This window comes from Xiphophorus hellerii, chromosome 3 (assembly GCF_003331165.1).
Source record: "Xiphophorus hellerii strain 12219 chromosome 3, Xiphophorus_hellerii-4.1, whole genome shotgun sequence".
NCBI classification, from domain to species: domain Eukaryota; kingdom Metazoa; phylum Chordata; class Actinopteri; order Cyprinodontiformes; family Poeciliidae; genus Xiphophorus; species Xiphophorus hellerii.
The window spans coordinates 3,529,356-3,780,068 of record NC_045674.1 but is presented as its reverse complement, the minus strand read 5'-3'; the positions used below and the strand labels follow the sequence as shown (position 1 = coordinate 3,780,068).

General features: G+C 39.9%; 9 protein-coding genes across 22 annotated transcripts; 3 read left to right on the top strand and 6 right to left on the bottom strand.

Annotated features, from left to right (window-relative positions):
- Window positions 1–7,257: 7,257 nt before the first annotated feature.
- Window positions 7,258–20,776, bottom strand: rhbg (Rh family B glycoprotein). The gene is made up of 10 exons (XM_032559361.1): window positions 20,376–20,776; window positions 15,309–15,498; window positions 14,728–14,878; window positions 14,466–14,613; window positions 13,392–13,558; window positions 10,853–10,990; window positions 10,560–10,693; window positions 10,285–10,406; window positions 9,560–9,633; window positions 7,258–8,015 (listed from the first exon to the last, which is right to left on the bottom strand). The coding sequence occupies exons 1-10, from the start codon at window positions 20,608–20,610 to the stop codon at window positions 7,941–7,943; spliced, it is 1,434 nt and encodes a 477-aa protein (XP_032415252.1). The 5' UTR covers window positions 20,611–20,776; the 3' UTR covers window positions 7,258–7,940.
- An 8,488-nt stretch (window positions 20,777–29,264) lies between these two features.
- Window positions 29,265–33,280, top strand: hapln2 (hyaluronan and proteoglycan link protein 2). Of its 2 annotated transcripts, none has more exons than XM_032559051.1 (6): window positions 29,265–29,554; window positions 29,711–29,835; window positions 30,500–30,865; window positions 31,065–31,181; window positions 31,273–31,455; window positions 31,979–33,280. In XM_032559051.1, the coding sequence occupies exons 2-6, from the start codon at window positions 29,742–29,744 to the stop codon at window positions 32,254–32,256; spliced, it is 1,038 nt and encodes a 345-aa protein (XP_032414942.1). In that variant the 5' UTR covers window positions 29,265–29,554; window positions 29,711–29,741; the 3' UTR covers window positions 32,257–33,280. The 2 variants fall into 2 exon arrangements, with proteins under 2 accessions (XP_032414942.1, XP_032414941.1); XM_032559050.1 differs by having other exon boundaries at window positions 29,266–29,554; window positions 29,730–29,835.
- Window positions 33,281–33,295: 15 nt separating this feature from the next.
- bcan (brevican) lies at window positions 33,296–52,568 on the bottom strand. Of its 2 annotated transcripts, none has more exons than XM_032559048.1 (15): window positions 52,372–52,568; window positions 46,349–46,431; window positions 45,094–45,486; window positions 44,005–44,179; window positions 43,471–43,598; window positions 42,940–43,233; window positions 42,003–42,851; window positions 40,817–41,500; window positions 40,049–40,285; window positions 38,788–38,892; window positions 38,526–38,684; window positions 36,789–36,871; window positions 36,470–36,614; window positions 36,208–36,390; window positions 33,296–35,810 (listed from the first exon to the last, which is right to left on the bottom strand). In XM_032559048.1, exons 1-15 carry the CDS (start codon window positions 52,374–52,376, stop codon window positions 35,695–35,697), a joined length of 3,639 nt encoding a protein of 1,212 aa, XP_032414939.1. In that variant the 5' UTR covers window positions 52,377–52,568; the 3' UTR covers window positions 33,296–35,694. The 2 variants fall into 2 exon arrangements, with proteins under 2 accessions (XP_032414939.1, XP_032414940.1); XM_032559049.1 differs by having other exon boundaries at window positions 40,049–40,282.
- A 720-nt stretch (window positions 52,569–53,288) lies between these two features.
- On the bottom strand, window positions 53,289–58,124 carry isg20l2 (interferon stimulated exonuclease gene 20-like 2). Of its 2 annotated transcripts, XM_032558713.1 has the most exons (5): window positions 58,017–58,124; window positions 56,810–56,877; window positions 56,059–56,697; window positions 55,463–55,663; window positions 53,289–54,918 (listed from the first exon to the last, which is right to left on the bottom strand). In XM_032558713.1, the coding sequence occupies exons 3-5, from the start codon at window positions 56,635–56,637 to the stop codon at window positions 54,814–54,816; spliced, it is 885 nt and encodes a 294-aa protein (XP_032414604.1). In that variant the 5' UTR covers window positions 56,638–56,697; window positions 56,810–56,877; window positions 58,017–58,124; the 3' UTR covers window positions 53,289–54,813. The 2 variants fall into 2 exon arrangements, with proteins under 2 accessions (XP_032414604.1, XP_032414603.1); XM_032558712.1 differs by having other exon boundaries at window positions 56,059–56,877.
- Window positions 58,125–58,380: 256 nt separating this feature from the next.
- Window positions 58,381–66,212, top strand: mettl25b (methyltransferase like 25B). The gene is made up of 8 exons (XM_032558711.1): window positions 58,381–58,728; window positions 58,839–58,957; window positions 60,522–60,738; window positions 60,825–60,887; window positions 61,091–61,228; window positions 63,361–64,124; window positions 65,396–65,580; window positions 65,673–66,212. Exons 1-8 carry the CDS (start codon window positions 58,588–58,590, stop codon window positions 65,780–65,782), a joined length of 1,737 nt encoding a protein of 578 aa, XP_032414602.1. The 5' UTR covers window positions 58,381–58,587; the 3' UTR covers window positions 65,783–66,212.
- Window positions 66,213–70,488: 4,276 nt separating this feature from the next.
- On the top strand, window positions 70,489–80,837 carry LOC116715842 (uncharacterized). 2 transcript variants are annotated; one of them, XM_032556549.1, is made up of 14 exons: window positions 70,489–70,928; window positions 72,095–72,460; window positions 73,449–73,547; window positions 73,766–74,107; window positions 75,959–76,324; window positions 76,509–76,856; window positions 77,082–77,435; window positions 77,528–77,545; window positions 78,316–78,379; window positions 78,464–78,507; window positions 79,498–79,648; window positions 79,953–80,066; window positions 80,251–80,318; window positions 80,739–80,837. In XM_032556549.1, the coding sequence occupies exons 1-14, from the start codon at window positions 70,536–70,538 to the stop codon at window positions 80,760–80,762; spliced, it is 2,751 nt and encodes a 916-aa protein (XP_032412440.1). In that variant the 5' UTR covers window positions 70,489–70,535; the 3' UTR covers window positions 80,763–80,837. The 2 variants fall into 2 exon arrangements, with proteins under 2 accessions (XP_032412440.1, XP_032412429.1); XM_032556538.1 differs by having other exon boundaries at window positions 73,763–74,107.
- A 354-nt stretch (window positions 80,838–81,191) lies between these two features.
- On the bottom strand, window positions 81,192–124,785 carry LOC116715810 (NLR family CARD domain-containing protein 3-like). Of its 7 annotated transcripts, XM_032556477.1 has the most exons (20): window positions 124,775–124,785; window positions 117,971–118,213; window positions 117,516–117,615; window positions 117,240–117,344; window positions 115,809–115,913; window positions 114,378–114,482; window positions 112,947–113,051; window positions 111,890–111,994; window positions 111,493–111,597; window positions 111,089–111,193; window positions 110,094–110,157; window positions 109,081–109,309; window positions 108,221–108,311; window positions 107,777–107,837; window positions 106,870–107,086; window positions 104,315–106,106; window positions 104,055–104,228; window positions 102,839–103,012; window positions 102,600–102,646; window positions 98,950–101,150 (listed from the first exon to the last, which is right to left on the bottom strand). In XM_032556477.1, exons 3-20 carry the CDS (start codon window positions 117,602–117,604, stop codon window positions 100,636–100,638), a joined length of 4,188 nt encoding a protein of 1,395 aa, XP_032412368.1. In that variant the 5' UTR covers window positions 117,605–117,615; window positions 117,971–118,213; window positions 124,775–124,785; the 3' UTR covers window positions 98,950–100,635. The 7 variants fall into 7 exon arrangements, with proteins under 7 accessions (XP_032412394.1, XP_032412386.1, XP_032412377.1 ...); XM_032556503.1 differs by lacking the exons at window positions 98,950–101,150; window positions 102,600–102,646; window positions 102,839–103,012; ... (15 more) ...; window positions 117,971–118,213; window positions 124,775–124,785 and adding exons at window positions 81,192–83,037; window positions 85,594–85,640; window positions 85,843–86,016; ... (14 more) ...; window positions 97,085–97,325; window positions 124,082–124,176; XM_032556495.1 differs by lacking the exons at window positions 98,950–101,150; window positions 102,600–102,646; window positions 102,839–103,012; ... (15 more) ...; window positions 117,971–118,213; window positions 124,775–124,785 and adding exons at window positions 81,192–83,037; window positions 85,594–85,640; window positions 85,843–86,016; ... (14 more) ...; window positions 97,085–97,325; window positions 97,900–98,141.
- A 19,182-nt stretch (window positions 124,786–143,967) lies between these two features.
- Window positions 143,968–159,717, bottom strand: LOC116717523 (NACHT, LRR and PYD domains-containing protein 3-like). 4 transcript variants are annotated; one of them, XM_032558973.1, is made up of 22 exons: window positions 159,583–159,717; window positions 158,645–158,744; window positions 158,400–158,450; window positions 157,970–158,053; window positions 157,784–157,888; window positions 157,349–157,409; window positions 156,816–157,020; window positions 156,311–156,410; window positions 155,857–155,946; window positions 155,587–155,676; window positions 155,174–155,263; window positions 154,904–154,993; window positions 154,491–154,580; window positions 154,075–154,164; window positions 151,152–151,208; window positions 150,806–150,854; window positions 150,078–150,294; window positions 147,760–149,557; window positions 147,502–147,675; window positions 146,903–147,076; window positions 146,775–146,821; window positions 143,968–146,555 (listed from the first exon to the last, which is right to left on the bottom strand). In XM_032558973.1, the coding sequence occupies exons 2-22, from the start codon at window positions 158,731–158,733 to the stop codon at window positions 146,053–146,055; spliced, it is 4,254 nt and encodes a 1,417-aa protein (XP_032414864.1). In that variant the 5' UTR covers window positions 158,734–158,744; window positions 159,583–159,717; the 3' UTR covers window positions 143,968–146,052. The 4 variants fall into 4 exon arrangements, with proteins under 4 accessions (XP_032414864.1, XP_032414867.1, XP_032414866.1 ...); XM_032558976.1 differs by lacking the exon at window positions 154,075–154,164; XM_032558975.1 differs by lacking the exon at window positions 155,174–155,263.
- Window positions 159,718–163,099: 3,382 nt separating this feature from the next.
- sri (sorcin) lies at window positions 163,100–177,045 on the bottom strand. Its single transcript, XM_032559029.1, has 8 exons — window positions 176,766–177,045; window positions 175,516–175,569; window positions 175,119–175,188; window positions 174,775–174,818; window positions 165,498–165,645; window positions 165,194–165,307; window positions 163,966–164,024; window positions 163,100–163,434 (listed from the first exon to the last, which is right to left on the bottom strand). Exons 1-8 carry the CDS (start codon window positions 176,811–176,813, stop codon window positions 163,408–163,410), a joined length of 564 nt encoding a protein of 187 aa, XP_032414920.1. The 5' UTR covers window positions 176,814–177,045; the 3' UTR covers window positions 163,100–163,407.
- Between the last annotated feature and the right edge of the window lie 73,668 nt (window positions 177,046–250,713).

The following is a 250,713-nucleotide window of genomic DNA, read 5'->3' as shown; positions in this document are numbered from 1 at the left end:
CTTCCTGCCTCTAATGGCTGTCTCTGTGTGCCATCTCGGGAAGCCTGACATCCCCTCCAGAGGCAGAGGGCCCGGCGTTAATGGAAGCCATTGATGGGCAAAGAAAGCCTCCTTTGTGGCGCCGGGGGCAGGCGTGGGCACCCGTTTGCTCAAACACAGCTTCCCCTCCGCACACACTGGGTCGGGCGCTCAGAACTGAGTGCCAACAGCGGAGATCGAAAGACAGGAGCAGCAAAGTGCCCCCTTACTGGGGAAATGGCAAAGAGGGATGGGTAGAGCTGAGGGCGAGAGAAGAGGAGGGCTGATGAGAATGAGAAAGAGACGGTGACGAGTTGGCAAAGGAGCGGAAAGCGAAAAGGAAGCGATAGGTGGGGATAGGCCCCAGCAAAAACAAAGGCTGAGAAAGAGCATTAGAGATTAACCAAATAAGACTAATTCAATTGGTGCAAAGAAGAAATGAAAGGAAAAAAAGGGGACGTGACGGAAATGGGGTAAAAACTTTGCAACAGGACTCAAAAGGCCAGAGAAAGGAAACCTGGAGAAAAGGGAAACTGAGCAGCAAAAAACAAAGAACCGGAGGTTGGGTTTGGCCTGGTCAATGAAGCTGGGTGGCCAGCAGGGATAAAAAACGGTGTCATGGTTCTGGAGGTCCTTTTCTGGCACTGTACTTTCTGTCAGCCTCTCATTGGCTTGCTCCTGTTTTGGTGATTTATGCCACCTGAATTGTTCTTGCTAACAGAATTGTGAATTGAGGAAAAAGAGGGGTGCCACCAGAGTGTCAAACCATGGTTATTGACACCCAAACAGATGTGTCCAGTTCAGAAATTACATCTGACTCCAAGTCTGGGTTAACTGATTTTTATTGGCAGTGAAATGCTGGATATGCAATCCAGTGGTGCTGTATCATCCAGATTAGGTCACTTCTTCACTTCTTCACCTTTAAAGAAATCGTAACCAACAAATCACAATGAAACCATTCTGATATCATCCTTTAAAATGGACATTTTATCGCTTTCGAGACAAACGTTTTGATAAAACTCTAAGCTTGTTTGACTCAAGATCGCCACCTAATGGTGTAGCATTCCCAATGTCAACCTTCTCTTGTCTCCCTGCTGTGCAGCACACAGCCTCCTGCATTGTTCCCTCTCCTAATTCATCGCAATAGCTCCTGCTGCTAATTTCCATCCGCTGGCAGCATGCCACCACCGGAAGTGGCAGCATGCATCGCTTGTATCCATGCGCCACCGTGGGAGAGCAGAGAGAAAATAGTGCCATATTTGTCCCACTCTGTCATCTGTTTAACACGCCTGAGTGGATTTCACACCGTAACCTCCTAATTAATATGCAGATGTCCCCCGACCCCCACCGCCCCGCCTCCTCCTCCATGCCTAAGACAAAAGTGTTTTGTATGAGCAGCTTCTGTTTTAATTGCGTTCAAAAAGGAGCCGCGTGAGGTGTGTGTGTTTATGTTTATGCTTTCTTTATAAATGCATGTGGAAGCTCGAAAGTATGTGCACCGGGGGAGTCGTAAAACATACATTTTCATCATCATGTCCTCCTACACGTATGCACCTGTGTGTGTCCTGAATGAAGAAGGATCAAAATCCCATCGGCAGGGGAGTTGCTGCTCTCCTATCCCACAGGAGGAGGGAAAAAAGTTGTTGCTTTTATGCAAATTGGCATTCGATGAAGGTTTTTTAGGGGAGGCACAAAGAGGGTTTGTGGTCGCAGTGCTGAGGAGAATGGGAGAGGTTAGGAGGGGTTATGGGGAAAAGACAGGGACAAAATTCCCATCGCTACACCCGGACCCGTCATGTTGCATCCTTTCTCTGTTTGTTCCTTTTCCTCTCCCCTTTTTCTGTCCTTCTCTTCCTCACATCCATGACCCGGTTATTAATGTGGTTGAGATCAGTGGCTCGTTAATTAACGAATGCCCTCCTTTCTTTGTTCTTAAACTCTTTTCCTCTTTTGATTGTATCAGATTCCGGATTTTTTCCAACTTCATCTTTTATCAGTAGCATTTTTCTTCTGGGATTTTTGCTGATGAGAATGAGGCAATATGCAGAACAAGGGAGTGAAATAAGAGGAAATGGTGGGTTCCCCAATAAGAGCGTAGGCTTATCTTTAAATTTAATGGTCTTAACAGAATAAATTGTGATTATATGCCATGTGCAAAGTCGAGATATGGATTTTGCACTTATGTAACAACAAGTACTGCTGAACTGCTGGATGTTAAGGCTCCTGAGCTGCTCCTTAGCTGATACCTTGTCTTGAGAAGACAATGTATCACTTCCAAAAATCAAAGATGTATGATGCAAACAGGATATGATACTACAGATAGTAAGTGATGCTAAGTCTGCTAAGTGAACTTAAATGACCATATGTATCAAAATAAAGAGTATAAGATTAAACATTTGAATGTTTTTGTTACTGTGAAATGTTAGGAGGTTTTCAGCAATAATTTCTGGACTTGAGACGGTTTTATTTGAAATGTCAAGTTAATCATTCTATGTACTTTACAAAGCTCCCTGGGTCCTTTGGAATAGAAACTGGCCCACAGCATCATACTTTCTTCACCATGCTGAACAGGGATAGGAGCTGCTAAAATGTCTTTGTCATGTAGTTTATTTTTCTCCTGAAATTTTAGCAACATCTGACCAAAGCAAACGGTTTTAGTCAAAGTTACTACAATGATTATCAAATTCCAAGTGATGGTGGGACAGAAAAGGCTTTTTCTTTGCTTAAACTAAGCTAATTTTAACTATAACATAGTATCTGGGATGTTAGTAACCCAAAACTGTTTGCTGCAAATCTCCAACTATAAGCATTGGGATTTTTTCCTCACTCAGTGAGAAAGATGTTGAGGGCATTAAAAAGTGAGATGGGTGTTAAAAATCTGTTTCCTGTACCTGCTGCACACCATTTCTTCTTCTCTTCCATTAAGCTTGTGATTTCCAACTCCCACCTGCTTAGAATAGTTTTTGAACCATAACAAATGGGACACTGATCATCATATTTTATGTTATAGTTGTTCATAATATGATGTTTTTCTTTTTTCATGATGTAAAGCACTTTGAAATGCCTTGTTGCTGAAATGTGCTGTACAAATAAACTTGATTGGACTTGATGGATTCAGTAGGAATATGTATGCAGGGTGTTTTTGGTGAATTTGTGGTGAACATACTGTGACTTCATGACTGCTTCCCTTCTTTCACAGCATTGACTCAATCCCTTATAGGGCCCCCCTGGTGAGGCCCCATGGTTTCTCAATCAGTGCCTCAATTAACAGGGCACAAAGCCCCGGACCTCTCCCAACCTCTGCAGCCCCCTCTACAAGGCCTGCAGCTCAGAGACATGCGTGTGTTGGAAGCAGGGGCAGTTGGGGTGACGGGGGACGCATGAAGGTGGTGGCGGTAGGGTCGTCAGCGCTCTTTGTTCCCCCAGTGTCCAGCTTGGCCCCGTGGCCCCTGATGTCTTTCATAAGGAGTGTGTAATAACTGCCTTTGTTGGTTTTCCCTCTTGTAATGAGTCCAGTGGGAGTCCTTGTTAGTGTGCGGGGTGCTCCGCCAGGGGACCTCGCAGGAACTCTGGGATTAGAGGCCGCCCTATTCTGCCCTAAATGTGATCCTTCCATGTCACAATGGTCCTTCTACCAGTGGATGAATTTGATGCTTTTGATCTTCCAAATTGTGAATGCTGCTTTGTTCTATCTAAGGATGTTAAATTTAGGCTTGCTTAGTCATCTAAAGTTAAATTAAAGGTCTGATGTTTCTGTTGTGTCAGAAAGAATGAGGGAAAGTGTGTTATAGCGGTGATATAATGGCCTCAAGAAAGAAAGTGGCAAAAGATTTTTTTTGTGATAAAGCTGAAATTTATCTTGAATCTATGAGGTTACATTTAGATACTTCAGTCTTGTTTGGAAACTTTTCTTAAGTGTTTTTTGTTAGCATTTTTTTCATGCATAATAAAAGAAGAGGATTAGGGCCACCAGAAAAAAAATAGTCTGACTTTATGCGGAAAATTCTAATTCTGTGTCAATCTGTGTCAAAAGCCAATAACCAAACATTCTGTCAATTATATTGTTAGTATATGAAAAAAAATCACCTAGCCGTTTTGTCCTAGTATGATATGTAAACCTGCACTTTATCCACACTGAAAGCATGTCCCATATTTATTTGGTAAATATGGGATTTTCCTGGTGGTGCATAAACAATTTAAACAATTCTGATTCTGAGAAAAAAGTCAGATTTCTTTTTTTCCTAATTCTCTACTGTGGGCTGCAGGAACACCTCCATAAAAATTGCAATATAACTTGTAAAAATGCACAGCATCACTGAAATTTGCTGTCTAAGAAAAACAAAATGTTGCCATGTCTAAAATGATCATTTCCAACTCAAGCCTGCTTTGACTACATGATGCTGTGGCCTCAGAAAATTGCGATTTATGGAAGATTTTCTTTCTGGTCAGTCTTCACATTTGCAATCATCTCTGTTCATGATTCCAGTCATGGCGAGCTCCGCTTTCACACGCAGGATTTGTTGACCACAGATGAGCTGTGAAAGAATTGAAGAGTTGTGGGGCCTGAAATGCACACAGCCTCCGCCTTTGTTGATTTGGCATTCACAGGGCTAGCCATTTTACAGGAGGAGGAAATTCAAGTGAAGCACTCCCATGTACTCCTGGAGCACTGGAGGCAATTTCCCCTCAGTCAAGTGGCAGAAATCCTCTTCAGCTGAACAACTTCCTGCATTTAGTGAGCACTCCCACTGACACCCCTGCTCCATCACCCCCCCTTCTTAGCTGGCATCAGTCACAACCTCTCAGCACGTCTCTGCTCCCTTCAGAAACGTGACAACAACAACTTTGTGTGGGGATATAATCTGGAACTAAATGAAAACCACACACCAAAATGTACTTTTTGTCTTACCTCTATTTTTCCCTCAAACGGTACCATACATGATGTTTTTATGTTGTTGTTTTTTTTCCCAGAGATTAATATTTAGAGCTCACAAGCGTTGATTGGAGAGTTGATGGGGCTGTTCAAAAATAATAACAAGACTTAAATTAACTCTGAGTGTGAATTCCCAGATGCTCACACAAAGTGCTGATGTTTCTACTTTGAGTGTAATTAATGGTGAGAATCTTCCTGCAAAGGAGTAGTTATGCAATCACAGAATAGCTGATAGATTTACATGTACCAAGCTATGAGGTCTGGATGCAAAGACACAACAACAGACATCTAACAACAGTCTGGTATGTTCTGGAAATAAGATCTCAGCAATTTCAATGTTTTAGTGTTGGCCTATTACGGCTTCTGCAGGGTTGCAAGCGGGCAGAGGGGTTCCCACAGGAGACCCGGTCGTCCTGCGGGAGCCTATTAATCTATTATGTTCACCTCCAGAACAGCATTAAGAACAACAATCGCACACAAGCCGGAGGCTGAGCCACAGGAGGCTACAGCTGCTTAGGACGGACCCCGTGTAGCTGCAGGGGCCGATCAGCACCGTTCCCACGTGCCCCGCTCACAGCCCACAGCTCACACACAGAGAAATACAGTGATGGGGTCAAGGCTAATACTGTCTTATTTAAAGGTAATGAGGAAAACTGAAAAGTGATCTTATGACAGCACGCTTGGTTAGGTTAGAAGCTTGAGCCTCGCCCTTTTTTTTCCTCAAAGAAAGGGTGAGATTTTGCCTAAAACTCTGCTCATAGAATATTCCAAGCCTTTCATATTTTTTCTGTTTTGTTTAACATAATATATATTGGGGCAGTTTTTATGTTTAACTTGAAGAAAACCTTTAATTTAATGTCATGGTATTGTCTCAGCTTACGGAAACAACAGCATTTAATACTTTTGCTCCTAACAGAAGTGAATTATTTTTTTCTGCAGGTATGATGCCAGGCAAGCTCATCTCCTGAAGACATATTGGACACTAGAAATAATTACCATAATCATGATTATTTTTCTTTGCATTTTAATTAGCCCTATGAAGCTCAATTAAGCTCTTCAGTATGAGCGCCTATTCAGTAAACAGCTGTCCACCTGTCTTTTAGTTCCTGGGAAAAGGCTGCAGTGCCTGTTCACGCCGTGGCGCCATCACCATGCTGGGTGGGGGGTCAGGCGAGGCTCCTGCAGCCTGCAAGGGGCCCTCTATTAAACTAAAAAGGGAGGAATAATTCTGCAGGGCGCAAGCAGCTCATCAGGATATGCAAATGGCTTGATTAACAGGACTGGAAGCACAAGGAGATAAATTGTTAATGACAAACAACAGCAAATGCATCCAAGTCACCAGAATGTAACATTTTAAACAGGACTTTTCTTTTTCTTTTTTTTTTTTAGGAGAATATTCCCTCTGTCAATCCCTATTTTCTGTAATTTCATTCCCAGTGTTAATTGCCATTAAATGTTCATGTAAATTGCTTCTCCAAAAGCTTCACAATGAGGTATGACTGTTAGTTTTTCTACCAGCACCACCTAGTGGTCTCTGGAACACATTTACACCAGCAGCCAAACAGGAGGTGAGCTGTCCGTTTTGTGGCGGCATACAGTAAGTCAGGATAGATGGATATGGGCAACAAAGCATCAAGCCTCACCATTCATGCCATGGCTTCTCCCCTAAGATTTACTGAATCCCCCATCTGCTTGCTTCTTTTTCATGTCGTCCTGCAGGAGGTCTGGTTGAGATATGAACTTTAAAAAAAAATAATAATAATAATTTTAATGAACCCTTTTGAAGCTGAATATTCTCCACAAAAATTGAGTTCTTATTGCAAAAACTAGTCAATTGTCTGGTGACAAATAGGACAGGACATTATAAATAACAAAAAACAATAAATTAAAACTTCTGCCTTTTCTTAATTATTATACTATACTTATACTATATTAGAGGAAAAGTTCAACTTCTCAGAGAGTTGTTGCATTATAATAACTGGGGGAAAAATATTGTAATTGTTCAGTATCTGCAGATGGAAAATATTTTTTGTGACACGGCTGAACGTAAACAGTGGAAACAGTCCAGATTTTATTTCATTTTTTCAAAAATTGTAGTTTGTAAATCACTGATGGGTTTAAACCAGGTGTCCACTGAAAGCTGATCTTCAATTCAAAAGAAGGACAAAATTCAAAGTTCTTTCTGTGAGTCTTATAGTTGGTTACATTATTGTTAAGTTGCAATAATTCTTAATGGGTAAAATTCCTGAACTTCCAATGTTTTCTGATATATTCCTGCTAGATTATAAATACCACATGACACAAAACACTCCTTGAAAACTTTATTTTTAGCCCAAAACTATTCAAAACTGTACTTAAAAGTCTGTCTGCTCTTATAAATACAGTGAATGTAACAAACATCAATTTTCCTGTAGGTTTAAGTCAATTTGGAAATCAATTAGAAGATTACCATAGAAATATGAAAGTGTACATAAGTAACAATGAGACTGGCATGTTTTAATATGAGGCAAAACTGTATACAATTCTAAAGTTAATGGGATCAAATGTACTGTACAGTAAAACATCTTTACCTCACAGCATGAAATCTTTTCTGTAATTAAAAGAACATATAGTTACTTTAAAATAAATCCTGTTAAAATGATCTAATCTTGACTAAAGGAATTCAGCTAAATGAATTTATCTGGTTTTAGCCGTCTCTTTGGTTTAATCTTACTGTAAAAATATGTAATTATTTCACATTTGTGTTTGAAGGACAACAACAAAGCAGTTTTTAATAAATGGAAACATCCTTTATCAGTGCAGCGTATTCACAGACACAGCTCTAGATTGACCTCTAGTGGTTTTACTCATTCATTTCTGTTCTATTGGCTTGAAAAACAGATAACGTTTCAAATGTATAAACTGTTTGGCAGCTGGCATGAATATAAAGAGTATTTTGTAGCCTGTAGGCTTTCAAGTGCTGTTCAAACCTCAGATTGGTTCTGTGTGTCTAACTGTTGATATGCTCAGTTTCTTCAGTCCTCACAGCATTCAGCTCTTCCTCATGATGTTCTTCACCTGGTACCTGAGAATAAAAAAATTATAAAACTTTAGAATTACTGAAAATTTAACATTAGTAGCTCTCTCACCTTGCTTTATAATAATGTGCATCATCTATTTTATGAAAATCTGCAAGTATTCCAGACTTAAGTGCTGAAAATAGATTTTTCTCATCTTGTTGCACTTTGACATTAATTTCTTTTCATTTTTTACATTGACAATGTTTTACTACACAATATGAATAGACACATATAAAACTAACAACAAAACATAAAATGTTAACTGATAGATAAAATCATAGAACAGATTTAAATAGCTACTTCTAGAAAATACTGATTTATATTTATTTATTTATAAATCTGCATCCAGGAAATAAAAAGACATAAAATTATAGTAAAACAAAGCAACACATGTCTCATAATTCAGCAAGAATTCTGAACTTCTGCTGTGGTGAATTTGCTCCCCCTGGTGGCCAAATATCATACATAATTGAACCCAAAACATCTAAAACATGTTCCTCAGAGTTTGTAACACTAAAAACAAAAACTTTACAAAAAAATAATGATTGCACTGAAAATCAGTCTTGAATGCTGATTCAAGGCATTCAAGGCTTGAATCCATTCAAGCCTTGCATTCAAGGCTTTGTGTAATTTTGTGTAGAATTACACAGAGATCACTTTTTGTGTAATTCTAATGGAACAAAATAATAACTGAACTTTTTTTTTTTTTTTTTTTACATTTTTCTCACATCAAATATCTCCATCTTATAAATCAGTGTTAGATTTCATTGAATTATTTGATATTTTAGCTTGGTAAACAACAATGTGATTAAAAATGTCTTTCTGACTGACGCTGTCCATACTTGGCAGAATAATTGCTGAATATCAGGGATGGGAAGTTATTGTATCATTTATCGTTACTGTGTTGAAAGAAAATCACATTTATCAGGACAAAGATTAACTTTATTGAAGATGTTATTAAAACTCCAAAACTGAAACCATGGCTGGGGTTGTTACTTTCATATGCAGGTTTTATAAAATAATCAAATCAATATATTTGAAAATATGACAATGTAGTTAAATTGTACGGCTAGCAGTGCAATCGCACCACTATATGTAACTGGTGACCAGTAGCCTATTTGAAAAGTTTTACTGTTAAAGCAATATTTTTGTTTGTTAGACTTTGGCCATATGGAGCGACAGATATGTTGACAAAAGATAAAATATAAAGATATCTTTTTAGAAAAAAAATTAACACCACTTTATCATTATCGCAATGAATGTCAGCAATTTCACAATAGTATCTTTAATCCATATTAATATTTAATATGGATCATCATGCAGTAGGAATTACGGCATAATATGCCGTAATTTCTACTGCATAACATCATGATTAAAGTTTTTCTGAAAATAAAAATTTAATTTAGAATCAGCCAAGAATTAAAGGGTATTTATTTAAATAAACAAAAGTCATGTAAATACTTCTTCACAAGTTTGCCAATGGATATTCCTCTATATATTGTATATTTTACACAGTTCGACTCCAACTGTCTTGTTTTATCAAACTGACCTCCCAGTAGACGCTGTCCTCATAGCAGGCATTGTCACGAGGAGCTCCAAGCACCGGCAGCTTCAAAATGAAACCTGAGAGGAAGGGAAAGATATGTTACTTCAGTTCTGGGCAGGTGTTAATATTCATCACAATATGTTTTGATGTATGATAATATTTTTTTTAAAAAAAGTTAGCTATCAAGTTCCAAACAAAGTTTGTATTCCAGGTGATGAAATCCTGAGATTTATTTTTAAAAGTCACATATGCAGACTTGCACTTTCATTTGTTCCCCATAATACATATATTAGTTGACAACAAGTTTCTTTCTGCACATTAATTTCACATTAAATATGTTGAATTTGGGCATGCTGTGGTGGCGTAGGGGATAGCGCGACCCACGTTTGGAGGCCGTGAGTCCTCAACGCGGCCATCGCGGGTTCGATTCCCGGACCCGGCGACATTTGCCACATGTCTTCCCCCCCTCACCATCCCCCTTTCCTGTCAGCCTACTTTCATATAAGGGACACTAGATCTCACAAAAAGACCCCCTGGAGGGGAAAGAAAAAATTTTGAATTTTTTAAGACTTAAAACGTAAAATCAACAAAATAAGATTCAGAAAGAGCTTGTTCCCCTCTTGAAGCACCTTCTTAAAATTATCAAATAATTTGGGTTCTTTTAAGTTTTCTTTATTACTGGATGTCCTTGTACTGGTTTAGTAGCCACTGGTTTTGCATCTACTTACCAACAATGAGTCCTCCAAAAATGGCAATAGCCAGAGTGATTGCAAGAGAAATGGCTTGCATGCCGGCCTGATCAGATGTCTCTCTTTCTCCACTCGCCACATCAGGAAAAACCTTTTCCAAACTGACAACCACAGAGAAACAAAAACATGTTAGCGGATTGTTCAAATAAAGAAATAGAGCCAAAGAGAAATTTAATCTAGCACTGATTGAATAAAAAAAAGTATAAATATTGAATTTAGTGTTGCATCAGGGAAAGCAAAGAATAATTGTTTACCCATTTCCATATACTTCCTTCGGGACGACGGCAGCAGTGACAGCCCCAACAATGGCCCCCAGGATGCCGGGCATGCCGTGCAGATTGTGAACCCCACAGGTGTCCTGGATCTTTAGCTTCGCCTCCAGGATGGGCTGATGGGAAGTAAAAGACATTTGTAGAATGAACCTTGTAAAAATTGAAGCAACGTGAAATTTAAATGAAGTTTATTCAAAACTTTGACAGAAGGTCCTTCACATATGTCTTGGAAATAAGAATTGGTTTATAAACATAACATCATAATTTATTCTTACCGAGAGGTACTTAAAGCCAAGGACAGAGATGATTCCTGCCAAAAACCCAACGATCATGGAGCCAAAAGGTGTGAGCATCATTTCACCAGCTGTTCCTGCTGCGACTCCTCCGGCCAGGGCGGCATTTTGAATGTGCACCTAAACATGGAGACCAAACACATGCTGAGGTCAAAGAAAAAAAATAGATATACCAGAGCTGAGTAGCAAAGTACTGAGTTGGCACCAGCAAAGATCAAAAAACATTTTGATTGTCTCCATATTTTTAACAAAGAATCTTGTTTTCAATCCAGAAAGCCTGGAAGTACTGGGAAACTAATAGAATGCTTGTCTTTCTATTTTCCAAAGTAGATTTGTAATTTTAACACCTTTTTGATACAAAACAAGCTTCCCAAAAAGCAAAGTGAACTACCAGATTTGGATGATGATGCATTGTCTGAAAACTATGGTGCATGGTGCCTATTGTAGCAAATATACATTGTTTTCTTGATTATAAAAGGGCCTTTTCTAACTGACCTATGTCAAAAATGCCAGACTTGACACAACCAAAAAAAAAAAAGATTAAAGTTTGAGGCCAAAAGTAAACAAGGTGCATAAGAAGAGCTTTCCAACAACTGATGATGTCATTCAGGACATGTTAATGTCATCTCGGTCTCTAGATACTGAACTGTCGCTAACAGCCTTCAGTCAGAGGCTCCTCCAGATTCATTGCAAGACTGACTGTTACTGGAGACCCTTTCTGCCCACAGTATTGTTTTCCATAACAACTCTGAAGACAAATTATTGGATATGATGAATGGACCTTACCAAGCTCCGCCCACAACCGACCCACGTGACCGCGAGTCTCACAAACAAAGCCTCGCAGCGCCTTGTTTCTATGTGAACATGACTCGATTAGTGCATCATTTCTACCGGATTTTCACAATATATCAGCTGCTACAATGGACAGAGGAACTAACAGGTTCATGTCATCATCTGGGAGGAGGTTACTGGTTTCTCAGTCACAATCTGGTTGCAAACCTGAGGCCAGCAGGTGTCAGTCAGTTATGGTAGATCTGAAATTTGGTTTGATGACGTCAATATGAGAAGCTACAGACTGACAGGAGGAACCAAAGAGCTCTGTAAAGGTAAAGGCAAATCTTCTGAAGCTGGGATATAATTAATTTAATTTCACATAATTACCACGGTAGAAGCCATTTGTTGTGTATGAAATATATTTGTTCTATTTGATGTTTGTTGTGAATGACGTAAACTCACAAACGAACGAGGTAATTAGTCCAACGTTTAGAAAGTACAGCGGCTGTAATGAGCCACAGCAAAGGTAAACAAAGGTAAAATAACCCGAACAGGTGATCAAATCAAAACCACTCCTACCTTTTTACTCTCTCTCTTTGTAGCTTAAGCACACCTGTTACCGTGGCAACCGCCTGTTCCCCTCAAGACGAGCAAAGATTACGTTAAAAACATAACATTCAGTCCGTTACGATATCAAGTTTCCAGGCTTGATATTTATTTCTCGATTATTAATCAGCGCTTCCCTGAACACAGCGATGGTTGATTGACTAGCTGTACTTGGTGCTAACGTGGCTAACACGAGTAACAGTTTAGTCCAAAGCCTTTTCTGCTAAAATAAAATCTTAGTGTAGTGTAGAAGTTGTGTCAGTTCTGCCGTTATGCTGTACTTAGCTAACGGGAAGCTACGTGTGTTTGTGACACGGCCACGCACGTGACCACGTAGAATTGGCTTCAGCCAATGAAACGCGGCCCCTCTGGTAAGGTCCATTAAGAATACATTTAATTTCCTTGTTTTTAAATCATGGTTAAAAACCCACTTAGTAGAGTTGCTTTAGAGTCACAATAACTGGAACATGATGGATATATTTGATGTATATTTGCTTGATGATGGTGTTTATCTATGCAAAGCACTTTGAACTGCCTTGCTGCTGAAATGTGCTTTACAGATAAAATTGACTTGATTTGTTTTCAACAACCAAGTGACGGAGACATGTTAGAAACAAGCTGCCTATCTAATTAATTTCATCTCATACTTGATAACCATCATTGTAGAGAATTGATCTTGTGATGAGTTACAACCTCATCTTGGACCTCATCCTGGATATCTGATCAAGATACTTGATCAGATATCCAGGTACTTGATCAGATATCCAGCTGCCAAATGGCTGGAAGGTGGATATCTGATCAGCCATTTGGCTGAGACCCAATCAACATTTTTTGAGGAGGTGTGCACCTGCAGTCCATTCATTCATTGGCTCTCAGGTATTGAGTAACAGTCATGTGTTCTAAACTCTGATAAGCGCCAGAAGAACAAGTTACGATAGAACATCTTTCTTCTGTTTCCTTTTGTCTCAGTGCTTTTATGGCACTATTTTATTTGCTTTATTACTTTTTTAGTTAGAAAACTCTTCTGCAAATACAGTATGGATGAATGAGAGACAACATTCTCATCAAGACTTTCATCTGATTTTCTGTTTTTTTAGTAAACAAAGAGTTGAAAATAAAAATGGTAATCATGCATTATTACCATGTCCAACTTTCCATCGTGAGCTGTGAGGGAAGACATGGCGTACGTTGACAGAGTGCAGGCTGCCAGAGAGTAGTAAGTGTTCATGGCTGTGCGGTGCTGGGGGTCTCCATGTGCCGTGACAGCAGAGTTGAAGCTGGGCCAGAACATCCACAGATAGATGGTACCTGTATTTACATTGAAGGTAAAGATAGACTTTAAATGTAGCAGCAGTGCAAGGAAATTGAAAACTAGACTTTAAAATGTCTCTGTGGCTTACCAAAGTATAACCCATGAACTTCTCTACATTATATATTCTAGCCAGTGCACAGTTGTGAAATGAAAGATTTAAAAAATTTTAACAAGCTGAAAATAAGCACTGGTACTGCAGATACAGCTTAGTGTATAACGTGCCTGTTTATATGTGCATTTAGTTCCATGTAAACCTTTAATGGATGCAAAAGCAAGAACTCCCCACTTGATGACTTTGTGTTTCTGTGTTTGATATGATGTAAAGCACTTTGAAATGCCTTGCTGCTGAAATGTGCTATACAAATAAAATTTGATTGATTGATTGCATCTTCAAATTAATATTCTAAATAATACTTCAGATTGGTCATTGAATATATAGGTCTTAGCTTCTTCTGGGCAATCCAAGCACATCAATAAGCCATTATGTAAACCATTCGATTACATTTTCTGGGTGTTTATAGTTCCCACCCTGAAATAAGATGGATTTTATTTCTTATTTTGAAGGTAAAGGGGGTTGAAAACAAATTCCTGCCACACTTTTTTATTTTGAAAAAAATTCAACACCTAATTTTCCTTTTGCTTCAGAGGATCCAAGGGATACAAATACTTTTGAAAGATACTAAAAGTCACAGAACAGTTACCTGTTGCAACACACAAAGTAACTTCTTGTTCTTTGTAATTCATGAAAAAAAGGCGGGGAAACCACAAGGTGTATTTACTCTGACTAAATCATTGGTGTCTCACACAGCTCGTATTCATAAACCATGTTGCAACATTATGGGTCTGGGTGTAGTTTACTACGAAAACAGTTCCTGTAGAAGTTTGTTCTTTCACAGAAATTACCTATCATCGCGAACAAGTCAGAGTGGTAGACAGACGAGTTCTTGTGTTTGCTCTGCTCCAGATTGGGGCGGTACAAGATTCGCGTCACCATCAAGCCAAAGTACGCTCCGAAGGTGTGGATGGTCATGGAGCCTCCAGCATCTCTAGTCTGAAACATGGTTCACAGGATGGTTCAAAGCTTCAAGTGTGTCAGCGGAGAAAATAGAAGCTGTTCATAAGTCATTAATACAAGTCTTCAGTAGTTTGATTTATGGTGACTCACTCCTAAAATGCTGAGCAAGATGAATTCATTGACGGCAAACAGTGTGACCTCGAAAACTGCCATAATCAACAGCTGGAGGGGGCTGGTTTTTCCCAAAACTGCTCCGAACGAGATCAGCACAGAGCCGGTGCAGAAGTCAGCGTTGATCATACTGCAAACAGAAAAAAAGAGGTTAACAGCTTGGTATGGAAACAGGACTAAAGTCAGAAACAGCCTTGATTTTTTTTTTCAAAGCTAATAAATAACTAATTTTTAAATTCTGCAGCTTTTATGGGGTGTGACAATATCTGTTCTGTGCTAAACTCTCAAAATGACCAGATTCTGGTAATTAAGAGGTGTACTTAAAAACATGAAAATGTAATGTTAAAGCACTATTGTCACTATTCACAATGAGACAATGTTAGGGTTAAGAAAATGCATTTTTCATTATTATGTACTTTAGAGGAACAAGTACAGTTAGTGTCAATTGAATAGAAGGTGATGCTCTCTAATGTAAGAATGAAGGAAGAATATTGTAAAAAAGGATATAAGAGAAGTAATTTTAAATAATGATGGTATTCATACTGTATTTCATTTTGCACCTTTCCACTCCAATGTGAATTTTCCCATCCTCATGCAATCCATGGAAGAAGCCCTGCATGAGAGTGGCCCACTGCAGGGACAGGGCTGCGATGAGGAAGTTGAAGCCCACACTGCTGAAGCCGTAGCGCTGAAGGAAGGTCATGAGGAAACCAAAGCCGATGAAAATCATTACATGCACGTCCTGGAAACCTGCAGAAAACAGAAAACAGCAAATGGTCAAGGAGGTCATGTGCAGCAGCTGCTTTGTTAGATATACGTTATGATAGATGTTAATTTGTTTCTTTTGAAAACGTGGTCCTGTATGCTCTGCTGAAGGTGTGACTATGACTTCATGCAGGCTTAATTTATCAATGCTGTCAAGCAATGTGTTGTCTCCTAGATGAACTCATTCAACAAGCACTAACAGTCTCTTTCCACAAACAAACCAATTATTCCAGGAGCTTTAAAGCCATATTGATGAAAGGAGTTGTTCTGAGAACAACTTCTTAGTTGTTCTGAGAACAACTTCTTAGTTGTTCTTAGTTGTTCTTAGAACCCTCCAGGGAGGTCTCCTTCAGAAACCTCCCTGGAAAATCAGGTTTAGTTGTAACTTGCAAGCAGTTACATGACTCACAGCAGGTTGTAATTCATTTTATTTATATATAATGCCTATATATGATTTCGTATAACTTATTATGCAAAACCATGAAGAAAATAAATGCACTTATGGGTCTGAGAAATGGTTGGTGACCCGTTTTCTAAATGAACCCTATCAACTTGTTAAGTGACATTGTTTCCTGTCCTGATTCACACAGTTTGTGAACATCGCTCATTAACTGCCATTCATAACATTGCTCTGTGCTGTAAGTGCTGTCGTTATGGTAACTGTTAATTGGCTTGACCAAGCAGAGCTCTTTCCAGCATCCCTGTTGGTATTTTGGCCTAGATTCACACAGTTCCCTGAGGCCCAGATGGAAACCTTCATATCAACGCAATAAGGAGCGTTGATATAAAGGTCAGAACACAGAACTGCTCTACGCCGCCAACTGATATGAATTTTAAACATCGAGATTTGCTTTCCTTCTCACTGTTTTGCTTTGATCATGTCTGTTGAATAAGAGAAAATCTCAACTTAAATACCTAACATAGAAAATACAAATTAAGAATCAGAAGTACTTATGTAGCTGAATGCTAAGTGTTATTGGCAAGTTTTCATGTAACCATGTGCATGCAACTGGTTAAATAAAAAAGCATCTCGACTAATTGTTGTATCTATTTGTAAGTGGTAAGCAGCTTGAAACAGCTTGTCTTCTTGTTTGGGTGAAACTACTGATATCAACAATATCTTTCATAACTGTACAGCTGCTATCAGGTGAACTGTTCCAGCAGAGAGAGAAATGTTTGTGATGTTTTTCACTATACCAAATCTTTGATCCTAAAAGAAACTTAGAGAACATACAGTTATACATACCTTATGCAAAAACACATATAATGTGCATGTTTGGGTGGTCTTAACCGATACAGACAACATTGTAAAAACACACGATATAATGTTTGCTAAAATAAATTTATTTCCCCTCATTCAATTTTTTTCTCTATTATTAAACATTGAGACGTTGCAAACACAAACCTCAGCTGTCTATTCCACTAATGCCAGTTGATTCATATTCTACACATACCATGTGAACATTGAAGAACTTTGAAAGACTAGAAAACTTAACTTACAAAGTTGATCACAAGTTTCTAAACAGTTTCAGTGTTTGTGCAGATAGGTGTATTTGTCTCTAGGTTTGGGCCCTTCATTAATGCACTGTGAGAAAATGTGTTTTTAATTCAGTTCTTCTCTTAATCACCTCTTTAGAGCTGTGGGTCCCACACAAGCTCTCATTTGCTTCACTTTGCTGCCTGGACTGTGAGTAGTAGAGGCTCAGTTAATCTCATCTTGACTTTAGTACTCATGTCTTAGACTGATCAAATGGCTAAATTATAAACACGTTATCAACAATTTTATATGCAAGTTCAGCTCTTTATAGAAGTATGAAAACAACCATTGTAACTCAAAGTACAGGTATTATGGGATAATAATTCACCCAAGAGTTTGGTTTTTTTTTGCTTTGGTCGATGTAAGCTGGACGTTAAACTGGTTCTTATGAAATATTTACTTTCCAGACAGTATAGGGGTTCCACACTGCAGAGCATGAAAAGTCTGAACCTGTTTCTGTTTACTGTACATCATCGTTTTTCTTTTCTCCCTGCATATGATACGGATAGCGGATGGAGCCTCTGTACAAACATCCCTGAGCCGTGACGGTGATCTTCATTTCCAACTTCTGTGAGATAAAGGTGTCTGGTTAGACACCGTAAAGTGGGTTGGACCTGACTGTCCGCCTTATTTTTTAACCTTCTGTTGTGACACAGCAATTCATAAAACTGTTTATGTTCCTTTAAGTCTTTGAACTGTGTTGTGTGTGTCCTAATATTGTGTTAGTGCTGCAAAAAGTAAAGAGAAATTCATACAGAATTTGTTTGATGGACACATGTTGCGTAAAGCTAACAGCATTTGTTTGTTTTGTTTTATATTTAGGATGAAATACTTGTCAGTTATGTTAACTGACTGACTTCTATGCAGAACTGACTGACTTCTGCATAGAAGTGAGTGAGAGAAAACTAAGTGTTTTCTGTCAGGCCTGTTCAAATAAAATTTTAGCACAAAGGGAATTTGAACAGAATGTGCATTAATGTGATAACAGATATTGAATGCAAAGGAAATCTTTTTTTAAGGAATGTAATCTGTATTTGTCTTTTTGGTGCTAAGTGGGAGTCAAAGTGATTTAAGGCAGAATCACTCCTGAATACATCCAAAAATGAGAGAAATAATCTTTTTTCACTTCCTTTCATTCACTTTGTTTTGAGCTTAACTCTCTGACTGACCTTCTTCTGTTGTTTAGAGATAAACTTTAGACAATGATACTGCTATGTCGGGGTTAGCAAAACAGCAATGTTTGCCATCAAATACAACACATCTTTCATTATGTGCTACACAATGCAATGGAAATTTCCCAGCAGCTGTTGACGCTACTGCTGCAAAGCAAACTTTATAAAACAAAAATAGAGGTACTTCCTCTTTGATAAGTTTGGATTCATCAAACAAAGGTGTGGTATTCCTAGACTGTCACAACTGACGTGTTGCTTCAAAACGACTTCAAACTTCCATATTACAGTGACTGAAAGGGAGAAGTCAGAGGAGATTTTATAGCAACCTGCTTCTGGGAAAATATGTTAAAGGTTATTACTATAAAAATTCCCATCATTCTTTGCTCTAGCTTGAAGCTCCGCCCTCATGAATGAGAGAGATGCCTAAAGGTATTGTCCCAGACTCGGACATGTCAGTGTGTGCTCAACAGTAATAAATCATTTTAAAGTCAAGCTTTGGGAATGAAATACTGATTATGTTCTTTTGCATTAGTACATAAAAAAGAGGATCAAACTTTTGCATTTGGAGAAATTCATAACAGCATGACTGGAAATAGGAATATTTCTTTAGGTGAAATAAAACACTTTTACATGATATTCTGACAATATTTCCTGCCAAAAAAAAAAAAAAACAGCTAAAAAGCTGAAAAATATTATTGAATAGATACATTACAAAGTCAAACAAATTTATCGCAATGGATCATTGTCTGTTTTACTATTTTCTGTTTGCTGTGTAAGTAGGTTAAATTAATCATGGATGAATTTACAAAAAACACTCCTTTTTTAGACTATCTTACTATATATTTCAAGAACTGGAAAACAAAAGAGCTTGATCCCTATTGTTTAGTCTTGGGATGCTATTAGAAAGGAAATTTGCGCTATTTCCTCCCACATGGTCAAGAACTACCACAACTTGAAAAATGTTAGCTGAGTAAGAACACCTGAGATTCACTTTTCCAGTCCAAACAAGATAGACTGAAAATGTCTTACAAAAGTTTTTGGTTGATATTTCCATTATTGGCTGAAAGTCACACACCTGGCTAAATATAGTGTAAACAGACATGAGTTACTATAGCCGTCACAAAAGAGTACCCTCATACTCCCCACTTTGCATATCCCATATGTTTATATTTACTTTTCATTTTTCATTTTCGATAGTTTTACCACAAATAAAAAAAAAATAGTGCACTGGTGTATCAAATGTTATTGCTTGTAATTATTAGTAAGAATTTTAAAATATAAGTTGTTATATTCCATCGTTTACCCCAGTTCTTTGTATAAGGTTGGAATTTTGAAGGACAATATTAGCATTTTGTGGAATAGATGAAATGACTGATTATTTCAAGATGTGGCCTAAGACCAGACAGCCCAGTTAAGACCCTAAGCAGTCCTTTTAGAATGATAATCAGACTACAACATGTTGGCTAAGCAGCACAAAGTGGTTCCAGCAGTGAAATGTAACACTTTGCCCCACCCAGTGTCCTAAATTTGTTTTGGGAATTTCAAACAATGTATGAAAGGAAAACTAAATCCACAGGGTTTCAAAGTATGTGTGAAAACTGGCATATCTGGCTGATGTGATGAATTTGTGCAGATCAGAGGCAATCAATGAAGCATTCAGTAGTTTTCATTGAGATGCAAATATTCCTTCCATGTTATTCTAATAATTACTGTCAATAGCCTATGGGAAATTCTGCCATCCAATTTACCCAATATTGTTTCCATAAAACCTGACAAAAACAAACAAAAAAATAATAAAATATCATATTTTTATATCCAAAATATTCCAGCAAAAGCACCTGGATGGTTTTCTGTCTAGGTCTTTCAGGGATAAGCAGCTAAACTTCCCCCCTTCATTTAATAGATTTTTTGATTTTGCTTTTAGTCTTATCTAAAAAAAATAAAATAAAATACTATTTTGTATTTGAGGTTTGTTGGAAAAAGTAAACAACCCCACCATTAAAACAAACAAAAAAATAACAACCCTGAGAAGATTTTAAATATTCAAGCATTTTTTCAAAATTTGCATGAATTTTTTCCTCCACTAATTCTGAAGTGGATTGCTGGAACATCCAGCGGCACACCCTTTGACACCTGATCTACAGAAAACTTACTTGGATAGCGGTAGTAGAAATCATTCCTATAGTCAGTATCATCAGATGTTCCAGAACCATGTCCGCTGTGCCCACCAGCTGTGGAGTTATTAATTTTCATATTCTTATTAAACAGCTTTGCGTCTGTGTCGTGGTCGTACACCACCAGAACACCAAAGAGGATGATGAGAATGATTTCCAGGATGAAGCAGGTAATTGGCAGCTTCAGCCGCATGTTGGTAGATGAGTTTGTCATGTTTTCTTGCAAGTCAGATGCAGAGCAGAGGCTTGGAGAGGCTTGTTCTTTTCCAAAGATCCAGGACAGAAAGTTGGGGGTGGGGTGTCCACAGCGCAGACACCAAAAGGTTGGGGAGTTTGTGTGTGTGAGGATGGAAGAAGAAGCTCACAGACAAACACAAGAGCTTCACGTGATTTTGTTCAGCTGGGTCACACCTACCAGGCCAAGTTAGGTGGAGACAAAGTTAGTCCTGCCCCCTCTGGCAAGGTGTATAAACACACCTTTAGTTTGTTAATTACCCTTTTGATGGAAGAAGTTTAGGAGTGATGACCACATTTCATCTAGCAGTTCAAGATTCACAAACTTCCTTTAAGGATTAAGTGAGTTGATTAAATATTACTTAAATATTATATTAGCAGGAAGTTATCAGACTTATTTTAGTCTGTTCAGAAGTCATAATGTATCATATTTCATCAAATTTGACTTCATCATGAGGTAATAAGAACCATAGACAATGGGAACAGGTTATAGTATGAAGTCTTAAGAAAATAATATGCAATAAATTTGAATATATGTGAGACTTGAGCATTTCTCTCCCTAATTCAGCAAAAAGGAGGTTTGTAGAAGGAAAGAAACTGAAGCAGAAAGGTACAGAATGTTATACAGAATGGTGATGGGTTGGGGTACACCCATCACCAGGTCAGCCATTTTAGTATTGCTTCCATTTGAACAGTCGCTGTCACTACAATTAACACACCCAAATCTCAGATTTTCTCCTCATGCTTTTTGTTCAAACTTGCAAAACGTGACCTAAGCACTTCAAAAACTTAAGCGCTTCCATTATATACTCTCTAACTGGGTTGTAGTATGTAATTTGGGATGTTCTATGTTTGTTTAGATACATAGTTCATCATCTTTAGTTGAAATAAGCTCTATTGTAGCATATTATTTAATGAATTAGTACAAATGTGTCTTTTATCCCCCTGAAGAAATTATTCTCATCAACATTAAAACTGCTCTTTACTCTTCAGTGAGTATCAGTACATGCTTTGGAAAATCATCATCCTAATGTTGTGTTCTCCGTAATTTAGTCACTTTACTGGCAGAATCAGATTGAAGTCACAACAGCACAGACCATTTACCGTGCAGGTCACTTTGTAGCACGGTGTGGGCGGACACTTTGATCAGCACACACAAAGACAAACCAGGGACACATTTATTTTAGCAGCTCAGCATCTACTGGCAAAGTCATTGGTTGAGTTGGTTTGAGATATGCTTTATTATGTCTCCTCTTTCTCTTCCTCCTCCTCCTTCTGTCTAAAGTAACCTAAGATATGTCACTCACACCTCTATCTGCTTTTTTTTTAATGACAGAGAATGAGACGGACTATTGTTATAATTTTGAGGAATTTAAACGATTACTCTATGACGATCACACGATTTAAAGAAATGTGATTGATAGGTTTATTTTAGTTCCTAAACAGTGATGAATTTAGGTGGAACAAAGAGTCCCTTTTTCAGGCCTCCTGTTTGCTTAACTTTCTGTCAAGAAGTCAGTTTCTGAGCTAACTGACAGCCTGGTGCTTTACAAACTGCTTCACTGTGTATTAAACCAACATCTACTGTATATCCTAACCTGTACATGCAAATCCTTTTAATTTAATACCAAAGCTCCCTTTTAATGGGGAGAGTTGAGTTGGTTTCCAGTTGCCCCAGTCAATGTATGAAAGGAAAGGGCGCAGTTAATTCTGTATTTATTCACGGAAATCTAGTCCATTCAGGAGTGATCATGTCGCTGCATGAAATTGCCTAACATGCCTCATCTTGACTTTTCTGCTAATTTTTCCTCTATGGCAGTTATTGTAATGGGTTACACCTGCATCAACAATATTCAAGCATGAAATCACCCTCCCCCTGCCTTAATGGCTCATAATGAAGCTTGTGAATATTGAACAGAGGTGCATAAAATCTCCCAGTGACCAGTTACAATCTATAAATGATCAATTCTGCAAATTAATTTAAATATGGCAATATTCTCTTCAAGTACATCAGATCAGCATACCATTTAATTTAGGCAAAACAACCCAAATTCATGTTTTATTATTGATTTAAAGTCAGTTTGTGAAATGTTTTTCTACCAAAGAAAAGCCGCTGAGGTCTCTGAAAAAAAGAAATACTTAAAAAAAAAGATCTATACATTTGCATTATGTATTTTGGAAAAAAAGAAAACTTTCTCATTTGGTGCAATAATATAAATACAAAACCCAAGTATTGCAAGGGCATAATCTTTGCTTTACTTTCCCTCCTTATATAAAACACAACCTAAGCAATCCTTTGACTCTATAACTGACAGTCTCAGGTGTTGAAGATTTTTTTCTTTCAAAAGACAAATGGATGCCAAAAGTTCCTGTCATTCCAAAACCGACTCACATGACTGAACTCATGGTCGACACCTGATGTCTCTTGGGAGTCTCGTGTTCGTAGAAATGCAGGATGTCCTGTCATTGTTGCATTCAAGATATATGATAATTGCTAATTCCTGTAATGTTTTGGATTCCCTGATAATGTCTCAATACTTTGGTCTTTGAATGATAAGTTAATGCTCACGTCTTTCAGACTATGGTAACGATTCTTTGAATGTTCAGGTAAAATTGCTGTCATCAGAAAACAGTTTAAAGGTTTGTATTCTCTTATAAAGTCTCTGACAATCATTAAATGTTATAGATTTTTCTATAAATTCAGCTAGATAAGCAATGCATTAGCCATGTATTACCTCAAATGTTTAGACAATACATTAAAAACACTTTGAACTTTAACTTAAGCAGAAATAAATCCTTATATCTCGTCCCTGACTCAAAACAAGAGGATAATCTACAGCTTAACCACCTTCACAGTTTACTTTTCACTGGATTAACTCACTATCAGATTCAAATGAGCACCTGTCTGAAACAACGTCTGATTGTAAACATGATTACAGGAGGAGGATGTTAGAGTTAGCAAAGTAATCTAAAATGTAATGATAGATGGATTTTACTTATATAAAATCTAGAATAACTGAAGAATTACAGGCATACTGCTTAACCTTTCCACCAGCTCCGTAAGGTACAGTTTACTCAAAGCTATATTTCAGCTTTTCCCAAATAAAATTGTCTTTAGTCTCATTTCTGCTACTCAGGATCTCTAAACTTTGCAAAAGTGCAATCCTGCTGCAGCACATAAATAAAGTTATGAGAGAATTTTTTTAAAGTAAACGTTGCTATATCTAACATGTTTAGAACTTAATGTATAGATAATGTATGTCTGATATGTTGTCTGATACTAGTAATCAAATAATGTAACAACAATAAAAATGTAAGGAATAATAAAATTAAAAAATAATTCATCTGTCATCTTTCTTGTATATGACTGTAAGAACGGTTTGTATATATTTCTACTGCCACTTCTGATAGGCAACATGACAGTTGACAATTTAATTTAAATCAAAAGAAGCTGTTACTATAAATCATTGTTGCATTAAAAGGGCATGAAAGACAAGAAACTCATTTGTCTTTGGCGCATAAAGACATGTTGGCTGTGATCCACACGTTTCAAAAAGCTCCAAGTGTGGATTCCACGGATAGTTTAACAGTAGTTGGTGTTTCTTGTCACTCCATCAGTGCAGCTGGCTGGCTCCAGGGCCCTGTGATAACACAACCACAATCTGCTAATCAGAAGCAGGACGACATGTATGGTAACAACACCGGGACCACAAGAAACGCGGCACCAGATAAGAAGATACATAGGCGAGACTAAACCTGTATGTTATGCAACAGTGTGATAGAAAAACATAATGAACACAGAAAGTTCATTAAACAGGGAGCCAAAAATGACAGCAACACAGGCATAAAGGAAACATTTAGCTGCTGTCGTACATTTCCTGACAACATTTTTCTAAATGTTAAGCAGAAAAAACATTCTACGGAAATGGGAATAATGTCGCAAACACATCAAAATCAGAGCTTTACTCTGTACTTTTTATTAAGGATTTGATTTTAGCTTTATAATTTTCTACCTTTATTTTACCAGGCAGGACAGATTACTGTGACATGGCAAAGGCAGGGCATCTTGCAAAAAAGAAATAAAAACACTCAGTTCTAAAAAGATACAAAAGAATTGTATATATATAATTTTATTTTATTTTTTTCGATTTTTTCTGGCACTGATGCTGTTTATTTGCAGCAGATCAGACAGGAAATGGGTAAAGAGAGAAGGGGAGAAGAGATGCAGTAAAGACTCTCGGGAATCACATCCCAAACATCTGCCTCACATGGGGTAATCACTTTACCTCTACCCCACACACTGCCCCACCCTGCTATATTTTGCATCTGGCTGCTGCTTGATGTCCAACAATAGACAAAAAATGAACCTCATTTTGCTTATTTCTGCTCCGTTTATGGTACTTAAATAATGACTTGGTGGGATATACAAAGACAGCGTCAATTTGAGAAACTGCTTAGGCTCCGGAAATTGTTTAAAAACTAACACATAAAACCCAAAAGAAATGGAATAGTTAGGTTGTTACTGGAGGTTGTTATGGCACCCTGAAAGTTTATTGTTAATGTTCAGTTACTTAAACTGTCACAGTTCTGCTACTCTAGTGTGTTGAGGCCTTCACTGGAGACGAAGCATTGTAGAAGCTCTACAGCCCTAACAGGGCAAAACAGGAATGAGGACATGAAGATATCGTTCTCCCGTATCTGCACTTAGATCGCTATCAACCCGTGTGACTTTCATCCAGGTGTTACACAACTAAGCCAGCAGCAAAGTGGTGGGCTGAGGAACAACAGGCCCGTTAGTAAATCATTCTATGTAGAGGACAATAGGTCAAACATGAGTTGTTTTTTCAGGCTCTAATTCGTGCTTTGGTTTGCTCATAGATTTAAACAATTTCTTTATATCCAAAAATGTTACAATCAGTACAGATTAGCTAAAAAAAAGAACAGTGGTGAGCTCCTTAACAATGTGAACACTTTTCCTTGATGGGGTGTTTCACAACACCTGGAAAAGAAGGAAGACAAACCTGGGAAGAGTCACATTTCATGTCTATGCAATCATCAGTAAACTGTACCACATAAAACTTTTTAAAAAAAACACAAAGGGAGTCTTTGAAACTAATCTTACCTATAAAAAATACACAAAATGACCACACTGAGTGACAGAAACAAGCAAATCTTTATTTAAGAACAATAATTAATTTTACCAATTAGTATTTTGAGTCCATAGCTTCTACTTAGCATCTCACTCCTTATTTATTTAAAGTATGCATACTCAGAATGTTCACACAATAAGTCCTAAAAAGTCATGGAATTGATGGATGTAAACAGCTACATGAGATATATCATCTATAAGCCATCAGAGATGCTGAGGACTTATTCAGACCTGAACAAGCATCTATTGCACTGTTTTGGGAAAATTAAGGTCAGCGATTTTATAGAAGAGCTATCGATTCATAACATCAAATGACACACAACTTTTTATGAACTGTCCGATGCTGTGAGAGCTCTGCTGCACATTGTCCAAAAAAAACCCCAAAACAAACACAAACTGTATACCTCCTTTTACTTCCTGTCTTCTTCTTAGTAATTTCCCCCAGTGGTAACATCCTGTTGATCAAATGACTTGTGAACTTAGTGGCAGCTACGCCTGGCTACTGTTTTCCAAACAATATAGCAACATGCTCACTTAAGGATGTTGTATTGAGGCACAAACATCTTAACTTTAAATGTTTTTTAAACAATTTATTACTGTATTTAGCTAAATGTTTTAAACTGATGACAGCCATATTGGATTTTGAGGTCAGGGGTTATGGAAAGATCTCCAGCTTTACCACGTGAAATTCTGGCTTCTGAAGACAATTCTCAAATAATTGTTTAACTAGGAACTTTCAGCTTGAGTTTAAAAATGCTAGGCATATGAAAACTGTGTTTAATGTCAAAAGATAAAAATGTAATTTTCAACAAGAAGGTGCTGAAGGACCAATTTCTTGGAACTCCACATCCTCTTATGATTATTAAATGCAAGGCAGTGATATAAATGTTAGTATTTATATCACAGATTTCATTTATAACAATTGAAAACAATTTCTTTGGTTCAATTGATCATTAAAAACTTTTCTAAATAAAGAGATAAATTTGCAAAATTAAATGTTATTGCAGTTACTGTAATATTTACACTGGTGTTTAATCTGATCATCGATAAACTACATAAAAAAGTAAAAGAAACTTATGTTTGAAAGAGTTATAAAGTTCTTTTCTTGCTGAATAAGAAGGTCACCCTACACAAGCTGTCAGAATACGCTTGAATGAAAGGTAAATCTGTCTCTGCCTAAAACACCTTTGGTGAAATCCTCAGGAGCATTTGTTGGAACGTTAAAAAGATTTTAGAGGTTTCATGTTTCCACAAGAGGAGGACGGGTCATTCAGAGTTGTCAAGACGTTCTTTCTTCAAGTCATGTGGTGAGTTTATGACCCCACCACTTGTCACTGGGTTTTGTCAACACAGTCACGCACTGATACAACACCACTGTAGAGGCTGATACTGCATCAGGGCTGAAGGCGGGCCAACCGGCTCTCATATCAGCATCAGTCATCTACTTGAAAATGGGACGTTCAGTCAGTCAGCGATTACAGTTAGGATGGATTGATGTATCACAGCACCTTTAATCTATTCCACACAAAGTGGGGACACGTCCAGCAAACTCTGAATTTGTAACCATAATTGGAGAGTAAGGGAAGCATGATTCTAGTCTCACAGGCGTTTTGATGAAGCACCTACATCAACAGTGACTTTCAGAAAAACAACATAGTCATCAATCACACTGAAATGAAATGTCACAAAGTCAGAGGGAGCATTTGCCTGCAGGCTGAAATACATCACTGAGAACCATATGCACCTGCAGAGAGCTGACGTAAATGAAACCAACTGCACAAGTAATGGATTCAACTAAAATGAATTCAGAAATCAGTCAGTTTTTCTTCTTATATAAAAATATATGTATTTCAAATCAATCTTACATGTACATTTTTAACTGGAAATGACATAAGTTAATCAGAGACTTTAAAAATTGGCATAAAATATAAAAAAAATTACACAGGCTTTTCTGTTCACCAGAAGGTGAACAGTAGAGGGCAATGTTTCTGCTGCCTGTCCATGAAAAAAACATGTTTTAAACAAATAAGGTAGCAATAAAATCTTGAGAACGTATTAATAAACATCAAACCAGGAGCTCTATTATTATTCTGCAGTCTAATAGTTTGAAACAACACAAGTATTGTACTACACCATATTTTCCCTTTATGTCAAACACAATTTTTGACAGCGTGAAAATGATCAAGAAACAAACTGTTTGCTGTTTCTTTTTTTTTTTTTCATGAAAAACTAAAACTGTACAGTGCATCAGAGTTTAAAAAGATGGGGGTTTGAATTCATATTTATTAAACCTGTTTTTTTTTATCTCTTGGTTGTGTTACAAACACTTTACTGTATTTTATGGAATCTAATTACAGCTGCTGAGGTTATGAAAAAAAATTATTAATTAAATCCTGCAACTCCAGACCAGTCATGCCATTCAGGATAATTAGGGTTAGTCCTCTGAAGAAAATTGTGATTGAAAAGTAAAAGGTTGGATTTATCTCAGAGTACTTCTTGGAGCAGTTGGCCACTGTCACCAAGAGGTGTTTGTCTGAATACTAATTGGAGGACAAGAAAGAGTCCCATTGATGATGAGGCACAATGGAGAAGCAAGAGCAGCAAAAACAGTGGAATCCTATTATTGCATCTTTTTTTTTTTTTTTGCATGTTCACCGCCTGCTGTTCCTGCACTGAAAGGGTGATTCTCACAATGGCGCCTTTGTGTCTGGAGGGAATAGAGGCAGAGGAAACCAGATCCGACACAGCATCTTCTCCAGCTATGCCTCAGACTAATGAGGACAAAAATAAACATGGCTAAATGCACATTGCAGTAGTGTTTTCCTTGGTAATTTATCCTTCACTTTCTGCCTAGTTTCTTCTCTACTGCTAAAGAATTAACTATTGCACATATGAATGTTATAGTGTTACAGCACTGTGGATGTAAAATGTTCTTCTGTGTGATTTTAGTCATTGGGATCTGTGTTCCAACACACATCTGTATGAATCTGTCATAAAAGATGTCAGATGGAGTGAGGAGTTAACACACCACCAATGATTTCATGTCTGACAAGTATTGAAAACGGGACTTATAGAGCATTTCTGGTCAAATTATCTAACTCACTGAAAAGAAAGGCAGTGCTTTGCCTTTTACAATGTTTTGCTATTCTATCAAACTGGCTACTCTCAGAACATCAACATTGATTTGCTTTTATGCATTTGAATACTAAAATACTTATTTCTCAAAAAGCTGGTTATGTGTAGCATATTCGCTGTTTCAAAAGAATAAAAAAATTGGCAGTTCAACCACTTTCCCCTCATGGATAAGTCAATTAAAAATTCTGTTTTAGCTTTAGTAGTTTTACTGAATCATTTCCTGCAATTTTCCCACAGATTGTCATAGATTTGGGGCCTGTTTTGTCTTCCATTAGTTAGCCTGTTTTCTCTTGTCTTTTTTGTAGACAACAAGACACAGAAAAAAGCTTGTGAATGTCAGACCTTCATTTGGTCATTAACATCTGGAGCAGAGAGGACAACAGTCCTGTTTACACATTGTTAATCACAGAGAGGAGCTTATGACCAGTGAAAGGAAAGAGGGGGACGGAAGTGAGAGTTAAAGACAGATGAACATTCATCATTTGAACTATGCAGAGAGCTGAAATAAGGAATGGACTGAATGGAATAGGTTAAGAATATTCCAAATTTTTTTTTGAACTGGACACGTTGCAGTCATCACTGTCATGTCGGACAGCACCGGGGGCTGACTGGGCAATTGGACACCAAATCAAGAATACAGGTTTGTATCATTTTCTTTATAACTTAAAGAAAATTAGTTCATAGAATTATTAAGTGTTAAAAATTAGAAATGTCTAAATTTAATCAGTCTCGATTGAATGGTTTTTCAACCACTTAATAGAAATGATGTGTAATTAAATTTCAATCTATTTAACAGGCTTTCTTGTGCACTGCAGGAGCTGAGTGAAATGACACCCATAAAAGGGAATTTTGCTGGGATTCTTGTAATAACATTAAGCTTTTTTATCCAGTCTTCATCTTCATATAACCCCCACAGAGCAGGTACAGATGTTCATTTATTTCATCAACACTCTTACTTCAGATTGTGTCCAATTATGCCAGATTCAATGCTGTGATGTAACAGAACGTGATGCATTATCAGTGATTATACTAATAGTAGATGTCTGAGTTTAACTGAGCTTTGATATATTATCAAATGTCTTCTCTTGTGCAGTATGATGGCTTTTTTCATTTGAAATGTGAATTGAACCTGCAAGACATTTATATCAACCGTTACTTTGGGTAAATTAGACGACAAACACTTTAACAAGTATAACTGAGGGAAACAAAATTTTAAGAAGACTTAAAGTCAGAGTTTAATTCATTTAGTGATTGGTTTCTTAAAATTTTTGTCACAAAATTGCACAGTAGACAAAAATTAATTTTGCCTTACCTTATAACATGGAGTGCATAGAAAAAAATAAGAATTGTGTGAAGTTACAATAAAAGTTGTACAAAACTGAGTTAACAGTTAAATGATAAAAGGAATAACGGAATAACATCTGAAGACAAGTTGCATCTTTGGCTATACAGCTAACAAAATTTGGTGTCTACCAATGATCATAGATCATGTCCTAAATGTTTTTCATTGGCTAAATACACAAAATAAATAGTTTTTGAACCTAATTAATTGCCTATATTTAGGACTGTGTTATTTTCTCCACAGAACCATCATCATCAAAGAAGCTTCAGTATCTCCTCCAGCCTCCTGTGCAGGTAGAGGTGGCTGGCCGAAGGGGAGATAACGTTACGCTGCCATGCATCCTCCGAATCAAACCAAAACATTACAAGATAAAATGGACAAAGCTGGACCCTGAGCATTTAGGGCAACAGAATATAATAATGATATCAAATGCAAATGCTTTTAAGCCATATGGGCCTGTTGGACGGAGGGCTTCTCTGCTGAGGGCTCACACCATGGACGCCTCCCTGCTGCTCAGCCATCTTGAGCTGGGAGATGATGGCAGGTATCAGTGTGAGCTGATAAATGGCATTGAGGATGAGAACATTGTGGTCACTTTGAGGATTGAAGGTAATTAAACACTACTACCAGTATTTGTTGATAATGTTAGTTTTTCTTTCAGGCGTATGACGATACAATTTTACCTTTGGTGCAATGTGATTCGAATTTCCTAACTTGAAATGCACTTTCTACCTGGATTGCACTAAAACCTGCATGGAGGGAGTGTTTTTATCAGGGCTCAGGAAATATACAGGGGTTTTGTTTCTAGGTGTGGTTTTCCCATATCAAAGTAAGCGTGGGCGCTACAAATTCAACTTCCATGAAGCCAAGCTGGCTTGTGCTGAGCAAGATGGCACGCTAGCATCCTACAACCAGCTTTACAGAGGTATTACCATTATCCCAAAACATTTCTTACCCTCATGTAAGAGGTATTTGTGCTGTTTGGTTTTGTCATAATAACCCACTTCTTCTGGCAGCTTGGACGGAGGGGTTGGACTGGTGCAATGCAGGTTGGATTCATGATGGAACAGTTCATTATCCAATCGTTCATCCTCGACCCGTCTGTGGAGGAAACTTGCCAGCAGGCATTCGCAGTTATGGGCCAAAAAATAAGAACCATGATGGGTTTGATGCTTTCTGCTTCACATCCCAGATACCTGGTGAGCAAACTTTTGCCCTGACCACCCTAATATCTTCAAGGGGAGATAATCTAGCAGTTGATCTAATAATAATTGTGAGATAAAACAAATTCAGTGTTAATGTCCAAATTAACATTTGAACAATTACCAACATAACCTATTCTTCCTTACAGATGTGACAAACATGGTGGGTTTTGAAAGATTTGTTGTTACTTCAAATCTGAGCTCAAAAATAAAAAGTCAAATTCTGCAAGCTATTGCAAACCAATTAAATGATGGCTTGTCTTGTGTTGTTGTCAGTCACAATAAGTTTATTTTTATAGTACCGTTGAGACCTTTAGATTATTTTTAACTGAAAAATGTATCCAATCCTATCTTTAGCTGAACGTTTAACAAGCAGCAAATAAATGAGGGGAAATTTTCACTAACTGAAAACAATGAGCATGAAATAATGAAAGTCAAAATAAAAGTTTTAATATTCACTTTTTTTTAATTTTTGAGCAGAATTTAATCTGTGATTTTGTGTCTGTTTTTTTGCCGACAGGCTCTGTATTCTACATAACCGGATCTTTCTCCTATGATCAGGCAGTTTACGCCTGCAAACGTCAGGGATCAGAGTTGGCTTTGGTCGGCCAGCTTTATGCCGCCTGGCGTTTCCAGAAATATGACCAGTGCAATGGTGGCTGGCTGAAAGATGGCAGCGTACGCTTTCCCATCGTCAGCCCAAGGAAACGCTGTGGAGGCGTCCCAGAAGCAGGGGTCCGCACATTTGGATTCCCCAGCAAAACAAGTCACCTTTATGGAGCATATTGTTACAGATAACCCATGTTATTAAAGACAAAATCAGTGTAAGAAGAACTTGGCATCCAAGCTTGAAAATGGTGGCAACAATGAAGTTAACTTTAAAGGTGATAGTAGCTGTTGAGATCAGTGGTGTAATAAGAAAAGTAGGAAATGAAACATTTAACAGTACAGATGAACAATCAACTCAGCTTATAACAACTTCTTGTCTGATGGGGAAACCAGCTGGTGATTCCATGTAACGTTTCTGTCTTCCTTCCTGTGAGCTTATTAAAGGCTCGATAAACTTACAGCATACAACAACAACTGTTAATCAGTTAGCCTTAGAATTACTTCTAATTAAGGTCACAAGCTTTTTGGTGTTGGTCACAAAAAATATGTTTGAATTATTTCAATATTTAACAGGATTTTGTACAACTCTCTAAGTAAAAAAATTGGATTACATTCAGGATAACATTCAACATATTTATCTGACTTGGTGTGAACCCTTGCATTAGTTTTGGCAGGTTCATGCATTTGTGTATGATTTTTTCAAGTAATACGAAAAACGGTTTAACTTGATCAGGGTGTCATTTCGTGCACCAAAGTTCTCAGTCAAGACAAGATAAAGTTCACAGTATGTCACAAATGGCTGACTGGCATCATCTGGTGGTAACATTCTTCACTGTAATTGGATCAAACTATGTAACTGTCAAATTCACATTCATCCAGGTGCAAAGAGCAGGAACTAAACTCTGACTTGACTAACATGTCTTGGGAACTCTTCTAAATGCTGCAGATTAATTATGAACATTTATAGTAATTTGTTAAGCAGAAATTCACATTACTTTAGAGAGAGAAAAAAAGTTTCACTTGCAAAACCAGTTGGTTTCAAATGAGATTAAACACAGTTTCAATGTAATCCCTCTGTTGTTTCTGCATTCAAATGTGACAGTAATGTATGATTTGTGACATCTAAAGACTTCTTCATTAATCCATTCAAGAAAAACAATTTTATCTCATTCTATATTAATAGACAATAAAGTCTTTGTTGCTTGGTGATAAATGGGGACCACATGTTTATTTCTTCACAGCAATTTTAATCATTTTCATTTTCATAGAGTTAAAATCAATCGACAACGATTAACAGTATAAATTCCAGTTATGTTGCAAAATTATTGCCTTTTCATTGCTTTTAGGTAGACTTCATTGTCCCTTCATTAATTAAACAAACATTCAACATGATCTTTATTATTGTTGTATTACAGCATTTCTCTAATATTAAGAAAATAATTATGTGAGCAATACTTGCATCTGATACAGAATATGTGCTTTTTCGAAATGAGGAAAAGTTGTCCCATTATAGTCAGAACCTCAACCCTAAAGAAACTTAACAGGTATTACATCACTGCAAGTGAATAAAGAACACAAAGGCTGATGGCTAAAAAAAATCCTCCATATTAGTGAGATAAAAGGTTTAAAGTAGACACTATAAAGTCTGAAGGAAAACAGAATTTAAAAAAGCACCAAAAGACAAGAAGAGTCAAAGTTCGCAAGAACAATCACATGGTTCACTACTGTCTGCTCTGTGTACTGTTGGTACTTTTATCTAAACAAAGTTTGAATTGCATTTTAAAAATCAATGATTTATTGAATCATCTAGCTTTGTCATTATGCCCATTATTCCCTGCAGCAGAAGAAAAGTTGTGCTGCCAGATCTGGAGTTTATTCTAGCAGCCATAGTTTCCTTCAGGTGTGATAACCAGCATGAGTTTGACATTGTGAATTTAATCTGGTACTGGCGGACCAGATTTCTGGATCAGGTAACCATGTTAGCAAGTTCAAACACAAAGCAAACATTAGTCAGAATACAGTCTGTTATCCAGACAAAGAGATAACTCCTACTGGCCTGATATGCATCAGTTCTTCAGAACTCCAGCGTGAAAATAAACACATGTGTTTCATTCCTACGAGAAAAAAAACATAAGCATAAACATCTAAACATAAACATCTAAGAATGCTAGAAGAGATGTGAGTCATTTAGCATTTGGCCTGCTAAGAAACTCCATGCATTACACAAATTCTGGTAGTTCAGACTGTTAGGTTACACAGAACAAGTGACATTTCTGTAATATTGTACTGCTAAACTGAGTTTTGACCACATTCAACTGTTTTCAAAGGTCCTGTTCTACCAAAGTACACTGATTTACTCAGCTTTAACTTGAAACACAATGCTTCAACAAAAACATGTAGCAGATAATAAATGAGTTAACCATAAATTAGATTTTAAAATAACCTTACTAACATGAAAGTCAAAGTTATTACAATAAATGGTAACATTTGCATCAGGCAGCAAATCAACATGAAGTACAGTATTTCATTGGGATTCTTAGAACAACATAAAGAAATGCTTAAATGTGTAGCTGAAGAAAAACAGCTGGTTTTAAATTAATTTTCACAAATTAAAAATGTGAAAAGTGTGGTGTGCATTAGTTTTCAGCCTTGAATAATTTGATACCTCTCAATGCAATTGAGGGCAACTAGGTGCCTGCAGAAGTCACTTAAGAAGGAAAGAGAGTTCACTTGTTTGCTGTTTTGCAGAGATTTGCTGGATGCATTTATTGAACAAAAAGTTTCAAACTCCAAAGAACAAACCAAACAACTCCATTTTTTAATGGATGTCAGAGTTGTTGATTCTGGGAGTAAGTTCACAATGTGCAAAATAAAAAACACGACAGCAAACAAATCCAAATTTGAGAAAATATGTTTTTCTAAGAAATGCATAAAAATGAAGTGCACATGATCATGATGGCAAATGAGTAAATTAAATCTTTTAGTCTTAATTTAGCATTTCCAGATTTATCCAAAACACAACATTCAGCAACAGTATTCCTGATGATGTAAACCAATAATATTGATCATTAAATTTCTATTGGAATGAAAAGATTAACTTATTTTTTGTTATTTGTAAATTCCAAATACATTTGTTGTGTTTGAGTCACAATGGTTTACACAACAGACTCAATTTTATTTACTGCATTTCTGATTATTAATCATTTAATATTGGATTTTTTTCCCCTATGGATATATGGGGGGGAAAAAAGAAGAATTTCTACATGAAAAATAAACATTCTGCTGTAATTCTAATTGGATCCATTATTATGTATTATTATTACATTTATAATTTTCTCATGGTTTGCAATGTCCATCAATTTTCTTCATTTCTAATTCTTTGACAAAAAATTTACTGTAGCTGTCTAGTTTATTAGCATATGTAGGTCATTTTGCACTAACTTTTTTTTTTTAAAACAAACTTCATTCTTTGCAGCACAGTAAGACAAATATTTGGATCAAAATACTTTCAGCTGGGTTGTTTTCTTTTACACAGACGACCATAATGTGGCAATTCAGTAGGAGAGTCTTTAAGACATAGATCAGGGGAAATCTGTGTTTTTAATTTCTTTATAGGACAAAATGGCATTAAGAATTCCACTTTATATCCCAGTAAAGTGGTGCTGCTTTCTCTGCAGCTGCAACCATGACGTCCTCATGCTGGTCAGGCTGGGAAGGTGAGGAATCCCCCTCCACTGTACGAGCTAAAGATGGAAAAACAGAAGCATTTTTTCAGTTACTGTTAAAATTTATGAAACTTTAGTACTTCAAAATCTAAATGTGGTGAAATTGAAAGGCTGAAATTTAAAATGAGCAAAAAGAGCATAAACTCAAATCAAATCAATCAAATCAAAAACGAGATGACTGTGTGTTCTACAAATAAATATATTTTTCTAAGCGATGCTGTTATTTGGTCAAAGCTCAAATATTCATGGACGAGTTTAATGTTCAATATTTCACACAATAATTTTCTACATTGATATGCGGAAAAGAGGTTTGGTAAAGATAATATAATGTATGGTAGAAACATATGACGCAAAATAGGCTTGTGATTTATTGGTAGTTATAGCTAATAAAAGGCAGGACATTTACTGAACTCACTTGGCACGCAGGTAATCTGAGGCGCTTCCCAGTGGCCTCCAGGCAGACATCTAATAACAGGGTTGAGCTTCTGTATAAAACCCTCTTCACAGTAGTACCGAATCCTGCTGTTGGTCTCATAACGCGACCGCTTTTTCCCAAACACCAGAGCATGGTGGACCCGAGGGGGCTCTCCACAGGACGCTGTTGGAACCAGCTTTAGTTAGAATCTTAGAACGGGAATCCAAAAAGGAAAGGTCTTTCTTAAACATAGAAAACTCACAGACACCCTTCTTGCAGGTGTAGGACAGGTGGTAGTTACATGGCACATCGCTCCAGTGACCGCCATCGTGCCAAGCCATCACCGCGCAGTCCTCTCCAGACAGGAAGTAGCTGTCTGGCTGGTTTTTGTACCAGTTCTCATAGAGCTGAAAGCAGGAAGATGCTAAATCAAATCAAAGCTTTTTGATGTTTTTCAGCATAATTCAGCAGAAAAGATGGTGGAAACTAAAACTAAATTGACATGAACAAATGAAAAAAGTGTAAAAAGTCAAAATTCTGGTAAAAGATAAAACAGTTTGAGAAGTCCTGGAAAAACTCACCAGAGGGTTTCCATCAGACCAGCGGAAGTCTCCCTCAATGGTTCTGTCATTTAGTCCAATCCACTGATATTCTCTGTATTTATCTAAATAAAAAAATATCATTTATCTTGTCAAGATATGTAAGTATTATATAGAAAGAATTAACTGTTCATTTATATTTCACCTACTCAAACCTGTAACCTAAAATTGAAAATCCTTTCTGTTGTCAGGTTTAGAGACATAAAACTGAACTGTGAATCTGGATCCTCTTTGACTATTTGAAGGAAAGTTTGATTTATTCTCAGGACAACATTTCATAAAATATGCAGCAAAACATCATAGAACGTAAAGAGTATAAATCTGTTTTTGAATTTCTTACACATTTTATGATATAATGTTGACTTTTGTTAAACTGACTCCTTTAGAGATGTACAGGTAAAATGAGCCGTGGATGAAAGAGGAGCCAGTGGAATGTCAGATAACTATCTCATCGCCCCCCACCAGACAAAATATCGACACGAACTTTACAACCGGGAAGCATTCTGAGAAAAACGCAGATTCCATAAGTTGAAAGACATGAAACCCCTTTTCTGTCATGTCAGGACACATTTTTAGCACTTGAGATCTTTCAAGTGTCTGAAAATGAGGAATGTTGGGGAGGAAGATCCCTGGGCTGATATCTGTTTCAGGTGGTTAATGGAGTGGTGCTCCGAAGTGTTTTTCAGTTGAAGTAAAAAAACTATTTTACCATGTCGTCCTCAACAACTGCACTTCTTACACATATGGTGAATTGCTCTCTGGCCCTTCCACACTGACTCTTAATAACTTTGGCAAAACTACTACTGAACCAACTATTACTTATATAATAACAAATGCAGGTTTGAGGATTTTCTCAGATTTTTGATGGAACAATTGCAATAAAATCAAACAAAAAAATGACTCTAAAATAATCAGTAATTTTTTGGGGGATATTTTTTAATCATTAGGTTGGAAGCTGTGTGCTTTTTCAGAATCAGTTATATATAGGATAAAATTGTGTTGCCAAACAAAAACATTGACTCCTAGCATACAGACACTAAGTATATAAAATAAACTATTAAGGAAATAAGTAATTTTTACAGCATTTTCTATGAATATCAGCATCCTAGAAGAAAATTTATTCATCCACTTTATTACAAATATGTTGTCTTTCTTTATTTTAAAATCTAAAAACCTAAATAAAATGGTGATTTTTAAAACACCATTTTCAAAATTCACACTTTTTAGCTAGACTGGGGCCAAACTGATTATTTTGATTATAAAAGGGGCAGAATCCACGCTGGATCTCATGGGTAAGTGGGTGACTTTCTACAGTGGCCAATGGCCAAAAGGTGGGAAACACCAAGAAACATCTATCACAAGGCAACAACCATGAACAAACCCACCCACTATTAAGGGCAATTTAGAGTCTGCCATGTTTTTGGACTGCTGACGGCTATCGGACAAACTCCACGTAGAAAAACTCTTGACCAGCAGTAGAGTTACTAACTGTGCAACCCTAATTTACAACTAAGTGTATTTTAAAGGAAGGAATTAAACATTTTAAGTTCAACACTTGATTTTTAATCACTGAAACTGAAACACTTAACAGATTTACTCACTTTTTCAAACATTTGCTCAGACTGAGAGTAGAAACATCTTTGCTATTTACAGCTGACTACTTTGCAGATATTACCAAATGCTTTGCTAAGTCCCTGCATCTCTTCGGCGAGGTTTTACCGTTGATGTGATGTTGCTCCTCAGGAGTCATGACAGAAAGCAGATGTCCACCACACAACCGACAGTGCTGCTCTGCTGCTTCCCAGCTTTGCCGTTTGCTGAAGTGACGATAACAAAAGCCCTGAAACTTCTCCCAACCTGGCTCACACTCCTCCACATCTGAGTCCGGATAAACAGCAAAACACATTAGTGGGAAGATTCTGCAGACTATTTCTTGCATTACAGGAAATGTGTTTTTTTTTTGTTGTTGTTGTTACTACACCTCTTTGACACAAGGCTCCTCCATAACCAGGCAAGCAAATGCACCTTAGTGGATCACCATCAACACAAGTTCCCCCATTCAGACAAGGATTCTCCAGGCAGGAGTCTGCAACCACAGTAAAGAAAAAGATGATATTAAAAAATTGTGCATTCATTGATCTCTTCCTTACAACATTAGTGCTGCAGATAGTCAGCATTTAATTCACTTAGGAGTTGTTATATTTACAACTTGGTTTCCCAGCTGGTCCCGCAGTCGGCATGAAGAGTTGTATGATACATGTCATTTGGCCTCATTGGATGTTAAAGCTAGCCTTTTGGATGTCAGAAGATTTTTATCCGCTATCTGTAGTGTTGCATTTTGAGTGGAAAACACAAACTGAGAGGGAATATATTCAAATTAAGACAAAAGGTCCTGCAGATAATTATCATATCCTTCCAATACACAGTTTTAGGAGACAGATAGTGAGAATCAAAGATATAAGATAGCTTTGGTGTCTGTACTGAGGCAAGAAGTAAAAGCAAAACCATGCAGTAACTATAACCTGTTCATAATGCTATAGCAGTTGTTGCCTGACTGTAAAATTCTGTTTATTCATACTTTTTAACTCTAAGGTTTGTTTTTTGTCTTTTGGGTTCATAGAAGAACGAATGTCTGTAACACTATTTTGAAATCCCATTTTTTTTATAATCTGAAAAAAGTAGATATCATGTTCTTTTGAAGTCTGAGGAGCAACCACCAGGTGGCGCTGTTAGATCAAGTTTAGTCCCTGCAAGCTGGCCACAGTACTGGAAATTTCAAATTTATGTTGAAAGTCTTGAAAAACTTTCTACATCCTGTTTCTAAGATTAATGTACCTCAAGGTTTTTTACTGGTGCATTTCCAGTAATAAACAAAAGATTGATTTTGATCTTGAAAATTGTTTAATTAAAATGCTTTTAAACAAATTAGAAAACTTAATTTTAGTTTTGTATATTTATTTGGCATTCTCAGTTAGAGATGTCACTGATAACAATATTTATCCTATCCATTTCTTTTTTTACATCGTTTCATGATGCAGGCAGCTAGTTTGTCAGTTCTTTCAGCACATGGTGACACAACCCTGTTCATGTTTTGGGTAAGTCATGCAATAAATTATTACAATATGAACGCTAATCAATCTGTTCTTTAAAGGCAGAAGATGCAAAAATGGTAGTAAATATCTTACAGACGCAACATTTTTTTTCTTTTTAATGTATCCAGGAAACACAAAAGTATGACAAACCTCCTTGTGTTGCAGCAGGAACTTTGGCTGCAGGAAGAGCAGCCCCCAAGGCTGTGCGCTCCCTTTCATTGACTTTAAAAACTTCTCGATCTGAATGGGGAGCAGAAATAGTCACATCCACATCAGCAGTGGGCACCGCAGGGGAACTGTCCTCTTCTTCAGGATGCCATGTGCAGATGTGGACTGGGGGCTCATCTGTGGTGGGCTCTCCTGCACTTCCCTCTGATCCTTGCACTGCTAACCAAAATTCATCAGTGTGAATTTTTGCAGTATATATAGAAACACATATAAATACATTTGAAATGGACATGTGCACTCCATTAATCTGGTGTAATGGAAAAAAGGCAAGAGGAAAGTAGTTGTTCAAAGAAGGCCGTAAAAAGTCAGTTACAGTAAGGGTTTGCCAAAAAGAGGGCAGGGCAGATGTGGAAAATGTGCTCTGGTCATGTGATGCCAAAAATAAACTTTTTGGCCTACATACAAAGCACAGAGTTGAACACATGGTGGAGGAAGTATTGTTCTGTGGGGATGCTTCACATCAGAAGCTGAACGAAAGCTGTTCAGACTTGGTGGGAAGATGGATTGAACTAATTACAGAGTGAAATGGGGTAAAGGGGCTCTTTGAATTACATACCCAATTTATTACTAGTCCATGCATCTGCCAGAAAAGAACTACAACTATTATAAAATCAACTATTATAAAATCAGATTTTATACCACTATTATAAAATCAAATTAGCAAAATCCAGAGATAACATTATTATTTACCATGAGTTCTGCTCCGTGTTCTAGGAAATTCTTGCTCTTTAGAGATCTCATTAGATTTGTCATTGACAGGAGGCTCTGCACTGTATTCCCGATCAGAGCGAGACTCCTGTGCTGTTGGGGTTGAAGGCACCGGCTCCCACCTGGGTGTGAGGCTCAGATCAGGAATCCGTGTAATTTTTATCTCGGTCAGAGGAGGAGCATCACTGCCATCAATGGTGTGGTCAGCTGAGAGAGTCGGATTTGTCGCATTGAGTTCAGGATTAATCTGTGAATTTTCTCCTGAGGATTCATCCCACGCCTCATTTAAATCATCCTCTGTGGGATTTGGGACAGTGTTGAGGAAGACCTCTTGGTTTTCTTCTAACGGGTCTTGATTCTCCTCCAACGGTTCAACCTCAGAAGGAGAGGGACTTTCTGGATAGAATGTTCTATCATCGGATCTGACTTCCACTTTTACAGAAAGAGGAACTTGTGTTACAGAGTCCGTAGATACAAGGAATGTCTCATCTGTGACTAGGGGAACTTCTACGTTTGGTAACTCTGCTGGATGGATGTGTCCACTCTGCTCTGTTAAATCATCAGCTTCTGTAGTGTTTGAAGAGCTGTTTATATCCTCATCATGAATGTTCAATTGGAGAGCTGATTCTGTTGGTACATCAGAGTGCTCCGGTGTGAGGGTATAACCTGTCAAAAGCACAAAGTCAGAAGGATTTATTCTTCAGACTCCACAACTACTAGTTGCTTTTTTTGAGAGACTATCCCTCCTGAGAAGTAGAAGATAACCATATTTTGGTAGGTTAATTTTTTCCATTTACAGATAATGGATTTATCTCCATGAGATGTTCAAACCTAGTGATATTGTTTTGTACACACAGCTGGACTCTTGTCTGTAATAAGGTGGCTTCTGAAGACTTTTGTTTCCACTGAATTTTATTAAAGAGTATCAGAGCAAGATAGCTGAAAACAAAGATATTTCATAATTTTTAAATATTTATTTGAAATATATTTTTTTAGTCCAAATGATGGGAGAATGGTGTGTCATTTTCCCTCGACTTTACAATTGTGCACTTTATTGGCATGGTGAAGTTTGAAGGTTTGAAGTTTGTGATTTTAACATTCACAAAATATTGTAAATGGTACAAAACGTTCTTTTTCAGTGAAATCACAAATTTTAGAGCTTACATACCTGAGTCAGAAGTGGGGACCATGACAGAAGTGGACAAAATGTCAATTCCCATAAAATTAGGAGTCACAGAGTCCTTTGTTTCCTCTTCCTGAGCTAAACTAGTCCCCTCTCCGGAAATTTCTTCTGTCAAACTCTCAGCAAGAGCTGGGAACATGGAGGTGGAAGGAACATCAATGTCTTCATTTTGGGGTGAAGTTGTTTCAGCTGAAATTTGTACAACAGTATGAGTGGCGTTTTCCTCTGGTGCTACTGAAACAGCAGATTCAGTTACAGAGAAAGGTTCAGAAGAGACATCTGTTGTGTAGTCCTCTTGTGAAACTGGAAGGTCGTTCTCCTCATGATGAATTTCCTCCACATCACCTTCAGACGTGACATTAACAGACAACCAATCCAAGCTCACAGTCTCTGGGGTGTGACCCTCTGTGGGCATCACAGTTTCTGATGCTGTGATATAAGTTACAGGTGTAGTGTTCTCATTGGTTCCGGCATCAAAGTTTGGAGAAGATGTCAGAAATACAAGAGACTCTTGGTGATCTTTGTTTGGGGTTTCTTTAGGTGCTGGCTGATAAGAATCAGGGTAACTTTCCTTCTTTATCAGCTCCCAGTTCTCACTAGTGGAGAATGTCTCTTCATGATCAGACAGGGGAGTTGAAGTCTGTGAAGGAATTTCAGGGTGCTGGTTTACTGGATTTGCCGTTTGGGGATGTTGCATCTCCTCCCTCCCTTCTGGAGCAACTTCACTCAGGCTGGCATCGTCCTGAGTGGCCTGGAAAGCAATGTCTTGGCCAATGTCCTCTGGCTCAGTGGCAAGAGCATCTTGAGGGGATTCAGTATAAGGGCCATTATCACCTGGATGGATAAACACAACAATAAAAAAGCAAAACAAACTAAATTTGGGGTGGCTCCACTCCACAAGAACAAAATAGATCGCTCTTACTTTTAAAACAATAGACATCGTGCTGAGAGAGAATATCAGGGAAGCCTGTTTGATTGCTGTATTGATAGATGGTTTTCACTCCAGGTTCCCCTCCTCCACAGCGCTCTCTAGGGGTGACAATGGGGTACCGCACGCTCCCATCCGCCAGCCATCCAGGGCTGCAGTGGTTCAGTCCATCGTTCCAGGCTGCATAAAGCTGAGCCGTGGTGGCCAGCTCCGCACCGTGACTCACACAGTAGGCCTTAGCCTCCCAGAAGGTGAAGCGCTGGGGGGCGGAGCCATGGAACACCTCACCTTTGACACGGGGAACACATCATAACTTAACCTTTCTTCTTCAAAGACATTGGGCGTCACAAGCTGTAAGATCATTGGATAAAAGATGCATCCTGGAACTATTACTTGGTTGCTTTATCTCTTCATTGGCTTTGTATGGAAATGTTTTGATATTAAATAGTCTAAATCTACATCAGGTCAGGAAATTTAATTTGTTTCTGACATCATCTTGCCCGAACCCCATCTTAAATGTTTTACCTTGAATATTCTCCACATAGCAGTAGACGTCATAGAGCTCATCATGGTCCAACAGTCCATAGTTCCGTACTCCCGGCATGCCATCCATGTCTCCAAAGCATCCCTCTCTTGGCATCTGAATGGGATATCTGTTGGCAGAAAGTCACCCATCATTAAAGCCTCAGCTGCCTCTTCATCTGTAATGACAATGCTGGTTAGGGTGCTTGTCAACACAGTGAAGTGCCCAGAAGTGTTTGGTTAGAGATGTAACAAGAGCCTCTCAGCTCTGGGATGATCATTGTTTCCTGATGTGTCAATGCAGAGAGCACATCAAATGGAGGATGGGTAAGTGGAGAACTTTAACCCCCATCTACTAGATTCTGCTTGATGCATCCCATGCTGCTCTTATCGACATGTCAGATCAGGTTTGCTACTCATACAGTGCAGCAGGAAAGATTTGGAGGGTTTTCAAACTCATTAAAAAGCTGCAGGGCTTTATCACTCAAAACACAGAATTTGCAAGTCCAGAAGGACCACTTCATCTCAGACCCTGACCTGACAGACTGGTCTGACAGCCATCCTGCATCACACTGCTCGTATCCACTGTGATAGGCCGCGAGGAGCTGCTCTGGGGAGGCAATTTCAGCCCCAATCTCCTCACAGGCCACTGTGGCGCGCTCAAAGGTAAAGGCGTACCGACTGGATGCATCGCGATAATGAAACACCACACCTGTCAAACACAGAGGGAGAGGGTTTTTTTAGGTCAGACATCCTCGTTTGTTCTATTATGCTGCAAATCATGCAGACATGAGCAAAACCTTCTCTGATTGTGAACCTTTATGTTCACAATCATAAGGATTGTGAATCATAAGGATTGTGAACATAAACATTGTTTATTAGAAGAGAAACTATTAAAAACAATTAGTTTCTCAAATGGTCTGCTTTCAGGAAAATCACTAGAATTGCATTGATTTTTCTTTAAGTATTAACAAACTGCTAAACTGGGTAACACTTTATTTGACTGGTTGTGAATAAGACTGTCATAAACATGACATAACCTGTCATGAACATGAGTAAGTCTTCATGAATGATTCAGTAAATCATGACACTTTTAATACAAAGTTGACATTATTCAAAATGTCTTCGTTATGACAACTTAACATTAACCAAGAAATCATGTTGTCACATAAATTTGTTATAAAAGTATTACTGATTAAACTTTAGCTTTAATAACATAAAGCTACATAATTTTTAAAGTTTAATCAGTAACACTTTTATAACAAATTTATGTCAGATCATGACTTCTTGGTAAATATCAAGTTATCATAACAAAGACATTTTTGTCCAGGTTAATGTCAAGTTGTCATAACAAAGACATTTTGAATAATGTCACCTTATTATTAAAAGCGTCATGATTTACCAAATGACACTTTATGACAACAGTCATAAATATTCATGAAGACTTACTCATATTCATGATGGGTGTTATGTCATGTTTATGACGGTGTCATGACAGTCTTATTCACAACCCGTCAAATAAAGTGTTACCCTAAACTGTGATATTACTATTCATTTTTTCTCTAATCCATTTGTATCTCATCATTTGAAAACTAACAATGCATACTTATTCTTGATGCTTCTCACCCTTGACCTTGACCAGCACCACATCATCAGCGTCCTCCAGCCCCTGCTGCACCTCGCAGCGATAGAAGCCAGTGTCGTTCTGCCTCAGGCTCTCCAGCCGCAGGGTGAGGTCTGCGGGGGAGAAGGCGTAGTTCAGCAGCGAGGCTCTGTCCTTATAGACCTCGTTGACTCTCACCCTGTCGCCACGGGCCACCAAGATCTCCGTCTCTTGACCATGCCTAAGGACGCTCCATTTGACTCGGGGCACAGACAACACAGCGTGGCGCCCATTAGTGGGAGGGGACGGCGGTGGGTGGGTGAGCGACACCAGGCAGGGCAAAGTCAGTGAACCCCCCAGCATGGCAAGCACAGGCACAGTGGTAGGGATGGTTACCTGGAGAAGCTTGAAATCATCTGAGTGAAAAGGGATTAATTAAAGTCATTTTGAGTGATATTTTAAAATGTTTTCATTTTATGTTCTAACAAATGTATACAGTAGACCGCCACCTGTTTCAAGTTTAGTATTTGCTGATTTTTTTCTGTGAAATGTATCTCCAAATTATTTGCAGAAAATTTGCCTATTTGCAGATTTTTTCCTAGAACACATCTTGAATATTACAAAGAAAATGAAGCTAAAATGCCTGGGTGCAATGTTACTTGACATGCTATTGACATTACATTTGCAAAGCAGCCATTCCAGGAGCGAGATCTTTTTTGAAGCTGACTGGCTGTACTAAAAATAGCCAAAATAAGGAAGATCATGAATGTTTGCTTCTGTGGAAGTGCCAAGTTGGTTGCCACTGTGCATATTGATGCACATTGAGGTATATTTATTGTTTGGTTTGAACTATTAAAACAGCCAGTTGTGGTCTGAAGATCGTTGGTCCACTGTATATATAGGAAGCCGGATCAGTACATTGTTCACCAATGCTGTAGTGTATTTAGGGAAGAAACTGAGAAAGTATAAAAACTAATCCTAGATTTTACTAACCCAATCCACCACAGACTTGCTCATTAGAATAGATTTTACTTTATCGAAACAATCTCTGGTGCTACTTTTACTACAAAACTTTACAGCTACCAACAACTAGATCTTTATACATTGGGGCCTGTTAAAACTTATTTTTTCTATTCAGCAAACCTTAAAGACATCTTTCTCGGTACACATAGCCAAAAACACCCAGCCATTCCAAAAATGTTAAGCTTAGTAAAATCACAGATGTTGGTGGTAGATAGAAGAAGTTAAGCTGATACGGAGCAGTGAAGAAGTGGGTACCTGGTTCTTGGTGGGGAGTCGGGGACGACGGTAGAACAAGGAGGTAGAGGGTAAACAGCAGGAGGTGTGGAGACATGTCCAGTCTACAAAATAAAAGGAGAAATAGGAGGATTTTTAGAAGAAAATTGCACATAATTCTCAGCTTCACAGTCTGAACCAGACACCTAAAAATATATATATTTGAACAAGCAGTCTAATTTAAATTTCACTTATGAGGTTGAAAAGCAACTACTTTTACTGACAATATTCCCTTTGACTTTGTTGGTTCACTCCTGCCTACTGATGAGAGTTGCAAGTGCAACCTCTATACACCGGTAAATTGAGAGTTTAGCACTTGAACTACTACTCTTACTGCGGCCATGCATGTCGGTCTCCATTCTCCCATCATTTGAGAACAGGACACCAAAATGCTTGGACTCCTTTGCCTCAAACTGAAACTCACTGATGGGTGAAAAGGAGAGATCAACTTGAGTACCTTAACATCAGATCTTGTGAGAACATTCAGTCTTAAAAATAAATACTATGTTTAACTATAGACATACTTTTATAATAGTTTCTAGTTTTAGTAGCTGGAAAATGTGATCCCGAATGCTTGTACATAAATAAAGCTAACAGATCAAATCTGTCTTGCCTTTTTAAGATTTACTGCAGGTTTAAGAAAAAGTTAGTTTGGTTGTTCATTAGTTTAGGCCAGAGAAGTCATTGAGTTGGAATGGTTAGGTTTCTGGGGCGAGGGTATGCCTCATATCTAAAGTAGCCCCATGGGAAAACGTGTGCGTGTTTACTGAAACAGACCTTTGGACTGCGACAAGCCAAAGGACTGCCTGTGTGTCCCTGGAGCTTTCTAGCTGCTGTGAGTCAGATTTCAGGAGCTGCAGAGTGTGAGTTGAATTCTGATCTCCTAAAAACTTCCAGGAAGGTCAGATAGAAACTCAGCTGCCATTTGTACTTTGTTTATATCATTATCTCCCCACAAATAATGAAGAAAGTTTTCATTTTCATTTTTTTTCTTTTTATTTTTCTTGTTCTCCTATTAAGGCCTAGAAGAATCTTAGCTTTAGTGACAATCACAGTTATAAAAGTGATCATTTCAATTTCTTAAAAAACCTGTAAGAATACCTGCTACATGTATAATTAGATTTTCAAGTGCAAATCTTATTTCAGAGCACTATAAAAAAAAATCTCTTGATGTCCAAGCTAGAGATAAAAATAAAATAGAATCCTGTAGTATGAGGATAAATAAATATATGCCAGCAGTTAAAAGAACAAATTAGAAACAGAGAAGAAAGCCTATCAGTGAGCGTTTGGAGACCTCAGAGTCCTGCAGTGCAACATTTCCTTCAGGCTGAGAGGAGTATTAAACATGCAGTGATGAAGGGAATTAAAACTGTTTTGTGGGTTTCTTTGTAGGGCAGACACCTAATCAAAACAGGATTAATGCATAATCACTCAAAGTTTTTCTAATACCTAAACTTAACTTTGACATTGTAAGAAGAAAGCTTTGAAGACTGAGAGGCCACATGGGAGCTGAAAGCTGAAAATAAATTCCTGGAAAGAGCTTTTGATGGCTAAATATTCATATATAGAAGATATTAATAGGAAAAGAAACAGCATGTTTTTTCATATTTCACAAAATGTTAAAAAAATCCATCCATCCATCCACAGTGTGTGACCAATTTCAAGGTAAATGTGCTAAGGATGTGATTTTAATATGTCAGTGTAGCAGTTATCTGATGAAAACAGGAACCAGAGTTAAAAAGTTTAACAGGATTGCAAAGTGAAGGATGATATCATACTGCTGCTTGTAGATATTTGCTTTTCTGTACAAGCTACTGGATTGGCATAACAAAGATAAATACATTGAAAGACCACAAAAAAGTCAAAAGAATATCAGTATTTTTAAGCTTTGGGGTACAATGATCGTCACAGACTGATCCCACTTACCATCACTACATTTCCATAAAGCTTGGAGGCTATGTAGCCAGAGACAATGGGGAGAGAAAAACAAATAGAACTGGTTTTCCCCTGGCAAAGGATGAATCCCAGGCAACATCTCAAAGACAAAGCCAGGCATCACAAAGTGACTGAATAGTCAATGGCTTCACCTTGAGGTAAACGAGGTTAAGGCCAAGAGACAATGTTTGACTACTCAGTCTGTCAAACAAGGTCATTTCAGGCTGCAAAGAGGTGAAGGGAAAGGAAGGATGTGCTACATTTTAAAGGACTGCACCAGCTGTGTGAAAAGGTTTGCCAGTTTACCATTTTAACAAGTTAGATGATAAGGCTGGTGCTTTAGCAAATAGTTTTGTGCAAAGTTGACAATATTGTTACATCCAGCATATCGCCTGGTCTACGTGTTAAATATTTGAACCACCTGCCTCATCTCTGCATTTGCGTCCTTCACCCTTGACAACATCAGTCTTCACATTGACTAAAAGGTTGTAACATGAGTTTCTCACATCTATTTCTCTGACTGAATTTAACAAATACATATTGATACAACAAGCAATCAGTTTTCTAAAGTTATATTTAGTCTCTAGGGCTGGGCAATATTTATCCTAATATTTTGTTGAACTATTCTGATGATAAAGATTATGATAAAAAAATATTTATTATCTATTTTTTAGGTAATTTTATGGTTGTGACTGCGTGGCACACTGTTCTTGCATCACAAACAGAAATGTTGTTCTTGAACAATATTCCCAATTACAATAGGTTTCTTCTTACTTACAAAGTGTGATTTATAGCACTAAACCACACTGCATGCTGAATTTTCAAATCTTCAAATGATATTTATTGATGCGCTCATGGAACAGTAGAAAAAACAAAATAAAAACATTTTCGTTCATACTGTCTGTCCTGTTTTTTTATTTACCATCAACAACTGAAATGTGTCATAACAATGATAAATCAAAATTCTTGATACATTTTTTATGATAAATAATTAACAATGACCACCACTATTTTAATCAATTTAATAATCTTTTGTATTTAATAATCTTTCTGTGAATAAAAATAAGATTTATGGATAAATAAATATTCATATGAACCAGCTTTTTATTATCCTTTCCAGTTAGTTCCTCCAGCTGCTCCTACTATTGTGAACTTTGTTCCAAAAATAACTTGCCTTTGTCAAATGAATATGCAGATATGAAACTATTGGTTGGCCTTTTGTTCAAAATTGTCCTATTTTTGCAAAATAAGCAACAATAAAGTGTTTATAAATAGACACCCTTTATGACTTCTGAGTATTTACAGTAGTCCAGAACTCTAAATTGCTGAAAGCGAATGAACTCACTGACCCTGGATGTCTTTCAGACACACAACCAAAGCGACAAATGCTGCTTTCAACTTCACTGTCATTCAGATTGGAAAATGGGTGCAAAACCACTTGCTGTGGCCCTGTTGGTCCAACTTGACCTCCCCCTCACTCCTGCGCCTTCTCATGGCAAGGACCACCACCGTTTCACTGTTCTGCCCCTCTGCAGCTCCTCTCCACTCTGGCCCACCAGCCCGACATCACACCACCTCAAAGGAAGCCCATCTCCAGGGGCAACCTGAACACCCCCCTCTTCTGACGAGCACAATCTGACAGGAAGCAAGAAGCAGCCGGGGAGGGCTGGAAGCAAGGGAGATCTCAAAGTGAAAAGAGGTAGTGGCGAGAAAGAAAAGAGGCTTCGAACAGCATGACTGAGTGCTGAGAGAGATGTTAAGTTCACAGGAATGATTTGGAACAGCTCACCAGTCAGCCTCAAGCAGCAACCAGCTCTTATTAGATGGTAGCTGCTGACTCGCTGTGCAGCAAGACAAATACTTTAAAACTCTGACAAAAGCTCAATGAGGAAAGACTCATCTTGCTGGTTTGAGAATCATCCCAATTTGAGTGCAACAAGTCGACCAAGTTGTGACTTTTTGGAGGCTGATGACTCAAATACAGTGAGGAAAACAACAGCCATCGCAGAACTCATATTGTAAAAATTCTATTGCTCGAGCGTTATGGAAGTGACAGTGAAGATGTGGCACTTCCACGGGTTACACAACCATCCAGTAACCAGATACAGAACACAATTTTAATGGGATGACAGAAAAAAATGGTCAAAAGTTAAAGCATTTAACCTTAAATGCGTGAAAGTGTTGTGGGAAAAAATATTGTGGTTTTTCTAAGCCCAGAGTGAAGCAAACTGGATTTGGCAACCAGCTGCTGCTTTGAGGATGATTCATTCCTGCAAACGTTATTCCAGTGGATTGAAGATCAGCAGATTAGATGGAGTGGTAGAGAACATCTCTTTACCTAAAAGCAAAGACTTTGGCAAGACAGAAAACAGCTACAAACTAATGTTAAATGGAACTAGCTGCTAAAATAGCACTGAAATACAAAACAGCTACAGTAAAGAAATGTCCTGTGACTGTTATATTTTCAAATATTATTTGGTTTCATGAAAACAGATTACCTAATAATTTTGCTGCACAATGCCTGCGTAATGACAGTTATGATTACAATGATTTTTATCTTATGTTTACTAATTGTAAGAAAAAGACACTGGAACTTTCTAAAATTTAAATGTCACTACTGCACAGATTTATATTTTTAAAAAGAATAACTAAATCCACTAAACAATTTGTAGTCTGTAAATTTTTTTGCCAAATATGAACATTTCAGAGAATTCTGAATAATCAAAGTTCAGTTTTGGTGATTATTTCTTTGGACAAGTAAATATGTAGCTGCATCAACAGAAACTGTAATATAATCAAAAACTGTTTATTTCAGCAATTAAATTAAAAAAGACCTCATATTTATTCATATCTTTGAAATTTTTATTTTTAGATTAGGGGTTACAGCCATCAAAAATTCAATCCAATAAAACAATTATTTTTAACAGAAAGGTGGACCAATTGAAACGTATGTCCATGTACCATGCAGCATTTGTACTCAGTACTTGTTTGGGTCTCCCTTTGTATGGATTACTGCATAAATGCAGCATCGCATGGAGGCGATCAAGCTGCGGTACTGCTAGGAATTTCTGTGGCCTTTAGGTCAGGCTAGTTTGCTAGTCAACCCAGTACAGTGATACAACGATCATTAAAGCAAGTACTGGTTCTTTTGTCAATGTGACAAGTTGCCAAGTACAGCTGGAAATTGAAATTAGCATCTTCAAAAGCTTGTCAGCAGAAGGAAGAATGAAGAACTCTTATGGACAGCTGCACTGGACTTTGGACTTTGGACCCTCACTAACAGACTACATGGACCTCTAAATGGAAACTTCACCCTGGACTTCAAGCGGCTTGGATTCTGTGCCAGTCCACTCTTCATCTTGGGACATTGATTTCCAAGTGAAATGAAAAATTTACTTTCATCTGAATCTCCAAGAAGTAGTCCAGTATATCGGTCCCCTTAGCCCATGGTAAGACGTTTAAAATGTGGTCTCTGAGTCAGGAGTGGCCTAGCACAAGAAATGGGTCAGTTGCAGCCCAAGCCTTGGATATGTCTGCATGCACTGGCTCCTGAAAAACCGACTCCAGCTGCAATCAAGGTCTTGTTTTGACTTGCTTCACAATCCTGTCAAGGTCTTAGATGTTCCTGTGGCTTCTACAGCATTTAAATTTTCTGATGAACTAAATTTATGGTTTTAAAATATAGTTTTAAGCAAAAATCATCAAAAGTAACAGAAGAATATCTCTCAGTATATTTTAATAATTTACTTTCATTATTTGGATTGAAAGACCCAATTGAAAGAAAAAAAATCTTTCGACGATAAATTTGTGAAGATATACCTGACCTTCAGTCTGTTTCGCTTAAATATACACATGCAAACATACACCGGTGGGTCATATATATCAATACATCTTGCAATTCAAGTTAAATTATCTCCATAAATTATCTATTGCTCTCAGGACAATGCAAAGACAATTCAGCATTTGTTAAATTGAAGCTCATTATTTACAAAAAGAAACTAAACAAAGTGAAAAAAAAACCGACCAAGGATATTATTTATTCTTAAATGCATACAATTAAAATGACTTACTTCATCTTCTAGCGGCTAAACTTTGTTGTCCTTTAAGCGGCTGTGCAGTCCTCCGTCAGGAACCTCCAGGCAGGTGCAGCAGCCTTATTGTCTGCGTTAGGATCTCCAGCAGCGCTGAAGAAGCCGAGGCGGTCCTCCGCCAAGACGAGAAAAGAGAGGAGGGAAGAAATGTGGATGGGAACTGTTCAAAGATCCAGGACCCCCCTGCATGCACCCCTTCAACCCCCCTTTCTAAAACCTTAAAACATGACGGGAGGTGAACTTAAATAACGAACCGTATTTCTTACTTTTTAAGTTTTCTAAATAGTTCAAAGTAAAGCGGCTTCTTAAACGAAAAAACAGTTAGACTGAACTACCCAATTTTCTTCTGATATAATTAATTGTGGCCACTAGGGAGCAGTACAATCCAATTTCTTACTTTAATATAATAGATATATCTTTTAGTACCACTCAAAAAGACACCAGATTTTTCCCGAAGGCTTAGATACCTCTTGCAAGCAACTTCTATATTTCTCCTTCAGCTATCAGCCAGGTAGTTTTTCAGCAAATTACTTCATGTTATTGCATTTTCAAAAATGCCTTAGTCATCTTCAAACGAATCCTAACTACATGTGGAGTTCAATTAAAAATCTGCAAACCCAACAAATTCCTCATAGCTTGGCGGTGTGTTGAATTATGAGCATAGAGGCACCGCTGGGCCATGACTAATATGTGCATTGTATGAAAGGTGTATGGAAAGGTATACACAATTAAAAGGAAAGGGGTAACTATGGCAATATGACCCAGTGGGCAACAAATTCCTTAAAATCAATAATATAGCATTACACAGTGAGAGAAGAAATGCTTTCATGTGTTTCCAGCTCTTAATATTACAGGTAATCACTTAATCTCCTTCCACTTCGAAAGACAAAACAGTCTTTAAAAACAGAGTAAAAGAATTTTATTAACAAAAGTATATATTTTTCCATTCAAACCTCAAATGGAAAGACAAGAACAGTTCTGCATAAATATTATTCAATGAAGTTTATCCCACCACAAAGAAAAACCTTTATTTGTTTTAAAAGCACTCCCTGAGGTAATAAAAACAAACTAGTGATTCCATTTGCCCTTAAAATGAGAACAAAACAAATAAACAATATAACAAAGAAAATTATTATATTTCTTTTCCATAACATTATTTACAAGCAAAAGTAGGTGAATTATTTTTGGGAAATGGTAAAAGACAATGTAACAATTGAGATACATCTGCCTTAAACGCAACAACCTGTGCAACATAAGCTATTACAAAACATAAAGATGAAAAAAACAATTTTGGATTACCATGTTAAAGTTCAGCTCTTTAAAAGTTAGTCTACTGTTGAATCATCATTGAATAGTGAGAACAGAGGTAAGTCTGTTCTTTCGATTCTGTTTTAACTCTATTTCACAGCTGTTAATACATATCGCCATCGTATGAGATGATTTTTCCGACTTTAAACCGATATTAAGCAGGAAATAAAAAAAGATGTAGGATAAAAAAGATAAAAGGCAAATTAAAAGTCAACAGATATAAAATGAAATACAGTGAAGGCAGTTATCCTCGAGCACAATGGGGCACAAGAGTGATGTCAGAGAATTGTTTATTGCCCCAAGAACTGGGGAGCAGCCATGAAGAAAAAAGGAGGCTAACAAGAGGCCCCCAGCAACAGTAAAGGAGTTGTATGCAGGACAACTTCTGTACTCTTAACATGCCTCGACTATGTGGTGTTGTCCCAGAAAACCAAAATGTTTAAACTTCTTAGACAAAATTCCAAAGTTTCATACCACCAGTGGAGTATGACAGTAGCACCAATATGCTTTCAAACTTCTGAATTATAGAACATGGCATCAATCTTCTTTGTTTTTAGGACCATACATATGGAGTTGATGTGATCCTTTTCATCACAAAATGTGATGAAAAGGATATTTCTGACCTAAAAGTGGAAGGAAAACCATTTAAACTCAGTTTCACCCTGAGAAAGAATGTTACAGCTACTCACAGTAAGTCGGTTATCTGCTCACATCCATGAAAAGTTCTGTGATAAGAATGTAAAAATTGTGGCTGCTCCTTTGCTGTAAAACTATATTTGAAACTACTCTTCCAGGTAGTTCATGAACATTTAAACATGCGCATGATTAATACGTGTGAAAAAATATATTACAAAAATATCTAATTAACTTACTAATATCTAACACTGGGCCTGTGTGCACAAAATAGCTACAAATGTTTTAACACTTGTAAAAATGCCACTACTAAACATGTTTTATCTTTTAGTTACACAACAGCTTTAACCAATAAAGCTAACAAGAACTGTACCTTATTTTTTTTTCATGGATGACTTGAATTTCACTGTAAAACATCTTTAAATTTAAAGGTGATTGAGCTGAGTTTATTTTGCACTTTCAAATATAGAAGTACGTGGGTCAAGATGTGGAGGCGAGAGTCCTCTCCCATTCCTCTTCTACCACCTTGTAAAGCTCCATGGTAGCTTTAGCATCTTCCACAGAAGAGTGGCCCTTTCTTCCAGTCTGAGGACAAAAGAGACAGCTTTGATTAAAAAATATTTTAACCTTCTGACAGCTTTAAACTCAAGGTTACAAAGATAATAATGAATGTAAGAAGCTTGTTACAGCATTAAGATCATTACATATTATCACTAAATAATCTAAAATCTGGGAGAGGATTAACCAGATTATTCTCATGACATATGAACATCACCTGACATCCCGACGTGTTTTAGGCAAAAGAAAAAGCTAAACATGAACAAATAGGGGTTTTAATTAAATAATTGCATACATATGCAAAGACTATATTATTATTAACACTGGAAAAAATACATTTCAAAAAAGAAAAACAACAATCCCAAAAATATATTTAGCATTTCTTGTAAGATAATTCATAATTCGCATCACAATCATTTATTTTGTCTGAAAAGATAAATACTAAACTCCCAAGCACAACCCTTTTTTAGAGCTAAAATGGGTGAGGAGGTGAATGGACAAAAGACAACTTGATGTGGGCTTAACTTAAATCAAAGAACCAATTACTACAAATCAACATAACTTCACAAACCTGGATATCACGGTTGAAGATGGCTTTGGTGAGTCTCTTCAGTGAGGCGCATTCTTTCTCCCCAAAACCAGCCTTCAGGTTGAGAAGAGGGATTTTCGACGTGTCCCTCGTCAAGGCAGCAGGATGCGTGTAACTGAGGGCCTTGAAGTCGTTATGTACGGCGTGGCCGATAACAATCTTGCCCATGAGCAGTCTTAGGATCTACAGAGTCACAGCACATTTATGTCATTCTGCAAAATATATCCATGCAATTCAGTAGGAAAAATTTAATCTAAATTCAGAATGTGTATTTTAATGTTTCAGTTTTCAAAGTTTTGAAATTTGGCAACATTCTCTATTACATATACTGTAAGTCACTTTGCTGTTGGGTTTCTTAACCTGGCGTTAGTACTTTTGACACTTTGTGTACAATCACTGTGTAAAGAAATAGACAGGATCTGGTCTACTTCTGAATTATTACCTAGGTAAACATAAAGGAACTTCTCTATGAAATGATAACGACATGCAAGTATAAATACTGAGTGCCAAAATCATAGTGAGAACAAGAAAAAACAAACAACTTGGCGTTATTGTGCTACAAATGATTTTTGCATCACCTCCTTCCTGGCCTGTGCAAATGGTATGGCTTTGAAGAGATCTCTGGGACGAATACCGCTCCATCTTGTGCGGAAGTCTGTTACGTACATGGAGGGCTTGATGAACTTGTCGTAGATCACATCCCCGTCGTAAGAGACGATGCTACAGCGAGCCAGCTGACTGATGCTGCCTTTGGGTCCTGCGCCCACCATCTCACAGTCAATGGCGAGGTACTTTGTGGGGTTCCCTGCGGGGGTAGAGAGCTTATGAGCGCTGGATTTTGAGGCGCTGGACAACGTTGCTGTTGTTTTGGTGTTGACCGGTTGGTTTGGCTTTGTATGGCTATTTTCATTTGTCACAGTGAAAGTAGCTGATAGAGGGTTAAAAGAGGAGGTTGAAGGCCCAGAGCTATGGTCAACGCTAGGGTCAACGCCACTGGAAGACGGGTTAGATTGAGGTGAACTTTGGCGTTTTGTTGTCATGGAAGATGATGCAGGTCTGGTGAAAGGTCCATTCTGTTTTGAAGCCTTATTGTGTTCATGGTTTCTCCTTTGATGAGAGTTATCTTTTAAACACCCTTTCCCCTTCAGGTATTTCATTTTTTTTAAAAACTGCTTCTTCTTCCTGTTGCTCTTCTGCTTCTTTGTGGGAATAATTCCCTGTGGGGTATCAACAGAGGGGGAAACATGGATCATAGTATCAGACATGTTCAAATCTTAAATTCTCTACTCGTTGTACAACGAATAGATCCAAGATTTTGCTAATGCTCACGGCCTCAAAAAGTCTCTTTTCTTTGAAGTCCAAATTGCATCAGATGAAAACAGTTTAAATGCACCACCCTGTAAGACAAAAATACATTATCAAACAATGTCTTGGCATAGTCCTCTGAAAATGCCAAAGAACAGGTTTAAAGGGGGATTCCAAGAAACTGAACACTAACCAGGAAAATAACATTACAATTACTCAGCTGCCTTTTCCATCGTTACATGCCAACAAAAAGAATTGACCACGATTTATTTATTAAATGACTACACTTTTTTTAAAGCCCCTTAATGAGAATCGCCAACATCTGTAGATGCACACTGTCAGTAAGCTGGTTGAAAAAAGATTTCTAAACTTTTCCCTTTGTCTTGTTGGGTTACAAAAAAGGCAAATTTGTTTGAATTATTTTTTGATGTAAAACTCAGAGGGTGACGCCGTAGAAATGAAAGAAGTATAATCTATCCTGCTCAAATCAGATAATACTTTTTCAAAACTACAGTTTTGAAATTAGCAGCCAGTTAATTAACTAGATAAAGCTTTTTATACTATTGTAATTTAAAGATCAGAGCTGTCAGAGGGTATACTATTCTGCCCACTAAGCAATGTTACTAATTGCTTATTCTCTGTATTTTAGAATAAGATATTTTTTTTCTTGAGAGTAGAGATTCAGATATTATTGGAAATATATAAGTCATTACAATGATAATAAATATTGTTTTTCAGTTTTTACACCAAAACTATACAACACAGTTTTTAAAAATGGTTTATGTGTATATACAGTGAAATCTTATTATATTAATTACAAATCACAACAGAACAGCATAAACCAACCACCAGCTCTGTCTCTGGACTCACTAGCAGAACGCACTGGGCATAATAAATACAGAGCTGTTGAATTCACGTTTATATATATTCTATAGAAGAGGAGCACAGAATTTAAATTCATGTTGCTCTTTAAACTGTTTTACAAGTAAACAAAACAAAATGACATCCTTGATACAAGTAAATTTTGACACAAAAAAAATGTTAAACAAGCCTATAAAATAATACAACGCTACTCTACGTTGTTAAAGCTTCGTTAATAACGTTTTATCACGGCTAACGTTAGCTCACAAAGGCTAACAGTAATTATAACTAATGAAAATAAAGATAACCGAACGTAAAAAAAACATGTTTCAGTTTGTTTCTAGTTTTTTATGATTTGACCAATACATACCCTAAAAGGAGACTTAGAAACATAGCGATAAAGACATGTTAAAACATCAGCAGCCAGCCCGGACCACACGAGGATTCCTACTCCGTGACAACGACTGATCAACATCCGGGGCGTGCTGCCTTCAAGTTAGTAAAACAATGTCCGCGTACCACTTGTGCCTCAACTTCCCCATTACTGGAAAGATTGAAGTATTTAAGACATTAAGGAAATAATAAAAAGAAAACAATAATTAAGGTGTGATTTTCGTAATATTTTTTTAAACTACAGGTATCAATGAGGAACTGGTTGATTACATGTATGCAATGACTGCATGGCAAAACAGCTTGTAAATCAGTGAAGCCAGAAATTACGAGGAGCTCATGAACGCATCGCCAATATACGCTGGAAAGTTCAGCAACAGTATCTAGCTAATTTTTAAAATCAGTCAGTATTTCTTGTATTAAACGATATCTTGTGCCGTTTCTATAGCTAGATCTGAAGACGAATTGCTAGTCTTCCTGGTATTTAAAGTAGTTTTAATTTAAACTGCTTTGAGACGCTAACGCATGTTAGCATTAGCTTACGGAGACTCATGTCAGAACAGCTGTCAGTGTCAGCAGCACAAGATGCGGAGTTCAGAGCCAGCTTCACTGCACAACAACAAAGAGACCTGGCGAGGAGACTCACCACTTTTCTGTCTCAGTACAGTCATTTGACCGACTCTTTTATTATTGTGTGTATATATGTATTTAAACATAGCAGTCGAACACAATATTGCACATTCATCACTTTGTTTTCATTGAGGAAAGAATCCCAGTTGTTAACTGATTGATTGATTCGCAGGAGTTCTTCACTGAAAATCTGTGGCAGACATTACCCAGCACCTGGCAGGCTGTGCTGCAGGATATTTCATATCCACAAACTGCAGAACTACTGCTGGATGATTCTCATGAAGACAGGAGGTACTGATCATAATGTTGCATTTTTAGAAAGGCTCAACCTGTGGTGTTCAATATATAAAAATTGTAGTCTTAGTAATAGTCTTCTCAGTACTTGCATGATCTAAAAAAATAATTTAAAAAAATTGCAGAAACTATAGACTCTTGTTCAGAGCTGACAAGACTCCCCTGTAGCTTTCCTATAAAGGTTATTGATTGTTCTACATAACATAAAGGCTTGAAATATTTAACTCCATGTTTAATGAATGTATACAAAAATTTCACTTTCTGACATGAGTGACAAAATATTGAACTTTTTAGGCTGTTTTAATTTGAGCTGTACATATCATAAAATAAACCCTGATATTTTTCCAAATAGAATAAACATAATCATTTATAAACATGTATTTGTAAAGTCCAGCCCAAACATTGCAAAGTTGTCTCTTGAAATAGAAAATACTTTTTTTTTTTAGATTACAGGCAATATTCAGTCTTGAGAAAACCCACACATGATGTCAAATACATGTTCCAACCTCTCAATGTGAGAAAAACAGAAAGTACAGTCAACACTTCCCAAATTATATTAACTTGTGGGTAAAACTAACAAAATTTTTTATTTCATCTCATTCATTTTATGGGGGAATGGCATAGAAATATAACAATCCAAATTCTTAGACTATATTCTTTTACTACCTGTTACAACCCCCCCTCACAAGACCAATAAGGGTAAAGTCTGGCACTGGGTGTAACACAAAAAGAAGGTAACTTAAACAGTTGGTGTCAGTACCAAAAATATAGTTTAATTTACAGTTCAAGTAAAATGTCACTCACAGTAGACAACAAGCACAGGGAAACTTTAAACTTCAGGGTCTCCAAGGCCAAAACAACAAACATAACAGCCCACTCTTAATTGTAAAATAGAAACACTTTCTAGAAGAGAACTGAAAAAGAAAGTACAATACCTGAACTCCCTGACTAACCAAAAAACAGGAAAAAACAGTTAAACAAAATGGCAGAGAACCCCTACCAGCTTCCACTGTGAAGAGAAACAAAACTTTAGTTATACACTTGATGCTTCACAAGAATGCTCACAGCAAAACCATCCAAAGGCTCCACAAACAATCAGCGCACTGACAAGATCACATCAGATCAAGGCCCAAGGAAAAAGGGATCTGACATCTCGGGTTGAAGCTCTTTATGGGGTGGCTGACGAGCTCCAACACATTGCACCTGTGGCAGCCAGGTAAAGCTGAAACACAAAGGAAGAGCTCTCTCATGAAGAGAGCCCCTAGAGGTCAGTGACCGTAACACTACCAAATGTTTATTAGTCTAAACTATTGCCTTTTCGATAGTTTGATACTCTGATAAATTTGGTTGGTTTGATAAATCTTGTAGTCTGTGATCAGTCAGCATTTGTTATGTGGGTGATACTCAGTCTTTTATTCATGAGGCAAGTTTGACTTTAACTCAACTATATTTTCATGTTTTTATGTTTTAAACACTTGTTTTTTGTGAAAGTGGCAACTAAAACGCAGCATTCAGACATAAAGTTTGAGGTAAATAACAAGTAAAGACTTTGTGATTCCAGATATCCTTCGGTGTGGCCCCTGTCCCTCCTGGCTTTCCGTGCCACTGCTCATGCCCTGGCATTTCCCAGAGAGTGCAGGCCTGACCGAGGCAAGGTGGCTGCGTCGGTGAAGCCTGATGAGTTCCTGGAAAACCAGAGTCAGAGTTCTTTACTGGGCCACATTTTCAGGAAGCATGTCAAACCCAAGAAACAGCATGAGATCCGAAAGCTTGGCATGGTACAGGGATTTCTGTTGACTGTAGCTTTACAACACGTTGCAGTTTCTATCTGAGATGTTGTTGGGTTTTCCTTCTTTCTTCACAGCTTGTTAAACAACTGTGTGACCACACAGGCTGCAGGAGAGTGGTGGATGTGGGATCTGGCCAGGTATGATTAGCGCGCATTGACTGTCTTTTGGCTGCATTTTAATGTTTTCTATAAAATTCTGCAGTCTTTATTTTTGCACCAGTATAGGGACTAGCTTTAACATGAAGCTTTTGCATTTCTCTCTTTTATGAAACACAGAAAGTTTAGTTGGGATACAAATTATCGCAAATTGAACTCTGTGTATTTTCCAACATTTAATAAAGGGTCACCTCACCCGTTTCCTGTCCTTTGGGCTTGGACTGTCTGTGACTGCTATTGAGGCTGATCACACCTTGGCTGCTATGGCTTCCAGGTACGATGGGGAGTTACTGTGGGCCCTGGAGAAAGAAAAACGGAAAAAGGTTGGTATTTTGCCATACATATACAGTCCAATTAAAAAAAAAGTGAATATATGTTCTGATAAGGCTTGTTTGTCAGATTAAAAGTACCTTTTGCAAAAATTACCTTTAAGCATCTCATTTTTATTCTGCTCACAAAGTTTAATATTTAATATTGATTCTAGGACAGTTATTTGGTAGTAAACAAGATTAAGTTCAAGCATTTTATGGTACTACTTAAAATGTCAGTCTCCTATTGTTATATTTATAATGTTTACCTATGTGTATTTTCATTGTCCCACTTACCTTAACTTGCTGCTGTGACACCTGAATTCCCCCACTGTGGGGGGAAGGATATTTCTTCTCTATTCTTCTGTTCAACTGAACTTGCAGTTGCTGTTTCTGGCCACTTGGGGGAGGCAAGCTTTATTTTAAAACATCGACATGTTCCAGCCCATAGGTCAGGGGTGTCCAAACTTTTTGTCAGATGGACCGAAATTGTCAAGTCAAATGAACTTGAAGGCCAAAAAAATTCTTCTTATCTACACAAAGATAAACTAAGCATGCCAAACTTTAATTTAATAAATAAAATAGTAATGTTTCTTGTTGTAAAGGCATGTGTGAACTGTTATAGATCCAAAACTTAAAAAGAATTTTGCAGGTTTGCCTTATAAAAGAAATGTTGCAAATTTTATAGGTATCAATTAGAAAACTGGAACAAAAATGAGTCAATTTGGGGCCAATAAATCAAAATTCAAAAAATTGAAAAAAAATTCAAAATCAAAAAGTTTGTCTCTTTCTTTTGAACCACGAAAGAAAGTGATCATTCAGAAAGTCCATATACTTTGCTGAGGTCATTTTCACACCTTCAGGGACTCTGAAGGGGCCGACCAGCTCTCTCTCTCCCCCCATGATTTCGGCCCAAAAATGACTCCACCATCTCCTTGCTGATGTCACAGCCGTGTTGGGATGTGGTGGCCATCCACCACCAATCCACTACTGCGTCCATCTGGACCATCCAGGGTTTCACAGCAGTCATCAGTGAACAAGTCTGTTTGAAAATGAATCTTCATGTACAGTTGGGCCCACTGCAACCATTTCTGCTTGTGAGCTCTGGTTAGGGGTGGCTGAATAGTAGGTTCATGCACCGCAAGCCTCTGGAGGATTCTCCAGAGGCACCAGCAGCTTCAAATAACTGTTTGCTGCTTTGTAAGGGCCTTTTAACAGCTGCTCTCTTAATCCGATGAATTTGTCTAACAGAAACCTTCCTCATTCTGCCTTTATCTGCACAAACCATCTTTGTTCTGAATCAGCCACAAATCTCTTCACAGTACAATAACGCTTCAGTTTTTGTTAAATATCTAATGTTTTCATATCTTGTCATACGGCACTACACTATCTGATGATTTTTGTCAGCAGAGAGATCCTTTCTCTTTCACATATTGCTTGAAACCTGTGGCCTGCTTAATAATGTGGAACATCCTTCTTAAGTAGATTTCCTTTAATTGAGTTCACCAGACAAACTAATCAACCAGCTCTTTGAAATTAATTATAGTGATTCAAAGAGCCCTGACACACAATAACACCTATAAATTTAATAGCACAACAAAAAATTTAATCTTTATGACACTTAAATCCAATTTGCATAATAATTTGGAACACTGTGTATTTTATCTATTTGCTCTAATTTAAAATAAAAAGTCTTCATCTACATCAAACACCTCAAATTGGTGTCATTCTTATGCTGAAGTCAGGGGCTTCACTTTGGACGCTCCTGATATAAGGCACTTGCTAATGTAATTAATGAAATAGGATTTTTATGTGGTCATTGTAAAAGTTAGTCCTGTTTGGAAATATTTCTCTCTATATTTCAACTATATACATGAGATAATTTTCTATGATTTCCTAAAGTTCTAAACATTTAAATGTTTAGATAGATAGATAGATAGATAGATAGATAGATAGATAGATAGATAGATAGATAGATAGATAGATAGATAGATAGATAGATAGATAGATAGATAGATAGATAGATAGATAGATAGATAGATAGATAGATAGATAGATAGATAGATAGATAGATAGATAGATAGATAGATAGATAGATAGATAGATAGATATTGCATTAAACGGACTAATAAAAATCTTTGTCTCAGAGTTGCTCCTTTCAACTTCCTGAAGCGCACTCCATTCCCCGGCACATGGCTGGTTGGGTCAACCCCAGGGCATCATGGGAAGGTTTTATCAAGCAGCTGAAAGATGCGCATCATGTCATTGAAGTATCCCAAGCTGCATCTGCACCCATGAAAAAGAGACGTTCAGATCTAAGTCAGACATCACATCCTGAAGGTCCTTCATACGATTCAAACAGTGGGGGTGAACAGATGTTTTTTGAGGGAAGCTGCTGCTCAGACATCCAGGCTGCCTCTGAAGCCAGTATAAACCCAGAGGAAAGCCGAAAGCAGGACTATCCGGACTTTGTCTTGACTGGTCTGCATGCATGTGGAGACCTCAGCGCCACTCTCCTCCGCCACTTTGTCTGCTGCCCTCAAGTTCGGGGCATCACCTCTGTGGCGTGTTGCTACATGAAGATCACTACCAAAGAAAATCCCACCCCTCCAGGACTGATCTCACCTCCCACTCCACCCACACCTAGCACCGAGTCATTTCACTTTGAGTTTGGCTACCCAATGAGCTGCTGGGTGAAAGAGTTGCCTGGGCACCAGCTCTCCTACAAAGCACGAGAGGGGGCATGTCATGCTGTGGAGGACTATGTGCGGCGGCTTGGGGAGGAGAGCGAGCAGCTCAGGACACATTGTTACCGAGCGATACTGGAGACGTTCATCAGAGACATGAGACCGGATCTCCGCAGGGCAGGAATCCAGACCATAAAGAAAGCCCACTTGTTGCCTTTTACTGAGTGAGTGAACGCTGCAGCCTCCAATCAGATAAAGGTTTCATTTGTTGCAGATTCATTGTTAAATTTTAATGATACAGTAGAATACATTTCCTTAAATGTCTTATTCATCAGTAAAAACAATACTAATTGTCATTCCACAGCCTGAAGAGCATTATCAGTCTTTAATTTAAATGAAGAAAATTAGTTAATATTTTTGCAAGTTATTTATTATACAGTGCAATTTATAAATACAAGTAGCACCAAGTCATAACTATGTTAAACTGACAGCACATTGCAAATAGAAATGTAAGAAAATCGTTGGGACTAGAGATGCAGCGACAAATCTTCTGGTGATTGTAATCGACGAATATTTCAACTGATCAGCCAGGTGTCAAACTCCAGTCCTGAAGGGCCACTGCCCTGCAACTTTTAGATGTAACTTTGCTGTACCACACCTGAACAGAATAATTAGGTCATTAGCAAGGCTCCTTCATAAGAAGGAGGTAATTAAGCCATTTCATTCCAGCGTTTTGTACCTGTGGCACATCTAAAAACTGCAGGACACCAGGCCTTGAGGACTGGAGTTTGACACCCCTGATAGACTGTTGGCCTGTTATTCAAAACTCCCAAAATTTATTTATTTTTTTCTCAATCAGTAAACACACCAAAAGTAACCAAGACATGTTGCAATAACTTTTAACACCCTCCACTGTGGATCCTGTAACTGAGTGATGTAGACTGCTTGTTAGCTATTTTTAGTATCAGTGAGGTGAAATGTCTTCCTTATTTCCACTCTTGGAGGCATATCCAATCAGCTCCAAGGAAAATAAATGGCACTCCTGGATTGACTGCTTTGCAAATGCTGCCCAATAGCCTGTTAAGTAGCAATGCACCCATGTGTTTCAGCTTTCCAAGCAGAATTTTCTTTCAAATATCTTCTAAGTATCTTCTAATCTAAATAATTGGAGTTAAGTTATACAGAAGAATCTATGAATACCGACCCACGAATAGATGGGGGTCAACCGGAACAGTAAAACTCTGTTTTACGCTCGCCCTGCTCTTTCACACAGACACAGTGCTTCTGTTCCTAATGTAAATAATTAATGACTGGTCAATGGCAGGAAGACCAGATAAATATGTAGATTTCTGTTCTCATATCTTTTTAGGTACTAGTTCTTACAGAGGAATTAGAAGTTTTTGTCCTGACATGTTTGTAGACAAATTGAGTTGTTGAATTTTGAAAGCGTTTCCTAGTTTATGACCTGTTTATTGACTTAAATTGTTTCTGGTAGATATGCCCGACTGGGCCTGCCTCGGGTCGGCCTTCCTGCTGATTTACCCCTGGACCAGGAGCGGGTGGAGGCCATGTTGAAACAACAGAACAAGGTGGTGGTGTACTTCACTTTGAGCCTGTTGCTAGCTCCTGTGGTGGAGACCTTAGTGCTGCTTGATAGGATGATCTATCTGGAGGAAAATGGTGAGCTGCTAGATAGTCTGGAAGGACTATTTCTCTTATAGTTTTGTGTAACTGAACCCCCTGACTGAATATAACATTTATTATCTCTACAGGTGTGGACAGTCAACTTATTCCTCTCTTTAATCCAAACTTTTCTCCAAGAAACTTTGTCCTTGTTGCTGTGAAGCCATCCAGATGGTGCAAACAAACAGAATCCATCTAATTGTTTCATGAATTGTTGTTTGTAGCAATATCAAGTCAGGAAGATAAGGAATTGTTTCAGGAGATGGATTGAGAGTCTTGTATTCATTAGGGATTGCAGTAAACTTCATATGGGACATATTCATGTGTGCCATATGAAGTTTAGAACAACAAGTTGATATACTGTAGATTGTTGTGTAAAGCTCTCTAAGCAAAACTAGTAAGGGAGAGCAGTTTGTTATTTAAATGAAGTCTTTCTACCATTTAGTGAAGATGTGTTTGACATGTGGTCTTCCAAAGTTTTTCTCAGGGTTTGGTTTCAGTTTACAGAAATGATTGTTGTGACATCACTTGTTTTGTTTTCAGGGTTTTTTTCATGAATGCTTTCTTTGTTTCTGCTTTGTGTCTTAACCTGAGAGCAGAAATAAAACTTTGCTTTAAGTGGAACCAGACGAACCTTGTTTTATGTGTCTCATTAATCTTGTTTACAGAGTGTAGATTTCACAACTTTATGCTGAAAGGTTTGTGTGGAGCAGTTTTCTTAAATGCCAGGCAAATGTGCAGCTGCATTTCAAGAACTTTAAGCAAAGCAAATAATAAATAAAAAATCCAATTTTCTGAGAAGAAATGTGTGGATTCTTATGGACTTAATCACCATTCCGAGAATAATTAATTTATTTCCATCTTGTAGGTTTTTGATTTCACTCTTTTAAAGATGAGTCAGCATGTCATCATAGTAACAAAGAATGAGACTCATTTTCTCAGTTGAAGGCATTAATGTTGATTAAGAGCAGCTGCAACTTATATGTGGTGTGTGCAATGTACTGTATGTCCTCTGGCTTTCACAAAATTCATTCTAGTAAATTACATAAAGTCTTAGGAAACAGACTTTACAACCATTCTTAAAAATCTGAATGTGATTTATGGTGCAAATTAGATTTTCTTTTTCTTTTTTATTCTGTTTTCTATTTTTTATTTTAGTTAGGAACAGTGCATATTAATGAATACATAAAAACAGTATTTTTAAGTATGCTAAATGGTCTATCCCATATTTTCTATCACGGCAGATTGATAATAAAATACACGTGAGATGCTAGAAGTGTGACAAAAGTCCCTCTAAAAGACACACAAGAGATGTAAAACAATAAAACACAAAGGGAAATACAGCTGACACAGAGCATGACCGGATACGTAATTTATTTCGGAGAACTTTTAAGAAGCCACACATTTCTGGCATTTTTTTCTTGTAAAATAAAAGCACAATATCTAAACACCTTGCATTCTTAACAAAGGGTTTCAACACTTTGTGGACTACTGGAAACCACAGTATGTTATCTATCTGAACTGTTTCACATCTTACATGCACATCTGCCATGGAAAGAAAAAAAAACAGCTTTTAGTTCATCTTTGCTGCCTCTTCACTGAGTGCAAGCACATGTGCAGAAATTGCTTACTGCCCGTAGCAGATTAAAATAATCTTCTTCCAACGAAGCTTAGACACAAAGTTTCCATTTAATTTCCTGCAACCCATTTGGAAAGATATTTGCTTCACAATTACATAATAAATTGATTATGTGAAATTTGCAGAATTGAAAAAAGCTGTGGAAAATACCAGGTTTTATTTGGACTGAAGTTAAAAAAAGGTTCAAATCTTGAACCAAATATGTGTTGTTGTTTTTTTGTTTTTTTTCATTCACACCTTTTCAGTTATGGTTTATCAAGATAATAGAGGAAATTAAGCACATGTGTCCCAGACTTAGTCACTCTAAAAAACATTATGAATGCGGAGCAGCAGAAAATGTATTAAAAAGCACAGAATGATAGACACTTTAATAGCTAGACTTTTCGTTTAGAGTATGTTTGGTTCAGCAGTGTATAAACTCTTTGCAATGAAGGCACAAATCAAGTTAAAGGCGCTCACGGGCCACAAAAATACATTTTTGAAAGTAATGGAAAAATACATTTCAATGGACAGTTTTTATTTTTATCTACCAAACAACTTACTGAACATGTGTGATTTTGCATCTAAGTAGTACTTTTTCTTAGAAAAGGATTTGTAAATCATGTTGACCCAACAAGTAAAAGCTATTGCATGCAATGTCCTTATTAAAAGAAAGGCAGCTAATTTCCACTTCTTGTGAGCCCTGTTCTTATTGCATATTGCAAACAGAACATTTAATACACCTTTGGTGTATTAAAAAAAAAAGAAGGTTAATAAAACTGTCAATACTTTCTGTTGTACTATTGCATTTTCATGAAGGTTTAATTTGTCTGTAGAAATCTCAAAGTGTTAGTCTGCATCAACTGCCTGTGCTTGAAGGACGGAGTTGCTCTGTTCTTGAATTGTGGGCGGAGGCCAAACAAAATCTTTCAGAAGACCGCAAATGGCCTTAGACCACATTGTGGACCCCCTTGTTTTAAGTACTTGCTCCTTGGCGACACTAAGGCATTTAGTGGTATGTGCATGTGCGCATTTCCTCAGAGCTTTGTCGTCAAACATAATTTCCAGTTTTCTGTAATTGTTTGATTCATTCATTCACCAGTAAATATTTTGGGGTCTTTTGCAATCTGTAAATCTGCCTTCTTTCATCAAGTAACTCCACCACCCAACCATCTTCTCACAGGCACATCTTGTTTAACAAAGAACTGAATTTATGATCAGACAAGAGGGATTCACATAAAATGATACAATTTGTTTACTTACTTGGACTACAAACAGTTGGCAATCTCTCTGTTGCTTTGTCAATGTTCCGCCTTGAATTTTGATTTATTGTGCCAACTTTCTGCAACCCATTTTTACCCCACAGCTCTCACACACAACAAAAGGTTTAATCACAACCAACTGTTGCCTGCTGACATCTGGACGCTCTGAACTTAAAGCTAAGCATACACAAAAAAGGAGCCTCTGAGCTATAATAACATACATAGAAAAGTTTGTGAAACAATTTTAAATCTAGTTTTTAAAACTGTTGTTTAACAGATGTATATTTGAATAATTTAGGAATCAGTAATTAGAACGTACAGTTATAAATTCATAATGCTTTTCCCTTTCTTCTTAAATAACACATAAAACCACATACTTACAAAAAGAGATCAATCACACATATTAGTTTAGTGAGAAACACCTAAAGCTTTTCTTGGTTTCAGTTGAGAGAGTTTTTGGAAATTTTAAAGACACAACAATTCTTCCTGTTGCGTAAGAGGTGGGCACCAACAAACCACAACTGCAATTTAATGTCTTGAATACTGAAAGCTTTTATAGTCCTCATTCCAATAAAACAAATGAAAACAATTATATGTATTCCATAAAAGTAACTTATGTAAGAGTGAAATTGATATAAAAAGTCTACACAGCCTTGTTAAAAATGCTTTCATGACCTAAAACAGAGAAATTATTTCAAAACTTTCTGCCTTTATTTGCAATTGTTTGTTAAAAATATACAATTCTCTTCAAGAGAATCAGGGAAAAAAATAAAAACTTCAAGAACCTGCAAAAGTGTCAACAATCTTAAATGAATACTTTGTTGAATAACCTTCTGAATTAATCTCAGGCTTTTTTGAACCCTGGTTAGGCCCGAACTTTAATAATGTAGTGCAGCCATTGTTTTAGTGACTTTGATGTATGATTGGACTCACAGTAACGTGCAAAATAGAATATGTCTTCATCATCAACCTTGGGGCTCAAACCTGAAGGTTTAGGCTTGAATCTGGTAAAATCATGTCAATGATTTCATTCTATTTTACAAAAAGTTTTCCACCTTCTGAAAAATGCAGCTCCATAGCATGATGGCGCCACCACTGTATGTTAGTGTAGGTGTATGGTGTTCTTCTGGTGATACTGGTGTACTTGACCATTTGGCCTAAAGTTAGAACATAACTCATTCTTCCATTAGGTTTTGAGAAATTTTTCCAGGCCATAGTGTTTTCTTATGAATAAAAGGCTTCTGTCATTTTGCCCTACTTCATACTCCAAAATGGAAAATAGTCTAGACTGTTTTTTTTATTAGTTGAATAATATGACATATATCACATTAAAGGTAGAAGAAAGTAATTTTTTTATCCATTTCAAAAACCTGGCATTTTAACATGACTGTGTAAATGTTTCATGCACATTCTGAACTGAGAAGTCTTGGTACTCTAAATGGTAAAAGGACTTTATGTGGAGACAACCAGTTTTCACTTCTGCATCTCTCATACTTACTTAACTATAACCACATGACAAAGATGTGCTTAGCTTCAAAACACATTCTCCAAACATTGCATTTTCATCATTAACATTCTATATTATTCAGGCCTTCTGATTTTATTTTATTAATAATGATTAAAGGGTCTTTGAGAGAAAGAAGACTACATTTGGTTTCCATTAGTTAAAACTGCCCCCCATCTCATGTACACAATGCTCTTGCTGCTCCTGAGCAAAAAGTTAATTTTCATAACACCAAAGCTTCCTTATTTTTCTGCTGAAATACTGATTTATGGAACAAATGTTTTACCCCTTTCTTCATCCACAAAGCATATTATTGCAAGCAGATGTGCTACATGCCACAACTCTCTCGAGCATTTGGACTGAATATTTCAGAGGCCAGCATGACTGCTATTTTATTTTTTAGGATCATTTTGATGTGCATTATACTAGTGTCCCTAAATCATTGCTCATATTGTAAAAGAAAAAAAAAAACATTACTGAATTTGTACTCCACCTCCTAAAAAGCAAGGACATGCCAGTACAACCCACCCAAAAGCTTTAAAACAGTCCAAGACTTTGTTTGAGAACCATGAGACATTTCTTTTTGGTGTCTTCCTGTTTGCTGCTGTTTCTGCAGCAGGCGAAATCCAGGACAGATGACAGGACAACCTGCAAGCCAGTAACAGCCAGCTTCTGTCAAGGTTTGGGATATACTTCTACTCCTTACCCAAGCGGGGCCCAAGGGTTCAGCCTGTACCAAGTTGGTAAGATGGTGGAGACCGCCTGCTCACCACATATCGCCACTGTCATGTGTCGCGTTGTTGTACCTGAATGCGGTTCAGAAAATGAGAGCCAGAAGAAGCCATGCCGAGCACTCTGCGACAAGGTCAAGAGGGATTGTGAGTCCACTCTAAGAGCAAAGTGGTTGTTCTGGCCGTCGAGGCTCCGGTGTGACTCTTTACCAGTGTCTAACTGTGTTCAGGTTAGTTGATCAAGTTTTCACTTTAAGTTCATAAGAGGCACAAACGGAGTTTTCAAAATTAGTATCTTCTTTACCTTTTTTAACTTTGTGGTTCATGAAATGTGAGACATCACCTTATGCCAGGGGTCTTCAGCTCCATTCCTCAGGAGTTGCTGTCCTGGCAACTTTTAGATGCATCACTGTTCCACATCTGAATTTGATTGATTATCGTCAGGGCTCTTCAGAACATGATGATATAATTCAGCCATTTGACTCAGATGTGTTGAAAGGGGAACAAAGGCATCATTCAACACAGCTTTGATAAGTCTTCATAAAAATTATGGCAAATTATTCTTTAGGTGGAGACAAGTGTTGTGGGTGGTATTGTCATTGCATGACTGATTTGATTAAATCAATCAGAATTTATCACCTGGAAATGTAAAGTTATTAGAATAGTGAGGTCATTAATAGTATAAACCTTGCAACACTCAGTGCAAAAAAGAACAGATGACCTTTCCTCTTGAAGGCTGCAGCAGCTGCAGACAGATGTCTAACCAGATACCTCCATAGGATAGCCATAGGCCAGAAAGGTGAATTGAGAGATGCAGGGCATTAAATCTTCCAGTTCAGCAATGCACCCACACTTCCAGTGCAGACCAAACCTAGAACCCAATCATCCTGCTGGCCAGACATCCACCTAATGTGCCAGAGCAAGATTATCCAACCTGTTATCAACGTGTTGGTCAGGCATCAGCCTCCACCATGTCTGGAACTCAGAGGGACCAAAGGTGGGAGGGCATACTATTCTCCCACCTGGTGGAGTTGTCCCTGCAGTCCACAACTGGTCCAGCATATCCATGAGAAGCATAGAGGTCAACAGTCAAGGGTGTTGAAGATTTCATCGCTTGCTTCTTGGCCCTAATCTGAAGGCCATAATTTTTATAACTAAAAATGTTTGCAAAAGATGGGGCCAAGAAAAGCAGTTAAGGAGTATTCCTTGAACCTATACACCCCACCCAGCAAAGTCCATCATCCCACACACCAATACCCATTCCAACCTCCTCAACTTGTTCCTAACTCCCCTTTGTCTAGAGTTTATTTTAGATCTAATCCAAAAATGGATATTTTTTAATCACAACTAACACTGTAATGCATTTTAAGATGACCATATTTTTTTGTTCTAACAGGGTGAAGACAATTCTGTGACTGAAGCTCCCCCAGCAACATGTGAGGCAATCACTGTCCCTTTCTGCTCTGGCCTGCCTTACAACGAGACCATTCTGCCAAATAGACTAGGTCACGAAACCCAAGCTGAAGTAGGCCTGGAAATACACCAGTTTACGCCCCTTGTGAAAGTGCAATGCTCTCCTCACCTGAAGCCATTCCTCTGTTCAATCTACACACCAAAATGTGTCTCAGCAAAACCCCAGCTGCCCTGCAGAACACTTTGTGAACAGGCACGGTCTGAATGTGCTCCATTGATGAATACATATAACTTCCAGTGGCCCAATTCCTTAAGGTGTGAATCTTTTACCACAGAGTCTTGTAAAGAGGTGAGCTTGTTGCATTAATCATAACTAAAATATAGTTCAAAATTTAGTTGAAATTTTGATTGTTTGAACTTTCAATTATTCAATTCTTATTCTTTTTTTTTTTGGTTGGACTTTCATTTATCAAATTATGTTATATGCTTCAAGTCAAACAAGTCAGCTTTTATTGTTAAAGATGTTTTCAATTGTATCCTCCCACCTTACAGAAATCATGTCAACCTTAGATCATTGTTTTAAGAAAGGTTTCTATACAGTCTTGAAAAGTTTGCAAAAGTTTATAATTTTATCTTTTTACATTCTGGAAAAAAGAGAGAATCAAAAAATGTTTGGTTTTACATAATTTATTTGTTATTCTGATATATTCATGCACAAAACATGTAAATTCAGATCTATTATCTTTAAATTGATTTGTCTTGACTATTGATCAGATGGATTTTAGGGGGATCCATGAAATTATTGGTGATTCTTAGACTGGCGTTTATGATAATCTGGATGTTGCTTTAAAAACTCGACAAAGAATTAAAACGTGTTTGTTCTCAAACCTTTACAATCACAATAAAAGATATCAAAATTTACAATCTGTTCTTTAAATCAGCTGTAGGTAGTGGAGGATTGTTTTGTTCAGATTTTACAAACCTAATGGTTGTTGATTTTAAAGTAGAGCTGGTTTTACTTGCCAGGACAGAATTAAAAAAAGCAAGTTCCCTTTACCAAAATGTTGAATTGGAGGCCAAAGTCAGCATCATGTTGTTTCATGATTTGTAGAAAATACAGATAATTAAATCCAATTAGGAGATTTAGGTTTATGTTTGAAATTTGAACCTGAAAAAGGCATTTTGGGAAGACAATTGTGTAGAAACCTAGCTGAAGCGTCTTACTGGAAATAGATGATGTAATTTATTCTCTGTAAAAATTCAGTAAGTAACTTCTTCAGCTTTCTTGTGCCAGCTTTTAGCAGCCAGGCTCTAACCACCCATTTTTATTTCTGCAGAGTGGTGACTCAGAAGCATCTCAATCACAACCAGATGTTGAGCATTCTTCACGGATTTTGGTCAGTCGGGTTGAAGTTTCCCAGAACCGACCACCTGCTGTGAGACAGCTTTGTTTTTATTGCATGTTGAGCATCGTTTTGTTTCGTGACCTGTGGTCTTAAACAAGCACCTTGTTTGTAAAACCTCCATTGGTAGACTCTTTCTCCACCTCCCAATAAAAGCAGCAGACTGAGTTGAAGTTTTGGGATACGGGCTGTGGTCGAGAATCATGAAGCTTTTATTCTTAGTGGTTCTGTGCATGCATGTTTTTCAGCAGGTGCACTCTGGAAAAGATGACAGTTTAAGCTGCAAGCCACTAACAACCAACTTTTGTCAAAGTGTGGGATACAAAACGACCCGTTATCCAAATGGAGTCCAGGGCTTCAGCGTGCATCAGATTGGACAGATTGTGCAGACGGGCTGTTCCCCACATGTCAATATCCTAATGTGTCGTGTCGTCGTGCCTGAATGTGGCCCAGGGGATGAAAGTCGAATGAAACCATGCCGGGCTCTTTGTGAAAAGGTCAAGAAGGATTGTGAGCCCGTCTTAAGAACTAAACGACTCTCTTGGCCAACAACGCTTCGGTGTGAAAGTCTCCCACTGACTGACTGTGTTCAGGTAAATATCAGAGATTTCTAAATAGTTCTATCTCTGTAGAGGATTTTCCTCAGTTACAAAACTAAACAATTGTGTAGGCTCTTTAATTTCTTTAGTGAGTTAGTTTAATAAATTAGGGAATTTTGTTTTAGTTTGCAGATAAAATTTAAAAGCACATTAAACTTTATAATTGTACTCTAATGTCTAAAAACCCTGGCTGTAGAAACCATAAAGATGCCTGTAGTTTTGCAAATTATAAATTAGTGACTATAGTACTACTGCCAAATGTATTCATGCACCTTAAACCTAAACAAGCATCAATGTATTTTATAGTTTTTTTTTATGAGATAGACTAACACAAAGAAGCACATCATTGTGAAATTGAAAGAACACATTTTATTTTTTAACAACAACAAAAAATAGGAAAGTGTGGTTTACATTTATATTTGCCTGGCTGAATCAGAACGTTTTTTTCAAGTCTTTGTCTACCAGCTTTGGACTCCTATAGGCTACAATTATTGTCCATTCTTCTTTGCACAATTTCAAAGCTTTGACTCTTAAACCCTTTTAGATGAATACTTTGACTGGGCCATTATAACACATGAATATGCATGGAAGATCATTGCACTTCAGTCTTTCCTATTTGTACTGTGGTGCTGTCCTGCTGGGTTGTGACGCTTTGGCCCAGTTCCAAAGGATGGCAGGTCATTGTTGTAAAACTATTTAAACTTTTAGATGATGGACTGAACAGAGCTCTGTGAGATGTTCAAAGTGTAGAAATTTATTTTATAGTCTAACTTACACTAATGATCTGTACACGCTCTCTGAGCCAATGTACCAATAGCTGGCTTCAAACCAGCCCCATCTGGCCGGCCTCAGTGGGACCAGAGCTCTCAGCGTTCAAGGAAGTGAAGTGGGACTGGGCTGAAAGTGTGATTGAAAAAGAACTGGACCTAAGTTTGAAGGCAAGCCAGGCAGCCAGGCATAACTCATCTCTCAGATTGCATGCAAGTCACACAGATTGACCCCCCCTTTTTCAAACCTCTTTTCACATGAAATCTGGCATGTATTTATCTCTTGAGCTGCAATATGTAGTTTGTAAACTTGTGAAGTTGGATAAATCAAAATGGAACGTTTGGAATAATGCTCTAAACACTACTTTTGATAAGAAACTCAGCAAATCACCCAGAAAATACAATTCTCCATTAGAACCTGCAAAAAGACAGTAGAGGGGGCAACATCATCCAACAGGAAAGTTACCCAACGATACAGTCAGAGCTACAATGGAATGATTTAGCTCAATTCTTAATTGTAGAAAAGGTTAAGGTCCTTACCTAAATTGAATTTAGAAGTTGTGGCATCCTTTCATTGATAATCACAACCTGAACAATTTTGCAAATAGGAGTAGGCAAACATTTCAGCTTTTAGATGTGTACAGCTGGCAGAGACATACCACCAACAACTAGCAGTTGTAATTACAATAAAGAAGCATTTCACAAAATATGACTAAGACATGCATGCTTTTAAGATGTTTACTTGTAAAAAACAACAAGGCATAATTATCCTTCCAAATCACAAGTATGTGCTACTTTGTATGGTCCTATCACAAAAACTCCCAATAAAATAGACTGACATATGCTCGAATGAAAAAGTTATAATCATGAACAGTCAGTTCAAAATTAGGACCCTATTTATAAATAAGAAGCAATCTAAACCTGTTTTCTGCTACAAAAATGAGAAAATGCAAAAACTGAGCAAAAGAAAAAATGCAAAGATGTGACACTAATGACATTCACCAAGGATGGAGATGAGGGACTTGGAGGAATGGATGGATAGATGATTTATGATTTCCTCTTTATTTTTTGCTTGCAGGGTCCACCTGCCCCTGTTACACAAGCCCCACCAGGAACATGTCAGCCAATCACAGTCCCTATTTGTGAAGATGTGTCTTACACAAACACTATTCTGCCCAATATTCTAGGCCACAAATCCCAACAAGAGGCAGGCCTGGCCATTCATCAGTTTCTCCCACTTATAAAGGTTGAATGCTCTTCTCACCTTAAGCCCTTCTTGTGCTCAGTCTACACACCTAAATGTGTGTTAGGAAGACCCCAGGCTCCCTGCAGGACCCTGTGTGAAAAGGCACGCTCAGGCTGTGGGAGACTGATGAGCAGTTTTGGTTTGCCATGGCCTGAATCCTTAAAGTGTGAGGCCTTTACCACAGAGTCATGCGAAGAGGTAAGGTTCCCATTTCACTGTCATTACGATTTAAAGACATCTTTAGATTGGAAGATTTGTTATTATGGAAATGATTTCATAAATGGGAAATTTATTCCTTTGCTTCTGAATCTACAAAAAAGCATTGCTTACAATGAAATAATGAAAATGATCTTGATGTTGACATATTTATTTATTTTTCCAGACTTCTGTCGTTCTTGGAACATGTCAGACCATGACTTCTCCTTTCTGCAAAGACATGTCTTATACAGAAGTATTTCTGCCCAACATGCTTGTCCACAAAACTCAGGACGAGGCAAATCTGGCGCTAGATCACTTTATGCCTCTTGTGCAGCTTGAATGCTCTGCTCATCTGAAGCCTTTCCTATGCTCTGTCTACCTTCCCAAATGTGTGTCTGGGAAGGACCTGACTCCCTGCAGGACGCTCTGTGAGAAGGCTCGATCCGGCTGTGAGCCACTGATGAACAGGTTTGGCTTAAACTGGCCTGAAAACCTGAAATGTGAACAGTTTACCACAGAGTCATGTGAACAGGTATGTCTGCTGGTTTTCTACAAAATTTCAAATAGCCCATCCAAGATGGCCTATTTGAACTCTCTAAACTAAACACTATACACTAAACTAAATACATACTGGTATTATTACAAGGCAGAGCCAGAAGTGAACACGAATTTATTTATCTAATATAAATGAAAAATGTTGCAGCTTATTGAAGCAGAAGTGCATGCAAAAAAACTCAATTTGTATTTTTATGTGCAGTATGGAATGAGAAGCAGTGACAGGATGTGTGAGCCCATCACCATACCCATGTGCCAGGGCCTGTCCTACAACCAGACCATCGTCCCTAATCTTCTAGGCCACACAAGTCAACGGGAGGCCGTCATGAAGATGTCTTTCTTCAGCTCTATTGTGCAGACTGTCTGCTCAGCGGACATACAGCTGTTTCTGTGCAGGGTGTATGCCCCGGAGTGTGTGGAGGGCCGAGTCCTGCGTCCCTGCAGGTCATTCTGTGAAAAGGCCAGAAGGAACTGTGAGGGTTTCATGAACAGTTTTGGTGTCTCCTGGCCAAATGAGCTGCAATGTCATGCATTCCCCGAGGAATCATGCATATCTGTAAGGAATAAATACTATATATTAAAAACGTTGACTTAAAAGATGGATTTTTATATTTTGTATGTAATTTTTTTTCTCTCTTTCTTCCTCAGGAAGAAAAAACAAAGGAGGTAAGACTGCCTTAATAGTTTTTAAAAATCCTCTATGTTACTTTTTTGGATGTAAACTGTAAAAAAAAAAAAAGCCATTATAAATGTGGATTAAGAACACAGTTGTTTTGCTGTATGGACATTAACTTCTTAAGAGAAATAATGTGTGTATTTTAGATCAATGTCCTTATAAATGTAATTTGAACCATTTTTTCTGTGAAGAAACAAAAATACAGCATCTCTGGACGTTAATCTCTTCTTACCTGAGCTTGAGATTAAGTGTATTTATAAAAGGCAATATTTAGGAATATAATTTGTAGAGCTTTAAAAAAAATAAATAAATGAATACACAGCTTGTATCTGGCAACATTTTTACAAATACATCTCACCGTTTGAGCTTGAATTTATACCAAAAAAAGTTAAATTAAGTATCTGTAGTTGCCAACCTAAGCATAGTGAATGTTTAAGCTAAAACACAAATAGCACAGAAGAATGTTTGACAGCCTTCGTTTCTGTTCGCTATGAGGATACAATTAATAAAAACATGACATTTAAAATGAAAATATTATATCAGACCATTAATAAACATTTTAATGCAGAAATGTTGGCTTAGTGAAGTCTATTTAATACAAGCTTTTAGGATGTTATTTTTAATAGGTACTTTTAATCTAACCAATGAGCCTCATCAGACACATATTCTAATTGATTGAACATCTAAAGAAACTCTTTATTTCTTTATTTTTTTATTATGACAGTGTGTATTACTGTGTTCATTGTTTGTTTTCCTTCAGATGCTGAGAGACAAAGAGGTTCTTGCTAAGCTGAATACTGGTGGCTACACAGTTCGCGGCGAATGTAAGTTTATATTTACAGTTTAACAATATTGCATAAATAGAATAGGAATATGTTACTAATGTTTCTCCCCATTGTTTAAAACAGCTCTTACTCTCAAGACTGCACACCTGCTGTTGGTACTGATGGATGTATCCTCTTGAAATGAATATTCTGGAGTTTTGTTGTTTTGTTGGTTTTTTTTTTTGCATAAATTTTGATTTTCTTTTGGTATTATTGGAGTCATACATCAAACTGGTTGACAATGGTTAGAAGGATTGAGAGTTGTCATTGCTTTGTTCTTTCATTCTTCCATATGGTGGCTGTATTCCGCCTTATGAAAAAAGTAAGGAGCGCCATCATGTGGGGGAGCTTAGAACTGCTGCTCCTCTTCATCGAAAGGATTCAGCTGGGTTGGATTTTTTCTGATCAGCTGAATGCTGATCAGCTGAATGCCGCCCTTTGGTTGGTTTTTTATTCCAGTTAGAGCAGATCCAGAACTCACTACAGGGATAATATCTCCCGTCTGGCCTTGGTGCGCTTTAGGATGTTCCAAAATGTGCTGAGTAGTGAATCTGTTGATAGGGATGTCAGGATTTCTGTCTAGACCTCTTACTTGCAACCAATATTGGAGAAATGGCAGTAGGATAGGTGGGTAATATCACAGATTAAATTCAGTCATCTAGCAAAAAAGATACTTCTTCACACAGTATCATTCTAGGTTTATTGGAAACTTGTGAGTGTTTTAAGCTACTATATTCAAATCCACTATAGTTTAGCTGTGATAGTTTCTTGAAGAGGGCAATAGCTGAGGTAATGCTGCCAACAGTTAAATGTGACTTTCTCCTGCTATTCACCTTTTACTTTTTATTACTATAGAAAGTACTCCTGCATCAGTTCTTCTGTCTTTTTTGTGTATCTGCTCTGTCTTCTCAAATCTCCAGTCTTTCATAGCAGATGGCCACTTCAGAACAGATTCTGTTTCTGCTGAAGGTTGTGTTAAATCATTTTGTGCTTTTGTACTGACTAGATAAGCTATGGTGACATAACTGGGAGAAAATCCATGTAAGATCCTCACCAAATGATGCTCATCACAGTCTTGAACATGACAAGTTTTTCTGTTCTTTAACTGGCACTTTCAGGCAGATAAAACTGGAGACCTGGATGTGGTAGAGTTTTTCAAACTGGAGCACTATGTGGCTGCAATCAGGAGAGAATATGTGGGAAACTATGAGAGCAGGGGTCCATCTGCTGTCACACAAACCCAAATGAAAAAGGTGGTTGCTTCCCATGGTATGTTATGTGTTTATTATTAACATGTGCAAAATTTGCATAAAAAAACAACAACAAATAAATAAATTCCTGATATTGGTGCACACAGATATCAGGAATGGAAATATATTTCTAGCTGTGCTGTTAAACCTCCAGTGTCAAATGTAGCAATTTAATGTAATTTAATTTAATCTAACTGACATTTGTAATAGGTGTTACCTACACAAAACAGGATTTTTTTCCACAACAAACATCCACATTTTTTGCATATTTTTTAAATTTGCAGTTGTTTTTATTTTACTAATTCCTGCTCTCTACCTTGCAGATTTCAATTTAGATGAGGCAACCTTCAGAGCACTTTGGCTTGAATACAGCTCCAATGGTGGAGTTAACTATGACAGTTATGTTGCAGCCCTGACAAAACTTAAAATCCTTAAAGGTACTTTCATAAAAACTTTTAAAATCTTCTTTGTTGCAACAGTTGGTATTGTTTATGTTTTGGCTTTTGTATGCATGAAGGTGCTTCTGATGTTTGTCTAAGCAACAGTAGGGTACATGTCATTAACAATCAGTTTACACAGTGAAGATTATGAATGATTTTTGATTGTTGCTTCTTTTCTCAGATCGTTTCCAGGCTCATCTGCTGAATCTCTCATGTGACTGCAGGGTTGCAAGCTTCTCATTCAACCAGGTGAGTAGAGTCTTTTGTTTGTTTTTTTTTTTGGAAAATCAGTTGTATCTCTGGTAGATTTTACCAACTAATATTTACAATCTTACAGATTTCAAATATGATGATTGGAGATCAGTCATTCCTTCATCAAAGTTATTTTTGATGAAGGATATTGATGAAGGAATCGATATCCTAATTTAATTGGCTTAAATTAGCTTTTAAGTTAATTTAAGAAATTTGACTGTGTTAAATCCTTAAACAAAGGATTTAAAATTGTGACATCTGCTGTTCTTTGCTGGGTATTACATTAATGTCAACTAAGGGCCAAAAAAAGAAGAAATTTAATAAAGTTGTATTTTGCCTCCATATTGCTATTTTACAGAAACTCTCCATATAATTATTCAGTTTGACATTTGTGAATTTATTTTGTTTCTCTTCCAGTTCATGAAAGCTGCCATAATCTGAGGATCAGCAGAACTCATCAAACTCCATAGCACCTCAGTAGATTTGAAATAAAGCATGTAAAATATTGTATCGTAATTCCTGAAGTTGGCTAATAATTTATTAATGCTTCTATGGTCAGAACTCACATGTATGGGTTTACTGATCTAATATTGAAAATAATTTATTTCTTTAAACCTGAAAAAATATTAGTACCTAACAAAAACATCCTGTGGAACAATAATTTGAGGAAGAAGTCTTCACTACTACACAGACATTTTGATTATCAATATGAAAAGATTAAACGTACAAAGAAGAAACATCTGATTGCAGCAAACATTCTGTTAGTATGCCTGCAGAAAATATAAACTGGCATAGCTAAATAATAAAATACAATGATCTAAATGTTTTATGGTTGGACACTGGAAGAATTTTTAATCAGAAGAGAAAATATTGGATGGATATGTGGAAGTGTTTATTTCTTAAATCGAAAGTATTTACATTTTTTCATACATACAGTAAGTCTTGGGATCATTTTTAATCACTTGATTTGTTCTCTGTTTATTGAAAATCAAGTCATCGTTATTAGTCTCAAATCAACAGATTAACTTAACACTAAGCTGTTGTATTTAATCAAACAAAACAGTCCATCTGTAAAAGGTACATCACAAAGACAAATCTTTTGTTCTGAACATGATCAGTTTTGTTTGTGTGACTTTCTTACTAGCGACTTGAAACCAAAACACAAAGACAAAAATCTAAATATTTACAATCTTGTTGAAAGGTACAGAAATGTAAAAAAGACAGAATCCCCCCTCCCCCAAAAAGTTTTTGTTTTAATTTTTTTACAGCAACTTTAGGTTAAGAGAAAAATTTCCTTGTGCAAGAATTTTGAAATAAAATATCAGCGAATTAAGATAGAACTGGTATATTTAGTATTTTATGTTGTATGAATTTTTTTGCTTAATATTATTTCTACAAAACATTAAACGTTTACCTTTGGTTTGCATAAATGGGCAAGAGAACACACACACACATATATATATACGTATATATAAACAGAAATGTTTAAATTTACTTACTAGCTTACTAGGAAAATATTTATTTTTTTCTTTTTGAACATGATAGAAGTATAAAATCACACACATGAACAAGCAATGCAAAAAAACTCATATTTTTTGTGCTACAATAATATAAATACTGTATATACATCCATACACACAGTATCCTCTTAAAAATCACACATGAAGTGAGTAAGTCATTAAAAACAAGTGATTAACGGCCATATTAAACTGATGAGAATAACGTTTTCAGCATGTTTATTTACTTAATGGAATACTTAAAAGATGCACCAGATGGCAGCATTGTAGCCTCTCCCTTAACATTTATTATACACTCCCTCTTAATTTTGACAGTGGCATAAAGATACAAAATAATGTTTAAATAATAAACTTAACTCAAAAACTTACAAGACTAACTTATCAGTGATTTTCCTTTCTTGCTTATTATTGTACTGCTATTAAGGAGAAACATATCATCCATGTTACAATGCTACAACATGGCAGAACATTATATCACATATTTACATTAGAAAAATAAAAGACTATCTCTCCTAAGATAATCAGACTTCTGTCTTGCAAGAGGCTTTGTTGAGATATTCTGCCTTCATGTCATCTGTTGGACAGAAGTGCAACTTAACTTCACGATTCTCCATGAACTCAGGAATGTAATCATACATATTTATATCATTAGTTAGTAGGACAGTTTCTGGCCATTCTAGTAGTTACAGCATAGTGGCCATTCTAATTTTTTATGGGTTCAGGCTCTATTCTCAAAACAGGATACACAGGTTCAGTGAATTTGGTATTGTAGGTGTGAAGGAAGGTCATTTTGTCAGGGAAAACCCCAAAGAAAGACACAGTGCCACCAGGCCAGTCCACATACACCCCTACTTTGTTTGATGGATCTACATAGATTTTAGTTATTTTGTTGTTGTGCAGAACAGAGAATCCTTCCTTTGAGCACAACAAAGCCCATGACTGATCATTCATTCCAAGACCACAGCGATTACTTTCCCCTCTCCTTCTGATTTTTTTGTACGTCACTCCAATGGAAGCTTTTCCTCTCCACTCTGCCTCCCAGTAACAGCGACCAGTGAGATCATGTTTACCCAGCAGCTCCTCCTCAGCATCAAACCAAGAGAGCTTCTCTCCTTGTCCCACTGTCATTATTCTGTTAAATTCAGATAGTGTGAGGTTTCTGTGTGTGGTGGTGGAGTCCAGGATGAGTTCAACAGCATCTGATGGAGAGACAGCAGCATTTCATTAAGTGATCAATTATCTGGATTGTGTGCATTGATGTTAACTTCTGTTCTAAAACAGATTTTACAAAAAATTTGGTAATGTTGTTTTTATTCTTTTATTTCTATAAGATGTATTAAAAATGGGTTCTATGGATAACTGCTCTATGTGCACTGTCACATGCTCCGTGTAGAGCCGGCCAGAAGCAACATAAAGTCTCCCTCACTGAATTTGAAATATACCTCGACAGTCATTATTAATGCCAATTTCAAATATGTGATCCTTGTGTCTGAGCCCTTCCCTCCGACAAATAATTAGATTAGGTTGAGCATTTTATTTCAAAAAGTGAAAAAATAACAAAAATAGATAAAAAATTAAAAATAATTGTTGCTTTTCACTCAAAATGAGAGCTACATGTAAACTTATTTATGGTATCCTTATGAGGGGATCATTCAAGAACTCCATTCAATAGCCAGTCAGTCATTGGTGAATAACAATGAACTTTGATGTGCATCAGCATGAACTTGTCTGTTAAAGAGAGATTTTCCTCAAACACACTTCATCTTTACTAAAGATCTTTGGACTGGTTCTTTTCCCAGCTACCTCCCTCAATCTGACTACACGCCCATTTGCATTCAATGTGGCTTATGAAAATTATACTACATTTTATGAAATACAATAAGTACTATAAAATATTTTTGTTCCTTAATGCTCAAGCCTCTCTTTGCATTACTTTCAAAATCAAGAACTTATCAGGATTAAATCTGTCCTTCTTAACAACAAACACAGCCACCGTTTCTTACAAAAAGGAAAATAGCAAGAGTACGCATGCAGAGCTCCACAAAATCCCTGATGCGTAACAACCCAAAATTTCATCCCTGTGGTAAATGGCTTGTACTTGTATAGAACTTTAGTAAGTCCAGATGACCCCAAAGTGTTTACATTCAGCCATTCATTGACACTTTAACACAATGATAGCAATAAGCTACTAGATTGTAGCCATGGTCCACACACTGACAGTGGCAAGATTTAAATGCACTTCTGCAGCTGGGCCTGCTGACCAGAACCAGTATGCAAGGCGGGTGAAGTGCCATTTAGCCATTCATCCACACTGAACACAATGATGGTGATAAGCTACTATAGTAAGGGGACAGTGGTGGAGCGTGTGGACACCTTTAAGTTCCTGGGAGTCCACATCTCCGAGGACCTGACTTGGACGACCAGCTGCTCCAAACTCATTAAGAAGGCGCATCAGCGCCTCTTCTTCATGAGGACCCTGAGGAAGAACCACTTGTCCTCAGAGATCCTCACGAACTTCTACCGCTGCACCATTGAGAGCATCCTCACCAACTGTATTACAGCTTGGTACGGGAACTGCTCTGTCTCCGACCGGCAGGCGCTGCAGAGGGTGGTGAAAACTGCCCAGTATATCGCCGGGGCACCGCTCTCTGCCATCAAGGACATCTACAGGAAGCGGTGTTTGAAAAGGGCCGGGAAAATCACAAAGGACTCCACTCACCCAGCACACACATTCTTTTCCCTCCTGCCCTCTGGGAGGCGTTACAGAAGCCTACGGACCAGAACCACCAGGCACCGGAACAGCTTCTTTCCCACAGCTGTCACGCTTTTGAACGCCTCCTGACATAAAACATAAACTATAAGGACTGTACTCCCCTATCCTCTCATACAACAATAGCACATGGACTATCCTCACACACACACACACACACACATCACGGACTGTTTTCTTCACACACATACAACCTGTAAATTTTATCTGCCATTATTTATCTTGTATTATATTATATACATACTGTATATAATCCATCCCCTAACATTCTTGCATAATCTGTATAATCTGTGCATACAACTCCCATATTTATATTTATACACAATATCTACAGTATATCTCTTGCTATAACCCCTTATAGTCCATACATACATAGTCTTGTACATCTGTAAATAAATATCTATATCTCGTAGAGCACTTCTGGATAGATGCAAACTACATCTTGTTGCTTGTACTTGTGACAGTGCAATGACAATAAAGTTGAATTCTATTCTATTCTATATTGTAGTAGCTGACCACAACCAGCACGCAAGGCGGGTGAAGTGTCTTGCCCAAGGACACCTTGACAGAGGTAGAGGGAATCAAACCGGCAATCCACCAATTGAGGGACGAATTCAGTCCCACTACAGTTCAGTCAAACCTCTCTCCCTTTGTCAGGAAACAATCACAAGCAGTGACAACCTGCTGTCACAAGATCTACTGACTGGAACAACATGCAAAAAAACCAGAAAGAATCAGTTCTCAGCTAGATCAGACTTGATAAACTCATTTGACTCTGTATTTTTGTTCTCATGTTGTAACAGTTTAATAAATATGATATTTCTTCTCATCCAGACAAGTAAGTATTTTTTTCTATACTTAGTGTTAGCCTACACAGCTTGTGTGTAGGCTAACACACAAGCTGGCTTTACTGAAATATCAGCTTTGACGTCAATATTAGTTTTTCATGAGCTGTCACTTATTTCTTAAAAATAACCATACTTACACTTGCTCAGACCGGGTTTTAAAAACTGTAATCCACTCGGCTCCACCCTGGAATAGCATCAAACTCAAGTTAGCAGTGATGGAGAAATTGTGATTACACTATTTGGTTTAGTATGAAAGATTAATTTATTCTCACATTCTGACATTTATTGTATTTTAACTATTTGGTTTGTTTGAAAAGATATTTTTTTCTTTTACAAGTAGACCTAATAACAAGTAAACTTTGTCTAATGCACATGCTTATCATTACCTAAGAGTTGTTAATGCCCAGTTTGGGTTTTCCAGTCCAGCAGAGAGGAGTGCTACTCCATGTTCTTCTGGGTAATTGTAACTCAGGTCCAGTTCTTTGAGGTGAGATGGGTTAGAAACCAGAGCTGATGCCAGAACTTCACAACCTTCTCTTGTGATTAAACAACCTGACAACCTATACAAACACAAATATATACAATTAATGTTATTACTTCTTGTCTCACATTCAGGTTTTGTGGTTCAGTCATCATTGTGTCCTATATGCATTCTTCCTTTCCTCATTTATATATTTTGCAGTTTGTATATAAAAAGGGATATAGAGGATATGCAGCTTAAAAAGGGATATAACGTGGCTTTACATTAAACATCAGATTAAGCAAATATTAAATTCAGAACCAATGTGTGTAGAAGACAAGCCTGACCCTCAGAGGGTTGCTGGTTCCCTGTCCTCAATGTGTTGGAGAGCCATTGGACAAAACACTAGCAATGGAAATTTTGAGTGAACTTTTAAAACATCTCAAAAGAAGAAAACCAAAAGTGCAAACATCATCAGATGTTGATGCTAATCATGCTGTAAAAAATATGTAGCAGTTGCAAAAGCATGCATCACACATCTCAGAAAAATAAAGAAAGTCCTCCACTCCATTTTTTGGCGCTTCAATGATTGATTTAGTTATTTCCGTTGTAATTTGTGGGCAAAATTAAAACTGCCTGAGAGCCTGCACCAAGTGGTCAGGTGTGTGAATCTTAAATTCTCAAAATGATAATTACCTTTAAGAAAAACTAATCAAAGACTGACAATTTCACATTAATGCAATCCCTGGTTCCACCACTTCCATCCTGAGATGGTGAGCCTCTCACTGGCCACCTCAGACATGGGTTTTGTGCTTTTAGTAACATACAGACCCACCAGTTTGCAGGAAAGCTTGTTAAAACAGAATTTATTCAGGAAATGTGTTTTATATACTCTTTTGTGAATTAACTCTTTTGTGGAAAAGCCAAAAACCATCTCAAGTGTTATTGAAAGCATTTGTTGTGAAATTGAATGTTATTTCGAATTTTGCCTTTTCCATTAACCATTTCTAATGCAATACTATAAAATGTGCATGAAAAAAAACATTGATGAAAAACCAGCTACTGAATCCGAAGTTGTCTGTTGTAACACTGCACTGTTGAGTGAATGTGGGAACATTGTGGAGGTGGACAGAGCTGTACAGGGACCAAAAAATTACAATGTAAAAAAACATTTAAGACATTTATTTATCAAACAGATAAGAACTTACCTTAAAGATTCAAGTTTACAGACTGGTTTGGAAAGTATTTCACACAGCAGCTTCAGTCCTGAATCTTTCATGTCGTTGTTACTCAGGTCCAAATCTTTCAATAAACAGCACGGATCACTGAGAATATTTCCCATATGTGTATAGCTTTCCACATTCAGGAAACAGCAACTGAGTCTAAATACAAACATGAAGTTAATAAATAAACAAAATGTTCATCTAATTTATTTCAGTACAAGCAATGTGTGGTTGCTTTTTTACTTACACAGCTTTAGTTGAGCTTAATAAGAGTGGTGTAAAACTCTGTTGAGCCTGGTTTGAAATATAATATTTTCTCACATCAAAGTTTTTCTCATAATCGTCTGAAGACATCAGAATGTGGATCACTGCTGCCCACTGAACTGTAGAGAAATTTTCTGTCTCCAGTTTTCCTGATTTCAAGATTTGTTCAATCTCTGTCACTAAAGAAAGCTCCTTCAGTTCATTTAGACAGTGAAATAAATTGGCTTTATCAAATGGACACTGAATCTTTTCAATCGTCTTGTTGATGTACAGAGCTATGTTTTTCAATGAACTACTTGATATTTTTCTTTCTGTCACAAAGCCTTGGAGGAGCCTCTGATTGGTTTTCAGAGAAAGACCCAGAAGGAATCTTAGAAACAGATCCAGTTTGCCATTTGGACTGTCTATAGCTTTATCTACAGCTTTCTTGTAGAAGTGCTCAAATTGTTCTTGAGACATCTTTGACCCAGGTGAGATTGATTCCTCTTCAGCCAGCAGATTGACACCAGTGTTGATGAATGTCAGATGGACGTGAAGAGCAGCCAAAAACTCCTGAATGCTCAAGTGGACAAAGCAGAACATGTTCTGATGGAAAAACCCTTTCTCCTCCTGAAAGATCTCTGTGAAAACCCCTGAATACACTGAGGCTGCTCTGACATCAATGCCACACTGTGTCAGGTCAGATTCATAGAAGAACAGGTTACCTTTCATTAACTGCTCAAAGGCCAGTTTTCCCAAGGATTTAATCATTTCCCTGGTCTCTGGAGTCCAGAAGGCATTTTTGTCAGCCTTTTCGTCATACTTGACATTCTTCACCTTGGACAAAACCACCAGGTAGAGGACATACATCTCTGTCAGGGAGTTGGGTAGGTCTGTTTCTTCTCTGGCTTTAATGATATTCTCTAGAACAGTAGCAATGATCCAGCAGAAGACAGGGATGTGACACATAATGTAGAGACTTCTTGATGATTTGATATGAGACACGACCATTTTGCTTTCCTCTTCCTCTGTGAATCTCTTTCTGAAGTACTCCTCCTTCTGAGGATCATTGAATCCTCTCACTTCAGTCATCAGGTCAACAATCTCAGGAGGGATCTGATGGGCTGCTGCAGGCCGAGTTGTGATCCAGACTAGAGCTGAAGGAAGTAACCTCCCCTTGATAAGATTTGCCAGCAGTACCTCTAATGATGTGGACTGTGTAACATTGGTCAGAATCTCTTTGGTTTTCAGATCCAGAGGAAATCGACACTCATCCAGACCATCAAAGATGAACAAAACTCTGAAGTGTTCAAAAGAGCAGATTCCATCTTCTTTCATTTCAGGAAAGAAGAGATGAATAAGTTCAACTAAACTGAACCTTTTCTCCTTCACCATGTTCAGTCCTCTAAAAGAAAATGGAAATGTGAACTGGATGTCTTGGTTATTTTTTCCTTCAGCCCAGTCCAGTGCAAACTTCTGTGTCAAGACTGTTTTTCCAATGCCAGCTACTCCCTCTGTCATCACTGTTCTGACTGGTTTATCTCTTCCAGTAATGGGTTTGAAGAGTTCATCACGTCTGATTGTTAGTGGTTTAACTATTTTCCTGAGAGCTTTTTCAAAATGTTTCACTTCATGGTCACGGATGGCCTCTTCACGTCCTTCAGTTATGTAGAGGTCAGTGTAGATCTTATTAAGAAGGGTTGGATGACCTTCTTTGGCAATTCCTTCAAGCACATATGCTAGCCTCATCTTCAGGTTGGATTTGAGTTTACATTGGCATTTAGACATAACACTTTCTGTAAATGTGTAAAATGAGAAAACAAAGCATTAGACAAATTTTACATTTCCTCTTTTTTAAAATAGAAGAGCTTTCTCACTAATGAAGACAGATATATCAGATCATTATTGACATTTCTACAGATTTAATAAACTTTTTGAAATGAAAGATAATTAATTTCTTCCAGTGACAACAAAGCACCACATTAGACAGCATAAAGAAAGACTCTAATCAGAAATTAATTTAGGGAACATGCAGACCACAAACTCACAACAAAACATTTAATAGTTTACATACTCAGACACTCAAAAACATTTTATTGTGGTGTGTATCTATATTGAAGTTAATACTAAATTACAAACTACATAGGGTCTTTGATTACTACATAGAAATTAAATTAATTTATTGAAGGTTTTCATTAAGCTGTTCACAAATTTGATGTACATTCTGTGTACTTTAACGAGATTATTGTAGGAAAAATATTATTCATGCGTTCTGTCTTTGGATAAAACCCTCAATACTTTGTCTTGAACAAAGCAACTGGATCTAAACATCCATAAAAAGTTGACAGAAAATGTTCAATTCTATATTTTAATCTTTGTATTGTGGTATAGTCATCTTACTGTTTAGTAGAGCAAAGGCCAACTCTTCTTGCTTCATTCTTCTCAAATACTCCAAGATCATGTTCAGAAAAGCTTCTTTGGTCATTTTCTTCTGCTCTTCCTCCTCCCAATTTAAAACCTCTTCATCCTCATCTTGGCTTTGAACAGTTTCTCTGTTTAAGAGCTTATGGAAATTTCTCAGCTCATTCTCAACAAAGACAACAATGTTCCCCTCAAGATTCTGTAATAAAACAAAATTGCAACTGAATTTTTGGAGGGAGAAAATTACAAATTTATCTTGTCCCTGACAAATATTATGAAAGTAAACATGTTAAAGTAATCTAAAATACATTTCCCAATTGAGCTGAATCAGCTCTGTTTAATGTTAATAGGGATAATGCTAACTGTAAATTCTTGTCACAAACCAGAAATGCAAAACAGTGCTGAGAAAAAAAAACCCACATATGCTATTTTAGTCATTTTTTATTTTTATAAAAAAATAAAAACATGCTTTTTAGTCACACTTAAATGTTTAAGTTAATCAAACACATTAGAGCAGACAAAGACCTGAGCATATGTAGCATGTCATTTCCAAATATTATGTATATAAAACAACATAAAATATTGATTGCAAGTTATTACAAACATTTAATAGCAGTTGTTGCTTAAATCATCATCAGTTTAAATTCTCTGTATTTTGCACTTATACAGGTTATCTTTGATGTAAAAATTGCTTAATGACATGAAATATTTATCTGGGACAGAAAAATAAAATCAGAAGAAACCTGAAAGGAGGCAAATAGTTTCATAGGTATTTGTTCATAGATATCTATGAACAAATTTAAAGATATCTAAATTTGTTCAATTATAGTTACTGACCTTAAATATTGTGTCCATGTCTGCCTTTGGGGGGATTCTGAGTTGAGATTGAAACAAATCAAAGAAATTTCCACATAAGCAACAATTTATCTAGTTAAATTTGCACTTAAAAGAAACATAATCGAGACTGCATTATAAAGCAACCTGCAAAAGTATTTACATCCCCAGAACTATGGTCATGTTGCACCCAAAACTTCAATGCAAGACCTTCTATTTGCTGGGTGAACACTAAGTGCATATTTGTGAAGTGAACAAAGGGAGAAATCTTAACGCAGGGCCAGGTTATAAAACATTTAAAACAAGAGCTTTGAACATCTCAAATACACATTTAAAATCAATCTAAGATGAAAAATAAAATTACTGATTACATTCTATATTTGACAAGGACATGTTCTGTAAAATTCAAAATGAATCACTTTGTTGCAAATTGCGATGTTTTCTGTTTCAGATCCTGAAGCAATAATGAGAGTTATGGTAGAAGTACAAACTGATACAAAAATGGATTAAACCTCATGAAGTGTATAAAATGTTGACATTATTACAAGCAGATTATCATTACAAGCATCTTAGGTTAACAGATATCATTCAGCATTTTTACCTCTCAGATTTGAGTTGCTGGTCATCAAGTTCAGAGAGTTTGGTCACATGTGACTCATCTTTGTCCTTAGATGGGCTTCTGACAGAGTGACCTTTACAAAAGAAAATCAACACGCAGGATCAAATTATTACACTCCAAAGATGCTTGATCAGTCTACTTAACACCGTCTAACCTCAGATTTTGTATATTGTTGTTCATCTGCCTACTCATCCTGTGAAAGTATCACCTTTAAAGATTTTAACTTGTCCAGGCCATATTCAAAGATATGTCTGCACACTGAGTCTTTTGGTTTTCTGCATGTGATTTACCTTTAGCTATTCTATAGGCTGCTGTGAAATACAACAGTGGTGTGTTCAAAATCACTGTTGTACAACGCATTGTTTTACCTTTCAGCAGGCTGTAGGTAAAGCCTGCTGTAGTAGGTTTTTGTTTTATTATTATTACATAATAAAAGTCCTTGGCAGCTCTGTGTGATGGAAGACCTAGGCTGAGATGCTACATGTAAAACATTAAGGGCTGCCAAATTTGTTGTAATTCTAAGTACTCTTAATATAGACTGGGCAAAGTAATTAAAAAATGTCCTGTTGATGTGTGTGTGAAAAAACATTGTTGTACAAACAAAGGAAAAATGTTCTCCTACTGGACGATAGAGCATCAGCAAAGTCTCCATGCTTCATCATCCTCAAAAATTCCCTCAGGAAGTTGATAACCTCCACTTCTTCTCCTGTAAGGATCTTTTCTCTTTCCTCACAATGAAACTCGTCTCTGATCACATCATCTGTCCAAAGGCGTTTCAGGCAATTGGGAGTCAACAGCTGATGCAACTTCTTCAGCTCGTTCCTTACAAGAATGACAGTTTCTCTCTCAAGTCTCTGTAAGCAAACATGTTATCATTAGTTTTTGAATCACTTATACAATTTGTTTAAGTATTATTTTCTGATCTATTTAGTATGCATGGTTTGGAAGAAACATGTTTAACAAAATCAATACACAAAGTGTAAACAAAGTATATAATCTTTCCATGTGATTATGTAACTGTTGTATCAATAACAAATTTCTTTACATGTAGCTTTCAAACTGTTTCTTAACTCACAGCATTCCTCTGTTCATTTATGGCAAATTGGTTTTGTATAATCTCTCAATTCTGACATTAATGCCTTACTGTGTGTTTCACCCTAATCCTGAAGTAAAATACATAAAATAAAGTTTTCAGCTTTATTTTCATATAAACTATGCCAAAGCAAACAAATGAAAGAGGTTTTTTTGCTCCAGGTAGGATAATTTTGTCTGGATCCTGGGTTGATTTAGTTTTCTCCTGGGTTTACATTTAGATCACTTGTTATTTTTGTTCATTCTTATTAGTTATTTGTTTTTGGTTTCTCTCAGTCTTTACGTAGATGTTTATTTATATGTTTAGAGTTAACAGTGCAACTTCATTCTCTGTGTTCAATTATTTTTTATTTCTGTAAATTTATGTTTTGCCAGCTCCCCAGTTATTGTTTTCTCTTCCTTTTCTCCTCCAGATCAATTACTTTCTCTCCCTCAGCCTGCCTGTCTAGTCTCCTCTCTCAGCTGCATCCTGTCCTCTTTTTTGTGGAAAAAATAATCCATAAAATATTGGACAAAAAGATGTCACTGAGGCTCACTCACAGGTTTTAAGCAATAAACAAATGTTTATGTTCAACTGTTACATAATTTTTAGTGTACATATAATGATAAGAAAAGACTAGCACACCACTAACTATTAAAAACTAAATAGACATAGTTTATGCTTCACAGTCTGTTTAATTTTAATTGTTACCTGAAAAACTTTGTGATGGTCTCCATGAAAACTGCTGGTCTCCTCTAGTATTTTGTGTTCAGATCTGAGGAGAGTCATTATTCATAAGTGTGTAATTTTCTTTAACATGAAACACAAATAAGTGAATAAATATATTGTATGAATGCCTGCATGTACATACAAGAAGACTAAAAACCCAACGCAATGAAAACCCTAACGCCTGAATTTATTTTAAAAAATCATGCCAAAGCTCTTTAAATGGCCAAAAAGATTCTTGAACATAACAATGCAGTTGACTAACAATGAAAATGAAGAACGTTTAAAATTAGTAGGGTAATTTATTGAGTTCTCGCTCTTTACGAACACAAAGCTCGGTGTGGAAGAGTTTCCCATTTTCTGCCCAAAACTGTTAAAAAAGTAGCATTGGAAAAATTAATAACAAGAATAACTACATTTAATTTAAAAAAAAAAAAAAGAAAAACAAGCAAACTGAATTTGTAGAAATGTTACCAATTGAAACCAGGTAAGCAGATAATCCAAGGAGTTATTATTTATCATTGGAAAACAATAATTATACTTTTCAGAAGGTTTTCCAATGTCAGAAAATACATTAAATGAGTAAAATGAGCAATTTGAAGTTTATTGAAAAAAATATGTTATTTTTTGTTGATGGAAATGAGTTCTAATGTTGAAATTTGTTACTAAGAAAATGCAACTGAAAAGCATAGAAACCAGATGTGTTGTAATGAGATTCTCCATTGACTTTAGCCTCTATGATACGTCCAATAAAACTCAAAGATTAAAAGCTGCGTTGACTCACCCTGAAGATGAAGAACCTTTAAAATTAGAAGGGTAATCCATCGAGTCGTTGCTCTTTAGGGACATAACGCTCGGTGTAGAGGAGTTTCCTGTTTTATGCCCAAAACTGTAAAAAAAAAAAAAAATAGCTTTAGCAAAATGAAAGACTTGAACAAAGATGTTTGATCAAAACAGAACAAAACATACTGAATGTGAAGAAATTTTATTGTTTATAAATAAGTGAATAATCCAAGGATTTATTATTCATCATAGGAAAACAGATTTTGAAAAACTTATTCAACTTCATCTGTTCAGTTCTGACATAATCAAAGATTGGTAAAATTCAAGGAACAACAGAGTGAACAAAATTAATTATATCATAACTTCCTGCAGGAGTGAATATCCAAACATATAAATTCTATATCAAAAGCAAAAACAAAAAGTACACAAAGAATGTTGTGATCATAACTATTCTCAGGTCTGTAGTCACCAATACATAACAGATGTAATAATTGGATCTGTCCGTTTCCTGCTACCAAGACAAGAGTCTCCAAGAAGTGATGAACTACACACAGAAAACCTCTACAGGTGAGAAACCTTCATAGGACCATCTTAACCTTCAGCTTACAATACACATTCTTAAAAGCAACATAATCTGCAGATATTATTTCATTTTTGTGCTTCAATATTGAAACATTCAGTAACATCACAAGTCTATTATTTATTGAATCATGGTGCTGAAAATGCTGCTCTTTGCACAGTTTTTCTTCAGTAGCCCTAAAAAGAAATATTCAACACTGAGACAATCATACACCTGTGAAAACATGGTGTTGAGAAAGTCTATCAACTTTCTCATGTTTGTTGTTCCAAACATGTAGATTTGTCTTCATAAAAAAGTTGTCATTTGTAAGTATACTCTGTGTATTAATATGAACTCTGATAGAAATTGTAAAAACTGAACATATTTTAATGAGTTTCTGCCCTGACTTTAGGTTGTTTGACATGTTTGATAAAATTCATATATTAAAAGTAGTGTATACTCACCCTGAAGATGAAGAACCTTTAAAATTAGCAGGGTAATCCATCGAGTCGTTGCTCTTTAGGGACACAACACTCGGTGTTGAAGAGTTTCCCGTTTTCTGCCCAAAACTGTTGCAAAAGTAGTATTGGCAAATAAATGACTAGAACAAAGATGCTTCATTATAAAATTAGTAAAACAAACCAAATGTGAAACCTATGACAGGTGCATGTTATAGTCTGCAGAGGAAAAGTACATTTATAATTGTGTTTATGAAAAGAAGTTGTCAAATGGAAATATATCATTAAGTTTATTATTAATAACACTGGTAGAAAATGCAAATCAAAAACTACATATAGTGTAAAGAGTGGCTGTTTGATAACTCTGATAACATTTAAATGTAAAAGCAGAGTTGACTCACCCTGACGATGATGAACCTTTAAAATTAGCGGGGTAATCCATCGAGTCGTTGCTCTTTAGAGACACAACGCTCGGTGTGGAAGAGTTTCCTGTTTTATGTCTGAAACTGTAAAAAAAAAAAAAAAGTAGCATTGGAAAAATTAATGACCAGGACAAAGATGTTTGACTACAAGATTTGTAAAATAAACTGAATTAGCAGAAATGTACTGTTTGAAACCAAGTGGATAATTAAAGAATTTACTATTTTTCATAGGAAGAGATTTTGGAGGACTTGTTGAACTTTCTTTAATCAGTTCCAAAATAATTCAAGACAGCTAGAATTCAAGCAACAAAAAAGTAAATAAAAAAAGAAACAAGAATACAAAATATCATTCAGAATCGTGATGAGGAGAAACATAAGTAAATATGTTGTTGTGAGTTTCTGCAATGACCTTAGGCCATTTGATATATCTGATAAAATAAAAAAAATTAAAAGCAGATTTCACTCACCCTGAAAATGAAGAACGTTTAAAATTAACAGGGTAATTCATTGAGTCGTTGCTCTTCAGGGACACAACACTTGGTGTAGGAGAGTTTACTGTTCTCCGCATCAAACTGTTAAAAGTATTATTAGAAAAATAAAGGACTTCAATTGAAGATGTTTTATCAAAAGAGAATTAAACCAACTGTATTTATAGATTTCTTACTGTTTGAAACCAATTGGATAAACCAAGGGTTTGTTCGTTTTCATGGGGAACTTCGTCTTCTCTGCCCTAAAATAATTCAAGATAAAAATCAAGCAATGAGCAAAAAAGATATTATGAAATCATAAAAAGAAGAGCTATTACAATATCTGAAGGTTAAGTTGATCAGAAAGCAGAAAAAGAAACAGGGATATAAAAGGTCACTCAGAATAATGAATTCTGAGGTTGGTAATAAACTATGGATGATAAATGGGATAACTAGAAGTTATTTTTATTGCTTCCTCATTATGGCGATAATGGTGATATTAATCCTAATTAAGAGGTAAATACAGAAAAGACCAGAGAACCATAAAGCCAAAGTAAACCCAAAAAGACAAACAAAACTTCTACAAAATGCAAAAAGCAGGACAAAATATTTAAAGTTTACTGAAACAAGAAAAATTTAAAATTAACAAAATGTGTTTATAAAAATCTAAAGGTTATATAAAAAATTAAAAATAATGATTAATTTACATTAAAACTCCATCTTCCTTCTGGAAAGTATCAGGATGATCCATGGATTTCTGATTTTTCAGGGAAGGACTCTGTGAATCAGATGTGGAGCTTTTCTCCTCGTTCCTGAAACAAATCAAGCATTTTCAGATTTCAAGTCAAGGCCAATGCAATTTGTTGCAACTTAGTAGCCTAAACTATATTCAAATATTGTTTCACATAATGTTTAGCACATTAGAGTCTTAAATCAATCCTCTTACCTTTGAGGTCCGACCTGTGTGCCGTTTTCATAGGACAGGGCACACATGGGCACAGACGCCTCCTTGCTTTCCTCAGACTGACTCATTGTAAAGTTTCCTTTAGAAAGACAAAACACTGTATTAGTTACAGTCTTTCATTAATGTCATATCAATGTCTCGCAGACCTGGGTCTAACTCAACTATGTCTGAGGTTTACAACTCAAAAGGTGAATGCATGTAAATCTGGAGGAAATGGCACAATTTCACTAAATACATTAAACCAATAAGGCTCCTCATGCTTCTGTCTTGATATTTTATCCCCCAGCCACTTTTTAAATTTATTTTTATATGCATTGATTGTCACCTTGGGGATTTGGGTTTTGTTTTCATTTGTGCATTTGTGTAACAGGTCTTACCACATTTAGCTCATTAATTGCTGTATGTTCATCCCTCTCTGTGTAGTTTCCTGGTTTATCCTATTGTTCTGTTTCTTTTTTATTACTTGTTGGGCTTTTTCCTTTTGGTTCCCCAGTCTGGTCAGTAATCACACTCCCCAGTTTTTGAGCTCCAGAATTTTTTACATTTATTCCTGGATTCTTCTGTTATCCAGTCAATTTCTTTAGACCTGTTTTCATGCAATTCCCCCTGTACGTTGCCCTTGATATTCCACATGAAAAAACAAGTACAGTCAGTTTTGCACTTGGGTTTCATTATCAATACAAATGTGACACTGACATTAATCAAATAAACCCTGGCTCAGAAACATAATTATCTGCTTATGAGTAAAATAAAAACTGTCCGTATTTTTGTTTTTTCACTTCCTAGAAAAAAACCGTCAAAATAAATCACTTAGAAAAATAGCTCTTCTCATGCCGGGTTATTTATTTTCTCTTTCTCGTTGCATTTATTATTTCAGATGAAAAATTTTATGTGAGCTTCCTTGACACATCAGCCTTTATACAACAGGTCTTTCTTTCTTACCTCAGGACAGAAAAAAAAAAGTTCTCAAACATTTATAACTCAATACATTTTCTATTTGACCACATTAGATAGAAAATGAAAGACAAATAACACATTGAAATATATCTGACAGTATTTTTGCTGATTTCCGTCAAATTGACAATGTTTCCTTATGAGAGCTATTTTCTGAAAATGTATAATTAGTTGTCATTTATGTAATGAGACACAGATATATAAATCATAAAAACAAAATAAACCCAATGTTATTTACCGTATATGTGTCCATGAGAGCATCCACACTAAGAGGTAAATGAAAAATACTTTTGTTTCCTTGTTCTCTTCCTTGTACAATAACTCAGCAAACAGGTCCTTCAGGTTTGGACTTCAATCTGATGTGGGAGGGTTACCTGAGATTTCATTCTGTCCTGCAATGAACAGAAGTGGGACACAGCAGAAAATAGTAAAACTCAAATAAAAATTGTTAGAAGCCTAAAACTGAAATGTAAAAATCCAAAAGTGCATATGGCAAACTGTTACATGCAGTGGTGGCTGCATGTTGGATTCCCCCCCCCCATTTCAATATACCAAGCTAAATGTAGCATAAGTGTCCACTGACACATGCAGAAAACCACAGGATCAACATTTTTGCTTTGGTACAGAGATTACTGCTGGAGCTGTTCACTTGCTGTTTGAATAGTGGAAGGGAGTTACCATGCTTTCACAAACTGACAAAATACAACAGCAACTTTCATCAGATTAAATAAGTTTTTTGTTGTTTTTTACTGCAGGCAAAATATATAAATACCATTTACATGTCTAAGTTCTTTTCTCAGATACATTTACAGGATATAAATCAGAAAAACCCAATTCTCAGAAATTCTGTGGAATATTTTTTATTTGATTCGCAATGGATGTACATTTTTCTAAGAATTATAGATGTTTTGACTGGAAAGTCTCAACTTTTTTTCCATGACACAACAAAGGAGTCTTAGATACAAAAGAAATTCATGAGAATAAACACACTGCGGCTGCTTGTTTGCTTTCTGTCCCTGGAATGTTCTGGGAGCTGCTTTTAGCACCACAGGAATGCTGTTCATCCAGAACTGAAGGTATTTACAGAAAGATAGCCAAACATTTAAGATGATATTTATGGTACACCAACACGTCTGTCCTACAAGCACCAAAAATGGTTTTAACTTTCAAGTATAATATATTTTACATCCAATTAGAGAAGGAGCCTTGTATCTTTTTTTTAGCTTGGTCTCCCTCACATGGCTGCATAATTATCAGAGATGAAGCTGCAGTGACAAATGGCTTCTTATTTTGCTTTACGCGTGTTTTATTGTTAAAATAGGATTTTTGGGGTACAGGGAGGAATCTGTTAAAATGTTGAAACTTAAAAAAAATGTTAAGAGCATTTCTTGCCATTATTTATAAAATAATAAATCACCACAAGATGGCGGTCTAATATAATCCCTGAGATTGGCAATCTGGTAATAAAGACCTCTTCATAAATTATTTTTTTTTGCACAAAGCTTACCAGGAAAATATTTATTTATTTTATTTATTTTTGAACATGATAGAAGTACAAAATCACACACATGAACAAGCAATGCAAAAAAACTCATATTTTTGTGCTACAATAATCTTAACATGCTCAAAAAGGAGTAGGAGGATGTAAGAAACTTATGAACTCCTATCCCATAAAATCATACACTATTTTCAGATGGACTCTCATTATTAAATAAAACAAAAATAATAAAAAAATAAACATTGGTTAATTAAGTTTCCATTTTATCTGGGTTTACATTTGTCTAAATATATACATCCATACACACAGTATCCTCTCACAAATCACACATGAAGTGAGTAAGTCATTAAAAACAAGTGATTAACGGCCATATTAAACTGATGAGAATAACGTTTTCAGCATGTTTATTTACTTAATGGAATACTTAAGAGATGCACCAGATGGCAGCATTGTAGCCTCTCCCTTAACATTTATTATACACTCTTAATTTTGACGTAGCATAAAGATACAAAATAATGTTTAAATAATAAACTTAACTCAAAAACTTACAAGACTAACTTATCAGTGATTTTCCTTTCTTGCTTATTATTGTACTGCTATTCAGGAGAAACATATCGTCCATGTTACAATGCAACAACATGGCAGAACATTATATCACATATTTACATTAGAAAAATAAAAGACTATCTCTCCTAAGATACTCAGACTTCTGTCTTGCAAGAGGCTTTGTTGAGATATTCTGCCTTCATGTCATCTGTTGGACAGAAGTGCAACTTAACTTTACGATTCTCCATGAACTCAGGAATGTAATCATGTATATGCTTGGTTCCCAAACCAGTTCACTCAGTGATCTTCTCAGGCAGCTGGCCTCTGGCTGCTTGACTGAGAGAAACATTGTCACCTTCTGATGCTGAAAGTGAAACCGTTGGTTGTACTTTCAGTTCAGTTCAGTTTTCTTCCACGCAGAAGAAAAATATTGTCTGTAGCTGAACGGAGGACATCTTGATCTCCTTCTGACAAGCCAGTCAGCGTCAGCAAAACCAATCAAAGTTTTCATTACTGAACAGTCATACTTGACATCAAGGTTCACTCTGCCTTTTAAGTATCACAGCGGTCAGATGTGGAGAATTTGGATTTGCATTGGACAGTACTCACTGCTTCTGCTATTTTCTTGTTGGATTGGTAAGTATTTGGATTTACAGGATTACTCTCACCAGCTATTACTATTTCCAGCTTGACACTTTGGTCAGCAGGTGTTGCAACAGGATGTTTCAGATGACAAAATAAAGATGCAGTTTTCTGCTTGGTCTTGAACAACTGAGATGCCCAGGATGTTTGGCAGGTCACCCATGAGATGCTGCGTTAACTACAAAACCTGACAGCTACACTGGATGTCACAAAGGGATGTGTGGGAGTTGTGTTGAGCAAAGAGAGGTGCTCTGCACTGGCTTCAAGTTGAAAATAATTGACAAAATTTTACAGCATAGTGGCCATTCTAATTTTAACGGGTTCAGGCTCTATTCTCAAAACAGGATACACAGGTTCAGTGAATTTGGTATTGTAGGTGTGAAGGTAGGTCATTTTGTCAGGGAAAACCCCAAAGAAAGACACAGTGCCACCAGGCCAGTCCACATACACCCCTACTTTGTTTGATGGATCTACATAGATTTTAGTTATTTTGTTGTTGTGCAGAACAGAGAATCCTTCCTTTGAGCACAACAAAGCCCATGACTGATCATTCATTCCAAGACCACAGCGATTACTTTCCCCTCTCCTTCTGATTTTTTTGTACGTCACTCCAATGGAAGCTTTTCCTCTCCACTCTGCCTCCCAGTAACAGCGACCAGTGAGATCATGTTTACCCAGCAGCTCCTCCTCAGCATCAAACCAAGAGAGCTTCTCTCCTTGTCCCACTGTCATTATTCTGTTAAATTCAGATAGTGTGAGGTTTCTGTGTGTGGTGGTGGAGTCCAGGATGAGTTCAACAGCATCTGATGGAGAGACAGCAGCATTTCATTAAGTGATCAATTATCTGGATTGTGTGCATTGATGTTAACTTCTGTTCTAAAACAGATTTTACAAAACATTGGTAATGTTGTTTTTATTCTTTTATTTCTATAAGATGTATTAAAAATGGGTTCTATGGATAACTGCTCTATGTGCACTGTCACATGCTCCGTGTAGAGCCGGCCAGAAGCAACATAAAGTCTCCCTCACTGAATTTGAAATATAACTCGACAGTCATTATTAATGCCAATTTCAAATATGTGCTCCTTGTGTCTGAGCCCTTCCCTCTGACAAATAATTACATTAGGCTGAGCATTTTATTTTAAAAATTAAACAAAATACCAAAAATAATAAAAAATTAAAAATAATTGTTGCTTTTCACTCAAAATGAAAGCTACATGTAGACTTATTTACGGTATCATAAGGGGATCATTCAAGAACTTCATTCAATAACCAGTCAGTCATTGGTGAATAACAATGAACTTTGATGTGCATCAGCATGAATTTGTCTGTTAAAGAGAGATTTTCCTCAAACAAACTTTATCTTTACTAAAGATCTTTGGACTGGTTCTTTTCCCAGCTACCTCCCTCAATCTGACTACACGCCCATTTGCATTCAATGAGGCTTATGAAAATTACACTACATTTTATGAGATACAATAAATACTATAAAATATTTTTGTTCCTTAATGCTCAAGCCTCTCTTTGCATTACTTTCAAAATCAAGAACTTATCAGGATTAAATCTGTCCTTCTTAACAACAAACACAGCCACCGTTTCTTACAAAAAGGAAAATAGCAAGAGTACGCATGCAGAGCTCCACAAAATTCCTGATGCATAACAACCCAAAACTTCACCCCTGTGGTAAATGTCTTGTACTTGTATAGAACTTTAGTAAGTCCAGATGACCCCAAAGTATTTACATTCAGCCATTCATTGACACTTTAACACAATGATAGCAATAAGCTACTAGATTGTAGCCATGGTCCACACACTGACAGTGGCGAGATTTACATGCGCTGGTGCAGCTGGGCCCGCTGACAACAACCAACATGCAAGGCGGGCACCAATTGAGGGACGAATTCAGTCCCACTACAGTTCAGTCAAACCTCTCTCCCTTTGTCAGGAAACAATCACAAGCAGTGACAACCTGCTGTCACAAGATCTACTGACTGGAACAACATAAAAAGAAGACAGAAAGAATCAGTTCTCAGCTAGAGCAGACTTGATAAACTCATTTGACTCTGTTTTTTGTTCTCATGTTGTAACAGTTTAATAAATATGCTACTTCTTCTCATCCAGACAATTAAGTATTTTTTTCTATGACACTGCGTAGGCTAACACACAAGCTGGCTTTACTGAAATATCAGCTTTGACGTCAATATTAGTTTTTCATGAGCTGTCACTTATTTCTTAAAAATAACCATACTTACACTTGGCCAGACCGGGTTTTAAAAACTGTAATCCACTCGGCTCCACCCTGGAATAGCATCAAACTCAGGTTAGCAGTGATGGAGAAATTGTGATTACACTATTTGGTTTAGTATGAAAGATTAATTTATTCTCACATTCTGACATTAACGTATTTTAACTATTTAGTTTGTTTGAAAAGATCATAGATCGTAGACTTAATAACAAGTAAACTTTGTCTAATGCACATGCTTATCAGTACCTAAGAGTTGTTAATGCCCAGTTTGGGTTTTCCAGTCCAGCAGAGAGGAGTGCCACTCCATGTTCTTCTGGGTAATTGTAACTCAGGTCCAACTCTTTGAGGTGAGATGGGTTAGAAGCCAGAGCTGATGCCAGAACTTCACAACCTTCTCTTGTGATTAAACAGCCTGACAACCTATACAAACACAAATATATACAATTAATGTTATTACTTCTTGTCTCACATTCAGGTTTTGTGATTCAGTCATCACTGTCTTCTATACGCATTTTTCCTTTCCTCATTTATATATTTCACAGTTTGTATATAAAAAGGGGATATAAGGGGGCTTTAATTTAAACATAATATTAATCAAAACATAAAATTCATAAACAATGTGTGAAGAGTACAGTTTGACCCTCAGAGAGTTGCTGGTTCCCTTTCCTCAATGTGTTTGAAAGCCCTTGGACAAAACACTAGCAATGCAAATGTTGAGCAAACTTTTAAAACATCTCAAAAAAAAGAAAATGAAAAGTGCAAACGTCATCAGATGTTGATGCTAAGCATGCTGTAAAAAATATGTAGCAGTAGCAATAGCATGCATCGCACATCTCAGAAAAATGGACAGAGTTCTCCCTTCTGTTCTGGTGGATTGAACTCAGAAATTTTGTGGGTAAAGTTAAAAATGTCTGAGCACCTGCTCCAAGTGGCCAGGTGCATGACTCCTAATCTCTCAAAAATGATGGATTACCTTTAAGAAAAACTAATCAAAGACAGACAATATTATGTTAACTCTGGTTCCACCATGTTCATCCTGAGTGGTCACCCCAGACCCGAGTTTCATGCTTCTAGTTACGTACAGACCCATCAGTGGAGAGGAAAGTTTGTTACGTCAGAATTTATTCAGCAAATGTGTTTCATATATCCTTTTGTGATTTAACTCTTTTGTGGAAAAGCCAAAAACCATCTCAAGAATTATTGAAAGCATTTGTTGTGAAATTGAATGTTATTTTGAATTTTGCCTTTTTCTTTAACCATTTCTAATGCAATACTATAAAATGTGCATGAAAAAAAACATTGATGAAAAAACAGCTACTGAATCTGAAGTTGTCTGTTGTAACACTGCACCGTTGAGTGAATGTGGGAACATTGTGGAGGTGGACAGAGCTGTACAGGGACCAAAAAATACAATGTTAAAAAACATTTAAGACATTTATTTATCAAACAGATAAGAACTTACCTTAAAGTTTCAAGTTTACAGTCTGGTTTGGAAATGCCTTCACACAGCAGCTTCAGTCCTGAATCTTTCATGTCGTTGCTACTCAGGTCCAAATCTTTCAATATATAGCACGGATAGCTGATAATAAATCCCAATAGCGGGTAGCTTTCCTCATTCAGGAAACAGCAACTGAGTCTAAATGCAAACATGAAGTTAATAAATAAACAAAATGTTCATCTAATTTATTTCAGTACATGCAATGTGTGTTTTTTTTGACTTACACAGCTTTAGTTGAGTTTAGTAAGAGTGGTGTAAAACTCTCTTGAGCCTGCTTTGAAATATAATATTTTCTCACATCAAAGTTTTTCTCATAGTCGTCTGAAGACATCAGAATGTGGATCAGTGCTGCCCACTGAACTTTTGAGAAATTTTCTGTCTCCAGTTTTCCTGAATTCAAGATTTGTTCAATCTCTGCCACTAAAGAAAGTTCCTTCAGTTCATTTAGACAGTGAAATAAATTGGCTTTATCAAATGGACACTCTATATTTTCAATCTTCTTCTTGATGTACAGAACTATGTTTTTCAATGAACTGCTTGATATTTTTCTTTCTGTCACAAAGCCTTGGAGGAGCCTCTGATTGGTTTTCAGAGAAAGACCAAGAAGGAATCTTAGAAACAGATCCAGTTTGCCATTTTGACTGTCTATAGCTTTATCTACAGCTTTCTTGTAGAAGTGCTCAAATTGTTCTTGAGACATCTTTGACCCAGGTGAGATTGATTCCTCTTCAGCCAGCAGATTGACACCAGTGTTGATGAATGTCAGATGGACGTGAAGAGCAGCCAAAAACTCCTGAATGCTCAAGTGGACAAAGCAGAACATGTTCTGATGGAAAAACCCTTTCTCCTCCTGAAAGATCTCTGTGAAAACCCCTGAATACACTGAGGCTGCTCTGACATCAATGCCGCACTCTGTCAGGTCAGATTCATAGAAAACCAGGTTGCCTTTCATTAACTGCTCAAAGGCCAGTTTTCCCAAGGATTTAATCATTTCCCTGGTCTCTGGAGTCCAGAAGGCATTTTTGTCAGCCTTTTCGTCATACTTGGCATTCTTCACCTTGGACAGAACCACCAGGTAGAGGACATACATCTCTGTCAGTGACTTGGGTAGGTCTGTTTCTTCTCTGGCTTTAATGGTGTCCTCTAGAACAGTAGCAATGATCCAGCAGAAGACAGGGATGTGACACATAATGTAGAGACTTCTTGATGATTTGATGTGAGACAGGACCATTTTGCTTTCCTCTTCCTCTGTGAATCTCCTTCTGAAGTACTCCTCCTTCTGAGGATCATTGAATCCTCTCACTTCAGTCATCAGATCAACAACCTCAGGAGGGATATGATGGGCTGCTGCAGGTCGAGTTGTGATCCAGACTCGAGCTGAAGGAAGTAACCTCCCCTTGATAAGGTTTGCCAGCAGTACCTCTAATGATGTGGACTGTGTAACATTGGTCAGAATCTCTTTGGTTTTGAGATCCAGAGGAAATCGACACTCATCCAGACCATCAAAGATGAACAAAACTCTGAAGTGTTCAAAAGAGCAGATTCCAGCTTCTTTTATTTCTGGGAAGAAAAGATGAATAAGTTCAACCAAACTGAACTTTTTCTCCTTCACCATGTTCAGTCCTCTAAAAGAAAATGGAAATGTGAACTGGATGTCTTGGTTATTTTTTCCTTCAGCCCAGTCCAGTGCAAACTTCTGTGTCAAGACTGTTTTTCCAATGCCAGCTACTCCCTCTGTCATCACTGTTCTGACTGGTTTATCTCTTCCAGTGGTAGGTTTAAACATATCTTCACATTTGATTGTTAGTGGGTCCATTTTATTTCTGAGAGCTTTTTCAATCTGTTTCACTTCATGATCACGGATGACCTCTTCACGTCCTTCCGTTATGTAGAGGTCAGTGTAGATCTTATTAAGAAGGGTTGGATGACCTTCTTTTGCAATTCCTTCAAACACATATGCTAGCCTCGTCTTCAGGTGGGATTTGAGTTTACATTGGCATTTAGACACCAGGCTCTCTAAAAAAGCAAAAAATGAGAAAACAAAGTATTACAGTTCATCGGAATTTACATTTTGCCTCATTAAAGTGCAAGAGAAGGTCTTCCTCTCTCACTGATGAGCACACAGATATGATTGGCATTTCTACTGGACCTGTATTCCAAAGAATAATGAGACTATGTGTAACTCCTAGTAAAGACATTTTAGAAAACTATTTAGAATTTCTAAAATTTTAAGATTTTTCTCAGAATTTTACCTCATTATTCACAACCTCTCTTAGGCCTTAAGAGATTTTCTAATGGAACAAAATGTTACTGACAACACTGTCAGTAACACAACAATGACAACACTGATAACAATGTACCAGTTTAGGCACCCCAGAGTTTAACCTCAAATCAATTTAGTGCACATCCAGACCCCAAACTCATAACAAAAAAATCTGCTTGTCGAAATGTTTTGGTAAAAACACATTTTAACATAGTGTTTATATATAAAATAAAACTACAATGCAAACTGCACTCTTTTGTTTATGACATGGCAGTTGAATAATTGAAGAGTTTCTTGAAGCTGTCCACTAATTCCATGTATTTTACATGTGTTTTAGAAAGATTATTGGAGGAAAATATTATCTATGAATTCTATTTCTGAATTTATTTCAATCCCTAATTTTTTTGAGTTTCGGACAACACAACTTGATCTAAACATACAGGGAGAATAAATGGCGTGAACAATTTTCTTCTATGTCGTAATCTTCAATATTGTTCTATATTTAAGTAATCTTACTGTTATGTAGAGCAAAGGCCGTCTCTTCCTGCTTCATTCTCCTTAAAAACTCCAGGATCATGTTCAGAAAAGCTTCTTTGGTAATCCTCTTCTGCTCGTCCTCCCAGTTAACAACTGCTTCATCCTCATCTTGGCTATGCAGGGGATTTGTGTATAAAAGCTTATGAAAACTCTTTAGCTCATTGTCAACAAAAGTAACAACGTTTTCCTCAAGATTCTGTAACAAAAAGTTTTCAATTTGAATTTTTAGAAGGAAAAAAGGAAAAACTAACTTTGGTCCTGATAAATATCATAAAAATAAGCATATTTTCATGTTAAAGCAATCTGGATTAACAGACTAACTGTAATTTCTGGTCACAAACCAGCAAATAAATATATAATGCAAAACAGCACTGGGAAAAAGAAAGTATTTCCTTCTCAAAATATTTCATATTATCAAACACATTTTAGCCAGATTAGCCACATACTAGGAGAATCAAGAAACAGAGCCTGTCTGACGATCTACCTGCATTTATTATTACATATTAAGATATATCTGGGTGCTCGAAGTATTAAAATAGACAGCAATTTATATACAATTTATATTGTATATATAAATTGCTGTTTGCATTTATTCAGGCTATCTTTGTTCCATGTAAAAATTGTTAAATGTCGTGGGTTCAATTCCCGGACCCGACGACATTTGCCGCATGTCTTCCCCGTTTCCTGTCAGCCTACTGTCATATAAGGGACACTAGAGCCCACAAAAGACCCCTGGAGGGGTAAAAAAAAAAAAAAAATTGTTAAATGATTTGGAATATTTTTATGTGACAAAGAAAATTGAAATGAGGCAAATTCTTAATAATCACCTAATTTCTTTTTAACTAACAACCTCATTTACTAGTTTTCCACTTATAACATCCCTGACCTTAAATGTTGCTTCCATGTTTGCCTTCTGGGACGTTCTATGAAGAGGATTTAATCTATTTCTGAAAAGAGATTAAAACAAACCATAGTTATTTTGAGATAAGCATCAATTTGTCTATTTAAAATAACTCATCAAAACACAAAATAGAGCAGGTTTTGGTACCGTCATTTTAAAATGACAGTTAAAATGGTAACTGTCATTTTACCATAATGACAGTTATGGTAAAAGTTCAAACTGCTACACACAGACGTTAAATCTTATGTAGTATCAAAAATTTAATTATTATGACAAACAGATTATTTTTAAAAGCACTGGAGGTTCATGTGTGACACTGGATACACATTAGTATCAGTATTAGTTTTACACTGGAGCAATTTAAGAAATAATTGTTAAATTATTGCTTAAATAACAATTTAAACAATTATAACAGGTAAGCAGTTTTACCTTTCATCTTTGAGCTGTTGGTCATCATCTTCAGAGAGTTTGAACATTTGTGACATATCTTTATCCTTAGATGGGCTCATGGTTGAGTGATCTTTGCAAAAGAAAGCCAATGTAGGATTAAACCATAACTGCAATAATGTTAGAACAGTCTGCAAAAATCTGTATAATCTCAGATGATATATGTTTTTGTATATCTTTCTATTGATCCCATGTAGGTATTCCCTCTAAAGATATTAAATGTGTGTACACGTCTTTGAGTATTTTGCCACCTTTTCTTGGCAAATCAAAAACATGTCCCTGCAGAGCAGCTGCCATAAAGTGGTGATGCGCTGTAATTATTAGTTAATCCTGCAGGCAAAATTGTCTGAAGGACATTACTCATCTCAATCTGTTTTTCCATTATTTTATTTTTTTTTTCAAAAGTTACAAATATTTGGCAAGAAATGTCTTCTATCAGTATATCTATGCTTCCTGTTCACCACAATGACCACAAATATTTTTGTGTGCCAGTTTGCCTCCTGCTTTTCAAAAGTGCAAAGTATTGATACAAAAACAGCATCCAATGGTAAATAATTATATTTGCACGAATTCCTCCCTGTATTTTTCACTTTCTAATGATCAGCAAATATTTTGCATATTCACAAAGGCAGACATGCTAAATTTCTGCACCTGTAATGGAAAACACCAGCTACATAAGCTACATGTAAACCTACAGTATTGCCAAATTTGTGGCAATTCTAATTTGGGTCTAATTAATATTAGAACTACTAATAATATAAACTGGACAAAGTCATTCCAAAATATCCTATCAATGTGTGAAAACAGTCTGTTTTACGTTCAAAGGAATAATAATCTCCTACTGGAAGACAGAGTATCAGCGAGGTCTCCAAGCTTCGTCATCCTCAAAAATTCCCGAAGAAAGTTCCTGAACTCATCTTCTCCACCAAAGATCTTCCTTCCTTCCTCACATTGCAGCACGTTTTTAGTCACATTATGTCTCCCAAGGTGTTTTGGGTAATTAGTAGTTAACAGCCGATGGAACTTCTTCAGCTTCCGTCTGATAAAAGTTACAGTTTCCCTCTCAAGTCTCTGTAAACAAACAAGTTATGTTTAGATTTTCGACTCGCTTATACAGTCTGTTTAGGGAATACCTTAATGCATATTTGATTATGTATTATATAGGAGAAAACATTTAATTTTATCTGCATTTTTTAACCAAATAAATAGACAGCAATGTATAAACTGTCTCTTCATTTTAGATTTTGGTAGCCATTATTTTAGACTTTTTACATCTAAAATAATGGATGCCCTCATGGTGTTTATTTTATCCACATAGCTTCTGTGTTCATCAGATTTTTTATTCTTGATTCTGTGATTAATGGCTTACTGTGTGCTATACTGTAGTAAAATGTGCAAATAAAAACTTTTTATAGCTTAATTGACATGCATAATTAAACCAACGCTTGACATAGACTCATTCTTTTCATGGAGATATATATATCCAGCAATGGGTTATTTTCCTACACACACAGATATATATATATATATATATATATATATAGAGAGAGAGAGAGAGAGAGAGAGAGAGAGAGAGAGAGAGAGAGAGAGAGAGAGAGAGATAATATCACTGCTTCTTAAAAGGCAGTTATATTGAGGAGTTCTGTCTGATTCATGCATGGTTTCCAGTAAGAGGCCCTAAGCAGGGAAAGACATTTGTCAAATTCATGAAGGCTTATGATCAAGTGTAATATACACATAAATATAAAAAAAACAATGGATCATTATCAGATATTTAAAGCTAGATATACAAAAGCTGATAAATAAAATAGTAGTTCATGCTTAATGCTGTTTTCATAGTTAAACAGTTACTGACCTCAAAAACTGAGTGAAGGTCTGTATGAAAACTGCTGGTCTCCTTTGGCATTTCCTGGTCAAAGCTGTGGAAAGTCATTATTCACAAGTATTTAATTTGATTAAGATGAACACAACTAAATACACTTTTCAGGATTCCAGGTTGGGTGTTGTTGTTTTCCTATTATTTGAGACCAACCTCAGTTGTTCACAAATAAACACAGGGCATTTTACTTTCTAAGTGCAACTGAAAAGTATTAAAATAAGCTGTAGAACAAGGAGCAATTCAGGTCTGTCACAGCCAAAATCAAGATAAGTAGGAATCCCTCTTTGTGCAGTCCAGTTATCTCAGAAGTCCGACTCTAACTACTTCTTCTCTCCAAGTTGCAGCAGTTTACTAGCAATGTTTGCCTCGGTTTGCAATCCAGCAAACAAACCCGCTGACAGCTTTGGGAGCCACAACCAGCTCAATGCACCAACTTTCCCAGTCAGATCACAACAAGCCATCTCTTGTTTGGTTGCAAAAGGTCAATTTTACAGTATGGAACATCGTCATTTCGTCATTTCCCAACACCTTTACACACCTTACAAATTGTAAGGAGTGTCAAAATCCCAGCAATGATATTTGTGAGAGACTGAATGTGTTTGGCTAAGGATTATTCTAATTACCAGGTGGTGCTCCAACTTTTTTCAATGAAAACAAACTTTAAATCTATTGATAATATTGTTACTAATAAATTATCTGGTATTAATTGTTGGATAAAGCAAACATTGTTGTAATCCTTATTGAACAACCAAAGGAGAAGCATTGGAAAAATGTCTTAAAGTTTTGACATTTTGTATTAAATGATCAAAATGCTGCTTATGGATGCCTAGCTTTAATATTTTATTGCAAAGTGTATTATTAAGAACACTCTTAGAAACTGCAACTCATAAATTACATTTATTGCAATTAGTTTATGCATTGATCTTAGACTGTCTGCTAAATTTTGAAGATTAAAAGCTGAATTTACTTACCCTGAAAATGAAGAATGTCTATAGTTGAGAGGGAAATCCATTGATTTCTCACTTTTTAGGGTCACAACACTCGGTGTAGAAGACTTTCTCATTTTCTGCCAAGAACTGTAAAGTAGTATAAATGAAGCACTTATTAGAAATGTGTTGCTGTGTGCCTATAATTAACATATAAACACATAAAAGTTCCTAAATGATTTGTGACCATCATTCTGTTGGACCTGTGCAGCTACAATGTTTGATTAAAAAAAATAATAAAACTGACTGAATTTGTAGATTTTTTTTGTTTTTCAAACCAGCTGTCCCATATTCTACTGCTAGAACATAGTGAGTGTTTTAACAACTATATTAAAAATATATTTTCATAATAGTTACCTACTGCAGCTCTAAAAGTGGAATTAACCTACCTTGAATATGAAGAATCTTTATAATTAAGGGGGAAATCCATTGATTTCTCGCTCTTTAGGGACAAAATGCTTGGTGCAGAAGACTTTCTATTTTTCTGCCCAAAACTGTTAAAAAAGTATCATTGGCAAAATAAAGGCATTGAACAAAGATGTTTGATTAAAAGTGAAGAAAACAAACCGAGTTGCTGTTTGTTGCAATAAAACAAACAAGAAGAGATGACATCTTAAACTCCTGCTTATAATGAACATATTAAAAGAATTAATAGGTTAAAAATATTGACAGATTTTTTAACTCAAAAACACATACCCAAATCTAATGTAATGCTAATCCTAAGCTTACCTTAGGCTGTATACTATATTTGATCAAATTCAGAGATTTAAAGCAGCGTTTACTCACCCTGAAGATGAAGAATTTTTATAATTCAGAGGGAAATCCATTGATTTCTCACTCTTTAGGGACACAGTGTTGTGTGTAGAAGAGTTCCTCATTTTTTCCCCAAAGCTGTTTAAAAAGTAGCATTAAAAAATAAAGGACTTGAAAAAAGATGTTTAATCACAAAAAAATAAGACAAACCGAAGTTGTACAAATTTACAAACAAGTGGATCATCCAAGGATTCATTGTTTTTTTGTGAAAATAGATTTCTGAGTACTTGTTCAACTTCCTCTGCTCAGTTCTAAAATAATTCAAGATGGAAAAAACTCAAGCAATAAAAGAGAGAGCAAGAACTATATCGTAACATACTGCAGGAAGGGACATCAAGAAATATTCATTCTATGTAGATCAGAAAGCAGAAAGAGAAATGAAACATAAATAATCATTCAGAATCATGACTATTCTGAGGTCTGTAATCAACAATGTAGGATTGATGTGATAACTGATGTGTCATTTTCATGCTACCAGACATGAGTCAGCAAAAAGTGATGGATTGTCATCACTTCTTGATGACAATCCATCATTGCCTTAATGTTCTTCCTACGATGCACATTTTTAAAAGCGATATAATCTGCAGACTACCAAAGAGAGCAACATATTATGTAGATTTCAAATTATTCTTGGTTTCAATGAGAGGACATATGTCAAAATCACTCCCCGTTTATTACTGAATCACTGCGGTGATAATTCTACTCTCTGTAAGGTTTTCTGTCAGTAAATTAAGAAGCAAAGATATTTTATCAATAAATGAAGATCAAAGACTCAAAAGGCTAAGAAAACCTAACAAGAAATAATCAAATTCATGACAAAATGTCAAAACAATGACAAAAAGATTTGAAGCCTATGGAAAAAAAGCGTGTAAAATTGTTTCTAAAATGTTTGCCATATGGAAATTTATTATAGAAATTGCAACTCAAAACATCAAAACAAACCAAATATATTGTAATGAATATCTACTTTGACCTTAGGTGGTATGATATGTGTGGTAAAAATAAAAAATTAAAAACAGGATTGACTCACTCTGAATATGAAGAATCTTTATAATTCAGAGGGAAATCCATTGATTTCTCGCTCTTAAGTGACACAACACTCGGTGTAGAAGAGTTCCTCATTTTTTCCCCAAAACTGTTAAAAAAGTAGCATTAAAAATTAAAGGACTTGAAAAAAGATGTTTAATTACAAAAAAATAAGACAAACCAAAGTTGTACAAATTTACAAGCAAGTGGATCATCCAAGGATTCATTGTTTTTTTGTGAAAATAGATTTCTGAGTACTTGTTCAAGTTCCTCTGCTCAGTTCTAAAATAATTCAAGATGGAAAAAACTCAAGCAATAAAAGAGAGAGCAAGAACTATATCGTAACATACTGCAGGAAGGAACATCAAAAAATATTCATTCTATGTAGATCAGAAAGCAGAAAGAGAAATGAAACATAAATAATCATTCAGAATCATGACTATTCTGAGGTCTGTAATCAACAATGTAGGATTGATGTGATAACTGATGTGTCATTTTCATGCTACCAGACATGAGTCAGCATGGATTGTCAGCAAAAAGAGAAAATGTCTTAATGTTCTTCCTATGATACACATTTTTAAAAGCGATATAATCTGCAGACTACCAAAGAGAGCAACATGATATGTAGATTTCCAGTTATTGTTGGTTTCAATGAAAGGACATACAGTACAGACCCAAAGTTTGGACACACCTTCTAATTAAAAAGGGTTTTCTTTATTTTCATGACTATTTATAAGGCAAGAAATCCCACTTATTAACCTGACAGGGCACACCTATGAAGTGAAAACCATTTCAGGTGACTACCTCTTGAAGCTCATCAAGAAAATGCAGAGTGTGTGCAAAGCAGTAATCACAGCAAAAGGTTGCTACTTTGAAGAAACTAGAATATAAGGGCTATTTTCAGTTGTTTTACACTTTTTTGTTTAGTGCATATTTCCACATGTATTATTCATAGTTTTGATGCCTTCAGTGTGAATCTGCAATGTCAATAGTCATGAAAATAAAGGAAACTCATTGAATTAGAAAGGTGTGTCCAAACTTTTGGTCTGCACTGTATGTCAAAATCACTCCCTGTTTATTACTGAATCACTGCGGTGATAATTCTACTCTCTGTAAGGTTTTCTGTCAGTAAATTAAGAAGCAAAGATATTTTATCAATAAATGAAGATCAAAGACTCAAAAGGCTAAGAAAACCTAACAAGAAATAATCAAATTCATGACAAAATGTCAAAACAATGACAAAAAGATTTGAAGCCTATGGGAAAAAAAGCGTGTAAAATTGTTTCTAAAATGTTTGCCATATGGAAATTTATTATAGAAATTGCAACTCAAAACATCAAAACAAACCAAATATATTGTAATGAATATCTACTTTGACCTTAGGTGGTATGATATGTGTGGTAAAAATAAAAAATTAAAAACAGGATTTACTCACTCTGAATATGAAGAATCTTTATAATTCAGAGGGAAATCCATTGATTTCTCGCTCTTAAGTGACACAACACTCGGTGTAGAAGAGTTCCTCATTTTTTCCCCAAAACTGTTAAAAAAGTAGCATTAAAAATTAAAGGACTTGAAAAAAGATGTTTAATTACAAAAAAATAAGACAAACCAAAGTTGTACAAATTTACAAGCAAGTGGATCATCCAAGGATTCATTGTTTTTTTGTGAAAATAGATTTCTGAGTACTTGTTCAAGTTCCTCTGCTCAGTTCTAAAATAATTCAAGATGGAAAAAACTCAAGCAATAAAAGAGAGAGCAAGAACTATATCGTAACATACTGCAGGAAGGAACATCAAAAAATATTCATTCTATGTAGATCAGAAAGCAGAAAGAGAAATGAAACATAAATAATCATTCAGAATCATGACTATTCTGAGGTCTGTAATCAACAATGTAGGATTGATGTGATAACTGATGTGTCATTTTCATGCTACCAGACATGAGTCAGCATGGATTGTCAGCAAAAAGAGAAAATGTCTTAATGTTCTTCCTATGATACACATTTTTAAAAGCGATATAATCTGCAGACTACCAAAGAGAGCAACATGATATGTAGATTTCCAGTTATTGTTGGTTTCAATGAAAGGACATACAGTACAGACCCAAAGTTTGGACACACCTTCTAATTAAAAAGGGTTTTCTTTATTTTCATGACTATTTATAAGGCAAGAAATCCCACTTATTAACCTGACAGGGCACACCTATGAAGTGAAAACCATTTCAGGTGACTACCTCTTGAAGCTCATCAAGAAAATGCAGAGTGTGTGCAAAGCAGTAATCACAGCAAAAGGTTGCTACTTTGAAGAAACTAGAATATAAGGGCTATTTTCAGTTGTTTTACACTTTTTTGTTTAGTGCATATTTCCACATGTATTATTCATAGTTTTGATGCCTTCAGTGTGAATCTGCAATGTCAATAGTCATGAAAATAAAGGAAACTCATTGAATTAGAAAGGTGTGTCCAAACTTTTGGTCTGCACTGTATGTCAAAATCACTCCCTGTTTATTACTGAATCACTGCGGTGATAATTCTACTCTCTGTAAGGTTTTCTGTCAGTAAATTAAGAAGCAAAGATATTTTATCAATAAATGAAGATCAAAGACTCAAAAGGCTAAGAAAACCTAACAAGAAATAATCAAATTCATGACAAAATGTCAAAACAATGACAAAAAGATTTGAAGCCTATGGGAAAAAAAGCGTGTAAAATTGTTTCTAAAATGTTTGCCATATGGAAATTTATTATAGAAATTGCAACTCAAAACATCAAAACAAACCAAATATATTGTAATGAATATCTACTTTGACCTTAGGTGGTATGATATGTGTGGTAAAAATAAAAAATTAAAAACAGGATTTACTCACTCTGAATATGAAGAATCTTTATAATTCAGAGGGAAATCCATTGATTTCTCGCTCTTAAGTGACACAACACTCGGTGTAGAAGAGTTCCTCATTTTTTCCCCAAAGCTGTTAAAAAAGTAGCATTAAAAATTAAAGGACTTGAAAAAAGATGTTTAATTACAAAAAAATAAGACAAACCAAAGTTGTACAAATTTACAAGCAAGTGGATCATCCAAGGATTCATTGTTTTTTTGTGAAAATAGATTTCTGAGTACTTGTTCAAGTTCCTCTGCTCAGTTCTAAAATAATTCAAGATGGAAAAAACTCAAGCAATAAAAGAGAGAGCAAGAACTATATCGTAACATACTGCAGGAAGGGACATCAAAAAATATTCATTCTATGTAGATCAGAAAGCAGAAAGAGAAATGAAACATAAATAATCATTCAGAATCATGACTATTCTGAGGTCTGTAATCAACAATGTAGGATTGATGTGATAACTGATGTGTCATTTTCATGCTACCAGACATGAGTCAGCATGGATTGTCAGCAAAAAGAGAAAATGTCTTAATGTTCTTCCTATGATGCACATTTTTAAAAGCGATATAATCTGCAGACTACCAAAGAGAGCAACATGATATGTAGATTTCCAGTTATTGTTGGTTTCAATGAAAGGACATACAGTACAGACCCAAAGTTTGGACACACCTTTCTAATTCAATGGGTTTTCTTTATTTTCATGACTATTTATAAGGCAAGAAATCCCACTTATTAACCTGACAGGGCACACCTATGAAGTGAAAACCATTTCAGGTGACTACCTCTTGAAGCTCATCAAGAAAATGCAGAGTGTGTGCAAAGCAGTAATCACAGCAAAAGGTTGCTACTTTGAAGAAACTAGAATATAAGGGCTATTTTCAGTTGTTTTACACTTTTTTGTTTAGTGCATATTTCCACATGTATTATTCATAGTTTTGATGCCTTCAGTGTGAATCTGCAATGTCAATAGTCATGAAAATAAAGGAAACTCATTGAATTAGAAAGGTGTGTCCAAACTTTTGGTCTGCACTGTATGTCAAAATCACTCCCCGTTTATTACTGAATCACTGCGGTGATAATTCTACTCTCTGTAAGGTTTTCTGTCAGTAAATTAAGAAGCAAAGATATTTTATCAATAAATGAAGATCAAAGACTCAAAAGGCTAAGAAAACCTAACAAGAAATAATCAAATTCATGACAAAATGTCAAAACAATGACAAAAAGATTTGAAGCCTATGGGAAAAAAAGAGTGTAAAATTGTTTCTAAAATGTTTGCCATATGGAAATTTATTATAGAAATTGCAACTCAAAACATCAAAACAAACCAAATATATTGTAATGAATATCTACTTTGACCTTAGGTGGTATGATATGTGTGGTAAAAATAAAAAATTAAAAACAGGATTTACTCACTCTGAATATGAAGAATCTTTATAATTCAGAGGGAAATCCATTGATTTCTCGCTCTTAAGTGACACAACACTCGGTGTAGAAGAGTTCCTCATTTCCTGTTCAAGACTGTTAAAAAAGTAGCATTTGTAAAATGAAAGACTTGAACAAATATATCCGATTAAAAAAGAAAAAAGTAACTGAACTTGTATTTCAGTTTGAAATCAAGTGTATAATCCAATGATTTGTTATTTCTAATAGGAAAACAGATTTTGGAGGAGTGTTGATTAATCATCTTACCTTTGAGGTCCAATCTGAGCTTTAATTTTGGAGGGCAGACGATCATTTGAGGGCCTGAATGCCTCAATTTTTTTCTCAGTCCGACTCATTGTAAAATGTCCTTTACAAAGACAAAATGTGTTAGAATAATCTCATCATAGGTTAAAGTCACATTGGATATCCTGATGCTCTATTATGATGTAATCTAAAATTCAATTCAATTCAAACATAGTTTATTGATCCCAAAGGGAAATTAAATATTATTGTTTTGCATATTAGTCAAGGTTCTACAAAAAGTTGTTGTAGAGACTGATCTCCCTTTTGCTAGTGATTTTCCTCATCCCTAACCACATATTTCTGATTTTTTCCTTTGTAGTTTATTCTACAGTCTCTTCCTATACACCTCCTATTTGTCTCTAATCTTGATTTTGAGCTGCTTCTAGGTACTTCTCAATGATTCTTCTTTTTTTTTTTACCTTTGGTGATCCAGGGTTTGTTATTGGAGAAGCATCTCACAGTTCTGCTGTGTGGTTGTGCACATAGAAGCTTATACAGTCTGTCACACACTCAGTCATGGCATATTGATGTCCTCTCCATGTGGCTGGCACAAAGTTTCCAGTTTGTAGCCACAAAACAACCCTTCAAGGTTTCTTTAGCTTGACCACAATCTCACATCTCGCAGTTTTTTCCTTTACATGTTGTATCTAAACAAGGGGTTTCTATAACCAGCAGAGAAGAACAAGATTATGATCTGACTCTTCCAGAAAAGATCTTGCTTTGAATATGTATGAATCCTTGACATTATAAAACAAAACAAAACAAATCTAACATTTTGTTTTCTCTGGTAGAGCAACTGACAAACTGTTGAAACATTTTCGATGTAGCAGAGTGGGGCATGATTAAAGTCTACTGATGTTGTCACAGATGCATTGGAGTGTTGTGTCCATATCTTAGCAACAACAGAACTGATGACGCCACATACGTTGTCTGCAACAACTGGGGGAATATATATGCATCCTGCATCTGCATAAACTGTTCTCAAACACTCATAACAAATATAATTTATGTCTGACAGCATGGTATAGACATGCTGACAAATAAATAACATGTCTATTTATATCTCACAGCATTTTTCTGGTTCCATTATGAAAGCCTTTGTTTGACAAATCATAATCAATGTAACAGATTTCCTCTATAAAAAACAGTTTTACACGGGAAAAATGTTAGTTAAAACCTTAAATGTTTTAACTGACTTTTTAACATCCTCTTAACCTGCAGCAACAAGAGTTATCTTGAAAACTTACAATTCAGTAACATATAAACAAATTATTTATGTAATGATACAAAAACATACAAACCGTAAAAACGGAATAAAGACATTGTTACTTTACCATATATGTGTCCATGAGAAAGCTGTAATCCACACGGGAATACAAATGAAAAACACACTGCTGTTTCCTTGTTGTCTTAACACAAAGTCTTCCAAGTCAACAAACCAGTCCTTCAGGTTTTCAATCTGATGTGGGAGGTTCAGAGCATGACTGAGATTTAAATCTGTCCTGTAATGATTGTGGAAACAAAGCAGACATTATTTTTTCACAGACTACTGTAAATGTAAAATACACTGCCTAGCCAAAAAAAAAGTCGCCACCTGGATTTAACTAAGCAAATAGATACAAGCCTCCTATTGGATAAGTACTGCATAGACGATTATCTTTCAGCTGGCAACAAGTTATTTAACCCCAGCTGATGCAATGAGTAACTCCTCATTTCTTAAACAACCATGGCAAAAGACACATCCTGTGGTCGTGGAAAAGACGTTAGTCTGTTTAAGAAGGGTCAAATCATTGGCATGCATCAAGCAGAGAAAACATCTAAGGAGATTGCAGAAACTACTAGAATTGGGTTAAGAACTGTCCAACGCATCATTAAAAACTGGAAGGATGGTGGGGAACCATCGTCTTCCAGGAAGAAATGTGGTCGGAAAAAAATCCTGAGTGATCGTGATCGGCGATTACTTAAACGTTTGGTTAAATCAAATCGAAGAAAAACAACAGCAGAACTCAAGAGTATGTTTAATTGTGAACGCAAAAGCATTTCCACACGCACAATGCGAAGGGAACTCAAGGGGTTGGGATTGAACAGCTGTGTAGCCGTAAGAAAACCTCTAATCAGTAAGGCTAACCAGAAAAAAAGGCTTCAGTTTGCTAGGGAGCATAAAGATTGGACTCTGGAGGAATGGAAGAGGGTCATGTGGTCTGATGAGTCCAGATTTACCCTGTTCCAGAGTGATGGGCGCATCAGGGTAAGAAGAGAGGCAGGTGAAGTGATGCACCCATCATGCCTAGTGCCTACTGTACAAGCCTGTGGGGGCAGTGCTATGATCTGGGGTTGCTGCAGTTGGTCAGGTCTAGGTTCAGCAACATTGTGTGCCCAAAGAATGAGGTCAGCTGACTACCTGAATATACTGAATGACCAGGTTATTCCATCAATGGATTTTGTCTTCCCAAATGGAACGGGCATATTCCAAGATGACAATGCCAGGATTCATCGGGCTCACATTGTGAAAGAGTGGCTCAGGGAGCATGAGACATCTTTTTCACACATGGATTGGCCACCACAGAGTCCAGACCTTAACCCCATTGAGAATCTTTGGGATGTGCTGGAGAAGGCTTTGCGCAGTGGTCAGACTCTCCCATCATCAATACAAGATCTTGGTGAAAGATTAATGCAACACTGGATGGAAATAAATCTTGTGACACTGCAGAAGCTTATTGAAACAATGCCACAGCGAATGCGGGCTGTAATCAAAGCTAAAGGCAGTCCAACAAAATATTAGAGTGTGACCATTTTTTGGTGGCGACTTTTTTTTGGTCAGGCAGTGTATATACTTTTTTAACCTATAGTAACACAGAAATTCCACAAAAACATAAGTAAAAGGTCAAATGGAGCATTGTTCATGAATCAATCTACATGTCTGTAATGTCACAAAGCAAAGGGACTAGTCCAACCCTCAGGTGCAACCCAATGGAATGTCATGATTACAAGGAAAACTATTTTCTCTCCGTCACAGGTCAAAGTGTTTTTTCTGCTTTATACCTCTGACGAGAATGCTGATAAAATGGAACTCCTGAATACTTAAAGAATGTCAAACACTTGCATCACAGTTAAACTTACCAAACAAAAGTTGAAATAAAAGTAAAGACTTTAATCATAATCTTTTCAGTAACAGTCAAAAGATTTATGAATTATGTCCTCTTTTCATTAAATTGATACCTTTGAGTGTTGAATGTCCAAACATAACTATGTTGATCAAAGAGGTTGTCCAGAGCTTGAAATTAATGTAGTTTCATGTTTATTTTTTTCATCAAGGCAAAACAACAACAAAAAATACTAAAAAGTGAGACGCAAACAATCTAACTGCGTAATTCATGGAAAACATAAAATGTCAATTCAGGTTTCAGTTACTTAAAGAGCAGTTTACACATTGATACTGTAGTACAATTATTATTCTGCACACATACACATTAACCTTCAACTGGAAAATGTAACTGTAAAGTCTAAAATCATTTCACTAGTCAGTTTACCCATCTGAGAAGTTGTAGGAAATTCAACTAAATACTTGAGACTGTAAACCTTTGTGATTAAATGCTCCCACTGAGAACTTAAAAAGTATTTTATATTCAGAAATATTCTGCCCTCTATTGGAAAGAAAAGAAAGTACAAAAACAATTAAAGCCGCAAGCGCCATTGGAGGCCATAGCAGCGAAGCGCGCCGCCGGCCTCGTGGCGATCACGGGGGTTCAAGCTATTGGGCTCTTTACTACGGTCATGTACGATTTACAGCAGTCTTACTCAAACTGTGGTCCATGGACCATTTGTGGTGCGAGGACATCCCCTAGTGGACAGAAAAGCTCCGGGACTACTTGTATGATCAGAGGAAGCTAAGCTATAGCGACTGGAACGGTTAGTGGTAGGAATCGTTCCAGTCAGAACTGCTCTTTGCTTGGTAATGAATGATGCTCTGCTTTCAGGTAAACAGCTATTTTTATTTTTATTTAATTTTGTAAATAACTCAAAATGCCCAAGGAGACCTCTTTAGTGCTTTGTTGTGGCCAGTCACATTTACCAAACAGCACCACTCTTCTCATAAAGATGAACAAAGAAAAATACATAAGTGAAGAGTTTCATTTCAGGTTGCATCATATATTAAGATGTGTTATAGCAGGGGCGATTTTAAATTAAGTGGTCTTTGACAGCTTGTTAAATGGGTTAACTGGTCCTCAGCCTGAAAAAGTTTGAGAAACACTGATTTACAGACGTATGCAAACTCTGAGGGATTAGAATTCACAATTCAGCCATACCCAGATGCTCCCAGCAGCAGCTCGCTTTGAAAGAAGGATTTATCATCATGTTATTCTAATTCATTAAACATAGTTTCATATCTGCATGAAGTAGACATTAAGAGGAAGGAAAACAGGTGACTTCCTGTTGGAAGGGGGCAGGTCTAAAGTGATGTCACCAATTGACCATTTGAATGTGATGGGTTCTGGTCTGTGATGATGCAAATGAAGTTTGATGCAGCTGGGAGCTTGTGATGCCATCTTGATGTTTCATGGCGAATGGCCAGATTTGAGGCTTGACCACGCCCACATGCTTTGACATAGGAAAATTTCTTTGATAACTTTTGACCTTCAATGCCTCAAGACTATGCTGACTGAGTATGAAGCCTGGATCTCAAAAGCTTTAGGATGAGTTCGCTCAGATACAATGTCAATAAAACAGACAAAATGGCGGCTTTGATCCAAAATGGCCGACTTCCTGTTGGGTTTAGACCAGGGCTCCACGTGACTTTTTTGTAGGTCCTGATAAGATACACATGTGTACAAAGTTTTATAATTCTGGCATAAAGCATGGCTGGGGGATGATTTTTAAAAATATTCTATGGGGCGCTGTGGAGGAATTTGGCCACGCCCACCAAATGTTGGAACAGATTCCTGTTGGGGAGTGGACAAGGATCGATCTCAGTTAGTTTGGTGCCGCTGAAATCTTATGCGGGGAAGTAATTCCCCCTTGATGTGTCATGGGGAATGGCCAGATTTGAGGCTTGGCCACGCTCACATACTTTGACTTACGAAAATTCCTTTGATAACTTTTGACCATCAATGCCTCAAGACTGTGCTGACTGAGTTTGAAGCCTGGATCTCGAAAACTCTAAGACGAGTTCGCTCAGATACGAAGTCAACAAAATAGACAAAATGATGGCTTTGATTCAAAATGGCGGACTTCCTGTTTGGTTTGGACTAAGGCTCCAAGAGACTTTTTTGTAGGTCCTGACATGATACATGTTTCCAAGTTTCACAATTCTGGGATAAATCATGGCTTGGGGCTAATTTTTAAAAAATATTCTATGGGGCGCTGTAGAGACATTAGACCACACCCACCAATTATTTGACTGTATTCCTGTCCAGGGGTGGACAAGAATCGATCTCAGTTAGTTTGGTGCAGCTGGGCTGAAACATATGGAATCTAGAGCCAAACGTATGGCAGCTGCGTGACCTGTGATTTTGCCGCGACGCCACGGCCACGCCCGCCACTGAAAACGCTTGGCGCTTTAAAGTAAGTGAGACCAACTTTGTGTCATCTGACACAAGATCATCTTGATTAGGTCAAGAGAGTCAGAGATGGAGCTTTCCAGGTAAAAAAAGTCACTTCCTGTTCTGAGGGGGCGGGGCTTAAATCTCAACAGAATATGATGACATAGGATCAACAGGCATTCAACCTGGATCACTCATGACGAGTTTGGTGCCAATTAACCTTTTTATGTGAACGTTATAGCGTTTCGTTTGTTTTGGCGAGTACACCAAGTTCGCCGCTCTGCCACGCCCCCTCAACATATACGAAATGCCAATTTTTTCAATAACTTTTAAAGTCTCCAAGATACTTTTATTCTTGAATTGAGGGGGATCTACCTACGTACCGAGTTTCAGATCTCTACGACCTACTGTTTCCCCTATCTCACCTCAGGGGGCGCTGTAGAGCAGTTTGGCCACGCCCACCTGCGATTCCACCGGAATCCGAAACCCTAACACATTAATCAAATAAATCCTGGCCCAGATCCATAATTATCTGCTGATGAGTAAAATAAAAGCTGTCTGTATTTTTGTTTTTTCACTTCCTAGAAAAAAAACGTAAAAATAAATCACTTAGAAAAATAGCTCTTCTCATGCCGGGTTATTTATTTTCTCTTTCTCTTTGCATTTATTACTTCAGATTAAAAATTTTATGTGAGCTTCCTCGACACATCTGCCTTTATACAACAGGTCTTTCTTTCTTACCTCAGGACAGAAAAAAAAAGTTCTCAAACATTTATAACTCAATACATTTTCTGTTTGACCACATTGGACAGAAAATGAAAGACAAAAAACACATTGAAATATATCTGACAGTATTTTTGCTGGTTTCTGTCAAATTGACAATGTTTCCTTATGAGAGCTATTTTCTGAAAATGTATAATTAGTTGTCATTTATGTAATGAGACACAGATATATAAATCATAAAAACAAAATAAAGTCAATGTTATTTACCGTATATGTGTCCATGAGAGACATGCATCCACACTAAGAGGTAAATGAAAAATACTTTTGTTTCCTTGTTCTCTTTCTTGTACAATAACTCAGCAAACAGGTCCTTCAGGTTTGGACTTCAGTCTGATGTCGGAAGGTTACCTGAGATTTCATTCTGTTCTGCAATGAACAGAAGTGGGACACAGCAGAAAATAGTAAAACTCAAATAAAAATTGTTAGAAGCCTAAAACTGAAATTTATATTAGTTATGAATTAATAAGAATTTACCAAATATTTTAAAAATCCAAAAGTACATACAGGGGCGCAACTACATATTTTTGCGGTGGTTGCGAACATCTCACAGCGCCACCCCCCCGACATAAACTTGTACAAGTGAGGCAAAGAGCTGCTTCTGTTAGCCTGTGTCTGCAGGTCTGAGGCTTTTTGTTAGCATGTTTTCTATCATTCTTATAGCTTGATAGAAAGTCTTATCCAAACTGGCAACCCACATTAATAAAATGGTGAAATGATATTGACCACAAAACACTGTATTTGTCATGAAGTGTGGTCGTGTGAGGTGAGGCAGACGCTGTAGACCCTGGTAGGAACTATGTACTGACCCAAATGCAAACAGGTGTCGACTACAGTTAAAAACGGAGAAAGTGAGACATCTAAACAAAACAGCAGCACGTTGCAGATGTTCTTCTTCTTCACCTTGTTGTTTTCTTCCCACACAACAAGTTGGTACACTACCGCCACCTGCTGGTCGGTCTGTGTAATTTTTAAATCAGTTGATCTTGGTTTGTCTTCATCTACCATCCAGGATGGTAGATCCTGGAAGAGAGGATCTAAATATGAGGGCATACAAACAAAAATCATGCATTTGCATAGGTCTGAAAATGACCTAGGCTTAACATTTACTGTGGCACACATTGAGTTTGTGGTGGTCAAGCATGGTGGGATGGGTTTGAGATCCCTGGTTTTCTCATGGGTAAATCTTGCAACTTTATTTGTGCTCAGCCCTGATTAGTTCAATTTATTTTTTTCATTACTTTAATTAGTTCTTGTCATTTTCATTTCATTAAAGGATTTTATATTTATATATGTATTTCTGCTCATGGCATTAACTTAGCAAAATGTTACCTCTTCCCACATCAATATATGTATATAAAGCAAAAAATAAAAAACTACAAAAGCAATAAATGTTTGATAAAAGAAACAAACTTTCCAGACCTCATCTATTTATTACAAATTTTCTATCCAACTCTCTTTTTCCAATGTTTGCTGACACAAGAACAAGAAAATAAATGTTTGACTAAATAAGCAAAATTAACTTTCTAATGAATAGATATTGAAAAATGTTCAAAAGAAATGATCACATCTGGGGGGGGGGAAACAAGTGAATCAGACTATTTTGAATACAAACAAGAATAAAAAGCATGAAATTTACTGGTGAGATGATGTAACACCACCAGCAGAAGATTCTGTGATGTCACTAGTGAGGCAGTCTGTGTGATGTCATCAACTAGACATATATGTATAGAACACAATTCTGCATATCTTTCATTGCTTGCTATATCACTGACCAGTTCAGACATACTCAAAGCTCTTTCAAATACCGTTCAGGTAATTTAGAAACCGACTGATTTTAGAGAACATATTTAAGGGAAAATGTTTCATCAAAACCCAAGATACCACAATGGAAAGATGGGACCCCAGATGAGAGGGGGATTCCAGCACAACTCCCAAGGCAGGTTCCCTCCTGTGCACCCGAATGTTTTACACGAGGAAATCCAAAGGCTGCGTGGTTTTTTGGAAATGGAGAGAGCCCAAAGGTTTGAAGACAACCAACGACTGGCCCACATGGAAGAAGAGCTGGAAGAAACGAAACTCCAGTTAAAAAGGCAGAAAGCTATCAAAGAAGTGTTCATCAACAAGTCCAAAGAGTCAAAGAGGGAACTCGAGAGAGTAGAGAAGCTTAGTGATCCAGCAGCTGTCAGCGCTGCGATCCTTGCTTCCCAGGTGCACAACGATGTGAGATATAAGAATAAGAAGATGCTGCAACAAGACTTTGTAGATTTAAAGACGGCCCATCTCCTCAGCCAAGAAGCATTTTCATCAGAAATCCAGGCTGAAAAAGAGAAAGGTAAAGCCCTCCAAGAAGAACTGGACAAACTCCAGACTTCTTATGAGGAGCTTTGCTCTAAGTATGAAGCGGACATTGCTCTGGTGAGGCAGGAGGCTGAGATACAAACGTTTTGTGAAGAGAAAGATAGTGAGGTACAACAGCTCCTTGAAAATCTAAGAGCTGAAAAGGAAGATATGATTCAAAAAATGTCAAAAGAGATCAAATTCCTGGAAAGCAGCGAAAAAAGTTTGCAGGACGAATTGGACCAGGTCAAACGTTCATATGAAGAACTCGACGGGAAGTATGATAGAGATGTTTCTGGACTTAAAGCCCAAGTAGAAATGTACAAGAAAGTGATAGATCGTGAAAGAGAAGCCAGTTCAGAGAGAGCGAAGAAAGACCTTGAGGAAATCAACAAACTGAAAGCTGAGCAAGATCATCTCTATGAAACAATGACAGAAGAGTTCCAGACTCTGCAGCAGAAATTCAACGGGCTTGCAAAACATTTAAAATCTAATATAGGCCAGTATGAAGCAAGCCATTCTTCACTTCAACAGCAGGTGGAAAATCTTCAGATGCAAATAACTGAGGAGAAAAAAGCTCACTTGGAAGACTTGGCTCTTCTCCACAACATAAAAGCCATGAATGCTGACCTCCAGGAAAACACAGCAAAAGATATGAAAATCCTGCAAGAAAAAGAAAGCGATGCGCAGACTGAGTTAGAGAAGATTAAAGGTTTGTACAAGGAGCTGAATTATAGATATGAAACGGATGTTGCTGCACTAACACAACAAGCAGAAAAATATCAGCAAGAAAGTTGTGAGAGAAATATTAAATTGGAAAGAGAAAATGAGGATCTCCAGCTTGCAAACTCTCTGAGAGATGAGAAGGAAGACCTACAACAAAAAACATCACAAGAGTTTGCAGATTTTCAAGAGAAGGAGAAAGATTCAGAGAGCCAACCTGACCAGGTTGAAGTTTTACATCAAGAGGTTTCTTCTGAGGAGGATTTCTCAGAAGAAACCTCATCAGGTTGTTCCACGGATTTGGAATCCACAGCAAAGACGGAGTTCGCTATAGAAACCATCCAGGAGAATGTGGACAACCCAGATCCTAAATCCATGCAGGATGGTAAAAGGAAAAAGCCAAAGCTTTCAATTTGGAAAAAACTACGAAACATTCTGTGTTTGAAGAAACAGAAAAAAGAAGGAAAAGAGTGAACGAAAATCAAGAACGTCTCACTTTAACTATCATGCCATGCGACGCTCCGTCATGACAAAAATTAAAAAGGCAAGTTTTTTCCCCCCATTAACCAACTAGAACAAAGATCCCTTCCTAACCCAATTCAAAAAACAATCAAACGCTAAGATGAATTTGAAATAGAAAAAAAGCGGGCAGCACGGTGATGCAGTGGTTAGCACTGCAGCTTCACAGGGAGGATGTGTCAGATCTTTGCTGTGTGGAGTTTGCATGTTCTCCCCGTGTTTGCGTGGGTTTTCTCCAGGTGCTCTGGTTTCCCCCCACATCTCCTAAAACATGTAGGTTAGGTCAATTGGTCAATGTAAATTGCCCCCCAAAAGTGTTCAAGAAACTGCAAGAATTGCTTTAAAAATCACCTAAAAGTCTTGAGGTATCAGCACTAAATCTAAGACTATTCCTTACCCAATGATGGCTGCTTCCTCTACTTTAGCCCTTTTCCCTTCACTTTTTTAGTGGCAGATGGCACAGTGCCACAACAACACATAGCTCAATATTTATAGCAACCGATTAATTTAAGAATTAAAATTCTTCTTGTAATAGAAATGATTTCTGTTTATTTTCTCTCTGTTTTTGTAGTTTATGGTTTGTCCTTTATTTTACCTTCTCTACTCACATTTTATGTTGCACTTGCATTTTTTCGTAGTGAAATGTGTTTAAATCCGGAATTTAAAAAAGGTTAACAGAAGGATCATGCAGTGGCTTTTTTAAAAAAATGTTCAGGGTGACTGTGGCTCAGTGGGTAGAGTGGTCGTCTTGTGATCAGAAGGTTGTAAGTTCGAGTTCAGCTTCCTCCTGCCACATGTCGAGGTCCCCTTGGGCAAGGCACTTTTGTTGCTTACCGAGCTGCATATCAGTGTAAATGGGTGAATGTGACTGTAGTGTGAAGTGCTTTGAGTTGTCAAAATGATTAGCAAGGCACTACATAAGCTCAGTCCATTCATCTTTTTGTTTCTTTGATAAATCCTGTGTTTGTTTTTTTTATACCAAACATAAAAAAGCTGATTTAACAAGTTTGGACTTCTTCAGGGTCCCTGGGTGTTAAATTAAGGTTAGAATTACATCTGTACATAATATTAGATGATAATTGTAATCATAATTTAATACTCTGGACCCCAAAGAAGCCCAAACTTGTTCTATCTGGTTTGTTTGTTATAAGAAAAAACAGGCTTTATCAAAACTGAAAAGAACTGTGTGATCTTTCTGTTAGTCTTTATTTAGAAAAATGTATTCAATATAGTATAACAAACTTAACAAAAAAAGTGCAATTTAACATGAAAAACTGAGTAGAAAAAGTAAAAACGAAGCACAATCCATGAAACAGAGAAGATAATCAGAAATTATTACTGTTGGTGAGGAAAATCGATTCTTAAATGAATACATTGCTATAAATAGAAACCTATGTGTTGTTGAGCTAATGTGTAGTCTACTGGTATAAAAGAGAAGAACGACAGGATGCTCAACATCTACAGAGGCTGTAGACCTCAACACAGTTATCCCGGGTTCAATTCCAAGTCTTGGGTAATCTGCTGCATGTCAGTCCCTTCTCTCTCCTCCAAATCTCCTGTTCAATTACTGTTTAATAAAGGCCACTAGAGAATAAAAAACTAAAAATATACCTGCCACCACATTGTACTCGTTTCCTCATGTTGAAAAAAAAGAGAAAAAAAATACAACTCTTTCTTGCTCTCTCTCTGTTTTCTCTCATTCTTAAATAATAAATGTTACATTCATATACTGTACATACACACATACATAAATGCACACACACATACACCCCAACATGCACACCCATACACATCCCTTCCATGGGCTGCCACCTTATCGTGGTGGAGGGGTTTGAGTGTCCCAGTGATCCTCGGAGCTCTGCTGTCAAGGGCTTCATGCCTCTGGTAGGGTCACCCAATGCAGAGAGGTTCTAGGTGAGGAACCAGACCAAGTGCAGCCCAAATACCCCTTATGATGAGGACCACCAATGGAAACAGTGTTCCCTCTCCCGGACGTGGGTCAACGGGGCCCGACTCTGGAGCCAGGGCTGGAGGAGGGGCAAATTGGCAAGCACCTGGTGGCCAGGCTTTAACCCATGGAGCCCTGTCAGGCTAAACAATAAATATTTAGTTTACATCTACATTTAGCATTAAGCTAAATATTTATTTAAGCTTAAGATTTAGTGACCAAGCTATATATATTATATTGAGCTAAATGATAAGCCTTGAGCAAGCTGAATACTTAGCTCTGAGCTAAGTATTTGGCTAACAAGGCAAATATTTGTCTCTGAACTAAATATTTATGTGGCAACCTGGGGTGGATTTTCTTTATTTTGAAACCCAAATGTAAGATGTTAAAGTTTAAGATAAGGGAAACCGACAACGCCACCTGGAATAACTCCAGGAAAATAGAATAATAATAAGGACACAGGTACGTTCTACTGGGAATGAGACAAGATTCAGACAGTTCTACAAAAAATTTATTAAACTTTAACGGGTTGTTTAAATTCACAATAACCTGAAATTGAATAGTTAAAACAGTGAATGTCTTTTTAATAAAGTTGATTATAAAATGTTTAAATGTCAAAGGAAACTGAGGCTTACCAGTGGGGGGAGAGTAGTGAGGAAAGGGGCAACATCCAGTGAAGAAAAGGGATCACCCTGGACACTACAAAGACACGGCAAACACACACACAAAAAAAAAGGGGGGTTCCACAAAACACACGAGACAAGACACCGCCACCAGGGGTCACCACCGCCACCACAGAAGCCTCAGTCCCTAAAAGAAAGACAAAAAAATGAAACAATACGAGTAAAACAGTGATACAATAGCACTACAAGATTGCTTTTTTTATCCCGTTTGTGGTGCCATCAATACTCCCGGCAGCGGGGGAAAGTTCATACAAATCTTTTAAAACAATTCAACGTAGGCAAAACAGCAGCGAGTGTACATCCAAATAGAATAGTTGTCAGGGACTTGGCAGGAGGCTAAAAAAATAAAGTAGATTATTAATACAACTGCTGATAAAAACTATGACTTATGGTAGCTGCTTACCTGTAAATTACCACACGGCCAGATTAACAGATCCACAAGTTCACCTACGGAGCGCAGCTGTAACAGAATACTACATAAAGGCTTCGTTTACATGAGACGGATGTTACCTAGCCATGCTAGCGCTTACCTTACCGGCAGCAAACAACCGAACAAATTGGTCCAGGAGTTGGAGGCACAGCAAGGGAGGCTAAACAAATCAAACCAGCTTGCATTAATGGCTATGATAAAAGCTGACAAACAAAGAAACAGCCACGCTTACCCAGCACAGCTCAGCAAACAAACTAAGCAAAATGAGTTGACGTCATGACGCAAGTAGTCATGTGGCAGGTAGAGACCTGCTTATATGCAGCAGCTGAAATTGATCTTAAAGTGGCAGCGTACCATTTATGCTGCTACAATCTACCCCCCCAACTTGCGTCGACGCCCCGACGACGACCCCAAAAACACTAGCACCAAGGTCTAAACAGTGCAGAAACAGCATTACAGTGTGGATCAGGAGAGTGTGCAGCCCCATGCACTAATCCCATTGGTCTTGGGAGATGGTGGACATTGGAGTGCTGACCTGCTGTTGAGCGTGTAGTTCTTCTCATTACCCTTGGAAGGCCCTGATCTTTACTCGAGCTGGCAACACTAGGAGCTTGAGATGCAGATGTTGAAGGAGCTTCATGAGGATATACCTCGGCAGACAAAGGAACCGTGTTGTTTCTGACCAGATGTGGGTTGGCTGGCGGAGAAGGCGGTGACTGGTGGACATTTACCCTCAAAAATAAATCAGGATCAGTTTCATCCTCAGAGGATGAATCAGTCAACAGTGGTTCCCCAATAGGGGATGCTGGAATGTCACTGCAAACAACTGGCTTCAGTAGAGACCGGTGGACCCTTTTAGTTTTGTTCAACTCATCTGCAGGAGCCACAGTGTAAACTGCTCCAGTATCACCCAGTACTTTTAGGACCTTATACACCTTGGAGCGCCACAGATCCTGAATCTTGTGTCTTCCTTGTTGACTGGTGTCTCGAAGTAGGACAAGTTGGCCTTCGTGCAGAGGAGAATCTTGAACATGCTGGTCATTATTTCTCTTTCTCCTATCTGCAGCAATCTTCAGCTTCTCCCTGGCTTCCTCAAAAGCCAGTTGCAAGCGCGTCTGGTGCTCTGCAACCCACTTGTCAACACCGCCAGCACTTGGTTCTGATACATGGCCAAGCAAAAAGTCTAAAGGAAGCCTAGGTTGTTGGCCAAACATCAGGAAGAAGGGACTTTCTCCAGTGCTTTGATGTGGTGTGGTGTTATAACAAAAGATAACTTGTGGCAAATAAGAGGTCCAGGCTCTTTTACTGGTGGTGGGGAGGGTACGCAACAGGTTATGAAGCGTACGATTAAACCTTTCACATTGTCCATTTCCAGCAGGGTGGTACGGTGTGGTCCTGGACTTCTTGATGCCATAGAATTGACAGAGCTGCTGGATGAGGGAACTTTCAAAATTACGCCCCTGGTCTGAGTGAACACGGGCTGGTACACCAAACTTTGAAAACCACTCTGTCACCAGGACATGAGCCACAGTAGAGGCACGTTGATCTCTGGTTGGTATGGCCAGGGTGTACTTGCTAAAAACATCAGTTAAGACGAGCACATTCTCCCGCCCATCTTGAGAAGGCTCCAGGATTGTGAAGTCCATGGCAAGGATCTCATTGGGTCGTGACGCTAGCAGATGGCCCATATAGGTCCGTGCAAGAGGTCGAGTATCTTTTGCCACTTGGCATCGCTCACATGACCTGCACCAATCAACGACATCAGAGGACATTTTTGGCCAGTAACATCTCGTTCTCAGTAATGAGAGAGTCCTGTCCACACCTTGATGGCCATGGTCCTGGTGAGCCTGAGTCAGGACCTCCTCCTTCAAGGCTGTGGGCAGCAACAGCTGTAGCATCTCCTCAGCACCATCGGGACGAAAGGTCTTGCGGTGGAGGACACCATCCTTCTCCACCAGGCGATCCCACTGCCTCAGGAATGCCAACAGAGGTGCAGGTAAATTCTTTCGCTCTGTGCGGTCGGGTTGTTTCTTGCGAGCCCAAAAGGTCCAAAGTTCCTGCAAAACTGGGTCAGCATGTTGTAATACTTGCATATCCTTTGTAGTGCGTTCAGGGAGGACTGTGATGGCAGCTTGCGTAACTTCCCGTCTCTCCATCATCAACTGCAGAGATTCAGGCAGACTACTCCCTGGAACAAGAGCACCAACCTGTTCTCTAGTAGATGGATGTTTTCTGGAAAGAGCATCTGCGTTCCTGTTTGTACGCCCTGAGCGATACTGGATCTTGAAATCAAAGGAGGCAAGTTGTGCAGCCCATCGATGTTCAGTGGCACCCAGCTTGGCAGTACCAAGATAACTGAGGGGATTGTTATCAGTAAATACAAGACATTTATGGCCCAACAAGTACTCTCTGAATTTTTCAGTCATGGCCCATTTAAGGGCTAAAAATTCAAGTTTCATGGAGCTGTAGTTATCCATATTACGTTCAGTTGGCCTTAATCCTCGGCTGGCGTAGGCAATGGGACGCACCACCCCGTCCTGTTGTTGGGAGAGGACAGCCCCCAGACCACCATGGCTCGCATCAACCTCTAGGATAAAAGGCAGAGAAAAGTCAGCGTAGGCTAGCACAGGTGAAGTAGTTAGCCTCCTTTTCAATTCCTCAAAGCTCTGTTGGTGTTCTGCAGTCCAGCCCTCAGCGATGTCCTGTCTTAGCCGCTTCTTTGTTTTTGAACTGCTTAAACGTCCCACTAGTTGGTGAAGGGGCGCAGCCAGCTTGGCAAAGCCTGCAACAAACCGCCGATAGTAACTGGCGAACCCAAGGAAGGACCTCAGCTCTGTGGATGTGGTGGGGCGCTGCCAGTTAACCACTGCCTCAATCTTAGATGGATCAGTTGCAACACCTTTGCTAGAAATGACATGGCCTAAGTATTTAACTTCTCGTTGAAGAAAGGAGCACTTTGTCAGCTTTGCCTTGAGACCCTCTTTCTTCAGGCGTCCAAGCACCATCCCCAGGCGCTCCAAATGCTGTTCCACCGTGGAGGAAAACACAACTATGTCATCAAGATACAGCAGCAATGATTGATTCTGCTTATCAGAGAAAATGCGTTGCATAAGCCTCTGAAATGTACTGGGCGCATTACAAAGGCCAAATGGCATCCTATTCCACTCAAATAGACCAAATGGAGTACAGAACGCAGTTTTATGACGATCTGCTTCTGCAACAGGTACCTGGTTGTAACCACTTGCCAAGTCCAAGGTAGAGAACCAGCAAGCACCTGTAAGTGCATCCAAAGACTCTTCAATGCGTGGTAATGGAAAGGCATCTTTGCGGGTTTTGCTATTAAGCTGCCGATAGTCCACACACATCCTCAGGCTCCCATCCTTCTTTTTAACTAGCACAATGGGAGATGCATAGGGGCTGCAGCTCTCTCTGATCACATTAGTACTAAGTAACTGATTGATGTGATCCTTTACTGCTTCATAGTCTGACGGTGGTATACGCCGGTATCGCTGGTTTACAGGGGTCTCATCAATAAGGGGTATGTCATGACTAATTATGTTTGTACACCCCAAATCACTGTCATTTTCTGCAAAAACTGATGAATAATCCCTAAGAAGGGTCCTCACCTGCCCCTGGTGTGTGCAGGGCAGTTGGGAGAAGTCAATGGCCTCAATTTGGTCCTGCACAGTTGGGAGTACAATCTGAGAGGACACCTTAGCTGTATATGAGGGCTCTTCTTTAACACCGGCAGGCAGACTAACAACATTAACATGATGCAGAGTACCTACAACAGTACGTGGGTAAAGCAAGATATCTGTAGAGCCTACATTAACAATTGGTATGTAGGCTGTGCCCCGCACCACACGGATTAGGGCAGGGGAAGCAAGCAAACCTCCTGGCAGACCTGCCTCAGGAGGCTCAAATAGTACAGCCTGTGACAGCTGATCAGAGCATGTAGCAGCCACAAGCTTCATAACCCCACCTGGGACCCTGCATGCTGCACGACCCCGCACCTTTACCTTCCCCACATAGTCTAATGGGCCCTGCAAGCTTGCCTGATGGCACTTTTGCAATGCAGGCCAGATTTCATGAGGAGCCTGGGGGACATTGTCCTGACTGAACAACCCTGCGCCATGCTGCACAAAAAGCTCATGATAGCATTTTTGGATTACATTCATGCCTAAAACACCTGGCGTGGGAGCCACTGTGCCGGGAGGATCTTTTACAATTAAAACCCCGCAGTTTGGGATGTCTTTGCCGCAAAGCTCAACACTAAGCTCTATGTAGCCAAGGTACGGGATATTTAACCCATTTGCTGCCTTAAGCTGCAACCAGTGACAAGGGCGTAAACCATCAGGGCCACTAGACTTGAAATGATCCTTAAAGAAACTTTCTGTAAGGGTCGACACCATAGAACCAGTGTCAATTAGGCAGGGCACCTGAACACCTCCCAAACACACATCTAAATGAGGACACGATGCAACAAGCTTTGGCGTTTCCATACCATTATATGGTGCTGTGACTGAGCCAATAGTGGCCCCACCCGAACTGCGGCTCAACAATTCAGTGGGAACTAGTTTTCCGAGACCGCAGAATTATGAGGCAGGGAACTCGAGGGCTGCTGAGGGCCTCGAGTGTGAAAACGGGAAGGGACACGTACACCATCACATTCCCTAGCATAATGACCTGGCTGTTGGCACCGTCTACAGACTATAGGGACATTACGAGAGGGATGACTCTGTTGGTGAGTTTGACTAAGAGAGGCAATGCTCTGAGTGAGTTGATTTAATTGCTCTTGTTGTCGTGCCAACATATCATGCAGTGACCTCAATTCTGACCCCTGATCCCTTGGACTAATCTGAGAAGTGCCATGGACAGCATATTGAAATCCAAGTGATGGAACTGAAAGACTCCGAGCCCTACTACCGCCTGATGATCCCTCCCGTTCCCACCTAATAGCTTCAGCCCTGACATCAAGTAGTGTAGCTGCAGGTTTCTCCCGTACAAACTGTTTCAATGCACGCCGCAGTGGACCATCTAAAACATGCTCCACAAACTGATCCCTCAACAATACAGCAGCATTAACCATGCTAGTGGGTGCACAAGCTTTAACCTTCTCCATTAATCCCATTAGTGCAAGGGAAAATTCTTGAAGGGTTTCACCCTCCTGCTGCTTTCTAGAAAAGAAAGCCTCTTGCAATGAGACATAGGAATCAGTACAACCATATACCTCTTTTAGCACTCTAATAATGCAAGCTGGATCAGTCCGTTCAGCACTAGGACGGTGTCTAAGTTCCTCTCGTGCCTCACCCTCCAGATGATCATACAAGTAAAAAGCCTGATCAACAGGTGATAAGTGACGTGCCCTCATACAGGCCTCAGCCTCCTCCAACCACTCATTTAACCCTATTCCTGATCTTCCCCGGAACATCGGACATTTCCGGTCACGAGGCACAAACACCAACCTCTCTGACACAGGGGGACCCAAGGCAGGCAAAGCACTCTGAGATGTGCTTGAAGTAGAAGGGGCAGTAGAAGTACCTGGGGCCGAGCGTGACTGTTCCTGTCGTAATCGCTCGTTGTCTGCTTTCAATTGGGCAATCAAGTCCCGCATTTCTTGGATCTCCTCCTCCTCCATGACCTGGATCCTTTGTGATTAGATAGGCTCGCTGCTGTTTTGCCTGTACACACAACACAATTCTCTTCCAACGCAAAAAAAAAAAATACAACGCCACTACACAAACAGGAAAAAAAACAACAAAACAACAAAAAAAAAAGAGAAACAGCTGAAGAATCAAGTCTCACTTTACACAGCAGATCCTGCCGACAACGCCAATTTGTGGCAACCTGGGGTGGATTTTCTTTATTTTGAAACCCAAATGTAAGATGTTAAAGTTTAAGATAAGGGAAACCGACAACGCCACCTGGAATAACTCCAGGAAAATAGAATAATAATAAGGACACAGGTACGTTCTACTGGGAATGAGACAAGATTCAGACAGTTCTACAAAAAATTTATTAAACTTTAACGGGTTGTTTAAATTCACAATAACCTGAAATTGAATAGTTAAAACAGTGAATGTCTTTTTAATAAAGTTGATTATAAAATGTTTAAATGTCAAAGGAAACTGAGGCTTACCAGTGGGGGGAGAGTAGTGAGGAAAGGGGCAACATCCAGTGAAGAAAAGGGATCACCCTGGACACTACAAAGACACGGCAAACACACACACAAAAAAAAAGGGGGGTTCCACAAAACACACGAGACAAGACACCGCCACCAGGGGTCACCACCGCCACCACAGAAGCCTCAGTCCCTAAAAGAAAGACAAAAAAATGAAACAATACGAGTAAAACAGTGATACAATAGCACTACAAGATTGCTTTTTTTATCCCGTTTGTGGTGCCATCAATACTCCCGGCAGCGGGGGAAAGTTCATACAAATCTTTTAAAACAATTCAACGTAGGCAAAACAGCAGCGAGTGTACATCCAAATAGAATAGTTGTCAGGGACTTGGCAGGAGGCTAAAAAAATAAAGTAGATTATTAATACAACTGCTGATAAAAACTATGACTTATGGTAGCTGCTTACCTGTAAATTACCACACGGCCAGATTAACAGATCCACAAGTTCACCTACGGAGCGCAGCTGTAACAGAATACTACATAAAGGCTTCGTTTACATGAGACGGATGTTACCTAGCCATGCTAGCGCTTACCTTACCGGCAGCAAACAACCGAACAAATTGGTCCAGGAGTTGGAGGCACAGCAAGGGAGGCTAAACAAATCAAACCAGCTTGCATTAATGGCTATGATAAAAGCTGACAAACAAAGAAACAGCCACGCTTACCCAGCACAGCTCAGCAAACAAACTAAGCAAAATGAGTTGACGTCATGACGCAAGTAGTCATGTGGCAGGTAGAGACCTGCTTATATGCAGCAGCTGAAATTGATCTTAAAGTGGCAGCGTACCATTTATGCTGCTACATTTAGTTCAGAATAGTTTGGAGTATTTAGCTCCAAACTAGTTCTACTTTATTCACACTCAACCATTTGTTGGGTTTCATCAACTGTGACTTTCTGAAACCCTGTGAAAAAAAACAAACTGTAAAACTTTTAATTTCACTGAAGAATCAAAACTATAAACTTCAAAAAATAAAAACTTGTCTTCTTTCAGCAAATTAATAACAATTTCAGTTCAAACTCCTGCGAAATATAACTTGGTTATGTTCATTCAGAGGGCTACGGTGCAACATGCCTCACAGATTTTTAACATTTGCTAACAAAAAATGAACCAAAATGAGCCCAGTTATTTTGGCTGCATGCAACAATAAAATATATTTTATAAAATAATTAGAGAACTTGTTATGTGCCCAAGAAACTAAGGATGAGTCCTGTTAGTATTGGCCCAAACAAAGCAACAAAGGAGTGGCTAAGGAAGCACATGAAGGTCCCAAAGTGTTTTAAATGATTCTCCAGACCTGAACAACATCTGTGAAGGAATCTGAAACTTTTCCAGGAACCAGGAAATCCAAAAGATTTAGTTCCTGTAAAGGAAAGCGAATCCCTGCAAGCCGGATTGGTGAACAATGAGACGTTTCCATGGTGCAAAACTGAAATTACTATTGGCTTCAACCTAGACCTCCAACTCTGAAGCTTCTTGTGAATATTATAAACCTGATCCACAATATGGAAATGTTGACTTTCACAATACGGCTCAAGAAGGAGAAAGGAAAGAAACTCTGGGAAAAATGGGATCATTTTTATTGCCAAAGGTGTGTAACAGATGAGGTTTGTGACTCCACATCATTCGGACAGACACCTGGGAGTTTTCCTTGTTGCTTACCATCTGTGATTTTAAACAGTGAAATATCTGTAAGATTGTAATGTCCATCAGTGCGAATACATACCACCTGCCCTAGCCCTCATGTTCGATTGTATGTAATTGTATGTTTAAAAATTGAATAAAAATAAAGTTAAAAAAAAAAGGAGTAGACAGGACAACAAGGAGACTCAGGGACACAGAAAACTCAAAATAAACACAGAGAAAAACAGTATTTATAAAAATATCAACATTTTTCCTACACAATCCTAACAAACGTTTTTAATGTTCTCTTCACAATATTTATTTACAATTAATCTATTTTGATTTGTTCTTTAAATTGCCACCTATATTATTTTTCGGTCTCAGGAAATGATTGAGGGATGAAGAGACTGATGTCTGGTTCTTTAGGTTCTGACGGGTCTGCGGTTCCTCTCCTGATCCATTCTGTCTGATATCAAACCCACTGAATGTCACCGACATCCATCCATCCATCCATCTTCTTCCGCTTATCCGAGGTCGGGTCGCGGGGGTAGCAGCTTCAGAAGGGAGGCCCAGACTTCCCTCTCCCCAGCCACTTCTTCTAGCTCCTCCGGGGGAATCCCGAGGCGTTCCCAGGCCAGCCGAGAGACATAGTCCCTCCAGCGTGTCCTGGGTCTTCCCCGGGGCCTCCTCCCGGTGGGACGTGCCCGGAACACCTCACCAGGGAGGCGTCCAGGAGGCATCCTGACCAGATGCCCGAGCCACCTCAACTGGCTCCTCTCGATGTGAAGGAGCAGCGGCTCTACTCTGAGTCCCTCCCGGATGACTGAGCTTCTCACCCTATCTCTAAGGGAGAGCCCAGCCACCCTACGGAGAAAACCCATTTCGGCCGCTTGCATCCGCGATCTCGTTCTTTCGGTCATGACCCAAAGCTCATGACCATAGATGAGGGTGGGAACGTAGATCGACCGGTAAATCGAGAGCTTCGCTTTTTGGCTCAGCTCTCTCTTCACCACGACGGACCGGTACAGCGCCCGCTTGACAGCAGACGCTGCGCCAATCCGCCTGTCGATCTCCCGCTCCCTTCTTCCCCCATTCGTGAACAAGATCCCGAGATACTTAAACTCCTCCACTTGGGGCAGGACACCCCCCCTGACCCGGAGAAGGCACTCTACCCTTTTCCGGCTCAAGACCATGGCCTCGGATTTGGAGGCACTGATCCCCATCCCGGCCGCTTCACACTCGGCTGTGAACCGCTCCAGCGAGAGCTGCAGATCACGATCTGATGAAGCCAAAAGGACCACATCGTCTGCGAAAAGCAGAGATGAGATCCTAAGGCCACCAAATCGGATCCCCTCAACACCTTGGCTGCGCCTAGAAATTCTGTCCATGAAAGTGATGAACAGAATCGGTGACAAAGGGCAGCCCTGGCGGAGTCCAACTCTCACCGGAAACGAGCCCGACTTACTGCCGGCAATGCGGACCAGACTCTGACACCGGTCATACAGGGACCTGACAGCCCGTATCAAAGGGCCCGGTACCCCATACTCCCGGAGAACCCCCCACAGGGCTCCCCGAGGGACACGGTCGAACGCCTTCTCCAAGTCCACAAAACACATGTAGACTGGTTGGGCGAACTCCCATGCAGCCTCCAGGACCCTGCCGAGGGTGTAGAGCTGGTCCAGCGTTCCACGACCAGGACGAAAACCACACTGCTCTTCCTGAATCCGAGGTTCGACTATCCGACGGACCCTCCTCTCCAGGACCCCTGAATAGACCTTGCCAGGGAGGCTTAAGAGTGTGACCCCTCTATAATTGGAGCACACCCTCCGGTCCCCCTTTTTGAACAGGGGGACCACCACCCCAGTCTGCCAATCCAGGGGAACTGCCCCCGATGTCCATGCGACATTGCAGAGTCGCGTCAACCAACACAACCCTACAACATCCAGAGCCTTAAGGAACTCCGGGCGGATCTCATCCACCCCCGGGGCCTTGCCACCGAGGAGCTTTTTAACCACCTCGGCGACCTCGCCCCCAGAGATTGGAGAGCCCAACCCAGAGTCCCCAGGCTCCGCTTCCTCAGTGGAAGGCATGTTGGTGGGATTGAGGAGGTCTTCGAAGTACTCTGCCCACCGGCCCACAACGTCCCGAGTAGAGGTCAGCAGCACACCATCCCCACTATAAACAGTGTTGGTGCTGCACCGCTTCCCCCCCCTGAGACGCCGGATGGTGGACCAGAATCGCCTCGAAGCCGTACGGAAGTCTTTCTCCATGGCCTCTCCAAACTCCTCCCACGCCCGAGTTTTTGCCTCAGCAACCGCCCGAGCCGCATGCCGCTTCGCCCGCCGGTACCCATCAGCTGCTTCCGGAGTCCCACAGGCCAAAAAGGCCCGATAGGACTCCTTCTTCAGCCTGACGGCATCCCTCACCGAAGGTGTCCACCAGCGGGTTCGAGGGTTGCCGCCGCGACAGGCACCGACAACCTTGCGGCCACAGCTCCGATCGGCCGCCTCGACAATGGAGGCACGGAACACGGTCCACTCAGACTCCATGTCCCCCACCTCCCCCGGGACGTGTTTGAAGTTTTGCCGGAGATGGGAGTTAAAGCTCCGTCTCACAGGGGATTCCGCCAGACGTTCCCAGCAGACCCTCACAACACGTTTGGGCCTGCCAGGTCTGACCGGCTTTCGCCCCCACCACCGGAGCCAACTCACCACCAGGTAGTGGTCAGTGGACAGCTCCGCACCTCTCTTCACCCGAGTGTCCAAGACATACGGCCGCAGATCCGATGAAACGATGACAAAGTCGATCATCGAACTGCGGCCTAGGGTGTCCTGGTGCCAAGTGCACATATGGACACCCTTATGCTTGAACATGGTGTTCGTTATGGACAATCCATGGCGAGCACAGAAGTCCAGCAACAGAACACTGCTCGAGTTCAGGTCGGGCGGGCCGTTCCTCCCAACCACGCCCCTCCAGGTCTCACTGTCATTGCCCACGTGAGCGTTGAAGTCCCCCAGCAGAACAAGGGAGTCCCCAGGAGGAGCACTCTCCAGTACCCCCTCTAAGGACTCCAAAAAGGGTGGGTAATCTGAACTGTCGTTCGGCCCGTAAGCACAAACGACAGTCAGAACCCGTCCCCCCACCCGTAGGCGGAGGGATGCTACCCTCTCGTTCACCGGGGTAAACCCCAACATACAGGCGCCGAGATGGGGAGCAACAAGTATGCCCACTCCTGCCCGACGCCTCTCACCTTGGGCAACTCCAGAGTGGAAGTATGTCCAGCCCCTCTCAAGGAGACTGGTTCCAGAACCAGAGCCGTGCGTCGAGGTGAGACCGACTATTTCTAGCCGGAACCTCTCGACCTCACGCACTAGCTCCGGCTCCTTCCCCACCAGAGAGGTGACGTTCCACGTCCCAAGAGCCAGTTTCTGCAACCGAGGATCGGACCGCCAGGGTCCCCTCCCTCTGCTGCCACCCATCCCACACTGCACCCGACCCCTTTGGCCCCTCCCACGGGTGGTGGGCCCATGGGAGGGGGGGCCCATGTTTCCTCTTCGGGCTGAGCCCGGCCGGGCTCCATGGGTAAAAGCCCGGCCACCAGACGCTCGCCATCGTGCCCCCCCTCCAGGCCTGGCTCCAGAGTGGGGCCCCGGTGACCCGCGTCCGGGCGAGGGAACACCAAGTCCAAAGTTTTCCTTCATCATTGGGGTCACCGACACATTTATTTTAATGCCCCTATTAAACTTCACTGTGATTGTTTAGCCTGTGTCTTCCCACTACCATCTGTATTTTTGCCAGAGGTTTTACTTCTAAGAATGGTGTTTTATCGGGTGGACATTTTAAAAAGACACCGGTTGATAGCAGCTCACTGCGGCTGCGTAGTTTCCGTCTCTAGGTAACCATGACAACAGGTCATGGCTACCTACGTGGGGTCCTTTTTAGGTCCCGCAACCACAATTTAGCTGACCCTAATATATCCCGTGTTTTGTTTTGGTCATTGTTATTACACTTATTGTTGAGGTGTGTGTGATAGGTGTGTCTATCAGACATTTATGGCAATACGGAATAAATTGCGTCCCGTATTGGACAACAACAACCGCCTGTCATTTTAGCCTAGCTTAAGCTAACCTGAATATTTACAACTCTCTTGTTGATACAGTGACATTACTTACCTTCTGTCTTTCAACCATTTTGAAAAGCTTTTCTTCGTCTCTCCAACATTTTTATCCTTCCCCCTCTTCCGTTTTCTGTTTTGTGCCCCGGAGTTTTTCCTGCTCCCCATCTTTAGCTCCCTGTTGTCGAGGCATTACTACAAATTTAAAAGAAAAAAAAACGCGCCTCAGCGCGTTGTCGAAGGGCCGCTGCCCAAGCTACCTGTACGGGAGGGGAGAGCGGCTGGCAGGGATTAGGCGTCCCCTCCTCTGTTATTGATCATTTAACACACAAACAGCTGTTAAGTACATAAAATGCTGACTAGAAAAAAAATTCCCCACATCGTTTTTGCGCCACTGAGTACATATGACAAACTGTTACATGCATTGGTGGCTGCATGTTGGATTTCCTCGCCTTTTCAGGTTGCTGCTGAGTTCTGGCAGGTTAAGCAGACCCAGCTGGTTTCACTCTGCATCTTCATTAGCAGAGTATAAGGCTAACTGGGAAACTGATTTCAGGGCCAAGTGGGCAGCATGTGTTCTGCAGCGTTGTGGTGCTGTGATGGAGGGTTTGTTGTTTGCTAGAAACCCTGGTTTTTGTTGTCATTTCTTTTCATTTAGGTTCTCATTTTTGCCTTTAAGATTTCTTTAGATTATTCTTGAAGAATAATAACTTTGCCCTCCTGGTTTTAACTCATTTTCCCTGGTTTATTTATTGTTACAGCCCCACAAACAAATGTAGTAAAGGTTTTCCAAATAGGATAATTTTTGTAAATTTACAACATTGTCTTCTTAGAGTCTAAATCTACTTTTTACATAAATCCAATGAAGTAAACTGAGTACTATAAGATTTTGAGGGCAGCTCTAAAGAGAACATTTTCAATAATCACTGAAATGTGTTACATCTAAAAACATTTTTCCTCAGATGTACTTGGAAAGAAAGTGAGTTGTGGATGGATTATTGTCCAGGTAGTTTCTATAGATGTTCAGACATGTAGACATACAAAAATGTAGCAGAACATACAAAATATCTAAAAATAAAATCTGGTGAGAAATGAGAAACAAAGAAAGTGTGGAAACAGTCTCCCTATCTGGAAAGAGATTTCTGGAACATTTATGTTTTGTGAAAAGTAATATTTCTTCTAAAACACGAAACATTTTACACAACCTTCATCACACTCTTCATCAGACCTCTTAGATATACCAAGCTAAATGTAGCATAAGTGTCCACTGACACATGCAGAAAACCACAGGATCAACATTTTTGATTTGGTACAGAGATTACTGCTGGAACTGTTCGCTTGCTGTTTGAATAGTGGAAGGGAGTTACCATGCTTTCACAAACTGACAAAATACAACAGCAACTTTCATCAGATTAAATACGTTGTTTGTTGTTTTTTACTGCAGGCAAAATATATAAATACCATTTACATGTCTAAGTTCTTTTCTCAGATACATTTACAGGATATAAATCAGAAAAACCCAATTCTCAGAAATTCTGTGGAATAATATTTTTTATTTGATTCGCAATGGATGTACATTTTTCCAAGAATTATAGATGTTTTGACTGGAAAGTCTCAACTTTTTTTCCATGACACAACAAAGGAGTCTTAGATACAAAAGAAATTCATGAGAATAAACACACTGCGGCTGCTTGTTTGCTTTTTGTCCCTGGAATGTTCTGGGAGCTGCTTTTAGCACCACAGGAATGCTGTTCAACCAGAACTGAAGGTATTTACAGAAAGATACCCAAACATTTAAGATGATATTTATGGTACACCAACACGTCTGTCCTACAAGCACCAAAAATGGTTTTAACTTTCAAATATAATATATTTTACATCCAATTAGAGAAGGAACATTGTATCTTTTTTTAGCTTGGTCTCCCTCACATGGCTGCATAATTATCAGGGATGAAGCTGCAGTGACAAATGGCTTTTTTTTTTTTCTTTATGCATGTTTAATTGTGAAAATGGGATTTTTGGGGTAGAGGGAGGAATCTGCCAAAATGTTTGTAAGAAACTTTAAAAAAAATGTTAAATGCATTTCTTGCCATTATTTATAAAATAATAAATCACCACAAGATGGCGCTCTAATATAATCCCTGAAATTGGCCCTCTGGTAATACAGACAAAAGCCATTTTTTAAAATCTGGATTACATCTGAGATGTAATCATATGCAGTAACATCCCACCACTGTGTGTGAACCATATTCACAGGCAGATGGGGGAAAAAAGAGCATATTTAAAAGTCATCATACATGAACTGTTTTTGGAGCCTTTATGTTTCTTAATTTAGTTTACTGCACACTGTAAAAACTGAAAGCAGCCTTGGATTAAATCTTGTATCTGTCAAACTCCTTATTAGATTTTTGAGTTTATGAGTTTTCTGATTTTTAATTTAAGCTTTTCATCATTGATTTAATTCATGTCTGAAATTTTACTGTATTCATAGCAGTTTTTGAGCTTTTGTTCCTTAGATAAAGGACTTATAATTGATTTCAGTGTATGTTGTCAAAGAATATCCAAAATGTGGCTACATTGTCATATTCTGTTTTCAAATGTGGAAAAAATAAGCCCTACTTATGTCAAAAAAACAAACAAAAAAAACAGGAAAAAACATAAAAGCTTTAAAACAAGATCAGAAAAACAAGCAAACATTTTAATAAACATTTTAATGTGTATCTAAACAGCTCACTTCAATATTTGAATGAAAGTTACATATTAACTCCAAATAACCAAAATACGTGCAACAATGAAAGTCTCTTAGCAAAGTAAACTTCAAAATTAAACCCACAAATTACACAACATGTCAGAGAAAACTCACATCATGACGCTTATGATAGTATCATATTAACAAGCCGACTTAAATTAAACCTGTGGAAGATAATTTCTTTTCCAAAAACACTGATGTTTGCATAACAGCAGGTTTAAAAAAAAAACAATTTAATTGTAAGCGCAATGCTGCATAATGCACACAGTTATAACTTGAAAGGCTACTGATGGTTGCTGTAAATTTGTACGAAACAATACAGGTTTACTAGAATTAAATGTTTTGTAATAGTTTATCATCAGTAAATTCTAAAAATAGTTTAGTATCAGAATACAAAAAAGATATAAAAACAACAGAAATATTCTCCTGGTTGACTTCCAACAAATTTCAAATATAAATATTATTTTGTCTTAGAAAAGTTGTTCCACTCCTCATTCCTTCAAAAGCAAACAATCAGCCCAGCAGTCTTTCCTCTTTAATCACAGCAGGACACTGATGCAAGTAGAAGGAGGCCCTGAATACAAACTGATAATAATAATAAGTAGTGACTCATCCATCATCTGTAATCAGCATAGTTTTGGTTCATTAATAACATTTACCATTTAGCAAATAATTAACCTGTTAAATGCTTAATAGGCGTCAACAGATTCAATTATCAAGAAAGGAAATGATTCAATACTTTGTGTGGCGTACATACTGCATGTACATCCAAAGTAGAATTTGGATTAAGATAGACATGAAGATGTTTGCAATTTACTTAAGGATTATATCTTCTGATTACCTCAATTGTTCTTACTGTAGTACTACATCTAACACAAAGACAGAGATGAATCAGTGGAAATCCCAAAAGCAGGATAAACTGGCTCTGTGAATTTAGTAGTAAAGGAGTGAAGGTAGGTACTTTTATCCAAAGAAACCCCAAAAAAGGACACAATCCCCCCAGGCCAGTCCAGATAAACTCCCAGCCTGTTTGAAGGGTCTCCATGGATGGGTGTTATTTTGTTTCCGTGTTGGACCGATAGACCATCATCAGAGCACAACAAAGTCCAGGACGGCTTGTTCATGCCAACAGCACAGTCATCACTTTCTCCTTTATACGTCACTCCGATGGAAACTCTTCCTCTCCACTCAACCTCCCAGTAACAGCGACCAGTAAGACCATCTTTACACAGCAGCTGTTCCAAAACGTCAAACCTCTCTGGATCATCAGGATGTGGCTGCTTCTTTCCTCCCACTGTCACTTTTCTGTTGTTGTCAGAGAGTTGGAGGTTTCTGTGAGCACCGCTAGGATCCATTGAGATTTCACAGGCATCTGATGGAGAGACAGAAAGTTATGAAGTGGAGAAACATTGATTTTTGTTGGTTTTTGTTTTCTCACCCATGACATGAGATCAATTATATAGTATTAATCAATTTAAGATGTTATTAGAACTCCAAGTGCTATAAAAATAAACCAAAGAACAAATTGCAAAGAACAAACTATGTCAATAGTTGTAAAAAAAAAAAAAAAAAAAAAAAGCAAAGTACTCACATTTGTTCAGACCAGGGTTTAAAAACTGTGCTCCAAATGGTTCCGTTCTGAAACAACACAGTAGGGCTAGAAATTAACCAGCAATCTTCTGATAGCTGAAATGTGTGTTCAGTCTACATCCTACATACTTCAGAGTCTGCAATGCCCAGGTTGGGTCTTTCAGTCCTGCAGAAAGGAGTTTCACTCCAGATTCTTCTGGATGATTGTAGCTCAGATCTAACTCTGTGAGGTGAGAGGGGTTGGACTTCAGAGCTGATGCCAGAACTGCACAGCCCTCTTTGGTGATTAGACAGCCTGACAACCTAAACGACAGCAAAGAAAAAAAAATTATACATGTTGATAAAAAGTGTATTTGTTGAAGTTGAAATTATGAGGTTGCGTAACAAAGTTGAAGCAATGGTAATATCCCATATGTCCATTTCAGATGTTAAAATAAATTAATTAACTTCATTAAAACCTTTCTGGTTATAAAAAGCACAGTTTGAGTTTTGGTCACCAGGTCGTGCACGTACATAGCATATTGTCTTCTGAAAACAAAATGGCTGTGTAGCATGAGAAATTATATTTACATTCTTCATGCAGAGTGGGATCAGTGACATTTGCTAGATTTGTTAAAAGTCTGAAAAGCCACTAAATATAGAGGCAAAGCCACTAAAGTGGGACTGTAACTGTGTCTTAAGGTTAACAAAATAAATTTCATGTGGTAAAGAAACAGTTAATTCCTGACCTCAGAGTTTCCAGTTTGCAATTTGAATTGCAAAGTGCTTCACACAGCAACTTCAGGCCTGAATCCTGCAGGTCATTGTTACTGAGGTCCAAGTCCTTCAGCGTGCCACATGGAGACTGGAGGCCTGAGACCAGAGCATGGTAGGTCATCTCTGTCAGAGCAAGGTAGCTGAGCCTAAACAGGTTACAAAAAGAAAGAAAAGAATACTTGTTGTCTAATTCAAAATATGCATTTTAATATGTTTTTTTTTTTACTTACACAGCTTTGGTAGAATGTATGAACAGTGGCAAAAGAGCCAACTGAACATTCTGTGAAACTGGATATTTCTTCAGGTCAAACAGTTCCAGATTCTCCTCCGAAGACAACATGATGTTGACTAGAATTGTCAACTGAGCAGGAGAAAGATGATCTGTTTTCAGTTTTGATGATCTCAGAGTTTGTTGAATCTCGTCTGCAAGACAATAATCCTTCAGCTCGTTCAGGCACTGAAATAAATTGGCTTTCTTAGACAGACACATGATTTCTGCAATCTTCTTCTTGATGTACTGAATGGTATTTTGATTGGAACTGCTTCCGGTTGCTGTGTCTATTACAAGACCTCTGAGAAGTGTCTGACTGGTTTCTAGAGAAAGACCCAACAGGAAGCGAAGAAACAGATTCAGATGTCCCTTTGGGGTCTTTAAAGCTTTGTCTATAGCACTCTGGTAGAAGAGCTCAAATGTCTCTCTGGACATTTGGGACTGCATGTTTGTAGATTTCTCTTCTGACAGCAGATTGACTCCAGTGTTGGTGAATGTCAGATAGACATGGAGAGCTGCTAGAAACTCCTGAATGCTCAGATGGACAAAACAAAACACTTTATCTTGAAATACCCCCCTCTCCTCTTTAAAAATCTCTGTGAACACCCCTGAATAGACTGATGCTATGCTGACATCGATGCCACACTCCATCAGGTCAGATTGATAGAAGAACAGGTTGCCTTTCATTAACTGCTCAAAGGCCAGTTTCCCCAATGACTGAATCATATCTCTGGTCTCTGGAGTCCATAGGGGATTATTTTCAGCTACTTCATCATACTTCACATTTTTCACTTTGGACAGAACCACCAGGAAGTAGACATACATCTCTGTTAGGGAGGTGGGCAGCTCTCCTTTGGTTTTCGTTTTAAAGGCATCTTCCAGAACTGTTGCTGAGATCCAGCAGAAGACAGGAATGTGACACATAATGTGGAGACTTCTTGATGTCTTGAGATGAGAAATTATCCTTCTGCTTTCCTCTTCCTCTGTGAATCTCTTTCTGAAGTACTCCTCCTTCTGAGGATCATTGAATCCTCTGACTTCAGTCACCAGGTCAACAAACTCAGGAGGGATCTGATGGGCTGCTGCAGGTCGAGTTGTGATCCAGATACGAGCTGAGGGAAGTAATTTCCCCTTGATAAGGTTTGTTAGTATCACATCTAGTGATGTGTGTTGTGTAGCATCTGTCAGATTGTCATTAGTCTTCAAGTTCAAAGGAAGCCGACACTCATCCAAACCATCAAAGATGAATAAAACCTGAAACTTTTCAAAGTTGCAGATTTCTGCTTCTTTGGTTTCAGGAAAGAAGAGATTAATAAGTTCAACCAAACTTATTTTTTTCATCTTCATGATGTTCAAATCCCTAAAATGAATCAAAAACATAAACTGGATGTGCTGGTAAATTTTGCTTTCTGCCCAGTCCAGTGCAAACTTCTGTGTTAAGACTGTTTTCCCGATGCCAGCCACTCCCTCTGTCATCACTGTTCTGATTGGTTTATCACTTCCAGTAATGGGCTTAAACATATCTTCACAAGTGATTGTTTTTTCTGTTTTTTCTGGCTTTGAGTGAGCTCTTTCAATCAGTTTTATTTCATGTTTACAGTTGACTTCTGAAGGCTTTCCCTCAGTGATGTAGAGCTCGGTGTAGATCTTATTTAGAAGAGTTGGATTTCTTTCTTTGGCGATTCCTTCAGATACATACGCCAACTTCCTCCTTAGATTAGATTTGAGTTTGCAGTGACTCTTGGCCACAAGGCATTCTGAAAGAAAACAAGACATATTTTATTACAAAATAATATCAAACTGCACAGGCACCCGACTTCCAATGGCATGCTCATGGGTATTTATTTTCTAAATATTACATTATTTTAAGCAGCATGGCAATAATTTCTCAATTAAGGAAGCTTTCTTATTTCTTAGGATACAATTATAAACAGAAAACTCAAATAAATCAAGTATCTGAGTGATAGATCATTGAAAACAGCATTGTCCCACTGTGCAAGCTAATAGTAAGAGCTACGGTTGCTCTATATAGTGTAAAGATTCTTATCCAAATAAAAATAAATGCAAAAAATGAAGTTGAGTATGTCCCTCCAAAGGTTTTAATTCTTCCAGAAATCCATGGTTTTGTCAGCAAAGCCATTATTTTTTTAATAAAACGTATGTGATGACTATAACTGTAAATGTGACATCTGTTCATTTGAATCCATTTCATTCCCAACATTATTTTGATGACTGTACAGGAAAAGTGAATCAGGACAATCCCTGCTCTGTTCTTACTGTTGTGTAGCAACTCAGCAGTCGTCTGTTGCTTCATTCCCCTCAAAAACTCCAGCGTTAAGTTGACAAAAGCTTCTTTGATGCCCCACTTCTCTTCATCGTCACAATTAACCATCTGATTTTTCTCATTGGAGGTTTGAAAGTGTTCTGGATTTAACAACCGATAAAGATTCTTTAGCTCAGTCCTCACAAAAGTAACAATGTTTTCCTCAAGAATCTGCAAGAAGACAATGGTATGATTAAAATGTTTTAATGTATATTTCTTTCAAGGATGTAGTATATAAAAAAATCCTAATATCATCATGGTAGTGATATGGGAAGTATTCTGAATTTTAATTTATCAAACCTCTTATCAATTTTATTTCAGGGTAATGGGAACTAGACTGGGGACTAGTTTGAAGTGCTCATTGAAACTAGTAGAGTCTAATAACTGGAGCGCTGAAACGCTTCAATATATCTCTGCTACAAACATTTAGTCAGTTATTAAAAGAATCCTTTTAGATGAGAGGTTAACATTTTCAGGAACCATAAAAGAATATCTGCTTGTGTTCAGCATCTATATGTATGACCTCAACTGGATATTTAACTGAAGAAACATTTTCAAAACACACAATCCTTTATTAGGAAAAAAATATAATTAAAAATGTTCATTGCATTTAAAGTTTAAATTCCAGTAGAACCATTAGATTTTAACAACTCAGTTAGTTAAACATTTTCTGTACTTTTACCTGAAATACTGAGTCCAGATTTGGCCTCTTGTGAGCTTGGTAGTGATAACTTTAACATAAATAAACAATAAAGATCAATCAAAAAACAGTCATAATTTGCTCACTGTTATTTCTAAGATGCTGAATTATCTTTTATCATTTATTTGCTATTGAAATGCATAAAGTACATTTGTTCCTGGAAGAAAATAATAAAAATTATTGGTCAAATATAACCAAGGTAAGTGTGCTAAAACCTTTTCTTGCAGGGCTTTTCAATTACTTATAATATTGAAACAGAAAATATTAAAGGTGAAAAATTTTTCATGATCCACTACAGTTAATAAAGAAAAAAGTCATTTTTACTTACTCCTGTTTGACATCAGTAAGATAATCTACAGGACAGCTTCTTGTTTTCACCAAAGCCCTGAAAGAAAGAAAGTATTATCCATAATCAGAATAAGATTTAAAAAGTGTGATTTTAAAAGCACAACACAGAATAAAACTGTATTAATCTTACAGTTTTAAATCAACAGGATAATTTATACAGTTGTCACTTTGGACCACCACAGTTTTCTGCTCACTTCTGGCAAAAGACAACAATAAGCAGGTTTATATAGAGAGAAACTTCTACAAAATGATTAATCTGAGTAAACCTTACTGTTTGAACTTCAGTGGGTAATCCTTAGATTTGTCACTTGTCAAGAAAATCCGAGCTCATCCCACTTCCCCATGCTGGAGATTTTAGTTTAACAGTAATAATAAATAAAGTTATCTTTAAAATGAATCACTCAAGTGACATCAAGGCCCAACAGTAGACTTAAGTGTCAATAAAGTTAGTTTAACAGTAATAATAAATAAAGTTATCTTTAAAATGAATCACTCAAGTGACATCTAGGCCCAACAGTAGACTTAAGTGTCAATAAAATAAATCTGGTTGTGTGTGTTGTTTTTGTCTAAAGCAAACTTTGCTTTAATTCTACTTTTTTCTATCTAATCATAAGAAATCATAGTCAGTCAGAAAGAGTCATTAAACAGGAAAAGCAGGTTTCCTGGAAAAAGAGGAAGTTTCCAGCCTGCAGATTTATAAAAATAGCTGAGACTATTTCTTATTTTAAAGCATGAAAGTTTAAAGAATTAAATCTAAACATTTTGAGTAATTTGATAAGATTCAAAGTAAAATACTTATATTAATATTGGTTTACTTGTAATAATATTTACACGTACATTTGTGGGAACACTTACAAGAAAAACAAGTAACTGTAACTTTGGTATCAAATAATTAGAATCATGGATTATTCTTGGTTTCTTTTCAGAAGAACATCTGTAATAACTCACATTAAGATTATAATAAGTATAATTAATAAGTTATGGTTATAAAATCATAAATGAATGCTAAATCAGAGAAGCTGAAGAAAATAAATGTGATATAAGTTATGGTTATAAAATTATAAATGAATGCTAGATCAGAGAAGCTAAAGAAAATAAATGTGATATAAATGTGATTTTTACATTGAACCTGAAATGGTGTAAAAGGTGTAACTGCAATTAAACATCACTGATATGTTGTAGGTAGAGAGTAGGTGAAAGGTGAACGGAAGGGAAAAAGGGGAACTAACAGGAGAGCAGAGATGATCACCGCCTTATTTAGGTAAAAGGTTGTGCAGGCAATGGACATAGGAGGTTGAGCAACTCTGAGACATTAGCACAGACTTCAGGACATAATGTCTGAAGGACAGTGATGGATGTGAGGTCATCTGTCTAAGCAGACAGCCAATGAAAATGCACCAAAAGGGTGGATAAACCCTATATAAGGTGGGTGCAAAAGAGGAACCTTTCGTTGGATCCTCCGGGCAGCTTCGAGCCAAGAGATGGACAAAGAACTCTGCAGCTGAAGAAGAGCCGGAGCCACAGAGCCGAAGACTGTCCCGCTCATGGAGACCAACCGGTCAGGCCCACAACCTGTGGCTTCAAATCGCACTTCTCTCATCGGCTGGGTTCAGACCCCAAAGACAAAGATGAAGACAAAGACAAAGGCAAAGACAAAGAAGAAGAACTGGTGCCTTTTTTCCTGCCAGCACCAAGTCCTGTGTGACCTCACCATCCATGCGGAGAAGAAGCTCATCAGACCTACAGAGATTCCTGCCTTCGCTGATCAACATCTTCCTCCTGCTGCAGCACCTTCATCATCATCAAGCCCCAGGTCTGGGGTTCGAAACGCCAAACTCCGTCCGTCTCTCTCAAAGGTTCCCTTTTTTTTAGTTCTCAGTGTCAGCAGTAGGGAAAGATAGACTAGATGATTGATTTTACTGATTTGATTATTTCTGCTACTGAATTAAGCTGTACTGACCCTTGCAAAACTGCCTTACTAATAAAATATTTAGCATAAAGAAAATCTAAAAGATGTTGTGGACATTCAGTTAATGAGTCACCTTAAAGTTCTTTGATGGTTGTAAAATAGCTGTGATGTTTGATTCTGGAGAGGAAAAAGTTTAAAATGTTTTTAGGTTGCTGGTAGCCCAAATTTAAAACGTCATCCTTGGGACTCACCCGAGTCACTAAAACCTACCTGGTTCAATAAGAAATGCAAGTTGTAAAATAGAGAACGAGCGACCGTTAACAGGTGTGCTCTGTGAAACTAGTTGGCTGTAGGCTGCTCAGTCTGGCTAATTCACAGGGGGAAGAAGGGTGGGACACCTGGATGTAGGCCGTCAGAAAACCAGGCGAATCGTTTCTCGAAACCAGCTTAAACAGAGTTTACTTCAGTTCTGGACAGGGTAAATCCCGGCAGATTTAGGAAACTCAATTAACCCGTTAGAAGGAGAGCTGGTAGCACATCTCCCCTCTCAGAAGAGGAAGCAGAGAGTGAGACAGTAGAGACAGAAAGGAGGGGGGGGGTGTTGCGCAACAACACACTCTTTATGGACACACAGCTTGGGGAAGGATTATAAGGTGTGTCAGGTTCAGATCTAGAACAAAGGAAACAACAAAATTGATTCCAAATGCTAGTTGTAGTTCTTGGTTAAGGTAAAATGAGTTAATGAGAAACAAAACAGGATTTAAGGGCAAAGAGTGTTGGTAAACTTAAACAATGCTGCTGAAAAAAGTTGATTTAAAAGCATAACACAGAATAAAACTGTATTAATCTTTCCCTTTCAAACCAACAGGATAATCTATACATTTGTCACTTTGGACCAACACAGTTTTCTGCTCAGTCCTGACAAAACACAGCAATAAGCAGGTTTGTATAGAGAGAAACGTCTACAAAATGATTAAATCTGAGTAAACCTTACTGTTTAAACTTCAGTGGGTAATCCTTAGATTTGTCACTTTTCATGGACACACAGCTTGGGGAAGGATTATAAGGTGTGTCAGGTTCAGATCTAGAACAAAGGAAACAACAAAATTGATACCAAATGCTAGTTTTATTTGTTGATTAAGGTAAAATTAGTTAATGAGAAACAAAACAGGATTTAAGGACAAAGAGGGTTGGTAAACTTAAACAATGCTGCTGAAAAGAGTTGTTGATTTAAAAGCATAACACAGAATAAAACTGTATTAATCTTTCCCTTTCAAACCAACAGGATAATCCATTGATTTGTCACTTTGGACTAACAAAGTTTTCTGCTTACTCATGACAAAACTCAGCAATGAGCATATTTGTATAGAGAGAAACTTCTACAAAATGATTAATCTGAGTAAACCTTACTGTTTGAACTTCAGTGGGTAATCCTTAGATTTGTCACTTTTCATGGACACACAGCTTGGGGAAGGATTATAAGGTGTGTCAGGTTCAGATCTAGAACAAAGAAAACAACAAAATTGATACCAAATGCTAGTTTTATTTGTTGATTAAGGTAAAATTAGTTAATGAGAGACAAAACAGGATTTAAGGGCAAAGAGTGTTGGTAAACTTAAACAATGCTGCTGAAAAAAGTTGATTTAAAAGCATAACACAGAATAAAACTGTATTAATCTTTCCCTTTCAAACCAACAGGATAATCTATACATTTGTCACTTTGGACCAACACAGTTTTCTGCTCAGTCCTGACAAAACTCAGCAATGAGCATATTTGTATAGAGAGCAACATCAACAAAATGATTAATCTGAGTAAACCTTACTGTTTGAACTTCAGTGGGTAATCCTTAGATTTGTCACTTTTCATGGACACACAGCTTGGGGAAGGATTATAAGGTGTGTCAGGTTCAGATCTAGAACAAACGAAGTATAAGGAGAAATATTGAAAACTAGTTTCAATTTTACATTAAGGTAAAATCGGTTCCCAAATGACAGAACTGGATTTAGTGAATAAAAAACAAGATCTATCTTGATTTTAAAATGAAGAAGTATGGTTTTAAAATGATAATGTAGCATAAAACTGTAAACCTTACTGTTTGAACTTCAGTGGGTAATCCTTAGATTTGTCACTCTTCATGGACACACAGCTTGGGGAAGGATTATAAGGTGTGTCAGATGCAGGTCTAGAACAAAGAAAACAACAAAATTGATACCAAATGCTAGTTTTATTTGTTGATTAAGGTAAAATTAGTTAATGAGAGACAAAACAGGATTTAAGGGCAAAGAGTGTTGGTAAACTTAAACAATGCTGCTGAAAAAAGTTGATTTAAAAGCATAACACAGAATAAAACTGTATTAATCTTTCCCTTTCAAACCAACAGGATAATCTATACATTTGTCACTTTGGACCAACACAGTTTTCTGCTCAGTCCTGACAAAACTCAGCAATGAGCATATTTGTATAGAGAGCAACATCAACAAAATGATTAATCTGAGTAAACCTTACTGTTTGAACTTCAGTGGGTAATCCTTAGATTTGTCACTTTTCATGGACACACAGCTTGGGGAAGGATTATAAGGTGTGTCAGGTTCAGATCTAGAACAAACGAAGTATAAGGAGAAATATTGAAAACTAGTTTCAATTTTACATTAAGGTAAAATCGGTTCCCAAATGACAGAACTGGATTTAGTGAATAAAAAACAAGATCTATCTTGATTTTAAAATGAAGAAGTATGGTTTTAAAATGATAATGTAGCATAAAACTGTAAACCTTACTGTTTGAACTTCAGTGGGTAATCCTTAGATTTGTCACTCTTCATGGACACACAGCTTGGGGAAGGATTATAAGGTGTGTCAGATGCAGGTCTAGAACAAAATAAACATGAACAAAATTGATACAGAATGCTAGTTTTGGTTATTGGTTAAGGTAAATTAAGTTACATTAACCAGGAAAGACAAAACAGGATTTAAGGTTGTTAAAATTAAACAAATGTGCTGCAAAGAGTTGTTGATTTAAAAGCATAACACAGAATAAAACTGCGTATAATATATATATATATATATATATATATATATATATATATATATATATATATATATATATATATATATATATATATATATATATATATATATCTTTTCATATTAATTCTGTAACAAAGAGAAACATAGAGAGATGTTTGGTGGGAAATATTTCACTAACTAATAGATGAATCCCTTTGCGTCTTACCTCCCAGATCCAGTCTGATTGTCATGTTCTTCAGACAGTCTATCATTTGAGGACAGCTGCGTCTCATCACTGTCCTCATACTGGCTCATGATGAAGTCACCTTTACAAAGAAATATCATAAAAGTTGTGAACATGTCACAGTGAAAGAGCTCAATACTACAAAATCTTGAAATTGACTCCTGTAAGCAATGGATACCAGAAAGCACAACATTTTTTGCCGCAGCAGAATCAAATCAGTTCATTTCAGTTCATTTAAAAACACAGACATTTCAATTTAGTTTAAAATTGGGTGTATGACAGCTAATGAAAAAGCTCTAAAATGTGCTGGAAAAAGGTCCCTGACATTTTCCAAAAAATTGCTTCCAAACTAGTAGGCTTGTTACCATTGAAACTTTTGCTGTATTAAAAGATGCATAACCACCTCTAATTTATTCGTTCACTATTAGAAAATTTAAAAAAAAAATAAACAGATCCAATGCAACATTTGTTCTTGAAATAATCTTACCGTTTAGTAGTTCATCAACAAGCTCCCCATGATTCATTGTTCTCAGAAAATGCAGAGAGATGTTCAGAATAGCTTGTTTGCTTCTCTTCTTCTCCTGCTCATATAGCATCTCTTCTTCTTGGTTTTGTAATCGCCCTCTGTCCAAAATCCCCTGAATCTTCTTTAGCTCATTCTTCACAAACTTAATAGTGTCCTTTTCAAGGGTCTGCAAGAAATAAAAAAAGGTAATTGCCTTGCTGCTGCAACATATTGGAAATTTTTGTAAAAGTAGCATGTTTGTTTAGACTGTACAAATATTTCATTAGTTTTATCAATTCATCAATGTAAAGTTTTACAGAGCGAGTTAAGAGCATTTATACCATGCTATTTTTATAGTACTAACATGTCTTAACTGAAAACACAAAATATTGAATGTCAATACATTTCTTTAGTTTGCACATATGAACAATACCAGAACAAAGATACAAGTAGACGGATACTTTTGGGATTATTTTTTCAATGCTAAAGCAATACTCTGATCCACTGTTATTTACCATAAATATTGTGTCCAGGTTTGTTTGAATGGTGGATCCCTCTGATGTTTGCTGGTCCCTCCTGAGGGAACAGCACAATGTGTTAAAATGTGTCATACAGACAAAAAAAATACTGTTCATTTTCATAAGTTTCATAAGTTTTGTCATGTGTCATTGTTACCAACAATGCTTTATAATACTCTATACAATGTGTTTTAAATTATAGACATGCAATGATAGTTTTTTATTTCTCTGACATAAAAAAGAAATGAGGATGCTTATCATGTTAGTTGTCTATACACTTAAATTGTAACATGGTAAACTGCTACCTGTAAGCATTATACCATCACAATACAGTTCATTAAAATACCTGCATAAGTTGCAGGTCAGAATAATGAAAATATCCTTGGATGTCTGAGAAAAATTATTTACAGAGCAAAACTCCAGCTGACTTACTCTGACAATGAACGTTGTTTAGAACCAACAGGAACATTTTCAGATTCATCACTTTGCAAGGACAAAGTTATTGGCATGGAAAACCTTCTTGTGTTCTTCTCATTTCTGTCAGAAACAAATAATTGATCCAATTAAAAATAAGTCGTTTGGAAGGATTTAGTCAGAGCAAGTTTGTATGAATCTCACTTTTTGAATTTAACAGGGTAATCCATGGATTTCCCACTTTTTATGGATAAACAGCTTGGTGAAGGGCTGCTCCCCTGATCAGTCCTACAAGTAATGAAAATTGAAATGAAAATTGCAAATAAAAATTAAGACAAGTTCTTATAATTTGAGAGTGAGTTTAAAAATTACACACCATGTTTTAATATTTAAAGCAGCTTAAATGAGTATCAAAACAAGGAAGTCATTGACTGTAAAATCAAATGAAAATGGGAAAAAAACAAGGACACAAACAAAAGTAAAATATAGTTAAAAATAAGCTAAAGAAAAACTATGAGAAAACATTTAGCAAAGCCTGACAAAACAAAAGGGGGGCTGCATTCAATGAAAGGTTGTTGTCAATAGATGCATTAAAATAATAACTGTTTGGATTCACCTTGAAAACTAAACTCACCTTTGGAAACCAAGAGGAAAATCCGTAGATCTCTGGTTTTCCTGCTCAGACCTAAAACAGGTGAAACATTTACTGACTTCAGGTGGAAGAAAATGTTGCTCAGAAGCAGCTGATGTAGAGATTTAAAAATAACTCAACAGACTGGTGCAGAGTTATTACGTACTGGTGTACGTGCTTTGGGAAGTATGTACACCAAAAATATTTTTCAAAGCGCTACAGTAAATCATACCGTCAGGTGATCTCACCTGGGAGCTTTGAGCTCATTGTCATTTTCCTCAAACCGATCATCATTTGAGAACCTGCAGGCCTCTTCTCTCTCCTCAGAGTGGCTCATTGTAAAACCTCCTTTATTAAAACACATCCTCTGTTAGTTAGATGAAGCCATCATATTGTTGATCTTCACTGCATTGTTTACCTTACCTGATTACCTTACCAAAACCAAGAGATAGTTCTAGATCTTTAGGTCTTTTTTTGCTATTTGTTTCTTTTTTTATATTATGGAGAAACAATAATGAAACATTTTATTAAGGACATATGTTTATATATATATATATATATATATATATATATATATATATATATATATATATATATATATATATATATATACTATACTGCAAGTGTTATGGACATTAAGTAATTTTGAATCTGAGCTCTCACAGACATTAGCAACCATATGTTTCCATAGATTATTCACAAACTTGTTTCCTTCCCTGTCATGTCAAAAAGAAACATACCTTTCTTTGTGATAATATACCAAACAAACAGCAGGTCTTTCTTTGCTGTTGATTCTTTTGTGGGAAAATCTTTTTTAACTCCACAAACATTTCTTCTAAACCAGAAAGAATTGGAAAGCTTTTTATTTACAAGCTAATAATGTTTCCCAATTTATTGTTTTCTCAACCTGATTATGTTGTTCTTACTTTTTTACATTTGCTTAAGTAACTTTATCAAAACTTACATTATTAAAGAAGAACAATCAGGTGAAACAAAAAGGAAAAACATTTGAACGATAATACATACTGTCGTCTTTGTGCCCACATTGCAGTTTGGTATTTCAAGTCCAACTGGTTTAACGTTCTGCAGCGTTTTATATTTTGTTCAATTAAAACAGCTTTTAATCATGATATAAAGCAGAAAATCAACTTCACCATTGAACAATCACATATATAAAAACATTTACCTCAAATGTTTCCATGAGAGCTTTGCAAACAAGACACAGATGTAACTGGAGAATAGTCCTAAGTTCCCGTTTTTAAGGTGTGTTTACCACTTCTTGAACTGAAACTTGGATTTGTGACAAGCATTCTTACAATTATCCGAGATCTTCCTGTGGGAGGGTTTTTCAGTGACACACCACACCGGATTTCTGCTCTGCCTTTAACTCTTAGTTTAGTTTTCTAATCTCTTTAGTATATATAGAGACAGAGACCAACAAATTTGATTTCATTGCTGTTTACAAACCACACAGCTCCAGTTCATATCTACAAATATCTAATCAAATCCAATCATAGAAACTCACTCCAATCAACTTCTATAACTTCTAATTCAATCTTAGTTATAATACAGACAAATTCAGTTTATATTGGTTGTTTTACTAATATGCATAATGAAACCCAAGTAACTGCATTGAGTCACTGACTCATACAGCAATCCCTCATCCTGAGAAAGCATGTGGCGACTGTGGGAATGAAAATATGCTTTATTTATATAAATGGTTGGATTAATTGGTTTCATGCAAGGAGAATAAAAGAAACATTTCAGGAGACTGTTTTTCTTTACTAAATTGCTGATTATCTTATCCAAAAATCACTTTATTTTTTATCTTTGTAATGATAAACACAGTAAACCACAGTAACCCGTAGCGACCCCAACAATTCAAACATCTACATTTAAAAACAGCAAATTCAACTCAACTTATTACCTTCTAAACATTGATATTTCAGTTTTCACAGCGCCTGTGGCTTTTTCGAGCTTTGCTTCAGTTTGTTTGAGTCTGGATTTTGTTTTTCAAATCTTCGTTGGAGCAATGGAATAAGAAATCAAGTGAAGCATTGTTCATGAATCATTCTTCAGGTGCAAACGTCTGTCAAGTCAAATTACATTTGGCTGGGAACCAAACACCCAGGGACTTTTTCAGCACATAGGTCCATGAAAACAAAGAGGAGACTGTTTCTCTCTGTCAAAATAGCTCTGAGAGAGTTTTTTTTCTGCCTTCTGCTTCTAATGAATGCTGAGTATTTCTGAGAACATCTTGCCCTTGTTAAACAGGTAAAACAACCAAACAGGACAACTACTAACAAAAGAATGAACTCCTATTTTTTTAGTTGCAGTAAAGATAAACATATCCTCCTTTTGATTAACTTTGCAGTGAACTTCTGAATATAACTAATTTCATAAAAAGGGTTTAAAAAATGTTTTATGTTTATTTGTCCCATCTAGACAAAAAAAATAACAAAGGAGGAATACCAAATTAAATAGTTTATCAAATAAAAATAAAGTTCAAGAATATTTTTTTAGACAGTAATTTAGACATTGATGCTGTGGTACAATTATTATTCTGCACACAGATTGTAAAGCTCACTTGGTAGATTTATTTATTTATTTATTATTAAATTTAGAGAGCTAAAAGTGCTGCGGTCATGTAAGTAGAAAAAAATATAACAGCTGCATACAAATAAATGATCTACAGGGTGAGATCAATCAGAAATGCTTTGGAGATTCTGCAAAAAGAGCAAACTGATGGAAAAAATGGTCAAATTGTTTTGAGATCACAGATCTTACAGCCTCCACCAAATGAAGGAACTGTTGTAAAATCACTTTACATGCCAGTTTATCCATCTGAAAAACTTGAAAATGCAGCAGATTCAGCTTGAATCTTCGAGCCTGTGTGACTAAATGGTTCCACTGAGAAAAATATTCCTTATTGAGACACATCCTGCCCTCTACTGGAAAGAGAAAACAATGCAAGGAAAAAAACCCTGTTCCTTATATCAAGTTACAGCCGATACACGTGGAAGGGAGTCAACCTGTTGTTTTTGTTTTACTGTTTTGTGATATTTTGTTAGGACTCAGTCTTTTATAGCACTTAATAATAATAATACAGTTTATGAGATGCTGCCATATAGGAGAGAAATTTGCTACATTTTAAAAAGAAAAACAAAAAAAAATTAGAATAATTTAAATAGTTTAACTATTTAAATTGAACTAAAACAATCTGCTAAACAATCATGTTTAAAACATGAAATCATGTCCGAAACATGATTTCAAACATCATGTTTGAAATATGTATGGCAAATTGTATCAGCAGGAAAATAAGAAAACAATTCCAGAACATGCCTTAGGAGGGCGCTCTATTCCAATAAATGGAGGCAACCACATTTAAATATCAGCATTTTGATCATTTGGAAAGTAACAACTGTTGTACAAACTTCTTCAAGTATTCAAGTTTTATTTTTATCTTCTCAACAAAGAAACGCAATTTTCTAATGAAAGAAGCAAAGTTGTCTTTCTGTGAGAAAAGGATCCTTAACTCACTGTACAGGCAAAACATGAATACGGTCCTGCAGCTTTGCACTTATATGTAAAAAGAAAAGTTGAGAAACTGACAGGCAATTTTCAAATTTTGATTTACTTTAGTATGTATTTCAGAAATAAAAACAGAATATTGCTCACACAAGCTTTATTTAGCCAACTTAAATAAATTGTCGTGCCCAAAGCTGTTTCAGAAAAAGTGACTACAATGAGATCAACAGCAAAAAACGTTGCTTTCAGCAAAAAATATCTGAAAGCAATATCCACTTTAAGGAGATTTTAATTTCTCTGCGGGATCTTAAAAAAAAAAAAAAAAGTTAAAAGTTAAAGTTGCACTCTGACATTTTCATCTGCGTCAATCACCCAAGTTAACCAAATTTAGGCTGTTCTTGAATTGTGGTCAAGGCCAGCACTACACCTGCATTATTGAATTAAGCTGTTGTTATGATTGGTTGACTTGCTGTTTAGTATTTGAACAGGTGTTCATAATAAAGATGTCAGCAAGTGCATGTTTGTTGCTTTGTGTAATCTGATGTCCATTTCGTCCTAATATTCATACCAACATGCCCAAACTTTGGTTCTGTTGAATTCATTCATAAAACAACTTCATACATCAGCTCTCCAGACACTAATATTACTGAAAACTCTTATGACTTAAGCTCTTCATCACACAAAAAACAAAATTAGGATAACAGAAAGTAGAGATAATCCATTCATTTATATCATAACCCAGTGTATAATTATTTCTATTGGTAATTCTATTTAAAATAAAGGGGAGATAATTTTGAAAATGATTATTCTTTCCCAGAAGGTTTGACTTCAAATAAAATAGTTTGACATCTACAAACAGGAGCACCTTTAAAATAAGCTTTACAACCAAATGTTTAACTAAATGGAAGCTGACACCATTCATATAAATGTTAGTTATAAATGTTAGTAACTGTATGTTCATGTACACATGTTAAACAAAAACTCGATTTTGAAAGCTGGAATAAAAAAAAAAGAGGAAAAAAGGTTTTGTGTAATATTTACCTAGTTCCATTTTTGTAGATTAATTTGTCACGACTTTTTCTGCATTAATCCACCTGCATCATACTGCAAATGTTCAGACTTAGTAAGCTGTAGAAAACAATCACACCGATTCCACAATAAAAAAGTGAAAACAATCAGACTTCATAATGTTTTATTAATTTCATAATGCAAGGGCTAACATGATGTGGTAGAAAGCAAACAGTGAGAGCAATTACTGTGTTAAGACTGCAAGTACTTTCATGCTATAGGGATGTTAGTACATTTCTCCTTCCTCTATTAGGCTTAAAATGGCTTTAAAATTGTCCACTTGGAATGAACTGTGACATTTGGACCCTGTTTTTTTAGTTTCTTTTTTACAAAAAACAAATACAATTCAAGAAGAAGCAAATGATATAAAAGTGTTAGAAGGTAAGCAGGTCCTCACAGGAAAAATGTGTCTTTTTCAGACGCTCATGGTGACCTGGATAAACTGCAGAGACAGAGATATGACCAGAGTTAATATGCCACTATTAATCGTCCAACAGTAAATAATTTCTACTAATTCTAATTTTTTTTAAAAATCATGTTTTGACAATATTCTGCAACTAGCTGACCTGCTAAGCAAAAGAGAGCTAAATATTTATCATGTTTTTTTCAAATAAAAGAAAAGGAAGATTGCGGACATATTGCGAAGGACATTTTTAATTCTTGTGTTAATAAACCAGCTGACATATGGCCAATATGTTGACGTGCACAAATCTGATGTTTAAATCCAAATAGAAGCCACAGATCTTTAATTTGAAATTTGTAAAAAAAAATCTGTTGAAGTCAAAACTGGGACAAGAGGGTCTGGTGTATCTTCACATCTGGACCAGGCAAAAGGTCCAGATGTGTTTTGATTCTCACCATCTGAACCCAATGTGTAAACTTTGACCTTTATTGACAGTACTAATCTGGTCCCTAACCAATCCGTTAAGCTTCCACAAACTAAAACAGTAAATTTACTTTTGCATAAACTTACATCATCGTACTGGAAAGAGGCATTTCCACTGTGGGTCGTGTCCCTCCTTCGGAATTGATCTAAAAAACACAAAAAGTGCAAAAATTTAAACCAAAGCAATTAGAAGTGTTACACTGAGACAAGAAATACATAAAATAAATGTTCATTGAATAAAAAATGAACCATACAACACTAATTAAAAACAAAATGCTAACAAAGCTGATAAAATATAATTTTATCCCTTATTAGATATTTAAATCTCCCTAATAAACATTTAGGCAGTGTAGTGATTTAAAGATTGCTGTGCTCCATTTTCTTGATGTTGGTCAGGACTCTGGCAGCAGCAATTTGAATGAGCAGCTTTTTGCAGAGATATGGAGATAATAAAAGGCCCTACTAAAATAAAAGCAGAAACCAGTTTTTCTGGATCTTGTTTCAAAAGAAAGCCTTTCATTCCTGGCAACATTTTTAAGGTAGCAGTTGGCTGATCTGATTTTAAGATATACTTTATGCAGTCCAAGTCAATATGTAGGTTCCGATGTCCACCCATCGTCTTGGTCTCTACCCAGAGGAAGATTTCAGCAGAGGATGTGAAATGAAATCAAACTAAAACTGGTTTTCTTCAAAATTAAGAAGTTAGATCAGATGATTTGATAAAATGTCTCAGCAAATTGAAACTGATGTTGGGAAGCAATTGACAGATTTTCAGTTTCGAGGTACGCCACAGATTTAACAAGTCATATTTTCCAAACCACAAAAAATTTCCATCACATTTGTGGTTTAAACTGTCAGAAACTAACAGCGTTAAACACGAAACCACAAACCCATTATTTTGATGTTATTAAGCCCCCAAATAATATTAAGGAAACTGCAGTTAGACCACCTTGCAGCCTAAAGCACATTATGCAATCAGCTCATCTCATGTAGAAAGTAAACTGATGAAAATAAATCATTCTTTAAATATATGATCCACAAAGAAAACATCATAACTAAAATCCTACACTACTGAATATCAATGTCAATTTTAGTTCAGTTTATTTCCTGGAACAAAGTATTAAAATACATGCAGGTTCAGACGTGTGAGCGCAGAGGATTTCACAAACTCAACCAAACTGGTCCTAAAATGAGCAAAGATAAACATGCACCCATTTTTCTGCTGTACATATTTTATATCTGCGCATTGTCATGTTTTTAGGAAACGTAGAAACGGTATTGTTAGGGTTTTTGTTTTCATACCAGCTCAACTCACCAGTCAGAGCACGGAGTCTCACACAGCAGCTCACAAACTCATCAAAAGGAATCTTGCCATGGTTGCTGTAGCGCTTCATGATGCAGTTCATGGCCTGAGGGCTTAGATTGTAGCCTGTAAAAACACGCAGGGTAAAAAAAATCATTCATCCAAACTGTGACAGAGTGACTTTGTCTACAATGAAGATAATGTCACGATGCAACGTCAATTAAGAGAAATTCCAACATAGTCTTAATTTTAGCAAACGTAATAAAGTTGTTTTGAAGAGTCGAAAACAATAAAAATAGTTAAAATCAGTCCATACCCATGGTAGTGATGGCCTGCTGCAGCTCATGGCCCTCCACTGTGCCGCTGTGGTCCCGATCGAAGGATGAAAAGGTGGCTTTCCAGCCGTTCAGGGCCTGGCACAGATCCTTGAACTCGGCAAAGCCCATCGTTCCAGACATGTCCCTCTGAGAGCATTTTCAGTCAAGGACCTCACACAACTGAAGAGATTAACTTCACTCGAGACTAATTTTACAGATGAAACATGTTAATTTGATGCATTGTGGTGTTGTATACAACCAGACAAGGGATTAGGAAACTGCAAAGAAGAGAAAATACTTTTGTGAGAATTTTCCCCAAAAACAAAACCATAAAAAGCTCTGATTTCTGTAGACACTTTTCAGAAATATATTGTGAAAACTGGTATAATTCTTCATCCTAACTATAAATCAAAGCATTCACAGTTGATCATCTTAAGGTTGAGGTAAACAGACTGTTAGGGATTTTTTGGTATTATCATTTTATTCTTACTTTAGTTCACATTAAGTCTATAGATCTTTGTGATTTTCTGTTTAAAGTGTTCTCTTCTTTAAATGACCTGGAGGTCACTACTGTCTGTTCAACTTTACGAGAAATAGATAACACTGAGTTTCTCAGCCCTTTTGCAAGAACACCCCCTAATTTAGTAAATACCTGTGAACAGTCGTATTTTGTTTTCTTGACAGTATTGACCGAGATTTGAACCGGGCTCAGACCTTTGATCAGATATCACATCTGGACCTGGGTTGTTAGATGTTTGGGTTAGAAGTTTTACGACCTCTGTTGTTTTTCCTGACTGCCCTCTTGCCTGTTCTCCTTTGACAATAAAAACAGGAGCTCATGTGAGAGCAGTTCAGAATGCTTTGTGGATTCCTCGGAGGAAGGATTCTCAGAGCCTTCTCCCAGGAGTTCTTAAAGCCTTCTCCTTTTGCAAAAGCTTGGCTATAAAATTCATATACGTTGTCTGTGGTTCTTTCTTTTATTTAGGTTCGAAAGGAAAATACCTATCATTTTGGTGCCGAAACCCGGGATCTCTCACCTCCCTCGCTGACAGGCAGAGGAAGACGTGCTGAATCCGTGCACGGCCAGAGTCAATTTAACCTGGAAAGGAAAACCCAGGAAGCAAATTCTTCACTGGGCCAGCGACGTATCCGACTTTGTCTGCCAACGGCGGAGTGACGAGATCCGACTGGACAACCCGAAAACTACAGAAACGTAGGTGAATTTTAAGTCATATAGGTTTGAGTCCTTGTCAAATATTAATTTGACTAAAGAAATACAGGTTTGAGTCCTTGTCAAATATTAATTTGACTAAAGAAATACAGGTTTGAGTCCTTGTCAAATATTAATTTGACTAAAGAAATACAGGTTTGAGTCCTTGTCAAATATTAACATTTTAATTTGACTAAAGAATAATGAAGGGTTAGAGTCCCAGTTGACAGAGAGTTTCAACTAAAGGCAAAAGGATAGGCTCTTAGAGCCCCTTAATTAGAGAACGCCTCTTAAGGGAAAGTCCTCACGTAGATAGAAAGTTTGTTATTTGCTGTGCTGCTATGGGTGTTTTGTTTGCTGTTTTGTTGCTGTGTGTGCATGAAGGAGTGAATGGTGTTTCTCTCTCTGGGAGTAAAACTCTCTGCCTTCGGAATTAGAATCCAAAGTGAAAAACCGCTTGGAGCTCAGCTCCAAGTAGAAGCCTGTTTTTCAGGAGGCACTGAGCGCTGACTTACAGCACTTTCTCTGAGAGAGCACGCGATACTAGTCTTGTAGAATCAAATAACTTATTTGTAAGGCAGAAGACAGTGATGGACGGAATGCTTCAGTGGGACGGGGAGAGCAGGTACGGCCGACTGCTCCTCCACCGACCGCTGCGGCAGATTCGTCTGCCCTTGTCTCAGTATTAACAAACTCGGTAGATAGTCAGCCGAGTGCACTTCTTAATATCAGAAAGTTAGAACAAATGTCTGTAAAAGGGCAAATTACAGTCATTTGTCAGGAACTAAACAAGAAACAAAAACAAAAACCACAACGTCCAGATGGATGTTGGAATTGTGGCCATTTTGGCCACTGGGCTAGACATTGCCCAGAAAACAAAATAAATCATCGGAAGGGTGGCAGATGGAAAACAAAAGTATAACTCCTCAGCATAAAGTTTTCTTCCACAACCAAACAAAACTTAACACCAGATCAAATTGATGAAATAGTGGATGTATGTGCAGCTTGGGATATGTTAAATGCATTAAAAGAAAAACCTTATATCACACTGATTGTTTGTGGGGAAAAAGTTGAATTTCTATGGACACTGATGCATGCAAAACAGTTCTAAAAACTAAAATAGAAGGTGTAAACCCCACAAATAAGTCCATTTGGGTGAAATCTGCCGATGGTCAAACATATAGGGAATATATGTCAAAAAGCATATATTTTAAAGATCCTGAAACAGGAATTAAAGTAAAAGCTTCTGTTGTAATGTCACTTAAGTGTCCAATAAATCTGTTAGGTAGAGACCTAATGACAAAATTAGGGATGGCAGTAGTCCCTGTACAAGATGGCATGAGAGCTGTCAGACTAAAACATTCAGATCTGTATACAATTCACAAGGATGAAAAATCTACTGTTCATAAGATCTAAAGTCAGCTGACAATCCTCATGTCCCAAGAAAGCTTCTTAGAGAAGCTCGAGGACAGCTGGACTCGCCTGAAACAGAAATGAACTATAATCAGTTGCATGTAACAATGAACATCCTAAATGATTCACAGGATGATTATGTGCAAAAACAATTTTGATGAGAAATGGAATGAAACAATAAAAAAAAAAAGGAAAAGAAAATTTTTCTCAGAGAACAATGTTTTTAAATATATTGATTACTGGGTAGAATAATTATAAAAGATTAAAACACCCACTTGGTGCTATGATCCTTTGGCTGTATGTCTAGAGGTGTCAGCGATCAGAGTTTGGTACCGACCTGGACTTTATCCAGCCTCATATCTCACTTAAATTCCAAATGAGAGGAGGGCTGCTCGCTGGCTTCACAGATTCAGCATTAGGATCAATAAACTTAAGGTAATTCATTGATCTCTGATAAAATGATTACACAGACTAAGTTAATTTAAATGTAAATTAACTTACATTCTACATTTTAAAATTAAACATGGCAAAGGATGAAAGAGACTATGGGTTTTAACATGTTTCATGTTTATATGTGTTTTAAATGATTTATGTTTATAACATATAAACGATGTTGGGTACTAAGTGGCTAAAACTATACAATCAAAAGAGAGAAAATATATATATAAAGGAATAACAAACTAATAAACTCCTATTTGCTTCTTTCCTTTTCCTCTGTCTGAGCCTCGCTGTGGTGCGTCTAACCTCTGACCTCAACTCAAACCTGTCTTGCCATGGCCGAGATGATGTCCCTCTTTCGTCACTAGCTAATGACGGCAATCAAGAAGACAAAGAAGAGTTCTATCACCTCCAGACACTGAAGTATCTGCTGATTTTAATTCCTTGACACCTGGGAACTGCCATTGAGCAAACTCTTGTATGGTGTCCTGCTGGACATTGGACTGAAATTACATTCTTGTGTTTGGATGCAACTGAACTCTTACAACCTCTGCTGATCTACTCCCTGACATCAGCGTGGAGAAGGAAAAGATAACGTACTTCTGAGACAAAGACAACAAACTGAACTATTTGATGCTTGTTTTATTTGTGAACTGTTTGGACATTGACAGAGGGACAGTTTGGACAACTCAAGATCCAACACCAGAGCCAGTTGGACTGACAGGAAACTGCAGAGAGAGTAGGAGGGAGGAGGGAGGATTACACCCCAGCGACGCCAGCACTGGGAGGAGGAGGGAGAAGTGAAACAGAAAGGAGAAATCCAAAGATAAGTGTATCACACACACAGCTGTCATACACTGTTATTGCATTGAAGATTTGCTTGCTAACCCTGCACACAAATTATCTAGCCAGAAGAGGAAGTCTTAGAGGCTTTTATGTTCAATGATAGACAAATTCTCTCAGTTTGTCCCTGTTAACTCTGAGTCCTGAACAGCAGGACCACTGCTAAGGATCCTTTTAGGGTCCACGAGCCAAAGGTTGGGAAACCGTGAAGGGAAAACTGCAATCATTGAAAGTTCAGCAAAGAACTAGCAAAAACTTATGCCACTAAATTACACCAACTAAAAATCATCAAAGATTTTAAGCTAATAATTATTTGCAAAATTTCCTTTTTCCTTTTTTAAAGGACATGCTAGTTTGGATTTAAAATTAAAATATCTCTAAGTGTTAAAACTAAAAATAATAAATAATTGATGCTGCAGTGTTTGTAGACCATTAAATATTTGTTGCACAGTCAATGTAGAGTTAAATTTTTTAATGAATCTACATTTTATTGAATTGGGTGAAGTGTTACAGCAGCAGGAAAATCAGTTACTGCTGGATTCTAACACATGTAGCTCCTTTAAAATGTGCACGTTGCCTACAACAGGATTCTGACAACTAGAGATAAATGTTAACAAATTAAAAATGTTATTAAGAAATATTGGAAAAATTCTTAAAACGTCAGAAAATTTGATAATAATTTGAGCAAAGGAAAACAGTGAAAGTAGACTGAAAATTTGTTAACTGACTGAAAATCTAATAGATTTTTATGTTTCTGTTTGTGTCATTTTGCACTGATGAAAATGAATGTGATTAAGAGCACAAACAAACTATACTCAAGAACTGAGTAACTGATCAAATTATTGGTTATTTAATATTTAGATAATAAATTGTCAGCTGGATTGGAATGTGAGGTAAAAATAAACTTAGATGTCAAATAACTGGATACTCCAAACTGATGATTGTGAATAAGAATAATATTTTCTAGACTAAAGTTTAAAACTTTGAATCTAGGTTTGATTGATTGATGATTATTAAATTCATAAGGAAATACTGAATTAGAGGATTTGAGATTTTTGTTTAATTTTGGGAAGGTCATTTTTTTTTGAAAGAGTAAGGAAATGTTCTGCAGACGAGCCAACTCTGGGTTGTGCCATCTGACAGGAGTAGAGCAGAAGTGTTCCACCTTGATGAATTTGACAACTTCCACATAGACAAACCTTCCTACCACAATCCCTGTAAGGCAGTTGCAATTTTGACACATGGATATTGTCAATGTGTCAACTGGGAGGAATGATTATTAAAATGAAATGAATCACGGATTAAAATGAAATGAATCAAAAAAAAAAAAAAATCAAATTCTTACTTAAAACTTTTTTTTAGTGCTGTATAGTACTACATGACCTCTTTGTGTTAAAAACAATCCTCAGGGAAACATGAGACCAAAAAGAGGAAGTTTCCCTAAACCTTCTTATCAATTCCAGACAATGCATATGGATTTTAGTGAACTTACACAAAGCGGACCATATAAATATTGTTTGTTAATGATTGATGCTTTTTCTAAATGGGTTGAAATAGTCCCAGCAAAGCACGCAGATGCTTTGACAGTAGCTAAAGCTATTTGTAAAACTGTTATTCCATCACATGGCATACCACTACCTTTTTATAATAAAAAGTAGATTAAGAAATGTATGGAAACAAATACTTAGATTTGGTAAAGATGTAAATAAGAATTACACTCACACAAGAAGGATTAACCATTTGAAATAATTCATGAAAGACCATACAGCTTGCCAATGTTTTCTGCAGATTTGCAGAAAGCAGATGTGGAGAAAAAATTGACAGAGTACATGATCAGGACGCTAAAGCAGAAAGAGGTGTCAAATGCAAATTTACTGCCCTCTGCCTTTACTCTCCCACAGAAAGCCCCTCCCATCAAGCCAGGAGACTGGCTTGTCAGAGAAAGGAAGAGCTGGGCCAGCCCACTGTGGGAGGGACCATTCCAAGTGCTGATAACCACACCAACTGCTGTAAATATTGCTGAAAGACCCAGATGGATACATCTCAGTCACTGTACGGTACAGAGAGTGTTAGACTTCTAGATTGAGTGATGGGGAAGATCTGGCTACACAGGGAATTCACTGTATAGATGTGTTTTGTCTCAACGCCAGCAGAAGAATTCAACAGATCCTCACTCTTTTAGCCTAGAAATTCTGACATCTCTGTAATCTGAGCAGCAATGGGACTCTCACAAGCCAGGTGGAATCCCTGCTGTGCTGTGACTGCAGCATGTTTATTGTGTTGGAGTGGGGGCTGTCTCACCCTCAACAAGATAAGGAGAGAAGCAGACACATCCTTCCCCCAGACTCATTCACAAGATTACAGCCCCTATTTGTGGTGGCAACTGATGAATAGAACTGCATATGAAGAAAATGGGACCAACACATAACTGTGGTCTAAGACATGGAAACAAGCACACACCCAAGTGACACCATACATCTGCCACAGATAGACCTCTGACTACCAGAAGTAATTATTTTGGTTAGTCTTAAGCAGGAGCCCTTGGTGTCTGTGTGTATAATGGCACCACCTTTCTGGGGACAGCTCCATAGAACCTGTGAAACAAAAAATCTACACCTCCTGTGACAAGAAAGCAGACATTTTTGACTGTGACGACTGCCAAGCGACGAACCACATCAGTACTGCCTGTTCCAAAAGATGGAAGTCTGACCGCAACTGTACCAGAGTTATTCTTCTAAAGATGAGGAAGTTCAACATCGGAAGCAAGACCAGGGGACGTCAAAGTCACCTTCTGCAGCACCATCATTCCAGGGAACAGAGGATCCAGGACAATGGCAGACTGTGACTTTCCTGAAAAAGGTCCAGGACGTTCATAGCCATGGACGCTACTGCACTAGGAGAGATGTCATGCCGAGAGCCCAGCCCAAAGGTGGGGAGGCCTTACTAAAAAAAAAACTGGAGTTCCTTGGAAATTCCGGATCTGGAGCGACAGAGAAGAGTGTATCCAAAGTCTATTCCCATCAGTGGGAGTAGCTGAAGTTCGAGACCATGTTGAGATCAACAGGAACTGGAGGAACTATACATGATGCCCTGAATGAATGGGAAGAGCTTAAAGACTATGTGGACGATGCAACTCAGAGGTCACAGCCTTTTGACTCTATTTCTTGGCTCACCTCCGGACCCTGGTGGCAGCCTTTTTATTAAAGATTGGAACACCCATCATGACTGTACTGATCCTATTCTGTCTCTATACAACCTGCATCATTCCAAGTCTTCGTAGCATGATGTTAAAGACATTTAACACTGCTTTGATCAGCTATCAGATGGACAGGGTAACCTCTGACACAGATGAGGACTACATCTGGTTTCCAGAAAAATGAAGATAAACAGGAAAACAGGAACATATGATGATGTGCTATACCTAATAAACAGATTAAATCATTTGCTCAATGGCTCCTGCACTGAACATGTGACAATAGATGATGTTCGTGATTTAAGATGCATTTGGGGTATACTGTTTCTTTTATTTTTCAGTTAATGCATTATATTCCATATATTCATTGTGTATTTTCTGTGTTTAGATTAGAAAAAAAAAAAAAAAATCTTGCATTTATTGGTTCTTTTCTTTTCTTTTCTTTTCTGTGCTTAGCTTTTGCTTAATAAAATGATAAAAGGGGGGAATGTTAGGGATTTTTTGGTATTATCATTTTATTCTTACTTTAGTTCACATTAAGTCTATAGATCTTTGTGATTTTCTGTTTAAAGTGTTCTCTTCTTTAAATGACCTGGAGGTCACTACTGTCTGTTCAACTTTACGAGAAATAGATAACACTGAGTTTCTCAGCCCTTTTGCAAGAACACCCCCTAATTTAGTAAATACCTGTGAACAGTCGTATTTTGTTTTCTTGACAGTATTGACCGAGATTTGAACCGGGCTCAGACCTTTGATCAGATATCACATCTGGACCTGGGTTGTTAGATGTTTGGGTTAGAAGTTTTACGACCTCTGTTGTTTTTCCTGACTGCCCTCTTGCCTGTTCTCCTTTGACAATAAAAACAGGAGCTCATGTGAGAGCAGTTCAGAATGCTTTGTGGATTCCTCGGAGGAAGGATTCTCAGAGCCTTCTCCCAGGAGTTCTTAAAGCCTTCTCCTTTTGCAAAAGCTTGGCTATAAAATTCATATACGTTGTCTGTGGTTCTTTCTTTTATTTAGGTTCGAAAGGAAAATACCTATCACAGACAGCTAAAGTATTTTCTTAACCCAATTTGTTAAAAAAATTAAAATTATTTAATATCCAGTGCAATAGCAGAATATGAAGTATTATTACATAATGTTATCATGTAAGCTGTCCATCAGAGTGTGATATTCTACTTTAACTGTTTTTGCAGCCATTTTGTTCATTTCACTGCTGATTATTTTTTGCAATATTGGTGTTTATTTGTTTATTGAGGCAGTTTGTATGGTGGTGTTGTGGTTAGTTACCTACTTGGAATTTCCTAAACCTCTTGTGGTTTAAGTGTGACTAAAATTGACACATTTTTATTTGATTTAAAGCAAATCAAATAAAAGGTATTAACTGTATCTTCACTGCATTACTTTTTCTTCAGGCGTACATTTTTCTCTTACATAGAGAATTTTAAAAGCAGAGCATGAGACATATTTTTGTCTCTAAATGTTTTGTTTCCTACAAGAAAACAAACAAGTTGCTTTACTCAGATGTCCAACTCACCCAGCTACACAAATCCCTGCCCCCACTAACCACTAACAGACTAAAGTGGTTAAAGATGGAGACTGTGTGTGAGAGGAATATCTGAGTTGATGAAAAACACATCTCTCTGCAGGAAGTACTCTGTGCAATCGGCTTGAACTTAAGTGCAAAATGTGGCAAGAATTTGGCACAACTTAAGTTAAAAGTAATATTTCTTCATTTAAAATGGGATCTTGCATTCATTTTGACAAAGAGTCAGATATGATAGTCATATGTTTTGGATAGAAAGTATATAAAATATTAATTTTTTTGCAATTGTTGACAAATTTGAACCTTGTATGTTGACAAAACACACCTGGATCAAATGATGGCTCATTAGAAGGCCTAAGAAGAACACTGACATGCTGAAAAGGATGTTGCTACCACCAGTGAGAGAACTAAAACATGCAGGATGCCGGCCCTAGAGGACTGACTTTGGGCACCACTGGTCTATGCAATTCATTGCTTTCCTGACAGGCTGGGTATTAAATTTAGAGGGTCTTAAATAAACCATTTACTCTATAATGTTATAGAATAACTCAATTAAATGTGTGGCAGCCTAAAAAAGATTTTATGGAACATTTTTACTCAAATGTGAAGTGGTTTACATATAATGAAGGATACATCCAGCATGTTAATCATCAGTCTGCAGCTTTCCATGCTGAAAGCTGCAGAGGGAGAAGCACATGTTATCAAACCTATTCAGGAATCATTCAGGAAGCTTTAAAAGAGGCTAACAATAAAACACAAGTTCTTTTTACCTATTGTTTATGGTCACAAGGCATAAAACGGCTTGTGACAACCTTGGTTTTAACCCGATTATGCTTTATCACAAACTGGAATAGTTTATGTTTAATCAAAAATGGAAATAAATTGCAATATGTCAGCATAAAAAGTCGAAAAGACCATAAGTAATCAAATTTAGACTCATTTAAGTGGGTATGTCCACTAAAATGTTTTCCTCCTACGTTGGTAAGATCCAGACATGCCGGACTGCGTGAGGCAGCGCTGCAGCTCATCCGCCGAGATCTGCCCATCCTGATGAGGTTTCAAGAAACAGATGGAAGAACATACAACACAGTCACATGCATGATTTTATTTATTTAACATTTATTCAACTAGTTGAGTTTTATTAAAAACAAATTCTTATTTACAATAACAACCTGGCAGGGAGGGAAGAACACACAGGAAAATCAAGCAGGACACTTTACAAGAAACAACAAACATTCACAGTATTGTTAATTTTTTTTTTTTTTTTTGCTGAAGCATGTGCTGGTTTCAGACATCATCTTCCTTAAAATAGTTATGCAGAAACACATTGCAGTTTTCAATTCAGAATCATATTGAAAGAACTCGTTGTCTCACCTGTCCAGCCACCTGGGAAAAGAATCCGTACAGAGGATCTTGTTGCTGAGGGGGCTAGAAAAGGAAAGCATAAGATTAAATCACTGATTGTTACACTATAGTTGCTAAATAATTTCTTAACTCTGGGGAGAAATGCCAATGTAAAGCAGGGGAAGTTATTTCAAAGTGTTGAAAATCATTTAACTGAATCCTACAAGAGAACCACAGCTGCATGTCATGGTTATAAAGCAATCCTAATTTTAAAATGGATTGATATTTTGTATTATTGGAAAGGTCATAAAATCCTCTGAGAATCTCTTTTTAAAACTCAAAAATAAACAAAAGAAAACACCACCACTCAAAATAAGAAATGCATCGTTTATTTACAAACCATTAGAAAAAGCACACTGGTTGAATCTTTTATTATGATAAACTGAAACAATAATTATGTTGACAACCAGACCAGTCAATATAGGCCGTTAGGTCTTTCTCTGCTATGTTTGTTACATATTTCAAAACTAAAATCTCTATTTCAGTCAGTCAGTGGATCGCCCAGGAGCAAGAAGATGTGCATTGATGCAGAAATGGAAATAACATTGTAGCTGCTTTATTTTCTTTTTGATTGAAAAACATTTCCACAATGACTTTTTATTTAAAGTAAAGAATTATGATTGACTGATTCATTGGAGGACGTCTTATCATGAAGGTACGCCACCCTACCTCACCCTCAAAGATACAATGAAGTCAGTATAATGAAGTCGCACACACATCGTGAGTCAAATCAACCATTCAATAAGAACTTAAAGTTCAAAGGTTAATTTGTTATATATATATTTATCCTTGACAACTAGATTTTTTTCAGTCAGTTTTTATTATTTTGTTAATTTATTAAATATTTAATCATCTGGAGATAAATACGAGTCATCACTGCAATTGAACATAAAGATGAATCAAAAGAAACTTTTGGAGTTTAATGCAAGACCTTTTAGTTGGAGAAACATCAGCTTAATTTAAGAAACAAAAAAATAATCACTTGCAAATGCACAAAATTAAAGAAACCTATTTAAATAATAATAATAATAATAATAATAATAATAAATACCTGCAGCTTTGTGGGATTTATAAAATAATTTCTTTAAACACTAGCAGCGTCCTGCTGTTTCTAATTTATCACTTCCGCACTGTTTGGGTCAAATGTCCGATTTGGGACAGAAGAACAATAATAATCCATTTTTTAACCTTAATTCACTTAGATGTTAAGTTTTTCTCACCATTCCTGGGAATCCACCGCCGGGAGCTCCATATCCTGGATAGGCCATTTGATTGGAGTGCAAAAAACAACTAGTTAAGGACTTTTACAGGAAGTGAGATTTCTGCCGAACAGCCCAGCGCAGAAAGCGACCAGTGAAACACTGAGATAACCCAGCAGCTACAATACAATTTATCTTGAAGAATTGAGCTGTAACTGTGGGAGGAAGTAGAAATAAGACGAGGAAGAGGGAAGACGTACAAACATTCAGATGTGTTGTTAAATATCGCATTTCCTGCCTTTGACCCACCCAACTACCTTCTGATTGGATGAGAGAATCCACGTGACATGATATTAGCAAATCAGAGCCCAGGATAGATATAAAAGCTCAGAAACCTGGAGGGTGTAACTGATACACCACCCTGATCTATAACTGATACACCACCCTGGTCTTTGAGCTTTGAACAGATTTTACACATAGTCTAGGACAATAGATAAGGAAACTACTGCCCAGATGAAAAGTTCTTATCAGGAGGTTTTTACTCCACACCAACACCGGTTAATATAATTCGGTAATTTTATTTGATGTAGTACTGTACAGGTTTGCAAATAAAAAAATACTCTTAATTTAAAATAATTGCATGTATTCATCCATTTTGCATCATTCACAACATATTCAGTATTGCGTAGAAAACCTGTAATCTAAGTAATTTTAAAAGGATGTAGACATAAAACTCACCTCAGCCACCTCAACACAACATTTAGGTTATTGTGTCTTAATTTTATACCACTGTGTTTTATCAGACTTAATTTTATACCACTGTATTTTATCAGACTTAATTTTATACCACTGTATTTTATCAGATCTATGTTACTAAGTCACAAAAACAAACTGAAATTGGAAAACAGAGAAATGATCTTTTAATTGCAAGCATTACATCATTGACTGAGAAAACAGAACCAATCAGCTTGTTTTTTTCAAGATGAAGCGCTTGCGGTCCCTCCTATTTCAGTCCAGAGTAACCCAACCCGGTCAGATTCTTCTTCGTTTGCAGCAGAAGCCTTTGGATTAAAAAGAGGAGGTCCAGTTTTTCTCATGTGGTTGTGAAAGGATCTGAAGGAGACTAAATTTGTGTCGGGATGTACAAACTGACTCCTGAATGTTGGATTCGGTCACATGGACCTCAGATTTGTGCCAGTCCTTTTCATCAAGGCAGACTTGCTTCAGGTGTCCTGAACCACCAAGATGACAATGAGGGGAAGGATGAAGAAGAATTTCCTGCTTTGTGCCATCATACTATGGGTAAATTTAAAGTTATTCAACATCATAGAAAAAAACAGGGTAGAAATTGAGCAGACACCATAATGTAAAAATGCAAAAACAACAAAAGAGTAAGCATGAATGAAATTATCATGATGCCAAATGTTACTTGTCACTATTGGTGTTTAGTTTTTTATGGCGTGTCCATTCATGATCAGTTGCTCACTCTCTTTGGACCTTATACAGCAATTGGTGAGCATATCACTGATTTTCTGCTATCAAAATTAGCAGATGAATTATATCTTTAGAAAGACATAATTCATTAAATCTTTCATTTCCCAATCCTTTTTAAATTTAAATCTGCACGCACCAGAACCCATAACAATTCAGTTCTGTGTTTTATATTTTTTCCATGTAATAATTTCTGCTGTTTGCATTGTGCTTCTATAATATTTTTCTCTTTTTTTAACCTCTCCCTGTTGTGTGAGCATATGCACTTCGTGATGCACCTGCAGGACATTAGTTTTACCGCTGTCCAAGCCCAGCAGGTCTTTTCAGGAAACAGATGGATCAAACATACGTCTGAAGGAGTAATCCTCCTTTTTCAACCAAACATATGACGGAAAGGTTCTAATGCTCAGCAGTTTGTGCATAAATTAACCCTGTTTTTCACCTTTTCTCACAGGTTGTGATGACGGTACTCATCAGTCTGATGATGCTCAGTGGTTCACTTGTGGACCTCCGGGCCTGCCTGGATCTGATCACTCATCACAGCATCAAGTAACAGAAGCAGAGCATGTGGAAATGTTGCAGGAATGTGCTGGCTGCTGTTGTGCTGAAGGACAAGTGATAGAAACCAACCCATGTTCTGGAGTTTATGGCCAGAGAGAACAAGAAGGTTTGAACCCATGCTGGTCCGGATCTCCATCCAACTATTACGTCAGTAAGTGGACTCCTGGTGTTTTATATTTATAATAAAGACTGGTACTTATAGTGTCATTCTGCTATGGAAATTAAAGGCAAGTATTCCATTAAAAAATGTAAAAATGGCTAGTACTTTTTAAAACTTCAGTTGTTTCTTTATAATTTTTATTAAGAGCCATTGTGGAGGGTCTAAAGAGTCACTTGTGGCTCCGCAGTCACAGGTTGTCTAGGAAAATATTAGTTTCATTTGCATTTGACTAAATGATAAAACCTAAAACAATTCACAACTTAAGTTCGAAATGAAGAATTTTCTTAAAAACTCTGAGAAATATGAAAAAAATCATAAATAAAACTTAATACTAAAACATACTTCTGTAGAATAAGGATCCCATATGGTCGACTATTTCCAGAACCTTGATATTTGTCAACTTTTGATTACTTTTAAATGTTCAAGCTGATGGGAACAGTTGCAAATGATCATGAAAAGTAAAAGAAGAAGAACTGGACTGTCACGTAACAGCTCTCATAGTTTTGGACCATCAACATATAATTCGATAGGCTACTAAGATAAATAATTTTTACAAGCAAATTACTAATAATCCATGATAAAGTTGATTTGGGAGGTGATTAATAAAGCAAACAAAATTTGAACATAACTGCAAATATCTGCTTTGCAGTGAGACAAAACATGGTGTTGGAAGTGGAGGTGGTGGAGGAAGTTGCTGTGGAGGACACAGTTGAATTAATGTAAGAACTAACATTTTTATTTCTGTTTTCTGGTAAACATTTCAGATTATTTTATATCCTTGTATAAACACATGTGCATGTTTATTTTTTTTGTTGTTTTTTTAAGAATTCCTGTTTTCTTTTCTTTCCAGGACTGAGGATCTGTTTGCAGATGGTTTTCTGGATGTTGAATTTTTGCAGCTCTACCCACCATAAAGACCTGGGTGACTTTCATGGTGCTCTGATTTTACTAATGTTCTCAAGTAATGTCTCTTCAGATGTGATTTTATCTTTTACATATTTCCCTGTTTCATCTTTAATGTGTGTTATTTGTTTTACAGATGTACATGAATAAAGTTTTTTAAAAGTTCTGTTTGTGTTTTCAGTTCCTTGAATGTCACCTTTTTCTTTAATTTACTTAAAAACATACTTTTTTGTATAAAAACAATCTAACTGACTCAATGGCTCAAAGAGTGCTTTATCTATTCATAACAGCACGTGTGACAAAGACCTGCAGGATAAAATGTTGGCACCTACATGTTGTGTAATTTTACCTGGAAAACTGAGTGAAACCAAAGCATGACTAAATGTGGAAAAACAATATGCTCTCACATCCATGGCTTATCAAAACTGCTCCAGAAAGGCATATTTTGGGAAAATCAAAAAACAAATGAAAGAAGCATAAAACTGGACAAATTCATCATCCCTCAGTTATTGCATGGACTGTAAAACAATTTGTAGTGACTGTTGCATTTAGTCCCTACGGCGGTTTTCTTCTTGAGCTCCGTGATATTTCCATTTATTTAGAGCTCTCATTACAGGAGTCCCTCCACAGTTGACACAGAATGAAGTGATGACTGTACTGAGCTTCATCACGTTGTAGTTCTGAGAAATTCGGAACAGCAATGTGGCATAAAGTAAAAGCCACAAGCTCGTGCAGGTAGGATTTGTTTTTGCATTTGATGGCCCATATCCTGTGGCTTTCCATGTATCATGTTTCAGTGGTCTAACCACAACAACACGACAGCTGTGGTGAAAAACGAATAAATAGATGGGATCTCAGCTATTTAGAAGTGATTGCTTCCTGCAGACATGGACTCTGTTTATGTTTTAAGTTTTACACATTTGCTAACGTTTCTCCGTCACATATGTAATGCATTTGATGCTGTGAAGCTTAATGGAAATGGCCTGCGATGTAAACAACCATCCTCCTCTGTTGGAGAGAATTAAATGCCGATCCAAACAAGACGGCTGTTAACGTTAATTCAATAGTTGACCATTTGGCCAACAGGTACTGAACGGCCTCTTTCACTTTCTCCACTGCAATTGCTAAAACTTCAGAAGACTACAATTCTAAAACAGTGCAGAAAATTTATGTCATCATTCACAACTTCTCCTTCTGTTTGCTGATTGACCCCATGAAAAAAATCTACAGGAGAGAATCCAAGTGAAGGGGAGAAAGCTCAGACTGTATTGCAAGCAAGATTTTATTCAGGTGGAATTCCACAGGAAGGCAATGACCAAGGGAAGGAGGAAGCATCCTGCATCTAACTTTTACACCCAAGAGATAACATATCCACTAGATGTCACACTTCGGTAAAATTAAGCAACATAATTTTTCAGCTGTTTGGTCACTTTCCACCATCTTCAACAAACACTACTCTAAGATAGCTTTAGTCACATTAGGATATATATATATATTTATATAGAATTGTGACCTTCATTTAGTTGAACTAACCTTGTAATATGTGTTTTGTGTGTTCTGTCTGCAGTAACAGAGGTGAGTGTTAGAGAAGAGATGGGCTCTAGAAAATGCTGCTTCTCTGGTTCAGGCTTGCCTGATTCCTTGCAGGATCTCTTTATTGTCATATCCTTTTAGTTCCACAAGGTGGGGCTGTGGGACTCTTTAAAACTAACATCTTGGGGAATGTTCCAAATTTACAGTGGATATAGAGTCTACACACCCCTGTTCAAATGCCAGGTTTTTGTGATGTAAGAAACATTTTCACAACTTTTTCCACCTTTAATGTGACCTATAACCTGCACAATACAATTAAAAAACAAACAGAAGTCTTTCAGGGAGGTTAAGTAAAAAAAAAAAAAACAATTAAGATAATGTGGTTGCATAAATGTGCACACCCTTTTAGAACTGGGTGTGTGACTGTGTTCAAATTTAACCAGTTACATTCAAACTCATGTTGAATTGGAGTCAGCACACACCTGTCACCAATTAAAGTGCCTCTGATAAAGTTCAGCTGTTCTAGTAGGCTTGGCTTAACATTTTTGTAGCCATATCATCCAGTTCAAGCCATGATCCGCAAAGAGCTGCCAGAGCATCAGAGGGATCTCATTATTCAAAGATATTAGTTAGATGAAGGCTACAAAAGAATTTCCAATCTATTAAATATACCATGGAACACTGTGAAGGCTGTCATCTTCAAGTGGAGAAAACATGGCACAACCGTAGCAACACTGAAGGAGCTGCAAGAACTTCTGGCAAGTACTGGCTGTGCAGTACATGTGACAACAATGTCCCGTCTTCTTCATATGTCTGGGCTATGGAGTAGGGTGGCAAGATGGGAGCCTTATCTTTCAAAGAAAAACATCCAAGCCCAGCTTAATTTAGCAAAGAGACATCTGAAATCTGCCTAATACATGTGGGAAAATGTGTTTTGGTCTGATGAAACCAAAGTTGAACTTTTTGGACATAATTCCAAAAGGTATATTTGGTGCAAAAACAACAATGCTCATCACCAAAAGAACACCATACCTACAGATGGTGGTGGTAGCACCACTATTTGGGGCTGTTTTGTTTCAGCTGGAACTGGGGCCTTAGCCAGGGTGGACGGAATTATGAACAGTTCCAAATATCAGTCAGTGTTGGCACAAAACCTTTGGCATTCTGTTAGGAAGATGAAGAGGAACTTCATCTTTCAGCATGACAATGACCCAAAGCACACATCTAAATCAACAAAAGAATGGCTTCACCGGAATAAGATTAAGGCTTTGGAATGGCCCAGCCAGAGTCCAGACCTGAATCCCATCCAACATCTGTGGGGTGAAATGAAGAGGGCTGTGCACAGGAGATGCCCTCGCAATCAATTGGAGACGTTTTGCAAAGAAGAGTGGGCAAATATTGCCTCATCAAGATGTGCCATGCTGATACCCAAAAAGACTGTGTTGTAATAAAAGCCAAAGGTGCTGCAACAAAATATTAGTTTAAGGGTGTGCATATTTATACAACCAGGTTATTGTAAGTTTTTTATTTTATATTGTTCTGCTTTAAAGGTTTCAGTTTGTTTATCAGTTGCATTGTACTGGTTATAGGTCACATTAAAGGTGGAAAAAGTTGTGAAAATATTTGTCTTGCTGTCATTTTTTTACATCACAAAAACCTGGCATTTGAACAGGGGTGTGTAAACTTTTTATAGCCACTGTAAATATATATTGTCTGTGTATATTAAGTCTTCTTTTTTGATCCACTATGTTGCCACTGAAAATCAACAGCTTTTTATGAAGATGATGCAGACCAAAACGGAGAAGGATGTTTATAGTGTGAAAAATTAATACATATTTTTTGGACTATAAGCCACTACTTTTTTCTTACGCTTTGAGCCATGCGGCTTATAGCCAGGTGGAGCTTTTCTGTGGATTTTTCTTCAAACACCAGGGTGCTATTTAGCAAGAAGTGAATCATTATTGGAAATCAAAGAAGATAGTGCTAATTTTCATTTAGAACAAGCACATGCTAGCAGCAGGCACGACGGAGAAATGTTTTCAAACTCATTACCCCCTCATCATGGAAACCACACAAAAAGATTCATGTGATGCAGCTTTTAAGTTGAAGGCTATCGATCTGACAGTATAGATCGATATCTGCTGCACGTTAGCTCAGTGTGAATGAATCCATGGCTCGGCGTTGTGGACGCAGGGCTGCGTCCTTACTAGCAGATTTATTAAGGACGCTCCCTCTGCTGCAGTCCTTGTGAAAAATCGAGAGCGGCAGAGGAAAATTACAACATATTTAAGCCAACGTGTTCAACTAATTATGGAACTTTAAGGAACTTTCTGTAAATCTCACTCACCCCCAGGGCCTTGCCATCAAGAAGCTTTTTAACCACCTTGGTGACTTCAGCACTTCAGATGGGAAAGCACAACCCCAACTCCTCACACTCTTCTTACTGGGAGAAGTGTGGATGGGATTGAGGAGGTGTTTAAAATGTTCGGCTCATCGGCTCTCGATGTCCTCAGTTGAGGTCAGCAGCACACCATCTCCTGCTCCCCCCTCTTGAGATGCTGGATGGTGGACCAGTAACTCTCAGAAGACATATAGAAGTTGCTCTCTATGGTTTCACCAAACTCCTCCTTTGCCTAAGTTTTAGCCTCAGTGACCACCTGAACTGCATCCTGCTTGGGCTGTTGGTATTTAATAGCTGGTTCCAGAATCCCACAGTCTGTATTATATTGGTTACTGTCTGATATTGACAGTACCTCTCACCATGGGTGTACACCGCTGGGTTCTAGGATTTCCCCTGAACAGTAGATAAAATAAAAAATAAAATTAAGTTTGATTTTAAAAAATAATACGCAAATAAAATTGGCACTAAGATACCAGGAAAATAATAATACAAATAGAAACCAATACATATTTAATTTCAGTTATAGCAATTTCCCAAAAATTGGTATGGGCACCCCCATACTCCAAAGAAGACACAGAATTGCTTTCCTAGATTTACAGAAAAACTCCTATTTGAGAGATAGGATCAAAGCCAATTTAGTGCTGTACCTTGAATACCAACAAGTGACTTCAGATGGGTCAAAAGGTTGCTGTGAGCCACAGTGTCAAAGGTAGCAGACAAATCCAAAAGTACTGCTGATTTTCCTGCATCAACAGTTAAAAGGTAATTCAAAACTTTTAAAGGGACACTGTCATTGCTGTGCCGCATTTTAAAACCAAGCTGAAATTTTTCACCAATTTCATTTAGGTCAAGATAAGCATGCAGTTGGACATAAGCAACCTTCTCTAAAACTTTAGACCATCCATCCATCCATCCATCCATCTTCTTCCGCTTATCCGAGGTCGGGTCGCGGGGGTAGCAGCTTCAGAAGGGAGGCCCAGACTTCCCTCTCCCCAGCCACTTCTTCTAGCTCCTCCGGGGGAATCCCGAGGCGTTCCCAGGCCAGCCGAGAGACATAGTCCCTCCAGCGTGTCCTGGGTCTTCCCCGGGGCCTCCTCCCGGTGGGACGTGCCCGGAACACCTCACCAGGGAGGCGTCTAGGAGGCATCCTGACCAGATGCCCGAGCCACCTCAACTGGCTCCTCTCGATGTGAAGGAGCAGCGGCTCTACTCTGAGTCCCTCCCGGATGACTGAGCTTCTCACCCTATCTCTAAGGGAGAGCCCAGCCACCCTACGGAGAAAACCCATTTCGGCCGCTTGTATCCGCGATCTCGTTCTTTCGGTCATGACCCAAAGCTCATGACCATAGATGAGGGTGGGAACGTAGATCGACCGGTAAATCGAGAGCTTCGCTTTTTGGCTCAGCTCTCTCTTCACCACGACGGACCGGTACAGCGCCCGCTTGACAGCAGACGCTGCGCCAATCCGCCTGTCGATCTCCCGCTCCCTTCTTCCCCCATTCGTGAACAAGATCCCGAGATACTTAAACTCCTCCACTTGGGGCAGGACACCCCCCCTGACCCGGAGAAGGCACTCTACCCTTTTCCGGCTCAAGACCATGGCCTCGGATTTGGAGGCACTGATCCTCATCCCGGCCGCGTCACACTCGGCTGCGAACCGCTCCAGCGAGAGCTGCAGATCACGATCTGATGAAGCCAAAAGGACCACATCGTCTGCAAAAAGCAGAGATGAGATCCTAAGGCCACCAAATCGGATCCCCTCAACACCTTGGCTGCGCCTAGAAATTCTGTCCATGAAAGTGATGAACAGAATCGGTGACAAAGGGCAGCCCTGGCGGAGTCCAACTCTCACCGGAAACGAGCCCGACTTACTGCCGGCAATGCGGACCAGACTCTGACACCGGTCATACAGGGACCTGACAGCCCGTATCAAAGGGCCCGGTACCCCATACTCCCGGAGAACCCCCCACAGGGCTCCCCGAGGGACACGGTCGAACGCCTTCTCCAGGTCCACAAAACACATGTAGACTGGTTGGGCGAACTCCCATGCACCCTCCAGGACCCTGCCGAGGGTGTAGAGCTGGTCCAGCGTTCCACGACCAGGACGAAAACCACACTGCTCTTCCTGAATCCGAGGTTCGACTATCCGACGGACCCTCCTCTCCAGGACCCCTGAATAGACCTTGCCAGGGAGGCTTAAGAGTGTGACCCCTCTATAATTGGAGCACACCCTCCGGTCCCCCTTTTTGAACAGGGGGACCACCACCCCAGTCTGCCAATCCAGGGGAACTGCCCCCGATGTCCATGCGACATTGCAGAGTCGCGTCAACCAACACAACCCTACAACATCCAGAGCCTTAAGGAACTCCGGGCGGATCTCATCCACCCCCGGGGCCTTGCCACCGAGGAGCTTTTTAACCACCTCGGCGACCTCGCCCCCAGAGATTGGAGAGCCCAACCCAGAGTCCCCAGGCTCCGCTTCCTCAGTGGAAGGCATGTTGGTGGGATTGAGGAGGTCTTCGAAGTACTCTGCCCACCGGCCCACAACGTCCCGAGTAGAGGTCAGCAGCACACCATCCCCACTATAAACAGTGTTGGTGCTGCACCGCTTCCCCCCCCTGAGACGCCGGATGGTGGACCAGAATCGCCTCGAAGCCGTACGGAAGTCTTTCTCCATGGCCTCTCCAAACTCCTCCCACGCCCGGGTTTTTGCCTCAGCAACCGCCCGAGCCGCATGCCGCTTCGCCCGCCGGTACCCATCAGCTGCTTCCGGAGTCCCACAGGCCAAAAAGGCCCGATAGGACTCCTTCTTCAGCCTGACGGCATCCCTCACCGAAGGTGTCCACCAGCGGGTTCGAGGGTTGCCGCCGCGACAGGCACCGACAACCTTGCGGCCACAGCTCCGATCGGCTGCCTCGACAATGGAGGCACGGAACACGGTCCACTCAGACTCCATGTCCCCCACCTCCCCCGGGACGTGTTCGAAGTTTTGCCGGAGATGGGAGTTAAAGCTCCGTCTCACAGGGGATTCCGCCAGACGTTCCCAGCAGACCCTCACAACACGTTTGGGCCTGCCAGGTCTGACCGGCTTTCGCCCCCACCACCGGAGCCAACTCACCACCAGGTAGTGGTCAGTGGACAGCTCCGCACCTCTCTTCACCCGAGTGTCCAAGACATACGGCCGCAGATCCAATGAAACGATGACAAAGTCGATCATCGAACTGCGGCCTAGGGTGTCCTGGTGCCAAGTGCACATATGGACACCCTTATGCTTGAACATGGTGTCCGTTATGGACAATCCATGGCGAGCACAGAAGTCCAGCAACAGAACACCGCTCGAGTTCAGGTCGGGCGGGCCGTTCCTCCCAACCACGCCCCTCCAGGTCTCACTGTCATTGCCCACGTGAGCGTTGAAGTCCCCCAGCAGAACAAGGGAGTCCCCAGGAGGAGCACTCTCCAGTACCCCCTCTAAGGACTCCAAAAAGGGTGGGTAATCTGAACTGTCGTTCGGCCCGTAAGCACAAACGACAGTCAGAACCCGTCCCCCCACCCGTAGGCGGAGGGATGCTACCCTCTCGTTCACCGGGGTAAACCCCAACGTACAGGCGCCGAGATGGGGAGCAACAAGTATGCCCACTCCTGCCCGACGCCTCTCACCTTGGGCAACTCCAGAGTGGAAGTATGTCCAGCCCCTCTCAAGGAGACTGGTTCCAGAACCAGAGCCGTGCGTCGAGGTGAGACCGACTATTTCTAGCCGGAACCTCTCGACCTCACGCACTAGCTCCGGCTCCTTCCCCACCAGAGAGGTGACATTCCACGTCCCAAGAGCCAGTTTCTGCAACCGAGGATCGGACCGCCAGGGTCCCCTCCCTCTGCTGCCACCCATCCCACACTGCACCCGACCCCTTTGGCCCCTCCCACGGGTGGTGGGCCCATGGGAGGGGGGGCCCATGTTTCCTCTTCGGGCTGAGCCCGGCCGGGCTCCATGGGTAAAAGCCCGGCCACCAGACGCTCGCCATCGTGCCCCCCCTCCAGGCCTGGCTCCAGAGTGGGGCCCCGGTGACCCGCATCCGGGCGAGGGAACACCAAGTCCAAAGTTTTCCTTCATCATTGGGGTCTTTGGGCTGCTCTTTGTCTTTAGACATAAATCACAATTTAGACACAATTTAGTTCTGAAGTTAGACAGCACATTTCAATCAAGTTTGCTCTTTTTAATGAATGGATGAACCACAGCATGTTTCAGGGACGTAGGAAAACATCCAGACGTCAGAGAAGCATTTATTATTTTGACAATACATGAACAGTCGAAGGCATCTTTCTGCTAGTTTTTTGAACTGTCATTGTTCAAAAAACGGGTGTAAACTTGAATTAATGGGAATAAATATCTTACATCAATACCATCAGTTCATTATGACAACTATGCCACAAATAATCGAGACACGTTTCACAGTTGTACTAGCTTTTTTGCGTGTTGTTACTCAGTTGTGTTCAAAGCAGTTGCAGTTTTTCATATCAGCCATTCTTTGTACAAGTTAGCGGAAACTCCCATGCCCTTGTCCTCAGTCATTTTCCTATCATTTCATAGTATAATTTTAATTCTGCAGTACAAGAGCTTCTTTGGAACTGACCACTTGTCAAACAGTTTATGCAAAGTAATAACAACTTTATCCAACTTCTTGTCAAGGTTTGTTTTATGAAAGAGCCATAGCACAGAAAGCCACTTAAACAAGACATACTTGAAGTTCAATAATAAAAAGAAATACAAAATGAGAATGGTAACAGCATATTGGACAGACAGGAAACTTTAGAATCTGGATTTGGAGATAGAAACTAACCGATGGAACAGAGAGACGTTGAAGCTTAAAATCAATAGTTTGTTAATAAAATAAGAAATATTGTTTCTTATTTATTCTTGTATATCTCTTTTATGCTGTTTCCAAATTTAGTTTAAAAATGTGTCACTCGCAAATAAAATATATATATATATATAATTTTTATTGCATGATCTTAATATTAACAATTTACAGCTTTAAAAAATGTCACTAAATGTTTAAGAAACAAGAAGTTTTTCCCACGAGAACATATGATATTAAATGTCTACCAATGTTGAACCTCTGGCTGCTTTCTAAAAATATTCCTACAAAGTAAAAAAAAAAAAAGAAGAAAACATAAAATAAACATGATATTGAATTTAGTACTTTTTTCAATACAGGTCAGCGATTCATGCATGCAACATCACCTCACAGCAAAAAAATCTTTGATCATATGAGCAAAATGTAAACATGAAAACTGGACATTAAAACATTAGAAGGTCATTAAAAGGTCAAACCAATTTTGACTGCTGTAATATAATGAATGCAAACCTACAGTAGTTCAAAACAATGCTGCATAATGCAATTAATGGCATAGACTAGAGGGCAAAGAGGCATGGTTAGTGTTCAAGGTGATAATAGCAAAGGCACAATACACCTTTGGTATTGTGCATGATTGTGACCTGTGATGACCCTGTTGCCAGTGGCAATACAAAAATGATTCTGCAGCTAAGGTCTCTGCACAGCAGAAGAAGAGGGTTTGGCTCTAAAAAATGGGGTTTGGATCGGACCGAATAACAAGCCCTACCTCCGACAACATGCATTTACTTATTTTTTAGTGGACAAGAAATGGGTGCATACTACATTACATGAAAACTCATGGACAGACCATACAACCATTCATTCACACACTAACTCCAAATAGCAGTTTTACTGTGGTCACTTATTCTAACGTGCCTGTTTTTGTACTATGAGAGAACGCTACAGACACAACTCGCACTTGCATGAAGTGAACATACAAAGCTTAAATAATTTAATGATTATGATGATGAAACATTTTTTTCAAATGCAACATTCACTGAATCCAATTAGAATATTCAAATTAGGGCATCTACCTGGAGCATTTTCATTCTAATTATTAGTGTGTGTACATATACTAGGCATGTATGAAAGTGTGATACACCATAAAGTGGGAGAATTTAATTATCACTTGGTGATAGTCCAGAAAATCTGTTTAAGAAAATATACGCCACCACACAGAAATTAATAGTATCGCAACTAATTACATATATGGGTTTAAAAAAAAAAAAAAAAAAGGGGTAACGAAGGTTCGGGCAACGTCTCACCAGGAGACCGGAATTGAGGAGCCCCGCCCCTCGCTCTTCAGACAGAGTTTGGGGAAGAAGACGGCGGTTGTCCTTTCTTTCTCTCACTGACTGTTCGTCATTACAGGTTAGTAGTGTGAAGCTGGTGAGGGCTGCCCCCCCTTTAAAAATGTGGAGTAACAATGTATATTTGGATATGATTTGTAATTTGATTGATAGATGTGCTGAAACATTGAAAATAAATAAAGAAAAAAAGGATTTGTTAGGATCGCAGTTAGCTACATTTTAGCTACAACGGTCGCATAACGGCCGTTCTGAAGATCGCTACATGTATCTTTTTTTAGCTCCGTTCCACTCCCCGATTAAACATTGGTACCCTGAGATACATTGTGTTGTTTTATCTGTTAAAAAGGAGTTATTATTATTATTATTATTATTATGATTATTGTTATTATTATTATTATTACTATAGACTTTACTTTTTCTCCCTCGCTATGTAATCAATTAAACTGTAGTTTATTCAGTCGGACAGTAGTTATTGAAAACACATTAGAGCGAGCTTAAGGTTTTGTCCATTATTACATCTCCCTCTTGCAGTATTCAACATAATTAATCCTCTTATTTGAGAAATGGTTTTTTTAATGTATATCGCTGCACTCTGGATTGATTGGTGAGAGTTGATACCTTTTTACACAGGTGAAGGCTGTGTGTGGTTTTTTGTAGCAGAAGAAAGGACACAGGGATGTGATTGTTCTAGGAAATGTTAATAATTTCATAATTTCAATAATTTGTAATAAAGACAGAGTTTGGGGAAGAAGACGGCGGTTGTCCTTTCTTTCTCTCACTGACTGTTCGTCATTACAGGTTAGTAGTGTGAAGCTGGTGAGGGCTGCCCCCCCTTTAAAAATGTGGAGTAACAATGTATATTTGGATATGATTTGTAATTTGATTGATAGATGTGCTGAAACATTGAAAATAAATAAAGAAAAAAAGGATTTGTTAGGATCGCAGTTAGCTACATTTTAGCTACAACGGTCGCATAACGGCCGTTCTGAAGATCGCTACATGTATCTTTTTTTAGCTCCGTTCCACTCCCCGATTAAACATTGGTACCCTGAGATACATTGTGTTGTTTTATCTGTTAAAAAGGAGTTATTAGGCCCGAGCAGCAAAGCGCTGCGAAGGCCTATTGTATCTGTACTGTTTCTTATTATTAGGCCCGAGCAGCAAAGCGCTGCGAAGGCCTATTGTTTCTGTACTGTTTCTTATTAGGCCCGAGCAGCAAAGCGCTGCGAAGGCCTATTGTTTCTGTACTGTTTCTTATTAGGCCCGAGCAGCAAAGCGCTGCGAAGGCCTATTGTATCTGTACTGTTTATTATTAGGCCCGAGCAGCAAAGCGCTGCGAAGGCCTATTGTATCTGTACTGTTTATTAGGCCCGAGCAGCAAAGCGCTGCGAAGGCCTATTGTTTCTGTACTGTTTCTTATTAGGCCCGAGCAGCAAAGCGCTGCGAAGGCCTATTGTATCTGTACTGTTTATTATTATTATTATTATTATTAGGCCCGAGCAGCAAAGCGCTGCGAAGGCCTATTGTGTCTGTACTGTTTATTAGGCCCGAGCAGCAAAGCGCTGCGAAGGCCTATTGTATCTGTACTGTTTATTATTATTATTCTTCCCACCTCTTCGTGTGCCTTTTTGGGGGCTTTATCATATTCAAAAACTCACCAAACTTGGCGGTCGCAACTAGAAAAATTAAAAATTTTGAATTTTAAGGTTGTTGCAAAAATCGCAAAAAAAATTGCTCAACGGCGGCAACTAGCAATTTTCTGTTAACACAATGGTATGAACGTACTTCATCGTAGAGACATGAAATTTGGCACACTTGTAGAGCTCACCAAAAGACTCAGAACTTACATTTAATGTTATTAGCCAACTATCACAGGAAGTCAGCCATTTTGTCTTGAACGTCCATTTTTTTCCTCGATTTTGACGTTTACAGCCTTCGTATTTGATCGAACTCCTCCTAGGGATTTCGATTGATCGACTTCAAACTCGGTCAGTCTGATCATAAGGCATGTTTGATTTAAAGTTATCAAATTGGTGAGTTTTGGAGCATGTTGAAGGGGGGTTAGCAGGGGTCAAAGTTCACCTACTCGCCATGAAACACGAAACTCTTATATTTCCTATATAAAAACACATAGAGGGACCAAACTTTCAGTGATTGATCGTCATCGGGTGCCCTACAATACCCTATGGTCAAATGATGACATCACTTAGGCCACGCCCCCTGAGAACAGGAAGTGTCATGTTTTACTGTGAACGGTCGCTATCTTAGCCCTTTGACCTAATCAACATGAAACTGTGTCCAGAGGCAGAAGACATGTTGGTGTGTTGTGGATTCCAACCCCGACCGGCTGCGATGAAGCAGGTGGGCGTGGCGGCGTTGCGAACGCCATCGAATTTCGTTTGGCTCTGAATTCCACAGTTTCGGGGTGAGCTGCTTCAAACTCACTAGGATGGATCCTTATCCATCCCCGAACAGGAATCCATAGCGATATTTGGTGGGCGTGGCCTAATTTTTCTATAGCGACCCCTAGAGTATTTTAAATGAACAGCCCCATGCCATGCTTTATCCTAGAATTACGAAACTTGGTACACATGTGTATCTTGTCAGGACGTACAAAAAAGTCTCTTGGAGCCATGCTCTAAACCCAACAGGAAGTCGGCCATTTTGTATTGAAGGTCCATTTTGGACCTCGAGTGTGACGTTTACAGCCTTTGCATTTGATCGAACTCCTCCTAGGGATTTCGATTGATCGGCTTCAAACTCGGTCAGTCTGATCATAAGGCATGTCTGATTTAAAGTTATCAAATTGGTGACTGTATGATCTTGCTGAAGGGGGGTTACCAGGGGTCAAAGTTCACCTACTCGCCATGAAACACGAAACTCTTATATTTCCTATACAAAAACACATAGAGGGACCAAACTTTCTGGGATTGATCGTCATCGGGTGTCCTAAAATACCCTGTCGTGAAATTATTTTTTTACGTAGGCCACGCCCCCTGAGAACAGGAAGTGTCATGTTTTACTGTGAACGGTCGCTATCTTAGCCCTTTGACCTAATCAACATGAAACTGTGTCCAGAGACAGAAGACATGTTGGTGTGTTGTGGATTCAAGCCCTGACCGGCTGCGATGAAGCAGCTGGGTGTGGCGGCGTGGCGAAGTGACCTGTAACGCCGATGCCATACGTTTGCTTCTAGATTCCACATGTTTCGACCGAGCTGCACCAAACTTGGCCTCAGTGATGCTGTTGTGATGCCTGACAATGCTATGTCATCATATTATGACGTCATCTAAGCCCCGCCCCCTCAGAATGAATTAGAGAGATCTTCTGTGTAATTACATAATAAACAGTACATGTTCGTCGTTTGTAGGGCAATGCTGCCCTCTGCTGGCCACTGAAATAGTTTCATTATTTCAGTAATTCGACACCAGAGGGCAGCATTGCCCTGCAGATGAAATTCTTCGATTTTGTAATACACAGGAAAATTGAAAAATTGGTATTTCTAACACAAAAAGTCACAGAGACTCCAAACTTTCAGTGATTGATCGTCATCAGGTGGCCTACAATACCATATGGTCAAATGATGACATCACGTAGGCCACGCCCCCTGAGAACAGGAAGTGTCATGTTTTACTGTGAACGGTCGCTCTCTTAGCCCTTTGACCTAATCAACATGAACCTGTGTCCAGAGACAGAAGACATGTTGGTGTGTTGAGGTTTCCAACCCTGACCGGCTTTGAGATAGCAGCTGGGCGTGGCGGCGTGGCGAAGTGACCTGTAACGCCGATGCCATACTTTTGCTTCTAGATTCCACATGTTTCGACCGAGCTGCACCAAACTTGGCTTGAGTGATGCTGGTGTGATGTCTGAAAATTCTATGTCATCAGATTATGACGTCATCTAAGCCCCGCCCCCTCAGAACAGGAAGTGCTATTTTTTTCCTTGGAAACTTTCATCTATGGCTCTCTTGACCTAATCAAGGTGATTCTGTGTTGGATGACAGATAGGAAGTTGGTCTCGCTTGCTTTAAAGTGCCAAGAGTTTTCAATGGCGGCAACGCCGTTCGTATACGTTTGCCTCTACATTCCACATATTTTGACCGAGCTGCATCAAACTTGGCCTGAGTGATCCTGGAGGCTTGCCCGTCGATCCTACGTCATCACATTGTGACGTCATCTAAGCCCCGCCCCCTCGGAACCGGAAGTGCCTTTTTTTCCTTGGAAAGCTCTGTTTATGGCTCTCTTGACCTAATCAAGGTGATTCTGTGTTGGATGACAGATAGGAAGTTGGTCTCGCTTGCTTTAAAGTGCCAAGAGTTTTCAATGGCGGCAACGCCGTTCGTATACGTTTGCCTCTACATTCCACATATTTTGACCGAGCTGCATCAAACTTGGCCTGAGTGATCCTGGAGGCTTGCCCGTCGATCCTACGTCATCATATTATGACGTCATCTAAGCCCCGCCCCCTCGGAACAGGAAGTGCCGTTTTTTTCCTTGGAAAGCTCTGTTTATGGCTCTCTTGACCTAATCAAGATGATTCGGATGATAAACTCTGTCAATGCTCACTGCTGGCTGAACCGTGTGGGCGTGGCCAAATGGCGAATATCAGTCCCTCGCCATATACATACGTTTGGCTCTAATTCACACATGGATCATCCGATTGGCGCCAAACTGGATATGTATGACCTTTGTTCTGCTCTAAAGAGCCCAACGGGTTTGAGATGTAATTTGGGGAAAATGCGCGACAGCTTCTGCGGCGGCTAGCGGGCGGCAGTGCTGGAAACTGCGGCAGAGCTTCTGCGGTGGGGAGCGGGCTGCGGCTCTGGAAAACGCGCGAGAGCTTCTGCGGTGGCCGGAACCCCCGCGGTGGCCAATAGGCCGGAGCGGCGCTTGCTGCGAGGGCCGCCCGAGGCTGCTTGCAGCTTTAATTATTATTACGATTCTTCCCACCTCTTCGTGTGCCTTTTTGGGGGCTTTATCATATTCAAAAACTCACCAAACTTGGCGGTCGCAACTAGAAAATTTAAAAATTTTGAATTTTAAGGTTGTCGCAAAAATCGCAAAAAAAATTGCTGAACGGCAGCAACTAGCAATTTTCTGTTGACACAATGGTATGAACGTATTTCATCGTAGAGACATGAAATTTGGTACGCTTGTAGAGCTCCCCAAAAGACTCAGAACTTACATTTAATGTTATTAGCCAACTATCACAGGAAGTCGGCCATTTTGTCTTGAACGTCCATTTTTTACCTCGATTTTGACGTTTACAGCCTTCGTATTTGATCGAACTCCTCCTAGGGATTTCGATTGATCGACTTCAAACTTGGTCAGTCTGATCATAAGGCATGTTTGATTTAAAGTTATCAAATTGGTGAGTTTTGGAGTATGTTGAAGGGGGGTTAGCAGGGGTCAAAGTTCACCTACTCGCCATGAAACACGAAACTCTTATATTTCCTATATAAAAACACATAGAGGGACCAAACTTTCATTGATTGATCGTCATCGGGTGTCCTAAAATACCCTGTGGTCAAATGATGACATCACTTAGGCCACGCCCCCTGAGAACAGGAAGTGTCATGTTTTACTGTGAACGGTCGCTATCTTAGCCCTTTCACCTAATCAACATGAAACTGTGTCCAGAGACAGAAGACATGTTGGTGTGTTGAGGATTCCAACCCTGACCGGCTTTGACATAGCAGGTGGGCGTGGCGGCGTGGCGAAGTGACCTGTAACGCCGTTGCCATACGTTTGGCTCTGAATTCCACAATTTCGGGCCCAGCTGCTCCAAACTCACTAGGATGGATCCTTATCCACCCACCGACAGGAATTCATAACAAAATTTGGTGGGCGTGGTCTAATTTCTCTATAGCGACCCCTAGAGTATTTTAAATGAACAGCCCCAAGCCATGCTTAAACCTAGAATTACGAAACTTGGTACACATGTGTATCTTGTCGGGACGTACAAAAAAGTCTCTTAGAGCCATGCTCTAAACCCAACAGGAAGTCGGCCATTTTAGATTGAATTTCATTTGACCTCGATTTTGACGTTCACAGCATTCGTATTTGATCGAACTCCTCCTAGGGATTTCGATTGATCGGCTTCAAACTCGGTCAGTCTGATCATAAGGCATGTCTGATTTAAAGTTATCAAATTGGTGACTGTATGAGCTTGCTGAAGGGGGGTTACCAGGGGTCAAAGTTCACCTACTCGCCATGAAACACGAAACTCTTATATATCCTGCACAGAAACTCACAGAGACACCAAATTTTCAGTTATTGATCAACAATAGGTGTCCTAAAATACCCTGTGGTGAAATTATGACATCGCTTAGGCCACGCCCCCTGAGAACAGGAAGTGTCATGTTTTACTGTGAACGGTCGCTCTCTTAGCCCTTTGACCTAATCAACATGAACCTGTGTCCAGAGACAGAAGACATGTTGGTGTGTTGAGGTTTCCAACCCTGACCGGCTTTGAGATAGCAGCTGGGCGTGGCGGCGTGGCGAAGTGACCTGTAACGCCGATGCCATACTTTTGCTTCTAGATTCCACGTTTCGACCGAGCTGCACCAAACTTGGCCTGAGTGATGCTGGTGTGATGTCTGAAAATTCTATGTCATCAGATTATGACGTCATCTAAGCCCCGCCCCCTCAGAACAGGAAGTGCTATTTTTTTCCTTGGAAACTTTCATCTATGGCTCTCTTGACCTAATCAAGGTGATTCTGTGTTGGATGACAGATAGGAAGTTGATCTCGCTTGCTTTAAAGTGCCAAGAGTTTTCAATGGCGGCAACGCCGTTCGTATACGTTTGCCTCTACATTCCACATATTTTGACCGAGCTGCATCAAACTTGGCCTGAGTGATCCTGGAGGCTTGCCCGTCAATCCTACGTCATCACATTATGACGTCATCTAAGCCCCGCCCCCTCGGAACAGGAAGTGCCGTTTTTTTCCTTGGAAAGCTCCGTTTATGGCTCTCTTGACCTAATCAAGATGATTCGGATGATGAGCTCTGTCATTGCTGGCTTCTGGCTGAACCGTGCGGGCGTGGCCAAACGGCGAATATCAGTCCCTCGCCATATTCATACGTTTGGCTCTAATTCACACATGGATCATCCGATTGGCGCCAAACTGGATATGTATGACCTTTGTTCACCTCTAAAGAGCCCGACGGGTTTGAGATGTAATTTGACTCCACTGCGCCCCCTAAGTTAATACATCGGCCGTATCTCCTCGACGCATCGACCGATCTGCACCAGATTTTTGGACAGTCGTCGGGGAGCGCCGCCGAACGCATTCACGCCTGTCGCCCGGTGGACGGGCGGGGAAAATGCGCGACAGCTTCTGCGGCGGCTAGCGGGCGGCGATGCTGGAAACTGCGGCAGAGCTTCCGCGGTGGGGAGCAGGCTGCGGCTCTGGAAAACGCGCGAGAGCTTCTGCGGTGGCCGGAACCCCCGCGGTGGCCAATAGGCCGGAGCGGCGCTTGCTGCGAGGGCCGCCCGAGGCTGCTTGCAGCTTTAATTATTCTTATTATTCTTCCACCCAAATGAATTGCCTTTTTGGGGGCTTTATCATATTCAAAAACTCACCAAACTTGGCGGTCGCGACTAGAAAAATTCAAAATTTTGAATTTTAAGGTTGTCACAAAAATCGCAAAAAAAATTGCTCAACGGCGGCAACTAGCAATTTTCTGTTGACACAATGGTATGAACGTACTTCATCGTAGAGACATGAAATTTGGTACACTTGTAGAGCTCACCAAAAGACTCAGAACTTACATTTAATGTTATAAGCCAACTATCACAGGAAGTCGGCCATTTTGTATTGAAAGTCCATTTTTTACCTCGATTTTGACGTTTACAGCCTTCGTATTTGATCGAACTCCTCCTAGGGATTTTGATTGATCGGCTTCAAACTCGGTCAGTCTGATCATAAGGCATGTCTGATTTAAAGTTATCAAATTGGTGAGTTTTGGAGCATGTTGAAGGGGGGTTAGCAGGGGTCAAAGTTCACCTACTCGCCATGAAACACGAAACTCTTATATTTCCTATACAAAAACACAGAGAGGGACCAAACTTTCATTGATTGATTGTCATCGGGTGTCCTAAAATACCCTGTGGTGAAATTATTTTTTTAAGTAGGCCACGCCCCCTGAGAACAGGAAGTGTCATGTTTTACTGTGAACGGTCGCTATCTTAGCCCTTTGACCTAATCAACATGAAACTGTGTCCAGAGACAGAAGACATGTTGGTGTGTTGAGTAATCCAACCCCGACCGGCTGCGATGAAGCAGGTGGGCGTGGCGGCGTTGCGAACGCCGTCGAATTTCGTTTGGCTCTGAATTCCACAATTTCGGGCCCAGCTCCTCCTAACTCACTAGGATGGATCCTTATCCACCCACCGACAGGAATTCATAACAAAATTTGGTGGGCGTGGCCTAATTTCTCTATAGCGACCCCTAGAGTATTTTAAATGAACAGCCCCATGCCATGCTTTATCCTAGAATTACGAAACTTGGTACACATGTGTATCTTGTCAGGACGTACAAAAAAGTCTCTTGGAGCCATGCTCTAAACCCAACAGGAAGTCGGCCATTTTGTATTGAAGGTCCATTTTGGACCTCGAGTTTGACGTTTACAGCCTTTGCATTTGATCGAACTCCTCCTAGGGATTTCGATTGATCGGCTTCAAACTTGGTCAGTCTGATCATAAGGCATGTCTGATTTAAAGTTATCAAATTGGTGACTGTATGAGCTTGCTGAAGGGGGGTTACCAGGGGTCAAAGTTCACCTACTCGCCATGAAACACGAAACTCTTATATTTCCTATACAAAAACACATAGAGGGACCAAACTTTCTGGGATTGATCGTCATCGGGTGTCCTAAAATACCCTGTGGTGAAATTATTTTTTTACGTAGGCCACGCCCCCTGAGAACAGGAAGTGTCATGTTTTACTGTGAACGGTCGCTATCTTAGCCCTTTGACCTAATCAACATGAAACTGTGTCCAGAGACAGAAGACATGTTGGTGTGTTGTGGACTCCAACCCCGACCGGCTGCGATGAAGCAGGTGGGCGTGGCGGCGTTGCGAACGCCGTCAAATTTCGTTTGGCTCTGAATTCCACAGTTTCGGGGTGAGCTGCTCCAAACTCACTAGGATGGATCCTTATTGACCCGCCAACAGGAATTCATAACAAAATTTGGAGGGCGTGGCCTAATTTCTCTATATCGCCCCCTAGAATATTTCAAAAACTCAGCCCCAAGCCATGCTTTAGCTTAGAATTACGAAACTTGGTACACATGTGTATCTTGTCAGGACGTACAAAAAAGTCTCTTGGAGCCATGCTCTAAACCCAACAGGAAGTCGGCCATTTTAGATTGAAGTTCATTTGACCTCGATTTTGACGTTTACAGCTTTCGTATTTGATCAAACTCCTCCTAGGGATTTCGATTGATCGACTTCAAACTTGGTCAGTCTGATCATAAGGCATGTCTGATTTAAAGTTATCAAATTGGTGAGTTTTGGAGCATGTTGAAGGGGGGTTAGCAAGGCTCAAAGTTCCCCTGTGATCGACTGTGTAATACAAAGGGCTTTGTCATGTGTAGGGCAATGCTGCCCTCTGGTGTCGAATTACTGAAATAATGAAACTATTTCTGTAATTTCAGTAATTCGACACCAGAGGGCAGCATTGCCCTACGGAATGACAGTTCAATGTTGAATTATAGAGGAAAAAATTAAATAATTTGTAATTCTAACACAAAAACTGACAGAGACACCAAAGTTTGAGTTATTGATCATCCTCGGGTGTAGAATAATATCCAATGGTCAAATGATGACATCACGTAGGCCACGCCCTCTGACAACAGGAAGTCTTGTATTTTACTGTGAACGGTCGATAGCTTCTGCACCAAACTTTGCACGAGTGACCCTGGTGGGATCCTTGACGACCCTATGTCATCATATTATGACGTCATCTAAGCCCCGCCCCCTCAGAACAGGAAGTGCCGTTTTTTTACTTGGAAAGCTCCGTTTATGGCTCTCTTGACCTAATCAAGATGATTCGGATGATAAACTCTGTCAATGCTCGCTGCTGGCTGAACCGTGTGGGCGTGGCCAAATGGCGAATATCAGTCCCTCGCCATATGCATACGTTTGGCTCTTATTCAGGCATGGATCATCCGATTGGCGCCAAACTGGATATGTATGACCTTTGTTCACCTCTAAAGAGCCCAACGGGTTTGAAATGTAATTTGGCTCCACTGCGCCCCCTAAGTTAATACATGGGTTGTATCTCCTCGACGCATCGACCGATCTGCGCCAGATTTTTCGACAGTCGTCGGGGAGCGCCGCCGAACGCATTCACGCCTGTCGCCCGGTGGACAGGCGGGGAAAACGCGCGACAGCTTCTGCGGCGGCTAGCGGGCGGCGATGCTGGAAACTGCGGCAGAGCTTCTGCGGTGGGGAGCGGGCTGCGGCTCTGGAAAACGTGCGAGAGCTTCTGCGCTGGCCGGAACCCCCGCGGTGGCCAATAGGCCGGAGCGGCGCTTGCTGCGAGGGCCGCCCGAGGCTGCTTGCAGCTTTAATTATTATTACGATTCTGCCCCCCCAAAGAGGCGCCTTTTTGGGGGCTTTATCATATTCAAAAACTCACCAAACTTGGCGGTGGCGACTAGAAAATTTAAAAATTTTGAATTTTAAGGTTGTCGCAAAAATCGCAAAAAAAATTGCTGAACGGCGGCAACTAGCAATTTTCTGTTGACACAATGGTATGAACGTACTTCATCGTAGAGACATGAAATTTGGTACACATGTAGAGCTCACCAAAAGACTCAGAACTTACATTTAATGTTATAAGCCAACTATCACAGGAAGTCGGCCATTTTGTATTGAACGTCCATTTTTTACCTCGATTTTGACGTTTACAGCCTTCGTATTTGATCGAACTCCTCCTAGGGATTTCGATTGATCGACTTCAAACTTGGTCAGTCTGATCATAAGGCATGTTTGATTTAAAGTTATCAAATTGGTGAGTTTTGGAGCATGTTGAAGGGGGGTTAGCAGGGGTCAAAGTTCACCTACTCGCCATGAAACACGAAACTCTTATATTTCCTATACAAAAACACATAGAGGGACCAAACTTTCAGTGATTGATCGTCATCGGGTGCCCTACAATACCCTATGATCAAATGATGACATCACTTAGGCCACGCCCCCTGAGAACAGGAAGTGTCATGTTTTACTGTGAACGGTCGCTATCTTAGCCCTTTGACCTCATCAATATGAAACTGTGTCCAGAGACAGAAGACATGTTGGTGTGTTTAGGATTCCAACCCTGACCGGCTTTGACATAGCAGGTGGGCGTGGCGGCGTGGCGAAGTGACCTGTAACGCCGTTGCCATACGTTTGGCTCTGAATTCCACAATTTCGGGCCCAGCTGCTCCAAACTCACTAGGATGGATCCTTATCCACTCACCGACAGGAATTCATAACAAAATTTGGTGGGCGTGGCCTAATTTCTCTATAGCGACCCCTAGAGTATTTTAAATGAACAGCCCCAAGCCATGCTTAAACCTAGAATTACGAAACTTGGTACACATGTGTATTTTGTCGGGACGTACAAAAAAGTCTCTTAGAGCTATGCTCTAAACCCAACAGGAAGTCGGCCATTTTAGATTGAATTTCATTTGACCTCGATTTTGACGTTTACAGCATTCGTATTTGATCGAACTCCTCCTAGGGATTTCGATTGATCGGCTTCAAACTCGGTCAGTCTGATCATAAGGCATGTCTGATTTAAAGTTATCAAATTGGTGACTGTATGAGCTTGCTGAAGGGGGGTTACCAGGGGTCAAAGTTCACCTACTCGCCATGAAACACGAAACTCTTATATATCCTGCACAGAAACTCACAGAGACACCAAATTTTCAGTTATTGATCAACAATAGGTGTCCTAAAATACCCTGTGGTGAAATGATGACATCGCTTAGGCCACGCCCCCTGAGAACAGGAAGTGTCATGTTTTACTGTGAACGGTTGCTATCTTAGCCCTTTGACCTAATCAACATGAACCTGTGTCCAGAGACAGAAGACATGTTGGTGTGTTGAGGTTTCCAACCCTGACCGGCTTTGAGATAGCAGCTGGGCGTGGCGGCGTGGCGAAGTGACCTGTAACGCCGATGCCATACGTTTGCTTCTAGATTCCACATGTTTCGACCGAGCTGCACCAAACTTGGCTTGAGTGATGCTGGTGTGATACCTGAAAATTCTATGTCATCAGATTATGACGTCATCTAAGCCCCGCCCCCTCAGAACAGGAAGTGCTATTTTTTTCCTTGGAAACTTTCATCTATGGCTCTCTTGACCTAATCAAGGTGATTCTGTGTTGGATGACAGATAGGAAGTTGGTCTCGCTTGCTTTAAAGTGCCAAGAGTTTTCAATGGCGGCAACGCCGTTCGTATACGTTTGCCTCTACATTCCACATATTTTGACCGAGCTGCATCAAACTTGGCCTGAGTGATCCTGGAGGCTTGCCCGTCAATCCTACGTCATCACATTATGACGTCATCTAAGCCCCGCCCCCTCGGAACAGGAAGTGCCGTTTTTTTTCCTTGGAAAGCTCCGTTTATGGCTCTCTTGACCTAATCAAGGTGATTCTGTGTTGGATGACAGATAGGAAGTTGATCTCGCTTGCTTTAAAGTGCCAAGAGTTTTCAATGGCGGCAACGCCATTCGTATACGTTTGCCTCTACATTCCACATATTTTGACCGAGCTGCATCAAACTTGGCCTGAGTGATCCTGGAGGCTTGCCCGTCAATCCTACGTCATCACATTATGACGTCATCTAAGCCCCGCCCCCTCGGAACAGGAAGTGCCGTTTTTTTTCCTTGGAAAGCTCTGTTTATGGCTCTCTTGACCTAATCAAGGTGATTCTGTGTTGGATGACAGATAGGAAGTTGGTCTCGCTTGCTTTAAAGTGCCAAGAGTTTTCAATGGCGGCAACGCCGTTCGTATACGTTTGCCTCTACATTCCACATATTTTGACCGAGCTGCATCAAACTTGGCCTGAGTGATCCTGGAGGCTTGCCCGTCAATCCTACGTCATCACATTATGACGTCATCTAAGCCCCGCCCCCTCGGAACCGGAAGTGCCGTTTTTTTCCTTGGAAAGCTCTGTTTATGGCTCTCTTGACCTAATCAAGGTGATTCTGTGTTGGATGACAGATAGGAAGTTGGTCTCGCTTGCTTTAAAGTGCCAAGAGTTTTCAATGGCGGCAACGCCGTTCGTATACGTTTGCCTCTACATTCCACATATTTTGACCGAGCTGCATCAAACTTGGCCTGAGTGATCCTGGAGGCTTGCCCGTCGATCCTACGTCATCACATTATGACGTCATCTAAGCCCCGCCCCCTCGGAACCGGAAGTGCCGTTTTTTTCCTTGGAAAGCTCCGTTTATGGCTCTCTTGACCTAATCAAGATGATTCCGATGATGAGCTCTGTCATTGCTCGCTGCTGGCTGAACCGTGTGGGCGTGGCCAAATGGCGAATATCAGTCCCTCGCCATATTCATACGTTTGGCTCTAATTCAAGCATGGATCATCCGATTGGCTCCAAACTGGATATGTATGACCTTTGTTCACCTCTAAAGAGCCCAACGGGATTGAGATGTAATTTGGCTCCACTGCGCCCCCTAAGTTAATACATCGGCTGTATCTCCTCGACGCATCGACCGATCTGCACCAGATTTTTTGACAGTCGTCGGGGAGCGCCGCCGAACGCATTCACGCGTGTCGCCTGGTGGACGGGCGTGGAAAATGCGCGACAGCTTCTGCGGTGGCTAGCGGGCGGCGGTGCTGGAAACTGCGGCAGAGCTTCTGCGGTGGGGAGTTGGCTGCGGCTCTGGAAATCGTGCGAGAGCTTCTGCGGTGGCTGGAACCCCCATGGTGGCCAATAGGCCGGAGCGGCGCTTGCTGCGAGGGCCGCCCGAGGCTGCTCGCAGCTTTAATTATTATTATTCTTCCCACCTCTTCGTGTGCCTTTTTGGGGGCTTTATCATATTCAAAAACTCACCAAACTTGGCGGTCGCGACTAGAAAAATTAAAAATTTTGAATTTTAAGGTTGTCGCAAAAATCGCATAAAAAATTGCTCAACGGCGGCAACTAGCAATTTTCTGTTGACACAATGGTATGAACGTACTTCATCGTAGAGACATGAAATTTGGCACACTTGTAGAGCTCACCAAAAGACTCAGAACTTACATTTAATGTTATAAGCCAACTATCACAGGAAGTCGGCCATTTTGTATTGAACGTCCATTTTTTTCCTCGATTTTGACGTTTACAGCCTTCGTATTTGATCGAACTCCTCCTAGGGATTTTGATTGATCGGCTTCAAACTTGGTCAGTCTGATCATAAGGCATGTTTGATTTAAAGTTATCAAATTGGTGAGTTTTGGAGCATGTTGAAGGGGGGTTAGCAGGGGTCAAAGTTCACCTACTCGCCATGAAACACGAAACTCTTATATTTCCTATATAAAAACACATAGAGGGATCAAACTTTCATTGATTGATCGTCATCGGGTGCCCTACAATAACCTATGGTCAAATGATGACATCACTTAGGCCACGCCCCCTGAGAACAGGAAGTGTCATGTTTTACTGTGAACGGTCGCTATCTTAGCCCTTTGACCTAATCAACATGAAACTGTGTCCAGAGACAGAAGACATGTTGGTGTGTTGAGTAATCCAACCCCGACCGGCTGCGATGAAGCAGGTGGGCGTGGCGGCGTTGCGAACGCCGTCGAATTTCGTTTGGCTCTGAATTCCACAATTTCGGGCCCAGCTGCTCCAAACTCACTAGGATGGATCCTTATCCACCCACCGACAGGAATTCATAACAAAATTTGGTGGGCGTGGCCTAATTTCTCTATAGCGACCCCTAGAGTATTTTAAATGAACAGCCCCATGCCATGCTTTATCCTAGAATTACGAAACTTGGTACATATGTGTATCTTGTCAGGACGTACAAAAAAGTCTATTAGAGCCATGGTCGAAACCCAACAGGAAGTCGGCCATTTTGTATTGAAGGTCCATTTTGGACCTCGAGTTTGACGTTTACAGCCTTTGCATTTGATCGAACTCCTCCTAGGGATTTCGATTGATCGGCTTCAAACTCGGTCAGTCTGATCATAAGGCATGTCTGATTTAAAGTTATCAAATTGGTGACTGTATGAGCTTGCTGAAGGGGGGTTAGCAGGGGTCAAAGTTCACCTACTCGCCATGAAACACGAAACTCTTATATTTCCTATACAAAAACACAGAGAGGGACCAAACTTTCATTGATTGATCGTCATCGGGTGTCCTAAAATACCCTGTGGTGAAATTATGACATCGCTTAGGCCACGCCCCCTGAGAACAGGAAGTGTCATGTTTTACTGTGAACGGTCGCTATCTTAGCCCTTTGACCTAATCAACATGAAACTGTGTCCAGAGACAGAAGACATGTTGGTGTGTTGAGGATTCCAACCCTGACCGGCTTTGAGATAGCAGCTGGGCGTGGCGGCGTGGCGAAGTGACCTGTAACGCCGATGCCATACTTTTGCTTCTAGATTCCACATGTTTCGACCGAGCTGCACCAAACTTGGCTTGAGTGATGCTGGTGTGATGTCTGAAAATTCTATGTCATCAGATTATGACGTCATCTAAGCCCCGCCCCCTCAGAACAGGAAGTGCTATTTTTTTCCTTGGAAACTTTCATCTATGGCTCTCTTGACCTAATCAAGGTGATTCTGTGTTGGATGACAGATAGGAAGTTGATCTCGCTTGCTTTAAAGTGCCAAGAGTTTTCAATGGCGGCAACGCCATTCGTATACGTTTGCCTCTACATTCCACATATTTTGACCGAGCTGCATCAAACTTGGCCTGAGTGATCCTGGAGGCTTGCCCGTCAATCCTACGTCATCACATTATGACGTCATCTAAGCCCCGCCCCCTCACAACAGGAAGTGCCGTTTTTTTTCCTTGGATAGCTCTGTTTATGGCTCTCTTGACCTAATCACGATGATTCGGATGATAAACTCTGTCAATGCTCGCTGCTGGCTGAACCGTGTGGGCGTGGCCAAACGGCGAATATCAGTCCCTCGCCATATACATACGTTTGGCTCTAATTCACACATGGATCATCCGATTGGCGCCAAACTGGATATGTATGACCTTTGTTCACCTCTAAAGAGCCCAACGGGTTTGAGATGTAATTTGACTCCACTGCGCCCCCTAAGTTAATACATCGGCCGTATCTCCTCGACGCATCGACCGATCTGCGCCAGATTTTTCGACAGTCGTCGGGGAGCGCCGCCGAACGCATTCACGCCTGTCGCCCGGTGGACGGGCGGGGAAAACGCGCGACAGCTTCTGCGGCGGCTGGCGGGCGGCGGTGCTGGAAACTGCGGCGGAGCTTCTGCGGTGGGGAGCGGGCTGCGGCTCTGGAAAACGCGCGAGAGCTTCTGCGGTGGCCGGAACCCCCGCGTTGGCCAATAGGCCGGAGCGGCGCTTGCTGCGAGGGCCGCCCGAGGCTGCTTGCAGCTTTAATTATTATTATTACGATTCTTCCCACCTCTTCGTGTGCCTTTTTGGGGGCTTTATCATATTCAAAAACTCACCAAACTTGGCGGTCGCGACTAGAAAATTTAAAAATTTTGAATTTTAAGGTTGTCGCAAAAATCGCAAAAAAAATTGCTGAACGGCAGCAACTAGCAATTTTCTGTTGACACAATGGTATGAACGTACTTCATCGTAGAGACATGAAATTTGGTACACTTGTAGAGCTCACCAAAAGACTCAGAACTTACATTTAATGTTATAAGCCAACTATCACAGAAAGTCGGCCATTTTGTATTGAACGTCCATTTTTTTCCTCGATTTTGACGTTTACAGCCTTCGTATTTGATCGAACTCCTCCTAGGGATTTCGATTGATCGGCTTCAAACTCGGTCAGTCTGATCATAAGGCATGTTTGATTTAAAGTTATCAAATTGGTGAGTTTTGGAGCATGTTGAAGGGGGGTTAGCAGGGGTCAAAGTTCACCTACTCGCCATGAAACACGAAACTCTTATATTTCCTATACAAAAACACATAGAGGGACCAAACTTTCAGTGATTGATCGTCATCGGGTGCCCTACACTACCCTATGGTCAAATGATGACATCACTTAGGCCACGCCCCCTGAGAACAGGAAGTGTCATGTTTTACTGTGAACGGTCGCTATCTTAGCCCTTTGACCTAATCAACATGAAACTGTGTCCAGAGACAGAAGACATCTTGGTGTGTTGAGGATTCCAACCCTGACCGGCTTTGACATAGCAGGTGGGCGTGGAGGCGTGGCGAAGTGACCTGTAACGCCGTTGCCATACGTTTGGCTCTGAATTCCACAATTTCGGGCCCAGCTGCTCCAAACTCACTAGGATGGATCCTTATCCACCCACCGACAGGAATTCATAACAAAATTTGGTGGGCGTGGCCTAATTTCTCTATAGCGACCCCTAGAGTATTTTAAATGAACAGCCCTAAGCCATGCTTTAACCTAGAATTACGAAACTTGGTACACATGTGTATCTTGTCAGGACGTACAAAAAAGTCTATTACAGCCATGGTCGAAACCCAACAGGAAGTCGGCCATTTTAGATTGAAGTTCATTTGACCTCGATTTTGACGTTTACAGCCTTTGCATTTGATCGAACTCCTCCTAGGGATTTCGATTGATCGGCTTCAAACTCGGTCAGTCTGATCATAAGGCATGTCTGATTTAAAGTTATCAAATTGGTGACTGTCTGAGATTGCTGAAGGGGGGTTACCAGGGGTCAAAGTTCACCTACTCGCCATGAAACACGAAACTCTTATATATCCTGCACAGAAACTCACAGAGACACCAAATTTTCAGTTATTGATCAACAATAGGTGTCCTAAAATACCCTGTGGTGAAATTATGACATCGCTTAGGCCACGCCCCCTGAGAACAGGAAGTGTCATGTTTTACTGTGAACGGTCGCTATCTTAGCCCTTTGACCTAATCAACATGAAACTGTGTCCAGAGACAGAAGACATGTTGGTGTGTTGTGGATTCAAGCCCTGACCGGCTGCGATGAAGCAGCTGGGTGTGGCGGCGTGGCGAAGTGACCTGTAACGCCGATGCCATACGTTTGCTTCTAGATTCCACATGTTTCGACCGAGCTGCACCAAACTTGGCCTCAGTGATGCTGTTGTGATGCCTGACAATGCTATGTCATCATATTATGACGTCATCTAAGCCCCGCCCCCTCAGAATGAATTAGAGAGATCTTCTGTGTAATTACATAATAAACAGTCCATGTTCGTTGTTTGTAGGGCAATGCTGCCCTCTGCTGCCCACTGAAATAGTTTCATTATTTCAGTAATTCGACACCAGAGGGCAGCATTGCCCTACGGAATGACAGTTCAATGTTGAATTAAAGTGGAAAAAATTAAATAATTTGTAATTCTAACACAAAAACTCACAGAGACACCAAAGTTTGAGTTATTGATCCTCCTCGGGTGTAGAATAATATCCAATGGTCAAATGATGACATCACGTAGGCCACGCCCTCTGACAACAGGAAGTCTTGTATTTTACTGTGAACGGTCGATAGCTTCTGCACCAAACTTTGCACGAGTGACCCTGGTGGGATCCTTGACGACCCTATGTCATCATATTATGACGTCATCTAAGCCCCGCCCCCTCAGAACAGGAAGTGCCGTTTTTTTACTTGGAAAGCTCCGTTTATGGCTCTATTGGCCTAATCAAGATGATTCGGATGATAAACTCTGTCAATGCTCGCTGCTGGCTGAACCGTGTGGGCGTGGCCAAATGGCGAACATCAGTCCCTCGCCATATGCATACGTTTGGCTCTTATTCAGGCATAGATCATCCGATTGGCACCAAACTGGATATGTATGACCTTTGTTCACCTCTAAAGAGCCCAACGGGTTTGAAATGTAATTTGGCTCCACTGCGCCCCCTAAGTTAATACATGGGTTGTATCTCCTCGACGCATCGACCGATCTGCGCCAGATTTTTCGACAGTCGTCGGGCAGCGCCGCCGAACGCATTCACTCGTGTCGCCCGGTGGACGGGCGGGGAAAATGCGCGACAGCTTCTGCGGCGGCTGGCGGGCGGCGGTGCTGGAAACTGCGGCGGAGCTTCCGCGGTGGGGAGCGGGCTGCGGCTCTGGAAACCGAGCGAGAGCTTCTGCGGTGGCCGGAACCCCCGCGGTGGCCAATAGGCCGGAGCGGCGCTTGCTGCGAGGGCCGCCCGAGGCTGCTCGCAGCTTTAATTATTATTACGATTCTGCCCCCCTCTTCGTGTGCCTTTTTGGGGGCTTTATCATATTCAAAAACTCACCAAACTTGGCGGTCGCAACTAGAAAATTTAAAAATTTTGAATTTTAAGGTTGTCGCAAAACTCGCAAAAAAAATTGCTGAACGGCGGCAACTAGTAATTTTATGTTGACACAATGGTATGAACGTACTTCATCGTAGAGACATGAAATTTGGTACACTTGTAGAGCTCACCAAAAGACTCAGAACTTACATTTAATGTTATAAGCCAACTATCACAGAAAGTCGGCCATTTTGTATTGAACGTCCATTTTTTACCTCGATTTTGACGTTTACAGCCTTCGTATTTGATCGAACTCCTCCTAGGGATTTCGATTGATCGACTTCAATCTCGGTCAGTCTGATCATAAGGCATGTTTGATTTAAAGTTATCAAATTGGTGAGTTTTGGAGCATGTTGAAGGGGGGTTAGCAGGGGTCAAAGTTCACCTACTCGCCATGAAACACGAAACTCTTATATTTCCTATACAAAAACACATAGAGGGACCAAACTTTCAGTGATTGATCGTCATCGGGTGCCCTACACTACCCTATGGTCAAATGATGACATCACTTAGGCCACGCCCCCTGAGAACAGGAAGTGTCATGTTTTACTGTGAACGGTCGCTATCTTAGCCCTTTGACCTAATCAACATGAAACTGTGTCCAGAGACAGAAGACATGTTGGTGTGTTGAGGATTCCAACCCTGACCGGCTTTGACATAGCAGGTGGGCGTGGCGGCGTGGCGAAGTGACCTGTAACGCCGTTGCCATACGTTTGGCTCTGAATTCCACAATTTCGGGCCCAGCTGCTCCAAACTCACTAGGATGGATCCTTATCCACCCACCGACAGGAATTCATAACAAAATTTGGTGGGCGTGGCCTAATTTCTCTATAGCGACCCCTAGAGTATTTTAAATGAACAGCCCCAAGCCATGCTTAAACCTAGAATTACGAAACTTGGTACACATGTGTATCTTGTCGGGACGTACAAAAAAGTCTCTTAGAGCCATGCTCTAAACCCAACAGGAAGTCGGCCATTTTAGATTGAATTTCATTTGACCTCCATTTTGACTTTTACAGCATTCGTATTTGATCGAACTCCTCCTAGGGATTTCGATTGATCGGCTTCAAACTCGGTCAGTCTGATCATAAGGCATGTCTGATTTAAAGTTATCAAATTGGTGACTGTATGAGCTTGCTGAAGGGGGGTTACCAGGGGTCAAAGTTCACCTACTCGCCATGAAACACGAAACTCTTATATATCCTGCACAGAAACTCACAGAGACACCAAATTTTCAGTTATTGATCAACAATAGGTGTCCTAAAATACCCTGTGGTGAAATTATGACATCGCTTAGGCCACGCCCCCTGAGAACAGGAAGTGTCATGTTTTACTGTGAACGGTCGCTATCTTAGCCCTTTGACCTAATCAACATGAAACTGTGTCCAGAGACAGAAGACATGTTGGTGTGTTGTGGATTCAAGCCCTGACCGGCTGCGATGAAGCAGCTGGGTGTGGCGGCGTGGCGAAGTGACCTGTAACGCCGATGCCATACGTTTGCTTCTAGATTCCACATGTTTCGACCGAGCTGCACCAAACTTGGCCTCAGTGATGCTGTTGTGATGCCTGACAATGCTATGTCATCATATTATGACGTCATCTAAGCCCCGCCCCCTCAGAATGAATTAGAGAGATCTTCTGTGTAATTACATAATAAACAGTACATGTTCGTCGTTTGTAGGGCAATGCTGCCCTCTGCTGGCCACTGAAATAGTTTCATTATTTCAGTAATTCGACACCAGAGGGCAGCATTGCCCTGCAGATGAAATTCTTCGATTTTGTAATACACAGGAAAAAATGAAAAATTGGTATTTCTAACACAAAAAGTCACAGAGACTCCAAACTTTCAGTGATTGATCGTCATCAGGTGGCCTACAATACCATATGGTCAAATGATGACATCACGTAGGCCACGCCCCCTGAGAACAGGAAGTGTCATGTTTTACTGTGAACGGTCGCTCTCTTAGCCCTTTGACCTAATCAACATGAACCTGTGTCCAGAGACAGAAGACATGTTGGTGTGTTGAGGTTTCCAACCCTGACCGGCTTTGAGATAGCAGCTGGGCGTGGCGGCGTGGCGAAGTGACCTGTAACGCCGATGCCATACTTTTGCTTCTAGATTCCACATGTTTCGACCGAGCTGCACCAAACTTGGCTTGAGTGATGCTGGTGTGATGTCTGAAAATTCTATGTCATCAGATTATGACGTCATCTAAGCCCCGCCCCCTCGGAACCGGAAGTGCTATTTTTTTCCTTGGAAACTTTCATCTATGGCTCTCTTGACCTAATCAAGGTGATTCTGTGTTGGATGACAGATAGGAAGTTGGTCTCGCTTGCTTTAAAGTGCCAAGAGTTTTCAATGGCGGCAACGCCGTTCGTATACGTTTGCCTCTACATTCCACATATTTTGACCGAGCTGCATCAAACTTGGCCTGAGTGATCCTGGAGGCTTGCCCGTCGATCCTACGTCATCTACATTGTGACGTCATCTAAGCCCCGCCCCCTCGGAACCGGAAGTGCCTTTTTTTCCTTGGAAAGCTCTGTTTATGGCTCTCTTGACCTAATCAAGGTGATTCTGTGTTGGATGACAGATAGGAAGTTGGTCTCGCTTGCTTTAAAGTGCCAAGAGTTTTCAATGGCGGCAACGCCGTTCGTATACGTTTGCCTCTACATTCCACATATTTTGACCGAGCTGCATCAAACTTGGCCTGAGTGATCCTGGAGGCTTGCCCGTCAATCCTACGTCATCACATTATGACGTCATCTAAGCCCCGCCCCCTCGGAACCGGAAGTGCCGTTTTTTTCCTTGGAAAGCTCTGTTTATGGCTCTCTTGACCTAATCAAGGTGATTCTGTGTTGGATGACAGATAGGAAGTTGGTCTCGCTTGCTTTAAAGTGCCAAGAGTTTTCAATGGCGGCAACGCCGTTCGTATACGTTTGCCTCTACATTCCACATATTTTGACCGAGCTGCATCAAACTTGGCCTGAGTGATCCTGGAGGCTTGCCCGTCGATCCTACGTCATCACATTATGACGTCATCTAAGCCCCGCCCCCTCGGAACCGGAAGTGCCGTTTTTTTCCTTGGAAAGCTCCGTTTATGGCTCTCTTGACCTAATCAAGATGATTCGGATGATGAGCTCTGTCATTGCTCGCTGCTGGCTGAACCGTGTGGGCGTGGCCAAATGGCGAATATCAGTCCCTCGCCATATTCATACGTTTGGCTCTAATTCAAGCATGGATCATCCGATTGGCTCCAAACTGGATATGTATGACCTTTGTTCACCTCTAAAGAGCCCAACGGGATTGAGATGTAATTTGGCTCCACTGCGCCCCCTAAGTTAATACATCGGCTGTATCTCCTCGATGCATCGACCGATCTGCACCAGATTTTTTGACAGTCGTCGGGGAGCGCCGCCGAACGCATTCACGCATGTCGCCCGGTGGACGGGCATGGAAAATGCGCGACAGCTTCTGCGGCGGCTAGCGGGCGGCGGTGCTGGAAACTGCGGCAGAGCTTCTGCGGTGGGGAGTTGGCTGCGGCTCTGGAAATCGTGCGAGAGCTTCTGCGGTGGCTGGAACCCCCACGGTGGCCAATAGGCCGGAGCGGCGCTTGCTGCGAGGGCCGCCCGAGGCTGCTTGCAGCTTTAATTAGGCCCGAGCAGCAAAGCGCTGCGAAGGCCTATTGTTTCTGTACTGTTTCTTATTATTATTAGGCCCGAGCAGCAAAGCGCTGCGAAGGCCTATTGTATCTGTACTGTTTCTTATTATTATTCTTCTTACGATTCTGCCCCCCTCTTCGTGCGCCTTTTTGGGGGCTTTATCATATTCAAAAACTCACCAAACTTGGCGGAAGCGACTAGGCGGTTTAAAAATTTTGAATTTTAAGGTCGCCGCAAAAATCGCAAAAAAAATTGCTCAACGGCGGCAACTAGCAATTTTCAAAAGACCCATTGCTATTCACTTACTTCATCGTAGAGACTTGAAATTCGGTACAGTTGTAGAGCTCACTAAGACGCTCAGAATTTACAAGTAATGTCATAGTGCAAGTATCGCAGGAAGTCGGCCATGTTGGATTGAAGGTCCATTTCGGACCCTGATTTGGCCGTTTACAGCCTTCGTATTTGATCGAACTCCTCCTAGGGATTTCGATTGATCGGCTTCAAACTCGGTCAGTCTGATCATAAGGCATGTCTGATTTAAAGTTATCAAATTGGTGAGTTTTGGAGCATGTTGAAGGGGGGTTTCCAGGGGTCAAAGTTCACCTACACGCCATGAAACAAAAACCTCTTATATTTCCTATACAAAAAAACATAGAGGGACCAAACTTTCAGTGATTGATCGGCATCGGGTGTCCTATAATACCCTGCAGTGAAATTTTTTTTTTACGTAGGCCACGCCCCCTGAGAGCAGGAAGTGTAATGTTTTACTGTGAACGGTCGCTATCTTAGCCCTTTGACCTAATCAACATGAAACTGTGTCCAGAGACAGAAGACATGTTGGTGTGTTGTGGATTCCAACCCCGACCGGCTGCGATGAAGCAGGTGGGCGTGGCGGCGTTGTGAACGCCGTCGAATTTCGTTTGGCTCTGAATTCCACAGTTTCGGGGTGAGCTGCTCCAAACTCACAAGGATGGATCCTTATCCATCCCCGAACAGGAATCCATAGCGATATTTGGTGGGCGTGGCCTAATTTTTCTATAGCGACCCCTAGAGTATTTTAAATGAACAGCCCCAGGCCATGCTTTATCCTAGAATTACGAAACTTGGTACATATGTGTATCTTGTCAGGACGTACAAAAAAGTCTCTTGGAGCCATGCTCTAAACCCAACAGGAAGTCGGCCATTTTAGATTGAAGTTCATTTGACCTCGATTTTGACATTTAGAGCCTTCGTATTTGATCGAACTCCTCCTTGGGATTTCGATTGATCGGCTTCAAAGTCGGTCAGTCTGATCATAAGGCATGTCTGATTTAAAGTTATCAAATTGGTGACATTTGAACAGGTGGAAGGGGGGTTAGCAAGGCTCAAAGATCCCCTGTGATCGACTGTGTAATACAAAGGGTATCCTTTGTCATGTGTAGGGCAATGCTGCCCTCTGGTGTCGAATTACTGAAATAATGAAACTATTTCAGTAATTTCAGTAATTCGACACCAGAGGGCAGCATTGCCCTACGGAATGACAGTTCAATGTTGAATTGAAAAGGAAAAAATTAAATAATTTGTAATTCTAACACAAAAACTCACAGAGACACCAAAGTTTGAGTTATTGATCATTATCTTGTGTCCAATAATATCCAATGGTCAAATGATGACGTCACGTAGGCCACGCCCCCTGACAACAGGAAGTCTTGTATTTTACTGTGAACGGTCGATAGCTTCTGCACCAAACTTTGCACGAGTGACCCTGGTGGGATCCTTGACGACCCTATGTCATCATATTATGACGTCATCTAAGCCCCGCCCCCTCAGAACAGGAAGTGCCGTTTTTTTACTTGGAAAGCTCCGTTTATGGCTCTCTTGACCTAATCAAGATGATTCGGATGATAAACTCTGTCAATGCTCGCTGCTGGCTGAACCGTGTGGGCGTGGCCAAATGGCGAATATCAGTCCCTCGCCATATGCATACGTTTGGCTCTTATTCACGCATAGATCATCCGATTGGCGCCAAACTGGATATGTATGACCTTTGTTCACCTCTAAAGAGCCCAACGGGTTTGAAATGTAATTTGACTCCACTGCGCCCCCTAAGTTAATACATGGGCCGTATCTCCTCGACGCATCGACTGATCTGCACCAGATTTTTTGACAGTCGTCGGGGAGCGCCGCCGAACGCATTCACGCGTGTCGCCCGGTGGACGGGCGTGGAAAATGCGCGACAGCTTCTGCAACGGCTAGCGGGCGGCGGTGCTGGAAACTGCGGCAGAGTTTCTGCGGTGGGGAGTTGGCTGCGGCTCTGGAAATCGTGCGAGAGCTTCTGCGGTGGCCGGAACCCCCGCGGTGGCCAATAGGCCGGAGCGGCGCTTGCTGCGAGGGCCGCCCGAGGCTGCTTGCAGCTTTAATTACGATTCTGCCCCCCCAAAGAGGCGCCTTTTTGGGGGCTTTATCATATTCAAAAACTCACCAAACTTGGCGGTGGCGACTAGAAAATTTAAAAATTTTGAATTTTAAGGTTGTCGCAAAAATCGCAAAAAAAATTGCTGAACGGCGGCAACTAGCAATTTTCTGTTGACACAATGGTATGAACGTACTTCATCGTAGAGACATGAAATTTGGTACACATGTAGAGCTCACCAAAAGACTCAGAACTTACATTTAATGTTATAAGCCAACTATCACAGGAAGTCGGCCATTTTGTATTGAACGTCCATTTTTTACCTCGATTTTGACGTTTACAGCCTTCGTATTTGATCGAACTCCTCCTAGGGATTTCGATTGATCGACTTCAAACTTGGTCAGTCTGATCATAAGGCATGTTTGATTTAAAGTTATCAAATTGGTGAGTTTTGGAGCATGTTGAAGGGGGGTTAGCAGGGGTCAAAGTTCACCTACTCGCCATGAAACACGAAACTCTTATATTTCCTATACAAAAACACATAGAGGGACCAAACTTTCAGTGATTGATCGTCATCGGGTGTCCTAAAATACCCTGTGGTGAAATGATGACATCACTTAAGCCACGCCCCCTGAGAACAGGAAGTGTCATGTTTTACTGTGAACGGTCGCTATCTTAGCCCTTTGACCTCATCAATATGAAACTGTGTCCAGAGACAGAAGACATGTTGGTGTGTTTAGGATTCCAACCCTGACCGGCTTTGACATAGCAGGTGGGCGTGGCGGCGTGGCGAAGTGACCTGTAACGCCGTTGCCATACGTTTGGCTCTGAATTCCACAATTTCGGGCCCAGCTGCTCCAAACTCACTAGGATGGATCCTTATCCACTCACCGACAGGAATTCATAACAAAATTTGGTGGGCGTGGCCTAATTTCTCTATAGCGACCCCTAGAGTATTTTAAATGAACAGCCCCAAGCCATGCTTAAACCTAGAATTACGAAACTTGGTACACATGTGTATTTTGTCGGGACGTACAAAAAAGTCTCTTAGAGCTATGCTCTAAACCCAACAGGAAGTCGGCCATTTTAGATTGAATTTCATTTGACCTCGATTTTGACGTTTACAGCATTCGTATTTGATCGAACTCCTCCTAGGGATTTCGATTGATCGGCTTCAAACTCGGTCAGTCTGATCATAAGGCATGTCTGATTTAAAGTTATCAAATTGGTGACTGTATGAGCTTGCTGAAGGGGGGTTACCAGGGGTCAAAGTTCACCTACTCGCCATGAAACACGAAACTCTTATATATCCTGCACAGAAACTCACAGAGACACCAAATTTTCAGTTATTGATCAACAATAGGTGTCCTAAAATACCCTGTGGTGAAATGATGACATCGCTTAGGCCACGCCCCCTGAGAACAGGAAGTGTCATGTTTTACTGTGAACGGTCGCTATCTTAGCCCTTTGACCTAATCAACATGAACCTGTGTCCAGAGACAGAAGACATGTTGGTGTGTTGTGGATCCAAGCCCTGACCGGCTGCGATGAAGCAGCTGGGTGTGGCGGCGTGGCGAAGTGACCTGTAACGCCGATGCCATACGTTTGCTTCTAGATTCCACATGTTTCGACCGAGCTGCACCAAACTTGGCCTCAGTGATGCTGTTGTGATGCCTGACAATGCTATGTCATCATATTATGACGTCATCTAAGCCCCGCCCCCTCAGAATGAATTAGAGAGATCTTCTGTGTAATTACATAATAAACAGTACATGTTCGTCGTTTGTAGGGCAATGCTGCCCTCTGCTGGCCACTGAAATAGTTTCATTATTTCAGTAATTCGACACCAGAGGGCAGCATTGCCCTGCAGATGAAATTCTTCGATTTTGTAATACACAGGAAAAAATGAAAAATTGGTATTTCTAACACAAAAACTCACAGAGACTCCAAACTTTCAGTGATTGATCGTCATCAGGTGGCCTACAATACCATATGGTCAAATGATGACATCACGTAGGCCACGCCCCCTGAGAACAGGAAGTGTCATGTTTTACTGTGAACGGTCGCTCTCTTAGCCCTTTGACCTAATCAACATGAACCTGTGTCCAGAGACAGAAGACATGTTGGTGTGTTGAGGTTTCCAACCCTGACCGGCTTTGAGATAGCAGCTGGGCGTGGCGGCGTGGCGAAGTGACCTGTAACGCCGATGCCATACTTTTGCTTCTAGATTCCACATGTTTCGACCGAGCTGCACCAAACTTGGCTTGAGTGATGCTGGTGTGATGTCTGAAAATTCTATGTCATCAGATTATGACGTCATCTAAGCCCCGCCCCCTCAGAACAGGAAGTGCTATTTTTTTCCTTGGAAACTTTCATCTATGGCTCTCTTGACCTAATCAAGGTGATTCTGTGTTGGATGACAGATAGGAAGTTGATCTCGCTTGCTTTAAAGTGCCAAGAGTTTTCAATGGCGGCAACGCCATTCGTATACGTTTGCCTCTACATTCCACATATTTTGACAAAGCTGCATCAAACTTGGCCTGAGTGATCCTGGAGGCTCACCCGTCAATCCTACGTCATCACATTATGACGACATCTAAGCCCCGCCCCCTCGGAACAGGAAGTGCCGTTTTTTTTCCTTGGATAGCTCTGTTTATGGCTCTCTTGACCTAATCAAGGTGATTCTGTGTTGGATGACAGATAGGAAGTTGGTCTCGCTTGCTTTAAAGTGCCAAGAGTTTTCAATGGCGGCAACGCCGTTTGTATATGTTTGCCTCTACATTCCACATATTTTGACCGAGCTGCATCAAACTTGGCCTGAGTGATCCTGGAGGCTTGCCCGTCGATCCTACGTCATCACATTATGACGTCATCTAAGCCCCGCCCCCTCGGAACAGGAAGTGCCGTTTTTTTTCCTTGGAAAGCTCTGTTTATGGCTCTCTTGACCTAATCGAGATGATTCGGATGATAAACTCTGTCAATGCTCGCTGCTGGCTGAACCGTGTGGGCGTGGCCAAATGGCGAATATCAGTCCCTCGCCATATACATACGTTTGGCTCTAATTCACACATGGATCATCCGATTGGCGCCAAACTGGAAATGTATGACCTTTGTTCACCTCTAAAGAGCCCAACGGGTTTGAGATGTAATTTGACTCCACTGCGCCCCCTAAGTTAATACATGGGCCGTATCTCCTCGACGCATCGACCGATCTGCACCAGATTTTTTGACAGTCGTCGGGGAGCGCCGCCGAACGCATTCACGCGTGTCGACTGGTGGACGGGCGGGGAAAATGCGCGACAGCTCCTGCGACGGCTAGCGGGCGGTGGTGCTGGAAACTGCGGCGGAGCTTCCGCGGTGGGGAGCGGGCTGCGGCTCTGGAAACCGCGCGAGAGCTTCTGCGGTGGCCGGAATCCCCGCGGTGGCCAATAGGCCGGAGCGGCGCTTGCTGCGAGGGCCGCCCGAGGCTGCTTGCAGCTTTAATTAGGCCCGAGCAGCAAAGCGCTGCGAAGGCCTATTGTATCTGTGCTGTTTATTATTAGGCCCGAGCAGCAAAGCGCTGCGAAGGCCTATTGTTTCTGTACTGTTTCTTATTATTAGGCCCGAGCAGCAAAGCGCTGCGAAGGCCTATTGTATCTGTACTGTTTCTTATTATTATTCTTCTTACGATTCTGCCCCCCTCTTCGTGCGCCTTTTTGGGGGCTTTATCATATTCAAAAACTCACCAAACTTGGCGGAAGCGACTAGGCGGTTTAAAAATTTTGAATTTTAAGGTCGCCGCAAAAATCGCAAAAAAAATTGCTCAACGGCGGCAACTAGCAATTTTCAAAAGACCCATTGCTATTCACTTACTTCATCGTAGAGACTTGAAATTCGGTACAGTTGTAGAGCTCACTAAGACGCTCAGAATTTACAAGTAATGTCATAGTGCAAGTATCGCAGGAAGTCGGCCATGTTGGATTGAAGGTCCATTTCGGACCCTGATTTGGCCGTTTACAGCCTTCGTATTTGATCGAACTCCTCCTAGGGATTTCGATTGATCGGCTTCAAACTCGGTCAGTCTCATCATAAGGCATGTCTGATTTAAAGTTATCAAATTGGTGAGTTTTGGAGCATGTTGAAGGTGGGTTTCCAGGGGTCAAAGTTCACCTACACGCCATGAAACAAAAACCTCTTATATTTCCTATACAAAAAAACATAGAGGGACCAAACTTTCAGTGATTGATCGGCATCGGATGTCCTATAATACCCTGCAGTGAAATTTTTTTTTTACGTAGGCCACGCCCCCTGAGAGCAGGAAGTGTAATGTTTTACTGTGAACGGTCGCTATCTTAGCCCTTTGACCTAATCAACATGAAACTGTGTCCAGAGACAGAAGACATGTTGGTGTGTTGTGGATTCCAACCCCGACCGGCTGCGATGAAGCAGGTGGGCGTGGCGGCGTTGCGAACGCCGTCGAATTTCGTTTGGCTCTGAATTCCACAGTTTCGGGGTGAGCTGCTCCAAACTCACAAGGATGGATCCTTATCCATCCCCGAACAGGAATCCATAGCGATATTTGGTGGGCGTGGCCTAATTTTTCTATAGCGACCCCTAGAGTATTTTAAATGAACAGCCCCAGGCCATGCTTTATCCTAGAATTACGAAACTTGGTACATATGTGTATCTTGTCAGGACGTACAAAAAAGTCTCTTGGAGCCATGCTCTAAACCCAACAGGAAGTCGGCCATTTTAGATTGAAGTTCATTTGACCTCGATTTTGACATTTAGAGCCTTCGTATTTGATCGAACTCCTCCTTGGGATTTCTATTGATCGGCTTCAAAGTCGGTCAGTCTGATCATAAGGCATGTCTGATTTAAAGTTATCAAATTGGTGACATTTGAACAGGTGGAAGGGGGGTTAGCAAGGCTCAAAGATCCCCTGTGATCGACTGTGTAATACAAAGGGTATCCTTTGTCATGTGTAGGGCAATGCTGCCCTCTGGTGTCGAATTACTGAAATAATGAAACTATTTCAGTAATGTCAGTAATTCGACACCAGAGGGCAGCATTGCCCTACGGAATGACAGTTCAGTGTTGAATTGAAGAGGAAAAAATTAAATAATTTGTAATTCTAACACAAAAACTAACAGAGACACCAAACGTTCAGCTATGGATAATCATCGGGTGTGCAATAATATCCAATGGTCAAAAGATGACATCACTTAGGCCACGCCCCCTGACAACAGGAAGTCTCGTATTTTACTGTGAACGGTCGATAGCTTCTGCACCAAACTTTGCACGAGTGACCCTGGTGGGATCCTTGACGACCCTATGTCATCATATTATGACGTCATCTAAGCCCCGCCCCCTCAGAACAGGAGGTGTCTTTTTTTCCTTGGAAAGCTCCGTTTATGGCTCTCTTGACCTAATCAAGGTAATTCGGATGATGAGCTCTGTCAATGCTCGCTTCTGGCTGAACCGTGTGGGCGTGGCCAAATGGCGAATATCAGTCCCTCGCCATATTCATACGTTTGGCTCTAATTCACACATAGATCATCTGATTGGCGCCAAACTGGATATGTATGACCTTTGTTCACCCCTAAAGAGCCCGACGGGTTTGAAATGTAATTTGACTCCACTGCGCCCCCTAAGTTAATACATGGGCTGTATCTCCTCGACGCATCGACCGATCTGCACCAGATTTTTTGACAGTCGTCGGGGAGCGCTGCCGAACGCATTCACGCGTGTCGCCTGGTGGATGGGTGTGGAAAATGCGCGACAGCTTCTGCGGTGGCTAGCGGGCGGCGGTGCTGGAAACTGCGGCAGAGCTTCTGCGGTGGGGAGTTGGCTGCGGCTCTGGAAATCGTGCGAGAGCTTCTGCGGTGGCTGGAACCCCCGCGGTGGCCAATAGGCCGGAGCGGCGCTTGCTGCGAGGGCCGCCCGAGGCTGCTTGCAGCTTTAATTATTATTATTACGATTCTGCCCCCCCAAAGAGGCGCCTTTTTGGGGGCTTTATCATATTCAAAAACTCACCAAACTTGGCGGTCGCGACTAGAAAATTTAAAAATTTTGAATTTTAAGGTTGTCGCAAAAATCGCAAAAAAAATTGCTCAACGGCGGCAACTAGCAATTTTCTGTTGACACAATGTTATGAACGTATTTCATCGTAGAGACATGAAATTTGGTACACTTGTAGAGCTCACCAAAAGACTCAGAACTTACATTTAATGTTATTAGCCAACTATCACAGGAAGTCGGCCATTTTGTATTGAACGTCCATTTTTTTCCTCGATTTTGACGTTTACAGCCTTCGTATTTGATCGAACTCCTCCTAGGGATTTCGATTGATCGACTTCAAACTCGGTCAGTCTGATCATAAGGCATGTTTGATTTAAAGTTATCAAATTGGTGAGTTTTGGAGTATGTTGAAGGGGGGTTAGCAGGGGTCAAAGTTCACCTACTCGCCATGAAACACGAAACTCTTATATTTCCTATAAAAAAACACATAGAGGGACCAAACTTTCAGTGATTGATCGGCATCGGATGTCCTAAAATACCCTGTGGTGAAATGATGACATCACTTAAGCCACGCCCCCTGAGAACAGGAAGTGTCATGTTTTACTGTGAGCGGTCGCTCTCTTAGCCCTTTGACCTAATCAACATGAAACTGTGTCCAGACACAGAAGACATGTTGGTGTGTTGAGGATTCCAACCCTGACCGGCTTTGAGATAGCAGCTGGGCGTGGCGGCGTGGCGAAGTGACCTGTAACGCCGATGCCATACGTTTGCTTCTAGATTCCACATGTTTCGACCGAGCTGCACCAAACTTGGCTTGAGTGATGCTGGTGTGATACCTGAAAATTCTATGTCATCAGATTATGACGTCATCTAAGCCCCGCCCCCTCAGAACAGGAAGTGCTATTTTTTTCCTTGGAAACTTTCATCTATGGCTCTCTTGACCTAATCAAGGTGATTCTGTGTTGGATGACAGATAGGAAGTTGGTCTCGCTTGCTTTAAAGTGCCAAGAGTTTTCAATGGCGGCAACGCCGTTCGTATACGTTTGCCTCTACATTCCACATATTTTGACCGAGCTGCATCAAACTTGGCCTGAGTGATCCTGGAGGCTTGCCCGTCAATCCTACGTCATCACATTATGACGTCATCTAAGCCCCGCCCCCTCGGAACCGGAAGTGCCGTTTTTTTCCTTGGAAAGCTCTGTTTATGGCTCTCTTGACCTAATCAAGGTGATTCTGTGTTTTATGACAGATAGGAAGTTGGTCTCGCTTGCTTTAAAGTGCCAAGAGTTTTCAATGGCGGCAACGCCGTTCGTATACGTTTGCCTCTACATTCCACATATTTTGACCGAGCTGCATCAAACTTGGCCTGAGTGATCCTGGAGGCTTGCCCGTCAATCCTACGTCATCACATTATGACGTCATCTAAGCCCCGCCCCCTCGGAACCGGAAGTGCCGTTTTTTTCCTTGGAAAGCTCTGTTTATGGCTCTCTTGACCTAATCAAGGTGATTCTGTGTTGGATGACAGATAGGAAGTTCGTCTCGCTTGCTTTAAAGTGCCAAGAGTTTTCAATGGCGGCAACGCCGTTCGTATACGTTTGCCTCTACATTCCACATATTTTGACCGAGCTGCATCAAACTTGGCCTGAGTGATCCTGGAGGCTTGCCCGTCGATCCTACGTCATCACATTATGACGTCATCTAAGCCCCGCCCCCTCGGAACCGGAAGTGCCGTTTTTTTCCTTGGAAAGCTCCGTTTATGGCTCTCTTGACCTAATCAAGATGATTCGGATGATGAGCTCTGTCATTGCTCGCTGCTGGCTGAACCGTGTGGGCGTGGCCAAATGGCGAATATCAGTCCCTCGCCATATTCATACGTTTGGCTCTAATTCAAGCATGGATCATCCGATTGGCTCCAAACTGGATATGTATGACCTTTGTTCACCTCTAAAGAGCCCAACGGGATTGAGATGTAATTTGGCTCCACTGCGCCCCCTAAGTTAATACATCGGCTGTATCTCCTCGATGCATCGACCGATCTGCACCAGATTTTTTGACAGTCGTCGGGGAGCGCCGCCGAACGCATTCACGCGTGTCGCCCGGTGGACGGGCATGGAAAATGCGCGACAGCTTCTGCGGCGGCTAGCGGGCGGCGGTGCTGGAAACTGCGGCAGAGCTTCTGCGGTGGGGAGTTGGCTGCGGCTCTGGAAATCGTGCGAGAGCTTCTGCGGTGGCTGGAACCCCCACGGTGGCCAATAGGCCGGAGCGGCGCTTGCTGCGAGGGCCGCCCGAGGCTGCTTGCAGCTTTAATTAGGCCCGAGCAGCAAAGCGCTGCGAAGGCCTATTGTATCTGTACTGTTTATTATTAGGCCCGAGCAGCAAAGCGCTGCGAAGGCCTATTGTATCTGTGCTGTTTATTATTAGGCCCGAGCAGCAAAGCGCTGCGAAGGCCTATTGTATCTGTACTGTTTATTATTATTATTATTATTATTATTCTTATTATTCTTCCACCCAAATGAATTGCCTTTTTGGGGGCTTTATCATATTCAAAAACTCACCAAACTTGGCGGTCGCGACTAGAAAAATTCAAAATTTTGAATTTTAAGGTTGTCACAAAAATCGCAAAAAAAATTGCTCAACGGCGGCAACTAGCAATTTTCTGTTGACACAATGGTATGAACGTACTTCATCGTAGAGACATGAAATTTGGTACACTTGTAGAGCTCACCAAAAGACTCAGAACTTACATTTAATGTTATAAGCCAACTATCACAGGAAGTCGGCCATTTTGTATTGAAAGTCCATTTTTTACCTCGATTTTGACGTTTACAGCCTTCGTATTTGATCGAACTCCTCCTAGGGATTTTGATTGATCGGCTTCAAACTCGGTCAGTCTGATCATAAGGCATGTCTGATTTAAAGTTATCAAATTGGTGAGTTTTGGAGCATGTTGAAGGGGGGTTAGCAGGGGTCAAAGTTCACCTACTCGCCATGAAACACGAAACTCTTATATTTCCTATACAAAAACACAGAGAGGGACCAAACTTTCATTGATTGATTGTCATCGGGTGTCCTAAAATACCCTGTGGTGAAATTATTTTTTTAAGTAGGCCACGCCCCCTGAGAACAGGAAGTGTCATGTTTTACTGTGAACGGTCGCTATCTTAGCCCTTTGACCTAATCAACATGAAACTGTGTCCAGAGACAGAAGACATGTTGGTGTGTTGAGTAATCCAACCCCGACCGGCTGCGATGAAGCAGGTGGGCGTGGCGGCGTTGCGAACGCCGTCGAATTTCGTTTGGCTCTGAATTCCACAATTTCGGGCCCAGCTCCTCCTAACTCACTAGGATGGATCCTTATCCACCCACCGACAGGAATTCATAACAAAATTTGGTGGGCGTGGCCTAATTTCTCTATAGCGACCCCTAGAGTATTTTAAATGAACAGCCCCATGCCATGCTTTATCCTAGAATTACGAAACTTGGTACACATGTGTATCTTGTCAGGACGTACAAAAAAGTCTCTTGGAGCCATGCTCTAAACCCAACAGGAAGTCGGCCATTTTGTATTGAAGGTCCATTTTGGACCTCGAGTTTGACGTTTACAGCCTTTGCATTTGATCGAACTCCTCCTAGGGATTTCGATTGATCGGCTTCAAACTTGGTCAGTCTGATCATAAGGCATGTCTGATTTAAAGTTATCAAATTGGTGACTGTATGAGCTTGCTGAAGGGGGGTTACCAGGGGTCAAAGTTCACCTACTCGCCATGAAACACGAAACTCTTATATTTCCTATACAAAAACACATAGAGGGACCAAACTTTCTGGGATTGATCGTCATCGGGTGTCCTAAAATACCCTGTGGTGAAATTATTTTTTTACGTAGGCCACGCCCCCTGAGAACAGGAAGTGTCATGTTTTACTGTGAACGGTCGCTATCTTAGCCCTTTGACCTAATCAACATGAAACTGTGTCCAGAGACAGAAGACATGTTGGTGTGTTGTGGACTCCAACCCCGACCGGCTGCGATGAAGCAGGTGGGCGTGGCGGCGTTGCGAACGCCGTCAAATTTCGTTTGGCTCTGAATTCCACAGTTTCGGGGTGAGCTGCTCCAAACTCACTAGGATGGATCCTTATTGACCCGCCAACAGGAATTCATAACAAAATTTGGTGGGCGTGGCCTAATTTCTCTATATCGCCCCCTAGAATATTTCAAAAAATCAGCCCCAAGCCATGCTTTAGCTTAGAATTACGAAACTTGGTACACATGTGTATCTTGTCAGGACGTACAAAAAAGTCTCTTGGAGCCATGCTCTAAACCCAACAGGAAGTCGGCCATTTTAGATAGAAGTTCATTTGACCTCGATTTTGACGTTTACAGCCTTCGTATTTGATCAAACTCCTCCTAGGGATTTCGATTGATGGACTTCAAACTTGGTCAGTCTGATCATAAGGCATGTCTGATTTAAAGTTATCAGATTGGTGAGTTTTGGAGCATGTTGAAGGGGGGTTAGCAAGGCTCAAAGTTCCCCTGTGATCGACTGTGTAATACAAAGGGCTTTGTCATGTGTAGGGCAATGCTGCCCTCTGGTGTCGAATTACTGAAATAATGAAACTATTTCAGTAATTTCAGTAATTCGACACCAGAGGGCAGCATTGCCCTACGGAATGACAGAGTTCAATTTTGATCGACTGTGTAATACAAAGGGCTTTGTCATGTGTAGGGCAATGCTGCCCTCTGGTGTCGAATTACTGAAATAATGAAACTATTTCAGTAATTTCAGTAATTCGACACCAGAGGGCAGCATTGCCCTACGGAATGACAGAGTTCAATTTTGATCGACTGTGTAATACAAAGGGCTTTGTCATGTGTAGGGCAATGCTGCCCTCTGGTGTCGAATTACTGAAATAATGAAACTATTTCAGTAATTTCAGTAATTCGACACCAGAGGGCAGCATTGCCCTACGGAATGACAGTTCAATGTTGAATTATAGAGGAAAAAATTAAATAATTTGTAATTCTAACACAAAAACTGACAGAGACACCAAAGTTTGAGTTATTGATCATCCTCGGGTGTAGAATAATATCCAATGGTCAAATGATGACATCACGTAGGCCACGCCCTCTGACAACAGGAAGTCTTGTATTTTACTGTGAACGGTCGATAGCTTCTGCACCAAAATTTGCACGACTGACCCTGGTGGGATCCTTGACGACCCTATGTCATCATATTATGACGTCATCTAAGCCCCGCCCCCTCAGAACAGGAAGTGCCGTTTTTTTACTTAGAAAGCTCCGTTTATGGCTCTCTTGACCTAATCAAGATGATTCGGATGATAAACTCTGTCAATGCTCGCTGCTGGCTGAACCGTGTGGGCGTGGCCAAATGGCGAATATCAGTCCCTCGCCATATGCATACGTTTGGCTCTTATTCAGGCATGGATCATCCGATTGGCGCCAAACTGGATATGTATGACCATTGTTCACCTCTAAAGAGCCCAACGGGTTTGAAATGTAATTTGGCTCCACTGCGCCCCCTAAGTTAATACATGGGTTGTATCTCCTCGACGCATCGACCGATCTGCGCCAGATTTTTCGACAATCGTCGGGCAGCGCCGCCGAACGCATTCACGCGTGTCGCCCGGTGGACGGGCGGGGAAAACGCGCGACAGCTTCTGCGGCGGCTGGCGGGCGGCGGTGCTGGAAACTGCGGCGGAGCTTCCGCGGTGGGGAGCGGGCTGCGGCTCCGGAAACCGAGCGAGAGCTTCTGCGGTGGCCGGAACCCCCGCGGTGGCCAATAGGCCGGAGCGGCGCTTGCTGCGAGGGCCGCCCGAGGCTGCTTGCAGCTTTAATTATTATTACGATTCTTCCCACCTCTTCGTGTGCCTTTTTGGGGGCTTTATCATATTCAAAAACTCACCAAACTTGGCGGTCGCGACTAGAAAATTTAAAAATTTTGAATTTTAAGGTTGTCGCAAAAATCGCAAAAAAAATTGCTGAACGGCAGCAACTAGCAATTTTCTGTTGACACAATGGTATGAACGTACTTCATCGTAGAGACATGAAATTTGGTACACTTGTAGAGCTCACCAAAAGACTCAGAACTTACATTTAATGTTATAAGCCAACTATCACAGAAAGTCGGCCATTTTGTATTGAACGTCCATTTTTTTCCTCGATTTTGACGTTTACAGCCTTCGTATTTGATCGAACTCCTCCTAGGGATTTCGATTGATCGGCTTCAAACTCGGTCAGTCTGATCATAAGGCATGTTTGATTTAAAGTTATCAAATTGGTGAGTTTTGGAGCATGTTGAAGGGGGGTTAGCAGGGGTCAAAGTTCACCTACTCGCCATGAAACACGAAACTCTTATATTTCCTATACAAAAACACATAGAGGGACCAAACTTTCAGTGATTGATCGTCATCGGGTGCCCTACACTACCCTATGGTCAAATGATGACATCACTTAGGCCACGCCCCCTGAGAACAGGAAGTGTCATGTTTTACTGTGAACGGTCGCTATCTTAGCCCTTTGACCTAATCAACATGAAACTGTGTCCAGAGACAGAAGACATCTTGGTGTGTTGAGGATTCCAACCCTGACCGGCTTTGACATAGCAGGTGGGCGTGGAGGCGTGGCGAAGTGACCTGTAACGCCGTTGCCATACGTTTGGCTCTGAATTCCACAATTTCGGGCCCAGCTGCTCCAAACTCACTAGGATGGATCCTTATCCACCCACCGACAGGAATTCATAACAAAATTTGGTGGGCGTGGCCTAATTTCTCTATAGCGACCCCTAGAGTATTTTAAATGAACAGCCCTAAGCCATGCTTTAACCTAGAATTACGAAACTTGGTACACATGTGTATCTTGTCAGGACGTACAAAAAAGTCTATTACAGCCATGGTCGAAACCCAACAGGAAGTCGGCCATTTTAGATTGAAGTTCATTTGACCTCGATTTTGACGTTTACAGCCTTTGCATTTGATCGAACTCCTCCTAGGGATTTCGATTGATCGGCTTCAAACTCGGTCAGTCTGATCATAAGGCATGTCTGATTTAAAGTTATCAAATTGGTGACTGTCTGAGATTGCTGAAGGGGGGTTACCAGGGGTCAAAGTTCACCTACTCGCCATGAAACACGAAACTCTTATATATCCTGCACAGAAACTCACAGAGACACCAAATTTTCAGTTATTGATCAACAATAGGTGTCCTAAAATACCCTGTGGTGAAATTATGACATCGCTTAGGCCACGCCCCCTGAGAACAGGAAGTGTCATGTTTTACTGTGAACGGTCGCTATCTTAGCCCTTTGACCTAATCAACATGAAACTGTGTCCAGAGACAGAAGACATGTTGGTGTGTTGTGGATTCAAGCCCTGACCGGCTGCGATGAAGCAGCTGGGTGTGGCGGCGTGGCGAAGTGACCTGTAACGCCGATGCCATACGTTTGCTTCTAGATTCCACATGTTTCGACCGAGCTGCACCAAACTTGGCCTCAGTGATGCTGTTGTGATGCCTGACAATGCTATGTCATCATATTATGACGTCATCTAAGCCCCGCCCCCTCAGAATGAATTAGAGAGATCTTCTGTGTAATTACATAATAAACAGTACATGTTCGTCGTTTGTAGGGCAATGCTGCCCTCTGCTGGCCACTGAAATAGTTTCATTATTTCAGTAATTCGACACCAGAGGGCAGCATTGCCCTGCAGATGAAATTCTTCGATTTTGTAATACACAGGAAAAAATGAAAAATTGGTATTTCTAACACAAAAACTCACAGAGACTCCAAACTTTCAGTGATTGATCGTCATCAGGTGGCCTACAATACCATATGGTCAAATGATGACATCACGTAGGCCACGCCCCCTGAGAACAGGAAGTGTCATGTTTTACTGTGAACGGTCGCTCTCTTAGCCCTTTGACCTAATCAACATGAACCTGTGTCCAGAGACAGAAGACATGTTGGTGTGTTGAGGTTTCCAACCCTGACCGGCTTTGAGATAGCAGCTGGGCGTGGCGGCGTGGCGAAGTGACCTGTAACGCCGATGCCATACTTTTGCTTCTAGATTCCACATGTTTCGACCGAGCTGCACCAAACTTGGCTTGAGTGATGCTGGTGTGATGTCTGAAAATTCTATGTCATCAGATTATGACGTCATCTAAGCCCCGCCCCCTCAGAACAGGAAGTGCTATATTTTTCCTTGGAAACTTTCATCTATGGCTCTCTTGACCTAACCAAGGTGATTCTGTGTTGGATGACAGATAGGAAGTTGATCTCGCTTGCTTTAAAGTGCCAAGAGTTTTCAATGGCGGCAACGCCATTCGTATACGTTTGCCTCTACATTCCACATATTTTGACCGAGCTGCATCAAACTTGGCCTGAGTGATCCTGGAGGCTTGCCCGTCAATCCTACGTCATCACATTATGACGTCATCTAAGCCCCGCCCCCTCGGAACAGGAAGTGCCATTTTTTTCCTTGGAAAGCTCTGTTTATGGCTCTCTTGACCTAATCAAGATGATTCGGATGATAAACTCTGTCAATGCTCGCTGCTGGCTGAACCGTGTGGGCGTGGCCAAATGGCGAACATCAGTCCCTCGCCATATGCATACGTTTGGCTCTAAATCACACACGGATCATCCGATTGGCGCCAAACTGGATATGTATGATCTTTGTTCACCTCTAAAGAGCCCAACGAGTTTGAGATGTAATTTGGCTCCACTGCGCCCCCTAAGTTAATACATCGGCTGTGTCTCCTCGAGGCATCGACCGATCTGCACCAGATTTTTTGACAGTGGTCGGGGAGCGCTGCCGAACGCATTCACGCATGTCGCCTGGTGGACGGGCGTGGAAAATGCGCGACAGCCTCTGCGGTGGCTAGTGGGCGGCGGTGCTGGAAACTGCGGCAGAGCTTCTGTGGTGGGGAGTTGGCTGCGGCTCTGGAAATCGTGCGAGAGCTTCTGCGGTGGCTGGAACCCCCGCGGTGGCCAATAGGCCGGAGCGGCGCTTGCTGCGAGGGCCGCCCGAGGCTGCTCGCAGCTTTAATTATTAGGCCCGAGCAGCAAAGCGCTGCGAAGGCCTATTGTATCTGTACTGTTTATTATTATTATTATTATTATTAGGCCCGAGCAGCAAAGCGCTGCGAAGGCCTATTGTTTCTGTACTGTTTCTTATTATTATTACGATTCTGCCCCCCCAAAGAGGCGCCTTTTTGGGGGCTTTATCATATTCAAAAACTCACCAAACTTGGCGGTCGCGACTAGAAAATTTAAAAATTTTGAATTTTAAGGTTGTCGCAAAAATCGCAAAAAAAATTGCTGAACGGCGGCAACTAGCAATTTTCTGTTGACACAATGGTATGAACGTACTTCATCGTAGAGACATGAAATTTGGTACACTTGTAGAGCTCACCAAAACACTCAGAACTTACATTTAATGTTATAAGCCAACTATCACAGAAAGTCGGCCATTTTGTATTGAACGTCCATTTTTTTCCTCGATTTTGACGTTTACAGCCTTCGTATTTGATCGAACTCCTCCTAGGGATTTCGATTGATCGGCTTCAAACTCGGTCAGTCTGATCATAAGGCATGTTTGATTTAAAGTTATCAAATTGGTGAGTTTTGGAGCATGTTGAAGGGGGGTTAGCAGGGGTCAAAGTTCACCTACTCGCCATGAAACACGAAACTCTTATATTTCCTATACAAAAACACATAGAGGGACCAAACTTTCAGTGATTGATCGTCATCGGGTGCCCTACACTACCCTATGGTCAAATGATGACATCACTTAGGCCACGCCCCCTGAGAACAGGAAGTGTCATGTTTTACTGTGAACGGTCGCTATCTTAGCCCTTTGACCTAATCAACATGAAACTGTGTCCAGAGACAGAAGACATCTTGGTGTGTTGAGGATTCCAACCCTGACCGGCTTTGACATAGCAGGTGGGCGTGGAGGCGTGGCGAAGTGACCTGTAACGCCGTTGCCATACGTTTGGCTCTGAATTCCACAATTTCGGGCCCAGCTGCTCCAAACTCACTAGGATGGATCCTTATCCACCCACCGACAGGAATTCATAACAAAATTTGGTGGGCGTGGCCTAATTTCTCTATAGCGACCCCTAGAGTATTTTAAATGAACAGCCCTAAGCCATGCTTTAACCTAGAATTACGAAACTTGGTACACATGTGTATCTTGTCAGGACGTACAAAAAAGTCTATTACAGCCATGGTCGAAACCCAACAGGAAGTCGGCCATTTTAGATTGAAGTTCATTTGACCTCGATTTTGACGTTTACAGCCTTTGCATTTGATCGAACTCCTCCTAGGGATTTCGATTGATCGGCTTCAAACTCGGTCAGTCTGATCATAAGGCATGTCTGATTTAAAGTTATCAAATTGGTGACTGTCTGAGATTGCTGAAGGGGGGTTACCAGGGGTCAAAGTTCACCTACTCGCCATGAAACACGAAACTCTTATATATCCTGCACAGAAACTCACAGAGACACCAAATTTTCAGTTATTGATCAACAATAGGTGTCCTAAAATACCCTGTGGTGAAATTATGACATCGCTTAGGCCACGCCCCCTGAGAACAGGAAGTGTCATGTTTTACTGTGAACGGTCGCTATCTTAGCCCTTTGACCTAATCAACATGAAACTGTGTCCAGAGACAGAAGACATGTTGGTGTGTTGTGGATTCAAGCCCTGACCGGCTGCGATGAAGCAGCTGGGTGTGGCGGCGTGGCGAAGTGACCTGTAACGCCGATGCCATACGTTTGCTTCTAGATTCCACATGTTTCGACCGAGCTGCACCAAACTTGGCCTCAGTGATGCTGTTGTGATGCCTGACAATGCTATGTCATCATATTATGACGTCATCTAAGCCCCGCCCCCTCAGAATGAATTAGAGAGATCTTCTGTGTAATTACATAATAAACAGTACATGTTCGTCGTTTGTAGGGCAATGCTGCCCTCTGCTGGCCACTGAAATAGTTTCATTATTTCAGTAATTCGACACCAGAGGGCAGCATTGCCCTGCAGATGAAATTCTTCGATTTTGTAATACACAGGAAAAAATGAAAAATTGGTATTTCTAACACAAAAACTCACAGAGACTCCAAACTTTCAGTGATTGATCGTCATCAGGTGGCCTACAATACCATATGGTCAAATGATGACATCACGTAGGCCACGCCCCCTGAGAACAGGAAGTGTCATGTTTTACTGTGAACGGTCGCTCTCTTAGCCCTTTGACCTAATCAACATGAACCTGTGTCCAGAGACAGAAGACATGTTGGTGTGTTGAGGTTTCCAACCCTGACCGGCTTTGAGATAGCAGCTGGGCGTGGCGGCGTGGCGAAGTGACCTGTAACGCCGATGCCATACTTTTGCTTCTAGATTCCACATGTTTCGACCGAGCTGCACCAAACTTGGCTTGAGTGATGCTGGTGTGATGTCTGAAAATTCTATGTCATCAGATTATGACGTCATCTAAGCCCCGCCCCCTCAGAACAGGAAGTGCTATTTTTTTCCTTGGAAACTTTCATCTATGGCTCTCTTGACCTAATCAAGGTGATTCTGTGTTGGATGACAGATAGGAAGTTGATCTCGCTTGCTTTAAAGTGCCAAGAGTTTTCAATGGCGGCAACGCCGTTCGTATACGTTTGCCTCTACATTCCACATATTTTGACCGAGCTGCATCAAACTTGGCCTGAGTGATCCTGGAGGCTTGCCCGTCGATCCTACGTCATCATATTATGACGTCATCTAAGCCCCGCCCCCCCGGAACAGGAAGTGCCGTTTTTTTCCTTGGAAAGCTCTGTTTATGGCTCTCTTGACCTAATCAAGATGATACGGATGATAAACTCTGTCAATGCTCACTGCTGGCTGAACCGTGTGGGCGTGGCCAAATGGCGAATATCAGTCCCTCGCCATATACATACGTTTGGCTCTAATTCACACATGGATCATCCGATTGGCGCCAAACTGGATATGTATGACCTTTGTTCTGCTCTAAAGAGCCCAACGGGTTTGAGATGTAATTTGGGGAAAATGCGCGACAGCTTCTGCAGCGGCTAGCGGGCGGCAGTGCTGGAAACTGCGGCAGAGCTTCTGCGGTGGGGAGCGGGCTGCGGCTCTGGAAAACGCGCGAGAGCTTCTGCGGTGGCCGGAACCCCCGCGGTGGCCAATAGGCCGGAGCGGCGCTTGCTGCGAGGGCCGCCCGAGGCTGCTTGCAGCTTTAATTATTCTTATTATTCTTCCACCCAAATGAATTGCCTTTTTGGGGGCTTTATCATATTCAAAAACTCACCAAACTTGGCGGTCGCGACTAGAAAAATTCAAAATTTTGAATTTTAAGGTTGTCACAAAAATCGCACAAAAAATTGCTCAACGGCGGCAACTAGCAATTTTCTGTTGACACAATGGTATGAACGTACTTCATCGTAGAGACATGAAATTTGGTACACTTGTAGAGCTCACCAAAAGACTCAGAACTTACATTTAATGTTATAAGCCAACTATCACAGGAAGTCGGCCATTTTGTATTGAAAGTCCATTTTTTACCTCGATTTTGACGTTTACAGCCTTCGTATTTGATCGAACTCCTCCTAGGGATTTTGATTGATCGGCTTCAAACTCGGTCAGTCTGATCATAAGGCATGTCTGATTTAAAGTTATCAAATTGGTGAGTTTTGGAGCATGTTGAAGGGGGGTTAGCAGGGGTCAAAGTTCACCTACTCGCCATGAAACACGAAACTCTTATATTTCCTATACAAAAACACAGAGAGGGACCAAACTTTCATTGATTGATTGTCATCGGGTGTCCTAAAATACCCTGTGGTGAAATTATTTTTTTAAGTAGGCCACGCCCCCTGAGAACAGGAAGTGTCATGTTTTACTGTGAACGGTCGCTATCTTAGCCCTTTGACCTAATCAACATGAAACTGTGTCCAGAGACAGAAGACATGTTGGTGTGTTGAGTAATCCAACCCCGACCGGCTGCGATGAAGCAGGTGGGCGTGGCGGCGTTGCGAACGCCGTCGAATTTCGTTTGGCTCTGAATTCCACAATTTCGGGCCCAGCTCCTCCTAACTCACTAGGATGGATCCTTATCCACCCACCGACAGGAATTCATAACAAAATTTGGTGGGCGTGGCCTAATTTCTCTATAGCGACCCCTAGAGTATTTTAAATGAACAGCCCCATGCCATGCTTTATCCTAGAATTACGAAACTTGGTACACATGTGTATCTTGTCAGGACGTACAAAAAAGTCTCTTGGAGCCATGCTCTAAACCCAACAGGAAGTCGGCCATTTTGTATTGAAGGTCCATTTTGGACCTCGAGTTTGACGTTTACAGCCTTTGCATTTGATCGAACTCCTCCTAGGGATTTCGATTGATCGGCTTCAAACTTGGTCAGTCTGATCATAAGGCATGTCTGATTTAAAGTTATCAAATTGGTGACTGTATGAGCTTGCTGAAGGGGGGTTACCAGGGGTCAAAGTTCACCTACTCGCCATGAAACACGAAACTCTTATATTTCCTATACAAAAACACATAGAGGGACCAAACTTTTTGGGATTGATCGTCATCGGGTGTCCTAAAATACCCTGTGGTGAAATTATTTTTTTACGTAGGCCACGCCCCCTGAGAACAGGAAGTGTCATGTTTTACTGTGAACGGTCGCTATCTTAGCCCTTTGACCTAATCAACATGAAACTGTGTCCAGAGACAGAAGACATGTTGGTGTGTTGTGGATTCCAACCCCGACCGGCTGCGATGAAGCAGGTGGGCGTGGCGGCGTTGCGAACGCCGTCAAATTTCGTTTGGCTCTGAATTCCACAGTTTCGGGGTGAGCTGCTCCAAACTCACTAGGATGGATCCTTATTGACCCGCCAACAGGAATTCATAACAAAATTTGGTGGGCGTGGCCTAATTTCTCTATATCGCCCCCTAGAATATTTCAAAAAATCAGCCCCAAGCCATGCTTTAGCTTAGAATTACGAAACTTGGTACACATGTGTATCTTGTCAGGACGTACAAAAAAGTCTCTTGGAGCCATGCTCTAAACCCAACAGGAAGTCGGCCATTTTAGATTGAAGTTCATTTGACCTCGATTTTGACGTTTACAGCCTTCGTATTTGATAAAACTCCTCCTAGGGATTTCGATTGATGGACTTCAAACTTGGTCAGTCTGATCATAAGGCATGTCTGATTTAAAGTTATCAAATTGGTGAGTTTTGGAGCATGTTGAAGGGGGGTTAGCAAGGCTCAAAGTTCCCCTGTGATCGACTGTGTAATACAAAGGGCTTTGTCATGTGTAGGGCAATGCTGCCCTCTGGTGTCGAATTACTGAAATAATGAAACTATTTCAGTAATTTCAGTAATTCGACACCAGAGGGCAGCATTGCCCTACGGAATGACAGAGTTCAATTTTGATCGACTGTGTAATACAAAGGGCTTTGTCATGTGTAGGGCAATGCTGCCCTCTGGTGTCGAATTACTGAAATAATGAAACTATTTCAGTAATTTCAGTAATTCGACACCAGAGGGCAGCATTGCCCTACGGAATGACAGTTCAATGTTGAATTATAGAGGAAAAAATTAAATAATTTGTAATTCTAACACAAAAACTGACAGAGACACCAAAGTTTGAGTTATTGATCATCCTCGGGTGTAGAATAATATCCAATGGTCAAATGATGACATCACGTAGGCCACGCCCTCTGACAACAGGAAGTCTTGTATTTTACTGTGAACGGTCGATAGCTTCTGCACCAAACTTTGCACGAGTGACCCTGGTGGGATCCTTGACGACCCTATGTCATCATATTATGACGTCATCTAAGCCCCGCCCCCTCAGAACAGGAAGTGCCGTTTTTTTACTTGGAAAGCTCCGTTTATGGCTCTCTTGACCTAATCAAGATGATTCGGATGATAAACTCTGTCAATGCTCGCTGCTGGCTGAACCGTGTGGGCGTGGCCAAATGGCGAATATCAGTCCCTCGCCATATGCATACGTTTGGCTCTTATTCAGGCATGGATCATCCGATTGGCGCCAAACTGGATATGTATGACCTTTGTTCACCTCTAAAGAGCCCAACGGGTTTGAAATGTAATTTGGCTCCACTGCGCCCCCTAAGTTAATACATGGGCCGTATCTCCTCGACGCATCGACCGATCTGCGCCAGATTTTTCGACAGTCGTCGGGGAGCGCCGCCGAACGCATTCACGCCTGTCGCCCGGTGGACAGGCGGGGAAAACGCGCGACAGCTTCTGCGGCGGCTAGCGGGCGGCGATGCTGGAAACTGCGGCAGAGCTTCTGCGGTGGGGAGCGGGCTGCGGCTCTGGAAAACGCGCGAGAGCTTCTGCGCTGGCCGGAACCCCCGCGGTGGCCAATAGGCCGGAGCGGCGCTTGCTGCGAGGGCCGCCCGAGGCTGCTTGCAGCTTTAATTATTCTTATTATTCTTCCACCCAAATGAATTGCCTTTTTGGGGGCTTTATCATATTCAAAAACTCACCAAACTTGGCGGTCGCGACTAGAAAAATTCAAAATTTTGAATTTTAAGGTTGTCGCAAAAATCGCAAAAAAAATTGCTCAACGGCGGCAACTAGCAATTTTCTGTTGACACAATGGTATGAACGTACTTCATCGTAGAGACATGAAATTTGGTACACTTGTAGAGCTCACCAAAAGACTCAGAACTTACATTTAATGTTATTAGCCAACTATCACAGGAAGTCGGCCATTTTGTATTGAACGTCCATTTTTTTCCTCGATTTTGACGTTTACAGCCTTCGTATTTGATCGAACTCCTCCTAGGGATTTCGATTGATCGACTTCAAACTCGGTCAGTCTGATCATAAGGCATGTTTGATTTAAAGTTATCAAATTGGTGAGTTTTGGAGTATGTTGAAGGGGGGTTAGCAGGGGTCAAAGTTCACCTACTCGCCATGAAACACGAAACTCTTATATTTCCTATAAAAAAACACATAGAGGGACCAAACTTTCAGTGATTGATCGGCATCGGATGTCCTAAAATACCCTGTGGTGAAATGATGACATCACTTAAGCCACGCCCCCTGAGAACAGGAAGTGTCATGTTTTACTGTGAGCGGTCGCTCTCTTAGCCCTTTGACCTAATCAACATGAAACTGTGTCCAGACACAGAAGACATGTTGGTGTGTTGAGGATTCCAACCCTGACCGGCTTTGAGATAGCAGCTGGGCGTGGCGGCGTGGCGAAGTGACCTGTAACGCCGATGCCATACGTTTGCTTCTAGATTCCACATGTTTCGACCGAGCTGCACCAAACTTGGCTTGAGTGATGCTGGTGTGATACCTGAAAATTCTATGTCATCAGATTATGACGTCATCTAAGCCCCGCCCCCTCAGAACAGGAAGTGCTATTTTTTTCCTTGGAAACTTTCATCTATGGCTCTCTTGACCTAATCAAGGTGATTCTGTGTTGGATGACAGATAGGAAGTTGGTCTCGCTTGCTTTAAAGTGCCAAGAGTTTTCAATGGCGGCAACGCCGTTCGTATACGTTTGCCTCTACATTCCACATATTTTGACCGAGCTGCATCAAACTTGGCCTGAGTGATCCTGGAGGCTTGCCCGTCAATCCTACGTCATCACATTATGACGTCATCTAAGCCCCGCCCCCTCGGAACCGGAAGTGCCGTTTTTTTCCTTGGAAAGCTCTGTTTATGGCTCTCTTGACCTAATCAAGGTGATTCTGTGTTGGATGACAGATAGGAAGTTGGTCTCGCTTGCTTTAAAGTGCCAAGAGTTTTCAATGGCGGCAACGCCGTTCGTATACGTTTGCCTCTACATTCCACATATTTTGACCGAGCTGCATCAAACTTGGCCTGAGTGATCCTGGAGGCTTGCCCGTCAATCCTACGTCATCACATTATGACGTCATCTAAGCCCCGCCCCCTCGGAACCGGAAGTGCCGTTTTTTTCCTTGGAAAGCTCTGTTTATGGCTCTCTTGACCTAATCAAGGTGATTCTGTGTTGGATGACAGATAGGAAGTTGGTCTCGCTTGCTTTAAAGTGCCAAGAGTTTTCAATGGCGGCAACGCCGTTCGTATACGTTTGCCTCTACATTCCACATATTTTGACCGAGCTGCATCAAACTTGGCCTGAGTGATCCTGGAGGCTTGCCCGTCGATCCTACGTCATCACATTATGACGTCATCTAAGCCCCGCCCCCTCGGAACCGGAAGTGCCGTTTTTTTCCTTGGAAAGCTCCGTTTATGGCTCTCTTGACCTAATCAAGATGATTCGGATGATGAGCTCTGTCATTGCTCGCTGCTGGCTGAACCGTGTGGGCGTGGCCAAATGGCGAATATCAGTCCCTCGCCATATTCATACGTTTGGCTCTAATTCAAGCATGGATCATCCGATTGGCTCCAAACTGGATATGTATGACCTTTGTTCACCTCTAAAGAGCCCAACGGGATTGAGATGTAATTTGGCTCCACTGCGCCCCCTAAGTTAATACATCGGCTGTATCTCCTCGATGCATCGACCGATCTGCACCAGATTTTTTGACAGTCGTCGGGGAGCGCCGCCGAACGCATTCACGCATGTCGCCCGGTGGACGGGCATGGAAAATGCGCGACAGCTTCTGCGGCGGCTAGCGGGCGGCGGTGCTGGAAACTGCGGCAGAGCTTCTGCGGTGGGGAGTTGGCTGCGGCTCTGGAAATCGTGCGAGAGCTTCTGCGGTGGCTGGAACCCCCGCGGTGGCCAATAGGCCGGAGCGGCGCTTGCTGCGAGGGCCGCCCGAGGCTGCTTGCAGCTTTAATTAGGCCCGAGCAGCAAAGCGCTGCGAAGGCCTATTGTATCTGTACTGTTTATTATTATTATTATTATTATTATTCTTATTATTCTTCCACCCAAATGAATTGCCTTTTTGGGGGCTTTATCATATTCAAAAACTCACCAAACTTGGCGGTCGCGACTAGAAAAATTCAAAATTTTGAATTTTAAGGTTGTCACAAAAATCGCAAAAAAAATTGCTCAACGGCGGCAACTAGCAATTTTCTGTTGACACAATGGTATGAACGTACTTCATCGTAGAGACATGAAATTTGGTACACTTGTAGAGCTCACCAAAAGACTCAGAACTTACATTTAATGTTATAAGCCAACTATCACAGGAAGTCGGCCATTTTGTATTGAAAGTCCATTTTTTACCTCGATTTTGACGTTTACAGCCTTCGTATTTGATCGAACTCCTCCTAGGGATTTTGATTGATCGGCTTCAAACTCGGTCAGTCTGATCATAAGGCATGTCTGATTTAAAGTTATCAAATTGGTGAGTTTTGGAGCATGTTGAAGGGGGGTTAGCAGGGGTCAAAGTTCACCTACTCGCCATGAAACACGAAACTCTTATATTTCCTATACAAAAACACAGAGAGGGACCAAACTTTCATTGATTGATTGTCATCGGGTGTCCTAAAATACCCTGTGGTGAAATTATTTTTTTAAGTAGGCCACGCCCCCTAAGAACAGGAAGTGTCATGTTTTACTGTGAACGGTCGCTATCTTAGCCCTTTGACCTAATCAACATGAAACTGTGTCCAGAGACAGAAGACATGTTGGTGTGTTGAGTAATCCAACCCCGACCGGCTGCGATGAAGCAGGTGGGCGTGGCGGCGTTGCGAACGCCGTCGAATTTCGTTTGGCTCTGAATTCCACAATTTCGGGCCCAGCTCCTCCTAACTCACTAGGATGGATCCTTATCCACCCACCGACAGGAATTCATAACAAAATTTGGTGGGCGTGGCCTAATTTCTCTATAGCGACCCCTAGAGTATTTTAAATGAACAGCCCCATGCCATGCTTTATCCTAGAATTACGAAACTTGGTACACATGTGTATCTTGTCAGGACGTACAAAAAAGTCTCTTGGAGCCATGCTCTAAACCCAACAGGAAGTCGGCCATTTTGTATTGAAGGTCCATTTTGGACCTCGAGTTTGACGTTTACAGCCTTTGCATTTGATCGAACTCCTCCTAGGGATTTCGATTGATCGGCTTCAAACTTGGTCAGTCTGATCATAAGGCATGTCTGATTTAAAGTTATCAAATTGGTGACTGTATGAGCTTGCTGAAGGGGGGTTACCAGGGGTCAAAGTTCACCTACTCGCCATGAAACACGAAACTCTTATATTTCCTATACAAAAACACATAGAGGGACCAAACTTTCTGGGATTGATCGTCATCGGGTGTCCTAAAATACCCTGTGGTGAAATTATTTTTTTACGTAGGCCACGCCCCCTGAGAACAGGAAGTGTCATGTTTTACTGTGAACGGTCGCTATCTTAGCCCTTTGACCTAATCAACATGAAACTGTGTCCAGAGACAGAAGACATGTTGGTGTGTTGTGGACTCCAACCCCGACCGGCTGCGATGAAGCAGGTGGGCGTGGCGGCGTTGCGAACGCCGTCAAATTTCGTTTGGCTCTGAATTCCACAGTTTCGGGGTGAGCTGCTCCAAACTCACTAGGATGGATCCTTATTGACCCGCCAACAGGAATTCATAACAAAATTTGGAGGGCGTGGCCTAATTTCTCTATATCGCCCCCTAGAATATTTCAAAAACTCAGCCCCAAGCCATGCTTTAGCTTAGAATTACGAAACTTGGTACACATGTGTATCTTGTCAGGACGTACAAAAAAGTCTCTTGGAGCCATGCTCTAAACCCAACAGGAAGTCGGCCATTTTAGATTGAAGTTCATTTGACCTCGATTTTGACGTTTACAGCTTTCGTATTTGATCAAACTCCTCCTAGGGATTTCGATTGATCGACTTCAAACTTGGTCAGTCTGATCATAAGGCATGTCTGATTTAAAGTTATCAAATTGGTGAGTTTTGGAGCATGTTGAAGGGGGGTTAGCAAGGCTCAAAGTTCCCCTGTGATCGACTGTGTAATACAAAGGGCTTTGTCATGTGTAGGGCAATGCTGCCCTCTGGTGTCGAATTACTGAAATAATGAAACTATTTCTGTAATTTCAGTAATTCGACACCAGAGGGCAGCATTGCCCTACGGAATGACAGTTCAATGTTGAATTATAGAGGAAAAAATTAAATAATTTGTAATTCTAACACAAAAACTGACAGAGACACCAAAGTTTGAGTTATTGATCATCCTCGGGTGTAGAATAATATCCAATGGTCAAATGATGACATCACGTAGGCCACGCCCTCTGACAACAGGAAGTCTTGTATTTTACTGTGAACGGTCGATAGCTTCTGCACCAAACTTTGCACGAGTGACCCTGGTGGGATCCTTGACGACCCTATGTCATCATATTATGACGTCATCTAAGCCCCGCCCCCTCAGAACAGGAAGTGCCGTTTTTTTACTTGGAAAGCTCCGTTTATGGCTCTCTTGACCTAATCAAGATGATTCGGATGATAAACTCTGTCAATGCTCGCTGCTGGCTGAACCGTGTGGGCGTGGCCAAATGGCGAATATCAGTCCCTCGCCATATGCATACGTTTGGCTCTTATTCAGGCATGGATCATCCGATTGGCGCCAAACTGGATATGTATGACCTTTGTTCACCTCTAAAGAGCCCAACGGGTTTGAAATGTAATTTGGCTCCACTGCGCCCCCTAAGTTAATACATGGGTTGTATCTCCTCGACGCATCGACCGATCTGCGCCAGATTTTTCGACAGTCGTCGGGGAGCGCCGCCGAACGCATTCACGCCTGTCGCCCGGTGGACAGGCGGGGAAAACGCGCGACAGCTTCTGCGGCGGCTAGCGGGCGGCGATGCTGGAAACTGCGGCAGAGCTTCTGCGGTGGGGAGCGGGCTGCGGCTCTGGAAAACGTGCGAGAGCTTCTGCGCTGGCCGGAACCCCCGCGGTGGCCAATAGGCCGGAGCGGCGCTTGCTGCGAGGGCCGCCCGAGGCTGCTTGCAGCTTTAATTAGGCCCGAGCAGCAAAGCGCTGCGAAGGCCTATTGTATCTGTACTGTTTATTATTATTATTCTTCCCACCTCTTCGTGTGCCTTTTTGGGGGCTTTATCATATTCAAAAACTCACCAAACTTGGCGGTCGCAACTAGAAAAATTAAAAATTTTGAATTTTAAGGTTGTTGCAAAAATCGCAAAAAAAATTGCTCAACGGCGGCAACTAGCAATTTTCTGTTAACACAATGGTATGAACGTACTTCATCGTAGAGACATGAAATTTGGCACACTTGTAGAGCTCACCAAAAGACTCAGAACTTACATTTAATGTTATTAGCCAACTATCACAGGAAGTCAGCCATTTTGTCTTGAACGTCCATTTTTTTCCTCGATTTTGACGTTTACAGCCTTCGTATTTGATCGAACTCCTCCTAGGGATTTCGATTGATCGACTTCAAACTCGGTCAGTCTGATCATAAGGCATGTTTGATTTAAAGTTATCAAATTGGTGAGTTTTGGAGCATGTTGAAGGGGGGTTAGCAGGGGTCAAAGTTCACCTACTCGCCATGAAACACGAAACTCTTATATTTCCTATATAAAAACACATAGAGGGACCAAACTTTCAGTGATTGATCGTCATCGGGTGCCCTACAATACCCTATGGTCAAATGATGACATCACTTAGGCCACGCCCCCTGAGAACAGGAAGTGTCATGTTTTACTGTGAACGGTCGCTATCTTAGCCCTTTGACCTAATCAACATGAAACTGTGTCCAGAGACAGAAGACATGTTGGTGTGTTGTGGATTCCAACCCCGACCGGCTGCGATGAAGCAGGTGGGCGTGGCGGCGTTGCGAACGCCGTCGAATTTCGTTTGGCTCTGAATTCCACAATTTCGGGCCCAGCTGCTCCAAACTCACTAGGATGGATCCTTATCCACCCACCGACAGGAATTCATAACAAAATTTGGTGGGCGTGGCCTAATTTCTCTATAGCGACCCCTAGAGTATTTTAAATGAACAGCCCCAAGCCATGCTTTATCCTAGAATTACGAAACTTGGTACATATGTGTATCTTGTCAGGACGTACAAAAAAGTCTATTAGAGCCATGGTCGAAACCCAACAGGAAGTCGGCCATTTTGTATTGAAGGTCCATTTTGGACCTCGAGTTTGACGTTTACAGCCTTTGCATTTGATCGAACTCCTCCTAGGGATTTCGATTGATCGGCTTCAAACTCGGTCAGTCTGATCATAAGGCATGTCTGATTTAAAGTTATCAAATTGGTGACTGTATGAGCTTGCTGAAAGGGGGTTACCAGGGGTCAAAGTTCACCTACTCGCCATGAAACACGAAACTCTTATATTTCCTATACAAAAACACATAGAGGGATCAAACTTTCAGTGATTGATCGTCATCGGGTGCCCTACAATACCCTATGGTCAAATGATGACATCACTTAGGCCACGCCCCCTGAGAACAGGAAGTGTCATGTTTTACTGTGAACGGTCGCTATCTTAGCCCTTTGACCTCATCAATATGAAACTGTGTCCAGAGACAGAAGACATGTTGGTGTGTTGTGGATTCAAGCCCTGACCGGCTGCGATGAAGCAGCTGGGTGCGGCGGCGTGGCGAAGTGACCTGTAACGCCGATGCCATACGTTTGCTTCTAGATTCCACATGTTTCGACCGAGCTGCACCAAACTTGGCCTCAGTGATGCTGTTGTGATGCCTGACAATGCTATGTCATCATATTATGACGTCATCTAAGCCCCGCCCCCTCAGAATGAATTAGAGAGATCTTCTGTGTAATTACATAATAAACAGTACATGTTCGTCGTTTGTAGGGCAATGCTGCCCTCTGCTGGCCACTGAAATAGTTTCATTATTTCAGTAATTCGACACCAGAGGGCAGCATTGCCCTGCAGATGAAATTCTTCGATTTTGTAATACACAGGAAAAAATGAAAAATTGGTATTTCTAACACAAAAACTCACAGAGACTCCAAACTTTCAGTGATTGATCGTCATCAGGTGGCCTACAATACCATATGGTCAAATGATGACATCACTTAAGCCACGCCCCCTGAGAACAGGAAGTGTCATGTTTTACTGTGAGCGGTCGCTCTCTTAGCCCTTTGACCTAATCAACATGAAACTGTGTCCAGACACAGAAGACATGTTGGTGTGTTGAGGATTCCAACCCTGACCGGCTTTGAGATAGCAGCTGGGCGTGGCGGCGTGGCGAAGTGACCTGTAACGCCGATGCCATACGTTTGCTTCTAGATTCCACATGTTTCGACCGAGCTGCACCAAACTTGGCTTGAGTGATGCTGGTGTGATACCTGAAAATTCTATGTCATCAGATTATGACGTCATCTAAGCCCCGCCCCCTCAGAACAGGAAGTGCTATTTTTTTCCTTGGAAACTTTCATCTATGGCTCTCTTGACCTAATCAAGGTGATTCTGTGTTGGATGACAGATAGGAAGTTGGTCTCGCTTGCTTTAAAGTGCCAAGAGTTTTCAATGGCGGCAACGCCGTTCGTATACGTTTGCCTCTACATTCCACATATTTTGACCGAGCTGCATCAAACTTGGCCTGAGTGATCCTGGAGGCTTGCCCGTCAATCCTACGTCATCACATTATGACGTCATCTAAGCCCCGCCCCCTCGGAACCGGAAGTGCCGTTTTTTTCCTTGGAAAGCTCTGTTTATGGCTCTCTTGACCTAAAGGAAGGTGATTCTGTGTTGGATGACAGATAGGAAGTTGGTCTCGCTTGCTTTAAAGTGCCAAGAGTTTTCAATGGCGGCAACGCCGTTCGTATACGTTTGCCTCTACATTCCACATATTTTGACCGAGCTGCATCAAACTTGGCCTGAGTGATCCTGGAGGCTTGCCCGTCGATCCTACGTCATCACATTATGACGTCATCTAAGCCCCGCCCCCTCGGAACCGGAAGTGCCGTTTTTTTCCTTGGAAAGCTCCGTTTATGGCTCTCTTGACCTAATCAAGATGATTCGGATGATGAGCTCTGTCATTGCTCGCTGCTGGCTGAACCGTGTGGGCGTGGCCAAATGGCGAATATCAGTCCCTCGCCATATTCATACGTTTGGCTCTAATTCAAGCACGGATCATCCGATTGGCTCCAAACTGGATATGTATGACCTTTGTTCACCTCTAAAGAGCCCAACGGGATTGAGATGTAATTTGGCTCCACTGCGCCCCCTAAGTTAATACATCGGCTGTATCTCCTCGACGCATCGACCGATCTGCACCAGATTTTTTGACAGTCGTCGGGGAGCGCCGCCGAACGCATTCACGCGTATCGCCCGGTGGACGGGCGTGGAAAATGCGCGACAGCTTCTGCGGCAGCTAGCGGGCGGCGGTACTGGAAACTGCGGCAGAGCTCCTGCGGTGGGGAGTTGGCTGCGGCTCCGGAAATTGTGCCAGAGCTTCTGCGGTGGCTGGAACCCCCGCGGTGGCCAATAGGCCGGAGCGGCGCTTGCTGCGAGGGCCGCCCGAGGCTGCTTGCAGCTTTAATTATTCTTATTATTCTTCCACCCAAATGAATTGCCTTTTTGGGGGCTTTATCATATTCAAAAACTCACCAAACTTGGCGGTCGCGACTAGAAAAATTCAAAATTTTGAATTTTAAGGTTGTCGCAAAAATCGCAAAAAAAATTGCTCAACGGCGGCAACTAGCAATTTTCTGTTGACACAATGGTATGAACGTACTTCATCGTAGAGACATGAAATTTGGTACACTTGTAGAGCTCACCAAAAGACTCAGAACTTACATTTAATGTTATTAGCCAACTATCACAGGAAGTCGGCCATTTTGTATTGAACGTCCATTTTTTTCCTCGATTTTGACGTTTACAGCCTTCGTATTTGATCGAACTCCTCCTAGGGATTTCGATTGATCGACTTCAAACTCGGTCAGTCTGATCATAAGGCATGTTTGATTTAAAGTTATCAAATTGGTGAGTTTTGGAGTATGTTGAAGGGGGGTTAGCAGGGGTCAAAGTTCACCTACTCGCCATGAAACACGAAACTCTTATATTTCCTATAAAAAAACACATAGAGGGACCAAACTTTCAGTGATTGATCGGCATCGGATGTCCTAAAATACCCTGTGGTGAAATGATGACATCACTTAAGCCACGCCCCCTGAGAACAGGAAGTGTCATGTTTTACTGTGAGCGGTCGCTCTCTTAGCCCTTTGACCTAATCAACATGAAACTGTGTCCAGACACAGAAGACATGTTGGTGTGTTGAGGATTCCAACCCTGACCGGCTTTGAGATAGCAGCTGGGCGTGGCGGCGTGGCGAAGTGACCTGTAACGCCGATGCCATACGTTTGCTTCTAGATTCCACATGTTTCGACCGAGCTGCACCAAACTTGGCTTGAGTGATGCTGGTGTGATACCTGAAAATTCTATGTCATCAGATTATGACGTCATCTAAGCCCCGCCCCCTCAGAACAGGAAGTGCTATTTTTTTCCTTGGAAACTTTCATCTATGGCTCTCTTGACCTAATCAAGGTGATTCTGTGTTGGATGACAGATAGGAAGTTGGTCTCGCTTGCTTTAAAGTGCCAAGAGTTTTCAATGGCGGCAACGCCGTTCGTATACGTTTGCCTCTACATTCCACATATTTTGACCGAGCTGCATCAAACTTGGCCTGAGTGATCCTGGAGGCTTGCCCGTCAATCCTACGTCATCACAATATGACGTCATCTAAGCCCCGCCCCCTCGGAACCGGAAGTGCCGTTTTTTTCCTTGGAAAGCTCTGTTTATGGCTCTCTTGACCTAATCAAGGTGATTCTGTGTTGGATGACAGATAGGAAGTTGGTCTCGCTTGCTTTAAAGTGCCAAGAGTTTTCAATGGCGGCAACGCCGTTCGTATACGTTTGCCTCTACATTCCACATATTTTGACCGAGCTGCATCAAACTTGGCCTGAGTGATCCTGGAGGCTTGCCCGTCGATCCTACGTCATCACATTATGACGTCATCTAAGCCCCGCCCCCTCGGAACCGGAAGTGCCGTTTTTTTCCTTGGAAAGCTCCGTTTATGGCTCTCTTGACCTAATCAAGATGATTCGGATGATGAGCTCTGTCATTGCTCGCTGCTGGCTGAACCGTGTGGGCGTGGCCAAATGGCGAATATCAGTCCCTCGCCATATTCATACGTTTGGCTCTAATTCAAGCATGGATCATCCGATTGGCTCCAAACTGGATATGTATGACCTTTGTTCACCTCTAAAGAGCCCAACGGGATTGAGATGTAATTTGGCTCCACTGCGCCCCCTAAGTTAATACATCGGCTGTATCTCCTCGATGCATCGACCGATCTGCACCAGATTTTTTGACAGTCGTCGGGGAGCGCCGCCGAACGCATTCACGCGTGTCGCCCGGTGGACGGGCATGGAAAATGCGCGACAGCTTCTGCGGCGGCTAGCGGGCGGCGGTGCTGGAAACTGCGGCAGAGCTTCTGCGGTGGGGAGTTGGCTGCGGCTCTGGAAATCGTGCGAGAGCTTCTGCGGTGGCTGGAACCCCCACGGTGGCCAATAGGCCGGAGCGGCGCTTGCTGCGAGGGCCGCCCGAGGCTGCTTGCAGCTTTAATTATTATTCTTATTATTCTTCCACCCAAATGAATTGCCTTTTTGGGGGCTTTATCATATTCAAAAACTCACCAAACTTGGCGGTCGCGACTAGAAAAATTCAAAATTTTGAATTTTAAGGTTGTCACAAAAATCGCAAAAAAAATTGCTCAACGGCAGCAACTAGCAATTTTCTGTTGACACAATGGTATGAACGTACTTCATCGTAGAGACATGAAATTTGGTACACTTGTAGAGCTCACCAAAAGACTCAGAACTTACATTTAATGTTATTACCCAACTATCACAGGAAGTCAGCCATTTTGTCTTGAACGTCCATTTTTTTCCTCGATTTTGACGTTTACAGCCTTCGTATTTGATCGAACTCCTCCTAGGGATTTCGATTGATCGGCTTCAAACTCGGTCAGTCTGATCATAAGGCATGTCTGATTTAAAGTTATCAAATTGGTGAGTTTTGGAGCATGTTGAAGGGGGGTTAGCAGGGGTCAAAGTTCACCTACTCGCCATGAAACACGAAACTCTTATATTTCCTATATAAAAACACATAGAGGGACCAAACTTTCACTGATTGATCGTCATCGGGTGTCCTAAAATACCCTGTGGTGAAATGATGACATCACTTAGGCCACGCCCCCTGAGAACAGGAAGTGTCATGTTTTACTGTGAACGGTCGCTATCTTAGCCCTTTGACCTAATCAACATGAAACTGTGTCCAGAGACAGAAGACATGTTGGTGTGTTGTGGATTCCAACCCCGACCGGCTGCGCTGAAGCAGGTGGGCGTGGCGGCGTTGCGAACGCCATCGAATTTCGTTTGGCTCTGAATTCCACAGTTTCGGGGTGAGCTGCTCCAAACTCACTAGGATGGATCCTTATCCATCCCCGAACAGGAATCCATAGCGATATTTGGTGGGCGTGGCCTAATTTTTCTATAGCGACCCCTAGAGTATTTTAAATGAACAGCCCCAAGCCATGCTTAAACCTAGAATTACGAAACTTGGTACACATGTGTATCTTGTCGGGACGTACAAAAAAGTCTCTTAGAGCCATGGTCGAAACCCAACAGGAAGTCGGCCATTTTAGATTGAAGTTCATTTGACCTCGATTTTGACGTTTACAGCCTTTGCATTTGATCGAACTCCTCCTAGGGATTTCGATTGATCGGCTTCAAACTCGGTCAGTCTGATCATAAGGCATGTCTGATTTAAAGTTATCAAATTGGTGACTGTATGAGCTTGCTGAAGGGGGGTTACCAGGGGTCAAAGTTCACCTACTCGCCATGAAACACGAAACTCTTATATATCCTGCACAGAAACTCACAGAGATACCAAACTTTAAATTATTAATCATCATTAGGTGTCCAAAAATACCCTGTGGTGAAATGATGACATCACTTAGGCCACGCCCCCTGAGAACAGGAAGTGTCATGTTTTACTGTGAACTGTCGCTATCTTAGCCCTTTGACATAATCAATATTAAACTGTGTCCAGAGACAGAAGACATGTTGGTGTGTTGTGGATTCAAGCCCTGACCGGCTGCGATGAAGCAGCTGGGTGTGGCGGCGTGGCGAAGTGACCTGTAACGCCGATGCCATACGTTTGCTTCTAGATTCCACATGTTTCGACCGAGCTGCACCAAACTTGGCCTGACTCATCCTGGTGTGATACCTGACAATGCTATGTCATCATATTATGACATCATCTAAACCCCGCCCCCTCAGAATGAATTAGAGAGATCTTCTGTGTAATTACATAATAAACAGTCCATGTTCGTTGTTTGTAGGGCAATGCTGCCCTCTGCTGCCCACTGAAATAGTTTCATTATTTCAGTAATTCGACACCAGAGGGCAGCATTGCCCTACGGAATGACAGTTCAATGTTGAATTAAAGAGGAAAAAATTAAATAATTTGTAATTCTAACACAAAAACTGACAGAGACACCAAACCTTCAGTTATTGATCATTATCTTGTGTCCAATAATATCCAATGGTTAAATGATGACATCACGTAGGCCACGCCCCCTGACAACAGGAAGTCTTGTATTTTACTGTGAACGGTCGACAGCTTCTGCACCAAACTTTGCACGAGTGACCCTGGTGGGATCCCTGACGACCCTGTGTCATCATATTATGACGTCATCTAAGCCCCGCCCCCTCAGAACAGGAAGTGTCTTTTTTTTCCTTGGAAAGCTCTGTTTATGGCTCTCTTGACCTAATCAAGGTAATTCGGATGATGAGCTCTGTCAATGCTCGCTTCTGGCTGAACCGTGTGGGCGTGGCCAAATGGCGAATATCAGTCCCTCGCCATATGCATACGTTTGGCTCTTATTCACGCATAGATCATCCGATTGGCGCCAAACTGGATATGTATGACCTTTGTTCACCTCTAAAGAGCCCAACGGGTTTGAAATGTAATTTGGGGAAAATGCGCGACAGCTTCTGCGGCGGCTAGCGGGCGGCGGTGCTGGAAACTGCGGCAGAGCTTCCGCGGTGGGGAGCGGGCTGCGGCTCTGGAAAACGCGCGAGAGCTTCTGCGGTGGCCGGAACCCCCGCGGTGGCCAATAGGCCGGAGCGGCGCTTGCTGCGAGGGCCGCCCGAGGCTGCTTGCAGCTTTAATTAGGCCCGAGCAGCAAAGCGCTGCGAAGGCCTATTGTTTCTGTACT

Excerpts from the sequence above, each read along its gene's own strand:
- rhbg (XM_032559361.1), bottom strand. The coding sequence starts at position 20,610 with ATGACAAACTCATCTACCAACATGCGGCTGAAGCTGCCAATTACCTGC. Across the intron at positions 14,614-14,727 it reads TCTTGCTCAGCATTTTAGGA|ACTAGAGATGCTGGAGGCTC; the intron begins GTGAGTCACCAT and ends ACCATGTTTCAG. Across the intron at positions 8,016-9,559 it reads AGGACAGCGTCTACTGGGAG|GTACCAGGTGAAGAACATCA; the intron begins GTCAGTTTGATA and ends TTTTATTCTCAG.
- hapln2 (XM_032559051.1), top strand. The coding sequence starts at position 29,742 with ATGACACCCATAAAAGGGAATTTTGCTGGGATTCTTGTAATAACATTA. Across the intron at positions 30,866-31,064 it reads GGTCACTTTGAGGATTGAAG|GTGTGGTTTTCCCATATCAA; the intron begins GTAATTAAACAC and ends TTTTGTTTCTAG. Across the intron at positions 31,456-31,978 it reads CTTCACATCCCAGATACCTG|GCTCTGTATTCTACATAACC; the intron begins GTGAGCAAACTT and ends TTTTGCCGACAG.
- bcan (XM_032559048.1), bottom strand. Across the intron at positions 36,872-38,525 it reads GGAGCAACATCACATCAACG|ATAAATACAGAGAATATCAG; the intron begins GTAAAACCTCGC and ends TTTTTTATTTAG. Across the intron at positions 36,615-36,788 it reads GGTCTGATGGAAACCCTCTG|CTCTATGAGAACTGGTACAA; the intron begins GTGAGTTTTTCC and ends TCCTGCTTTCAG.
- isg20l2 (XM_032558712.1), bottom strand. The coding sequence starts at position 56,745 with ATGTCTGATACTATGATCCATGTTTCCCCCTCTGTTGATACCCCACAG. Across the intron at positions 55,664-56,058 it reads TTGCACAGGCCAGGAAGGAG|ATCCTAAGACTGCTCATGGG; the intron begins GTGATGCAAAAA and ends GTGACTCTGTAG. Across the intron at positions 54,919-55,462 it reads TCTTCAACCGTGATATCCAG|ACTGGAAGAAAGGGCCACTC; the intron begins GTTTGTGAAGTT and ends TTTTGTCCTCAG.
- mettl25b (XM_032558711.1), top strand. The coding sequence starts at position 58,588 with ATGTCAGAACAGCTGTCAGTGTCAGCAGCACAAGATGCGGAGTTCAGA. Across the intron at positions 58,729-58,838 it reads TGACCGACTCTTTTATTATT|GAGTTCTTCACTGAAAATCT; the intron begins GTGTGTATATAT and ends ATTGATTCGCAG. Across the intron at positions 58,958-60,521 it reads GATTCTCATGAAGACAGGAG|ATATCCTTCGGTGTGGCCCC; the intron begins GTACTGATCATA and ends TTGTGATTCCAG.
- LOC116715842 (XM_032556538.1), top strand. The coding sequence starts at position 70,536 with ATGAGACATTTCTTTTTGGTGTCTTCCTGTTTGCTGCTGTTTCTGCAG. Across the intron at positions 70,929-72,094 it reads CAGTGTCTAACTGTGTTCAG|GGTGAAGACAATTCTGTGAC; the intron begins GTTAGTTGATCA and ends TTGTTCTAACAG. Across the intron at positions 74,108-75,958 it reads CACTGACTGACTGTGTTCAG|GGTCCACCTGCCCCTGTTAC; the intron begins GTAAATATCAGA and ends TTTTGCTTGCAG.
- LOC116715810 (XM_032556477.1), bottom strand. The coding sequence starts at position 117,604 with ATGAGTCGGACTGAGAAAAAAATTGAGGCATTCAGGCCCTCAAATGAT. Across the intron at positions 111,598-111,889 it reads AAAAATTCTTCATCTTCAGG|TTTTGGGCAGAAAAATAGAA; the intron begins GTGAGTAAACGC and ends CTTTTTTAACAG. Across the intron at positions 104,229-104,314 it reads CTAAACTCAACTAAAGCTGT|ACTCAGTTGCTGTTTCCTGA; the intron begins GTAAGTCAAAAA and ends GTTTGCATTTAG.
- LOC116717523 (XM_032558973.1), bottom strand. The coding sequence starts at position 158,733 with ATGAGCCACTCTGAGGAGAGAGAAGAGGCCTGCAGGTTCTCAAATGAT. Across the intron at positions 156,411-156,815 it reads TGTTGATGAACTACTAAACG|GTGACTTCATCATGAGCCAG; the intron begins GTAAGATTATTT and ends TTCTTTGTAAAG. Across the intron at positions 149,558-150,077 it reads TGCTGAGTTGCTACACAACA|AATGCCTTGTGGCCAAGAGT; the intron begins GTAAGAACAGAG and ends GTTTTCTTTCAG.
- sri (XM_032559029.1), bottom strand. The coding sequence starts at position 176,813 with ATGGCCTATCCAGGATATGGAGCTCCCGGCGGTGGATTCCCAGGAATG. Across the intron at positions 165,646-174,774 it reads TGATGATTAACATGCTGGAT|AGGGACATGTCTGGAACGAT; the intron begins GTATCCTTCATT and ends AAATGCTCTCAG. Across the intron at positions 164,025-165,193 it reads GAGACTCCGTGCTCTGACTG|ATCAATTCCGAAGGAGGGAC; the intron begins GTGAGTTGAGCT and ends TGTGTTTTTTAG.